The sequence below is a fragment of the Lepus europaeus genome, chromosome 23 (genome assembly GCF_033115175.1).
Source record: "Lepus europaeus isolate LE1 chromosome 23, mLepTim1.pri, whole genome shotgun sequence".
In the NCBI taxonomy this organism is placed as follows: domain Eukaryota; kingdom Metazoa; phylum Chordata; class Mammalia; order Lagomorpha; family Leporidae; genus Lepus; species Lepus europaeus.
Window position 1 is genome coordinate 14,989,357 of NC_084849.1, and position 270,938 is coordinate 15,260,294.

Below are 270,938 nucleotides of genomic sequence, written 5' to 3' on the forward strand. Positions count from 1 at the left end.
AAAAAAAAAAAAGACTTCAGATATGACGTTTTTTTTTTTTTTTTAATTTATTTATTTATTTTGACAGGCAGAGTGGATAGTGAGAGAGAGAGACAGAGAGAAAGGTCTTCCTTTTTGCCGTTGGTTCACCCTCCAATGGCCGCTGCGGCCGGCGCATCTCGCTGATCCGAAGCCAGGAGCCAGGTGCTTCTCCTGGTCTCCCATGGGGTGCAGGGCCCAAGGACTTGGGCCATCCTCCACTGCCCTCCCGGGCCACAGCAGAGAGCTGGCCTGGAAGAGGGGCAACCGGGATAGAATCCGGCGCCCCAACCGGGACTAGAACCCGGTGTGCTGGCGCCACAAGGCAGAGGATTAGCCTGTTAAGCCACGGCGCCGGCCCAGATATGACGTTTTTAATATGGGCAACGGAAACCTGCAGGAGTCCTCATATTTGCAAGCGCTTTTAGATCTTCTCATCACCCACCCCAGCTGGATGGACCCGTGTCTTCAGATTTCCATAAACCCACCTCTCTCTGTGGAAGTAAATCTATTTCTCCCTTGAATGTGGACCTCATGTGTTTTAATTGCCTGGAAAGGTGTGGAAACCACCCAGACATGGTGCTAATGGGATATGACAGAGCTCACAGCTTCCCAGGGCCTGGAAGGAAGAATGTTGACGAAGGGAGCTTAATGAGCTTCCACCCACATTTCAATTACCCTAGCAATCTGCCAAGGGAAGCCCTGTTTGCTGTGCTGCATTCTGGAAAGTTTTGACAAGCCCAGGAGGAATCTGTCCAGGATGAAGCCGAGAGTACCTAAGAAGGGAAAACAGTCTTTGTCCGGAAGGGGTTTGTAAGGATGACAGGGCCAACCTAGGCGTCAGCCTTGTCATCTGATATTCGGAAGGGCCTCCTCTCCTCAGACACCACTCCCGCGTTAGCTATCCCCATACACTGTGTCCATTGTCCAGGGCCATCTCAATGCTGCATCTCAAACAACCACAAAGCCACACTCTGGCTGACCCATTGCCTCGCAAGCCCGTAGGTCGGCTGGGCTGTGCTGATCCGTGGAGCTGGGCTTGGTGGAGCTCACACCTGCCTCTGCTCAGCTGGATGGCTTTGCTGGTCTTGGATGGGCGCCCTCACACATCGGAGACCAGCAGGCTGCTTCAGCTCGTACCCACGCTGTCCTTCATCCTAGCCCCGGGATTGTTCACAGGGCAGCAGGAGGGTTCTTAAAGAAAGACCCGAATCATGCGAGCCCTCTTGATCCCAGGCTCAGAAAAGGCACAGTGCCATTTGTAGCTTGTGCTGTCGGTCAAAGCACTCACAAGGCTAAGACTTCATTCCTTGATGGGAGGCTGCTGCTAGGCACGTGGGAAAGGGCGTGGACACAGATGCCACCGACTGGCTCTGTCCTCAAAGGATGTCTCCCACAGCAGTGTAAACAAAACAAACACACTGCGTCGGACAGGAACAGCATGCCTGTGTCATGTATGTGATGCACCTGTTGGTTTCAGCTGAGGGCTCCGGCCAAGAGTAGGAAGAGATGCTCAAATACCTGACATTGGCCTTGCAAAGGGTCTAGGTGACTTCTCACTCAGCACCAACCTCCAGGTCTACAGAAGGCTGACGCTGGACACTGGGGAGGGGAGTGTTCAGAGCGCCTAGTCCAGGCTGAAGAGAGTCTGTTCCTCGGGGGAGGAGGGAAGCAATGACTCCTGACCGCAGCCTCGCCCCGAGAGGAGCTTCAAGGAGATGCCTCTGGTTTGCTACAAAGTCCCTGCAGCCTGGGGAGCCCAGAGGTACAGGTTTGTCCAGCTGTGACCGGTGCCTCCAGACCTCGGGTAGCTGTGAAGCAGACACTATGTCCCTGGCCCAGGCGCCAAGGTTGTGTGAAGCCATCGTGAGCCAAGCAGGTGTGTAGGGGCTGGACTAGCGGCTGTCTTAAGAGCACTGCACAAAAGGAGCGAAAGGAGGCAGTGGGATCTCTCCCGACACAGAGCTGAGAAAGGGGCCTCACGGAGGGGAACTGAAGAACCCCCACCTGAATACAGTCCTCAGCTGAAGAGTCGGGGGCTGTGCAGGGGGGAAACCTGGAGAGGGCCCTCAAATAACCCACAGTGAGAGAGATCTTGCACCCTGTAGGTGGGAAAGTAAATTAGTACAACCCCTACGGAAGGCAGAACAGAGATCCTCAAAATATCAGAACTTCCATGGGATCCGCCAATCCCGCCATTGGGTATGTATATCCAAAGGGCATGCAATTAGTATGCTCATTGCATCACTGTTCACAATAGCCGAGACAGGGAATCGACCTAAACACCCATCGAGGGATGAATGGATAAAGAAAATGTAACACGGAATATTATACCTCCATAAGAAATGGCATCCCATCATTTGTGGCAACGCAGATGAACCTGTGACATGATATAAAGTGAAGTGAGCCAGTAAGAAAGACGAAATAATGAATGAAAAAATAAGTTTATTTTGGTGCAAAAAAATTTGGAATCCGTGCATATAGGTTTTCTCATAATATGCATTTTTCATACATTTTGAAGACCCCTCCCACTCATGGGGTGCCAGTCACAAGGCCCAGCCCAGAGGGAGGGGTTGGGTAGGGTGTGACTATCAGGAGATAATTAGGGCGTCCTCATGGAGGTTCCTATCCACATAACAAAACAGACTGAGTGTTCCAGCAAGACACCATGGCCGTTGGCCAAAGAACTGTTGTAATTAACACGTAGATCTACAATGTCTATATACGAGCAATGCCCACGAGTCGTACATGTTTTAAACCTGCCGATCACATCTGGATGCCAGGGGAATTAATAACATAAAGTAGTAAAGGAAGCAGGGCTCTTCTTGCTTCCTTTCTGTCCCAACTCTCTGCCTCCAAACCCACTAGTTGAGAAGTAAATCTTAGACATCACCTTATTTCATTTTCAGTAGCACAGGTGAGTCTCCGTATCACATGTGCCATCGCATAATTAATAAGTATCCCTTACTTTCATCTACCGTTCATCCAATGGTGTTCGCATTTCTCCAATTATTTCAGAAATCCCCCTCTCTCCTTCTCTTTTTGTTTTACAGTTGGTTTGCTTGAAAAAAACGTTTTAACCTTAAATGAAAACCGGAGTTTTAGTACTTAAAAGCAGGCATTTTAATTACCGAGACAGAACTACTCTGTGAGTAAGAATGACTGTAGAATGGTTAGTATCCAGGAATGACCAGTCAAGTAAGGGTGGCTGCCCAAGATTGGCCCAGGGGCGGAGAAAGCGCCAGCTCACCACAGCCTTGTCGGTGAGACGGTGGAGAAGAGACAGAGGCTGCTTTGTCGCACCTTATGGACTCCTGGTTGCTTTGGGTCAGCTGTTGTGATCCTCGTTTTTACCGATGCAGGAGAAAGAGTTCAGCTAAAGTCACACAGCTCTGTTTGAGGGAGCCGAGATTCCAACTCAGGTCTGCTGAGCCCAGGGGGCTCTGGAAGCCAGCTGCACCCTGACACTGCGATCATCGCAGTAGGTACTGGGGCTGTGTTTTCACTCAACGCCCTCTCTCTCCTCCTTGGGAAAGCCTTTTGATTTGCTACTGCCAAGAACCGAGCCATGGATGCCGTTGGCTGCTGTTTCCCAGTACTTGGTACAAAAATGGGTGCGTACCTGCCGCTTCTTCCTCAGCCTTGCGACGACCGTGGCACAGGACCTGATATGAGGAAGCCCCAGTTCTGACGGCCAAACAGCCGGTTGGAAAAGCGATGTCTCTCTACCACCCCAGCCACCATCAGCTGGATGGCAACTGTTGTCTCCTTGACGACAGTAGCAACAGTGGAGGCAGCATCCGGAGATGGGGGAGAGACAGATTCATGCAGACACTGACCCGTGAATATTCCATTTTCCTGAAAACCAGGTATGGAAAAGAGTCTGGCGGGGAGACTCCAGCAGGCTTTCTTTGGATGGGGCAGCTAAGGCCAAGCAAACGGCATTCTTCCATCCCACGAAACCTCTCAGAAGCCATTACCGCTGTCAGAAAATACCCATCCCCTTCTCTTTGCCTGACGAAGTCGTAATCCTTGAGGGCTCGGTACAAATCTCATTAGCTCGGTGAAGCCGTCTGTCTTCCCGGGTGAAGGTCCCTTCCTCTCCTAGAGACACCTATCACGTGCCCAGTCTGTCTTTCTCTTAAAACTAGACACCAGATAAGACAAAGACTGCTTCTGTCTTGAATCCAAAATATAGTAGCAGTCAATAATAGTTGCCGGCTGATTGATTCTTTAAAAAAAGAAAAAACAGAAAGCGCAATTGGAAAACTGCATTCCCTGGAGTCTCTTTGGAAATACGGAGCACAGGAGCATTCCATTCATAAAGTAGAGCAAAGCTGAAATTGGCTTCCTCTTCCCCGTTGTGTCCCGCCCAACTCATTCCAGCAGGTGCCTCGCCCCGGTTTTCCAAACTGCCTGAAATCAGCAGACCCGGCCAGGCCTCAGCTTTGTCCTCTCTCCTCTTCAGATGCAGCCCTTTCTCCTATGAATCGGCTTCACCGTTCGGTCTCCTTGGAGCACTTACCGATTCACCAGAATCTGGGCAATGAAGCCAGAGACTGCCTGAGAAGCTGGGAGAGGATCGGAAGCCCCAAAGGCACCGATTCCGGCTTGTTTTGTTCCCTGCTGCACTCTCGGTGTTTAGGGGAGTACCTCTGCCTGGCGTTGGTGCTCCATCAAGATGGATTGGTTGAATAATACATTTTCTTTTGAACGTGTCACATTTTTGTTATTCTTGTTGAGGAATAAATAACAAGAGGTATTTCAGCAGAGAAAGGAGGCCAGGGAAAGATTAACAAAAATATTTTCTCTGTTTGGAAGGCTAGGATGGGAAGTTTGCCTGCAGTACCAAGCGGCTGGACCGAGTGGAACACAGCCCCTGGTCATTCTCCAGCCAGGAGGGCCACATGCTGCTGAGTCAGCAGGAGACGGCACGGCTGGGGCAGCTCAGCAGTGTGACAGCAATTTGGCTGACAATTTCCTTCTATGTTTCAGCATAATTGAATTAGCATCCACGGAGACTGTCTCCCAGACATCAGCAAATGCGATACCGTGGCGCAGACACGACAATTCATCTGGCATTACGAGGGATTGAATTGCCATCCAATCCTGCACCTCTCCTCGTTGCTTTGTGTGTGCTCATTAGAGGAAATTAGGTGGATGTGACGGGCCTGGCAGCAATTAAAATCTTCCCACTTAGCCGGTTCCCAGCAGCGATGTCCAAGTTCTCCTGATGGGCACGCACGCACGCTTGTTCTACTAGCGCGTGTGACTTTCCAACTATGCTCTCAATGTTTGACCTATGGCTACAAACGTGCTGCACTCCCAATAAGGACATGAACTTACAGGGACAGCTAGAGTGTGGGGCCACCAGAACATCAACCCATATTGGGTAGCATCAACAGCCAGAGTCCCGGAGCTCAGTCCAAGAGGAAAGAATATTTCTCAAGGCAAGTCGAGGGTGTGGGGTCAAGGTTAAGGGCCAGGAAGACAGCAGGCGGCATTGAGTCCAAGCAGGTAATTGAGGCTAGAGCAAATGATGGCAGAATTGGGGTTGTGAACATCGAGAGAGTAGTGGATGACTCAGGTTGATGCCACGGCTGACCACTTAGAGGACTGGGTTTTACTGGCCGGAGGAAATGACCAGCAGCAGCTAGGGAGAAAACAAAGCAGATTTTTTGGAGTGATGTGGACCGAGGTTGAATCCCAGTGCTATCGTGTTGGATGGCTGAACCATGTCAGCCCTCAATTTTCTGCTTCTTCAACGTACTACCGTGCGAGACTGGGAGAAGCTGGGGCCCAGAGGGATAAGGATAACCGGACTTGGTCTTCATTTGGGCCCCAGCAGCAGGGTGCCCTGGGAGGAAGACTTGAGAGCAAGTGGCTTATTTGGGAGATGACGGAGGGGAGTGGGGGAAGTGAACAGAAGCACCGGCCCGTGAGCACTGCAGCCATCCGGCCCTTGTTCTGCTTAGATGAGACGACACGTGGACATGGCGGCCAAGAGAGGCCTACTTGTAACTTGCGAGAGTCAGCATCCCTCAGCCAAGCTGAGATCTGAAGGCAGGAGAGAGCTTTGTTCTAATTCTGATGAAGGTTTTGCTGTGTTTTGGAGCCTACAGAGTCCCAGTTCCCAAGCGCAAAGTAACTCCTGCAGAGCCACACTCACGGCACTCCCCGTGAAGGGAGGCCTCTCTCTGCCTCTTTCCTGGCCCCTCCGGGTCCTCGACAACATCGGGGGGAAGGGGCAGCCTGGTTGGGGAGGGGCTCGGGGGGCAGTATCAGCACCCACTTAGAGGAAGCTCCAGGAGCTGGTGCTGCCCACTTCCCACTGCAGCTTCTGCCTGTGGAGTCGTAGCAAATGAAGCCTAGAGGTCAGACCACCGCACAGGACTGGACATACAATCGCCCAGCTGAAGTGGTCCTGGGGGACTACAGACGGCAGCCTTTGTCACCTGTAAATAAGCAGGTGAACAACGAGGACCTGTCCAGTGTTTATCAGAGACTGTGAGGACCAGTCCTGCGATGACACAATTGGCCTCGGGTGGAGTAGGGGAGGGCGAAGGCAGCTTTATGGTCACCTCCCCCAAATCCTGCTCTTTCAATGCAACAGGCTATTTAGAGAAAGCATCCAACAGGCGTTGTATGTGGAAAGCACCAGAGAGGTAGACAATAGATGGTAACTCTTATCATGAGCTAGTTGTATAGGCAAAGGTTCCTCCAGAGTTTCAGAGCTAAACCCCAACCTATCTGTATTTGCTGATCAGTCCTGGGCTGCACAGCTCCTGGTCCAGTGGAAGGAAATGATAGCTGAGAGCAGGGTCCCACCGCCCCACCAGGAAGTTCTACATTGGCTGCATCCATGATGCCAGCTGGAAAATAATTGGAGAGAGAGAGAGAGAGAGAGAGAGAGAGAGAGAGGCTTGCTCACGTTTCTTCCTTCAGCTAGACCTCGGGGTGGGTTGGAGGGGGGCAGTGGGTGGAAATGGGACTGCTGACTGCTGGTGCAGAACGCACCAGACTGTAGAGCCAAGCTCCAGTACAGACATTGCGGGAACTCCTTTGGAGTTTAGGGAAAGTGCACCTGCAGGCTTCAGGCAGGTGCCAAGAAAAAATAAAACAGGACTAAGACCAAGGCACACGCACACACAGCCTGCACGCCGATGGCCCTCCTTCCTCGCGGCTGAGGGATGGAGACACACGGTTTTATTTATTAGGCGTGATTCATGGCTCAGCAGGGAGCGCTTTAGTGAGCCCCTTTTGTCTTCTGGAAGATGCACAGCTCCTTGAGGGCAGGGGCCGTGTCTTAACTCGCCTTTGAACTGCTGGGACCCAGCCCAGAGCCTGACATAACACAACAGAAGAGTGGGCTTTGCACACATGCAAATCTGGGTTTGAGCCTCCGCTCTGCCACGGATGAGCTGTGGGACCTCAGGCATGTTGCATGACTCCTCAGAAGCTCAGTGTCCCCATCTGAAATACGGAGATGAAGATACGAACCGCCCACCTGGGGGGAAGCAGAACCATGTCTAATGGCTGATCACAGCCACAGAACCCTGGAAACAAAGGGTAGTCGTCATTGTCATCATCGTTATCACCATCATCGTCGTTTCCCACTGGCCTCCCCTCCTGCCCTAAGCTCCGTTCAGATGGCCCTGGTTATCTTCCAGAACGCACTGCAAACGTGGCCGCATCTACTGAGAACACCTCCTCTCTGGGGCCCTAATCCTTGGCTTCGCAGTCTGTAGACGCCGGGACAGCTGGAAATACACTTTCGGTGTCGCAGGCAAAGACTTCCTTCCACAGCCTTCTCAAGGTCCAGCTCGGCCCCGGGGCCAGCCAGCGGGAAGCAAACCCAACATTTTCATCCATCCCCAAGGTACCAGAGGCTCGCCGCACCTTTTTTTTCTGGACAACTTCCTCCACGTCAGTTTGGGACTCAGCAATACACCTGTGCCTCAGATGCCCCATCCGTAAAGGTGGGGAGGGGGAGGTGTCTGCAAACTGCTCTCCTCGTCGTGTGACTGGGGAACGTGGCTTGTTCTCGCTGTCACTTCTTCTTCTTTTTTTTTTTTTTGACAGGCAGAGTTAGACAGTGAGAGAGAGAGACAGAGAGAAAGGTCTTCTTTCCGTTGGTTCACCCCCCTAATGGCTGCTAGGGCCGGCATGCTGCGCTGATCCAAAGCTAGGAGCCATGTGCTTTCTCCTGGTCTCCCATGCGGGTGCAGGGCCCAAGCTCTTGGGCCATCCTCCACTGCCTTCCTGGGCCACAGCAGAGAGCTGGCCTGGAAGAGGGGCAACCGGGACAGAATCCGGCGCCCTGACTAGGACTAGAACCCTGTGTGCTGGCGCCACAGGCGGAGGATTAGCCTAGTGAGCCGCAGCGCTGGCCATCGCTGTCACTTCTGTCAACTTCTGCTGGGCCAGTGGAGCAGCTCTGTGGCTCCAGTCTGCGGGCACTGTTTGCCAACAACGTCCTGGCTGCATTTGGGCAGACTGGCTCTCTCTTGAGCCAATCTGACCACCTGACACTTGTGGCAAATTCTGATCCAATACTCCATGCGGTGGGGCTGTGGGGTTCTGTTCCAGTTTGTTCATCTCAGGGCTCTGTAAGCTGGAGAGAGGACGGTGCCTTTGGGAGCTGGAGGCGCCTGCCGCAGGGTTTGGGGGTCGGGGCTGAGCAGGGCAGAGGTGAGTCAGGGGACGGGGAAAGTGAGAACAGGAAAAGATGTCTCTCTCCTGTCTGACTCAGCCACGTGCCTTTACACAGAAAGATGTGCGTGTGTTTGGTATCGGAAACCCCCAAAGAAAGAACAAGAGGAGGGGAGGTGGAATCAGAGCTGGGCTCCAGCTTCCCTTTGCACGCGGAGTGTTTGCAAACCGCAGAGTCACCGAGATGGCGGGTAGCGACCTCCTCTGCACATAGAGCTGCTCCTAGAAACCCAGAGCAGTGACTGCGGCAGGATGCCCCACTTCAATCTTTTCCGGCTGCCAGGTGGCTAGTGGTTCCGCCCCCTCCTCGATCTTCTGCTGGGTGGCAGGATCCTGGGCCAAGCACCAGGTGAGTGAGAATCAGGCGAGGCAAAGAGTTCCAGGGCCAAGAGGCCAGTGGAGCACAAAGAGCCCGAACCACCGACCGCCTGGAAGGTTCTGGAGTCAGGAGGGAACCCAGGCACAGCTGGAGAAAGCCGCAGGGCAGATCCTCCCATGGCCCCTCCCCACTGCCTGTCCCTTGTCACAGCACCTGGAACAGCTGTGAGATTCAGGAGCAAGCTTTGTTTTTTTTCCCAAGATGAAACAATTGTGTAGCAGCCTGGGGGCTGTGATCTAAGCCCACCAGGAAGAGTAACTCCAGGACAAGCAGTGACAGCCATCAGTAGGGCTTATTGAGCAATGTTTTCACTCGACTTCACCTGGATCCGCCCATTTTAGCCTCACCCTACAAGATAAGATAATGATCCCCATTTAACAGATGAGCTAATGGAGGCTCAGAGAGGTGCAGTCACTGTCCCCAGGATGCACAGTCCAGATATGGCAGAGCCAAGATTGGAGTCTAGATTTATTCAACGCTAAAGGCTTTGTCTAAACCACCATGCTCTACCACTCCTCCCATAGCCTGCAGCCTTGAGCTGCCCCGTGTCTCCCTGGACAAGGTGTGGCCCACTCCTAGGAGGGCTGCGGCAGCTAAGGGCTGACAGTAGGGAGAACAGCACAGGGGCCCTGCCCCTCACCAGCTGTGTGTGAGAGCTTGGGCACGTGCCTCAGTTCTCTCACCTGTCGAATGGGAACATACCATGGCGTTCTTGGGGGGACTCCACACAGGTCCTTGAACACAGGGAACGGGCACACTGGGCATGCCCCACCCTTCCCAGCAGTGTCACAGATGGGCTTCGCTGACCCAGAGGCAAAACAAAACCCACACAGGCCCAGGAATGGTGAAGGAGATGCTGCTGCCAATCACCATAAGCCTTAAAAGCATCACCTTCGGGGCCGGCACTGTGGCTCGGTAGCTTAATCCTCCGCCTGCAGTGCCGGCATCCACTATGGGCGCCGGTTCAAGTCCCAGCTGCTTCACTTCCAATCCAGCTCTCCGCTGAGGCCTGGGAGGGCAGTAGAAGATGACCCAAGTCCTTGGGCCCCTGCACCCACATGGGAGACCCAGAAGAAGCTCCTGGCTCTAGGCTTCAGATTGCCCAGCTATGGCCATTGTGGCCATTTGGGGAGTGAACCAGCGGATGGAGGATCTCTCTCTCTCTCTCTATGATTCTACCTCAAATAGATAAATAAATCTTTAACACACACACACACACACACACCCCTCAGCAAATAGTAGTGACGGATAGTGTAAAGCAGTTGTTAATAGGTTATTTGGGGGGTATTGTCTGCATAAACAGGCATCTCTCTAAGAATGATGAAAAATGAAACCTTGCCAAGTCTGTATCTTTCATGGTAAAAACGCATCTGAAAATGTAAGGCATGTTTGAAATAAAAATCTATTTATAACCTCAAATATAGAATTCACCCTTTGAATCTCTTTTTTTTCTTTGACAGGCAGAGTGGACAGTGAGAGAGAGAGAGAGACCAGAGAAAGATTTTCCTTTGCCGTTGGTTCACCCTCCAATGGCCACTGCGGCTGGCGCGCTGCGGCTGGTGCACCGCACTGATCCGAAGCCAGGAGCCATGTGCTTCTCCTGGTCTCCCAAGTGGATGCAGGGCCAAGCACTTGGGCCATCCTCCACTGCCTTCCCTGGCCACAGCAGAGAGCTGGCCTGGAAGAGGGGCAACTGGGACAGAATCCGGTGCCCCGACCGGGACTAGAACCCGGTGTGCCGGCGCCACAGGCGGAGGATTAGCCTATTGAGCCATGGCGCCGGCCTGAATCTCTTAATTTCAGCTGTTGGTAACAAGTTTCTGATTCTCTTAGAAGGTCAATGAAATATGGGCATTTCTTTATTTACTGAGAGACAGAGAGAGAGAAAAACGAGACCCAGAGAGAGACAGAGAGAGGGACAGAGAGCTCCCGCCCCAGCTCACTCCCTAAATGTGCACAGTGCCTGGGACCTGGCCTGGCTGGAGTCAGGAGCTGGGAACTTGAGCCGGATCTGCCGTGTGGGAGGCAGGAACCCAAGGACTCCAGCTGACACCACTGCCTCCCAGGGGCTGCATGAGCCGGAGGCTTGGACTGGGAGCAGGAGCAGGGACTCAGACCCAGGCGCTCCAATGTGGGACGCTGATGTCCCACTGGTGGCTTAACCAGCAACTTAGTGATTACACAAAACACCCACGTCAGAACATTTATCTTTTTATTTTTATTCATTTATTTATTTATTACACAGAGAAGGAGAGGCGGGGGGGGGGGTGGGCGGTGTCTTATATCTGCTGGTTCACTCCCCAGTTGGCTGCAATGGCTGGAGCTGTGCTGATCTGAAGCCAGGAGCCTGGAGCTTCCTCTGGGTCTCCCACACAGGTACAGGGGTCCAAGCACTTGGGCCATCTTCTACTGCTTTCCCAGGCCACAGCAGAGAGCTGGAACAGAAGTGGAGCAGCCGGGACTCAAACCAGCACCCATATGGGATGCCTGCACTGCCGGTGGTGGCTTTTACCCGCCACGCCACAACGCTGGCCCCTGGAATATTTATTTTGCACTTAACATTTATTTTCTTCTTTTTCTCTTCTGCCATAAAGCCTTCCTCACCAAGATGCCCTCCCACTCTCCAAAGGAGGGACTTGTCTCACGTGCAGCAGCGGCGCTGAGCTAATCTCTGTGTCTTGGGGAATTCGCCGGCCTGTTGACCCAGGCGCCCTACACATGCTGACAAAGCCCACCAGCCAAACTCCATTAGCCAGTTAGGCTGCAGTGGGGGCTGAGCTCAGTCGCTTCTTTTCTGGCATTAATTTGAAACATTTTCTCACCTCTGCAGGCATGCTTCCCCGCGTTAGAGGCTTAGAAAATGGATTGCAACGGATTTTGTCACAAATTGCCCAAAATCAAAATGTTTGGTTTCATTTCCTGTTTCGTTTCCACATGATTAGTAGTGGCTGCCGGTAGCACCTGCCAAGAAGGACCCAGAGACCACTTCCAGGCAAAAACAGCAGCGATCCAAAGGCACATAGCCTTTGTAAATTAATGTCTTCTGCTCCCGGACCGCTGACGCCTTCCATAGCAGGACACCCAGGGCTGTTGGCATATCTGACATCCCAACTCTAATACAGCGCTGTCCCAAGAAGCAAACTGGCAGGAACCTACTGGTGCAGTGTGGCAGTAGCAAAAGCTATGATTTATGGAGTGCAACTATGAGCTACGGGTTTTTCCGGACGTGACAGGTTTTATAGCACACCTCCCCCGCCCCCAATGATCATAACAGTTTTGGTTGCAGGTGTCAAACAGCTAAATCAGACTAGCTTAAGTAAAAAGGGAGTGTTTGGGTTCATATATCTGAGCCTGAGGTTGGAATCTTAGGAAGAGTTTCGGAAATCAGCATCCGAGGTTAGATCCGGAGATGTCCGTCTTCCCTCTCCCTCATCTCTCCTTGTCTCTAGATCGCCTGCTGATCCCATTTGCCCCTCTACAAACAGATCTGGCAGATGAAGAGGAACAGAACTGCATTTTCTCAACACATATAAAGTGCTACTCCGCCCGCCCCCCCCCCCCCCGCCACCGCCAACATATGTAAATAGCAAGACCAGGAAAGAATATGATTGGTCGGTTTGTGTCACATGCCTGTTCCTCTGCCCAGTCACTGCTTGTTGTGATGTTTTGGCCAGAACTGGCTTATACTTCCAATCTGTTGTCCGCAGGGTCTCTGTCTGCTAATAGACATGTTAAAACAATTTTAACAGGCAGATTAAAACAGAACCACCACGAACAGTTGTTCAGGTTGCACACTACACAAAGGCTCCAGTGGAAGGGCTACTAACATAAAATCCTGCTTGTGCCCTGCTCTGTAAACCATTAATCTGGCTTGCATGAACCCTCTGCTACAAAGGGAATGGCTGTTTCTAATTTACGCAAAGATGTTATATGGGGGCCAGTGCTGTGGCACAGCAGATTAAAGCCCTGGCCTGAAGCGCCGGCATTCCATATGGGCGCCGGTTCTAGTCCCGGCTGCTCCTCTTCCAATCCAGCTCTCTGCTATGGCCTGGGGAAGCAGAAGATGGCCCAAGTGCTTGGGCCCCTACACCCACATGGGAAGACCGGGAAGAAGCTCCTGGCTCCTGGCTTCCGATCAGTGCAGCTCTGGCCGTTGTGGCCATCTGGGGCGTGAACCAGCGGATGAAAGACCTCTCTCTCTGTCTCTACCTCTCTCTGTAACTCTTTTAAATAAATAAAATAAATCTTAAAAAAAAAAAGATGTTATATGGATTGGAAGGATTGTAGCAGCCTTGAGCAAAAGCGTAGGCCCATTTTCAAGAAGAGAAAATAGAGTTCCTAGAGGTAAAGCGATCTGCCCAAGGTTACACGATAGGAAGCAGTAGGGTCAGGATCTGAATCCAAAGCCCATGCGTTCATCCACCTGTGGAAGCGAGGCTCCCCTGACCCCCAAGAGCATGAAGAAGGAAGTGAAGTCCCCTGTGGGAGAGGCACCTGCTCTCCCAGGCTCCTCTGCTCACGAGAGCCGTGGCATGGAACCGACCCGAGCAAAGACAACGTGCTGTGTGGACTCAATGGAACACGACTCAGCCATGGGAAGGGTGAAATTTCGTCACTTTCAGCAACATGGATGGATCTGGAGATCACCATGTTAAGTGAAATAAGCCAGGCAAAGAAAAACAAGTGCCACACGCCCTCACTCGTGTGTGGAATCTAAAGAAGTTGATCTCACACACGTTGAGAGCAGAGCGGTGGGTACCAGGGGCAGGTGTGCACAGAGGGAGGCCTAAGGGAAGGCTGTTTAACAGGAGCACCGAGTTACAGCTGCAGAGGAGAAAGACGCCCGTTCTGAGGGTCTCCTGCATACTCGGGTGACTACTGTACAGGATAATATGTTTCGTTATTTCTCTTTGAAAAAAGCTATGTGAGGGGCCGGAGCTGTGGCGTGGAAGGTTAAGCCTCCTCCCAAGGTACCAGCATTTCATATGGGTGCCAGTGCAAGTCCCAACTGCTCTACTTCCGATCCAGCTCTCTGCTATGGCCTGGGAAAGCAGCAGAAGATGGCCCAGGTGCTTGGGTCCCTGCACCCGTGTGGAAGACCCAAAGGAAGCTCCTGGCTCCTGGCTTCAGATCAGCTCAGCTCCGGCTGTGGCGGCCATTTTGGGGGTGAACCAGTGGGTCCCTCCCTCTCTCTCTCTCTGTAACTCTGCCTCTCAAATAAATAAATAAATCTTATAAAAAGCTAAATGAAGGCCAGCGCCATGGCTTAACAGGCTAATCCTCTGCCTTGTGGCGCCGGCACACCGGGTTCTAGTCCCAGTCGGGGCGCCGGATTCTATCCCGGTTGCCCCTCTTCCAGGCCAGCTCTCTGCTGTGGCCCGGGAGTGCAGTGGAGGATGGCCCAAGTGCTTGGGCCCTGCACCTGCATGGGAGACCAGGAGAAGCACTGGCTCCTGACTTCGGATCAGCGAGATGCGCTGGCCGCAGCGGCCATTGGAGGGTGAACCAACGGCAAAAAGGAAGACCTTTCTCTCTGTCTCTCTCACTATCCACTCTGCCTGTCAAAAAAAAAAAAAAAAAGCTAAATGAAAAGACTTTGAATGTTTCACCACAAAGAAATGATGAATGTTTGAAGAGAGATCTGTTTACTCCAATATGAACATCACAAAATGTATCCATGTATCAGCATATTACATAGAACCCTATAATATGTACGATGGTTGTGTATCAGTTACAAATAAAATTCACAAGGAGTGAGAGATGTGTTCTTTGTGCTTTTTCTTTCTGAAAACCCAGGGGGATGGATAATCTACTAAAAAAAAACAATAATGAAACCAAAAAACAAACAAAAAACCAAGCCGATCCCTAAACAAGGCACTCCATAAAAACTGTGCTTGCAAACAGCTTGAAAGTCATGGTGTTTTGCTTAAAAAGGTAATTTCTTGCTTGGAACACTGAGAAATTAGACTCAATCTGGTTTGATTTCTTCCCAATTCAGGACACGCTTCACTGGCCCATCTGAGCACACGGCAGTGTCCTGCTGTCTCCAGGCCGCGCCGGCTTGGTTTATGTCTCTGTTCATCAAGGAGGCCCGACGCATCCCCCCAGCAGAGGGGCCCGGCGGAGGCACAACTGGCACAGAGCCGGGCTGAGCTGGCTCTTTCCGGATATTCTCACTGCTGAGAATCACAGTAACCCCCGCGTCCTGGGCAGTTCCTGTGGGTCAGGCCTGGGGCTACGGGCCTGCGTCAGCACGCAGCCAGCTGTTCAGCCTCAGGGTGGGGTTTGAGCAGCCTTGATGCTGGGGAGACTTCCCCTGCCCAGTGCTTGCTGGCGGGAGCTGCACCTGCTTCCTTCCACAGACGCAGAACAGGCCAGAGAGGCAGGAGCCTAACAGTGTCCTCCCTGGACATGCCGGCTCTAACAAATAGATGTGGTTCTCTTTTTTATTTGAAAATGAGAGAGAGAAAGAGAGAGAGAATCAGGGAGAGAGAGAGAGGGAGAGAGAGAATCAGAAAGAGAGAGAGAGAGAGAGGGAGAAAGAGAGTAAGAAAGAGAGAGAGAGAATCAGAGAGAGAGAGAGAGAGAGAGAAATCTCCCATCCACTGGTTCACTCCTCAAAGCCCACAACAGCTGGGGCTGGGCCAGGCGGAAGCCAGGGGCTGGCAACTCCATTTGGGTCTCCCACATGGGAAGCAGGGATCCTGGTGAAGCCAGGCCTGAAACCCAGGCCCTCAGCTACGGGATGCAGGCCTTCCAAGCAGCAACTTGACCGCTGTGCCAAATGCCCACCCCCCCACCCCCAAAATAGACAATTCTTTAGAGCAGGTTGAGGTTCACAGCCAAACTGAGTAGAAGCCACAGAGACATCATCCACTTCCCCATCTATTGGCTTTGCAAACTTTCTTTTTTTTTTTTTTAAGATTTATTTATTTATTTGAAAGTCAGAATTACACAGAGAGAGAAGGAAAGGCAGAGTGAGAGAGAGAGGTCTTCCATCTGCTGGTTCACTCCCCAGATGGCCACAACAGCCGGAGCTGCGCCAATCCAAAGCCAGGAGCAGGAGCTTCTTTCAGGTCTCCCACACGGGTGCAGGGGCCCAAGGACTTGGGCCATCTTCTACTGCTTTCCCAGGCCATAGTAGAGAGCTGGATTGGAAGTGGGGCAGCCAGGTCTTGAACCAGTGCACATACGGGATGCTGGCACTGCAGGCAGTGGCCTAGCCTGCTATGCCACAGCAATGACTCTGGCTTTGCAAACTTTATCGGCTCCCCCACCAGAGCTGTACATTTGTTACAACCGATGAGCCTATCACCCAAACTCTCTAGCCCCCACTAGCGTTCACTTTTGGCATTGCACGCTCTGTAGGAACTGATATGGAATGACACGTGTCCACCATGGAAGTGTCATACAGAGGGGGTTTACTGCCCTCAAAATCCCCCGGATGCCACCTACTCATCTCTCACTCCCCCCAAGCCCTTGGCAACCACTAAGCATTTGGCTGTCTCCGTGGTTTTGCCTCTCCCAGAATGCCACATAGAAGGAATCCTATGGTATGTAGCCTTCCCGGATTGTCCCCTCCCACCTGGTTTTATGCATTTAAAGTTTCCTCCGTGTTTTCGCATGGCTTGCTAGCTCCTTTCTGCATTCCATATTCACCAAATGATCCCTAGTCTGATTCCATCATCTACATCCAAGAGCCCAACTGCAGACATGCGTTATAGCCATTTTACAGATTAAAGAAATGAGACTCGGAGACTTGGTGAAGGGCTAACAAAGCTAGAAAGGGCAGAGCAAAGCTAATGAGAGCATGAAGAGGAGACACTGGGGTTGGGGCTGGTGCAGCTTTGTAGTCCGGTTGACTTGGAGATGGAAGCCAGCGTTGTCACTCACCCACTGAGGCCGGAGGGTGGGGAGACCTCTGGTTGATTATTCAAACTCTCCCTGGGTCTCCATTTCAAGATGCATAAAATGCAAGTAGTCGTGTCTATCATGTGGAATTCCTGGGAGCATTAAAAAAAATGACCCACACGATGCCCCCAACACGGTGGGCGTGGCACACAGAAGGCACTGAGCACACGCCCCGTAGCTATCCCATCTGTCACTGGTATGGGTGTTCATTAACTTTTTCTACTCTATCATGTTCTACGTGGGGGTTGTCTGACCGTCTAGGAGAATTCTGTTTGTCCTATTTTGTCTTTTCTCCAGCCCTCTTTCCCCAGCCGAGGGTAAGTACCAGCGTACTTCCAAAGTTTAGTAGAAGATGGAATTAAAAGACGGGTGAATGTGGCTGCCATTTCTTTAATCAAGCATAGTTTTTGCCTAACGTGCATTCCCACGACCCTTTGGAAGTCACCTCCTACACAGTGATTGCTCTGCCAGTGCGTCCCAGACTTGGGGGTGACTCTGAAACCAACCACACGTCCCCTGGGTTCTCCCCGCGTCTCTGGAGGACCCAGCACATCGCCACAGGATTCAGCCTGCGCTCACCAACCCCACTAATGACGAGGGATTTCCCCCTCTTTGCCACCTGATCACCAGCTGCCCAGGGCTTTATCCTCAGCTCCCAGGGCCCAGCAGGCCACCCCCAGCCCTGCCCAGGAGCCAGCTCGGCCTGTCTCACTAGTGTCACCCAGAACAGAGCCAATTAAATAACTCATTCGTCTCTCCACATTCCACCCCTTTAATTACAAACAGTGCAGAGCGCCGAATAACACTGAACAAAGGATAGGTTTATTTACCCTGGGATGTAAACAAGATTATCAGAAACAAGCACTGGCTCCTGGGAGAATTCTAATTTGCTGACCCCTGCCTTTCAGAAATCTTCAGTCTTTACACATAATTATAAAACCCCAAGAGTCGCGCCTGCTTGAGTTATTTGTTGGCACACATTCGCCCCCGGCCCCTCGCGCTCATTGGTCGGAATAAGCTTCTCTGCTGGGGCTTTGCTCTAAGCTTTTTGGAGACTATGCAGGAAGCCGGAAAGAAATTCTCTTTCCCTGGTGAAATTCTTTCTCCCTCGAGGCTGCTGGACCGCTGAGATCCATAACCAGGAGGGAGGAGGCGGCATAATTACACGGATTAGAACACCTCGCTACAAATCACTTAACCCCACATCGAAGTGGCATTCAGCCAAAAAGGGAATCTATTCTGAGTGAAAAGGCTACCTTTAAAGCTAACGTCAAGCGTGGCTCCAATCGCCTTCTGTGTCCCTCCTCCACTCTTCTGCCTTGGATTCTTTCTCAAGGGAAAGACGTGGCTTCTAGCACTCCCAAGTGTGCAACCCATCAGCTCAGAGACTCGAGTCTCGCTGGACTAGCTCTGATCAAGTGGCCATACTTAAACCAATCACCGTGGCTAGAGGATGAGATACTCACTGAGACTCAAGTCTCATTGGACCAGCTCTGATCATGTGCCCCTGCTTAAGCCAATCACGGTGCCCACATCCCATATTGGAGGGCCTGGTATGAGACCTGGTTACTGCCTGCTTCTGATCCAAGTTCCTGCTAAAGTGCCTGGGAGGCAACAAGTGGTAGCACAGGTCCTTGGGCCCCTGCAGTCCGTGCATGTGGGAGATCTGGAAGGAGTTCCTGGCTCCTGGCTTTGGCCTGGCCCCGCCATGGCTGTCACAGCCATCTGGGGAGTGAGCCAAAGGATGGAAAATCTCTCTCGCTCTCTCTCGCTCGCTCTCTCTCCCCCTCTGTATGGGTATGTGTGTGTACATCTCTCTCATTCTTTCTCCATCACTCTGCCTTTCAAGTAAACAAAAAATGTTTTAAAAGTAAGAAAGTGGATGCAGACTGCAAATGTGGGCGTGCTGGTTAATTTTACAAGTCAGCCCGGCTAGCCCATGGGGTACCCAGCTATGTGGCTGGACACTGTTTCTGGGTACCACTGTGACGGCATCTGATTCTGAACCGAGTCAAGCAGACCGGTCCCTGAGAATGTGCCGGATCCAATTCGTGGAAAGCTCTGAATAAAATAAAAATCTCAGTGGGGGAGAATTTTCCGTGTCTGCCTGAGCGTCTCTGAGCCGTCCCACGGGTCTTGTGCCTTCAGACTCAAGTTCAAGGCTGAATCTTATGCCGCTGACTCTCCGACCTTCTGACTCTGCTATGGTCTGCATGTTTGTCCAAAACTCACATGGAAATGTAATTGCCCTTGTAGCGGCATTAAGAGGTGTGGTCTGGGGGCCAGTGCTGTGGCGTAGTGGGCTAAGCCTCCTCCAGCGGTGCTGGCATCCCATATGGGCACTGGTTCAAGTCCCGACTGCTCCTCCTCTGATCCAGCTCTCTGCTATGGCCTGGGAAAGCAGTAGGAGATGGCCCAAGTCCTTGGGCCCCTTGCACACACGTGGGAGACTTGGAAGAAGCTCCTAGCTCCTGGTTTTGAATCGGCACAGCTCAGCCCATTGTGGCCAACTGGGGAGTGAACCAGCAGATGGAAGACCTCTCTCTCTCTCTCTCTGCTTCTCCTTCTCATGTGTAACTCTTTCAAGTAAATAAATTAATCTTTAAAAAAAAGAGAAGATGAAAAATGACATGATTCATATTTAAAAAATATGATAAGGCCATAAGGCCTCAACTCTCATGGGTGAAATTGGTGCCATAATTAAAAATAAATAAATAAATAGGTTCAGTCCCTCCTTGCTCCTCCCCCTTCTGCCATGGGATGATACGGCAAGAAGGCCCTCACCAAATGCAGGCTCCTTGATACTGAACTTGCCGACCTCCAGAACTGTGAGCGAGAAGTCTCTGTTCATTACAAATCACCCAGTGCTGGGTGTTCTCTTGTAGCAGCAGAGAACAAACTAGGACAGACTCTGCCCAGAACTTGACCATTGACTCCTGCGGGGCCGGAATTCTCGGCTCTGTGACCCTGGGAGCCAATTCCTTACAACAAATATGTATCAGCACAGGGCCTATCAGGCGAACCCCGACCAGCACACAGGGCCATGGGGCACCATGACTTCTTGGCGAGAGAAGGGGATTTTCCTTGAAGGGAGTGGAAACTCCCACTGCCGGTTGTCTGGGAATGAGGCCAGACACGAAGGAGGCAGAGGCCCACACCAGGCAGTGGTAGGCGACTGTGAATGCCGAGACTGGCAGTGCTCCCGGCCCACAGGCACCAACAGGATGGGGGCAGCTCTGGCACTCACAATTTCAAGCCAGGAGCCAAGAGCTTCTTCCACGTCTCCCACGTGGGTGCAAGGGGCCCAAGGACTTGGGCCATCTTCCACTGCTTTCCCAGGCCATAGCAGAGAGCTGGATTGGAGGAGGAGCAGCCGGGACTTGAACCAGCAGAGTGGGCTCCGCGGCTCTGAGCCATGGTCTCCAGAGCAGCTGGAAACAGCTCTTTGCCTTTGCTTCCCTTCTACCCGTCTGGAACTTCCAGTCGAGTTAGCGTAAGCATCTCCGCCTGTGGGTAGCCGCCTCCAGGGGCGAAGAGGAGAGACTGTGCTGGGCTTGAGGGGAGGCGCTCAGCACGCAGCCGCAGCCGGAGTTAGCAGGCAGGGAAGTGGAGGAGGGAGAGCGCGTGGGACACATGAGGCCGCGGTGCAGAGCCGCGCGTGCCGGGGTGACACGCCAGATGGACTTGTGCAACTCGCCGTGCTCCCAGCGAGGGACACCTGGTTCCAACAGGAAAAGAAACCGAAAAAGGGAAAGTAAAATAGGGGGAGAGAAGCTTCTAGAAATCAGTGGAAGACTTAAAAGGTAGCTCAGCACCACAGACTGGTACAATCTGGAGCCGACTGGTAGCGAAATACATAAAAGTCAAGATCTGTGCTTTGCAGCAGCACCGAGACCTATGTGGTTTTTCTTACTTTATAAATGAGCAGGGTGAGGCTCGGTTTAGATAAATGGCTCCCAGTCCCGAGGCTAGGAGTTAGTGCAGGGAGGGTTGAGCTTGGGCCCCTCTGACTCCAGATCAGCGGCTGAGGTCCTAAGGGGGCGTTTCTACAGATCAGCATGTCCCCAAATGTCTGCTGAAAATGGAGGGAGAGAGAGTTGGCTAAACTGGAACTGGACCACGGGGCATATTATCACCCTCCTGGGGCCTCACCACACAGCAGCCTCTGTAAGGGGCTGTTCCATTTATCTCCTCCTGCAGCAAGCCGGCCCGGTTACTTGGCTAGCCCATGGTACCAGATGTTTTGTCAAAGGCTAGTCTAGATGATGCTATGAAGTGGTTCTTCCCTTCTTTCTTTCTTTCTTTCTTCCTTTCTTCCTTTCTTCCTTTCTTCCTTCCTTCCTTCCTTCCTTCCTTCCTTCCTTCCTTCCTTCCTTCCTTTCTTTCTTTCTTTCTTTCTTTCTTTCTTTCTTTCTTTCTTTCTTTCTTTCTTTCTTAGATTGACACTTAATGCTATGGGTGATCCCACTGCAATAAGTTGAAGGTCTAAAGAGAAAAAAGACAGCCCTTCCTCAAAGAAGAGGAAAATCTGCCTGCAGTCTCCCTTTGAACTTGAACCACAATGTCAGCTCTTCTCTGGGTCTCTGGACCCCCGCCTGCCACCCCCCCGCCCCGGAAGAGAGTGGACTTGCCAGCCACCATAAGTGCATGAACCAGTTCCTTAAAGTCAACCTCTCTCTATATACACAGTTTCCAACTTTAACTGTCTGACGATGCTGCGGAAGCCGTAGGTAGTCCGCGGAAGCTGTGTTCGTAGGTAGTCTGCGGAAGCTGTGTTTCAGATTTTGAATTTTGATCTTTTCTTGAGCTAGAGATGTGTGCCCTGAGATGCCAGGCCATGGCAGCTGCCAGTCAGCCGGTTCCAAGTCAACCCCATGACCACGAGGGGAAGCGATCAGTGCTCCACACTGGACTGTGCTGCCAAGCTAATAGGCTCAGCAGGCCAGGCAGAATGTTACATTGTTGGTTTATGATGTTTCCAACATATGATGGGTTTGTCAGGATAGAACTTCATTGTAAGTCAAGGAGTGTGTGTGCGTGTGTGTGTGTGTGTAATGGTTCTCCGGAGAAACAGACCAATAGGAATGTGTATGTGTGCATCCTATGAAACATGCATTAACCTATGGAAATTGCACACACACACATTTCTGTGAACTTCCAAGGTAGCTTTCCTTTTGTTCTTGGCTCTTCTTAGAGCCATCTCCATGTCCCACCTGCGAGGGACTGCTCTGTACTGGAGCAGGGAAATGAGGAATTCAGCCGCTCGTGAATCTCCCCCAGGGTAATCCCTGCCGTGGGTGTGTGTGTGGATGGGCATCTCACCGTGCCCATTTATTTGTCACCCACCACTGTTTCTCTTTATGTGAACTTGGTCGCCTGGAGACTGCTCCGTCCTTGCCCATGTCAGTCCCCAGGGCAGGTGGCCATCTCCGGTTCCAGGGTGAACACCTGATCCAATCCTGGCCAATCAGAGCACTCCATTCCCCTTGGCCAAAGGCGGGCAAACAACCTTTGGCCATCAAAGGAGAGTTAGTAGTGGATCTTTTGGGGAAAAACACTATTGAGAATCAATACCTGAGAGTGAGGTCTACATAGAGAAAAGAGCTAGAAACAGACACCAAGTTTCAATGCCATTAGTCAAAGCCCACGTACACATACAAGGTGATTGGTGTATTCAATTTCACAAGCAAACAAACACCCTTAGCTTTTGTTTTCTTAATCCAATTTTAATTGTATTTCTATCACTTGCTTCTGAAAGAGATCTGACTCCCTGAAACCTTGAGCAGGTAGATGAATTTACATCACAACAATGCAAGTAACATGAATTCAATATTCTATATTCCTGCTTCTAAATGTTCTTGGCTTGTTTTGTTAATTCGGGTTCTGCCCGCCTCTCCCGCCATTTGGCCCAGCGCCCTGTATTCCTCATTGCTGTTTATTCTAAGTGTAGAGTGGTTCTGCTACTCCCCGCCCCCCACAGTAACACCCCTCAAATAAGCACTCTCAAAGGTATTTCCCTAAACAAAGAAAATGCCCTCCCCAAGCAGGATTGTGGAGCAGCTATGGAGAAAATAAAATATAACTCCTGTGCATATAAAATAAAGAGGCTGGGCAAGACCTTCCTCTATGATTCTGCACAAGTTAAAAACTCTGGTGCACAAAACATAATAAAGCCATTAAAACTGTAGCTTAGGAGACTGTTTTTCAAAATGCAAGTCACAGCCTATTAGTGGGTCATGAAACCAATTTACTGGGTCATAACCAACATTTTTACAATATGAAAGGGAATAAAACATGAAATAACAGAGTACCTCTTACATAATGGAGGTGAGTATTGGTTCAATTATAAATATATACGTACTGTATACACACTGTACTTGGTCATAGTTTAAAATGCATTTCTCACTGCGTGTCGTAGTACAAAAATTTTGAAAGCCACTGGCGTAAATCAGTACTCATTGAAAGGAAAGCTCTTGGTAAGCTAAAAAGTAATATATTTAATGCAATGCAATTTCATTTTTAAAAACAACAGAGGGGCCGGCATTGTGGCACAGTGGGCAAAGCAGCTGTTTGCAACACCAGCATCACTTATCAGAGAACAAGTTCAAGTCCTGGCTGCTCACTACACTGATCCAGCTCCTGCTAGTGCACCTGGGAAGGCAGCAAAAGATGGTGCACATGGGAGACCAGGATGGCGTTCTGGGCTCCGGGCTTTAGTCTGGCCCAGCCCCAGTTGGTGCAACCATTTGGGGAGTGAGTCAGTGGATGGGAGATTCTCTCTCCATCACTCTGTCTGTCAAATAAATAAAATAAAATTTTTTAAAGAACAAAAAAATAAGATATGGATATAGATGTAGATATAGGTAACAGATGAAGAGATATCTAAAAAACACGGAATGATATATACCAAAATGCTAAATTATTATCTTGGAGGTTAGAAGAATCATGGTGTTTTTCATTTTCAAATGTATACCATCATTTGGGGATGGCACCGTGGCGTAGCGGGTAAAGCTGCCACCTGCAGTGCCGGCATACCACACGGGTGCTGGTTTGAGTCCCGGCTGCTCCACTTCCGTTCCAGCTCTCTGCTATGGCCTGGGAAAGCAGTAGAAGATGGTTCAAGTCCTTGGGCCCCTGCACCCACATGGGAGAGCTGGAGGAAGCTCCTGGCACCTGGCTTCAGATCAACACAGCTTTGGCAATTGCAGCCATCTGGGGAGTGAACCAGCGGATGGAAGACCTCTCTCTCTCTGCCTCTCCTCTCTCTCTGTAACTCTAACTTTCAAATAAATAAATAAATGCATATTTTTAAAAATTTTTTTAAAAATAAAATGTACACCATCAGTATTATCTGTTTTTAAACATTTTACTTCTACAATCAAAAAAATTATGTTTATTCTTTATTTTGAGTGATAAATATACTTCCTAAAGGCTCCTAAGAAAAATATCTGGAAAAAATGTACCCAATATTAACAGTGCTGACGGTATTCATCTGTCTCCTGTTTCTATGTAAAGACAGAGTTTATGTAGCTTGCAGTTTTGAGGTGAAAAATCCAAACTTTGTGTTATCTGCTCTGGCAAGGGCCCCCTCGTCTGTGTCACCTCGTGGCACCTGGCATCCCAGTGGGACTCCGAGGACAAGGGAGAGACCAGGTGGTGCGACGGAACAGCAGAGTGATTCAGGATCAGACCCACTCTTGTAGAGCAACTCACCATGGAGAGAACCCGCTGGTGTCCCAAGAGACCTGCCTTGGTCTCTGAGGACAGCGCCCTAGCCATCCCACCACCTCCACCCGGCTCTCTCTTCTGGCTCCCACCTCCCCAGCAGCACGCTGGGGACCAGCCTTCCAGCATCTGGAACCCTGGGGTTTCATCAAAACCACAGCACCATTTATTGCATTTATTGACAAGGCAGGTGTTTTTGTTTGGTTGGTTGGTTGGTTTTGGTTTTTTGTTTTTTTGTTGTTGTTGTTGTTGTTTGTTTGTTTTGTATTTTCATTCTTTTCTGGTTTCTTTGTGTTTTATAAATTTCCCACATGCAAAAGCAAGAGGGAACATTTTGGGGGTTTGGCTTTGTTGTTTTGATTCTGTGGTTCTACGAGATGAGACAGAAGTTTGTAAATAAATCCTGAAAAATAAAAATTTAAAAAAAAAAAAGTCAAGGCAAAGAATGACTGGGTGGAGCCAAGTGGGGCATGGGGGGATATGCAAATGCTCTGCATTGATTTTCCACATCACTGAGCTCCTTTTGTTCTTTTAGCTTCGGTCTGATGAAGGTGTGTGTTAGAATGCACCTGTTAGATATTCCAAATGTCACATTTCTCAACATCTGTTTGAAGGAGCATGATTTATTGAGAAAGAAGTGTCAGCGAAGCTAAGAGAAAGAAAGACAGTTTCTATCCAAGTGCAAGAAGTCAGACGGCGGGGACTAGACAGGCAATGGCAGAGAGCCTCCAAGGCTGCCCTTGAAGGAGACACAGACAGTGGCAGAGGGCAGCGCCAAGGGGAAGACGACAGCGAATCTCCTCGAGGAGGACGCTGTCAGGGAGCTGAAACCTGGGCCACCCCGCCCCGTTGGTCTGCAAGAAGGCCAAGGTGGGACCCTTGCTCCCCAAGCGGCTGGTTGAATTGCGAGTTGAAATTGTAAGTTAGGGAAAGAAATCTTGGAGGGAGAGGGTCGTGGTGGGGAATGAGGGCGAGGGAAAAGAGAGGCAAAGGTAAACAGTAGCGATCAGCTAAACTCAGCTTTTCAGCAGAGCAAGGAGAAAAGTAGCTCGGGGAAGAGGTGCGCTGGGGGCAGACACACAGGAGTGTGAACGTCGCAAACCTGTCGTCCTGCTGCCCCCTCGGACCCGCTGCAGAGTCAGATCGAGGCCAGACCACTGCCGGCCTAACAACAAGGACTTAGTTGAACCACCGGTGGGCAGCCAGAAACTAGAACCCCATTTCAGCAAGCACCCTTTTTAAAAACACAATCAAAATGCATCCGTAGACATGAAAGAGGCTATGATCTTCTTCAGGGCGAAAGCAGCTTTCGAACAAAATCTGCAGCAGAGATTCTGTGTGCGAGACCTGTGTGCGAGAAACACCTGGACTTTCATTTTACGGAATCGAAAATGCAGTGGTGCCTACTATTTAATTTTAAGTAATCAACTCTGCAGAGCTCTTCCGCAGTCTTCCCCTGCTATTCCAAAACCTTCAATAAAACCCGGCCATATACGGCACTGGGACAATAGCATTGTGAAGGCAATAATAACTTGGGCTGGAAAGAAAGAGAAGCTACAGTCAAGAGGGGCGGCATATTACTTTCCTGGGACCGCTGTAACAAGCGACCACAACCGGTGTGGATCAAATGAACAGAAATGGATTACTTCAGCCCCGGGAGCTACCAGTCCAAAACCAAAGCACTTGTGGGACCAAGCTCGCTCGCTCTCTGTAAAGACTCTGGTGGTTGCTGGGCGGCCAAGGTTGGGGGGACCGGGGGAGGCTGGTGTCGGTGCTGTGGTGCAGCAGGTTAAGCCACTGTCTGCAGCACCAGCATTCCATATGGGCGCCGGTTCGAGTCCCAGATGCTCCACTTCTGATCCAGCTCCCTGCTTATGCACCTGGGAAAAACAGTGTGTGGCTCAAGTGCTTGGGCGTCTGCACCCAGGTAGGAGATCCAGAAGAAGCTTCTGGCTCCTGGCTTCAGCCTGGCCCAGCCCCAGCCATTGTAGCCATTTGGGAGTGAACCAGCAGATGACAGATCTCTCTCTCTCTCTCTCTCTCTCTCAAATAAATAAATAAAATATAAAAAAAGACTCCAGGGAAGGATGCTTTCTTGCTTCTTCCCAGCTTCTGTGGTTGGCAGGAAATCCCTGGTATTCCTTGGCGTGTAGATGCCTCATTCCAATTTCTGCTCCATCATTGCATGGTATTCTCTTGTGTGTCTCTTATCTCTGTGTATAAAGTTCCCTCTTCTACTAAGGACCCACGTGGTTGGGTTAGGGCTCACCCTAATAGAATCACATCGTAACCTGACCTCCACAAAGTCTCTGTTTCCAAATAGTGTACCATGCACAGATGCTGGAGTGAGGGCTTGGCTCTCCCGTTGTCAGGGTAACATCCTGACTGCAGGAGGAAGCAGGCTGGAGGGGATGCTGAACAGGAAACTGAGAGCTGCTTGGGAACCATGGAAAAGCTGAGAGAGAGGTGCCTTCTCTCAGGCATCAGGAATGGAGAAGCCTTACTTGGATGTTAAAATGTAGCAAGCTGGAGAAGTTAGTCTTCTGGCCAGGTGCCCTGGAAATCCCAACGATGTGTTGTCTTGGCAGAGCTAACTACTGAACTGAACCCAAAACATACACACGGGCTGTACTGAACACACACAGACACGCAGACACACACAGACACACACGCACACACACATGCACACTGAAATGAAAGAGCATTAAGACCATGGCCCAGAGTGCTACATGACATCACTGAATCAGGAATTTAAAAAACTGGAGTCTCAGACAACTGCTGCTACTAATTACTGGAGCCCAGCGCTTGCTTGCGCTTGTATCTTTGGGAAGCTGGATGAGTAAATCCACAATCCCCATCTGGCCGCCTCCTAGGGTACGGTGTTGAAAGCTCCACTCACGGAGCTAGCTTGGGCCCCGGGGCTGGACAGTGGGATGGGAGCTCAGTCAGGATGCTCCTGGGAGCCCTCCATGTCTGCTTCTAGACCTGGCGAGCCAAAGAGAGAAAGAAAGGGAAGGAGACGCAGGGCGCCATCGCACTGTCACCTCTTCATCTTCCAATTTACCTCTGCCACTTGGACCGCAGTTTCAGACTAGAGCAGGAATGGGGCGTGGGGCCAGAGATCACCCCCCTCCCAAAGGCAACGCCACCTGTCACGATCTTTCCTCAACCCAGTGAAGTGCAGGAATCACGGAGCTGCTGCAAATACGCATCAGGCAGTGGCATTTCATCCTGGAAGCCGTCATCGCCACCGTGCCAGCTACCAGGCATCCAGGGAGCCCCAGATTTTACTCTTACCATGGGCCTCCCAACTGGTAACTCCAGCACTGATGACATTTCAGGAAAGAGAAAAAAAAAATACCCAGAAGGAGTTTCCTGGGTGCTGAATGCAACACAGAAAAGAATATTAAATAGACGTGGAAAATGAAGACTTTCCCAATAGGTTTTTAATGCTAAACATATGTAATACTGCCTGAAATTCGAGTGTTTACCAGATTTTGAGATTTCACTTCAGCTACCCCAGCTGGTGCCTGCCACATTCCAAAATTTTTCTCCTACTTGATGCATCTATTTTTAATCCTTTCAGTTGCCTTTCTTTGTGGCAAATTGGAAGGAGAGCATGCCTGTCGCTTCAAGTCCTTCCGTTCCTATTTTGCACAAATCAACCAGGAATTAAGAATTCAACAATGACTTCATATCTCGGCTGTCAAATATTTCACTGCTGGGCGACGTATTCGCAGCCTCTCGGTGCTGCTGCTGGGGTGCAGCAAACACCAGGAAACTCTTTAAGGGGTGGGCGGCTGGCCTGTGGTCGAGCTGCCACGTTCCATACCAGAGTGCTGGAGTCAAGGCCAGGTTCCTGCTAATGCGCGCCCTCGGAAGCAGCAGGCGACAGCTCAAGTAGCTGGGTTCCTGCTACACACATGGGAGGCCCAGACTGAGTTCCCAGCTCCTGGTTTCCTCCCGCCCAGCCCTGGTTATTGCAGACATCTCGGGGAGCGCGCTCTCTCCCGCTTCGCAGACAAGTAAAATGTTTCCAAAGCAAAACTCTTCAATTATAGCCACGAGAGCCATGGTCAGAAGGAAATTATGAGACCGAAGTGATTCAAGAGGCTAAGAAGCCCACGTGATGGAACAAGGGCGAGAACATCCAGGGACCTTGGCCGTGAGCTCTGGCTCAGCTTTAGGGTCCGAGTTTCCAATTATGCCCCCGTCAACATCAACCTAGGTTGTGTTCCTCGGTAGGAGATCCTAGGATAAGAGTTTGGTCTACATCATTCATTTGGGAGGCCATCCAGAAAGTTTTAGAAGGGAAGTGAAGAACTGGAAAGGTAAGACAGAGGAAGGAAAGAAATGAATCTGGTCTATGTTGGCGCACAGGCAGCCACTATGGGCCCCAGAGAAGCCCACCCGCTCCAGAATGCCCTTCCCTGGGGGCAAGGAGATAGAGTATTTATGCACACGCTCCCGCCAGTCCTTACCTAAGGGCTAGTTCATCGGGGGTTCATTTCTTGTCCTTCTGCACAAAGGAGGAGCTGTGACAAAGTGGTCACAAACAATGCATCGGTGCTTCAGGGTGCTGCACCAGTCACAGAAGAGGCCCGGGATGTCTGTAGCTTTTGAGGGAAATGTTACAGTGGTCACTGCCCACTGCAGGCATGACTAGCTCCAGCAGCTCAGTGCTGGAGACGGAACTATGCGCCCCGCTCCCCTCAAACTCGAAGGTTGAATCCTAACCCTCTGCATCTCTGCACGAGGCCTGATTCGGAGACGGGGTCTGCACAGAGGTCACTAAGGTAAAGCTAGGTCGTCCGTGTGGGCCCCGATCTGGCTGAAGAAGAGGAAGTAGGTGAGAGTCCTCTGTAGATGACTACAGAGGGAAGGCGGTGTGAGAACGCGGTGAGAAGGCAGCCGTGTTGCAAGCCGAAGAGGGCGGCTGCAGAAGAAATCCGCGCCGTCCACACCTTGACCGCGGAATTCTGGTCTCCAAATTATGAGAAAATAAATTTCTGTTGTTTCCGCCACCCAGGCTGTGAGACTGTGTTAGGACGGCCTTAGCAAACCACCACGCTCAGTTCAACAGTAGACTGTGTGACCTTCCTCTCATGATGTCATATCTTTGAAAAGCTGGGTTTGGGGAAGTCACTGTGATAAAAGTGAGAAGTGTGCAGAAATCAGTGTGCTACAGAAAATGAGGCCGATGGTGCCCAATTTGATTCCAAGAGAAGTTGAGCAGTGCCCACAAGATATACCTGCTTATAAGTAAGCAAGTGTGGCTATTTAAAAATCAAATACAGGAGGCTGGCACTGTGGTGTAGTGGGTAAAACTGCTGCCTGCAGTGCCAGCATCCCATATGGGTGCCAGTTCAAGTCCCAGCTGCTCCACTTCCAATCCAGCTCTCTGATGTGGCCTGGGAAAGCAGAAGATGGCTCAAGTCCTAGGGCCCCTGCACCCATGTAGGTGACCCAGAAGAAGCTCCTGGCTCCTGGCTTTGGATTGGCACAGCTCCAGCCGTTGCAGCCAGTTGGGGAGTGAACCAGTGGGTGGAAGACTCTCTCTCTTTCTCTCTCTCTCTCTCTCTCTCTCTTTCCCTCTGTAACTCTGACATTCAAATAAGTGGGTGGAAGACTCTCTTTCTCTCTCTCTCTCTCTCTCTCTCTCTCTCTTTCCCTCTGTAACTCTGACATTCAAATAAATAAATCTTTTTTAAAAAAGAATCAAATATGGATATTATTTGGTAGGATATAAGAGGCAAGCGTTTGACACTACAGTTAAGATGCCGTTTGAGGTACTCACGTCCCAAATCAGAGTGCATGGGCTCCACTCTCGATGCAGCTCCCTGGGAGGCAGCCGTGATGATGGCTCGAGTGCTTGGGTCCCTGTCACCCATGCAGGAGACCAGCATTGAGTTCCAGGCTCCTGGCTTTGGCTGGCCCAGCCTTGGCCACTGAGGGCTCTTAGGGAGTGAACTCAAGGATGTTTCTCTTGTCTGCCTGTCTTTCTGTCTCTGTTTCTCTGGCTTTCAAATAAATTGAAAGTAAATACATAAAATTTAAAAAAATACATAGTAAATTATATGGAACTAGCTAGTTAATAAATGAAGTTATTAAGATTTTTTTTTTTTTGGCTTAGAGGTGCTATAAAAAATTACTGAGAAGCAAAGGGTGCTGTGAGCCAAGAAAGTTCGAGGACTTGTGCTGCAGTCTGAAGGGGCCTCCGTGGGCGTGTGAGTGCCGAGGAAGAAGGGCCGGACGCCAACAGCGTCAGCTGTCGCCACTGCGCCCTCTGCTCAGAGAAAGGCTAAGCTCTGGAAACCGACTTCACAGTGGCCGTGGGATCCAGCTGTATCCAGGCCACACACCCCCCAGGAATAGTTGGCTTCGTGAACTTCTGGACGCATCCAAAAGGCATGGCTGCAGCACATTGCGAGGACGGGCGCTGCCCTACTATGTGCAGTCCACGCACTGTGTCCCCAGCAATTCGGATGCTCAGATCCGGGAGACAGGACCCAGAATCAGACTCGGCTCCACGCCTCTGCTGTCCAGTGACCACAGAAGGAACGTGTCCTTCCTGCTTCTGCAGGCTGAGGGGGCTGGGGTCACAAAGCGCGTGTGCATTTGCCAGGGCACACAGCGTGGACTGTATTCATTACTAGCTACACTTGCCATGAGGATAGTTTGGACTCCTTGAACCCACTGGCCAGCAGGAGGAAGGGGGAGTGACCGTTTGGCAGGGCTAACTCTTCCTGGTCAGCAGTTACACAAGAGCAACAGGAAGGAACGCACGGAGCACCTGAGGATCCAAAAAAACTCAGGTGCCTCTGTCTTCTGTCCAGCTGTAGCCAGGAGTATGGGCAACAAACCAGTGAGGAATTGTTTTAAAGGGGGCAAGTTGTCTTTTTTTTTTTTTAAAGATTTATTTATTTAGGGGCCGGCGCTGTGGTGCAGCGGGTTAATGCCCTGGCCTGAAGCACTGGCATCCCATATGGGTGCCCGGTTCTATTACTGGTTGCTCCTCTTCCAGTCCAGCTCTCTGCTATGGCCCGGGAAGGCAGTGGAGGATGGCCCAAGTGCTTGGGCCCTGCACCCGCATGGGAGACCAGGAGGAAGCGCCTGGCTCCTGGCTTTGGATCGTCGCAGCACCGGCCGTGGTGGCCATTTGGGGGGTGAACCAACGGAGGGAAGACCTTTCTTTCTGTCTCTCTCTCTCTCTCACTGTCTGTAATTCTTCCTGTAAAATAAATAAATAAAATCTTTAAAAAAAAGAAAAAAGAATAGTAGATTCTAGAAAACATGCTGATTGATAGTATCATAAAATAAAAATAGCAATCACTTATCAAGCGCTTATTATGTGCAGGTATTGTGCTAAATGCTTTATGTACCTTATGTTATTTTCTTATAGGTACTGTGATCCCCATTCTATAATCAGAAAGCTAAAGCTTTGTTTTGGTCGTCACACAGCTGGGAGTCGGCCGGTAGGGATTTAAACACTGGCTTAACCAATATGCCGCACTGACTTCCAAGTTCTGCTTGGAAAGAACCTTAAATGTCATCTAACACCCTCGAGAGATCACCCAGGAAGAGGCCGCGTAGCCTTGGGTTGAACGCCTCTTGTGCCGGGGAGCGCCCCCCCTCCTGATGGAGACAGAGAAGGGAAGCAGCGCGCAGCGCATCCTCCCTGGGCTCTCTTCATTTTGCTCAGCCCTCCCAGGAACAGGCTTCACCCGTCACACCGAGTGACGGGTACCACCACCACAGTATAGGCATGTTGAAATGGGGGCTTGGAGGAGCCAGTGACAGGGCCTAGGTCTTATCCTCAGTGAACGGCACAGCCAAGATTCGGATGCCGGTCTTTTCCACTGCAGAACCCTTTCTACTGCTCACGTGGCTCTGGGAGACGAGTACCAACAACAAAGTGTTAAGAGCCGGCATTCATTGAGCACTCCCTTTGCAACAGGCTCCGAGCTTTGCCTGGATGACCCCACTTGCTTTTCACTATAGTCTTAAAAGAATTTTTATCATTGAGTTTACTCCACTCCCTGGCTCACTCCCCAAATGGCTGCAAAAGCTAGGGCTGAGCCAAGCCAAAGCCAGGAGTCTAGAACTCCATCTGGGTCTCCCATGATGGTGGCAGGGGTCCAAGCACTTGGCCATCTTCTGCCGTCTTCCCAAGTGCATTAGCAGGGAGCCGGATTGGAAGTGGAGCCGCCGGGACTCGAACCAGCACCCACATGGGAAGACGATGCTGTAAGCGGCATCTTAACCTGCCGTGCCACGATGCTGGCCCCAGCTCATACCTTTTAGGACAATGCTCTGCTGTGTATGTGTTCCCTTGTATTGAGCCTGAACCCTCAGTCCTTTCTTTGGGCTCAAACAGAACTCCTGAAGCCCCCATTTCCCAAGTCATAGAACTGGGATGAGGATCACCTCTGTCTTTTGTCACCCCGGTTGTCTCCAGCCCCATCCTCGGAAGGAGATTCCATGTATCTGCCCCCTCCCTCTGAGAGCTGCCGACTGCCCGGTGCTGCCTGCCAGGGAGGAGGAGGACCATACATTCCGGTGAAAAGGAAAGTAGGATCGGCTCTTCAAATAACAGCGAGAAAGCAGCGACTGCCAGGCACCCGCACCGCGAGACGCATGGCAAGGCATTGTGCATTCTGGGGAGTGTCCTCCTGCAGGGCTGCCTTCCGGGGAGACGGCGAGGCAAGGATGAGAGCGTGATCCCCTGCAGCTCAAGGGTTAGGGATGATATATGGATCTGATCGATCCGGTGTGAAATAATGCCAAGAATAAGGATGCAAATCAAAACCCGGGCAATAAATCTGCTGGGAGCTGAGCACTTATCTCACAGGGTTATTGGAAAGATTAAATGAATTAATGTATATAAAGTGCTTAGAACCGTACCTGGCACAGAGCAAGCGATCAATAAATATTAGTTAGTATTAATATCGGCTTTGAAATAAACCCAGCACGGTGAGAATGTCTCGTTCTTCCCAGGGAAGGGCTGTCAGGAAATAATAATAGTACCACTTAACCCAAACTGCCCGTGAGCTCAGCCTCATACAAGGACGCATCACCTACTTCAATCCCAACAACCTGTGTGTGGTAAGGCTCTCATCCTCACTTTAAAGATATGGAAGTCAAAGTTCCCCAAAGCTAGGCATCTCATCCCCGGCCGGGCAGCAAAGTGGTTAGGAGCTGCGGCTTCAGAATCAAGCAGTTCAAACTTTGAGTCCTCGCTTGGGCATTGGCTGTGTGACCTTAGGCACGTGAGGGAACGTCTCTGTACCTCGAGTGCCTGGTCTGTAAAGTAAGCTGATGAAACATCTTCTTGAAAGGGTGCTGTGGGCCCAGCATCGTGGCGCAGCAAGTTAAGGCGCCACTGGGAACGCCGTCTTCCCTTATTGGAGCACCAGTTCAAGTCCCAGCTGCTCCGCTTCCAATCCAGTTCCCTGCTAATGCGCCTGGGCAGGCAGTGGGAGATCGCCCAAGTGCTTGGGCCCCTGCCATCCACGTGGGAGACCCAGATGGAGTCCTTGGCTCTTGGATTCCACCTGGCCCAGAACTCCTGGCTGTTGCAGCCCTTTGGAGAGTGAACCAGTGAATGGAAGATCTGTGTCTCTCTGCCTTTTAAATTAAAAAAACAAAAACAAAAACTTTTAAAATTAAATGAAGGGTGCTGTGAGGATGGAGTTACTAATGCATTGTAAAATACTTAGAACACACTCTAAGCATCCCATAAATGTCACACACACACACTTACACACACACTAGGGCACTTGAAAATGTTCATGGAAAATGGAATAAAAATTAAATTTCGTTTGATGCAAAACATTTTGAAACCCATGCACGGATTTTTCATAATACACACTTTGCATCAGTTTTCTGATGACCCCGGATGTGTGAATCTCAGTTCAATTTGGATTTGAATCCAAATAAACTTTGACTCCCATGCTCCAAGAGCCTTTTGCGGTACCCTGGTAAGTGCATATGCGTTTTCACATGTGCCTACGTATGCCTGCATGTATGTGCATCTGTACGTGGGCTCACGCATATTTACATATGTGTACGCATGTGCGTGCGTGTCTCTACGTGGGCTTTGAGGGCTGCACAGGAGTTTGCCAGGTGGAGAAGGGGAGACACAGGTGAAGAGTGACGGGGCTGAACGCACACACGGAGCCTCCCACCCACAGCACCGTGGACTAGCTGAGCCCTAATCAAGGGGCAGATCGCCCTTAGCTGGAGGAAACGGGGCGGGGCTCCCGGGGAAGAGCTTGGCGAACTCGGTCTCCCAGCCCGCCTCTGCGCACGGCCCGCAGCCCAGCGACCCCGCCCCCAACAATCCCAGCCAATGAGGGCGCCCACGTGGCGTCCCGTTGCCAGGCAACCGAGCGGGCGGGCCTTAGGGTCAGCGCCGTTCGCGCTGGTCACCGAGGGCAGGAAGCCCCGCGCTGGGCCTCCGCAGTCCCGGGGGCCGTGAGAGCGTGGGGATTTTGCCAGCCGAGTTATATTTTTATAGTTGAGATTTTATTTTCATTATTGGGAGAGGGAAGCGCCCCCTGGCGAAGGGGAGTGTAACTTTCTAAGAAGTTCCTGGTCCTGGGCCCTGCGGAGGCTGTGTAGCTGGGACTTGGCGACCTGGAGAGACTGCTGGGCCGCCTCTCGACGTGGAAGGTTCTGGAAAAACTCCTCCCTTGGCGCAGGCTAGAGCCTGAAGGATTCCCAAGATGACCAAGGTTTCGGCCGCTAAGAAGACGCAGGCTTCCCCCCACGTGGGCGCCGCGTGGCCCCTCTGCGCCTCCGAACACCTGATGCAGGTAAGTCCCCCCTCTCTGTCCAGAGGGGCCCGGGGGCGTCAAGTTGGCCAGACACGTCCCTGCTGCTCTCAGGGGGAAATGAACATGAACGGAGGGTTTGTCGCCGGCGCACTTGTTTCCAGAGCTGGGCGGGGCCGGGCTGGGGGCGGGCAGGCAGGGTGGGGGTCGTGCACATGCCCGCCTCCCCCCCCCCCACCTCCGTCAGGCTTTTGGGGCTGACGGCTGGGTTGCTCCTCCCTTCGCGTCGCCGAACCTTTTGTTTCTCGCGTCTGGGAAATGGGAACAGGTCCGTGCGCCGGGCCGGAGCCCCCGTATCGTGATGCCGACGCTCGATAGCGCGTGTTCGTGTTCGGGCCGTGAAGTCGTGTTGGTTTGAAAGACGGGGGAGCGTGGGCTGGTGCTGAACGAGTCCGGTCCAGGGTCTCTGTCTGTAACCCGCAGACAGACTGCGCTGTTGGTACCCTCAAACCGCCGCGTCCCCACGGCTTAGCCACGGAGGTGAGCGGTGGGAGCTCCACCCACACCTTGTGGCTCACGGCAGAGCCCCAGGTGGCCTTGGGGAGGGGGGTGGGGATCAGTTGGCCAAGAAGAGCCTGAGGCGCAGGTGCACTTTGTACAGGGTCCGGAATAGTCTCGGCTGCTGTCTAAGGATTCGCACATTTTAAATCACCCCTCGATGCTGCACCTTCCTAACGCGGTCGTCTTGCAAGATGCGGCTTTCACGCCCCTGAAAATGCCACACCCAAGCGTGTTCAGTGTTCAGTCCGAGCAGCGCCCTCTGGGGCCGAGCCCCCCAGCAGACCGGAGGGGGCAGAGAGAATGTGAGCCTATGGGCAGCAGGTGCAGCCGGCCTGGGCTTGGGCCCTGGGTCTGGCCCTCTGCAGCCCCAGGCCATGGTCAGGTGGTGGAACTTCCCTGCCCCTGGGCTGGAAAGGGGGCCATCCTAGGACCTGCTCCTGGTGTCACTAGACTCCTCCTGGCGGGCCGAGCTCCTCGGACCCTTCCTGACACGCCGTGAGCGCTCTCCAGATTCCAGCGGTAAGGTTGTTTTGTGCATTTAGCAGAGTTATTGAACTCCTGGTCTGGGCTAAAATACTTGGCTTTTGTTAGACGAGACACGTCATTAAGACTCTCAGTCTAGAGTGTGTGTGTGTGTGTGTGATGGGGAATGAGAGATAAGACACAGCTGCTTCTGATGCAGGGCAATTAATGTGAGCTGGGCAAGGATCCCAGGGTGCTGTGGGGGCGCAGAGACAGGAGCAGCTACTTCAGGCTGTGCGGGCGCCCGCGCTTGTGTGCTGGCTTTGCAGGGGAAGCTGTCAGGACCCCAGGTCCCTGCAGTAGAGCTGTGCACCGCAGAGTGGAGGTGCGAGGAGAGTGGCGGAAGATCAGAGAGGGGGAGGGGGAACTTCAAGGAACAGGGAGGAGGCTTCCAGGGAGCTGGCAGGGAAACGAAGACCCCAGACCCAAGAGCCTCTGCAGAGACCTGCTGCCTTGGCCCCAGGTCCTAGGACGTGAGGAAGACTCAGGGTGTCCTGGCTCAAAGGTGAGTGTCTGTGGACTTTTAGGTTTTTTAAAGATTTATTTTTATTTATTTGAAAGGCAGAGTGACAGAGAAAGGGAGAAAGAGAGAGAGATCGATCTTCCATGCATTGGTTCACTCCCTAAATGGCTGCAACATCGGGGCTGGGCCAGTCCAACGCTGGGAGCCAGGAGCTCCATCCGGGTCTCCCACGTGGGTGGCAGGGGGCTAAGTACTTGGGCCATTCTCTGCTGCTTTCCCAGATGCCTTAGCAGGGAGCTGGATTGCAAGCAGAGCAGCTGGGACTTGAAATGGCCCTCTGCTGTGGGACGCTGGCATCGCAGGTGGCAGCTTAACCCGCTGTACACAGCACAGGGCCCACGGCATTCACACTGCTGACCCTCATCCAGGCTGCCCGGAGAGTAACACGCAGAGACCGCCTGGTGAGGTGAATAGCACCAGCAGTGATGCAGTCTTGCCGACGCTGATGGATGGCAGCTGGTGTGGATTTGCTGTGTGGCCACATTCAGAGCGGAAGGCTCCACCCAGAAGCAAAGTTTCAGAGCCTCCCACAGTGCTTCGAGGTGTGGCCAAGGCTCAGAGAGCAGAAGTCCCCTCCCCGCGGGCACGCAGCCGGCGAGGGGCAGAGCAGGGACTCGAACTCGGCTCTTTCTTGCTCCAGCATTCCAGCCGTCTGCACCTCTCCATGCTAACCAAGCGGTGCTGAATGGCCAGCATCATAGGGGACTTAGAAAAAAGGTGCAAGGCACAGGCAAAGGGCTTCGGGGTTGGTTTGGGGGCGGCGGGGGGAATGACACCCAGAAAGAGAGCGGCGGAGTTCCAGGCAGCCAGGTAGCGGTCCAGCTGAGAGTGACGCAGCGCCATGCTGTGCCGGGGGAGCATGCTTGGCCCCACGGGGCTGCGTGGTCGCCCTGGGCCCACCGTGGGCTGGCGTGGTTCTTGGTCAAACCCCTAAAGGCCGTTGGGACGAACTGTTTCCCCTGTGCACGAGGAGGGAGGTTGCCATCTCACGGCCCCTGTGGTGCGGGTGTCTATCCGGCGGAAGGAGGGTGAACAAGAGGCCAGGTCCTCTGCGTGGAGGTCGTCTGGAGGGAACCTTTCAGTTTGCCCCGGCTCAGGCTCCCTGGGACCCGGCTCGGGCTGCCTTTTTCCTGTCGTTTTCCAGGGAAGCGGGAGAGAAGTCTAACAGGATGAGCTCTGCAGGGAGGGAGGAGCAGGCTGGTCCTGTGCCTCGTGTGCGGATTGTTGTGCGCGCCCCCTCGTGTGCGGGATCACCGTGCGCATCCTGTCTGGGAAAGGCTGAGAGAGGGGGTGTTAGAACGCCCTCCGCCGCAGGCTGGGCTGGAAATGCAGAAACAGCACTGGCGGAAGCCCAAAAGCTACCCAACCCTTTAGCCCAGCGGTGTCACCGGCGGCCCAGGGCGGAGGGCACAGGTGCTGATGGGAACACAGCCAGACCTGAGGGTTTTGCCCAGATCCTCGCTCAGAGACCGCAGACTCGCAGGCCCCAGCTCTGCCGCCTCCTAGGCTGTCAGGCGAGTGCCTCTCTGTGCCTCAGTCTCCCCCTCTGTGAAATGGGGGCACTGTACTTTCTCCACTCCAAGGCACGTCATCAGTTTCTGGGTGCCATTAGGAAAGAAAGCTACCAGGTCAGCAAGGACAACCCAGCCCGCCTGCGGTCGTGTGTCCCAGTGTCAGAGATGTGAGAACACGGAAACAAAGTGTCCATCTTGGAGCTGACAGTGGCGCCCCCTCCCGAGCCTGCTCTTGGGGGGCAGCGCAGACACCAAGTTGGCCAGGGCGCTGGCAGGCTCAGATGGAGCCTCGGTGCTCAGGGCTGGGCTGTCCAGGACCAGGAGGGAAGAATGGACACCTTCGGGAAGGATTTGCCCCCTGCCCCCTGACCGACTCCCAGCACAAGGCACAGAGCCGCGCTCCTGCGTGGGCGTGGGCGCTCAGTGGAGGGCACCAGGCTGTGTCACATCACCAGCTGAGGTGGGAAGAACGAGGGGCGCGCCCTGTGTGTGGGACGTGAGAGGCCACTCCCCGTGGGGAGGGGACAGGGGGCAAAGTCTCGATGTGGGGGGGCTCTGCCTTTGGAGGCAGCCTGGGGAGAACTCTGTGCCCCTCATGGTTGCTGTGCGGTGTGAGCGCCCAGGCGGCGGGTCAGACAGCCCCGAGGTCTCCAGGCTCCGACGCAGAGATGTTGGGAAGGGGAGACGAGAGGGGGCCTGTGCCTGGGGGAGCTCGGCACCCACGGTTCATGCCCCGCAGGGGGAGGTCCTGGTTCCTGGTTCCGTCTGTCACTGGCGCGCCCCTCTGCACACTGGCTGGAGGTGCGGTCAGCCCAGGTGTGAGGTCCAGAGGAGGCTGAGCACAGACGGGAGCGGCCCAGAGCAGGGCCCATGGCCAGCGGCGCCCGTTCCCTAAGGGCGGAAGGTGAGGAGCAGCTCTGGTCTCAACTCTAGGACTGGGGCAAGAGCGTGTTGGCAGGGCGCTGGGGTGCACTCCAGGAGAGCTTGCACCTCAGTGGCAGAACCGCTTGACCCGGCCAAGAGCTGAGCTGTGGGGAAGGGGGTGAGCAAGGTTTGAGTCCCATTCTTTGTGTTGGATGCCCGTGGAGAACCCGAAATCAGTGACCAAACAAAAATCAAATCCCAAAACCATTTATGGCTGCAAATAGAGTGAAAACTAGAAAGCAGTAACATAAACAACTATGAACTTAATTTTCTCATGTGAGAAGTCTGGAGGTAGATGAGAGCTGGTATCAGTTCAAGAGTTCACTCATGTCAGGGCCGGTAGAACCTCTTCCTTCGCAGTTACAAAACAGCTGCCCCAGCTCCGGGCATTACATCCTTATTCCAGCAGAAACAGGAAATAGTAGAGAGTTAAGAGCTGTGTGTAAAGCAGGCAAAGGTTTTCCAGGGACCTTCCCAGTGGATCTCCTCTTGTGTCCGATTGTCCAGGAAGAGTAGAGTCCTCCAGTGGGAACATTCATTCATGCAATTAGAGTGAGCTCCAAGTATGCGCCAGGCATGGTTCTAGGTGCTAAGCTCCAAGTATGTGCTAAGCATGGAGATTCAGAAATGATAAAAAATAAAAACAGGACCAACAGGCAGAGGGGCCCGGCCCAGGGCAGCCTGTGCCTTCTGCTGCCCTGGCCGCGGCCTTGTGTCCCCTGCGTGTGGGAATCCTGGCTGGACAAAGCTTTGCACAGAGGCGGCAGAGCCCTGCTGGCGACCCCCTTTCAGCGTCCCCACAGCTCCTGCACCCCCAGCCGTCAGCTGTTAAAGGCAAAGGCTGCAAGAAGCCAGAGGGGTTCAGGGCAAGCAGCCCTCACACAGAATCTGGCAGAAGACAAATAGACCTTTCCCGGACCGAGCAAACCAATGTGTATTTCTCGGCGATCTTTCCAACAGCTAAATTCAAAATCCTCACGGCCGGTAATGGGACGCCTTCTATCACCAGGCGGTGGCATTTTCCCTTCCAAATTCCCGTTTCCAGACTTCGCTGAGAACATTTCTTGCCTGGGCTCAATTTTTGAGCTGATGCGTTTCTGCCTACATTGGAATTGGTGCAATCAGTAGTTTTATTTAATAACTTGAAAATTAGCCACGGCTGGCGATCTGGTGGCGAGCCTGGACGTGCCTCCGGGGGCCCTGGGTGTCGCGGAGTGGGGAGATCATTCAACCGGGAGGGTTTCTGGGGTGGGCGTGGCGTTGGGAGGGGCCTCCGTGCCAGAAAGCACCAAGGTCAAGCCCGGCTCCGTCGTCTGCGGAGGCCTGCGCTGAGCACCCGCTCCCTGTCCGGTGCTGGGAGACGCTACAGTGAATCAGATGTGGAGTCTTCTCTCCAGGAGCCCACAGTTCCATGAGAAGAAAAAAAATCCATAGGAGCTGCCTGGCGCTGGCCTAGAGCAGGTCCGAAGAAGGGCAGGACCGAGGTGTGCCGTGGGCAGACGCCGCCGGGCCGCCCAATCCATACATTGTTGGCTGGGTGTAGACAGGTGGGACAGGAAACGGAGCCCACGCCGGAGCGTGCTTTCTAGTGTGTGAGCATGGAGGGGCCGAGTGTGCGGCCGTTCTCTCCCCAGGAGCAGGCTCTGTCCTGGTCCCCATCTGACAGAGGTCCCGGGCCAGCCCTCTCCCGGCTTCCCATGCCCTGCACAACCCGGAGGCTGTCGGGAATTCCCACTGAAGCTTTGCGTCGCCGGCGAGGCTGCCTCTCCCCAGGTTCTGCGCTTCAGCAGAGCCGAGTCTCCCGCCTGGCTCCAGGACCTGGCAGGATGTGGAGCCGCATCCCTGGCTCCTGTCCGTTCCGTGTCGGGAGCGGGTCCCCGTTGCCAGGACCAGAAACACCTCTGTGTTGCCAGAGGGCCACGGGGAGGGGACATCGCCGCCGACGGAGATCCACGAGCAGAAAGCTGCTGAAGACCTGAATGCTCCTGTCCGCCGGGCGCTCAGCCGACGGTGACACCTTCCCTGTGCAAACAAGGGACGTCGTCGGGGCCCTGGCTGTTCTGGCGGAAAGCAGAGCTCTCCCTCACCTCCGTCAGCTGCTGTGGGCAGAGGTTGTATGAACCAGCCTGCTTCCCGGGGTCAGGGTCATGGCCTCCTCCCCAGGGTCACGGCCTCCTCCCCCAGGGCAGCACCGCCGTCTCTCGCCTGGACTGTGCCGTCATCCACCTCGCTGCCCTCCTTACCTTCAGTCTGACCTCCTTCCGCTCCTCCGTCCTCCCCGGGGCTGAAACAATGCGGTGGGCGCCCGCTGCCCTCACAGTGAAGATGGCCGTCTTTATGAGGTCAGGGGGGCTCCTCGGATCCGGGCCTTGCCCGCATCTCCAGCCGCAACCTCTCACCACTCAGGAACCAAACTAGGTGTTTTGTAGCATGCTGTGCCCTTCATCTTCCTCCTCCTAGTTCTCTCTCCCTCTGTCTCCCTCCCTTACCCCCACCTCTCTCTCACACATACACACAGGTCACACCTCCTCCTTTCAGTGCCAGCCTAGATGTCCTGTATCCTGAGAAGCCACCTTGACCACCCCCTCCCAACCCAGGCCACGTACTTCCTGTGCAGCCTGAGATCCCCTTCATCACGTCACCCCCCCCTTCATCGCGTCACCCCCCCTTCATCGCGTCACCCCCCTTCATCACGTCACCCCCCCTTCATCGCGTCACCCCCCCTTCATTGCATCACCCACCCCGCCCCGAAGACGCTGGGCTCCCTACAGGCAGCACGTGTGTCCCTCCTTGGTCATGGCTACGGTAATGCTCCAGCCCAACCTCCCACCCAGTAGCCGTGCAGCTGAGACTGGGTGGGTAGGTCAAGCTCCCCAAGGCGCGCTCGTCTCTCAGGCAGCCATGATTTGGCACTAAAGCTTGGGACCGAAAGAGGAGCCCAAAGTGCAGACAGGCTGGGAGGGGACTGACCCCCGAGACCTCCCCTGAAACAGCCAAACCCTGGCTGCTTTTAAATAGTGAGATGTTTCCGGAGCTCTCAGTAGCGGCGGAGCAGGTGTAGCCATCACCCAGAGCCGGGAGGTTCCCAGCCCTCCCACTGCCTGGCTGGACAGCGCTGGACAGCACTGGACAAGTCACTTAACCTCTCTGATTTCCTCATCTTCATCTGCAGAAGCAGAGAGTCTAACCTGAAACTTTCCAGACTGCCTCATGGCCATGGCACTCCAGGAGGAAAATAATGGCCCCCACAGTACATCTGTTACGTACTGTGCACGTTATTCAGGGAACCCCTCCATCCTTTGGAGCTGACATAACCCGTGTTTGTAGAGACAAAGAAGCCGAGGCATGGAGAGGCCTTCTGACCTTCCTTCCCAGAGACAGCAGATAAGCAGGTGGTGGAGTCAGGATTCGAACCCAGGGCCAGGTAGCTAGAGAGAGCCTGCTCTCCTGGTGAGCCCAGCGGGAGGGGCAGTAGACAAGTATTCGCTCAAAGGGGGCATCGTAGGAGCAGTTTGTAAAGAGGGTATTAAAAATGTCTCTGGCAGAAGGAGGAAAGTGCCAGTTTTAGCTGCAGGCAATGCAAACAAGGATTCAACTGTGCCGGTGACCACAGACAAGGACATTTGCATTTTCCCCCGAGCTTTTGCTAAAACATGCTAGCGAGTGTCAGGCAGAGAAACACAGCTAAGAATGGAGAAAAGAAAAAAAAATTTTTAAAAAGATGTTTGTGGCTTAGCCTCATCGCTTTCTAAACAATGCTCATTTCAGTGATGATGTACCAGCCATTTCTAATTAGAGTCACCTTTCTAAGAAAGGCGTATTTCGATTCGGGGTCAACACAGCGCCGAGCTGGCGCTAGATGAAGGTGGGGAGGAAGATGGCCCCAGCCAGCGAGGGATGCGGTTCTGGGGTGTGTGTGTACAGTCCTCAGCAGCTTAATTGGGTTAAATAATTCAGGTAAATATCGAGCTAGGGGACTCGCCGCAAAGCCAATCCCTGACATGCTGAATTTTTTTTTTTTTATTTTCTACAACAACAACAAAAAGCCCCCGACATCAGAATTGCCTGTTTGTCTGTCTGATCTCACCCCTGGACGAGGAGCCCCTAGGGAAAGGTGACCACGACCCGGGGGGCTCTGCCTCACAGCCTAAGGCTGGGAAGAGGCCCGAGTCTTCCGGTCTCTGGTTTCAGGACCAAGGATAGCTCCCTACACGGAGGCAGGCGGCACCACCGTGGATTCCAAGTAGACAGGGGCTGCGTGCTCGCCCACGAGCAGCCATCGCGATGCATGCTCTCTGACCCTGTGCCTCAGTTTCCCTTTCTTTCATGGGGAAGCAGTAGCAGCTCCCACCTCCTGGGGCCGTTGGGAGAAACAGCGACATCATCTTAGGAAAAGCCCGCCACACACAGCAAGTGCTCATCGGATGCCTCTTAGGAATCAAAGCCCTTGGCCCCCAAAATATTAAGAATCAAAACATTTAAATACTGACATTTCCAGAGACGATGACTCTCTTGCTGATCTTTTTTTTTTTATATATATATAATGCATTCAGGAAAAGGCAGCCCAAAGGATGACGGGACCAAAATGTTTCATTTCCAAGAGCCCTCAAAGAAAACGCCCAGAAGGCAATTAGCTGTCGCTTATGTCGCTATTACTTATTAGCTGATGCCAACCCCTGCTAATCAGACTGCTGCTTTGATATTTTTAGACCTTTTAAGAGAGGCGTCTCAGAACTCAGGGAGCCATGCTTGTTGGCAAGCACCCGGGAATTGGAGCGCACAGGAATCTGGCGTCCCTGTAGGACACAGGGAGAAGGCGGCAGTGCAGGAGCGTGCCCGGGATGGGCAGGAGCTGGAGCAGGCGGCTGGACACCTGCCTGGCCTCAGGGGCCTCCTCGCCTTTTGTTTCTCTGCCCCAAACCAGTAAAGAACCGTCTCCCCCCCCCCCCCCCCGCCCTCCACCGCCGCCGCCGCCCTGCGGCTTGGAGTGGAAGTTGTCTCAGTGAAAAAGCTTCCTCCGCTGACCACAGAGGCTCGCCAGGGCTCAGGGACGTGGCACCTGGCCCGGATGCTGGCTGTAGGTGCCACGTCTGGATTCCAATGCCACTTGCCTGCTCCCTGGCCTTGGGCCATCAGTCCTGCCTGTCTTGTGCTGAGTTTTCTCACCTGCCACCGAGTCTGGTGAAGAGTCAAGAAGATGCCCATGGAGACCAGGTCTTGGATAACTAGGACTGATTCATAGCTGAAATTCCACCTCATTGGTGCCTCACATCCATCCTGGCCACTCCCGTGTTCTGTTGTGTGCAATGCGGACTCTCTCTCTCTCTCTCTTTTTTTTTTTTTTTTTTTTTGGTCCACAAAAGATGGTATAATGTTAAGGAAAAAAAAATCTTAATTCCTAATGAATCATCATTCTTTCATGGCTGTCCTGGGTATAGCGAAATAAATGGTACTTTCTGCCCTCCATGAGATTAAAAATAGTAGAACTCTTTATTTAAAGTTTAAATAAAGTTTACTCTTTATTTAAAAATAAATAGTAAATTCTACAGCCATAATGGTAATAGGGGTAATTGAGGTAATTGGTTGAACACTCATTATGTGCTGTGTGCATGCCCACCACTTACGGGAGTGATGCTGTCCCATGCCTGCTGCAAGGTAGCAAGGTAGCCGCAGGGTAGGCACTCCTGACCCATTGTGCGGGAGCAGAATCCCAGGTTCAAAGACTTGATCAGCTCCGTTTTCAGCCTCTCACTGTTCCCTCTGCGTATTTTCAGTGGAGGAAACCCGGCATCCCCTGCCTTTTCCCCTTGACTTGGTGGTAGGCGGTGTCGTCATCTCTCTAAGCCATGGAACAGAGTATCAGAATCTGAAAGAACCAAGGAATCTTAGGCAACATCCGACCCTCCCCCAACAAAGAAGAGAGTTCTCTCTCTGCCACGTCCAGGGGGGTGTAGGTCACGCCCCTTCTTCTACCCACGAAGATGCCCCCATCCCCTTCGCCTTCTCACTGCCTGGGCTGGAAAGGAAGCTCTTCTAGGTTCTGTTGTCGATAGCGCCACCCTCCCTGGGCCCAAAGGGGCCTGAAGCTGGCGCACTGCCCCCTAAGCTCGGAGAGGCTCTCTCCTGCAGCCCTCCCTCTCCAGCCCGTCTGCACACTGCCTCCCAGCTGCACCCGCAGGCCACTCCACCCAGACTCACGGCGTGGGGGTCGCCTGTGCCTGTGGAGGCAGCCGTCACAGGCAGGGCCCCAGGCAGATGCTCCTGCCCCAGCGTCACACGCCAGTGACATGGCGACGATGACAAGCCCCACTCCCCGACACAGCAGCTGCTGCTCTCCGTCTCCACGCCCTGCCCCAGAGGACCCCCTCACCGGCTCCGTTCTCTGGATTTCCCGGGAGGCTGCAGAGACCAGCCCACCCGCCTCCCAGCTGCAGGGGGCAAAGGACAACACATCCTCTTTCCTCAAAGCATCCCTGAAGTGGAAGAAATCACAAGTCCCGCCCTCCTGCCCTCGCTCTTTCTGCCTGTTCTTATATTCTCAAAGGGGCAAGAGTGGAGGGACCCATGCTTCTGTGTCCACCTCGAAAATCCCTTGAAGTTGGCCCCCTCACCTCCCTTTGGAGGCCGATGCCCATGGTATCTTAACCCTCCGTCTGCCTCAGCCCCCCATCCGTCTGTCCTGCTGCCCTGCGAGCTGGTTTACAGATGTTGTCTCGAGGCCCCATGACAAACCTTACAGGAACGCGTCGCTTCCGTTTTACAGGGAAGGCAGCCGAGGCTCAGAGTGAAAGTGTGGCTTGTGCGAAGTGGCACCGCTAGTGGATGGAGGGGCCAACGCTCAAAACCGGGCCCGGGTGCTCCCCTCTGTGGGATGCCCAGAGCTGCAAGGACGAGCTGGGGTGGAGACTTGGCTTCACTCTCTGCCCTCTCCAAAAAGTCCATTTCTGGCCCACACTCGCGGAGCCCGTGGTCTCCCCCTTCCCAGTCTGTCCGTCCGGAGCTCACCAGAAACCATGGGAGCTTGGGGGAGTGGGAGGTCAGGCAGACATCTCTTGGTGACTCACGAAGCTGTGTCCCCTTTTCTTCTTTTGTTGATCTTCGTGGTCCTCCTGTGAACTGGCCTGCAGGGAGGCCTGACCCCATGGAGGAGGGACCTTACTTTGATCTACGGTAGGGGCCTTAATGAGAGCCTGGGGGGACGTGGGTCAGAGGTCAAGTGCTCCCTGAGCAGCCAGCCCTGACTCAGGGAACTCAAAGACGGGTACTCCTAGAAAGCAGTTCTACTTCTCCAAGGACTTGGAAGCCGTGCATTAAATCTCTCCCTCCCTGTCCCCACCCCCCCATCGTGACACCTGGTAACATCGATAGTCATTTCTATTTCCTCTGAGCTTCTTTAAGGATTACAACGGGCTGGCGCCCTGGCTCACTTGACTAATCCTCCACCTGTGGCACCAGCATCCTGGGTTCTAGTCCCGGTTGGGGCACTGGTTCTGTCCCAGTTGCTCCTCTTCCAGTCCAGGTCTCTGCTGTGGCCCAGGAGGGCAATGGAAGATGGCCCAAGTGCTTGGGCCCTACACCCATGGGAGACCAGAAGGAAGCACCTGGCTCCTGCCTTCATATCAGATTGGCGCAGTGCACTGGCCGTGACAACCATTTGGGGGGTGAACCAACGGAAGGAAGACCTTTCCGTCTCTCTCTCTCTCACTGTCTAACTCTGCTTGTCAAAAGAAAAAAAAAAAAAGAATTACAATGATCTCTCATGTTTAAAAGGGAGAGAGAAGGGCCGTGGCTGTCCCTTGGACCAGTCACTATGCAGTACAGCCCCGCCGACGCCCAGGTTCCTTCCCATTCTTCGTCTGCCCTGCCTTGTAACGGGAGTGTGTGTGTGACCGTGTGCTTTAGGTAACTAGCCCGTCAGATGAGATGGAGAGCAGGGTGGTCCAGACAGTGTTTTAAACCCAAAGCGAAAGATGGTGACGGGGTCTCCAGCTGTCCGGGGCAGGACAGTCCCTGAGGTTTCGGCGGCGAGTCGGCCAGGGTTTTCAGCATGAATCACTGTTTTCTGAGGGGTTGCCTTTCTACTGTAACAAAGAAAAGGCAGCTTCTCTTTGCAGCCACGACACAGGCACGGGGCTTCAGGCAAGTGGACGGAGGCTTGTTTTGATAGAGAATTTGATACCGAGTTACAACTCGTTAATGTAGACCAGGCAGTGTTCTTGCAGATAATTTCTTCATTTTACAAAGCCTGCTTCTCAACAAAGCATATTATTGTCTCCAAAGGAAAAAAATAAAAAAGAGAGTTGATAGCACGAAGGCCTAGCAGGCTCAAGACGGGGAAGGCACAGCTGGGTGGAACGCACAGACTCGCCAGGGTGCCCTTGTCGCTGGCTGTGTCAAGATCCCCAGGCAGTCAGACCCTGTCTTCGTGTTCCCGTGGAGGACGAATTCAGCCCAGCAGAGACCATGCCAGAGAATTCCTCTCTCAAGGAGGCAGCAAAATCCAAGTCAACACGTTTCCCAGTTCTGAGAAACCCTGACAATGCAAACCTACCTGAGAACTGCAGAGTCCCAGGGAAGCGTGGGAGGGAATCTAACCAGCTTCCTCCCCAAAGCGGGGAGAAGGCCGCCGCGTCTTTGTGGGCCCCGGGGTCTGTCTGGCATAGTGCACGCCCTGGCTCTGCCATCTCCCTGCTCTCTGATCACAAGCAAATCATTGCTCACCCTAAGCCTTGGTTTCCTTACCTGAGAACTGGGGATGAAGATAGTCCCCGCTTTTAGGAGCCTTACGACGTTGGGTTTATAGGGTACCCAGTCTGTGTGAGAGAGGGCTGGCGAGAGCAGACACAGGACGTGGGTGGATCTGATGCTCTTTGTTTTCTTCCTGTGTGCTGCTAAGAATACTGACTTGGGTCCAGGCATATAGTTGGGGCTGATTAAAACAAGATGGAGGGGCCGGCACCGCGGCTCACTAGGCTAATCCTCCGCCTGCAGCGCCGACACCCCGGGTTCTAGTCCCGGTTGGGGCACCGGTTCTGTCCCAGTTGCTCCTCTTCCAGTCCAGCTCTCTGCTGTGGCCCGGGAAGGCAGTGGAAGATGGCCCAAGTGCTTGGACCCCTGCACCTGCATGGGAGACCAGGAGAAGCACCTGGCTCCTGGCTTCGGATTGGCGCAGCGTGCTGGCCATGGTGGCCATTTGGGGGGTGAACCAACGGAAGGAAAACCTTTCTCTCTGTCTCTCTCTCTCTCTCACTAACTCTGCCTGTCAAAAATAAAATAAAATGTATTTCTCATGGTATTTTTTGGAAACTTCCACTTCTTATCCTTAGGTTTTCTGGATTATTCCAGAATATGTGTTTCTGGTACATGCCCGCCCATCCACGTTGGGTGGAAGTTCCTTGAACATCTGAGCTCACCAGCGTTCACTGGAAGTCAGGCTATCCGTAGATGCCGTGCCCTTCCCCTGTGATCAGACCTGCGCATTGCTATCCACTTCATTCCGTACACAGTCGTTCATTCATATTCTTTTCATTCAAAGTTTCATTATCTAGAGGACTTCGCCCATCTGCTGCCATATCCCCAGAGACTTTGACCACGAGCCCATGTCAATCTCTTAACCAGTTCTTAGACTACTTCCCTCTAAAGACTGGTGCACAATGTGATCATAATTCTCTTCCTAAAACAACACTAATCCCATATGCAGGTCCTGTGGTCAGCCTTCCCCAAAGTTCCCATCAAGTTTGCCTACTTTTTTGCTCCCTGGTCCATTTTTCACTTTATTCCTATGTCTTCTCAAAGACTACGTTCCTGCCAGTGCAAATGAGCAAGATCCCAGATGCTTCACTTGGAATTTACAAGAAGGGCCTGAAGAATCGGCCTCTCATCAAGGCAGTGTCTCACATCAGGACCAATGCTTGCAGTTTCTTGCGTTTGCCTGTGTGTTCTGAAGTCTTTTTCCACTGGTACATTTTCCCCAAATCATTTTATTCTCACCCAAAGGCTTTCTTTCAAAAAAAAAAAAAAAGAACAATTTTATTGAAGTATAACACAGAGAAAAGTATCCAAATATAAGTGTGCAGTTTTATGAATTTTTGCAGTGAGAAGATCCTCAAAACCTCTTCATCAGAACCAAGATACAGAGCACTACCAGCTTTATGGTCTGAATGTCTGCTCCCGCCAGTACACACATTGAAATTTAATTGGCACTGTAACAGGATGAAGACATTGGATCTTTTTTTTTTTTTTTTTTTTTTAAAAAAAAAGGTGTTTTTTATTCGAAAAGCAGAGTGATTGGAGGGGTGGGGGCGGAGATCGACCGTCCGTGTCTGCTGGTTCACTCCCTAAGTGCCTGCAACAGCGGCGGCTGGGCCAGGCCTTGGCTGAGACAGGAGCTCCATCCGGCTCTCCCACATAGGGGTCAGGAATCGAAGCAGTTGGACCATCCTCTGCTGCCTTCCGGGGTGCATTAGCAGGGAGCTGGGTTGGAAGTGGAGCAGCTGGCATTGGAGCTGGCACTCCATTATTGGATGTAGGTATCCCAAGCAGTGGTTTACCCTGATACATCACAGTGCCTACCCCTGGATCTTTATTATTATTTTTTTTTTATTTGAAAAACACAGAGACAAAAACTGAGACACACAAACAGATCTCTCATCTGCTGTTTCACTCCCCCCAAATGCCTGTAATAGCCAGGCCAAAGTCAGGAGCCTGGAACTCCGTCTGGGTCTCCCATATGAATGGCAGGGACCTGAGTACTTGAGTCGTCGGCTGCCTCCCAGGGCGCACGTTAGCCGGAAGCTGCGTTCAGAGGTGGAGCTGAAGACTCCAGCCCAGTCATTCTGACGTGGGATGGGGGCATCCCAAGTGCAGCCCTCACTGCTACTCCAAACGCCAGCCTTGAAAGCTTGGATCTTTGAGAAGTCAGGAGGCCACGAGGGCTCCTTCCTCATGGGTGGGATCGGTAGCCTTGTAAAAGGGCAAGTTGGTGGACTGGGGTGATGCAGCGGTGTAAGCCACCGTTTGCAATGCCAGCATACCATATCACAGTGCCAGTTCAGGTCTATGATCCGAGTCCCATATGCCCTGCTTCTGAGCCAGCTCCTTGCTAAGCAGTGGGGAATGTCCTAAGAGCTTAGGCCCCTGCCACCCAGAGGGAGATGGAGATGCAGTTCCAAGCTCCTGACTTCAGCCTGGCCCTAGCCTCAGGCATTGCAGCCATTTAGGGAGTGAACCAATAGATGAAAAAAATCAATCTCTCTGTCTTGTCTCGCTCTGTCACTCTGCCTTTCAAATAAATCTTTATCAAAATGGGGGCCACATTTGGACCCTCTCATCCTCTCTCGTGTGGTGATGCAGCAGGTAGGCCCTCACCAGACACTAGCATCTTGATGATGGACTACCCATCTGTAGCGCTCTGAGTTGCCCGGTCTCCCCTGTTCTGTTACAGCAGCACGGAGCAGACTAAGACAGCCAGAACCCTAGGAACCCCTCCAAACTCCCTGCCAGCCATGACCCCCAGCCAGGACTCCCCAGTCGTAACCACCGTCAATCAGCCTTTCCTGTCTTCTGAACCTTGTACACATGAACCATGTAGGATACATACTCTCAGACCTGGATTCACCTGCACAACATCCTGTCTATGAGAATCAATCATGTTATCCTGTGTACTTTTCATTTGCTTGCTTGCATTGCTATATGGCGAATGTACCACAATTCACTTATCCATTTAATTCTTGAAGGACTGTGGGGCTGTGGGGGTGGGGGAGACTCAAGAGGGAGAGCTGTGAGTGCTTTTTGTACATGCTTGCTGGTGAGTGGATGCAGGTTTCCTCCTGGGTGGAATCGCCGGCGTAGGCTGTGCACATGTTCTGTTCAGTAGATGCTGCCAGCCGGTGACCACGACCTCTCACCACCGGAGCAGGAGAGTCCTAGCCGCCCCGCATCCTCCACAGCCCTGGCGTCTCCAGTCTCAGTTTTCGCTGCTGCGGTCCGTGCTTAGTGGCACCGTATCATGCTTTAATACGCATTTCCCTGACGGCCAGTGAGACTGAGTGTGTTTTCCTTGGTGTATTGACCAGTTGGGTACACACTTCTGTGCAGTGCCAGTTTGTAGGCTTACTGGCCAGTTGCATATACACGTTTGTGCAATGCCAGCTAAAGTCCTTTGCTCAGTTTGTTCATTGTCATGTCTGAGGTCCACCTCCAAGCATGGGGAAGTGGGTACTTCCAGACAACATAGATGGGAGAGAAAATCTGTACCTCTTTAGAGCATGGTTTTAAATACATAAAGATACTTAATTAGTAATCCTACTGTTAGGTGTTGGTTCCACAAAAATATTGCTGTAAATACTGCCCTCGGGAATAAATAATTTTTATATATATATATATATATGGTATGTTCTTGAGTACATATATTCTTGAATATATATGCATATGTTTCTTAATATAAGTTGATCTTATCACAGCTGTATTTTGTCAAAACTCTGAGTTGCGGGTAACAGAAAATTCCCTCAAACTTGCACAAGCAAAACTGGAAAGAAATCAGAGGTTCACAGTGCAGAAGACTCTAGGGGGTGTGGTTTCAGGCATGGCTGGATCCAGGCACTTAGATAAAATCATCGCGAGTCTGCCTATCTATGTTCATTGTCTCTATTTCCATCTGTGATGGCTTCAGTCTCAGATACGAGCTCTCCACTGAGTGTCAGAACAGTCACCAGCAGCTCCCAGCTTAAATTCTTACTAAGGAATATCAGGAGAAAAAAAATAGTATTCTCTTTCTCGAAAGAATCCCTCCTAAACCGCTCACTCGGATAACAGCCCAGCGACCAGCATCACTCACATCCGAACCCCACACAGCAGGGAAGGAGAAAGGGCAGCTCCTACAGGGAAAAGGCAGGTGCTTTGATCACAAACGGGCCGCTCGAGCGTCGACAGGGCAGAGCCAGCCTGCGCCCGGGCCCGTCAGCGTCGGTCGCATTGTCAAAAACCTGGTGGAAACCTCAGGTCTCTGTCACAGGAGTAGTCTCTGAGCTTACTCCTTCTGCCCGTGGACGGACGTTGGAGTTGGTTCCAGTTCTCCTTCCTGTAGGGAAACCGTAGCACCTGTGTCTTAGCCCTGATGCCCACCCTGGCGAGCAGAGCACAGTCCTGGCCCTTGCGTCAGCTGCAGCGGGAAACCCACGTTGCGTGAGTCACCTCAAGCATGGTGAGCAGTGCAGGATGGCAAGCCAGCCCGGGTTGTCACGGGCGCGGGCGGCAGGAAGACCTAGTGTGGTCCAGGACTGCGGGGAAGGCTCTCTGCAGAGGCTTCCGGGTGAGCGGCCAGGGCGGCTGGGAGTGAACAGGGGAGACTGAAGCAGGCTGTGGAGGTGCACGGAAAACTCCGCGGACAGGGAAGACGCAAGCAACCAGCACGTCGGCAGGCAGCGCCACAGGGAGACGGGTGTTCAGGATGGACGTTTCTTACAACTAGCATTTCACGTAATCCCCAGAACAGTGAGGAACACGCTCAGCTGCATGGTGCAGAGGAGAGGTTGTAGATTCAGGGACGTGAGATGACGCGTCCTAGGCAACACTGTTCGTGGGAGTTGTGGGATTTGAACCCAGCTCTGTCTGGCTGCAGAGCTCACACCTCCTCCCCAACCTGAGCCAACCCTGCCTAGTCTGATTGCAGGGGCGATGGAAAGAACGGGTCAGATAAAGAGCAGCAGGCCCCTGGCATGGAATAGACGCCAAAGAGAGTTATGCAGGTGCATTGTGTGCATACGTGTCCAGAAAAAGGAAGCTTAAAAAAAAAAAAAGGTTTATTTTATTTATTTGAAAGGCAGAGTTACATAAAGAGAGGGAGAGACAGAGCAAGAGAGAGCGCTTCCATCTGCTGGTTCATTCCCCAAATGACTGCAGCTGGGCCAGGCTGAAGCCAGGAGCCAGGAGCTGCTTCCACGTCTCCCATGTGAGTGGCAGGGACCCAAGCACTTGGGCCTTCCTCCATTGCCTTTCCCAGGTGCATTAGCAGGGAGCTGGATCAGAAGTGGAGCAGCCCAGACTCGAACTGGTTCCCATTTGGGATGCCCGGGTCACTGCAGGGGGTGGCTTTACTCACTATGCCACAACGCTGGCCCTGAAAAGGAACATTTTCCCTGTTATCTCTGTTTCCTCATTTATATTTATTTCATTGTTTGAAAATAAAAAAAGATTTATTTCTGCCAAATGTATCAAATGCTGTCCATCCTGCCCTCACAACATCGCATTACACAGACGGAGAGCTTGATATTGTGGGCGTGCCCGCACGTTTTTCTGTTTGTGTGGTCAGAGGTGAGAGCTAAAAGAAAGTGGGGGCCGGGCCATGGTTCACTAGGCTAATCCTCTGCCTGCAGTGCCGGCACCCCGGGTTCTAGTCCCGGTCGGGGCGCTGGATCCTGTCTCAGTTGCTCCTCTTCCAGGCCAGCTCTCTGCTGTGGCCCGGGAGTGCAGTGGAGGATGGCCCAAGTGCTTGGGCCCTGCACCCACATGGGAGACCAGGAGAAGCACCTGGCTCCTGGCTTCAGATCAGTGCAGCACGCCGGCTGTAGCAGCCACTTGGGGGGTGAACCAACGGAAAAGGAAGACCTTTCTCTCTCTCTCTCTAACTCTGCCTGTCAAAAAAAAAAAAAAAAAAAAACAAACCTAAAAGAAAGTGGGATCAGAAAACTACCAAGGGGTGTTTACAAAGCAAAGGACAGAGGGGCTGGTGCTGTGGCACAGTAGGTTAATCCTCCGCCTGTGGCACCAGCAACCCATATGGGCACCAGTTCTAATCCCGGCTGCTCCACTTCTGATCCAGCTCTCTGCTATGGCCTGGGAAAATAGTAGAAGATGGCCCAAGCGCTTGGGCCCCTGCACCCACATGGGAGACCCAGAAGAAACTCCTGGCTTCAGATTGGCCCAGCTCCAGCTGTTGTAGCCATCTGGGGAGTGAACCAGCGGTTGGGAAACCTCTCTCTCTCTCTCTATCTCTCTCTCTCTATGCCTCTTTGTAACTCTGCCTTTCTAATAAATAAGTAAACCTTAAAAAGAAAAGCAAATCTTTGCTCTTCACACTCCATATCTAAAAAAAAAAAAAAAAAGCAAAGGACAGAGTGATCTCTCCGTTCACCAAAGCGAGATAAAGTGCACCGCCAGTTAAGTTCATGTTCAGAAGCAGTGAGCAGAAAACGCTGCCCAAACGGTGAAGAGTTGCCCTGAGCCTTGGGTGTTGTCTGCACGTGATCTGTGCCCTTCTCCGTTGAGATGTGCGACGTAGAATCCTGGCGGCAGCCGGCTGTGTTGGGAGACACACAGGCGCCCGACAGGACGGAGACCAGAAGTGGCCTCTCCCCGGTGAGCTCACAGACAGCAGGGAGCATCATCTGCCTAATAAGCCAAGGGCTCTGGGGCCACGAGGACGGCGTCTGAAGGCGCAGGCCTGCCGCCTGGGGTCCCGGCCCCGTGCCAGTGCTAACAGCAGTGGTGCACGGAGAGCCTAGGTGTGTGCAAGCTGCACTAATGCTTTTCACGAACACATTCACCTCCTCCTCAGCCCTCCAACGGGAAGAGACCACTCTATGCCCATCGGAGAGTCTAGGAGACTAAGGATGAAGGCTCAGCGGCTGGGCCGCGGACGGGAGACCAGGAGCCCCTTCTGTCTTCCGTGGATTTTAACCTTGACTCCTCGCTGCACCCACACGGCCCAGGGGAAATGAGCAAGGGGGTGATGGGGCAAGGCACAGGACGACCGACTCCCTGCCTGGCGGTTCTGAGACACCCATTCCCACAAACACAGAGAAAGCTGTGCCATGGAGGTGGGGGGGGGGGGGGGGCTCCACTCAACTCGCCACCTTATTCCTAATGCTCCCCTCCCCCACTCCAGTGAATGGTTTCTGTTTCTCCTCTTCTGCTGCTATTAACCTGGTCCATTTCCAATTCATCTCCTTCCTTTTCTTCCCCTCCTCCTTGCTTTTCCAAATTAATATTGCAAAAGGAGAAAGAAGTAAGAAGGGGTTGGGGTAGGGGAAACCACCTGTTCCCTTGGGTGACCCGGGAGGAACCGCGGAAGAACCGTGGGAGGTGGAGCAGCATCCAGCCACACAGTGTGGTCTCGGCTGATGGGATTCCAGGCCCGAGATACAAACCAGGCGGGCAGGTTTATGCAGGAGGATGAGGCTCTCACAAGCGTGACCTTATATGGGGCCTCTCTCTCCTCTGCCGGAGGAATGAACACCGTAGCCAGGCCCGAGAAGTCACCGTATTTGGGGAGAAAGACGCTCTCTGCAGAGGTTTTAAAAAAGATTTACAAGGCACAAAGCACCAAGCCTCATCTCCACACCAGTCTCCCCTTTGGCTCAGAGAGAGGCAAAAATGGCAAAGGAAGGGTCCACAAACAGCATTCCTGGGGTGGGGAGAGAAGCAGCCCCGGTTTTACTGGGTTGAAAAAAAAATAAAAAGCCACTGGCGTCGCACTGCATTTAATTCAGCAGAGCGAGAGAGATTCGGAGGATGGCGGGAGCTGAAGGCCAGATGAATCCCTGAAGGCGGATGTAAGCTCCGGGGATGCATGCAGCTTAGGAGCATGGGGTTGCTCACTAGCTGGGCAGCCACAGGCCGGGCACCTCGCCTCTCTGGGCCTCAGCATCCCCTCCCACAAGCCGGGCACCCCCATAGCACTGAGCTCACGGGGGTGCTGTCAGCATTAGGAGCATGTTGTCAGCTTAGGAACATGGGGTTGCTCACTAGCTGGGCAGCCACAGGCCAGGCACCTCGCCTCTCTGGGCCTCAGCATCCCCTCCCACAAGCCGGGCACCCCCATAGCACTGAGCTCACGGTGGTGCTGTCAGCGTGAGCGGGAGAGCAAGTAGCAGCAGCGTCTAGCCTGTCCCTTGCCGATGTCTGCTGGGCCCAGCCCCCAGCCCAGGGCCTGGCGGAGAGCAGGTGCCAGGAAGTGGTTGTCAGATGCATGAAAGTGATGCTGTGGGGATGAAGAGCCCCATCCAGGGCAGCCGTAAACGCCTCCGTTCCTCAGATGTGCGTCTCTTCACCAGCCTTGAGAGCAGGGATTTCAAATGTACATGAGTTCAAAGCCCAGGTAGGGTGAATGGGCGAAGGCAGCCTGGGAACTGAGACACGGTCCCTCCCTATCAAACACGGCCCCGAGCACCTGTCAGAGACGGCGGTCACTCAGCCTCTTGCAGCCTGCCTGACATTGATGCCATCCTGCACCCCGCCCCCATGCTCAGATCATTGCACAACAACACAATCCATCTCTAAAGTTCAACCTCTCCCCAGCCCTCAGAATCCATAATGAGCTCAGGAGAGCATATCAGATGGAATCACGCAGGGTTGTTAAATTCTCAGCCAAGTTGCCACGTGTCAGGCTGCCGGCGCGCCCTCGGTGCATTCCGGCGTCTGGGACCATGGCTTAAGTTGTCATGATAATGAATGGCTCTGCTCACTTAGGCTTGGGAATGGGTCCAGAATATTAGGCCGAAAAAAAGAAGCACCTTGCGAAGGTGACACTTGTAGCTCCTTCACAAGGCAACGGGTCCCAAGCGCATGTGACATGAGTTACATGAGTGGGGGCGGGGGGAAGGTTCTCTGAGGGTCTGCAAGCTGTCTGAAAGGGTCACAGGGGTGGAGCAGTCCACTGTCCCCCGTCCATCTCAGGAACATGTCTGCCACCTCCCCGCCAGCCAGGGGCAGCAACTTAAGCCAGCAAGAGGCGGGGACCCTTGTCAGAAAACACCTGCTGTGTTCCCCAGCAGTTCTGTCCGAATGACCTTGGGCCTGGGCCCCACACACATGCCTCTGCTGTCAGGCATCTGGGTTACATTTCTTAAGATGTCTTTGTGTTTCCACATCCTCCCTGGGAAGTTTGGGCCCTGCTGTAGAACAAGATCGTGTGGTTGTGTGTCCATCAGCAAGATGGATACTGGAGATAATTAGCAATGCGCAGAACCCCTGCACCCCAAATGACTGCTACATCTGAGGGGCAGGAGGTAGAGGGGAGCAAGGGCTTAAGCCTAGAAAGTTCTAAGGATTTGTTGTCCACAGCACCCAAATCTCGAACATAGTTCCTGGCCTATTCCCAAGACCTGGGCAGAGCAGTGACTTGATACGTGGTTGTGGAGTGAATGATTGACCTTTCCCTGTGTGTCAGGATGTAAGCTTTTGCAGTCAGAGCTGGGATAGACTCTCTCTCTTTCTCTCTCCTTCCCTCCCTCCCTCTCCCCCTTTCAAATAAGTCAAATCAACTAAATAACACTTGAAGAAAAGAATTCCAGGTCTGCCACCTTACCGGCTGTGACATCGTAGACAAGAGTTTACTTTCCTAAGCCCAGGTTTTGCCTCTGTCGGGCCCTTGGAGGCCTCCTAAGCTGCTGTTCAGATTTCCCACCACAGACCCAAGCCTCCACCCAGCTCTCTAGGCAGCTGTGCCTTCTGACCCCAAGACTGCACTTTTCTCTAGGAGAGGCTGCTTTCCAGACCTCCACAAAGACTGTCTGGCAGCTCTGCCAAGAGTTGGATCACTGGAAATGGACCTGCCCTGGAGTCGAAGGATGCCCAGGTCAGAGCCACAGATCTTATTGGCTCTAAGCTGAAAAGTCCTTCACTCAGCCCAACTTCCAAAGTGACCACTGCAGCTGAGGGGACGGCCAAGCAGGGTCAGCAACATTGCAGGCAGAACTGTAAATTTCTTGTTAGAGAAGCCCCCTGCCTTTACCTGGCCAGCTCTCCTCCCAGCCCAGCCAAGTAATGAAAGTCAACAGAGTGCCTTCCCCTAGGAGCTTCACACCTCCCTTAGGATATGCCCCATGTGAAGAGATAGATAGGCCTGGGCCTCTTAACTTACAAGGCCTAAAGCCCAACAGATTATTATCAAGCCCCTTCTGTCAGGTTCTATTTGCCTCTCAATCAGAAAACTTAACTGTAGCTTAGACAGCACCTTCCTTAGCGCCTCTAATAACGACTCTGTCCTTTGTTCTAGACCCTATCTAGCGCACTTGGGCCTCATTCCTTTGTAATCATAATCTCTACTCTACCACCAATGGCTCTACTCCCAACCTGTGTGTACTGATGGTCCTCTTCCCCACTTAATGCTGTATAATTGTTCAAACCTGGTAAATGCCACTCTTAGGATCATTGGTTACTATCCTCACTCTGTCTTTTATGACCTTGTCTAAATATGATCAGAGTCGGCAAACTTGGAAGGCTTCCATAGCCTTGGCAACTCATGACAACAGCCTAGGGTGGTTACTGGCACCATAAACTAGAGTGTCAATTTGTTGGGTCAACAACAGGAGTCACTGTGCACTTGCTCCTCATGTGGGATCTCTGTCCTTAATGTGCTGTACATTTTGATTTAATGCTATAACTAGTACTCAAACAGTATGTTTCACTTTGTGTTTCTATGTGGGTGCAAACTGTTGAAATCTTTATACTAAATTGATGTTCTGTATATAAAGAGAATTGAAAATGAATCTTGATGTGAATGGAAGAGGAGAGAGAGCGGGAGAGGGGAAGGTTGCGGGTGGGAGGGAAGTTATGGGAGGGGGAAGCCATTGTAATCCATAAGCTGTACACTGGAAATTTATATTCATTAAATAAAAGTTAAAAAAAAAAAAAAGACTGTCTGCTTCCCACAGAGCCCGGCCAGGGGTCTCCACCCCAGTCTCTGGGCAGACCGTGGCCAGGGGTCTCTGCCCCAGTCTCTGGGCAGACCCCAGCAGCTACAGCCTACATCCATTACTGAAAGGGACTTCTGCTGAGCTCCTGTGATGATCCCGCCCAGGGACCCCCCACCCCACCCTGATTGGCAGCCCCAGGTGGGAAGGTAGCGGGGGGAGAAGATCAAGACAGCAGCAGAGCAGCGCCTTGAAGACGTCTTTGAAGTCAGACTCACCTGGGCTGGCGCCTGGGCTCCTCACTTGACACCGATGCACAGGACCGAGGTGACCCTCGGTCATCGCCTCCCATCGCCAGGGCATCAAGGGTCCCAGGTGGAGACCAGCATCAGGCAAAGCCTTAGAGATCTGGTAACACGAGGAGACTGCCCTACGCCATGGAAATCAGGCAGTGCCTTGGTCCAAACCTTAAAAGCACCTCAGTCTCCAGTATCCACCAAAGTAGCCCCACTTGGAGGGAGAGTCTGGTGGTTGGGTCCCTTGTCCACCTGTCAGCACCTGGCCTCAGACACTGCTACACAGGCCGCTGATGAGAGAATGACTTCAAGTGGTCGGCCACTTGTTCACCATCTGTTCGTTTCCAGGATACATCCAGGGAACTCTACCAAGCCCATCCAAAGGCATGGTGTCGTGCACACCACCACTTGGGAAGGATTTCTGTTGCTAAGAACACAGGACCACAGGCCGGGTAAGACACCAAGAAAACCGCTTTATTTTGGCTCAAGGTGGAGGGAACAGGGAGCCCACGTCCTTCCCCGCCCTCAAGGGCTCCTTGCACCTGACAGAAGCCTTGAGCAGAATGGACAGAGAGCAGGGGAGCGCAGTGACTCTGAGTCATTAACATTTCCTGTACTTCTGTGCACATCGGATGCAGTCTGGGGGCTCTCTCCAGAAGACCCCCAGGGCCAGTTTGCAGAACGAATCGAATCCACTGCGCCTGCCTCCAACAGCCTCCCGCTCTCTCGGAGTTCCTCGTAGGAAGTCTGACGAACGTAGAGGCACCTAATTAACTCGCCTATTCTCTCTTGGAAATATCTCCTCTCCTGGCTTACCTCGGAGAAAAGAGCAGGCAGTAATCAGACGCAAAGGTCACAGTATGCCAAGAAATGCGACTGTTGGCAGGAGGCCCACATCCCCAGCATCCCCGGCCAGACTCCTGTGTTGGACACATTTTCTCTCCATGTTTCGTTACTAACAAAGAAAATGCGGCCACCTTCCGGGAAGCCCAGCAAACCTTAGCTGGCCTCACTGGAGCGGCAGAGACACCGCGTGTCTCCACACTGAAATCTGGATTTGCCAACCTGCCTTACGCCGCAAGGGCTCTTCCTTGACCACCTCTGTGCTTCCGGTCCTTTGTTCCAGAAACCCCTGTGGGCATCCACTTAACCGGAGGGAAGAAACTGGGCTCACTGTGGCCAGGAGCGCATGGGTGCTTGCAACAGGTCCGGTTCCTTTGGGAAGCAGATGTCAGGACAGAAGGGCAGGCGGTTTTGGGAGTAATGTTTGTGAAAACTGAAGAGGGAATGAGGAGGACTGGATAGGTGGTGCCTTCAGACTGCCATGCAGGTCTGAGAAAGAAAAAAAAAAAAAGGGAAGACAAGGGATTGGGTAGGAGGAACCTCGGATTCCAGCCCAGTCAACACTCCCTGTACAGCTCCAAAGCAAAGTGCCCATTTGAGGAGACCCAGGCTGGGCAGCCACGGGCAGGTGTACTGCACTCCCAGTGCGTAGTCTTTGGCTAGAGCTGTCCAGGGACAGTGGGCCCTCCGCCCTCGTGCTGCAGTGGGTTGACATCTGAGCGCACACCTTACAGAAGGGGAGCAACTCACCTCCGCACCTGCCTGTGTTCAGGGTCTGTGCTCTCATGTGACACTGGGAGGGCAGAACAGGTTCCATTTGCCTTCCGGTAACTCAGGAGATGGACCTAAGTGTGCAGAAGTGACTCCAGGCTGCTCCATTCTTTTTTTTTTAAAGATTTATTTATTTATTTGAGAGTCAGAGTTACACACAGAGAGAAGGAGAGGTAGAGAGGGAGAGAGAAAGATCTTCCATCCGTTGGTTCTCTCCCCAAGTGGCCGCAATGGCCAGAAATACACTGATCCAAAGCCAGGAGCCAGGAGCTTCTTCCAGGTCTCCCACATGAGTGCAGGAGCCCAAGGATTTGGACCATCTTTTACTGCTTTCCCAGGCCACAGCAGAGAGCTGGATTGGAAGTGGAGCAGCCGGGACTTGAACCAGCACCCATATGGGATGCCAGCACTGCAGGCAGCAGTTTAACCCACAACACTACAGTGCCGGCCCCTGCTCCATTCTTCATTTGGTTCCCATCCTTAAGCAGATGGCCATGAGTATTTCCAACAGTGGGGCCATCTTATAGGAATGGGTGGTGTCCGTAGTAGGAAGTGCAGTCACTTTCCCATTTCAGAATCTTGGGGCTGTTCTGTAACTGCAAAGACTTGGTGCTAGAGAAAGGCTTTGGTCTGGAGAATACTTGGAGGGCCCCACCAGACCATGTGGATGGAGACTGTTGTACCTTCAGCATTCCAGCCTGAGCCTCAAGAGATGGAGAGCAAGAAGAACTTCTCCATTGTCATAAAGCCTCATCTTTATGGGTCGCAGAAATCTGGAAAACTCAAATCACCCTTTGCAGTGATTTGCATGCACAGATAATAGTGTAAGTGCATCAACTTTATAAACAGAGTAATTATAATATCAAGAATTAGAGGGGAAAAAACACCCAGAACTGGGTGACATTAGCCAGTTAATGTGACTTCTTCCCTATCCCCACTTGTATGTACAACTAATAAGTGGGAAACTTGGACTCCAACCCAGGGCAGCTTGGTCCCCAAATCTTGCCGTCTTTTCTCTACATATTTTCTCCCACATTAAATGTAACTACCCTATGAGAACACAGGCTCTTAAACGCTTGGCCATAAAGAAATGCTTGATGGATGTCAACACTGCAGAGAACCCCAATTAAGTTTACAACAATAAGGCGGAGTGTTACTGGTCCCATTTTAGAGACATACAAACTGAGGTTCAGGAAGATTAAACAGCTGTCATAGAATTAATAGGCATGGCCAGTGCTGTGGCACAGAGAGTTAACGCCCTGGCCTGAAGCACCGGTATCCCATATGGGCACCAGTTCGAGACCCGGCTGTTCCACTTCCAATCCAGCTCTCTGCTATGGCCTGGGAAAACAGTAGAAGATGGCCCAAGTCCTTGGGCTCCTACACCCATGTGGGAGACCTGGAAGAAACTTCTGGCTCCAGATTGGCACAGCTCTGGTCATCGCGGCCAATTGGGGAATGAACCAACAGGTGGAAGACCTCTTCTCTCTCTCTCTGCTGCTCCTCTCTCTGTGTAACTCTGACTTTCAAACAAATAAATCTTTTTAAAAAAGAGTTAATAGAAATCTGGCTTGTGGTTGGAACCCGGATCTGTCCATGATTTTAACAAACATGAGAAGACTTCAAAACATTTCATGGTGGAACCAGTGCTGTGGCACAACTCCAAGTCCTTGGGCTCCTGAACCCATGTGGGAGACCTGGAAGAAGGCCTGGGCTCCTGGCTTTGGCCTGGCCCAGCCCCAAGTTATGTGGCCATCTAGGAAGTAAACCAGCAAATGGAAGGTCTCTCTCTATTTCTCTCCCCGTTATTCTGACTTTCAAATAAATAAATCTTAAAAAAAAAAAAAACTGTTCGTGGAAATGGAATTAAAAGATGTTTATTTTTGGTGCAAAAATTTAATGAAATCCTTGCACAGTTTTTTCATAATACACATTTTCCACGAACTTTTTAAAGACCTCCATTATGGCACCTGCCTCTGTGGACACAGGGAGACCTTTGCTGTCTCTTCAACAAGTGGCAGGTTCATTGCCAAAACTGGTTTCTTTTGCCAAATCCGCAGGCACAAGCCTAGATAATATCCCAGGCAAAACCCTATGCAGCAGCCAAGTTTGACACAGGCTTGTCAAGACAATGGGCAGTGGGCCTGCTGGACGTTAACAGAGAGCCAGACCCAGGGCTGGAATGCTCCCTCTGTACTTGCTGTGTAAGCCACTAATCTAATAGATCGGTTACAACCAATGCTGCCCAGAGCCAGCACAGTCTGGTGGGTCTGGAACCAGGGAGCAAGGTCATTAGATGATTGGCTCTATCCAGGAGTTCTCCACTCATTCTGGAAACCTCCAGCTCAACCTGGCTTGGTCGGACCAGACAGAGGCCGGTTCCAGCATTGACGGAAGAAAGAAAAGAAAAAAAGACACAGCAGGTGCTCATGCCAAACCTCTCTAGCAATTTAAAAATAGCTGTTGCTGCCGATGGCCACAGATCATGGAACACACATGCTGGCAGAGTAGCCCTGTGTAAAATCACCCCGTGAGGGGTGTCCTCCAAGCCACTCATAATGAGGCTTAAGTGCTCATATGGAAAACATCATTTTTCCGGGTGGCTGACAGTCCAATGCTTGGAGGCCTGGGCACCCAAGAGATCTTGGGGGTTGGGGGTAGAGGAGAAAGAGGCTGGGTTGGACTGAAGAACAGCCAGGCTTGTACCTGGAGCCACTGGCAGCCTCACTGTCATCACCGGGGGTTGTGGAGCCCATAGCACTGCTCTTAGCTTTGTTGTGTTCCATGAGCAGAGAGAAAACATGGCACAGCATGGCGGAGGTGGGTCAGCTTCTTAGTTAATGCCCGCCCCAAGTCTTTAAGATAAACACCGCAATCGTCATGTAATGCCTGGCACACAGTGGACCTCGACGAAGCATTATCTAGACACTGTGCTTCCTCGAATATATGTATAGCGGAATGTGCAGACAGTTAGATGAGGACTTGATGGCCAGGGTGTGCACAGAAATCCACCTGCCTAGAGATGGAGGTGGTGAGGGATGTGTGGGAGATGCTACATCTTGAAGGAGGAAAGGAGTGTGACCAGTAAAGCTCTCCTTGAGAATATGCAAGTGAAATGCACCCGTGAATTAAATAGGCACAAAGTGGTGGTATAGTAAAATAAATAGCTAGGGTGTTCCCCAAAGGCTCGTGTAGTAAAGGCTTAATCCCCCAATGTTTTATGTTAACGGTTAGTGGGCTAAGGTTAGAGGTCAGTGGAGTGCGGGTGGAGATGAGATACAATTATGGTGTCTAGGAGGTGGGCCCGTGGGAGGTCTCTAGGTCGCTGGGGCTATGCCCTCAGGAGGTAGTTGTTGAGAGAAGGTTGGTTATATGCAAGCTGAGTTGAGCCTCCTCGTCACTGTTCTGGGCTCACCGTGTCATCTTCCTTCTGCGTGCAATGGTGCCTTCTACTATCCATCCCTCTCATCAGCCAACAGGCTAATCGAACTGTTCAGTCTTTGTGAACCTCCAAAACTGTAATCCAAGATAAACTTCCTTCTTTTTAAGGAATTGGCAAACACTACAAATCAGAGTGGTTTTATCCCATAGAGAGTAGACTGTTAGAATTTGCTGCACTTACTGCCTGAAAGATTCAAATCAAGAAAGTAGAATAAGAGTGTGAGGTCATCAGATCACAGGGCTGGAAGGAATTCTAGGCCTTTTCTAGGTGCTCTCAGATTTGGTGCTAGAATTCTTCTCCCAGGGAGGGGGGCCTGGTACCATCAGGCAGGAGGTGGGATGCTATTTTTCAGTGTTACACAAAATAACTTGAAATTCCGTAGTGGAAAATGTATTTGGTAGTTGTTTTTAAGTCCTCTTCTGTCCTTTTTTTTTAAAAAAATATTTTATTTATTTTTATTTGAGAGGTAGAGTTACAGACAGAGAGAGGGAGAGACAGGGAGAAAGGTCTTCCATCCGCTGGTTCACTCCCCAAATGGCCAGAGGTGGGACAATCTGAAGCCAGGAGCTTCCTCCAGGTCTTCCACACGGTTGCACTTGTGCCAGCCTCCGTTGCTTCCCCAGGCCATAAGCAGAGAGCTGGATGAGAAGAGGAGCAGCCGGGACATGAACCTGTGCCCACATGGAACACCTGCAGGTGTTGTAACAACACCACAGTGCCGGCCCCTTTCACAAAAGACAACGTCTCTGCTGAGTGCCAGTTCGGTCTTTAACACTTCTCTAGCACTTGCTTTCTTCCCTTTTAACAAAGAGAGGGCAAGACCTTAGGCTCAGAGTCCTGTGTAGGCAATACTGTCTTGCTATAATTGAGTAGCATTGCTTTGTTTTTATTGTGCTTCAAAAAGCTCACGGAAAGTGGAATTAAAAGATAACTTTACTTTGTTGCCAAAAAAGGAATCCACGCATGGTGTTTTCCATAGTACACATTTACCATGAGCTTCCTGAAGCCCATGCATCTTGGCTTTTGTAGTCACCCTGTGTTAAATTCAGCGATGACTTTTCTTCCTGCAGTGGTATGAGATCCAGTTTCCTTTGGCCAAGTCTTTCAAATAATTACATTCAAAGGCACAAACACCCAGACATTACTAATACAAGTGGTACAGAGAAATGGCACATAGGAAGGGGGTGTGTGAGTGATCAAAATGTACCCCAGTTGCTGGATTACATCCAGTGACAGGAGAGAGGTCACCACTTTGCAAGCTGTCTCTTCTGTTACTGTAAGTGAAATGTCTCATTCAAGAAAAAGCCCTGTGTTCCCCTCCCACCCACACCCACTGCCACCATCGTCTTAAAATTAAGTAGATTTTCTATGATAATCCTCCAAACGGGCCCAAACCACTCAGTCCTCAGGACTTCCAGTTTCTGCGCAACCAGAATGGAACTGAGAGCTTCCCATGCATCCTCACTCACAGCTCACAGCAGCCCTGGAAGGCACCTGTTATTACTGCCTCGTTCTGGACAGGATGAACCTGGAGCTCAGTCGAGGCCACTCAGCCCGTCAGCAACAGAGACGGGATTCTCGGATCCATGAGTTGTGACTTGTGAGCCAATGACAGGGGTTTGTGGTCTCCAACCCCCAGACCTACAATGAAACATTGACCCCAGCAACAAGGGGCATGCCCACACTATACCAGAGAGGCTTAGAGAAAAGACGTTATTTTCTAAAAAGTCAGAAGAATGAGCAAGGAAGTGAACAAAAAGCAGATTGGCTCTTGACAGACGCCTGCCACCTGCTCGTAATCGTCCCATCCTTTATCTGCGGTAGAAAGAGTACGGGATCAAAACATCAGAGACAGGGGTAGGCTGTACGCACCCTCATCCAGACAAATCCATACTCGCCTCACCATGATTTTTTGGGTGCTTTTTCTCTTGTGGGCAATCTGTGAATGAGCTTGATAGGCGTCTGTAGTGTTTCACCCTGGGGCAGAGGATCTGTCTTCCAGCCCTTTTGACAACATCCACCCACTCAGCAGACATGACCTGGTACCACACTGTGTGCGAGTACAGGGGAGGCAAGTGGGCATCGTTTCTGCCCTCCGCATCTGTCCCGCTACGTCCTTGCCAGTGACAAGGAGAAGCCTAGGCTACAGAATGCTACGGGAGCACTGAGCCGGTGGAGAGGCAGAGGGGCGAGTGTTCCCCACAGGTGCACCAGCCCTGAGATACGAGGAGGAGGAGTGTGAGGAGGTACAGCGTGACCCATGTATGGTAGGCATTCAGTGAAGTCAGAGTGACGCAATGAATCGGCAGAGAGCGTGATTGGGAGCAGTGAGTGAGGGTGGAGATGCTCCCTTAGCCTGAGGCCTGGAGCTTCTGAAGTCCGACTGCAAGGGGAGGCCAGGAGGCAGTTAACTAACAGTGGCATGATCATATGTATGCCTCTCTAGAAAGATAAGGCCCCTGAGCAGTGACTCTCTCATCACCCACCCATCCTAACACCCTCAGCGAAGCTTTAATTCTCCCTCTACTCCCAGAGAGGTGAGGTCGCTAAAAATGCAGCAACTCCTGCGAGTCGTCTCCCCTCCATCCGCCTTTCCTCCCACAGTCGGTTTTGCACGTGGGAGAACTACACGGCCTGTCTGCTAGCCATCTTCTTGAAGCTTGGCTCGTAGGTGTGACTCTGGGTGGTGGCCACACCAGATTATTTTCCTCTGTCAATGTTGGTGTCTGCAAAAGCAGAGAAAAGGAACTCGGGAGTCCATTTGGGAAGTGATCCTGGGCTGCAGCAATGAGAGGATGAGACAGAGAAAGAGGAGAAACCAATAAAGAGCACATCATGGAACCCATCACCATTGTGGGCAAAGCAGGGTGTGAGCAAACCCCAGAGTGGGACGCTGGAGTAATTATCCACTGACATCCATCCTGCATTGACTGGAGTTGTTTCCAGGTGTTAGTTCTTCCCAAAACTTGTGAGCTGCATCTACACGGAGACCCAAAGGGTTCCCAAGACTCCTGGAGGAAGACCTAAAGCATAAAGGAGCCATGCAGGTGTTCAAGGTGGGACTGTCCCACCACAGCAGCTGACAGTGGAGTCACGCAGGTGTTCACGGTGGGACTGTCCCACCGTAGCAGCTGACAGTGGAGTCACGCAGGTGTTCAAGGTGGGACTGTCCCACCACAGCAGCTGACAGTGGAGTCACGCAGGTGTTCACGGTGGGACTGTCCCACCACAGCAGCTGACAGTGGAGTCACGCAGGTGTTCAAGGTGGGACTGTCCCACCACAGCAGCTGACAGTGGAGTCACGCAGGTGTTCAAGGTGGGACTGTCCCACCACAGCAGCTGACAGTGGAGTCACGCAGGTGTTCACGGTGGGACTGTCCCACCACAGCAGCTGACAGTGGAGTCACGCAGGTGTTCAAGGTGGGACTGTCCCACCACAGCAGCTGACAGTGGAGTCACGCAGGTGTTCAAGGTGGGACTGTGCCCACCATAGCAGCTGACAGTGGAGTCACGCAGGTGTTCACGGTGGGACTGTGCCACCATAGCAGCTGTCAGTGGAGTCACGCAGGTGTTCAAGGTGGGACTGTCCCACCATAGCAGCTGACAGTGGAGTCACGCAGGTGTTCAAGGTGGGAGTGTCCCAACATAGCAGCTGACAGTGGAGTCACGCAGGTGTTCAAGGTGGGACTGTGCACACCACAGCAGCTGACAGTGGAGTCACACAGGTGTTCAAGGTGGGACTGTCCCACCACAGCAGCTGACAGTGGAGTCACGCAGGTGTTCAAGGTGGGACTGTGCCCACCATAGCATCTGACAGTGGAGTCACGCAGGTGTTCAAGGTGGGACTGTGCCCACCATAGCAGCTGACAGTGGAGTCATGCGGGTGTTCAAGGTGGGACTGTCCCACCACAGCAGCTGACAGTGAAGTCACGCAGGTGTTCACAGTGGGACTATCCCACCGTAGAAGCTGACAGTGGAGTCACGCAGGTGCTCAAGGTGGGACTGTCCCACCATAGCAGCTGACAGTGGAGTCACGCAGGTGTTCAAGGTGGGACTGTCCCACCACAGCAGCTGACAGTGGAGTCACGCAGGTGTTCAAGGTGGGACTGTGCTCACCATAGCAGCTGACAGTGGAGTCACGCAGGTGTTCACGGTGGGACTGTGCCACCATAGCAGCTGACAGTGGAGTCACGCAGGTGTTCACGGTGGGACTGTCCCACCACAGCAGCTGACAAGGAGTCATGCAAGTGTTCACGGTGGGACTGTCCCACCATAGCAGCTGACAGTGGAGTCACACAGGTGTTCAAGGTGGGACTGTGCCACCGTAGCAGCTGACAGTGGAGTCACGCAGGTGTTCACGGTGGGACTGTCCCACCACAGCAGCTGACAGTGGAGTCACGCAGGTGTTCAAGGTGGGACTGTCCCACCACAGCAGCTGACAGTGGAGTCACACAGGTGTTCAAGGTGGGACTGTGCCACCATAGCAGCTGACAGTGGAGTCACGCAGGTGTTCAAGGTGGGACTGTGCCACCATAGCAATTGACAGTGGAGTCACACAGGTGTTCAAGGTGGGACTGTCCAACCACAGCAGCTGACAGTGGAGTCACGCAGGTGTTCAAGGTGGGACTGTCCCACCATAGCAGCTGACAAGGAGTCATGCAAGTGTTCAAGGTCGGACTGTGCCACCATAGCAGCTGACAGTGGAGTCACGCAGGTGTTCACGGTGGTACTGTGCCCACCACAGCAGCTGACAGTGGAGTCACGCAGGTGTTCAAGGTGGGACTATCCCACCATAGCAGCTGACAGTGGAGTCACGCAGGTGTCAAGGTGGGAATGTCCCACCACAGCAGCTGACAGTGGAGTCACGCAGGTGTTCAAGGTGGGACTGTGACATCATAGCAGCTGACAGTGCAGTCACGCAGGTGTTCAAGGTGGGACTGTGCCCACCATAGCAGCTGACAGTGGAGTCACGCAGGTGTTCAAGGTGGGACTGTCCCACCACAGCAGCTGACAGTGGAGTCACGCAGGTGTTCAAGGTGGGACTATCCCACCGTAGCAGCTGACAGTGGAGTCACGCAGGTGTTCAAGGTGGGACTGTCCCACCACAGCAGCTGACAGTGGAGTCACGCAGGTGTTCAAGGTGGGACTGTGCTCACCATAGCAGCTGACAGTGGAGTCACGCAGGTGTTCACGGTGGGACTGTGCCACCATAGCAGCTGACAGTGGAGTCACGCAGGTGTTCAAGGTGGGACTGTCCCACCATAGCAGCTGACAGTGGAGTCACGCAGGTGTTCAAGGTGGGACTGTCCCACCATAGCAGCTGACAGTGGAGTCACGCAGGTGTTCAAGGTGGGACTGTCCCACCACAGCAGCTGACAGTGGAGTCACGCAGGTGTTCACGGTGGGACTGTCCCACCATTGCAGCTGACAGTGGAGTCACACAGGTGTTCAAGGTGGGACTGTGCCACCGTAGCAGCTGACAGTGGAGTCACGCAGGTGTTCACGGTGGGACTGTCCCACCACAGCAGCTGACAGTGGAGTCACGCAGGTGTTCAAGGTGGGACTGTGCCACCATAGCAATTGACAGTGGAGTCACGCAGGTGTTCAAGGTGGGACTGTGCCACCATAGCAGCTGACAGTGGAGTCACGCAGGTGTTCAAGGTGGGACTGTGCCACCATAGCAATTGACAGTGGAGTCACACAGGTGTTCAAGGTGGGACTGTCCAACCACAGCAGCTGACAGTGGAGTCACGCAGGTGTTCAAGGTGGGACTGTCCTACCATAGCAGCTGACAAGGAGTCATGCAAGTGTTCAAGGTCGGACTGTGCCACCATAGCAGCTGACAGTGGAGTCACGCAGGTGTTCACGGTGGTACTGTGCCCACCACAGCAGCTGACAGTGGAGTCACGCAGGTGTTCAAGGTGGGACTGTCCCACCACAGCAGCTGACAGTGGAGTCACGCAGATGTTCATGGTGGGACCATCCCACCATAGCAGCTGACAGTGGAGTCACGCAGGTGTCAAGGTGGGACTGTGCCACCATAGCAGCTGACAGTGGAGTCACGCAGGTGTTCAAGTTGGGACTGTCCCACCACAGCAGCTGACAGTGGAGTCACGCAGGTGTTCAAGGTGGGACTGTGCCACCACAGCATCTGACAGTGGAGTCACGCAGGTGTTCAAGGTGGGACTGTGCCACTATAGCAGCTGTCAGTGGAGTCACGCAGGTGTTCAAGGTGGGACTGTCCCACCACAGCAGCTGACAGTGGAGTCACGCAGGTGTTCAAGGTGGGACTGTGCCCACCATAGCAGCTGACAGTGGAGTCACGCAGGTGTTCAAGGTGGGACTGTGCCCACCATAGCAGCTGACAGTGGAGTCACGCAGGTGTTCAAGGTGGGACTGTGCCCACCACAGCAGCTGACAGTGGAGTCACACAGGTGTTCACGGTGGGACTGTGCCCACCACAGCAGCTTACAGTGGAGTCACGCAGGTGTTCAAGTTGGGACTGTGCCACCACAGCAGCTGACAGTGGAGTCATGCGGGTGTTCAAGGTGGGACTGTGCCACCACAGCAGCTGACAGTGGAGTCACGCAGGTGTTCAAGGTGGGACTGTCCCACCACAGCAGCTTACAGTGGAGTCACGCAGGTGTTCAAGTTGGGACTGTGCCACCACAGCAGCTGACAGTGGAGTCATGCGGGTGTTCAAGGTGGGACTGTGCCACCACAGCATCTGACAGTGGAGTCACGCAGGTGTTCAAGGTGGGACTGTGCCACTATAGCAGCTGTCAGTGGAGTCACGCAGGTGTTCAAGGTGGGACTGTCCCACCACAGCAGCTGACAGTGGAGTCACGCAGGTGTTCAAGGTGGGACTGTGCCCACCATAGCAGCTGACAGTGGAGTCACGCAGGTGTTCAAGGTGGGACTGTGCCCACCATAGCAGCTGACAGTGGAGTCACGCAGGTGTTCAAGGTGGGACTGTGCCCACCACAGCAGCTGACAGTGGAGTCACACAGGTGTTCACGGTGGGACTGTGCCCACCACAGCAGCTTACAGTGGAGTCACGCAGGTGTTCAAGTTGGGACTGTGCCACCACAGCAGCTGACAGTGGAGTCATGCGGGTGTTCAAGGTGGGACTGTGCCACCACAGCAGCTGACAGTGGAGTCACGCAGGTGTTCAAGGTGGGACTGTCCCACCACAGCAGCTGACAGTGGAGTCACGCAGGTGTTCAAGGTGGGACTGTCCCACCATAGCAGCTGACAGTGGAGTCACGCAGGTGTTCAAGGTGGGACTGTGCCCACCATAGCAGCTGACAGTGGAGTCACGCAGGTGTTCACGGTGGTACTGTGCCCACCACAGCAGCTGACAGTGGAGTCACGCAGGTGTTCAAGGTGGGACTATCCCACCATAGCAGCTGACAGTGGAGTCACGCAGATGTTTATGGTGGGACCATCCCACCATAGCAGCTGACAGTGGAGTCACGCAGGTGTCAAGGTGGGACTGTGCCACCATAGCAGCTGACAGTGGAGTCACGCAGGTGTTCACGGTGGGACTGTCCCACCACAGCAGCTGACAGTGGAGTCACGCAGGTGTTCAAGGTGGGACTGTGCCACCACAGCATCTGACAGTGGAGTCACGCAGGTGTTCAAGGTGGGACTGTGCCACTATAGCAGCTGACAGTGGAGTCACGCAGGTGTTCAAGGTGGGACTGTCCCACCACAGCAGCTGACAGTGGAGTCACGCAGGTGTTCAAGGTGGGACTGTGCCACCATAGCAGCTGACAGTGTAGTCACGCAGGTGTTCAAGGTGGGACTGTCCCACCACAGCAGCTGACAATGGAGTCACGCAGGTGTTCAAGGTGGGACTGTGCTCACCATAGCAGCTGACAGTGGAGTCACGCAGGTGTTCACGGTGGGACTGTGCCACCATAGCAGCTGACAGTGGAGTCACGCAGGTGTTCACGGTGGGACTGTCCCACCACAGCAGCTGACAGTGGAGTCACGCAGGTGTTCACGGTGGGACTGTGCCACCATAGCAGCTGACAGTGGAGTCACACAGGTGTTCAAGGTGGGACTGTGCCACCGTAGCAGCTGACAGTGGAGTCACGCAGGTGTTCACGGTGGGACTGTCCCACCACAGCAGCTGACAGTGGAGTCACGCAGGTGTTCAAGGTGGGACTGTGCCACCACAGCAGCTGACAGTGGAGTCACACAGGTGTTCAAGGTGGGACTGTGCCACCATAGCAGCTGACAGTGGAGTCACGCAGGTGTTCAAGGTGGGACTGTGCCACCATAGCAATTGACAGTGGAGTCACACAGGTGTTCAAGGTGGGACTGTCCAACCACAGCAGCTGACAGTGGAGTCACGCAGGTGTTCAAGGTGGGACTGTCCCACCATAGCAGCTGACAAGGAGTCATGCAAGTGTTCAAGGTCGGACTGTGCCACCATAGCAGCTGACAGTGGAGTCACGCAGGTGTTCACGGTGGTACTGTGCCCACCACAGCAGCTGACAGTGGAGTCACACAGGTGTTCAAGGTGGGACTATCCCACCATAGCAGCTGACAGTGGAGTCACGCAGGTGTCAAGGTGGGACTGTCCCACCACAGCAGCTGACAGTGGAGTCACGCAGGTGTTCAAGGTGGGACTGTCCCACCATAGCAGCTGACAAGGAGTCATGCAAGTGTTCAAGGTCGGACTGTGCCACCATAGCAGCTGACAGTGGAGTCACGCAGGTGTTCACGGTGGTACTGTGCCCACCACAGCAGCTGACAGTGGAGTCACGCAGGTGTTCAAGGTGGGACTATCCCACCATAGCAGCTGACAGTGGAGTCACGCAGGTGTCAAGGTGGGACTGTCCCACCACAGCAGCTGACAGTGGAGTCACGCAGGTGTTCAAGGTGGGACTGTGCCACCATAGCAGCTGACAGTGCAGTCACGCAGGTGTTCAAGGTGGGACTGTGCCCACCATAGCAGCTGACAGTGGAGTCACGCAGGTGTTCAAGGTGGGACTGTCCCACCACAGCAGCTGACAGTGGAGTCACGCAGGTGTTCAAGGTGGGACTATCCCACCGTAGCAGCTGACAGTGGAGTCACGCAGGTGTTCAAGGTGGGACTGTCCCACCACAGCAGCTGACAGTGGAGTCACGCAGGTGTTCAAGGTGGGACTGTGCTCACCATAGCAGCTGACAGTGGAGTCACGCAGGTGTTCACGGTGGGACTGTGCCACCATAGCAGCTGACAGTGGAGTCACGCAGGTGTTCAAGGTGGGACTGTCCCACCATAGCAGCTGACAGTGGAGTCACGCAGGTGTTCAAGGTGGGACTGTCCCACCATAGCAGCTGACAGTGGAGTCACACAGGTGTTCAAGGTGGGACTGTCCCACCACAGCAGCTGACAGTGGAGTCACGCAGGTGTTCACGGTGGGACTGTCCCACCATTGCAGCTGACAGTGGAGTCACACAGGTGTTCAAGGTGGGACTGTGCCACCGTAGCAGCTGACAGTGGAGTCACGCAGGTGTTCACGGTGGGACTGTCCCACCACAGCAGCTGACAGTGGAGTCACGCAGGTGTTCAAGGTGGGACTGTCCCACCACAGCAGCTGACAGTGGAGTCACGCAGGTGTTCAAGGTGGGACTGTCCCACCATAGCAGCTGACAGTGGAGTCACACATGTGTTCAAGGTGGGACTGTGCCACCATAGCAGCTGACAGTGGAGTCACGCAGGTGTTCAAGGTGGGACTGTGCCACCATAGCAATTGACAGTGGAGTCACACAGGTGTTCAAGGTGGGACTGTGCCACCACAGCAGCTGACAGTGGAGTCACGCAGGTGTTCAAGGTGGGACTGTCCTACCATAGCAGCTGACAAGGAGTCATGCAAGTGTTCAAGGTCGGACTGTGCCACCATAGCAGCTGACAGTGGAGTCACGCAGGTGTTCACGGTGGTACTGTGCCCACCACAGCAGCTGACAGTGGAGTCACGCAGGTGTTCAAGGTGGGACTGTCCCACCACAGCAGCTGACAGTGGAGTCACGCAGATGTTCATGGTGGGACCATCCCACCATAGCAGCTGACAGTGGAGTCACGCAGGTGTCAAGGTGGGACTGTGCCACCATAGCAGCTGACAGTGGAGTCACGCAGGTGTTCAAGGTGGGACTGTCCCACCACAGCAGCTGACAGTGGAGTCACGCAGGTGTTCAAGGTGGGACTGTGCCACCACAGCATCTGACAGTGGAGTCACGCAGGTGTTCAAGGTGGGACTGTGCCACTATAGCAGCTGTCAGTGGAGTCACGCAGGTGTTCAAGGTGGGACTGTCCCACCACAGCAGCTGACAGTGGAGTCACGCAGGTGTTCACGGTGGGACTGTCCCACCGTAGCAGCTGACAGTGGAGTCACGCAGGTGTTCAAGGTGGGACTGTGCCACCACAGCAGCTGACAGTGGAGTCACGCAGGTGTTCAAGGTGGGACTGTGCCCACCATAGCAGCTGACAGTGGAGTCACGCAGGTGTTCAAGGTGGGACTGTGCCCACCATAGCAGCTGACAGTGGAGTCACGCAGGTGTTCAAGGTGGGGTGTCCCACCATACAGCTGACAGTGGAGTCACACAGGTGTTCAAAGTGGGACTGTCCCACCATAGCAACTGACAGTGGAGTCACGCAGGTGTTCAAGGTGGGACTGTGCCCACCACAGCAGCTGACAGTGGAGTCACGCAGGTGTTCAAGGTGGGACTGTCCCACCATAGCAGCTGACAGTGGAGTCACACATGTGTTCAAGGTGGGACTGTGCCACCATAGCAGCTGACAGTGGAGTCACGCAGGTGTTCAAGGTGGGACTGTGCCACCATAGCAATTGACAGTGGAGTCACACAGGTGTTCAAGGTGGGACTGTGCCACCACAGCAGCTGACAGTGGAGTCACGCAGGTGTTCAAGGTGGGACTGTCCTACCATAGCAGCTGACAAGGAGTCATGCAAGTGTTCAAGGTCGGACTGTGCCACCATAGCAGCTGACAGTGGAGTCACGCAGGTGTTCACGGTGGTACTGTGCCCACCACAGCAGCTGACAGTGGAGTCACGCAGGTGTTCAAGGTGGGACTGTCCCACCACAGCAGCTGACAGTGGAGTCACGCAGATGTTCATGGTGGGACCATCCCACCATAGCAGCTGACAGTGGAGTCACGCAGATGTCAAGGTGGGACTGTGCCACCATAGCAGCTGACAGTGGAGTCACGCAGGTGTTCAAGGTGGGACTGTCCCACCACAGCAGCTGACAGTGGAGTCACGCAGGTGTTCAAGGTGGGACTGTGCCACCACAGCATCTGACAGTGGAGTCACGCAGGTGTTCAAGGTGGGACTGTGCCACTATAGCAGCTGTCAGTGGAGTCACGCAGGTGTTCAAGGTGGGACTGTCCCACCACAGCAGCTGACAGTGGAGTCACGCAGGTGTTCACGGTGGGACTGTCCCACCGTAGCAGCTGACAGTGGAGTCACGCAGGTGTTCAAGGTGGGACTGTGCCACCACAGCAGCTGACAGTGGAGTCACGCAGGTGTTCAAGGTGGGACTGTGCCCACCATAGCAGCTGACAGTGGAGTCACGCAGGTGTTCATTGTGGGACTGTGCCCACCATAGCAGCTGACAGTGGAGTCACGCAGGTGTTCAAGGTGGGGTGTCCCACCATACAGCTGACAGTGGAGTCACACAGGTGTTCAAAGTGGGACTGTCCCACCATAGCAACTGACAGTGGAGTCACGCAGGTGTTCAAGGTGGGACTGTGCCCACCACAGCAGCTGACAGTGGAGTCACGCAGGTGTTCAAGGTGGGACTGTGCCAGCATAGCAGCTGACAGTGGAGTCACGCAGGTGTTCAAGGTGGGACTGTCCCACCACAGCAGCTGACAGTGGAGTCACGCAGGTGTTCAAGGTGGGACTGTGCCCACCATAGCAGCTGACAGTGGAGTCACGCAGGTGTTCAAGGTGGGACTGTGCCCACCACAGCAGCTGACAGTGGAGTCACGCAGGTGTTCAAGGTGGGACTGTGCCCACCACAGCAGCTGACAGTGGAGTCACACAGGTGTTCACGGTGGGACTGTGCCCACCACAGCAGCTTACAGTGGAGTCACGCAGGTGTTCAAGTTGGGACTGTGCCACCACAGCAGCTGACAGTGGAGTCATGCGGGTGTTCAAGGTGGGACTGTGCCACCACAGCAGCTGACAGTGGAGTCACGCAGGTGTTCAAGGTGGGACTGTCCCACCACAGCAGCTGACAGTGGAGTCACGCAGGTGTTCAAGGTGGGACTGTCCCACCATAGCAGCTGACAGTGGAGTCACGCAGGTGTTCAAGGTGGGACTGTGCCCACCATAGCAGCTGACAGTGGAGTCACGCAGGTGTTCAAGGTGGGACTGTGCCAGCATAGCAGCTGACAGTGGAGTCACGCAGGTGTTCAAGGTGGGACTGTCCCACCACAGCAGCTGACAGTGGAGTCACGCAGGTGTTCAAGGTGGGACTGTGCCCACCATAGCAGCTGACAGTGGAGTCACGCAGGTGTTCAAGGTGGGACTGTGCCCACCACAGCAGCTGACAGTGGAGTCACGCAGGTGTTCAAGGTGGGACTGTGCCACCACAGCAGCTGACAGTGGAGTCACGCAGGTGTTCAAGGTGGGACTGTCCCACCATAGCAGCTGACAGTGGAGTCACGCAGGTGTTCAAGGTGGGACTGTGCCCACCATAGCAGCTGACAGTGGAGTCACGCAGGTGTTCAAGGTGGGACTGTGCCACCATAGCAGCTGACAGTGGAGTCACGCAGGTGTTCATGGTGGGACTGTGCCCACCATAGCAGCTGACAGTGGAGTCACGCAGGTGTTCAAGGTGGGACTGTGCCCACCATAGCAGCTGACAGTGGAGTCACGCAGGTGTTCAAGGTGGGACTGTGCCACCACAGCAGCTGACAGTGGAGTCACGCAGGTGTTCAAGGTGGGACTATCCCACCACAGCAGCTGACAGTGGAGTCACGCAGGTGTTCAAGGTGGGACTGTGCCCACCTCAGCAGCTGACAGTGGAGTCACGCAGGTGTTCAAGGTTGGACTGTGCCACCACAGCAGCTGACAGTGGAGTCACGCAGGTGTTCAAGGTGGGACTGTGCCACCACAGCAGCTGACAGTGGAGTCACACAGGTGTTCACGGTGGGACTGTGCCCACCACAGCAGCTTACAGTGGAGTCACGCAGGTGTTCAAGTTGGGACTGTGCCACCACAGCAGCTGACAGTGGAGTCATGCGGGTGTTCAAGGTGGGACTGTGCCACCACAGCAGCTGACAATGGAGTCACGCATGTGTTCAAGGTGGGACTGTCCCACCACAGCAGCTGACAGTGGAGTCACGCAGGTGTTCAAGGTGGGACTGTCCCACCATAGCAGCTGACAGTGGAGTCACGCAGGTGTTCAAGGTGGGACTGTGCCACCACAGCAGCTGACAGTGGAGTCACGCAGGTGTTCACGGTGGGACTGTGCCACCATAGCAGCTGACAGTGGAGTCACGCAGGTGTTCAAGTTGGGACTGTCCCACCATAGCAGCTGACAGTGGAGTCACGCAGGTGTTCACGGTGGGACTGTGCCCACCGTAGCAGCTGACAGTGGAGTCACGCAGGTGTTCACGGTGGGACTGTGCCCACCACAGCAGCTGACAGTGGAGTCACGCAGGTGTTCAAGCTGGGACTGTGCCCATCGTAGCAGCTGACAGTGGAGTCACGCAGGTGTTCACGGTGGGACTGTGCCCACCGTAGCAGCTGACAGTGGAGTCACGCAGGTGTTCACGGTGGGACTGTGCCCACCGTAGCAGCTGACAGTGGAGTCACGCAGGTGTTCAAGGTGGGACTGTGCCCACCGTAGCAGCTGACAGTGGAGTCACGCAGGTGTCAAGGTGGGACTGTGCCCACCATAGCAGCTGACAGTGGAGTCACGCAGGTGTTCACGGTGGGACTGTGCCCACCATAGCAGCTGACAGTGGAGTCACGCAGGTGTTCAAGGTGGGACTGTGCCACCACAGCAGCTGACAGTGGAGTCACGCAGGTGTTCAAGGTGGGACTATCCCACCGTAGCAGCTGACAGTGGAGTCACGCAGGTGTTCAAGGTGGGACTGTCCCACCATAGCAGCTGACAGTGGAGTCACGCAGGTGTTCAAGGTGGGACTGTGCCCACCACAGCAGCTGACAGTGGAGTCACGCAGGTGTTCAAGGTGGGACTGTCCCACCATAGCAGCTGACAGTGGAGTCACGCAGATGTTCACGGTGGGACTGTCCCACCACAGCAGCTGACAGTGGAGTCACGCAGGTGTTCAAGGTGGGACTGTGCCCACCACAGCAGCTGACAGTGGAGTCACGCAGGTGTTCAAGGTGGGACTGTCCCACCACAGCAGCTGACAGTGGAGTCACGCAGGTGTTCAAGGTGGGACTGTGCCCACCACAGCAGCTGACAGTGGAGTCACGCAGGTGTTCAAGGTGGGACTGTCCCACCATAGCAGCTGACAGTGGAGTCACGCAGGTGTTCACGGTGGGACTGTCCCACCATAGCAGCTGACAGTGGAGTCATGCAGGTGTTTTAGGTGGGACTGTGCCCACCACAGCAGCTGACAGTGGAGTCACGCAGGTGTTCAAGGTGGGACTGTCCCACCATAGCAGCTGACAGTGGAGTCACGCAGGTGTTCAAGGTGGGACTGTCCCACCATAGCAGCTGACAGTGGAGCCATGCAGGTGTTCAAGGTGGGACTGTGCCCACCATAGCAGCTGACAGTGGAGTCACGCAGGTGTTCAAGGTGGGACTATCCCACCACAGCAGCTGACACTGAACATGGGCTGAAAGGGTGCAGGTGCTCTGAACTGCGTTTACTGGACACTTACTATACATCATACTCATTATATCACATTTTCCATACTCTGACTCACTGAGCACAACCAAAACACCATGAGGAATCTGTTACCACCCAACCCCACCTCGCGTGCAGGATAAAGACACTGAGGCTTACAGAAATTAACTATTTTATTTGGAAGTGGTTGGATGAGCTGGGACTTAAATCAGGTCTCATTTTGGCATGTCTTTCTGGAAGTTCTGGAGAAGCCATCCTGGCTCCATCCACATTCCAGTTCAGGGACCGGAAGCTGTGCATAGCCCCGCCCCCCAGCCACAGATGATCGGACCAGGGGAAGTCACCCTATACAAGCCGCACCAATCAGGTTTCCTCTTCTTGGAATTTAGATTCTGGATGCTGGGGAAGTGGTGCAGATGGCTATAGAGTGTGGAGATCAAAGTCCAAGAAGCTCCAGGACTGGGAGTGCTGTTTTAGCACAGCTGTGGTGGGTTCTTTAGTGGAGCAGAAGGGGCCATGACACCTAGAAGAAGAAGAAAGAATAAGATTGCAGACAATGAGAGTTCTGGGTCTCCACAGCATCCTGAGAGCCCAGGAGACAGAGCACGTAGCCGAGCTTCCCGACCTTGGAGTCCATGAGATTTCCCACATCTCTAAATACGCAAGTTGGATGAGTGTGTTTCTGTTTCTGCCAACCACAGATCCTTGCATAAAACCCAGTCTAAAAAAAAATACAAGAGACATTCGCGAGGGCATGTTCATGAGATGCATGAGAGTTTTACAGACAGATGAAAAGATGGGGTGGGTGTCCATGGTTGTCTCTATGGCATCTCTGCCTAGCGGCTTTAGAGAGAGGAGCAAAGATAGCACGCGGACAAGAGAGAGTGACGGGAGAAAGGTGTCAAGCGCGGGTCTACAAAATGAAAGATGCTTCATTAGGGGTTCAGCATCTGCTTCTTAAAAAGAGACGAGGAGCACAGCTCAGGCCTCCGCTCTCCCGGCAGCTTTCCCACTAATAAAAGCAGCTGGGTGATGGGTTTCTGGATCCAGCGAATCTACTTTATTTTTCTGTCCCTCTGTCGACTACAATGTAAGATAGCTGGAGGAGAAATTAATACTCAGAGTCAGTGTCAGCCCTGCTGACAGGCAGATCAAGGCTGAAAGACAAATTGCTCATTACAGTTCAGGGAGCTGGAGTCGGGAGAAGACAGCCATGCGCGCTCCGGGCAGCTCCCACCAGGGACTAACTTTGCACGGGACCCGCTCTGGCTCCTACTTGCCTGCAAGGCTTGTGGGTGGTTGCAGGGGGCTGGTTCGGGGGGAGCAGTTCGGGTGTTACCCTCAGGAATCTAAGTGAGCTGTTTCCGTGCATCGCCTGTCACCTGCCCAGCCTGGATCACCCTGCTGACCCCGGTAGCAGCAGGACAGGACTTGCCAGGAAGGCAGAGGAGCCTGGAACAAGAAGAAACCAAACACGGACAGGATTCCCGCCTTCTCCTCTCGCACTGCGCGCTCAGTCGCTCTGCTCCAGTTTTGTGTTTGCTTTAAAACATCTTGGTCATTTGACAGGGACATCGAGCCCTGCACAAGCTCCTGACCCAAATGTTTCAGAGCTCTTGGCTTAGGTGCTCATTGTCTGTCTCCCCCACACAGAATGTGAGCTCCATGAGAACAGAGAATGTGTTGGAAACATTTTATCTGGCTCTCCAGGACCACTTTTCACCCTCCTCTTCCCTGCTCTATATCTCAGGGGGATGACAACTTTTTCAAACTATTCATTTAACTTATTTTAAAGGGAGAGAGAGAGAGAGAGAGAGAGAGAGCGAGCGAGCTCCCATCTGCTGATTCATGCCCCAATACCCTCAACAACCAGGGCTGAGCCAGACTGAAGCCAGGAATTTAATTTGGGTCTCCCATGTGGATATCAGGGACACAAGCACTTGAGCCATCACCTACTGCCGCCCAAGGTGTGCATTAGAAGGAAGCTGAATCAGAGGCAGAGCTGGGATTTGAACCCAGGGACTCCAAGATGGGCATCCTAAGCGGTGTGCCAGATGCCCACAGGGGGATGACACATCAATGATGCCCCTTGTTCTCCAGCTGCTCCTTGGACTCATCCACTAGAAGTTCCCTCCATAGGGCTAAAATGGGAGGGGAGCTAGAGAGGAGATCCGAGTGTTTATTTCCCAGGTCCCCTTGCTGCTGCACTGACTTGGTTGTTTGCCACTCTGCAGAGAGCAGCTGTTCCATGCTGGCTTCTGCTCTCTGCTCCCTGGCTTTGCCTCCCCAGGCCTAAGCGGGGATGATGGGTGACGGCTCCTCGCTGTTGCTGCCAGCCCCCAGGTACACAGGACCCCTTGTAGGTCTCCCTATACCCTGCCCCTGCCTTTGTGAATAGTCCCTTTGTTCAGCTCACATCAGACTCCCCAAGTGATGTGCTTGGTTCATTGCAATCTCCCCCACACCCAGAAGGGTGCCCAGCGCAGAGCGACTACCAGGATTTGTTGAATGAATGAATGCTGATACCCAAAAGGAAGGGACTTATTTGCCCGGTGTTTTGTCAGAAAGACTCACCAGCCCGACAGCTTGGAAATTGGTCACAAGGGCTGCTCATCCCATCTCATCTTTCCTGTGTTCAACAGACCTCAAATCTCTGTGTTTTCAACCATTTATTTCATATGACGATTAGACCTTGTCTGAGAAGTTTTGCATCTGTGTTTTGCCAGAAGGGGAAAAAAACAAAAAAAGAGGAGTATCCTTTCTGGATTTCGGGGGTGGAGGTGTGTGTTTGTGTTGGGTGAATATTTTCCCTGCTGTTCTTTTCTTTACTTCCATTCGTCAGACCCGGTCTCCTAAATTAGTGCTAGTGGGTGCTCGCCGGCCAGGATAATTCCACTCTGAAAAAGCAGGGAGCCATCACAGGCACGCCAGAGCTGTTTCGTCTCGGGAGGCATTGTGCAGTGGCAACAAAGGCGCGTCTCCGGGGGCAGCGGCTCCAGAGCTGTTGGGCATAATGACCAGGCAGCAGCATTCCAGTCCCTGGGACCGACACGGTGTTTCCCCCTCGGGCTCCTGCAGAAATGAAGAAATGACACTGTCAGGGAAAACAATGATTTAATGGCCACACGACAGGAGCCTGGAGACTAATGGTACCCAACTCAGAGAAACGCAGGCGACGACTGGAAGGCAATTACGACACAGTCCGTGCCTGCGCCTCTGTCATTCCTGGCCGAGCATCGCGAGGCAGCTTCTCTCCTGCGGAAGGTCAGCTTCATGTGGTGTCGGAGCAGAGCTGGTTCTGCAAGACTCGGGGTGGGTGCCTCCATGGAGAATTCTCCAGAACCGTGGACGGAGCCTCCCCATCCGTGCCCCCTCCCAGTCCCCTATCTTCCTCCCCCTACCTCTTCTCTCCCTCTCCCTCTCCTCCACCCCCAAATCCCACAAATGAGGCAGCTCTTCCATTTTCCAAACCCAGTTCCCACAAAGCTTTGTTTACTCAAGCTAGGAAATGTGACACTGCCTACTTGACAAGTAGCTTTTGATTAAAAACACTGAACTCTGCCCAAGTAATTGTGCTGCACACAAGGAAAACCTCTGAGGGCCTGGAGGGGAGCTCTTCTTTGTGCCCAAGAAATCTGAAATGCTGATTTAAAAAGAAAGGAAAAAGAACACTGTCTTGCATGGGGTGAACAAAACTTATATTGATGCATACTGGTATTTGCCAGATTTTTCTTTAATGAGCATGTGGAATATTTTCTGAACACATTTCTTTTGGGGAAAAGTCAGAAATGCACCCATTTGTGTTTCCAAAAGGACAAGTGCTATATGTGATAAAGTGGAAGTCTTTCTTAGTGATCACTGCCGCCCATCTCCCATCTCCAGATACATTTGGTGTGGCTCCTCCCGCCCCCTTTACTGTAGCTTTGGAGGTATGTATGTGAGTCTTGATATGTTTTGAGGATTATTTTAGTTTTCATAAACAAGTTATACCACATGCATTTATTTCACAATGTTTTAAAACTTAAGAATGCGCCTCATATATCTTTCCATGTTGGAATTGATACAAAGAAAATGACCTTAGTGGTTTTTTTTTTTTAAGATTTTATTTATTTATTTGAGAGATAGAGTCACAGACAGTGAGAGGGAGAAGCAGAGAAAAAGGTCTGCCTTCCATTGGTTCACTCCCCAATTGGCCGCACGGCTGGAGCTGCACCGATCCGAAGCCAGGAGCCAGGTACTTCTTCCCAGTCTCCCATGCAGCTGCAGGGGCCCAAGCACTTGGGCCATCCTCCACTGCTTTCCCAGGTCACAGCAGAGAGCTGGATTGGAAGAGGAGCAGCCGGGACTAGAACTGGTGCCCATATGGGGTGCCAGCATGGCAGGCAGAGGATTAACCTACTGCGCCATGGCGCCAGCCCCAGACCTTAGTGTTTTTTATGCCAGGAGAATTCGGTAGTGTTACTGAACATTGCTGTATTTCAAGGGGTCTGCACTGATATACATTCGTGCTACTCCTATGTTCAATTTTAGTTGTAATACTAAAATACTTGTGCATTCCCTGTTTGGACACGTGAGCCCCTACTTCTGTATGGGAGAGATAATCATATCAGTTAAGGTACTTTGAGCTGCCAACGAAGGAACACCCCAGTGGCTAAACAATACCAGCTTTATTTTCTCATGTTCACAAGAAGTCTAAAGGTAGAGCAGTTGCACAACAGTGAATTCAGTGGCTCAGGGCCGTTGGCATCTTTCCGTCTTTCTGGTCTACCATTCTCAGCGAGCTGGACACGCATCCCCAGTGGTTATGTGTTGGGGGAGGTGTTTAAGGTGATGAGGGCAGTCACAGCTCCTCAGCATCCATCAGGTGCCACTGGCCAGGACTGCACTTGCCATCAGGACGGGGAGTGGGAAGATGGCACGGACAGCTCATGGCTCTGCTCACAGGTCTTGGTAGAAGAGGTGGATTTATTCCTCAAGATGCCTTCTGGAAAATCTCAACGATTCACAGCCCACAGATGACAGTACCTGAATACCGCTTACTTCTCCTCCTCCTGCACTGAGTGTTTAAGTTTTGCTGGAGTGACAGGCATCTCACTGTTGTCTTATTGCACCAACCTGGTTATTAGTGAGATTGAAAATCATCTTTCTATTATATTGTCCATTTGTATTTTTCTCTTCTAAGAACTGCCCGTTTCTGTCATTTGCTTTGTTTTCCGTTGGATGGTTTGCTATGCTTTTATTGATTTGTAATTGTTCTCTGGCTAGTTCTATATAATCAAGGCATTTTAAAAGATTCTTAAGACTAAAGAACGCTCAGGGGCCGGTGCTGTTGCGCAGTGGGTTAATCCTCTGCCTGCAGCACCAGAATCCCATATGGACGCCGGTTCTAGTCCCAGCTGCTCCTCTTCCAATCTGGCTCTCTGCTATGACCTGGGAAAGCAGTAGAAGATGGCCCAAGTCCTTGGGCCCCTACACCCACGTGGGAGACCAGGTAGAAGCATCTGGCTCCTGGCTTCAGGAACCTTCCTGGCTGCTGCTTCTGTAGCAGCGGCCATGTGGCCATTTGGGGAGTGAACCAACAGAAGGAAGACCTTTCTCTCTGTCTCTCCCTCTCACTGTCCATAACTCTACCTGTCAAATAAACAAATAAAATCTTTAAATAAAAAAAAGAACACTTCAGTTATCCGTATTTGTGGTTTTGTTTTTTTGTTTGTTTGTTTTTTGACAGGCAGAGTTAGACAGTGAGAGAGAGAGACAGACAAAGGTCTTCTTTCCATTGGTTCACCCCCCAAATGGCCGCTATGGCCAGCGCTGCACTGATCCGAAGCCAGGAGCCAGGTGCTTCCTCCTGGTCTCCCATGCGGGTGCAGGGCCCAAGAACCTGGGCCATCCTCCACTGCACTCCCGGGCCACAGCAGAGAGCTAGACTGGAAGAGGAGCAACCAGGACAGAACCAGCACCCCAACCAGGACTAGAACCCCGGGGTGCCGGCACTGCAGGCAGAGGATTAGCCTAGTGAGCCGCAGTGCCGGCCCGTATTTGTTTTTACATAGAGCCTCCAAGGGCTTCAATGAAAAATCCGGGAGCAGAAGAGCATCCACTCAGGAGAAGGCCGTGGTGGCACGCTCTCCAGACTGTGCGCCTCAGGACACACGTCCCGTGACAGATGTTGACAGGCAGGTGGGAAACACCACACAACCTTCTCGTCACTCAGAGCTTCACCGTGCGCAGAGAGATAGAGGCCAGCTCTGCTTTGGTCAGGACCACGCACCAGCTCAGGACCTCAGGCCCTCGTTCCACCTCTCTGAGCCGTGTGTCTTCCTGCCAGCCGTGTTACTCTCAGAGTTGTCCGGAGGTAGCAGGTGGCAGAGGCGTCATGGCTCCGCCCCTGTCCTGTGGGGCTGTTTCCACGCCACTGTGCGTCCAGCCCTTTCTAAGCTTTGTGGCTCCCCACCTCCCCTCTGGTGGTCTGAGGCAGTCCAGAGTGGCAAGAGGGTAATAGCTTTGAGGAGCAGCTCTCACCAATGTCAGACAGGTGTTGGTGGACGGACACCCAGCTGGCCTTTACCTTCCGTTGTGGCAACTCTGAGACATATTCTATACCAGGGGTTGATGAGTTACAGCCTGCCAGCCAACTGGCCCACAACTTGATTTTGTAATAAAGTTTTTTTGAGACGCAACCATACTCACAGGGCAGCTTAGTGGGATGGAGACCATACTGCACAATGGCTGAAATACTTATGGAGGGGGCTCTTTCTAGGCAAGTTTGCTGTCTCTCTACTCCACGGTCCCCCCGCCCCCAGTGGCCCCAGCAAGGTGGGACCAAAGTTGCTCAGTGGAAACCTGCTTACTCGTACCTTGCACTCCATCTCACCCCTCTCCCCGTGCTCCGTGAGGTCTCCTGATTACACTACTTTTGCTCCTAAGGCTGTAATGCCCTAGGTGTTCTTGGAAAAAGGAGTAGACAGAGAGACAAAGCAAGGCATGGCAGATCATGGCGGGTCTGAGGACCAGGGCCAAGGCATCTCCAGGGTTAGCCTCTGCCTCAGCTCACATCACATTCACAGATCACCACCAACTCGTTCTCTCTCTCTTTGTCTCTCTGCCTCTCTCTCTCTCTCTCTCTCTCTCTCTCTCTCTCTCTCTCTCTCTCACACACACACACACACACACACACACACAGCTTACCATTCATTTGGTTGGAGATTTGCAAGGTGAGTGGAAGACAAAAATGCCTTTCTCCTCTGCACAAAGGACAACACCCTAACTCCTGTCTGTGTGAAGATGTGTAAGAGGTTGACTTTCCCCATAGAGAAACATACCTATTTGGTCTGTAATTGTGCGTATTTCCATATGTAAAGTAAATGGGTGAGGGTGGGCATTGACATTGTAGTTAAGTCACCACTTGGGACCCGACATCCCACATCACCTGGCTCCTTCACTTCTGATCCAGCTGCCTGGGGGGCATTGAGTAATGTCTCAGGGCTTCAGGTCCCTGCCACCCATTTGGCAGTTGTGGACTGACTTCTGGGCTCCTGGATCTGGCTCTTGCTGGTCTTGGTATAGTGAATACACAGATGGAAGATTTCTCTCCTCTCTTTCTCTCTCTCTCTCTCTCTCTCTCTCTCTCTCTCTCTCTCTCTCTCTCTCTCTCTGTGTGTGTGTGTGTGTGTGTGTTTCTACCTTTCAAATACAGGAAAATACATAAATAGATCATCATCATCTCTCTTAACACCTCACTGCTCTGTCCAATGCTACGATAGTACCACTTTCAAAATTCAGAGAACAAGGTTATAATGTCTTAAATGCACATTGCATCTTCCCACCTTTGGACATTTGTACAAGCTGCCACTGCTGCCTAGAACACTATGTTCATGCACGTACTTTTGTCGTGATTTTGGGTCTCCGTTTGGTGATCCTTTCAGCAAAGAAGCGTTCCTTCCTCCGTCCTCTGAGCATTCTCAGTCACACCAAGCAGTTAAGGTCCTTAAATAACTGTGTTTGCAGTACTTAGTAAATGTATCCATTGATCCATAGTACTGAATTGGTATCTTCCTCTCCCACCAGACAATAAGCTTCTTGAGGTCAGGAATCACATATCCCTGGTTTATAGCCAGAGCATCAGTGCCTGGCACTCCGTGGATACTCAGTGTGTGCTGAAATGGATAAATGGATGGATGGATGGATGGAAGGAAGGAAGGAAGGAAGGAAGGAAGGAAGGAGGGAGGGAGGGAAGGAGGGAAGGATGGGTTGGTGGATGGATGGATGGATGGATGGATGGATGGGTAGATGGGTAGATTAATGGAACCCTTAGAGAATTCAATGGACATTCTTCCAGTCTAGGAATTCCAAGACAAATCAGTTAGTGACCTTAGGGAGCTCTCTGCTCAGATTCTAAGGTGCACACCAGTCACCTTTCACCTGGACATCTTGTTAAAATGCAGATTCTGACCCAGTAGCTCCAGGGTGGGGTCAGGACTCTCCATTTCTAGCAGGTGCCCAGGTGGTACAGATACTTCTGGTTCTTGAAACGTACTTTGAGTAGCAATGTCATAGATTATCTTAACCAAGAAGAGTGGCAGGTGAATTTATTGTTAAGATGCTCCTTCTTTTTGCCTTCCTTGATATTTATTTCTATATAAATCCTAAAAGCAGCAGTACTTCCGGGCGAGGCAGCCTGCCATGTGGCTTAACATCCTGGTGGTGAACCTTAGGTCGGCTGCTCAGACCTCAGTGCACGAGGCCGGCTACTCAGACCTTGATTCTGCACGAGGCCATCCCTCAGTTGGTAGCAGGTTGTAACCATTTGCCTCTCAGAAGCATCCACTTCCTTATGATGACACTGTGCAGAAGGAATGTGAGAGGAGGGTGTGGGGTGCTGAGCTTAATCAGATTCAGAAAGCTGGCCTCCATTGTCCTTGCACCTCTTCCCATCTCCTCTGGGCCACAGAGGGACCAGTAGCCTTGTTGTCATTGTTTATGCCAGTTGTGGCTACTTTTCCCAAGTATGTACGTGTGTGTGTGTCTTTGTGTATGCTACACACACATAAATGTGTATACCTGTATTCTCATATATGCATATACATATACTTGTGTATATATATATGTATATATGTTTGTGTCTTCTCTTTTTAAAAAAGATTTATTTATTTGAAAGGCAGAATTACAGGAAGAGAAAGAGAGAGAAAAAAGATCTGCTATCCACTAGTTTGCTCCCAAAATGGCCACAACAGCCCAGGGCTGGGCCAGGCCAAAGCCGGGAGCCTAGAGCTCCATCTGTGTCTCCCATGTGGGTGGAAGGGGCTCCCAAGCACTGGGCCATCTTTGGCTTCCCTCCCAGGTGCCTTAGCAGGGAGCTGGGTCAAAAGTGAAACAGCCGTGACTGAAACCAGTGCTCTTATAGGATGATGACGTTAGAAGCAGCGGCTGAACCCACTGTGCCAATGCTGGCCCCTTGAAATGCCATCTACACGTATACATGTATGCACTTTCCGGATTTACACACAATATTCTCAAGCCATAGAGCCTAAGGAATTTGGCACTAACTGTAAACCCTAATACCAGGTTGGGCACGGATGTAATGTTCAAGCTTAGACTTCTGTCTAAGATTGATTCGAATGGGAATACTTCATAGCTGTGTGACTTTAGGCAAGTTGCTTAAGCATCCTGGGCCTCATGTCCTGCCCCTGTACAATGCCAGCAGTAATAACCTTGACCTGAAAGGGCTGCCGGGAAGGTCAAGCAGAACAGTGCATGCAAAGTGTAGGCTGCAGGGCCAGGCACACGGCGAGTGTCGTCGGCACACGAGAACTGTCGCTGCTGCTGTTGGCTGTTGGCGTCGTTGTTGATAGCCCTGGAGAGAGCTGACGGAATTTGATGTGTGCATTGAAAGGGCTGTTCAGTGTAAGTGAAGGCCTGGCATCTCGCTCTTCCTTCCGGGCTCCGGGGAAAAGCTCAGCCTGGGGTTGCCACCTTTCGGACCCTTCCACAAGGTGGGTCCTGCAGCATGGTAGTGGGCTGCTTGGCGTGACTGAGTGCTGAAGACCCCGTGCATCTGTCTCCACTCCACTGTGCAGTTCTGGACAGAGCACTACAGAGGACAGAGGCCCAAACTCAGAGCTCCATAAACACTCAGGAGATCTCTGACTGCCTGGCCAGCTGGCGCAGGATCTCAGGGTCATAACACAAACCCCTTTAGGGACCAAAAGATGGCATGTATCCTGGGGCTAAGAGGTGTCCTGTGGAGTTCAATGGTAGGAAACACAGTGGGACCTCCTACAGGAGTAGTCGCAGGACCAGGGATGTCATTGGTCCATCCCTTCACCTGGCCCCATAACCATCCTCTGCAGACCAGCAGGAATGGAAGCAGGTGGCTGTTCAGAGAACCCTGCCTCTCTGAGAACTGCCTCTCACTGGATCATAGCCAGCTTTTAAAAAAAAAAAGATTTGTTCATTTTTTGAAAGAGTTACATAGAGAGAGATCTTCCATCTGATGGTTTAATTCCCAAATGACCACAACAGCTCGGGCTGGGCCAGGCTGAAGCCAGGAACCTAAAACTCCATCTGGGCCTTCCATGTGGGTGTAGGGGCCAAAGCACTTGGGCCATTCTCCCTGCTTTCGCAGGTGCACTAGCAGGGAGCTGGATGAGAAGCAGAGCAGCCAGGACTCAAACCAGTGCCCATATGGGATGCTGGCACTGCAAATGGAGGCTTAACCCACCATGCCAATATGCCAGCCCCTCATATCGTGACACAGCTCTGCTCTCTTAATCTTGGTTGTGAGCAGAGAGGGACACTTGACCCAAGCTGGGACAGTCTTATTCTTCTCGGAGAATTTGGAATTGAATCTGATGAACTGGTTTTAGATGATTCTCCCCTCTGTAAGCTGGTGATAACTGTCATAGTAACATTGCCTTGTAGGGCTGTGGTGGGGATGGAATGCGAGGTTCTGGCCCACACAGGGTCCATCAAAGCACTTAGGGAGATCCACGTGTTGACCTCATTGTCCTCCCTGACACCAAGAGCCCTAGCAAGCCGCTGAGCACTCCATGATGCTCAGTGAATATTTATGCAATGGATGATTTTAAACAATCCACCGGGCAATTGGGGAGTGTCCTAGGCCTGCCCAGTGATGCCCAGTGTTAACAACTCACGGAACACGTGTTTGTGCAAAATTTCCCCCCGGAGAACACGGCCTTCACCCCAAGTTGAACATCCCCACCCTGGATCTTGGGCTCTTGAGATACAGGTGTTGTGTAAGAAGCCTGGAGGATGCCAGGTGCTCATGATACATTTTACAGGTCATTAAATCTCCAGCGAGGCAAACTCAATCATGTGCGTTCATTGAAATGAGATTTGGGCCATTTCATAGATTAGGCTTATAGTGCAGGAAATATGGTTGAAGTTTTCCTTTGAAAAAGAAGGGGGGGGGATGCACCTTACAGCAGCATCTAAGAGTTCTGCGGTGTGTTTCTCACTTGGCACCTTCCTGCAGTCATTCTCTGTCTTCTAAGTGATTCCTTGCTCTGTTTTCACTACTCATGAATTGTATTTATTTTGTCTGCCTCTCTACCTACAGCACAGGCCCAAAAAAAAAAAAAAGTGCATCCTGGAGATTTGTACCTGCATTAAACAGGGAACGTGTTTATATTTCTAAAATGTAGCTGCCATAAACGACTTTTGAAATGTACACCGAGTAAACACAGACAAACGCGATTCATCAGCTTGCCCTAGGAGAGCAAGTCACGGGAAGTCGTGCAAATGGAATTTTCTCCCCCGTGTGTGGTTCAGAAAAGAGCCTTCGAAGAGGCACCCTCTTCCCACACCTGGACAGATTTCAAAAGGAGAGAAATAGCAGTCAGCAGCTTCCTGCTTTTGAGTGACATTTTCTGCAAAGGGCTACGGCAGGGAAACACAGGTTCACGTAGGGGGACTCGCCTCCCTGTGGACAGGATGACAGCAGGTCACATGGCCTTTGCTTGCCCAGCAGGGCTGCACGGAAGCCATCGGACACTAAGGAGCACCTTCAGGAAGCAAGCATGCCACGCTCCTTCTTAAGCCTTGTCAGATAGTCGAGCAGCCCTAAGCACCTTGAGCATCCCTGAGTTCCCAGATCCTGGAACAATGACAGACCCTTACCAGACCCCCAGAAAACATGTGCTGAACACACAGTGTTTCTTCTCCTCCATCAGAACTGGACCGGCAGGTGCCACTTACCAAGCGCTTGCTCTGTGTTGGGGATTCCATGTACACCAAGTCTAATTTTCCCAAGTGCACTTTAGGGCAGGTATTATAAGAGCATCTTTGTCATTTTAGAACTGAGGATACTGGGCCGGCACCATGGCTTAACAGGCTAATCCTCCGCCTTGCGGCGCTGGCACACCGGGTTCTAGTCCCGGTTGGGGCACCGGATTCTGTCCCGGTTGCCCCTCTTCCAGGCCAGCTCTCTGCTATGGCCCGGGAGTGCAGTGGAGGATGGCCCAAGTGCTTGGGCCCTGCACCCGCATGGGAGACCAGGAGAAGCACCAGGCTCCTGGCTTTGGATCAGTGCAGTGCGCTGGCCGCAGCGGCCATTGGAGGGTGAACCAAGGCAAAGGAAGACCTTTCTCTCTGTCTCTCTCTCTCTCTCACTATCCACTCTGCCTGTCAAAAAAAAAAAAAAAAAAAAAAAGAACTGAGGATACTGAGACTCAGAGAGGATAGAGGGCTCCCTCCACCAAGAAGAAGGTGGAGGATTTTAAGTCTCTAACATGAAAATCCAGATTGTTGGGAGTGGGTGTTAAGCCTTGCAGTTACGATGTCCACCTCCTGTATCCGAGTTCCTGGATTCAAGTCCTGCCTCTAACTTCTTCCTCCAGCTTCTTTTTTTTAAAGATTTATTTGTTTATTTAAAAGTCAGACTTACACAGAGAGAGAAGGAGAGGCAGAGAGAGAGAGAGAGAGAGAGAGGTCTTCCATCCGCTGGTTCACTCCCAAGTGGGCCACAACTGCTGGAGCTGCACCGATCCAAAGCCAGGAGCCAGGAGCTTCTTCCCAGTCTCCCACACGGGTGCAGGGGCCCAACGACTCGGGCCATCCTCCACTGCTTTCCCAGACCATAGCAGAGAGCTGGATCGGAAGTGGAGCAGCCGGGTCTCAAACTGGTATCCATATGGGATGCAACTTTACCCACTATGCCTCAGTGCCGGCCCCTCCAGCTTCTTTCCAACACATACACTGGGAGGCAGCAAGTCATGGCCAAAGTGCTTGGGTCCCTGCTACCCACATAGGAGACCTGGATGGAGTTCCCAGCTCTTAGTTTTGGCCTGGCCCAGCCTTGGCCATGGCAGGCATTCAGGGAGATGGGAGTTTGTTTCTTTCTCTCTCTCTTCTCTCTCCCTCTCTTTTTCCCTCTCCCTCTCAAATAACTAATTTTGAAATTCGGAAACCTGTATATTTACCTTCATTTCCTCCAGCCTTCCCCTTCAGCTTCTTAAGAGCCCATCCCTGGTTCGTTCTGCCAGTCAAGAAGGAAGGAAGCAGGTCATTCCCTGGTGGGAGAGATCATAGCCACCGTGTGCCAGTCCACGTAGCAGCCATATTCCACGGACCCTGTGAAGCCTGAAGAGGCCTCTGACTGCCCCCAGGCACTCCCTGACAGCACAGCTGTGCTTCCTAATTGTCCCAGAATGAGCAGGCTTCCGGGTGCATAGAAAACACTGATTCTCATGGGTGGCCACGGCGTGGCACACGCAACCAGATGGGTCACGGGTCTCCCTAGAACAGGCTGGGCATCCTGAGTGTCTTCCTCTTCCTCGTCCCTGTCTTCCTTGCATTGAGTCTGCCACCTCCCAGCTGCTGCAGCTCCTATTAAAAATATCACTTCCCTCCGTCTTTCATTGTACGGTCACTGAGTCAGTGAGTCCTTTGCAAAGACAGGACCAGCCCTGATCTGGGAGCTTACACTCGAATGAAAGCAGATGCTAACGAGTTTCACTGGCGCATGAGCTGGGGGCTTGGCCGATACAGGAACACAGAGAGGCACGGCGGAGGGAGAACCGAAGGAAGCGATGCTTGGGAAGGACTCGTCGTGGTTTTGATGTTTGAAGTGGGTTTTGAAGGATGAGCAGGAGTTTGAGAAGCGGGAGAGGAAAAGAGCAGGAGACACACCGTGTGCCCAGGAGCTCAGTGTGTTTCAGACGTAGTCAGGATGCCTGTAGGAGGCGGGTAGAGGCCAGGTCAGCGAGAGGCCGGGACTCCCTGAAGAACTGAGGCTTTGCTTTGAGGTCCGAGGGGAGCCGTGGGAGGGGATTGAGCGAGAGCGCGGCAACGGGCTTCTTCACGGAAAGATGCTGTATTCATCTTCTTGGGCCGCCAGAACAAATTATGGGCGATTTCAAACCTCAGCGGCTTATACTCACACAGTTCGGGAGGTCCGAAGCTCAGAACCAAGGGGTTAGCAGGGTGGTTCCTCTGGAGGCCATAGGATGCCGTCTGTTCCCTGTCTCTACCCCAGCTCCTGCCGGCTGCAGCAGTGCTTGGTGCTCCTGGTGTCCAGCTGCATCAGCCAGTCTCCGCCTCCGTCCTCTCACGGCCTCCTCTTCCTAGTGTCCTCTGCTCTTCCCGCAAGGACACCAGTGACGAGATTTAGGGCCCACCCTAACCCGCCACGACTCTGTCTTAGCTGAGTACGTCTACAAAGACCCTGTTTTCAAGTAAAATCCCATTCTGAGATTCCAGTGGATTTGGGGGGACACTGTTGAACTCACCAGAGTTTACCAAGAGGCCAGAGTGTCCGTCAAGACCTAGGAGGCCGCGCGGGAAGCCAGCCCTACAGAGGGGGAAGGGCTTGTGGATGCCGCGAGGGGAAGAGGAACTGGACCACACTGGGCACTTCCAGGTGGGCCTTTGCCCAAGAAGCTGGGGGTGATGACACCACGAGCCCCCTTAGAGGGCACCTTAGAGACCGAAGTGCTCACTCCTCCCGTGTGTACTGACAGACGTGAAGGGGGCACTTTGGAGTGGTGGAACCAGGACTTTATAACCAGGTGCTCTGCCTTACAGACCCCTATAGAGCCCTTGAGGTTGTTTTAATTGAATTGGCTCTTTCTAGTAAGGTCTAGTTTATGCAGGGCCTTCGAGAATTGAAGAGCTTATGATTGGCAGGGTTCATGATCATCTGGGTAGCCAGCTTTTATCAAGCACATACTAGATGCCGGATGCCATGTGAGGAGCCTTTAATTCATTAACTCCAGAAAGAAAGGCAGTGCTAGAGTGCGTCCTGTATACAGATGAGGGCACTCATGGACAGTGAGGCTGTATCTCACCCAGGATCACACAGTGGGGATGCTGGACTGCACTCCCGGGGCCAGGTGACACCCAGGGAGGATTCTCAAATAAGCAAAAAGTCCATTAGCAAAACAAATGTGGCGTGAATATTGGATCAATTTACAAGGCCCCAGTTTATGTTGCTTCCAAAGAAGGAGTTCCTTTGTCTCTAACATGGGACAAAGGACCGGTTCTGGAAGGCTGGGTGACAGACCGGAGTCCCTGCCCTGGTCCACAGGGTAAACAGAGGGCAGGCACTCAGGACCCAGGCAGGCGCCATCTTGTCAAACAAGGGACCCAAGATCCAACTTAATTAAGTCCCCTCTCCCCGCCAACGATTCCCTCACTTTCCATCTGTTCAGATGAAGCCTCTCTGTCTCCAGGGACCAAGGGACCTTTTCAGTCTCAGCTCATTCAGGATGAAGCTCCTTCGAACGACTCGGCTTATATCCTCTGAGCCTGACACACAGAGCTCAGCTGTAGAGTCAGGAGACTCTGCCAGCAGAGCCTGTCCTACCCAGACCTCATCTGGTGTATGCTTGGGATTTTTTTTTTTTTTTAAGGGCTTGTAGGGTTTACTTGCCTTTTAATTATAATTACACTTCAGAGGGAATCTGGAACTTGCAGAGCCGAAGATCAAAGCCTCGGATGGGAACATGTGCTCACTAATAGCCCCCAAGAGGACCCCGAAGACACGGGGGAAACGGCAGTGAAGGGGGTGCCAGGCCCAGCCTCATCACCATCAGTCGTCCCGCTCGGCCTGTCACCGAGAGACTATGCATCCCACCCACCCAACCCTTGGTCTGTCCACCCATCCTCCCATCCACTTGTCCGTCCACCCATCCATCCCTCCACCAAGCATTTACCCAGTGCTGGCTGCTGCCTATCAACCTGTGCTCAATGTTGGGAATCCACTTGAAAACAAGATGAGGTCCTAGCCCTGAAGGAGCTCAGATGGACAGGAGAGAGCAGCATCTCTTCCCCACATTCCCCAGACTTGGGCAGTGAGATCAGTCCCCCGACGCCCCGATGTCCAGTGCAGGTTGCTTCTTTCTTATGGCTCAGGTGGAGTGACGCTCCTTTGGAAGGCTGAATTTTTTTATTTATTTATTTATCTTTAGCATCAGTAAAGCAATTCCAGATCCTCAGTAATGAGCATTGAACAAATATTCAGTCACCACATTTCTGTGTTTATAGAATATCAAAGTGCACAGCACATTATAAAACTTGTAATTAATTCTCATAACGCTCTGGTGTCATGAGCAAAGGGCATATCATAACCCTGGTTCACGTACGGGAACAAAGACCACTATGATTCAGCAAGTAGCCTCTGGCCACCTGCATGTCACACCTTCATTAGCAGGACAGCTTATTAATTAGGACAGTTACATTAACAACTAGCGTTTGTTGAGCCCTCCCCCCCCCACCCCGTAACCCCAGCTCTGTCCTGAGAGCTTTACTCTCTCTCTCTCTCTCTGACTCTCCTGCTCTCTCTGTAATAACCCTACCTTTGAAACAAAAATAAATCTTAAAAACAAATCTTTGCAATTCCCACCAAAAGCTTAAGCTCCTGGAAACAGAGACTGCCACCCACCCATCTTTCTGGCACGTGGTTCATGTCCCTCTGATTGCCAAGGTGAACCTGCTTCTGCTCCCTGATCAGCCCCAGCCAGGCAGGAACATGGGGATGCGGCGGCACAAGGGCATCCGGCTTCCCCCTCTGCATAGGAGGGCTCTCCTCTTCCCTGCAGGCTGCCACAGTGCCTTTTTTTTTTTTTTTTTTTTTTTGACAGGCAGAGTGGACAGTGAGAGAGAGAGAGAGGAAAGTCTTCCTTTGCCGTTGGTTCACCCTCCAATGGCCGCTGAGGCCGGTGCACTGTGCCGATCTGAAGCCAGGAGCCAGGTGCTTCTCCTGGTCTCCCATGCGGGTGCAGGGCCCAAGCACTTGGGCCATCCTCCACTGCCTTCCAGGGCCACAGCAGAGAGCTGGCCTGGAAGAGGGGCAACCGGGACAGAATCCGGCACCCCAACCGGGACTAGAACCTGGTGTGCCGGTGCCGCAAGGCGGAGGATTAGCCAATTGAGCCGCGGCGCTGGCCCTTTAATTAATTTTAAAAGCAGAAAGAGACAGAACATTCCATGCACTGGTTCACTCTGCAAAAGTCTGTGGGAGCTGGGGCTGGGCTGGGCTGAAGCTGTGAGCTGGGACCGCATCCAGGCCTCCCACGTGGGTGGCAGGGACGCAAGCACTGAGCTGTCACCTGCTGCCTCCCACAGTGCACGTTCACAAGAAGCTGGAACAGGGAGCGGAGCTGGGACTCGAACCCAGGTCCTCCAACAGGGCATCCCAAGCAACAACTACTGCACCCACCACCTGCCCCTCATCGACTCGGGGTCATTGTCCATCTCTGTGGAGTGCAGGCTTTCTCGTTCGGAAAGAAGAAACAGGTTCAGCCCCCGTCTCTACCCCAGACCGCGGGCGGCAGCCTTGCCCTGCCTCCACCCATGCCCCCCAAAGAACCGTGTTTGCTAAGGAGGAGAAGGAGGGCGTTTTGCTTTTCAAACAGGGCTGAACCCCAATTAGTTAACCCACGCTTGGCACTCGGTGACGGCGACTGTGCTTTCTCATCCTGCGTTGTTATTGATTTGGTCAGAAGTAATTAAGGAGATAATTCTTACTCAATTACATGTCCCTGAATTTCCCGAGGTTGCTAACTCTGCTCCCGGCTGTATTTTCTTTTCCAAATTAATTTTGTCTTGACTCTGAAATGAGGATGGATATGACGGGGCCTGTTGTGCTTGTTGATTTTCCCGGGAACAAAGCAGGACTCTGTATTTTAATTCCGAGTAGGGCTCCCAAACTCGTTTAATTTTTAGAAAATTAATTGAAAACTTACACCGGTTAAAAATAGCTCCGATATCAAGGAGCGTCGTCTTCTGAAGAGAGGGGCCCTCTCCCTGCCGCCTTCTCCGCTCGCTGGTGAGGCCAGCCCCCAGGGCAGCTGTGGCCAACACCTTCTGTGGTTTCTCCCACCGTCCGTGTCGCTGGTGACTGGTTTTACCTGTACTTCTCAGGGCATGCGCTTCAGACTGGAGAGAGACTTGTGCTATGAGAGAGGAGGCCGCCGCTCCCTTGAGTCTCTGTATGACTTCTCACTCCCAACGCCCGTACCCCTCAAAGCCAGCGTTTCCTTTCTGCTCAATTCTCCAACTCTATTTTTTTAGAAGATTTATTTTATTTATTTGAAAGACAGAGTTACAGAGAGAGGTAGAGACAGAGAGAGAGGTCTTTCATCCGCTGGTTCACTCCCTGGATGGCCGCAACAGCCAGAGCTGTGCCGATCTGAAGCCAGGAGCCAGAAGCCAGGAGCTTCTTCTGGGTCTCCCGTGCGGGTGCAGGGGCCCACAGACTTGGGCTGTCCTCTACTGCTTTCCCAGGCCATTGCAGAGAGCTGGATTGGAAGAGGAGCAGCCAGGACTAGAACCAGTGCCCATATGGGGTGCCGGCACTTCAGGCCAGGGCGTTAACCTGCGGAGCCACAGTGCCAGCCCCTTTCCAACTCTAAAACATGTCACAGGTGCGTTTCTTTTTTAAAAAAAATTTTAAGAGTTTTTTATTTATTTGAAAGAGTTACAAAGAGAGAGGAGAGGCAGAAAGGTGGGGGTCTTCTATCTGCTGGTTCACTCCCCAGTTGGATGCAATGGCCAGAGCTGTGCTGATCCGAAGTCAGGAACCAGGAGCTTCTTCTAGGTCTCCCCACAGGTGCACGGGCCCAAGGACTTGGGGCCATCTTGTACTGCATTCCCAGGCCACAGCAGAGAGCTAGATAGGAAGTGGAGCAGCTGGGACTAGAACTGGCGCCCATATGGGATGCTGGTGCTTCAGGCCAAGGTGTTAACCTGCTGCGCCACAGTGCCGGCCCCAAAGGTGCGTTTCTTGCCTCGTTCTCCCTAGAGTAGCTCTGGCTCCTGACTTTGCCCAGGAAGAGTGAGCTCTTGGTAACCCTCTTGCCGCCTTTTACCACCGTCCTCAAGGTTGGAAACGTTCACATCCCATTCTGTACCCCAAAGTCGGTTTTCCCAGCTTTGTCTCTGAGTTGAGTCTAAAAGTTGAAAACCAGGGAACGTCCCCGTCGTGTTTTCCCGCACTCATCCACTCACTCGACTAAGCACCTGCCAGGAAAGCACTGTCTGGCATTGTGCCCAGAGACGCAGCGTGACCAGGTCGTGCGCCCCACGCACACGGCCAGGCTGGAATCCAGGGGACGAGAGGAGGAAGAGAACTCGCGCCACGGACAACGGGAGAAGACTAAGTGTTCCGAAAGTTACGTTTAAATACAAATACATGCAGCGCTGTTTACAGCAGCCACACTGTGGACACGACCCACGCGTCCACTGCCTGGTGCGTGGGTAAAGAAAACACAGAACCTACACCCGTACGCAAGGAAGCACTGGGCGGCCTCTTACAAAAGAAGGGGGAAATCTCATCTCTGCAGCAGCAAATGGATGGGGCCAGGGGCCGTCCTGTTAAGGGAAAGGAGCCAAGCGCAGGAAGACAGATCCCACGTGCGCTCGTGAGCTCGTGACCTCCAAAAGGCCGACCTCACAGCGGCTAAGCTTAGGCTGTGGTAGGGTGGGCGTTCGGCACAGCAGTTAGCACGCTGCTTATGGTGTCCGTATTGGAGTGTGTGGGTTTGGGTCCCAGCTCCACCCCTGGTTCCGTCTTCCCGTTGATGCACACCCTGAGAGTAGCAGAAGGTGGCTCAAGGCCCTGCCACCCACACGTGAGACCCAGGTTGAGTTCCTGGCTTTGGCCTGGCCCAGCCCCAGCTGCTATGGGCATTGTGGGAAGTGAACTAGCGAATGGGCGATAGCTTCCCCCACCTCTTCTCTCTCTCTCTCGCTCTCTCTCTCTCACTTTCCCCCTCCCTCACTCCATCTCTCTGCCTTTCAAATAAATAAATATTTTTTAATCTGTGAAATGGGGGGTGGTGGTGGTGGGTGTTGGATATAGCAGCTGAGACGCTGTTTGGAATGCCTGCCTCTCCTATTGGAGAATCTGGTTCAAATCATGGCTCCATTCTCAACCCCAGATTCCTGTTGATGCGCACCTTGGGAGGCTGCAGGTGATGTCCCAAGTCCTTGGGCTCCTGCCACCCACATGGGAGAGCTGGATTGAGTTCCTGGCTCCTGATCCAGTCCCAGCTGTTGTGGGCACTGGGTGGGGGGGTGGCGAGGGGAAAGATATCAGCATATAGTAAATCTCTTCTCTCTCTCTCTCGATACATGAAAAATAGAAAAAATATTTTCTACATGTAAAATGGGCATTGAAAAGTATGTGTCCCTTATACTCTTGCCCAGAGTAACAGCAAATGGCAGAGCCAGGATTTGAACCCATGTCTGTCTGATTCCAAAGTCTGACCTCTTCAGCACCACCATCCATTGTGTCCTGTGGTAGCTCGGCTGTGGAATGATCTTATTTGCAACCAAGTCATCCCCTGGACCAAGTCCACCCCGAAACGGAGCAACGCGTTTCCCTCAGTGGTTGAGACTGATGTGGTCAAAGCGGCTCCTTTAATCCTGGGAGATTCTGCGACCCCCAATCACTAACTGTTCCCCGTGGAGACTTTATTCCTCTGTGGCTGTACTCGACTCACGTGTTTATGTGCAACACATTATCCCAAAACGTAGCAGCTGAGGAAGAGGAACACCATCTCTGCATTTCTGTGGGTCAGAAAGCCAGGTGTGGGTTAGCTGGGGCCCACTGGCGCACAGTGTCTCCCAAGGCCACGGTCAAGGTGGCCGCTGGGGCTGCAGTCATCCACAGGGGAGGGTTCACTTCCAAGCTCACTCACTGGCCGTCGGCAGGTGGCAGGTGCACACTCCCTGCCCGTGGTCTGAAGATGTCAGGCTCCTTGCTGTCCAGGCCTCTCTCGGGGGGAGGCTCACGGTCTGGAAGCTGCATTTCCCCAGAGCCAGAGAGGATGCCCAAGGCAGAAGCCCAGAAGCCGTGTTCCTCCTGTAACCCGATCTCAGAAGTGGCCTGGTACTGCTTTTGTCATGCTCCACTCGGGAGAAGCGGGAGGTGGAGGTCTCTGAGGACCATCCTAGGGGCCGCCCCCGACAGACGAGTAGGGGGGAAGCCAACCGCAGACCCTGGATCATCAGCGAGCAAGGTGCAGGATGCCCTCCCGTCTCCGGGGGAGCTGGAACACGGCACTCACCGTCAGCAGCGGCAGCCATGTCAGCTCTGGGCAGTCAGGAGCGGATACAGGAGGACTGCGCTGTCCATCACCGGATGTGCAGCAGCACCGCCGGTATCTACCCGCGTTGTGACAGCCGGAACGAGCATCAGACACCTCGGGAAGCAGCCTGGGTGTCTACCTAAGACTCAGCGGCCATGTGGAAGAGGGGGCATTGCCCCAGCCAGTCTGCAGAAACCCCTGAATGAATGGCACCACTGTGATCCCCCCAGAGCCCTCCAGTCCTCACCCCAGCAAGTAATTCGGACCTGAAAGGGTGGGCGTTTGGCATGATGGTCAAGGTGTGGTGTGGACACGCATTCCACATAGTCCCGGCTCCACTCCCAACCCCAGCTTCCTGTTACTGCCAGCAGGTGATGGCTCTAATGTTTGGGTCCCTGCCACCCTACGTGGGAGACCCAGAATGAGTGCCCAGCTCCTGGCTTTGGCCTGGCCCAGTCCTGGCCATTGAAGACATTTGGGGAGTATGAACCAGCTGATAGGAAAATTCTGTCTGTCTGTCTATCTTTCAAACAAAAACTTTTTTAAAGGAAATATACGTGATTTTGGAAATTTTTTTATAAGCATAGAAGGCTAAAACATCACCGAGTGTCTATTTTCTTTAAATAAAACACAGAGTAAGCGCTTCTCCGTGTCTCGGTTTGCGTGCACACACAAGCCAGGTAATGGGCTGCAATTCCGCCGTCCTAACTTCTGTGATTCTCAGCTGTCGAATCTTCTCAAACACGACGAGGAGATAATGGCGAGAATTACAGAGAAGATCCCGGCCCCGCGGCGCCACTGGCGCACTGATGGGACGAGGCCTGGAAATTCGCCCTTGTTTACTTGGGGGTGGTATTTGTGCGTGTCCTTGACAATAATCTCCGGCTGAAAGCTCAGGCAGGAGGAGGCTGCTCCGTTCTCCTGCACCAGGGCTCGGCAAACCTCTGCACGTGTGTCCAGGACACGCAGTCTCGGTCCAGTGGCCTCCGAGATCGATTGATTATGCAGAGGGGAAGCAGGCACAAGCAGAACAGCCCAATGGGTACTTGCTGTTGGTAAGGGAAATTGCATGTGCACACGTGTGTGTGTGTGTGTGTGTTTGCTTCTATAAGGTCTCCCCGGAAGGATACACATGAACTTGGCAACATGTGTCATCCCCATGGAGGAAGTGAACAGTTTGAGGACGGGAGAAGTAAGGCTTTTTTGCTAATACACCCTTTGGCATGCTTACTTTTTTATGTAAATTTGTTAAAAAAAAAAAAAAACAGAGCTTGATGCTTGCCTTCAGTCCCCGGCTGGGGCCCTCGGCCCTGGGCTGATCTTGTTGAAGTGACTCCTCGTGGATTCTCAGTTTGAGGAATGTCTTCTCCAGCTTGGATCCTTGGGGGACCTTCCCTAAGCTGCTCCATGCCATCACACTCCACCTTTCAGCCGTTCCAAGCTCCTCGTGGGTCTGTTTGTCTGAAACACCTGCTGAGGAAGAGGAAAACCCACACCCCACTCCCTAACCACCCCCCACCTCCAGGCACTATGACAAGGGTCTAGCTGACACCCTCGGACCAGCTGACAGACCAACAAGAGAGGGGCGTGGCAGCTTTCTCCAACCAGTGCGTTTGGGACATGGGAGCCTGCAGAAACCCAGCCCCGAGCCCCAGGGAAATGAAAGAAGTGGATGCTTGTGGAGAAACACTGCTGCTGATTGGACAAAGAGGGGCCGACCCAGTGCACATTGGCTCAGGGTGGGGGGAACCTCGGTGGAGCCTGTTGGGATTCTCGTCCTGTGTCTCGGTGAGACATTCCTACCCCAGGGATGGGCCAGGGCACCTGTCACCTGCGGAGCTGCAGGGGGCAGGGAGTGACCCTGGGGCAGGGGCATTCTTCTTGCTATGATCTGCCTGGGGGAGAGAAGTCCCAGGTTCTAGAGCCTCCCTGGAGGCAGGGAAGGAGGGAAGAGGAGAAGTGAGAGTGGAAGAACTTCAGGGACAGCTGGTTTCTGCTTCAGGTCAAAGCGCTCACCAGGAAGAGGGGGCATGGCCAGGAACATCACGTCCTGGGAGGCCCCCACACCCTTCCCCCAACTCCGTGTGTTCAGCTCAGTCAGAACCCCAGCCAGCCACCCTTCCAGGCTGTATACGCCGCGTTGGCCGTTAGGGTTGGTTGATTTGCCTGCTCAAAGCTTGTCTGCCTCCTTCCTGGGGAAAAAGAAGGCGCCTTGTCCAGAGTCACAGCCCCAACCTTAGGAAACCTCGGGACAGCTCTTGCTCCCCAGAGGCCACTGGCTTTGAAGGGCACCCTGGGGGCAGCCCCACACCCTAGCACCACCCCCCCACCGTGGGTAGCCCACGAGGGCCCTTCCTAAGCCCCAAGCCCCAGCCCACCCCAGCCAGCTCCCCTACACCTTGATGCTTTTCTCTTTCGCTAGCGGCTGAAGCTTGGCTCTGCTTCTGCTCCTCCTGGGGAAAGATGGGTGCAAAAGCCGCTGACCAAATGGGAACTCTTTGGAGCTTCAGGGAGTTCACCTGATTGTTGCAGGGTGGAGGCCGCGTGGGGACTTAAGCCCCCAACACACCACTCTTCTTAAAAAGTTTCAGACCTCTAGGAATTGCTACATAATTGGCCTAATTTCCAAGAAGGGCAGCAGTAAGCAGCAGCAGAGGAGATCCCGCAGGCGGGGAAACGTCTGACTCTGCCCCTCGCTACCTAGGTGACTCGCGCACGTTATCCGATGCCTCAGGTCTCCCGCTCCTAAAATAGGGGAGATGATGTTTAACAGGACAGCAGCCTTTGGAATGGTCAGGGGGAGTCAGTGTGGCAATGCAGAGGAATGTGCGTGCACAAGAGTGACACTTGTGTATCCTTGATGCTTCTGCTCTCCCTCCTGGGTCCGTAGCAGACATCACTAATCAATCACAGATTATCTCTTCTGATAAGATTGGACTGTGGGGGCTCCAGGCAGCCCTGGGTACTCATGGGTAGAATGAAGCTGGCACTCAGATTGAGCCTACTTGCCATCAGTAGCCACATTTCCCCAGACATGGGAGATGCTGAGTTCGTAGGCACAACACGAGTACCATTGGCAGGGTGCACAGAACAGAGCAGAGCGGTGGTCCCACCCTAGGGTCCATTTGCTGAAGCTCCTCCCAGCCCATCACACAGATTCCTGTTGGCTGCTGATACCTGACAGTTGGACTGCTGGCCCTTCACGTCCCATCTTTCAAAAGAGCTTATGAGATTAATGTATTTTATTAATTTTTTAACGGGGTGGATAGCACATTGGCTGCAGGCACGCCGGCCAGTCCCAGGGCTGATAGGGGCTCATTGATGCTGGCAGCCAATTTCCATTTCAATCAAGCGAGAGAGGAGGGTGGCAGAAGCCAGAGATGGGAGAGAAACCAGGACTCAAAGCTATGGCATCTAGTGCCACCTACTGTTCTGTTGTGCTCCAATCATTGAGGACAAGATTATTCACTGCCCTTGAAGGGTTTATTTGGGGACATTTTCATAATCTCACTCAAGTTCTACTTTTCATGTGTAGTTTATGACTATGGTGTAGTGACAGGGACAGTTATACTTCCTTGGCAGGTCTAGACCACACGTCTCCCTGGAGTTTTCCTCCCAGCTCTTGGAGGAAGACCCGGCAGGTGCCAGGTGGGAGCTCTAACGTATAGAGGGAATGACTCTGCTGGGGTCACACATGCAGCCGGGGGTGGAGCCGGGGCCCTCTGCCCCTTGCCTCTGTCATTCGCCCACCTCTGCTCCTCCTGGCCCGCCGTAGGGCTTGCCTTGCATTTCATCAGGCCCCTCCGAGCTCGGTAGCACTGCAGCAGTGTCAGTGGGTGATATGGCTGCACCGGAGGGTTGACAGGAGAGGCGGAGAAGTCGTGTGCACCACTCCCTGTGCGGGGAATATCAGCGGAGCGGCTCTTGCAAAGCTTGTGGGTTTTGTCATAGATTTCAGTTCCCCGCCTTCGCCCAGGCCCCCAACCCCGCTCCCGAGCCCCCATCATATATCCCTGGAGCAGTTCTCTCTCCCTGCGTGCGCTTCTCCGAAGTGCTTCCTCGCGTCATCTCTCTGCTCAGTAAACCAACTGCCCTCCTGAGAACACAGGGGGATTTAACCAGCAAATGACAGAATCACATTCCCCTCCCTTGGAAGACTGCGTTTTCAGGAAGCCTTAATGGCCAAGGACTCGAATTGTAAAGACAGGGGCTCCAGGGTTCTCGCCTCGGCCCTGACAGCTGACCGGCTCTGTGACCGTGAGCAGCTTCCCCCACGTCCCCATCTCCCCTCCTGCAAGAGGCCATGGCTAATCGCCGGTCTCGTGGGGCCGTTGGAAGGAATAAATGAAGTGGACGGTGTCAGACAGCACAGTGGCCAAGCTTCAGCAAGTCGCCAACTTCAGTGACTTAAGACCCCTCGAGACGGACTCCATTCACATACGCGGAAGTGTGAGTAGGGTGTCTCTCCGGAGTTGTGCAGTGCCCAACCTGTGCATCCAAGTGTGACAGCCTGAAAGGCTTAGAGAGATCGAGGAATGTATCCCAGCAAACAATTACAGGGTCTGTCAGAGGGACAAGGAAGAGATAGCCGCAGGTGCCAAGGCCCCAAGGTCAGAGGAGTGTGGCGCATCCAAAACCCATTACAGGGACCGCTGTGGCTGAACCACCAAGATGGCGCACAGGGGCAGTGTGAGATGGAACAGAGCAGGGTGGTCTAGGCAAGGGAGACCTGGGGCTGGGTGCCCGTTTTGGAGGGGTCGCTGGCGGGAGGCTGGTGGCAGCTGTGTCTGCTGCCCAGGTGAGGGTCAGCGGGGGCGTCCGGCAGCCTGGAGGTGACACTGGCTGGGAGGGAAGAGAGATTTGCCAGCTCCTCAGGAAGCAAAGGCAACAGCGCTGGAAGAATTAGCCCGGGGCTCAGCCAGCCTTTTTCTTTCTTCACATTTTATTTTATTTTGATTGACTCTGGTCAGCCAGCTTTTTCCATAAAAGCCCAGATGGTAAACACTTGTAGTCACGGTGGGCCACGTGGTGTCTGGGCCACTGCTCACCCCTGCTGCTCTGTCAGGAAGTAGGTGGGCGTGACTGTGTTCCAATAAAACCTTAATTGACAGGGGTTGATGTTGTGGCATAGGGGTTAAGCCGCCGCCTGGGATGCCAGCATCCCATGTGGATGTCAGCTCAAGTCCTGGCTGCTCCACTTTGGATCCAGCTCCCTACTAATTTTTTTTTAATTTATTTATTTGGGGGTCTGCACCGTGGCACAGTAGATTAATCCTCTGCCTGCAGTGCTGGCATCCCATTGGGGTGCTGGTCCTAGTCCCGGCTGCTCCTCTTCCAATCCAGCTCTCTGCTATGGCCTGGGAAAGCAGTGGAGGATGGCCCAAGTGCTTGGGCCCCTGCACCCACAGGGGAGACCCTGAAGAGGCTCCTGGCTCCTGGCTTCAGATCAGCGCAGCTCCAGCCATTGCAGCCATTTGGGGAGTGAACCAATGGAAGGAAGACCTTTCTCTCTGTCTCTTCCTTTCACTGTCTGTAACTCTACCTCTCAAATAAATAAATAAAATCCTTTAAAAATAGTTATTTGTTTGAAAGGCAGAGTTACAAAGAGAGAGAGAAAGAGAGAGAAAGTGATCCTTCATCCACTGGTTCACTACCTAAGTGGCCGCAACAACTGGGTCTGGTCCAGGCCAGAGCCAGGGGCTTCCTGCAGGTCTCCCACCTGGGTGCAGGGATCCAAGCACTTGGCCCATCCTCTGCTGCTTTCCCAGCCACATTAGCAGGGAGCTGGATCAGAAGTGGAACAGCTGGGACTTGAAAAGGCGCCCATGTGAGATGCTGGCACTGCAGGTGGAGGCTTAACCCGCCGCACCACAGCCCTCTTAATGCATCTGGGAAGGCAGCAGAGGATGGCCCAACTGCTTGGGCTCCTTCCACCTACGTGGGAGACCAAGATGGAGCTCCTGGCTCCTGGCTTCAGCCTGGCCCTGCCCTGGTCATCGAGGCTCTTTGAGAGGTGCACTGTGGGTGAAAGATTGATCTCTTTCTCTCTCTCTCTCTCTCTCTCTCTCTCTCTCTCTGTGTGTGTGTGTGTGTGTGTGTGTCTGTAACTCTGCCTTTCAGATAAAAATAAACAAATCTTAAAGCCTTTAATTTACAAAAGCCAGCAGCAGGCCACGCATCAAGAATTGGGAGGGCCTGAGCCCACCATGTCACCTTGAGGGCGTGGCTTACCTTCTCCAGCCCTAGGCTTCCTTTTAGTCAACGTCAGAGCCAGCATACCTTGTAGGATTGGCGTGAGGGTGAAATACGGCACTGAGAACAACCACCTGCCTTGGGAGCAGCTGGGAAGGCTCGTGCACAGACACACACCCATGAGAAGGAGCGCCACGCGCCTGCTTATCCAGCTACACACAGGGCAGCCTCGGAGGAAAGGAATGGGGCTTTGTTACAGATGCCCCCAAACAGGGAGCACACGAAACTTATGCAGGAAACTGAATCTGCAGGGTTGGGGGATGGGGCTGCGTTAGGGGGCAGGGGGGATGGGCAGATCAACTGCATGTCACTAATGTCACAAAATAGAGGCCTGAGGTCCTCGTGGAAAGTAGAGTGAGCCAGGCACAGAAAGACAGAGCCTGCGTGTTCTCACCCATCTACAGCCGCCAAGAAGCTCGATCTACAGAGGTAGAGAGTGGGGCAGGTGTCGTGGTGCAGCTGGACAGGCCACCACCTAGGATGCCTGGTTCAAGTCCCAGCTCCTCTTTCCAAACCAGCTTCCTGCTCGCGTACAACCTGGGAGGCAGCAGTTGATGGTTTGAGTGCTCAGGCCCCTGCCACCCATGTGGGTGACCGGATGCAGTTCCTGGCTCCTGGCTCCTGGCTCCTGGCTCCTGGCTTTGGCCCGGCCTGGCACTGGCTGTTGCAAGCATTTGGGGAGTGAACTAGTAAATGGAAGATCTGTGTGTGTGTATGTGTGTGTGTGTGTCACACTGTCAAATACATGAAAATGAATAAATAAGCATTTTTAAAAGTAGAGAGCAGAGTGGTGGCTACCGGGCTGGGAAGGGTGGAGGGGAGTGGGGAGAGGCCTGGCGGAGGGACCAGTGTCAGCAGTCACTCGCCGTGTGCCTCAGGGATCTGGGGTGTTCTCATCACAAGGAAATGTTGGCTGTCGGAGGTGACAGGCGAATTACACTGATTTGATGATTACCTGTGTATCAAACATCCCATGCTTCCCCATAAATATAAGTATTTATATGTCAATTAAAACTAAGATCTGATAAAGAAAAAAAACGCTTCCCCCAATCCAGGGTTGGGCCGGGACTTAAACTGTAGTGCTTTCGAAGAGATGGCCCCCATCCGAGTTTCCTCTGTGGGTCCCAGGCCCCCGGCGTGACCTTGCTCCCCACAGGGCATCGGAGGTTGTCTGGGGACCCTGTGCTTCTGGGGGTGCCAGGGAGGGGAGCTGCTGTCCAGTAAACAGTCAGTGCTGAGCAAAGACAAGAGAGCCCTCCTACAACACGCAGAGACACGGCCCCTAGGGTCAGTGGTCAGACCAGCCTCGTCTGTTAGCCGAAGCAGGAGCTGAATCATCTGGGCTCCTCGGACTGCATCCGCAAGGTTCCTCTTCCTCCTCCTCTTTCTCCTCCATCATCCTCTCCTTCCTCCTCCTCCTCCATTGTTGGCTCCGGGCTGCCAGGCTTTCAACCCCTCTTCCTCAAGGCCTCGCATTCCTGCTAGGGCGTCCATCGCTGCTTCCTAATGGGATACAACCAGGGCCTGCCCCCAGTTGTCCACCAATGCCCAGCCCTGGGGTGATTAGAGCAGGTGCTTAGTGGCCCCCCTACCCCACCCAATAATGGGAATGGCTGGGGTGTGGACTTAATCGGATCCTCAAGAAGAGGAAGGAACTCATCTAGCCAGGGCTCAACACTGAGTCAAGACAGCACTTCAAACACAGGAGGGGGGGCGTTCGGCACAGCAGTTAGAGACGCTGGTTAGGACCCCTGCATCCAGTGTGCAGTGCACGGGTTCAGTACCCAGCTCTGACTCCTGACTACAGCTTTTTTTTTTTTTTTTACCCTTTTTGTTACTATAAGGTGAACAGGTTTCATGTATTTCACATACGTAGGTTTAAGAGCATAGTGATACTTCCCCCCCACCCTCCCTCACACCCCCGTCCCACCCTCCTCTTCCTTCCTTCTTATTTTTTCTTTTAATTCTCACATGACATACTTTCAGTTTATTTTTTTTTAAGATTTATTTATTTATTTGAAAGTCAGAGTTTCACAGAGAGAGAAGGAGAGGCAGAGAGAGAGAGAGAGAGGTCTTCCATCCACTGGTTTACTCCCCAATTGGCTGCAATGGCTATAGCTGTGCTGTTCCAAAGCCAGGAGCCAGGAGCTTCTTCCGGGTCTCCCATGCAGGTGCAGGAGCCCTAGCACATGGGCCTGGATTGGAAGTGGAACAGCCGGGACACGAGCCAGCGCCCATATGGGATGCTAGCCGGCTCCTCAGTTTATTTGATAACCACAAGCTTTACCCTTCATCAAATAAAGAATTCAAGAAGTAGTAAGTAGAAGAACCACAGTTCCTGAAGAGCATAGACAAAGGTTATAAACAATGAACTCTCAGGATGTCAATTTCCCCCATATACAGTGCATGTTTTCGTGCTCTGTATAATCATAATTACCACAAATCAGGGAAAACTTATGCTATCTGTCTTTTGAGGACTGGCTTCTTTTGCTAAGTATAATGGTTTCCAGTTGCATTCATTCTGTTGTACAAGACAGGATTTCATTCTTTTTCATGGATGAGTAGTATTCCGTAGTGTATATGCCACAGTCCCTTTATCCACAGTCTGCAGTGGATGGACACCTAGGTTGATTCTATATCTTAGCTATTGTGACTCCAGCTTTATGCTAATGCAAACCCTGGGAGGCAGCAGGTGATGGCTCCTGGCATCACTTGGGAGACCTGGATTAATTCCCACCTCCGGCCTTTGGCCTGGCCCAGTCCTCCTAGCTGTTGCAGGCTTGGAAGTAAACCAGAAGATAGGGCATATTCATTCTTCCTCTTTCATTCTCCCTCTCTCATTCTCTCCCTCTCCCTCTCCCTCCCTCCTTCCCTCTCCCCCCTCTCTCCCTCTCCTCCCCTCCCTCCTCTCTTCCTCTCTCCCTCTCTCCCCCCTCTCTCCCTCTCTCCCCCCTCTTTCCCTCTCTCCCCCATCCCTCCCTCTCCCTTCCTGTCTTCCTCTCAAATCAATAAAAACAGGTAAGTTTAAAAAAAAAAAAAAACCTACAGGACAGGTGGTGACTTGTGTGCTCTGACGGGCCCCCATTTCTCCAGCTTCAGAGACTTGAGCCCAGCACCCACCTCCATCCAGGCGCCCACCCTCCCTCACGTGGAGCACCTCTTCCGTGAGACCCTCCTGCTCTACTGACACGTGACCCAAGAGAATTAATTACAGCAAAGCAAAACTTGAAACTAGGCTGTCATTTCATCTCTTCCCCCCTCAGCATTTCATTGTAAAACATTCCCAACCTCCAGAAAGATTGTAAGAATGGCAATGGGAAATCCTACGCCCTTAACCTAAATTTACTCTGTTATCTTTTGGCCATGTTTAGCTTTAACATTTTGCCTGGATATTTTACATGAGGGGCTTTCAAAGCTTCCTGCAAATATGGAATTTTATTTTAAGAACTGAGCTTTTTTTTAAAAAAAAAATTCACTTGTTTATTTGAGATGTAGAGTTACAGAGAGAGGGAAAGACAGAAAAACAGGTCCTCCATTCACTGGTTCACTCCCCAAATGGCCACAAAGGCTGGAGCTAGGCAAATCCAAAGCCAGGAGCCAGGAGCTTCTTCTGGGTCTCCCATGCGAGTGCAGGGGCCCAAGCACATGGGCCATCTTCTGCTCTCCCAGGCCATTAGCAGAGAGCTGGATCAGAAGCGGAGCAACTGGGACTCGAACCAGCGCCCATATGGCAGAGGCTTAACCTACTATGCCACAGCACTGGCCCCATAAATATAGAATTAAAAGGAGGGTCTATTTTGGCTTAAAAAGAATTTGGGGGACTGGCATTGTGGTGTAGCAGATAAAGCTGCTGCCTCCTGTAATGCCAGCTTCCCCTATGGTCACCGGTTCAAGTCTCAGCTGCTCTACTTCTGATCCAGCTCCCTGCTAATGGGCTGGAAAAACAGTGGAAGATGGCCCAAGTTCTTGGACCCTTGCACCCACGTGGGAGACCCAGATGAAGTTCTTGGCTCCCAGCTTCAGCTTGGCTCAGCTCTGGTTGTTGCAGCCATTTTAAAAGTGAACCAGCAGATGGAAGATCTCTCTTTCTCCATCTTTCTCTCTCTCGCTGTTAACTTTTTCAAATAAATAAATATTTTAAAATTTTTTGAAGTCCACACATAGTTTTTTTTTATATATTGATAAGCATTTTCTACATATTATAAAACAAATTGTGCCAAAAAATCTTTTTTATACCAGAATAAACTCGAGTTTTGAGTTCCGTTTTCCAGACTTTTTGACACGCCTGTCGCGTGTGCGCATGTGTGACGCACACGGGCGTGCGCAGGCTTATTTGTGATATTGTTCAGCCGAGGCCTTTGGCCATCAGTTGCAGGCACCTCACATCTAAGCACTTCAGGGTACGACCTAATAGTGTGCTCCTTGATAGCACAACACAGCTAATGCAGAAACTCCGCGGCCATCCAACACCGCTATCCAATAACACACTAATTTCCCCACTTGTTCCAGCAATGCCCTCTATAGCTCTTTCCAAAGCACAGGATCACTCCCGGCATTTGGTTGTCAGGTCCCCTCGGTTTCTTAAAGAAACAGGCCCTCTGTCTTCTTCCTCCTTTGTGACACTTTGGAAGCCAAAGAGCTGCCGCCCTTGGTTCTCCCTCCAGAAGGGATCTTACTGTTGAGCCACAAGGAGTGCAGGCAGCCGGGAGCCTCCCCGATCCACAGTGGCGTTCATGCCAAGGCCAGGGTCTTCCCTGGCAGTCCCCAGCCCGCCAGCATGGCTGTTTCCACCCACACTCGCAGTCCTGCACCGGACAGTCTTTTCTCCAGAGCTCGCTCTTGCCCTGGCTGGACATCGGCAGTGCACAGCCCAGGCAGCAAGGATGGAAACATGCAGGTCAAGATCCCCAGGACGGCTTCTATGCAACCAGGCAGGAAGGCGTCCTGGGCGAGGAAACCAAGGACGTGCACCTTGGAGCCAGGGTTAAACCTGGCTTTCCTTTTCTCCTGATGCTCTTAGCCATTGTTTTTTTTTTTTAAGATTTACTTATTATTTGAAAGGCAGAGTTACAGAGAGAGAGAGAGAGAGAGAGAGAGAGAGAGAGGTCTTCCATCCACTGGTTCACTCCCCAAATGGCCACAACGGCCGGAGCTGCGCCAATCTGGAGCCAGGAGCCAGGAGCAAGGAGCCTCTTCCAGGTCTCCCATGCTGCTGCAGGGGCCCAAGGACTTGGACCATCTTCTACTACTTTCCCAGGCCATGGCAGAGAGCTGGATTGGAAGTGGAACAGCCGGGACTCGAAGTGGCGCCCATATGGGATGCGGGCACCTCAGGTGGAGGCTTAACCTACTACTGGCGCCGAAAAACGTGTTTTAAATAATGATTTAGAGAGAGAGAGAACGATTGATCTCAGTTCTGTATATGCATGTGAGCCAGGGAAGACTCAGGGAGTCTCCTGCTTAGAATCCAGATAGAAATAAGAAATACCCATCCAAAGTCACCACCTGGGAGGGTTCCCGGCGAATTTAAGGTGAGAATCAGGTTTACAGTTCAAACGCAAAAGAATTTGCATAGGCTGCAGCCATGACCCTTTGTGCTTTGACCTCATTTCCATTTCCTGCTCCCAACAGGGGGGCTGATCCTTACAAACTACATTTCCCAGGAGCCTTTGCCAGCTGCCTACAGAGCAGGTCCCACCCATGGGAGGCACTGGGAGGCAACTTCCTCCTTTATCCGGCTTCTGAGTAGGGGGTACCTCCAGCTCAAGCTGTCTCCTCCAGGAGTCCAGGCCACGCTAGGTAGACCCAGAGGAAGCTCCCGGCTCTGGATTGGCCCCTCTGTGGCCATGGCAGCCATTCAGGAAGTGAATCAGCAGATGGAAGACCTATCTCTGTGTCTCTGCCTCTCTCCGTCTTTAACTCAGCCTCTCAAATAAATAAATCTTAAAAAAAGGGGGGGTGGCGCCATGGCTCACTTGATTAATCCTCCGCCTGCAGCACTAGCATCCCATATGGGCGTCAGTTCTAGTCCCAGTTGCTCCTCTTCCAGTCCAGCTCTCTGCTGTGGCCTGGGAGGGCAGTGGAGGATGGCCCAAGTGCTTGGGCCCTGCACCCACATGGGAGACCAGGAGGAAGCACCTGGCTTCTGGCTTCAGATCGGTGCAGCACTGGCCGTAGTGGCCATTTGGGGAGTGAGCTGATGGAAGGAAGACCTTTCTCTCTGTCTCTCACTGTCTATAACTCTACCTGTCAAATAAATTTTTAAAAAAGAAAAGAGAGGCAGATACAGAGAGCTCTCATCCTCTGTTTCATTCCCCAAATGATTGCAATGGCTGGAGCTGGGCAGATCCAAAGCCAGGAGCCAGGAGCTTCTTCCGGGTTTCCCACATGGATGAAGGGGCACAAGGACTTGGGCCATCTTCTAATGCTTTCCCAGGCCATAGCAGAGAGCTGGATTGAAAGTGGAGCAGCCAGGACTTGAACCAGCGCCCATATGGGATGCTGGCACCACAGACAGTGGTTTTTACCTGCTGTACCACAGTGCTGGCCCCCACATACATATTTTGAAAGCTTGTCAAAACTATGGCTAAGTTGCCCATAGAAGGTTATAGAGAGTGATTTTTGGATGCATCGTAAACATTTAATTCTGATAACATCAACAGAAGTTTCTAAATATCCTGACACCAGAACTCTCCCACCCAATGCTGGTTATTAATGCTCGCTCCTTAGGATTGTAATTAAACAATGGTCACAACAAAAGTGGTTTCCTGGGGGCCGCTGAGAGGCCGGCCTGGCTGTGGGGCTTGTGGGCTACGTCGTGTCCTGCGGAAGTCTTGAGTCAGGTTGAGAACACAGCTTGGCGTGGGTGCTGCACGGTGTTCGGCTCGAACCCAGTGGGCACCACCTCATTCTTAGGCAGAATGTGAACCTCTGGTGCTCAGACAGCTGTCCTTAGGTGACACTAGAAAAACAGTGCTTCGAAGCTGGACATTGTCATACTTATCTCCTGAGAAAGGTGAACCTTAAGGTGGTTAAGAGGGTGGGTGGATACCACCGCTGTCAAATCCAGAGAGATTGCAGTTATGTGTTTTCAAATTAGCCCAGTGGGGAAATGTGAGTGTGCTTATTTTTCCTTTGTTCATAAATACACCTAGTTCACAATATTGTCCAAGAAAGTTACTTTGATCTTGCAAGAGAGGTATGGAAGGAACTCAAAAAAGAGGGCTTAGAAAAAGAGACGTGGGGAGGGCGTTTGGCTCAGCAGTTAACACAGCTGTAGTCCATATGGGAGGGCCTGGGTTCGAGTCCCAGCTTCACTTCTGATCCAGCTTCCTGCTCATGCACGCCCCGAGAGGCAGCAAGGAAATGACTCAAGGACCCGGGTCCCTGTCGCCCATGTGGGAAACCTACATGCAGTTCCAAGCTCCTGGCTTCAGTCTTGCCCAGCCCTGGCCACTTTGGGCATTTGGGGAATGAACCCATAGATGGACAATCTCTTTCTGTCTATTTGTATGTGTGTGTGTGACCTTTTAAATAAATTAAAAAATAAAGAAATAAAAACTATAGAGAAAAGGAGAGACACCCAGTCTTAATTTCCAGTATTTGGTCAATCTCATTGTTTCCACTGCAAAATGCACCAGGATGGAGGTCCTCTGGTCTTGACCTCTCGAGAGATGTGGAGGGAGGGAGAGAGGAACTAGCTAAAGTAATTCCTGATCTTGTGTTTGCCTGGATGCTCCCGAAGGAGGAACACGTTTCAGACAGAAGTCTTGCGCTTCCAGGTAACAGGAAATCCAATTCAAGGTGGTTTAAGTAATAAAGGAAATGTTCACGAAAATGCCAAGTTCCAGCGAGGCTCGATTAGGTACATAAGGTGCCATGGGGCTAATTCCTCCTCTCTTCCTTCCCCACACATCTTTGTACCGCAAGGCCAGCTCCCCTTGTGGGCACACAATGATTGCCTACAACTCCCAAGGGATGCCTGCTTCCTGTTCACAGTCAGTGGCAAAAGAAAGGACCCCTGCCTGTGCTTCCCCGGAGCCCCCTAGAACTCACCTGCAGGCTTCTCTTTGGCCCACACTGGGTCACACGACCACCCCTAAACCCGGCACTGTGGTGGGGGATGGGCGACTTTCTTTGGCGTCAGTCATTCAGGATCACCCAGTGCTGCTGGCACCACGAGCCCCTCCCCCAGGTGTGAGGGCTGACTAAGGGACAGACACAGAGCCTAACCAGGGAGCTGGTGTCAGGAGAGCGAGAGGGTAGGGCTGCTGGCTGTGTAAGAGACGAGACTGTCCACGACTCCTGAAGCCTGGACACGCCCCCTGAGAGGTCAGTCCCTCCAGCGGCCCCACCTGTGCCTCAGATGAAGCCCGAGGACTTTGCCATCAGCCCTCAGCACCCTGATACACTGAGATGAGCAAGAAACAGGACCTGGCACTCGTCACCAGGAACAGCTGGACAGCAAGTCGATGGGTCGTTCCATTGCTTCGCATCACGTTGGGCTTCTTCACGGCCACCCCACACTCTTCTTTGTGTCCCACAACCTGGCTTGAGTGAGCAGAGAAGCAGTGATACATCCTCTGGGGACTTGCCAGGGGCTCTTCCCTCTTATTCTGAGCTTCCCTGCAAGGGAGCACACACGGGGTGACCCAGGACGACGATGGTGGACAGGCAGGCAGGCCAGGTCCTTCCTTCCCCTGCACTTCCTCCTGCACTCCCCACCTCCAGCCATACCTCCCACCCACCCTTCCCATCCATACCGCCTGTCCACACCTCTAGCCACACCTCCCATCCACACTTCCCACCCACACCTCCCATCCACACCTCCAGCCACACCTCCTGTCCACACCTCCCATCCACACCACTCTCCCCCTGCCTCGGCAAAGCTCTCCCAGAACTGTCTACCAGTCAGCCTTTGGCAAATATCACTTGACCATTTATTTTCTAGTCTTTTCTCTGTTTATTGTGCAACTATGATTTGTTGCAAAGTCATCAGAAGCACACCTCCACTAAGAAAAGGAAAGGAAACCTTAGGGGTGGGCATTTGGCACAGCAGTTAACACGCCACGAGGGATGCCCACAACTCACATCAGGGTGCCTGGGTTCAAGTCCATTCCACTGCCAATTCCAGCTTCCTACTAACGCATGCCCAAGCACTTGGGGTCCTGACATCTGGGTGGGAAAGCCAAATGGAGTTGCTGGCTCCTGGCTTCAGCCTGCTCCAGTCCTGGCTGCTGCAGGCATGTGGGAAGTGAATCAGCACATGGGAGAGCTGTCAGTCTCTGTCGCTACATCTCAAAGAAAATTTAATTAAAAAGTAAGTAAATAGGTAAATAAAACCTGCCACAATCCCATTGCTTGAAAGAATCACTGCATTTGGGAGCCATGTTCTTCCTTATCTCTGATATGTGTACATCCACAAAGATCGTTTTCCTTTTTTCTTTTTTAAACATTTATTTATTTATTTGAAAGGCAGAGTTACGGAGAGGCAGAGAGAGAGAGAGAGAGGCCACAATGACTGGAGCTGAGCTGATCCGAAGCCAGGAGCCAGGAGATTCTTCTAGGTCTCCCACTTGGGTGCAGGGACCCAAGGACTTGGGCCATCTTCTGCTGCTTTTCCAGGCCATAGCAGGGAGCTGGATCAGAAGTGGAGCAGCCGGGACTCGATCTGATGTCCACATGGGATGTCGGCACTGCAGGCGGCGGCTTTACCCCCTATGCCACAGCGCAGGCCCCAGATCATTTTTCAAGAAATGAAAATAGTCATGCTAGAAATATGACTTTGTTGCATGTCTCCTCACTGCAATTTCTTTGCCTGTCAATAAATACAAGTATATCAGGATGTTGCTGTTACACTTAAATGCTACACAGTATCCTGTGGCTGAGGCGCACCACGGTTGTTTACTGGGAGATGGATAGGTGCTTCCCAAGAGCGTGTACCACAAGCAGAATTTCGGTGACCAGTTCTGTGGATGAGTCTCAGTGCCCACTCAGGGACATCTCCTGAGGATGCGTGGAGCACATGTTAATGAACTTGACCGCTTTTAAATCACTTGGTAGGCTGTGATGGACGGCTCTTCCACAAAGCCAGCACGGTGCATTCTTCCTCCGGCGTTACCTGACAGTGACGATTTCCCTGTAATTTCTTAGTATTTCTTTTTATTAAAAAAAAAAAAAAAAACAACTCAGTAATGTGCAGCAGTTAATTTCAAGACAGGATAATTCAATAAATATTCTGGTTGTTGTGTCTACAAAATGGGGTCTGAGAAAAGTGGCTTTTTATATTAAAACATGACTTATTTATTTAGCTATCTTTTTAAATATTTGTTTATTTACTTGAAAGAGTTACACAGAGAGAGAAGGAGAGGCAGAGAGAAAGGAGAGAGAGAGGTCTTCCATCCGCTGGCTCACTCCCCAATGGGCTGCAATGGCCAGAGCTGCGCCGATCCAAATCCAGGAGCCAGGAGCTTCTTCTGGGTCTCCCACTCAGGTGCAGGGGCCCAAGGACTTGGGCCATCCTCTACTGCTTTCCCAGGCCACAGCAGAGAGCTGGATCGGAAGTGGAACAGCCGGGACTTGAACTGGCGCGCATATGGGATGCCGACACTGCAGACGGTGGCTTTTCCCGCTATGCCACAGCGCCGGCCCCTTTAGCTATCTTTTTTATGTTGACCTGGTATCAACCTCTGAGTAATGAAGTTAAGTATCACGTGGTTCCTCTCTGTCCAGGCAGGGCAGATAAATAGAGGAAAAGGAACGAAAAACCCTTGAACAATTACATGAATAACTCACTCATAAAAATCGACGTGGGCAGAGGAAAACACAGAAAGTACACTTGCATCTTGATTCAGCTCTTCAAGTGCCAAGGCCACCACCACCAATAATTATTTTTAATGTTTAATTCTTTGCTTTCCTTTGAGTGTAACGCTAATAATAGTCCCTTCCATTCATTATCAAATACTCGCTTGTGAGTCAGGAGTTCAGCAATTAACTTAATCCTCCAGGCAGGATAGGAATTGTCCTCCCCCCACTCTACTAAAGCCACCCAGGTTGTGGGAGTGGTCCACAGTCAACACCAGTGGTCACTGCAGAACCAGGACAGGGGCACCTCTTTCCAGAGCCCTCGCTGTGTCTGCTGTGCCCCACAGGGCCCCTCCTGGGGCAGAGGTGGACTCTAAGCCTCCCAGGATCCCTCACGTGCACTCAGGGTGTGACCTGCTGTGGGCTGGCTCTGTTGGGACAGTTGTGTGATCGTCCCTTTTCCTCTCACTCTCTTCTGCCCTCCAGGTCCCAGACAAGCCCATGAGGAGCATCAGGTACATAGACAAGGAAATAAAGAACCTCAAGAAAGACCTCATGCGAAGCCGGTGAGTGAGCCCGTCGGGGAGTGGCCCACAGACCCCAGGACAGGGGCGAGCGGGATGCGGGATGGTGACAGCAAGTCCTCACCAAGGCCTGCTGCTCCCCCACCCTGCACTTTAAGCTGGAGTCCGTGGGAGGGCAGCCCCCTGAGGAGCAGAGGCCAGGACCGCTTTGTAGGCTGAGGCTTCAGGCGTCCTTGGGCCGTCCCCCACATCCTTGCTGCTCCGCCCTGTCTCCTGCCCTGGAATTCCCGCTGCTCTCCTGCCTGGACCTGAATTCCAACTCAAGAACATTCCAGACTGCTCTGGAAAATCTTCTCTTTTCACCTCTGGCCCACAGTGGCGATGGCAGAGAGACAGACTCACTGTGAAATACTTGACACAGCCACCTGCCAACTGGTGACACTGGAAGGGTCATTCATCCCCCCCGGGCATCTGTGTCCCCATCTGAAAATGAGAATAACCCTCTGCTGCCTGCAGAGTGCCCTGCACTTGACCCTGAACGCAGGACCCATCTCACTCCCCGTCCCCCAGCTCCCTACATGACTTGAGCCAGCTCAGGTCCAGGTCACATTTGATTTGTCTCTGGACGGTGGGATGGGCTTAGCTTCCCTCATCCCCTTTGCTCCTTTCTGGGACCTGGCGTAGTCCAAGGTGGGATCATAAAAGGGGGAGGGGGAGAGAGAGAAAACTAAAGATGCTTTTAGCACAAAACACTCGAGAGGCACGCTGAGAGTGTGATGTCGGCAGCGGGTGGGAGGGGACTTGTGTGTCTCTTAGATATCTCCTGCTCTGAGCCAGACCACAGCAAGATCCTCTGTCCCCTCGCCTGCATCATCTCCCCTCCCCCAGGGCCCCCAGCCTGCCCACCCCACCCAGCCTCAGTGGCACAATTTGACAGAACCGAATGGGGGTGTGAAGCCCAGGAGCACCCAAAGAAGCAGGGGCAGGGGAGGGGAGCAGGAACACACTTAAGGGACTCAGGGAATGGTTACGAGAGGGTCCCAGAGGGGTGACCGTGCCAGCTCTCAGAGGCCCTGTGCAGTGGAAAGCCCATGTGAGCCATGGATACAGTTTTAAGTTTGTGCATAGCCACACTAGAAAGAGTGAAAAGAAAGGGGAATAATACTGGTGAGAGAATTCCTTTAATCCACTATATCCAACATGTCACCATTCAACCTATCCATTAGTCAATTAAAAAAAAAAAAGTAGTAATGAGATGTTTTGCATTGTTTGTCATGTGTGATGAAACGTGATGTGACAGGATCAGAAGTCCAGAGTGTGTTTCATACTTGGATCACAGATCCACTTGGACCACCCACCTCCCAGGTGTCACGTAGTTGTGAGGCACAGAAGGAGCAGACACATACATTCCTGTGTTGAAGCCCTGGCACCCAGTGTGGGTCTGTTTGGACATGGGACCATTGAAGACATAAATAAGGTTAGGTGAGACAATAGGATGGGGCCCTAATGATATCCTTATAAAAACTGATATCCTTATAAAAAGAGGCAGAGACGCTAGGGGTGTGTGGTTAAGGACAGCAAGAAGGCAGCTGCCTGCAAGTCAGGACAAGTGGCCTTGGGAGAAACCCAACCCTGCCGGCACCTTGGTCTTGGACTTTGCAGTCTCCAGAGCAGTGAGAAAATACTTATCTGTTATTTAAGCTGTCCAGTCCATGTTCATCTCTATCAGCCCCACTAACTAGCAGCCATCAGTGTTGGGCTCATCCCACAGTCACTGCTCAAGGGTCTCAGAGTCTCACAAAGCCAAGTTCAAGAATGGCCTTTGAACTTGGGTCTCCAGGTCTAGGGCTGGGGTCCATAAGGCCCCTCTGCTGGTTGTAGACGTGTTGTTGGCCTCTACCCTGTTTGGACCCAAGCGTGAAGGGCTCTCTGAAGCTGACGCCTTGAGAACCAGGCTGCCCCGGGGAGTTGTCTGAGCAGGGGCAGCATTCACCGCAGGGAGCAGAGAAAAGAAGTTCTCACGGCTGAAGAGGAGCCTCCCATCAGGGATCCACACTCCATTGCACCGCGTGCCTGGAGAATGCCCCGTGCTTCACCAGGAGTGGTACATCAGGGGAGCTGGGCCAGCAGTGTCCATCCGGGGCACCAATCGGCCCAGCGCAGGATGATGCCAACGCAGAGCTCCAGCTGCTGTGACACCCAGGGACCTCTAGAGCCTGAGGAATAAGGGTTACATTATAACCCATGTCCTGCGGACCGGTCTGTATAAATCCCAGATGGCGGCCAGCCTGTACCCAGAGCCCATCACTAAATCTTCACGAAGTTCTCAAACCAACGGTTAAACACAGCCATTGTTAAAAACTCAATTACAGTGATAAACTTACAATTAAATGAACACATAAGTGTCAAATACTTGAAACGCAGCCCTTCCCAATTCTCTCTAAACCTAAATGACAAGCACAGGAAGTTCCAGAGATGATCGCTCAGGCAGAGACGGGGTGGTGGAGCACAATGCCCATGTTCAAGGACATCGAGGCAGTCGTAACCTTGTCTCCTTTTTAAAATATTTTTATTCTCTTGTTTGTTCATTATGATTTTAGTTTTTAAGAGATACAATGTGCTTTGTAGAACATAATGATACTCCCTTCCTCCCTGCCCCTCTCTCATCCCCACCTTCCTTCATCATTCCTTCTTTTTCCTTTTTGTTTCTGAAATAACATATTTTAAATTTGCACTATAGCAAGCAGAACTTTTTAAAGGCAACATGAGGGGGATTACGTAAGTTATTTTGCAACAATAGTCTTCGGCTGCAAGGGTCAATAGCGAAGTGGCACCAGTCCAGCAGTTGCTGGGCAGGCATCTTTTTTTTAAAAAAAAATTTATTTATTTTATTTGAAAGGCAGAGTTACAGAGAAAAAGAGAGAGGGAGAGAGGTCTTCCATCTGCTGGTTCACTCCCCAAATGGCCGCAATGGCCAGAGCTGGATTGATCCAAAGCCAGGAGCTTCTTCCGGGTCTTCCACGTGGGTGCAGGGGCCCATGGACTTGGGCCATCTTCCACTGCTTTCCCAGGCCATAGTAGAGAGCTGGATGGGAAGTGGAGCAGCTCCAACCAGCCCATGTGGGATAGCGGCCCTGCAGGCTGCGGCTTTATGCGCTACAACACAGTGTGGACAGGCATCTTTTTAGAAGTATTTTTGAATGAGGGTGTGGAGCCTTTGTGCAAGGTTGTGCTTCCGGCTGAGTCCTTGTGATCATTCTTGTGGTCAGGCACATGTGCCTCCGGCTTTATGTATGTATTATTTATTTATTTATTTATTTATTTTGGTTACTGTTAGAGTTTGGCAAAAGTGACTCTTGGACTCCGACAGCTTCCCCGTCGTCTCACGCGTTTGCTGTTCTCTGTGCTCTCAAGGTGTTGCTGGTCACGGTTACAGCATGGTGGGAATCCGGTATCAAGAGAGCTACAGGCGATCTCTTTCCAGCTCTGGGATCCCTGGTAGCTCAGAAACCCAACCCCAGGGGGAACGCCTGCTTCCTGGGAACCAGTGAGCACTGCAGAGCATGGCTCCCTCCCACCCGGAGCTGGTTTAGCCATCTACCTGCACGCCACTACTGCCCCAGGCATGACGAGGGCTGCACCTCCCCCAACCCAGCGGAACAGGCGTTAAAAGCAAGACCATGGCTCTTGTGCCACCCTTCGGTTGGCAGATGGAGTCTCTCCCTCCTGCCAGACACGTTTGTCACAACTCCAAACAAGCTGAAATGTCACATCCTCATCACACAGACATCACAGGTCCAGCAGCTCGGCTTGAAGGAGATCGTGGGAAAGGCCAGACAGGAAGACTGGCACCTGCCACGAGACCTTCCATCTGGACATGGCCTGTCCCCCACCCTGCCCCGGGCCCCAGGGACATTTAAGGAATCAGCAGTTCCCCTTCAAAAGGAGATGTCCCACCTTTGGGGGGGGCGGGGCGGGGGGGCAGCTGCCTCTCCAGGAGGAGCAAACCCCACCCCCACGCCCATAGCCCCTTCTCCCAGTATTAAATGGGGCAAATTCTTAGCAAAAGAAAATGCTGTCTTTTCCATTGTTTCTCAGATCCATTTCACCACCACCACCACCACCCCCGCCCCATTAGAATCTCCCCCACGTTGAGCCAAACCCCTTGGCTGTCTCTGGATTTTTATTTAATACTTCAGCCGTCTTATAATTCAATTGCACCATCCCTGGTTTCATGGCCGATTGAACATGATGCTAAAGAGAATAAAACTCTAACTGCTTCCCTCCCCGCCTGTCCCACCAGATGTTCTGTGACACTAGGCAGTGCGCGGCGTGCTCAGCTGCTGAACTTTCTGGGAGAAGTTAACCATTGGGTCCTCTGCATGTGTCCAGTTCTTGGTTAACTCTTTAAGATTTATTAATTTATTTATTTTTTATTTTTTATTTTTGACAGGCAGAGTGGACAGTGGGAGAGAGACAGAGAGAAAGGTCTTCCTTTTGCGGTTGGTTCACCCTCCAATGGCTGCTGCGGTAGGCGCGCTGCAGCCAGCGCACTGCGCTGATCTGATGGCAGGAGCCAGGTGCTTATCCTGGTCTCCCATGGGGTGCAGGGCCCAAGGACTTGGGCCATCCTCCACCGCACTCCCGGGCCACAGCAGAGAGCTGGCCTAGAAGAGGGGCAACTTGGACAGGATCGGTGCCCCGACCGGGACTAGAACCCGGTGTGCCGGCGCCGCAAGGCGGAGGATTAGCCTAGTGAGCCGCGGCGCCGGCCCAAGATTTATTAATTTATTTAAAAGGCAGAGAGACAGAGAGGGAGAGACAGAGATGGGGTGGAGGGAGGAGGAAGAGGAGGAGAGATTTTCAGTCTGTTGGCTGCAATAGCCAGGGCTGGGCCAGGCTGAAGCCACAGCCTGGAACTCTATCCAGGTCTCCCACATGGGTAGCAGGGTCCCAAGCACTTGGGCCATCTTCCATGGTTTCAAAGGTGTGTTAGCAGGGAGCTGGATCAGAAGCAAAGCAACCAGGACTCAAACCAGTGCTCATGTGGGATGCCTGCCAGCGTCACAGGGGGTAGCTTGACCTGCCGTGCCACAATGCCAGCCCCTCTGGGAGCCAATGACTATTTTTCTTCCAAAACTGCCAGCATTTTTTTTATTACAAATGTTCTAAGAAAAATAATTCTCTCTGAAACTAAAGCAACCAAAATGCTGAACCTAGAGCTGTGATTTACCTGTGGCAAAGTATAGGTGGGTTCAGGCAGCTTACAAATAAATGGTGACAACTTATTCCACCCGCCCCCACCTCCCCCAGCCAAGGTTCTCGGGAGCAGGCATGTAGCTGTCAAGGTGCCCCCGTCACCCATGGGAGGGCCTGGGTTCCACTGCAGCTCTGGCTCCTGATGGAGCAGACCCTGGGAGGCAGCAGTGATGGTTCAAGTAAGGGCTTCCCGCCGCCCACGTGGGAGACCTGGATTGAGTCCCTGGCTTCAGTGAACCAATGATAGGAAGCTTTCTTGTGCAGTTGCTCGCTCTCGCTCTCTCTCTCTCTCTCTCTCTTTCTCTCTCTCTCTCTCTCTCTCTCTCTCTCTCTGCCAAATAAGTAAATAAACCATTGACACAAAGATGTAGAAGAGGAGAGAGATGGAGGATTTCAGAGAAATGACAATGGCTTGGATCAGGAAAATAGCAGTGAATTGAGAGAAGTGGATGGATTCAGGGTCGCTCTGGAGGCAAAGCCGCAGGACCAGATAACGGATTAGATGTGGGAGCCGAGGGGGAAGCAGCATCCGTGTGCTCCAGTGACCTGTTTCCAACTCTGCCCCCCTTACCAGGGTGTCAGAGCCCTCACAGCGTGGACTGTGCCATGTCCACTACCATGGGACTGGACAGGTGCTTGTTTGTGGGATGAGTGAATTCTCTTGTCGTTTCTAGAACTTACAAGGTAAAAACAAGAGGAGGTCTCAGCAGGAGAAGCCAGAGAGACGTTGCATCTGTAAATCCATGGGATAAATCGGAAGATGGGAAAATTGGCCCATTGCTTGGGGACTTCGGGAATGCCTGCTGACCTTTCTCCTCCCACTGTCACTCATGCAGGAGTGCCCGCCCCAGCTTGCTGTTGGGGACTGGCCTGGAGCTGGGAGGAGGAGCTATGAATGCCACCCTGCAGCCAAGCCAACTTGTCCTGTGAGTCCCCAGGGTCTAGCTCACTACCTGTCATGGAGTGGATATGCAATAAATATTTGCTGAAATTTTTATTTGCATAACATTTTAAAATCTTCCCCGAGGCAGGCAGAAAAGGTCCTATTGATTTATCTCTCCAATGAGACAAGAGACTCAGAGAAGTTAAGAGATTCACTTAAAGTCATTATATCAAACAGATAATGCTTCCTGACAACCACCCCGAAAACTCGGTGACTGCAAATAACAAGCACTTGGAAAAAATGTATTTGAGAGACAGAGCAACAGAGAGAGAGGGAGAGACAGAGAAAGTGAAATCTTCCATCTGCTGCCTCACTTTCTAAATGGTTACAACTACCAGGGCTGGGTAAGGCCAAAGCCAGGATCCTGGAATCCCATCCCGGTCTCCCACATGGGTAGCAGGGACCCAGGCACTTGGGCCATCATCTGCTGCCTCCCTGGGTACCGTAGCAGGGAGCTGGATCAGACACAGGGCAGACAGACGCTCTGATACGGGATGCTGGCTTTGCAAGCAGCAGCTTCACCTGCTGGGCCACAACTCTGACCCCAAAACAGTAAGTTTTATTCGTGGTCACAAACAACCATGGATTCTCTGCTCTCAGCTGGCTTCGCCTGTGCATCTGTAATGACTGGGGGTTGGGTTGGTGGTTTTTTCTGATCTTGGTTGGGGCTGTCTCATATATTTGGAGGTCCTGCTAACTCTAAGCAGCTCTTGGATGGCCTTCAGCAGAACCCCGTGGTCTCTCATTCTCCCGCAGGTTAGCTAGGATATGTTTCCACTGTGGCAGGGTCCTGAGAAAGAATGGGAGGACGCAAAATCCCTGGAGCTCTAAGCCAGGAACTGGCCAGAACATCACTGCTGCCATAGTCGTGTGGCCAAAGCAAATCACAAATCCAGCCCAGATGAAAGATGGGGAAACAGATTCCACTTGTTGATGGGGAGAAGAGACAGTGCAATGGGTTAAGCCACCACCTGCAACGCCGGCATCTCACGTGAGCACCTGTTCAAGACATGGCTGCTGGACTTCTAACGCAGCTCCTGCGTCCAGTAAAAGAGCAGAAGATGGCCCAAGTGTGTGGGTTCCGCCTCCCATGTGGGAGATCGTGATGGAGTTTCAGGACCTTGGGTTTGAAGCCTGGATCAGCCCTGGCCATTGCAGCCATTTGGGGAGTAAATCAGCAGATAGAAAGAAGTTTCTCTCTCTCTCTCTCTCTCTCTCTCTCTCTCTCTCTCTCTCTCTCTTTCTGTAACTCTGCCTTTCAAATAAATAAAAAAAATCTTTAAAAAAAAAAAAAGCTTCAGTTACATCACAAAAGTGGAGATTTGGGGAAAAAAAAGAGCTTCAGTTACATCACAAAAGTAGAGATTTGGGGCCATTAGTCATTGCCAGTTCTGAGCTGGCCTTTGAGACCTGCATGCATGTCGACAGGCATCTGCGTAAATCAGGTCTCACTCTTAGCGGGTAGCAGTGACAGTGGAAGTTCCAAGGCCCTGAGAAATGAAGGCCAGCGGGGGCCATGGTGAGCTGGGTGGGAGGCAAAGGGATAAGGGAATGATGACAGGGGGTGAGCAGATGTCAAAACTGAGTAAGGGTAGAGGAGACGCCAGTTAGGAGGGAAAAAAAGAACAAAGCCACAGAGAAGGAGGTCCCTGGGTGGGCCGGTGCCACGGCTCACTAGGCTAATCCTCCACCTGCGGCGCTAGCACCCCAGGTTCTTGTCCCGGTTGGGGTGCTGGATTCTGTCCCAGTTGCTCCTCTTCCAGTCCAGCTCTCTGCTGTGGCCCGGGAAGGCAGTGGAGGATGGCCCAAGTGCTTGGGTGCCTGCACCCACATGGGAGACCAAGAGAAAGCACCTGGCTGCTGGCTTCGGATCAGCACAGTGCGCCAGCCATAGCAGCCATTTTGGGGGTGAACCAGCGGAAGGAAGACCTTTCTCTCTGTCTCTCTCTCTCACTGTCTAACACTGCCTGTCAAAAAGAAAAAAAGGGCTGGCGCTGCAGCACACTAGGCTAATCCTCCGCCTGTGGCGCCAGCACACCGGGTTCTAGTCCCAGTCAGGGCGCCGGATTCTGTCTCGGTCACTCTTCTTCCTGTCCAGCTCTCTGCTGTGGCCCGGGAGTGCAGTGGAGAATGGCCCAAGTCCTTGGGCCCTGCACCCGCATGGGAGACCAGGAGAAGCACCTGGCTCCTGGCTTCGGATCAGCACAGTGCGCCAGCCGTAGTGGCCATTTGGGGGGGTGAACCAGCGGAAGGAAGACCTTTCTCTCTGTCTCTCTCACTAACTCTGCCTGTCAAAAAAAAAAAAGGAGGTCCCTGGGTAACACCCACATACACCCTACACTCTGAACTCCACGCCTGCTGAGGGCCCCGAGGCTGTCTTCTGCGGTCACCAGTCCCTCTCTCTGTGATGTTTCCGATCTTGGATTCCCAAGAGCTCTTTCACATCCTGGAGCGATGGCTCCCACACGTACTTCTCCAACGAGCGCTGCTCCTGCTTGCCACCCTAGGAGCCAGACTAAGTGAAGTCCCAGTTCATAAAGTGCAGAGAAAACACGGTGCTTTTAGCACCCTGCCCGAGCTCTTGATCTGAATCAATGGCATTTAATAGTGGTAATGGTGTGCATTTTGAGTCATGAGTTGTGTACACAGTGGTATGTAGACTAAGCTTCTCCCAACTTTCTTTCTTTTTTTTTTTTTTTTGGAAGCAAAAAAGGGGTGAAACTAATAACTGAGTTGAAACAATTAGATTGAAGATGGTACCCACAGAAGACATCACTAAGGGATCCCACCACCCTTTCCATTCGAGCCCAGAGTTGGTCTCCAGGACCTTCTCAGCCCAGAACTCCAGGAGACTACCAGCATGGGTTAGAACTGCTACAGAGGATTTCATTGATTTGTTGTCTGGAAATTAGAAAACTCAAAAGGGAACTTTACTATCGTATTAACTCAAAGGGAGGGCTGGCGATCAGCAGAGGGAACATACCCTCCCCGGTCCCTTTGTGACTGAAGCTGAATCTTAACCTGTGAACTTGAGCAGATGGAGAAATCGTTGTTGGCCTCGGATACTTCCTGACTGCTCTCGGGAGCCCTTTCTGCGTCTCATGACTCATGGCCCAGGATCCCCGCACCCATAGCCTGCAGCCCAGAACCTCATTTAGAAGTTCAGCCCTGATTCTTCCATTGCTCCCCACCGCTTCAGGCTCGAGACCTACCCCCAAAGCCCTAGACTTGTTTAGCATCACAGATTCATACACTGGTCCCTAACGTGCATGCAGGCATAGCTAGGGCTTCCAGACTGTACCTTGTGAATCATTCAGAGAAAACGCAAGTCTTCCCCTCCCCGCCACACACATGTAACAGCTTCCCTACACCCTGCAGCCAGTGAGCAGCCGTTAATGAGAGTCCCTGGTTTGCTCCCTCAGGACAAACATCTGGCCCCGTGTCCTTAACCCAGAACCAATAAACACAGCTACATCCCTGGAGCACGGGTCAGCGCTACGAGCTGAAGGGTGCTGGTTCAAGTTCATTGCGTTTTATCCTCTTGGATGCGAGCTGGAGGCTCGGCCCGTCTCTGTTTCTGGTCTCTCTGTGTGCCTTAGACACCTCTAGTTAGCGGTGATTCTAGGGCAGGTTTTCTTCTCTGCTTTCTTGCACGGCTCCCGACTGACGGTAAAGATCTTTTCTCTTCCTTTCCTTGTGGCAAAGGCTGCCTCTGGGAGTCCCACATGGAAAAAAGGAAAAAAAAAGGAACTGAATCAGAGGACCAGAGGACCACGTTTTCACATTTAAGCAACAGAATATTACGAATCCTGACCTTGTATGCCACGAGGGCTTGCATAGAACTGTGCTTTCCAGAATGTTTTCCCAGGTGACAAACGCTGTGCTCAGTTTTATGGCCAGGCCAGGAGGGCAACATAGAGTAGCTGAAAGTCCGCTGGCTTAGGGAAGTCGGCTGTGGGTTCAAATCCCAGCTCTGCCAGGGATTGGCCACGGGGCATGAACCAGTTAGTGCGCTCTCCAGATCTTAGTCTTGCCTTCTGTGGCATGGGACCTAAAGATCACCAGATCCGTTTTGCACCGTTGTTGGGATCTGTGGGGACAGACACACATGAGGAATGTAGGAGTGCACCAAGAAAAGATAACGAATGTTGTTTGATGCTGGTTGTTGTGAGAGAGAGCCCCTTGAAAATCCCCAGGGGTGGCAACCACGACCCTGAGCTTTGTTTTTTTTGTTGTTGTTTTTTTTTTTTTTTTTTTACAGGCAGTTAGAGAGCAAAAAAGGTTTTCCTTTTCCATTGGTTCACCCCCCAAATGGCTACTATGGCCAAAGCCAGGAGCCAGGTGCTTCCTGTGGGTGCAGGGCCCAAGGACCTGGGCCATCCTCCACTGCCTTCCCGGGCCACAGCAGAGAGCTGGACTGGAAGAGGAGCAACCGGGACTAGAACCCGGCGCCCAACCAAGTGAGCCACGGCGCCAGCCCCAACCATTATTGTTTGATGCTGGTTGTTGTGAGAGCACCTGAAACAGAGACCCAGGCCTGTCTCTCATCCGCTGAGTGACCTTGGCCTGGTCATTTCACCTCTCTCAACCTCAGTTCCTCCTCTTGAGATGGGACCGATGCCTTCTTTCTGGGATTTCTGTGTTATGTGCGAGGACAAAATGTATAAAATCCAGTGCTGTGCCTCAGTTCCCTCCCTTAGCTCCTGTAATGTCCTGAGAACAGAGGCAAGGCCAGAGACTCCGAATCCCAAGAGTCCCACCCATCTCGGATGAGTTGGAGGTCCCTCTGCCCGGCCTCTTGCACCCCGCAGTGCTCCTGGACTTGGGCCAACACGTGCTCCCCAGCCTTGAAGGTGGAGGGTGGGTCCTCACTCCAGAGCCTACAGACCACACAGCCTTGTCTGCTGGGCAAAAACCGAGTTAATGTCGTTCCTGAACTGCCTGCAAAACGTTTAGGTAAATAGGTCCTAAGGTGAATTGATCCTGTTGATTAAACGTGTGTGTGTGTGTGTGTGTGTGTGTGTGTGAGAGAGAGAGAGAGAGAGAGAGAGAGAGAGAGAGGAGAGAGAGAGAAAGAGAGAACAAAAACGACCCCTCCCCACACACACTGGATTAGATAAGTATGTAACTTTCCCAGAGCTGGGAGGAAAAAGATACCCAGATCAGAGTCTGCTCCCTTCATGTCCCTCTGTCACCAATGGGAGAGCCCAGGTCAGCTACAGTCAGAAAAGAAGTACTGGGAGATAAAACCCTGCCCCTGCCCCTGCCCCTGCCCCAGTCCCCGCCAAGGAGCCAGATGTTCCACCACTGGCCTCGCCTCTACTGCCAGGAGCAGTATTGGGAAAGTTCATGGAAAATTCATTTTATGAAAAACCTATATATGGATTTCAAAACATTTCTACACCAAAATAAGCTTTTCTTTAAATTTCATTTGTCCATGAACTTGTTGAAGTCTGTTCACCGAGTCATTACTCCTCCAGCGTTTCGGTACCGTTGCGATAACACTGACCTCTGCTCCTCTGAATCATGAACAGAGGGAGCTAATGGATCCAGTGAATCTTGGCCCTAAAGGAAAACAGGTCATCGGGGCTGGCGCTGTGGCGCAGCTGGTTAACACCCTGGCCTGAAGCGCTGGCATCCCATATGGGCACCGGTTCTAGTCCCAGCTGCTCCTCTTCCGATCCAGCTTTCTGCTATGGCCTGGGAAAGCAGTAGAAGATGGCCCAAGTCCTTGGGCCCCTATACCCACATGGGAGACCCAGAAGAAGCTCCTGGCTCCTGGCTTTGGATCGACGCAGCTCCAGCCGTTATGGCCAACTGGGGAGTGAACCAACAGATGGAATACCTCCCTCTCTCTCTGCCTCTCTTCTGTGAAACTCTGACTTTCAAATAAATCTTTAAAAAAGAAAGAAAACAGGTCATCGTGCCCCGAGTTTCTCAGTGTTTGTTAAGCCAGGTACCCATGCTACAAACTATATGGTGAGAAAAATGTTCTGTAGTCATGTACGCTTGGGAAGTGCTGTGAACTGCCTGTCTCAGAGATTCCCGGCACGGTAGTATTTTACTCTTTTAAAAATCTTTATTTGGAAGGCAGAAATAGAGGAAGAGAGAGACAGGGACACAGATCCCCCACACACTAGTTAATTTGCCAGATGCATGCAATAGCCAGGGCTGGGCCAGGCCAAAGCCAGGAGCCAGGAACCCAATCTGGTTCTCCCATGTGAGTGACAGGAACCCAGGTACTTGCGCCATCACTGCTGCCTCTCGGAGTTGACGTTAGCAGGAAGTTAGAATCAGGAATTGAGCCGCACTTTAAAGAAGTTGATGTGTAGTGTATGCTGCTAATTTCTGTGATATAAATACCCTCCACCATAGCCACGTCCAAGCTAACAACATGATAGCCCTGGGCGTGGAGTTGGGGAGAAATTTGCACAGTTGGCTCAGCATCCTACTGAATCCACTCCTCACTGCCAGCTGGACGGTGACGAATCCAGCTCCAAAAGCCGCTCGCTCCTGCACCAGCTGTTGCAGGAATCACAGAGATGGAGACGGGCGTGCTCACTGGGAAGGGCGGCACCTGTGAGTAGGGGAGGTGAGACTGGGCAGAGGAGGAGTTAAATTTGAGAGGCAATCCGAATCCCGCAGCGGGCTCCCGATCTGGCTGGTCCTGCAGAGAGATCCTGATTTGAGGCAAGAGGACGAGAGCCTGGTGCCGGCGCAGCAACCAGGCCTGGGATGCAGGCGCCCCCCCAGGGAGAAGCCTCCCCTTTATTGGGGGAGCTCCCTGTGGGGGGGGGGCACCTGCAGAAGAGCTCAGCCATGAGCCCTCCTCTGTTAGCAGCCGCTGGGGAAATTGAAGGCTTCCCCCCGGAAGGGAGAGTCAGGATGGCACAGTCCAGGATCCACTGGAACGTGGGTCCGGGACCGCACGCGTGGGGAGAAGGAGCCGAGGGATCCTGATAAACTAACTATGTTATTCGACAATTTTTTCCCTCGCGCACAGCAGTGACGTGGTAGCCAGTGGAAGTCACCTTGGGAATTGATGACCTCACTGAGGACCTTCAGGGCCCAGGTGAGGAGGCCAAGATGAGAGAGAGAGAGAGAGAGAGAAGCTGCCTTGCCTGAGATCACACAGCCGCTGGTAGCAAAGCTGGGATTGGTGAGCTCCCCCAGGCCTGTGGTCCACATTCCACTCCTTCCTTCGTGGGTTTAGTGTTTGGAAAGGCGTCAGTCTCCTACATTGGACTGAAGGTTCCGTAAGAACAGGGGCCATGTCTGTTTTTGGTGGCTCATGTTATGCCAGCCTAGCGCAGTGCCTGGGAGGTACTCAGTACATAACAAGTACTTGTTGAATGAATGAATGAATGAATGTATGAATGAAAGCTTCAGAATTCCTTTCAACTCTTTTAGAAATCAGGATGAGAGAGAGGAGGGACAGAGTGATAGATGCATCGCTTTAAAGACCAGGTGTCCAGACTAAGTCACAAGGGAAGATGGCTCAGTACAACGCACACAGACCGGGCTTCTGCCATCCTGAGTTCCCTGCAGGCTTGGAACCAGACTGCAAGAGTTCAAACCCAAGGGACACCACTTACTGATTACACTGTGCCCAATTTCTGTGATCCTCCAAGCGGGGATTGCAAAAATGCCTTCTGCCTCTCCCAGGGCTGTCGTGAGGATCAAATGAATTAATACAAACAAAGCACTTGGAACAGCGCCTGACACGTGTTAAGTCCTCGGTAAATGGCAGTCGTATGTTTTACCTCATCCATGTTCCCCGAGTGACTGTAACTGTTTTACAGTATGATTGGGACTGCCTGACTCTCTCCCTGTGTCCAGCACAGGGCCACAGGCCGGGCTCAGCGTCATATCCAGCCTGTTGTACCAGGTTTTGACAACAGCTGGGGCAAATATGATATGGGAGGGAAAAAAAGTCAGGCCATTCCTCCCTAAGGGAGCTGGGCAGGTGTAGCTATTAGACTGGGATTTCCATAGTAATGTTCAATCTCTTCCTACTGTGATTGTTGAACGAGCCACTGCTCTAACAAATGTAACCAACAGGCTGCACCGTTAGGCACTGGTCCACCACCCAGAGTGGACCCTGCACACATAAGCCCCGTAGTTCTTCAACTTTGTGTTGCGTTGTAATGTACATAGGAAAGCGCACAAATCACTAAACGTACAGCTCCATACACTTGCGTTGAACAAGCATATCTACGCAAGGAGAACATCACCAAAGCCTTCCAGAAAACGTCCTCATGTCCCCTTCTCACCACTGACACCCCAAAGGAACCACCTGCCTGGCTTCTGACACTTAGACGCGCTTCTCTTGTTTTGAATTTCCCATAAACAGAGTCGTGCGGTTGGCCCTCTTATTGGGCCTGATTTCTTGCACGCCCTAGCATGTCTCCAAGACTTACCCTTACCGCCTCTCATACACAGAGCTGGAGTCCCTCGCAGTTCCTGCGTAGTTGTCATTGTGTGAAGGCAGCATGACTTCTGCATGCCGGCACCGATGGACACTTGATTGTCTCCACTTCAAAGCTGCTAAGAATGGGGCTGCTAGGCAGGTGTTGTGATGTAGCAGGTGAAGCCACCACCTGCGACATTGGCATCCCATGTGGGTTCCAGTTTCAAGTCCCAGCTGCTCCACTTCTGACCCAGCGCCCTGCTAATGCACCTGGGAAGGCAGCTGAAGATGGTCCAAGTACTTGGGCCCCTGCCACCCACATGGGAGACCTGGATGGAGTTCCCGGCTCCTGGCTTCAGCCTGGCCCCAGGCCAGAGTGATGTGGCCATTTGGGGATGACATCAGCAGAGAGAACAGCATTCTCTCCTTCTACTTTCTGTGTGTGCGTGTGTGTGTATAACTCTGCCCTTCAAATATACAAAATAAATCTTAAAAAAGCAGGGCTGCTATGAACATTCCTGTACACCTTCTTTGTGCTCAGCATAGCTGTGTGTTCCTACCGGGAATGGACCTGGAGATGGAACTCTTGTCTTCGAATTTGCATGTGCTTAGCCTCAGTACAGATTTCCAGTCTCCCAAGCCCCAAGTTTAAAAACTTTTGAACATACACAAGCGATGCAACTCAGGAAAACCAGAAAATCTAGGTAAGAAGTAAGCAATAAAACCAGCCACAAGCACCTACCCAGGAATCACTCATATTTTGGTGTTTCAACTTTCAGTAATTTTCTAGGCAAATCTATATATGTGTATGGTTTTTTTTTTTTTTTTACAAAGAATGATTCTGCATGTACTACTTCTTTATTTAACAAAAGATCGTGAACATCTTCCCCAAAATCAGTAAAGGTACATCCACTCACAACTTCTTTTTTTTTAACCTTTCATTTGGAAAATGTTCAACTATGAGTGGAGGCAGACGGAACAACAAAATGAACTCCTACGTGCCAGATACTCAGATCAGGGATGGTCAACTCGCGGCCGGTCTCGTTTCATTTTCACATCACCCTCTGCCCCGTTATTTCGAAACATTCCATCATTTTACATGTAAATGTTTCCACAGCTGTTAACCACCGGGGCCAGCACTTGGGCACAGTGGGTTAAGCCGCTGCCTGTGATGCCAGCATCCTATATCATAGCACGCGTTTGAGTCCTGGTTGCTCTGATTCCAGCCCAGCTCCCAATAACGCACCTGCTTTTCCAAGGTGCATTTCCAACGCTAGCACCGAAAGTAGCATAATTTATGGAACCAATCTCTCCTCCTTGGAGTTCTTGTTTATTTCCACTTTGCTCTCCTTTTATGCTTAGATGGACACCATCAGGGTCATAGCATTATGTACTAAAGGATAAATGCCTTAGGATAAATTCCCAAGATGCACAGCGTTGTTCTGCCCCCTCAGCAGACTTTGTCTAGGTCACAGCCCATTTCAGCTCTAAGACAACACTCACCACCCATAACCGCTTGCAACAAAAGGAACTTCACTCACAAGAAACCATAGGCAGCAAGACACAGCGTGCACAGAGGTCGAACGTGCTTCCGACCTGGCTTGTGGCCCGTTTGGCTGTAGCATGTGCAGTCCATGGAGCGTTACGTGGAAAACAGGACATTTCCGGCCAGTGTCCGGTGGAGCCAGAGGCAGGGCCAGCCCGGACCAGGGATCCCACTTCCCAGCCCCGGGTTTCTGCCCAGGAGCACCCTGGGCCTGCACCTCCCTGATGGTTGCCTTGATGGCTTTCACCCTGGTGAGCCCGGCGTGCGGGTCTAGAACCCAGGAACCCTGCTCCACACGGTGGGGCTTGGACCCCTGCCCCATCTGGACTTTCTCTGTGTGAACTGGTGTTCTGCAGGCAGGATTTCTCCTCAGACAAAATGAAATCAGTTTAAAAAGCCAGGGAGGGCCAGCGCCGTGGCTTAACAGGCTAATCCTCCGCCTTGTGGCGCCGGCACACCGGGTTCTAGTCCCGGTTGGGGCGCCGGATTCTATGCTGGTTGCCCCTCTTCCAGGCCAGCTCTCTGCTGTGGCCCGGGAGGGCAGTGGAGGATGGCCCAAGTGCTTGAGCCCTGCACCTGCATGGGAGACCAGGAGAAGCACCTGGCTCCTGGCTTCGGATCAGCGAGATGTGCCGGCTGCAGCGGCCATTGGAGGGTGAACCAACGGCAAAGGAAGAACTTTCTGTCTCTCTCTCTCACTATCTACTCTGCCTGTCAAAAAAAAGAAAAAAGAAAAGAAAAACCCAGGGAGCCCACAGATCCGCCTGTGCTGTGCTGAGGGGCCACACGCGGGATGCCCCACTGGCAGGAGGGGACACCCCTGTCGTTCATCCAACCCAGACCCGCCTGGATGCAAAGTAACCATCATAACAGGATCGCGGGCAGTTCAAACCCTGTTATTCCAAAATTAAGGCTTAGTAAATAACATTTCAACAGGCATTAATTTCCTCGCAGTCTGCTCCAAAAGTGCAGGTGAACAAGAATCATCTTTAAAACCAGCCTCCCCGCACCTCCCCGCACCTGAGCTAACGTGCTGACAGGCAGAATCACACCAGGAGCCCTCAGGAAGTTCACAGAAGATGCATATGATTAAAAGAAAATACTATGCACAGATTTCCAAAAAAAATTTTTGCATCAAAACAGAATTGTTTTAATTCCATTTTCTATGAACTTTTTGAAATACCCTCATGGATCCTGGCTTTTGGAGCTGGCCTGAACCTCGACTCCACCGTCTACTAGCTGCTTGAGTATGAGCAAGTTACCTAAGCTCTCAGTGTTCTCACCTGTAAGATGGGGATAATAATAAACCTACTTCATAGGGTTATGGTGAGTTGAGTGAATTTAGCTGTGTACGCCAGGCACACAAACGATACGCACACACATCCAGAGCCTGTAGCTCTGACGACTGCTGTATACACCTCACCCCAGCTGCTTGGCCACACCACAGGAATTCTGTCCATTCTGGAGGTGAGATTTTCTTATCATGTATGCAGGGACTCAGAGCTGTCTCACTTCCTGGAATCAACAGGAAGAGAAAAGGCTGGGCCGGTGCCGTGACTCACTTGGTTAATCCTCCACCTGTGGCACCGGCATCCCATGTGGGCGCCGGGTTCTAGTCCTGGTTGCTCCTCTTCCAGTCCAGCTCTCTGCTGTGGCCTGGGAGTGCAGTAGAGGATGGCCCAAGTGCTTGGGCCCTGCACCCGCATGGGAGACCAGGAAGAGGCACCTGGCTCCTGGCTTCAGATCAGCGCAGTGCGCCAGCTGTAGCGGCCATTTAGGGGGTGAACCAACGGAAGGAAGACCTTTCTCTCTGTCTCTCTCTCGCTGTCTAATTCTGCCTGTCTAATGGGAAAAAAAAAAAAAAAAGGCTGAACAAGAAGCAGGCCTACGTGGGGTGGGCGTTTAGCGCCGCGGTTAAGACACTGTGTCCCACTGCAGAGCGCAGTGCCTGAGTTCAGTTCCCGGCTCCAGCCACCCCCTCCCCCCAATGCAGACATGAGAGGCAGCAGTGGCAGCCCCAGTGACCCTGCCCTGCCCCCCACCTAGGAGACCTGGATGGAGTTCCCAGCCCCAGGCTTGGGCTGTTGCAGGATTTGGGGGCTGAAGCAGAGACAGAGGTTCGCTCTCTCGCTCTCTCCCCTTCGCAAAGAAATGAAGAAACCTTGTTAAAAAGAGATCCATCCAGACCTCCTTCCTCCACACCCACGACCCCATCATACAAACCCGGATCACGAGGACCATTCCTTTGGGCTACAATTTTATGTCTCCTCTTGTCTTTTTTCACTTAGCCCCATGTGCCGGCGCTCGAGTTTGTCCCTGGGAGCCTGGTGTGCCCCTGAAGGAGCTTCCCCCCCACCCCCCGAATGTCCGGTTAACTGCAGGTTTCCCAGGTGGGAGGAGGAGGTCCACGCTTGCTGAGTGCCTCCCTGCCATTCTTCTCACAACCACAAGGTGTCTCCATAGAGGTCGGGGCTCCCAGGGTCTCCCAGGCCATGCAGGCCATGGGCTGAGCCACAGCATCCCAGCTATCAAAACCCATGGTGATGGGGTGCCCTACTTCCCCTCTCAGTCTGAGAGCAGCTGCCTTGCCGTCTAACCAGAGAGGTTTTCTGGTCCTTTTCTTGCTGACACCCTTGCGGGAAGAGCACAGTCTCTATTTCTGCTTTTCCTAATGAGATGCCCAGCTAGTTCCATAAGGCACTTCAGTCAGTGTGCGACGAGGTGAACAGAAAGGACTCCCCGAAGTCAGACGACCCCCGTCCTCCCCACGGCGCCGTCCACCCCACCCCAGGTTTAGGAGGATGCCTCAGCAGCTTGCCTGAACTTGATCTCCCCCAGATTCCCCATGAAAACAAGAACAAAGCCGGCAAGAACGCCCAAAGGGGCACTTTCCTGCCCTGAGCCACAAAATACAGGACAGGCAAAACAAGCAGCCCGAGGAACGCCGGGAGTGATGATGCTCCAGCGGCCCCCGTAGGCTGCGGCTGCCACAGACGGTTTCGGGGGTCGGGCAATTCTGTCCTCCCGTCTTCTCTGCAGGTCCAGGGGTCCTGTTGGAAGAGGCAGCACGGCCCAGCCTTTCGGCACGTCTGAGTGTGTGCTTAGCGTCAGGACCCGTTCAGGGTCAGCCTAGCTCCAAACGAACAGGTGCTTCTCAGCAGAATGGGAGTGCAAAGTTGAGAAACCGATTAGAACCGTGTTCCACAAGACGGCCTTTGAGTCAGAGAAGCTTACGCAGGCTTTCACTAGATAAAGGCAGACCCACGCGGTGAGTTAGCACGGAAACCTGTCTTCATCCCTGCCCGAGACAGCTTCCAATGCACATTCACCAAAAAGCAACCCCCAGATGCTGGGGACTTGGAATAAGGGTCCACTGTTAGCCCAGCCCAGGGGTGGACGGGGGCAGGGGTCGTGGGAGGAGGCAGGTGTACCAAGGCAGAGGCCCCCTGCGTGGTTCTGGGGCCGTCGCTCACAGTGTAGGCTTGAGGGTGAATGAGGCCACCCAGTGCAGAGCGTGGCGTCCGTGGCAGCCCGGGGTTGTATACCGAGCACCCTCTATGGCTCTGAGCCCAAGGGGCCGTCCTTTCTGGCCACAGCACGTCCACCTGCCTCTGGGGGATCCTCTTCCCCCAGTTCCATGCTTCGGGTTTGAATGGGACTGACCAAGAGGCAGGACGGAGCCTGTGACCCAAGGCAACCCCAGGGGACAGCACATCCCCTGTGCGATGGGCACGTGAGCCCAGGCTGACCCCCGAGAGCCTGGGGGCCGAAGTAAGGGTGCGTGTGGAAACTGGGGGAGAAGCTGAGGGCAGGAGCAAATGATGAACCGAAGTCCGTGCCCCTAACGAGTGACCGTGAATTTCAGGAGATAAAAACAGGAGCTTCAAGAGACGAGCCTGGGGCGTAGGGGCCGGGGGAGGCGAACCCCACGAGGTTCTGAGTGACAGTGTCTGTGTGCCGGTTCCCCGGACACAGCTTCCAGAGGGGCCTGCGTGCCCGTGTGTTGGGGCTCACTGACTGTGAGCCTTTTTCGAGTTTCTTTTTCCCTTTGGAAGCGTTTGGTCTAGAAAAGGCGCTAGGAGATGACCTGGCGCAAGGCTGCTGAGAGGGGCAGGTGTCTGGTGCGGTGGGTAAGATGCCAGCGGGGACGCCTGCCTCCCGTACGGGAGTTCCTGTCCCGAGGCCCCACTCCACTTCGGACCGCAGCTTCCTGCTGATGCATAGACACCGGGAGGCAGCAGGTGTGGCTCAGAGCACCCCCAGTCCCTGCTGTGCCAATGGGGGTCCCACATTGACTTCCCCGTTCCTGGCATTTGCATGGCCCAGCCCTGGCTGTTGTAGGCATTTGGAGAGTGAACAAGCAGATGGAATGTCTCTCTCTCCCTCCTCTCTCTCTCTCTCTCACCACCCCAGGCGATCTTGTGCCTTATCCCGCCATCTGCTGTCTGTGCAGAAATCGTAAGGCAGGACTGCTCTGGAACCTGCCCATGTGCACTGAAGGAAGTGTCCCCGGCACGCAGCCCCACGGGGAGTGCTCCTTCCCATGCAGTCCTGAACCACGCCTGGTCATAGTGGGCGCTCCAGGATGGGCCCACCTCGCAACCGCAGGCTGGCTGCCGACAGCCTGCCCTCATACTGAGCCTCTGTCTCCCTACACGGACAGGCAGGAGGGCGCCGTGGAGAAGCAGGTGCCTCCAGAGTCTTCCGTAGTCAGACTCAGAGAGGCAGAACAGGAGCGTGGTTGCCGGGAGATGGATTTGCAGGTAGCCCCGGCAGAGCAGGAGCTGCATTTGTCCAGAGGTACAAAGGCTCCGTCACACGAGATGAATTATGTTCTGTGGATCTAACATACAGCGTGGTGACCACGGGCAGCCACGCTGTCACGTATACTGGGATCCTTAGCGAGTAGATGCTAAAAAAAAAAAAAAAAAGTGTGTAAGGTGATAGGTATGTTCAATATCTTGATTGTGGTGATCACCGCACAACGTATATACACATATCAAATCATCCGGGCCAGCACCGCGGCTCACTAGGCTAATCCTCCGCCTGCGGCGCCGGCACACCGGGTTCTAGTCCCGGTTGGGGTGCTGGATTCTGTCCCGGTTGCTCCTCTTCCAGTCCAGCTCTCTGCTGTGGCCCAGGAAGGCAGTGGAGGATGGCCCAGGTCCTTGGGCCCTGCACCCACATGGGAGACCAGGAGGAAGCACCTGGCTCCTGGCTTTGGATCGTGCCAGCTGTAGTGGCCATTTGGGGGGTGAACCAACAGAAGGAAGACCTTTCTCTCTGTCTCTCTCTCTCTCTCTCACTGTCTAACTCTGCCTGTCAAAAAAAAAATCATCTAGTTGTACACCTTACACATCTACAATTAAAAAAAAAAGACTGTGGTTCCAGGATTCGGACAGACCCGAGCCCTCTTCCCGTTGTGTGATTTGAGGCAAGTGGCTTCATGGCTGTGAGCCTGGTCCTCCCCACATCGTTGAAGCAAGAGCAGCTCCTGCCATGTCAGGCTGAGGTAGGGATTCAGCAAGACAGCACGAGTGAGGCGCAGGGCCCTGCGGGACCCTCCGAACAAGCTCTCCACAGCCTGTCGTCGCGATGATTTTCCAAGCCCGAGCCCTCTGTCCTCAAGGACACTTGGCTTCTGCAAGGCCCCTCACAAGCCGTAACGTGCTGCTGATATGATGGGATAAAGAGACAGGCTCAGGATGGGGAGGGACGGGGAGGGGAGCGGGAACAGGCGCATTAGGCTCCTTAACAAGGCAGCCTTGGCCCTACTCCCTCTCCAGCAAGGTTCGGAATCACGGTTGCCTAGAAACCAGAGCCGTGGCGGTCTGCGGATGCCTTCCGGAACTCACCCTAATTGGGATGCATATAGAAGAGTTTGTTGACACTTGGCAGGGTTTTTATTTCTTCCTCCAGAAGAGATGCAGCACTCTTAAACATGTACAGATGCTGACTCACAGGAATGAAAGAGGAGCCCTGGACCAGGGCACCTGTTAACCCTATAGAAGCTGGGGGCCGGGGAGGGCACAGGCAGCCTTGGTCAGGTTCCTCCAACAAAATGACCATTTTAAATCGCAGCCGCTACGCTTGCAGTTCAGGACATTGCTGGGGTCCAGGGCTGACTCCAGGGCAGGATGCTGTGTGTGTGAGGGTGTGTGCGCGCAGCGTGCATGAGAACAGGGAAGTCACAAAAGCTTACAAAGCCCATGAGATTCCGCCATCAATCAAAGCCTTACACGCGCGTGCTGTGTAACCTGATTTGCAGAGCTGGATCCGGGCTCCCTTTGGGGGTGTAAACACCACCGGGAGTTGTGTGGCCCAAGGTAGGTCAGAGACCGCATGCAAGCTGGAGAAATAACGTTCCTGAGAGGCACAGTGGCAGCCTGTTTGATTTGCTCACCTCCTCCGGAACATGGCTACCCTCGGGTTCCCCAGTGGAAAAGGCACCTGTTTCAAAGGTATCCATTTAGCTCTACAGTGTTTGGGTCATCCAGTTTCTTCAAACACGCTGTTGTCGCCTGACCCGTCCAAAGAGAATACAGCTGCACCATGGTGGTGGAAGGTGGTGTCCCTCTTGCAGAGAGAGAGAGAGAGAGAGAGGGATCTGCGTTCAGTTAGGATTTTTAAATCCAAGAATTGCAAACAGTTTGATTATTCATGCAATAACATTTTAGGGGTCCTCCCTTTGTGCCAGTCACGATGCCAGGTTCTAAACACACAGAGAAGATTCAGAGATGGTCCTCAACCCCTCCGACAAGGAGCTGAGGCCAGTCATGGGGGTGGGAGGGAGGGCTCAGCCAGACACGTCAATCAGCAGTTCCTGGGAGCACTGATCAGGGGTGCCCAGCCCCGACGGGACACGCAGAGCTACCTTCCTGCAGAGGTAAGGGGCTGAGGCTCCTCTCTGAGGAAGTTTTGGAGGATGAGAGAAGTTAGCCAGGCGAAGGGGCGCATCCTAGGCAGCGCGTGAGCTGAGGAAGTGCGCAGTTGCGAAGCAGAATCTTTGGCATTGCTGGAGCACCAAGCGGCGTGGAAAGGTCTAAGGAGGCAGGGCACGCCCACTCTCGCAGAGCCCTGTTGGCTGCGCTGCGGGGTCTGGAGGTGCCCTAAGGTATAGGAGAGGGCCAGAGCGGGGACAGAGGTCTGAGGCAGGTTGGCGAGTTACGAGAGAGTGGCAGGTGTCCAGGGGAGAGGTGACAGCTTGATGTCAGCGCCTGGATGGGGACCAGCAGGTAGAGCCCCGAGAGAGAGCAAGGCCAGGCCGCACGGAGGGAGAGGAGTCACTGAAGGACTTCAAAGAGCTAAGTGACGCATTGGTCACCGGAGGCACCTCTTCTGGTTCAGGAAGAGACCTCGGGTGCAAGGTGGGAGACCGGAGGATCACGGGAGCACAAGCATGTTGGTCATTGCACTGCCAAGATTTTGGAACTCTGCCCCTGCAGCTAAACATGTCTGCTCTTCAGTTCCTTGGATGGCACCTAGCACCCTAGTACCTAGTACCTAGTACCTGAGAGAGCGACACTGGGCTGGGCATCCTGAGCCCCGCCCCCACCATCACTGCCCTGGCTCTGCCTCTGGCTTGCCCTGTGAACCCCTCTCCTCTCTCAGCCTCAGCTCCCCCTGCAAAACAAGGGCTCGGGGCGTTCACCTCCAGAAGGCGCAGTCTGGCTTCCGATTGACGTCACAGCAGTGGTTCCCAAGGGCAAGTCACGCCCGTCCCGGTGGAGGGCTTCGGCTCCCAGGTGCCAGTGAAAGCGCAGAGACTTTGAAGGCCGGGGCCAACATTTGTGCCTCCTTTGTCAGCCTTGCACAGGGCCTCGTGCACTGTCGGTACCCAGTAGACACATCAGGAAGGTAGGCACTAAACAAATTACCTTGGAAAATCAGGCGGCATACATGGAAATAGGATTGGCAAGGAGCAAAGGGATTTAGATTAGATACTGACAGTAAACGCGTGACTCATGAGACGCAGCGGTCTCTAATTGTCGAGATGGATAAGAAGAGAATCGACCTCCAATAGGTCAAATAATCAGCCTAATCCTTATCCACGAAATCAGCTAGCCGCTTTCTAAGTTGGTGATCAAAAATAATATTAAGTCCCCAATTATGTGCCAGAGGAAGGGGGAGAAAGGGTGGAAGTAATGAGAACAATATGGTGTCTGCCTCCAGGGAACTTAATTTCTACAGATTCGTTTAGCCAAAACTCTGAGGCTGCTTTGCATAGAGATACAGCCTGTTTTGCATCTTAATTTCACTCGTCAGCGTACGTACTCATTTCATCTATGTATGTATCCTCTTCTACCCATGGCCTCGGTAATTAGCAATAATATGATTCAGTGGCAAGGACCAATCCTTCCTCTTTACAAAGCCGTTTTGACATCCAGTTTAGAATTGTACTTTGTGTTTGCATGACAGATTTAACATCTTGCGGCCGGCACCGCGGCTCAATAGGCTAATCCTCCACCTGCAGTGCCGGCACTCAGGGTTCTAGTCCCGGTCGGGGCGCCAGATTCTGTCCTGGGTACCCCTCTTCCTGTCCAGCTCTCTGCTGTGGCCCGGGAAGGCAGTGGAGGATGGCCCAAGTGCTTGGGCCCTTCACCCACATGGGAGACCAGAAGCACCTGGCTCCTGGCTTAAGATCAGCGTGGTGTGCTGGCCACAGCACGCTGGCCACAGCGGCCATTGAAGGGTGAACCAATGGCAAAGGAAGACCTTTCTCTCTGTCTCTCTCTCTCACTGTCCACTCTGCCTGTCAAAAATAAAATAAAATAAAATAAAATCTTGCAAACTGCTTTCACATCTGTTTCCTCGTCCACGTCGATCACAGCCAATCAGGTCAGAGGAGAAGCTTCCCGAAGCACAGCTGAGACAGGTCTGGGCTCGAGCCCCTGTCCAGGGGGAGGTGGGGGCAGGGAGGGGGAGGCAGTGATCCTGGTGGCGGCAGAGGTACTGGGGTAATGGTCATTCACTCCTACTTGATGGAACAGAGTGGCTAAGTATTCTGCCCGTATCACACAGAAAATCGCCTGTAGACTTGGAATCAGAACCTGGCTTTCTAACAGACGTCGGTGCCCACGCCGCCTGCAGGCTGCAGGTTCGCCTGTCACCCAGCGATCCCACGGGTGTCTCCCACGGGTGGGCGCCCCTCAGCCTCTCCCTCCCGCCTTCCCCTGTTCCTTTTCTCCACTCTCCCTTCCTCTCCCCCTTCATTTTCGTTAGTGAAGATCTGAGAGACAGACTCAATTCTTAACCATCCAGAGAAGAAAACCACTTAACATAATTAGGAGGTTTTTGCATACAACTTCTTATTCAGGAGAGCAGAGGTTAATTCCCTGGCCCTTTAGCTTAATACGTCTCATTGCTTACATGATAGCCGAGCGTTTATCCTGCTACCACTATGCACAGTGCATCCCCAGACCTTTGTGAATTACTTCATAATGCAATTTACTAAATCCCAAAATAATCGCCGTCTAATTAGATGCCTCTTGCCATCACCCACAGAGGAGCAAACCTCCCAGGCTTGCCACTCGAACCGTGTGCCACTTGCCAGGCGACCACAGGGCTCACAGCCAAACCACCATCCCAGCTGTGCACCAAGCAAGGAAGCTGTTTGTGCTAGCTGTCGTTCATGGTGATGGTGATGATGGTGATGAGGAAGAGGAAGAAAACATCGAAGATGGACACGGTTTAACCTCCGTGTTCTAGGCCCTGTGCTAAGTGCCTCTCACATACGGGTTTCAACAGCATCATTAGGCTAGGTGTCCATTTATACAGATTCTACAATAAGGAAAGTGCATCTCCAGGAAGTCAGACACTCCAGGCCACTCACTCGCTGAGCGACAAGGAACTGATGGCCGGTTAAAACCAGAACAGACCATTGCCAAAACCATGCATTGCCCTTAGGCAGCGCTTTGGGATCCGGCTGCCCAGGCTTTAACGCCAGCCCAGGTTCCTGACCCTATAGTCAAAGCTTTGAGCCTTAGTTCCTTCGCTGGCAGATGGGATATGGTGGGGGTCCAGTGAGATCACGCACATGAAGTGCTGAGCTCAACCGTGGCTCTGCACCTCCCATCACGTCCTCCGACAGTGCCCATTTCCCGCCCACTGTGCCCCCTCCCCGGCCTGCCCAGCCCTCATTCCTCACCGGCTCACTCCTCCTGCCACCCAGTCGCCAGCTGTCTGTCCCAGTCACCCCCACTGGGGACCCCTCCACTGCTAATGCTCATGGAAGACTTTCCTGCTTCTCCATTCCGGGTTCTGTTCCCACGCACCTCTCCAGGCATCTTTTCCTAATCCATGTGTAGAGCCAGCTTCTCGCTACCCTGCCTAAAACCCTGAGAGGAGCTGACTGCTAAAGGCAAAGGTTGATTTTCACCCACGGTTTTATAGGCTCACAGTCCAAGATTGGACAGCCCCATTTGGCCTGGCCTCTGATGAGGGTGCCGGATGGTGGATCATGTGCATGGCAAGGGGGGGGTGGGTGGGTATCGCCTGGTGATTTTAAGATGTGGGGGGAGGGGGGAAGGGGGAGAGAGAGAGAGAGAGAGAGAGAAGCTGAGCCGAACTCAGCTTATGTACGCAATCCTCTTGCAAGAACTACCTCCCAAGGGCATGCCCAAATGACCTAAGAACCCTAGACTCACTGCCCAGACGTCGTAACTGTTTCAAGCCTCCAACCTTATCCCATCAACCATTAATGTTAATCTACTGACTGTTAATAAGAGACTTTGAGGCTCAAACATCTGTGTGAGTTAGGGGGCCAAGTCACATTCAAGCTATAGCACCACGGCCCATGATTCAGCCAAGGATGATGGCGTTTTAAATGTGTGAATCCTGACAGCTTGGGCAAGGGGGCGGGGAGGCCGATTGAGGATTGTCACTTGGAACTGTGTTCTGCTACACAGTGACAGAGCCCTGGAGTCACCACGGCTTAAACGAGATAAAGAGTCGCCTCCCTCAAATAAAGATTCGCCTCCTGAAGGGAGGTGGCCAGTACTGCTACAATAGTTCCATGGTCACCCAGCACCCAGAGTCCTTCCACGTTTTAATCCACAACCCTTAGTACTTTTTTTTCCATCCATAAGAACTCCTCATGATCATAAAAAAGGCTGCTGGATGGGCAATCCCGTAGGCAATCAGCACAGGGTTCAGGAAACAAAGAAGGAAGAGGGGGAACAGGTGCTAAAGGGCCTACACCACCCAGTTTTGTCAACTTCATTCAAAGACTTTTGCTAGAAACTTCTCTCAACCACTTCCACTCGGCCCTCATCAGCCCTCTAACCTACCTTCAGGGGCACCTGCCAGGGGTGGGGGGAGTATATATTTTGTTGTTATTTTGTTGAGTTTTTCATGTAGGCATATTGATACCCAAGATAATGTGGCCTGTTACAGAGAAAGCAAAAGAAATGGATCTTTGTTGCGACCTGGAAATTTCTTCTACTGGGCAAGAAGGGGAGAGGAAGGAAAAGAAACCCAATGCGTGCCAGCTGCCTGATCTTGGCCAGGCTTTGTCTTCAAGGAGCTGACAGTCTAGCAGGAATGGCAGGCAGGCAGACAGGCAGCAGCCAGAATGTGATGAGGGTGATAGTGGGGAGTACGCGGGCAGGCACGGGGAGCTGTGGGTGCATTTAGTTTAACCCAGAGCTGGGGGGATGGGAGGAGGGAGGAGTACAGACAGTTGACAGTGGGCAGCTTTTCTAACCCTTGAAGGAGGACTAGAAGTCAGCAGAGAGGCGATGGTGCTGCAGGGACAGAGCAAGGCACCTGCGACTTCCCAAGGTAGAGGAACAGAGCTCTGGCTGGGCTAGTGGTTCGAGGCCGAGCCCAGATCCTAGAGATCTGCTGCTCTGAGGAGGAGGAGTCTGGACTTCCTCCCGGGAACACTGGGAAGCAGGTGGAGGACTGGGGCGTGAGGAGCAGAGTGATGAGGTTTGCGTTTCAGAAAGAGCCTGGTGGAAGGAGAAAGACCAAGAGTAAAGGAAATAACAAGCGATGGTTCAGGCTAGGGAAGAAGGTGGGGTGACATTTACCAAGTAGAATCGACATCGTTTCATGATCCCTCAGTTTGGAAATGAAGGAGAGTAAGCAAACCGCAAGTAATATCTCCATTTCACAGCGGAAGCAAATTGGTTTATGCGTGATCTCTGAATTTCATGCCTTGGTCAAAGAAACATTCTACATCGTGGTTTTGTTCCAGCTCAAACAGTGGTCGGCAGACAGTGGGCGCCACTTGCCCACAGGCACCTCGCTAGGAAATGCTATGCAGGAGAAGCAGCCAAAGCACCCTCCTCTCCATTCAGAGTCAAGTTTCATCTTGGGACCAACAGGAGCCCTTCAAAGAGTTCTTCCCTTTGGGCTGAGTCATCCAGACACCTGACTGGGCAAATTCCCCCACGGTTGGGCATCACGACTAGCAACCGCTGGGCTGTGATTCAGTAAGAACGAGGTTGCAGGAAGCACTTAGAATATGTTTGCAATCAATTTGCTGTATACACAATATGCTACCCGCGCAATCTTTCGTGTATGTAGTTGACCTTTATCTCTGGCAATCTTGTCCTATAAAGAAGAGTGAAATCCTCCATTGCAAATCATTAGCGCTCAGGAAATGGCTTTAATTTGCATGCTGACAGAGATATTAACTCGGGGGATGGGGGTGGGTGGGAAATAATACAACACGTCCTTTTGTCTGAGAGGCAGTTCAGAAATCTGTGTTGTGACTACTGTTGACTGAAGTTCAATTACTGTAATAAATGTATTCCAAATTTCATCTCAATTGCATTTGCATTTTAATGAATGATTCTCACCTTCTTGTCAGTTTGGCAGCCAGGCTAGATTTATTAAGTTATTGTATAAACAGGGCATTCTAATGCAGGAATTTAAATGCAAAATATTTGCTCGGGCGCGTTTGAACTGGGGCTGCGAGTTATTAATTTGCCCACCCCGGAGGATCTGTGGATGACGACTCAGTTCCCTCCATCCCATCGTGCTCAGTTCTCTCTCTCTCTCTCTCCGCCTCTGGAATCCCTACGTCTGGGTGGGCTGACACAGCACGGTGCAAGGCAGCCGGGCTGAAGCGGGCTGGCCAAGGCGCCAGCCTTCCGCACGCTGGGGATTAGCCGGTTTATTTTGCTATTATTGGAAGACAGTAAAATTTGTTAAGTGGAAATTTCCCTTGTAAGCAATTCCCTTCTGCGAACGAGCAGGACATCTCCGAAATGGGCTCGCCAGGAGTGTTTGTTTGTCTTCATGTCATTCTGCCTTCCCAGTCCAAGCACATTCAGCTTTTATAGTCCCATATTTCTTGTAAGCAGAGACCAAAAAAAAGTGAAAGCCAGCTGGATGGAGAGCCATAACACCACTACAAGTTCTGAGGGTTTTTTTTTTTCCCCAAAGTACATCTGGGCTGTTGGTTTTTAACAAAGTTTTTTGGGGTGCTTTGCTGTAGTTCATCCCATGTGCCCCACACCCCATAATAGAAAGGTTGACCTTGAGTTCCTCTCCACACCTAGCGGGCTGCTTGCAAGGCCCCCGAGCACAGGGCTGGGACTGTCTGTCTCCAGTGAGCTTCAGCCCTGGGTGGGACCCCTGGGACGGAGTCTGGATGGGAGACTTGTTGCAAGCCCGGCGCCCTCCTGCCATACAGATCCGCCTAACGAGCTTCTCGGAGTCACTGATTGCTAGCAGGTGTCGTAATTTTGATCTCAAACTTGCAGCCAGGGGACTAGGCTTCTAAATAAAGCCAGTTGGAAGATTTCTGCTTGGGTTTTTTGTTTTTGTTTTTGTTTTTTTTCAAGGTGGGGAAAGCTGGCTAGCCCAGTGCGCATCAATCCGTATGTGATTCACCTGAGGATCCTGTTAAAACATGCAGGTTCAGCTTTAAGGAGTCTGGGGTAGGGCCCAAGATTCCGGGATTCTAACAAGCTCCCGGGTGCTCTGATGCAGCTGGGCCATGCCGGAGTAGCAGGAAGCTAGATGACGCCTGTTAAGGAGGAGATGCAAAGCTAGTGGAAGGCTGATACGTATGGTTGTCAGAAGTCTGGGAGGCCAGCTGTGTGGATAAAACTAATCCCCCAGAAAGGCCTCGAGCTCCCCGAGCCTATCAGGAAGTTGCTCAGAGGCTTATTCGGATCCACTAGCTACTTCTCAGGAGGAGCTATTAATTACATCACACTCCAGACTGTACCTCGATTTCTCAGTACTGTATGCTATCATGGCTGAGCTCCGACCGCCAACCTGTTCACGTCTCTGGGCTTGGAATGCAGTGTTCGCCCTTAATTCCATTGGCGTCCCTTTTGCTTCTCCATGGATGACGTATTCGTCACCGAGACGCGTCGTAACAAGCTGCCCTCCACCCCGACTCAATGGTTTGCTGTCTATAGTTCTTTCGTGTTCACGTGCGCGTAGGCTGCCTTAGCGGTTGGCTGCTCAGGGCATGGGTTGTTCGGTGCAGAAAGATCGGTTCTGTGCCTCTGTCACCCTCCAGGGTCCTGTGAGTTTTGATGAGCGTGGTTCTTCTCGCGGATCCAACCGGGAAGGCTCAGCTCACGCATGCGTTAACATCCCCTCAACCAAAGAAATCTCCTGGTCAAGTTCAAAGTCAGGGGCACTGGGTGATGGCGCCCATGCCTGAATGTGGGGGATGGGGAAGGGAGGGCGTCCTCGCACAGGAACCACCTAATGATGTCCTGGACTGTGTACCGCAAAGTCTGGTGGGGGAAAGTGAGCCCCCTCATTCTGTCTGTGGGCCAGAGAGGGACTCTGCACACCAGCCAGCCCTGAGGCTCAGGAACCCGAAGCGGTAAAGATTCCTATTGGGTGTACTTATGCTCGGAGCAGGCAGGTGTGGAAAGAGAGAGAGAGAGAGAGATGCTGGAATCGTCCCTGCTTTGCCGCTTCCCAGCTGTTATGACCTTCCGCACTGACTTAACCCTTTCCCCCTGTTTGCTCATTCCAGAGCTGACAGTCCCAACAGCAGCTCCCTGTGACTGAGGCCTGTGCACTGGGCACTCTACTAAGCTCTTGGTACCCGCCATCCCAGGGAGTCCTCCCAACAGCGCTTTGAGGCAGGGACTAACTTTTCCCCTATGTGAAAATGAAGACGCTGTGGGTCAGAGCGGATCACAGTCTGTCTGATGGCGCAAAGGAGCCTAGAGCGGGGCCGAGAGCTACGTCAGGCACCGGAAGTCCATTTCTGCGTGTTCTCACTTCTCCCTGGAAGCAGATAAGTCTGTCCCACAGAGGTTGATGGTAGAACCAAGCTCAGCAGAGGCCGGCGAGAGTAGGGCTGGAGAGACCATGGGTGCCTAACAGGGAGGAGGAATAACTCCTAAGGTGCTTGTGGGGTGACTTCAGTTGGCCACAGCTAACTGCCCACTACAGAGCAGCTGATAGAGGATTCTGAATGTTCCCAGCACAAAGAGATGAGGAGCAACTGCGGCAGCGGAGGTGGCCATCGCCCTAATGGACTCCCAGTACCGCACATGCATGCAGAGAGACGTCACACTGTACCCCATGGCTGTGTGCGCTTGTTCCGCATCAATTCAAATGAAAAATGGGGAAAGGTCTGTACACCTGTCCCAGAGCCTAACAAAGACCACTGCACACGTGCCCCTCGGGTCCCAAGGCACCTGGACTTCCGGCCCCACAGAGCCCTGCATCTCCCAATGCCCTCGACTTTGAACTTGACCAGGTAATCGTCGGGCGGCACTGAGCCCCCGTCACTCATGGGCACGCACACGGACTCCTGTACAGAGAACACAGGTCCCCTTAAAAAGAAACTCACACCCCCTCCCGTGCCTCTGCTGAGAGGGAGTTGTACTGGGTGGAGGAAGCCTCCCAGTTTGTGATCTGCCCCTCCCCGCCACCAGCCTGCACAGTAATTATCTCACTTCCCATCGTTCCCCAAGATGTTAGCCCAGGGAGTTCCTCAACGGGCAAAGCAGTAAGCAGGAGGCCCCGGGTGAGTGGATTTAAAGGCAAAAACTGCTCTTCCTTGCAAAACAGCTCCCTTCGCACAAATAGGCTGGTAATCAGCAATAATGATGAAGACGACGTAGGGAACATACAGGGCATTACGTGGGAATTTGCTAAAATATCAAGCATCCGTCAGTGGGCCTGTGTGGTACCGGGGGAGAGTTCCAGACTCGCTGGGTGAACAGCCCAGGGACCCGAGTTCCCGGAATAGACCCACGTGTCTGACCCGGAGACCCAGATCCTCCCCAGCCCCGTGCACCCGGCAGGCAGATCTAGCGACCGGAGGTCTCGGCTGAAGAGAGGCTGAAATTCCACTGTAAAGCCAGCTTGCCAGCTTCCCCAGACGGCCCAGCGTCAACTCCCCCGCGCCCTGTCTGCGGAATTCATCGGTAAGACAGGCAGGCAACCAGCACTCCGTCTGCATCGGGGCGCCTTGCAGACGGGGCTCTGCACGGCCAACTCCCTGTACAGATCTCTAAGAGAACAATGTGCTCCCTAATCTCAGCACCCGGGATAGCTCGGCAGCTCCAGAACAGCTTTTTAAAACATCCTGTGGCCATTGGGAATCACCTGAGGGTCGGATTGCCTTCTTTGCTTTGGCCACCAGTGATGCTCTGGGCCAAATTTGTGTGCTAGCTCAGGTAACACAGATTTTGATACTTGTCTTATCTTATTTTGTTTTCTTGTTTTTCCTGTCTCCCACCTCTCTCTCTCTCTCTCTCTCTCTCTCCCTCTCCCCCTCCCTCCCTTTTCCGCTAATCTTTTTTTTGGAATAAGGTCATCAGTAAGCCAAAAACAAGCAAACAAATTCTTATCAATGTTTTACTACAAAAATAACCAAAAGGGAGGACTAAGACTCCATTGAGGATGTGTTTGCCTGTTTGACCCCAGTGTCTCACACAGGACTTGACACAGAACGCGTGCCCAACACAGAACTCGCAAGCAGTGGTCTGATCCTGTGTGGTGTGCCCATTGACTCTCAGGGTGCTGGCAGGCAGCGCGTGCCCCTCAGTATTTGCCGACGATAGGATGATGGGGTGATGATGGCACAGAGGGGCCGAGTGACTCTTCCAGGGTCTCCGTTAAAGGAAGTGGATCCAGAACTTAAGCAAAGTCCATCTGACTTTGGGAAAGGTTCCCGCCCCGCAGAGGCGGCACGTCCCAAGACTCACCTTTGTTAGCTGCTTTTAAACGCCCCGCCTCCCTCTCTCTCCCCACCCGCCTCCAGTTTCCTGATCCAGGCCGTGAAGATAGGCCGTGGGTATTTTACCATCCTGAGGGAGGAGACGGCCATGAAGAAGAGGCAGCAGCAGCTTCAGAGACTGCAGGAGGAAGAAAGAAACAAGTTCCAGCCCGCCAAAAAGGTCTCAGAAATCCTCTACGGGGACTCCCTGCTGGTGTAAGTGCGTGGGGCGGCTGTGGCGCCAAGCACCCTGGGAAGGACCCTGGGCAAAGAGCCCTGCCCGGCCGGGTGGGGGCGGCAGCCGCTCTCCTGGGGCAGGGGCCCTTTCTCAGCCTCCACGCCTTCCTCACCAACCTCACCTCTGATAGTTGGCAGAAAATCTCCTGGAAATGTCTGTCCTCCTCCCCGCGCTCGGGGCTGGTCCCCACATGTACTTCTGACTTGCACCTTCCTAGACTTCTCCCGTGCTGTTCCTTGGGCTATGAAGTGCCCTTCCCTACATTCTCTCTTTCTCTTCCAACTAAAGTTCTTTTTTTTTTTTTTAATTGAAAGAGTTACAGAGAGAGAGAGAGAGAGATCTTCCAACCGCTGGTTTACTCCCCAGCTGGCTGCAACAGCTAGCCCTGGGCTAAGCGGAAGCCAGGAGCTTCATCCAAGTCTCCCATGTGGGTGCAGAGGTTCAGGGACTTGGGCCATCTTCCACTGCTTCCCTAGGTACATTAGCAGGGAGCTGGATCTGAAGTGGAGCAGCCTGGACTTGAACCGATGCCCATATGAGATGCAGGCAGCAGCTTTACCTGCCACGCCACAGCGCTGCCCATTTCCCCCGCCCCCACTAAAGTTCTCATCGTTAAACACCCAGCTTGGATGCTGCCCTTGGCAGACACTTCCCGGGTTTCACCCCAACTGTCTCCTGGACACATTTGTACCCTAGGTTCCCATGACGTCTGTTGGTAGTCGAGTTTGCCCGATCACACGTCAACACCTCTGTTCTAAGCCCAGGCCAGCGTCTGCACAAAGCAAGTGCACCTACAGCGTGTGTCGGCCTCTTTTGGCAAAGGAACTGTGATTGGGGAACTCCATCAACAGACTTCCGCTGTGAAATGTTCTCGGCAAATAATCGTAATCATAATCTTAACCGTAATCCAGATTGAGCATCTCCAGTCCACAGATCCCAAAAACTCCCAAATCTGAAACTTTGCGAGTGCTCACGTGACATCACAAGTGGGAAATTGCACACCTGACCTCAGTACAATAGGCTGGGACACAATAAAAATAATTAGAGAATTACCTCCAGATGATGTTATAGAGTAGCTATGAACCCCAAGTGAATTTTGTGCTTAGATTTAAGTCTCATCCCTAAGATATATCATTATGTATAAGCACATATTTCAAAGCCCCCCAAAATCCCAAATCTGAAACACTCTGGTCCCCAGCGCTTCCAATGAACGATATCTGACCTGTAATGAGAACACCCAGGGCTGGCCTTTGGTACAGCGAGTTAAGCCCCCACTGGAACTCCTGTGTCCCACACTGGAGCAGCAGTTCAGGCCCCAGCTGCTCCACTTCCCACCCAGCTTCCTGCGAATGCGCCTGGGAGAGAAGCAGATGATGGCCCAAGTCCTTGGGCCCCTGCCACCCATGGGGGAGACCCAGATGGAGTTCCAGGTTCTTGTCTTTGGCCTGGCCCAGCCACAGACATTGCAGCCGTTTGGGGAGTGAACCAGCAGGTGGAAGATCCTTCTCCCTCTGTCTCTCCCTCTAATTCCACCTTTCAAATAAACAAGATAAATTTCTTTAAAGGTAGATAGCAACCATAACAATCAAAGTAGTGCTGATAATGAGAGTTTGCTGAGTGCTTTACGCACATTTGCTCATCTAAACTCCCAATCATTGCTGTGAGAGAGGAGCTTGTTAGCGCTATTTGAAGGATTTAGGAATGAGACTTAGAGATGTTCTCTCGTTTCTCCCAGAGTTGTTCATTACAAAGCACCCCTGAGTGTGAAACTCGGGGGTGCCAGAACTCCATGGACTGTGCCGTGTGGCGTGACCCAAATCCGGGGACACTTGGCTTGTGCAGACTGAGTCACGCACACCCCCAGATGCACGGGAGGTGCTGCAGGAGGCAGGGAACGGCAGAAGTGGCTGCCTCGTCGCCATGACGGTGATGGAGCAGCCGCCCCGAGCCCAGCTGCCCGCTAGAATCACCCAGAGAGTTTTGTTAGAACAGCGATGGCCAGGCCACGTCCCCGGCCAGGTACTCCATGCTCTGAGCGGCGTCGCGTGTCCGTGGTATTTCCTGAAGTTCGCCAAGGCAGTCCCAATGTGAAGTGTGTTTGAGTGCCGGTGTGTGGGACGGCCATGGCCGAGTTGCCTGTGCAAGTGGACCTGGAAGCCACGGGAGAGACCCCCTCTTCTCTCTCCTATCCCCCAAGTTCTGTAGGCGAAGACAAAACCTGGAAAGAATCTCCCGAGTTGTGACTTCTTTTTGTTATTATTTCCTGTTTATTTGAGAGAGAGAGAGAGAGAGATCTCCCGTCTGCTGGTTCAGTGCCCAAATGCCCACAAAAGCCCAGACTATGCAGGGGCCAAAGCCAGGAGCCAGAGACACGATGCAGGTGTGGCACAGTGACGGGCAGGAGCCCAAGTGCTTGAGCCATCATCTGCTGCCCCCCAGGGCCCACGCTGGCAGGAAGCTGGAGTTGGGAGCCAGGAATCAAATCCAGGCGCTCCGCTCTGGAACACAGGTGTCCTAATTGCTAGGCTCCTCAGTTGTGACTTCTGAGCAGGATCAGTAACTCCAAGTGGGAGCTGATTGGCTTTAAAAAAGCAGGTGTGGTTAGAAGGCTTTATAAGGCTGAGCAGGACTGCGTGCACCTGTGGTCCCGGCTGCTCGGGAGGCAGAGGGCGATGGCTCACCCTCAGAGGCGGCCCAGGTTGTAACACACCAAGCCGCTCAGCCGTGCACACCAAGACTCCTGGGAGCTGGGACCACCCTGTGCACCAGGCCCAGGGAGGAGGGAGCCAGCCCAGGTCGGGAACAGGCAGGTCAAGCTCCCACGCTCACCAGAAGACCCACACCTCTCAGCCCAGCCGGCACGTTTGGTTTGGAAGACCAAAGTGGGAAAAATCGCAAGGTGAGTGCGACTGTGTTGTCTTATGCCACATAAAGTCAAGAGCTTTATTTTCAGAGTCTGAACCAGTGAAATGTCCCCATCAGAGCTGGAAGGGGTGTGTGTGATACAGAGAAGGCCACCCAGCGAGCCAGGAGACCCCTACTCCTCCCACGCGGGGCCGAGAGCTCAGGGCAAGGGGCACCTTCCGGCCTGACCCTAACAGCGCTCGGCGCATCTCCCACTCCTAGGGGTGCCGTCACACGGGCAGCCTTCCCCCGGAACAAAGCAAAGAAGCAGATTTACATGGCTCCCACTTTGCAGGAGCTGTGCTCAGGTGAACGGGCTGGACCAACACGCGCCGAGGCAGGGGGGCCTCCGTGAAAAGCTCTCGTGCCTTTTAAGTGGTTCAGGTGTAAGGAATGTTCCCTCTCGCCTGAGTGCAGCTTCTAATCCATGGTCCTAGAATCCAGCTCTCCCCGAGCCGAGCTGAGTTCCCGCGTGCGAGACGTTTATTCAAAGCTTAGTATGTTTAAATCTGCCTGAGATCGTCTCTCTGGTAGACGGGTCTGGTGCTCTCCTTGGGTAGGTTCTACGAGTTGTACAACACTGGTCATTAAGATAAAACCAGAGGCCATCCCTGCAACGTAGCCATCAGAGGCCGGGATGGACACTGGCAGAGAGCAGGAGATGGTCGAGGCCAAGCCCCATGGCTGGTCAAGACTTGGATTCGAGTCCTGACATCCCTGTGTAGCTCTGGACAAGTCCCCGTGCATCTAGTTGAACAGCACCAAACTCCCAGGTGCGTGACTGCGGATTAAATGAAGCGATGCTGAGCCCGGATCCCAGGCTGTAAGTCAGGCTCCACGGCTGTTCGCTCTCACCATGCAGTAAACGAAGTTTGATCTCTCGGAGCCTCGATTAGCTAAAAGCCTTCATTTTAAGGCTAAAAACATTCATGTCCATGAAGGCCAGCAAGCGTCCCCCACCCGAGGGCTGTGCCTCTACAGATCTCATTCTAATCGCGAAAGTATCAAAGCTACAAGTGTTCATTTATAAATATCTTTTTTTTTTTTAAGTAAAAACAGAGTATTTGATCTTCTGCGTTATAAGAGCAAAAGAGATTTTTTTTTTTCTCCTTTGGATCTGAGACCAAGGAGTAAGTCCTTTCAGACAAAAGTCTGACAAACTGTACAGAGAAAAAAGAGCCGGGCGTGTCCCCAGAGGTTCCTGCCTGCAAGCCGTCTCTCCCCCTGGGCTCCGTGACCTCATTTCTCAGCTGCAGATTCAGCTGAAAAGGTGAAAAAAGGAAGCCACGGGTAGAATTTGTTTTATTATTGTGGCTGAGAGAAGACATAAAACCCGAGATTAAGGAGTGTAAAAGCTGGGTTAACTCTTGCATATTCTAAACCGCTGGGAGAGAAGGTTGAGCCAGCAAGATAAGGCACTGGGATGTATTTATTTGCTTCTGGTTTTTGTTTTTTTTTTTTTGGGGGGGGGGGTGGGGGGCAGTGGGTTTGAATAGAGTCAGTAAAAAATGGAAATTGGCCCCTGGATTCTGACCCCAGCTTTGTGTTAAGTCTGTGACCCCAGGGTTGTCCTTAAATTCCAAGAGGAAGGAAAATTCTTGTGTCCCAGCATCACTCCTGTGGCTGGCCGCCCCCACACCACGCCAGAGTGATCTCTGCAAACCAGAACGTGCTCCCAGCTGTACACCCTTAATGGCATCCCATTCCTCACCAGAGTAAAGCAGAACCTGAGCAGGGCTTACAAGGCCCTGGTGGACTGAGCCCTTGGCTTGCCCAGCCCCCGACCCCAGTCACACTCCCTTAGCACAGTGGAGCTTGGCTCCCTCCCCCTGAGGGCCCCCTCCAAGGATGCTGCCAGCTTCCTCACAGCATGGAGTCCCTGACAGTCCCTGGAGCCCAGGCCACTTCTAGAACATCCCACCACATCAGCCAGTCACAGAGCCAAGATCCTAGGGGAAATGGATGTAGACCAAACTCCCTGTTAGAGGTTGTGTGTGCACCATGTGCTCTCCCGCTGAGCACCTACCCCTCCCCACCCCACCCCCAGGTCCTGTGTTTGAGCTGGCCGTCTCCCCAACTACCGACAGTGGAGGGGCAGGTGCAGCCCGGTCATTGCCACTTCTGCAGCCCCCAGGAGAAGGAGATGTTCAGTCACTATGGGTGGGGAGGAGTGAACCAGGGAAGCCGTCAGTGATTCCACCCACGAAAGTGCTTAGGCTGGGACTCGGGGGCTATAGGGACCAGTAAACAGGCAGGGAGCGGGGGTTGGTCACGGAGGAGGGGAGTGAGGATCCAGGCACACGTGGACCCGGAGCAGCCCGTGGAAGTCGAGCCTTGTGCCAAGCTGGCGAGTGAGCGCCAGTCCTCAGCTCTGGCCGACCGCCACCGGTGGGAACGCAGGGCCCAGGGTGGCCAGAGCCTTGAAGCTTTTCTAGCTCTATGTGGAATCTCTCAACTCAAACATGTAAGGAGCTGGAGCCATGGCAGGTAGAGCGGCCACCTGTGACGCTGGCAGCACATATGGGCGCCAGCTCATGTCCCGGCTGCTCCACTTCCTATTCAACTCCCTGCTGATAGCCTGGGAGAGCAGTGGAAGATGGCCCAGGTGCTTGGGTCCTGGCCACCCGCATGGGAGATCCAGATGAAGCTCCTAGCTTGAACTTGAGTGTTGCAGCCACTTGGGGAGTAAACCTGCAGATGGAAGATCTCACTTTCTTTCTCTAACTCTTTCAAATAAATAAATCTTTACATACACACACATATATATATAATCAGTTGATCCAATTGTAGGCACACACAGTAGGCTAATTAAAACATGGCTGAATTGGGCCTTGGATAATATATATAATATATATATATATAATATGTATATAATTATATTATCCATACACACATACACCCTATGATCCAGGCATGCAAAAACCAAAAAAAGAAACCATTTTGTATAACTGAAATGACTTGGTTCATGCTGGTCATGAAAAACCACTTAAATGTGGTACTCAGTTGCTATCTCTATTACACAGGCGAGAAGAACTCTCGTCTGGCTCTTTAAGAAAGCATGCCTAACCCCTGGGGTGCTGTGCTGGTGCCCCCCATGATCCACCTGCTGATCTTTGATCTTGTCTACTCCCTTCACCCCTCCCGCAGAACACACGCTACAGGGTTTTTCCTACACTGTCTTCACCAACTGCACAGAGAACCCTCCTCGCTCAGCTGGGCACGTTGCCTGGCAGGTGTTCGTAGGATCCACCAAATAAGCTGTGGCCAGAAAAGAATGTATTGGCAGCGGCCACGGTCGTTCACCCTGGGTCTGTGTTTCTGCTTTGCCTTCAGCACCCACGAAGAGAAGTTTAAGAAACTGGGGACCAGAGCTATACTTCGCCCGTTCACCCCCGTCCACAGCTGTATCCTCTCCTCCTGGCTGCCGGAGGCTCACATGTGAGTAGTCTTCCCCGCCCGTCCGTTTGCCTGGCTGGCTCGGGACTGCAGCCAAGCTGGAAAGACTATAAGCCAACATGGCGGGAGCCACCGAGCTCCTCCATCCTTTCAAAAGCGGACATGAAGCCTGGGGCCAGCAAAGCTATTCAGCCACTGGACACAGTGGCTCAGAGCTAAGTGGCAAATCAGCTGGAATTGAGTTGTTCCATCTTCTACCAAGCCAGACGCTCTAATGTCAGATAGTTTGCAGAGCCTGGGAAGATCCGTCTGCAGCCCTCGCTGAGTGTGTTCGAGAACATCTCGGCTACAGCTCTGGGGGCGGGACTTCCTCCCCCGGCTCAAGGAGCCGTTCCCCAGTGAGGTCCCTGGAGTCTCCAGCCCACAGTGTGAGCTCACCGACGCGTGGTCTCACACCATCACCACTCACTTGTCTTCTCACCACTTGGCATCCTGCTCCCCTTGTATCTATCCCAAAGAATGCCAAGCCCCACGTTGCATTAGCGCTTTGCAACTAACAGATTTCAGGCACAGAGATACAGGCTTTAGGCTCTAGGGCAGAGTTGATCAAGCTCAGGATCAACAGTTCTTTCCCACGGAGGGCTGCCCTGTGTATTGTGGATGTTTAGCAACACCCATGGCCTCTACCGTCCCATGCCACCAGCCCAGCTGCCTGGACCCAGCTGTGTTAGCTGTGGACAGGGCCATAGATGCCCTGGGAGCAGAAGTACACACTCCAATATGGAGCGCCCACGTTGCTCGCACTGCTTTAAGGCAATGCATTCTTTTGAGAATAATTCCCAGTGCAGTGCCTGTGTTCAGCACCCAGCTCCGGCTCCCAGGTCCCCTGTCCTGCTAAGGCAGACTCCAGGAGTGTGAGTGGTGATGGCTCAAGTAGTTGGGTTCCTGCCACACTCTTGGGAGACCCGGATGGAGTTCCTGGCTTCTGGCTTTGGCCCCACTGACTGTCACAGGCATCTGAGGAGTGAACCAGCGGGTAGTTTCTGTATGTCCGTTTGTCTCCTCTCTCTCCATCTCAAATGATTTGTTTAAAAAAATAGGCTTTGTGGCCGGCGCCGCGGCTCACTAGGCTAATCCTCCACCTGCGGCACCGGCACCCCGGGTTCTAGTCCCGGTTGGGGTGCCGAGTAGTAGTCCTGGTTGCTCCTCTTCCAGTCCAGCTCTCTGCTGTGGCCCAGGGAAGGTAGTGGAGGATGGCCCAAGTGCTTGGGCCCTGCACCCGCATAGGAGACCAGGAGAAAGCACCTGGCTCCTGGCTTCAGATTGGTGTAGCACACCAGCCATAGCGGCCATTTGGGGGGTGAACCAATGGAAGGAAGACCTTTCTCTCTGTCTCTCTCACTGTCTAACTCTGCCTGTCAAAAAAAAAAAAAATAGGCTTTGCAATTTCTTATAACGTCCCCTGGAAGCACACAGTGCTGCCCAGCCCCGTCGTGGACACGCCCTCGGAAACCAGGGCGCACTCGCTGGCGTTCAGATCGTCTGGGGTGGGAGGAGCAGACACCTGGGGAAGTGCACACTCCTGAGCCTCCCCTGTTCACCTGGCTGAGCACACGGAGGCCTGGGTCAGCTCTGCAGTGAGCACAGACAGCTTCTTGTCTGTCTCCCCTCACTGCCCTGGGAGGAGGCGGAAGTCCTGACCTTCTGACTGCTCTATCAGGCTTGTTGGAGGGGTCGTCGCCATGGTATTGTTTGTCATGCCCTAGACCCAGGCTTAGCAAACGTTGCCTTCAAGGGCCATGCAGGAAGTCCTCTAAGCTTTGCAGACCAGTTGTACTCCCTTTGCGTCTACTTAAGTTTGCCATTATAGCCTGGGCTCTACCGTGAGGGATTGTATGCCCTGTGTTCCAATAAAGGGTTATTTACAAAGACCCAGGCTGTTGGAAAGCTCGGGTTGCATTGGATGGCTGGTCAGGAGCCTATGGCTGTGTCACAGGTCCCCTCAGCCTGGGGCGGTGCAGGATAGCCACACAGCATGATCTGCTAATCTACAGGTTGGCTGGTTGGGCCAGCTCCATGACCCTGAATGGGTTTGTTAGGTGTGGGCACCAGCTGATGGCTGTGCTGCAGGTTGGCTGTCCCAGGATGGTCTCGCCCACGAGTGAGTGGTTGCTCGTTCGGTTGGCTGAGTGACCGGTGGTGACTAGGATAACAGGGCTGGCTCTGGCATTGAGCAGGCCAGCCCAGGCCTGTTCCCATGGCAGTGAGTGACCACTGCAAGAACAGGCGCCTCCCAGAGCTTGAGCTAGGAAGGACGCGGTGGCCCTTCCCGCACACTCTGTTGGCTCAGCAAGCCCCGGGCCAGGGATGGAGAAAGGGCTTCCCCTCCTGCAGGGGAAAAGGGGCAAAGTCACAATGAAAAGTGTGCACAGCAGGTGGCCCCGGGGAACAGGTGCTGTCTCATTGGTCTCCTGCTGGGGCAGCTCTCGGGGTCCGTGGTCACCACCAGCCACCCATGTGGCTCAGAGCCCACTCGGCCTCCTTCAGCCCCGGTGGCTCAGGTCCCACGCTGGCTGAGAGTTCTGGTGTTGGCACCAGTCCATCCAGGGGGAGACCCCACGTTGAGCTGTTCACCGTCGTCCCCCAACACACACACAGCCTTTTGTGAGTGTGGACAAAAGCAGTGTCTGCAACCCCACCCCCACCCTCACCCCATCCAGAGTTGCCCTTGGCCAGCAGCTTGGGGGGCTGGAAACAACCTTGCAAATGTTCTCTGACTTCCCTTAGCAAAAGGAGGAGTGCTGTCTCCTTCCAGGAACGCCTCTGCCCACTGCCCCTCTGGTGGGCGCAGCAGGCAGGCATGTCCACAGAGCGGGCTGTGCAGCTGCGTGACCGCAGGTGTCCACCCAGACTCCCGAGTTCAGGGCTTTCAGGAGCAGGCGCTGTGCCTCCCTGTCCTGTTTTTCTGCCTGCTACTCCCGGCCTCTAAGAAAGGAAACGCTTTCTTTGTAACTTGGTAAAAGGCCTGACACGGGCTCCTCGTGAGAAAGAGCCGATTCCCATCGAAGCACGCTTCTGGGGACGGTTTCCTCTTTGGCCTGTTTCCCCATGGGTTAGATCACCGAGTCTGAGGCCAAGAAAGAGGTCCAGGCCCTCAGGACGAAGCCCCATCCTGCCGAAGCGGGAGGCCTCCACCGCACAGCCAGAGACAGCACCATGGTCGAGAGCACAGATTCTGGGCTCGGATCCCAGCCTGGCCGTCTGCCAACTTGCGCGGCCCTGGACGGGTTACCTGGCCTCTCTGCCTCTGGTTCCTCACCTGCAGAACCTCCTCCCGGGGTTTGATGAGGATGGAAGTAGGTCACAGATGTTAAGCACTCATGGCGGTTTCCGGCCCTGTGCTGGCCTGTTTTCCATGGCTATTACAAAACACATGGCGTGCGTGCGTGCGTGCATGTGTGTGGGAGGGGGTGTCATGAAGAAGAGAGCTTTGTCTGGCCCAGGCTCGCTCTTCCTGTGGGAGCTAATCTACTCCCAGAAATGAGCTTTCCTCAATTCCAAGAACGGAGCCCCCGTGACTGCACCACCTTCCGCTAGGCCCCGCCTCTTAAAGACCCACCACTTCTCAATGCTGTCGCCCCTGGGACAAAGCTTCCAGCACAGGAACCTTTGGGAACACAGTTGGACCACATCCAAGTCCTAGCAGGTGCACAGTAAGCACTCCTCGAGAAGAATTTGCTACTATTGCTATTATGTTGTTGTTGTTGTTGTTGTTACTACCCTTCACACCCCGGTGGCTCAGGGAAATGTCAGATCCAAACTCCTGCATTCCCGTTGTCTTACACATCTTCCATCTGTTAACCAGAGACGTGTTGGGTCCTGCAGTGTGTCCCACAGTGAACAACATGCTGTAGCTTGCAGCCTCACAGAATGGAGAGACGAGCAAACAGGTAGTTCTTACAGAACAGGGACCCAAGGTGAGGGGACACATTGTAAGGATGCTTTAGAACCCCCATGAAGGGAGCCTAGCCTAGACTTAGGGCAATCATACAGGGCTTCCTGCACGGAAGTTCGATCGCTGAGAGGCACGGGGTTGAGGGATGTGCATCAGGATCAGAGAGCGATGCTAAGCTTTAAACCTCACTCCAAGCCTGTGAGGGAGATGCTTCCATTGCTGCCATTTTACAGATGAGAAAACTGAGGCCTGGGGAAGGGAAGTGGCTTGGCCAAGGCCACACGGCCAGGAAATGGCAGAGCTGGGGTTTGAAGGCAGATGTGCAAAAGATGGAGGCAATGAGCTGGAGTAACTGAGAGGCATCTTTCCGAACTACAGGTGGGAGTATGAGCAACAAGTGGGAAGACTGTGGACTGGAGAGGTGGACGGGGGACCCATGTGTGTCGGTGTGCATGTGTGTGAGTTTGTGATTGTGTGTGTGATGGTATGTGTGACTGTGAGTTTGTGTATGTTACACTGTTAGGTCATGGTGTGTGAGCGAGTGACATGTATGTGAGTCATGGTGTGTGCACATGTGACAATGTGAGTGATAGTGGGTGTGCATGTGACTGAGACATGAGTGTGAGTCATAGTGTATGCACACATGACAATGTGTGTGTGATGGTGTGTGAGCGTGTGGCATGTGTGTGAATCATGTATGAGTATGTGAGTCACAGTATATGCATATGTGACCATGTGTGATGGTGTGTGAGCGTGTGGCATGTGTGTCTGTCATGAGTGAGTCACAGTGTATACATACATGACAATGTGTGTGATGGTGTGATGGTGTGTGAGTGTGTGGCATGTGTGTGTCATGAGTATGTGAGTCATAGTGTATGCATACATGACAATGTGTGTGATGGTGTGTGAGCATGTGGCATGTATGTGTGTGAGTCATATGAGTATGTGAGTCACAGTATATGCATATGTGACCATGTGTGATGGTGTGTGAGCGTGTGGCATGTGTGTCTGTCATGAGTATGTGAGTCACAGTGTATGCATACATGACAATGTGTGTGTGATGGTGTGTGAGTGTGTGGCATGTGTGAGTCATGTATGAGTATGTGAGTCACAGTGTATGCATACATGACAATGTGTGTGATGGTGTGTGAGCATAACTGAGATATGAGTGAGTGTGTATGAGTCACAGTGTATGCGTGCGTGACAATGTGTGTGTGAGAAGGTGGCAGTATGTTACTAGCAGTGTGTGTGGGGGGGGGGGCTGTACTTACCATCACAAACACCAGAAGGCTTAGGTACAGAAGTTTGTGTGTCACGTTTGGGATTCAGGCAGTCCGAGGTCAGGGCAGGCCCTTCGTGTGGCCTCCCCAATACCCTCCAGGCTTCAGACAACCAGCTGGCCCCTGGGTCCCCATGTGGCCTCTCTGTGTGGGCAGCCCTGGCATCTCTTCCCGTGGCCATGTCTCATCAGGACGCTGGAGGATTGGATTAGGGCTCTGTCAAGGCTTTGCCTTAACCGAAGGCCCAGACTCTGTCCCCACACAGCCACAGACCAGGGGACTGGGGTCAGTGAGGAAGCCCATGGTTTCAGGAACTTGAGGAACTTTTTTTAATATGTTCAATTGACTTTATACACATATGTTTAACCCTGTTAAGAGTTCAACAAATAGTATGGAAAAAAACTGTACCTCAACAGTCAAGAGAAGGGCTGTTCAAGTCGTTGCTTCTCAGAGTGTCAATTTCACTTCTACAGATTGCCGTTTAGGTCCTCTATTAGTTATCACAGGTCAGGGAGAACATATGGTATTTGTCCCCTTGAGACTGGCTTATTTCACTAAGTATGATGTTTTCCAGATTCAGCCATTTTGTTGCAAATGACCAGATTTCAGTTTTGTTTTTACCACTGTGTAGTATTCCGTGGTCTACATATCCCATATTCAGTCTTCAGATGATAGGCATCTGGGTTGATTCCATGTCTTAGCTAATGTGAATTGAGCTGCAATAAACATGGCAGTACAGATAACTCTTTCATATGCTGATTTCATTTCCCTTAGGTAAATTCCCAGGAGTGGATGGCTGGGTTCTATGGTAGGTCTATATTCAGATTTCTGAGGTATCTCCATGCTATCTTCCACAGTGGCCATACCAGTGTACATTCCCACCAACAGTGGATTAGGGTACCATTTTCCCACATCCTCACCAGCATTTGTTGTTGATTTCTGTCTGAAACCTCATTGTGGTTTTGATTTGCATTTCCCTGATGGCTAGTGATCCTGAGCATTTTTTTCATGTATCTGTTGGCCATTTGGATTTCCTCTTTTGAAAAATGCATATTTAAGTCCTTTGCTCATTTCTTAACTTGGTTAGTTTGTTTTATTTGTTTTTTTTGATCTCTTTATATGTTCTGGTTATCCTTTATCTGCTACATTGTTTGCAAATAATCCCTCCCATTCTGTCAGTTGCGTTTTCACTTTCCTGAGTGTTTCTTTTGCAGTACAGAAGCTTCTCAATTTGATGCTATCTCATTTGTTGATTTTGGCTTTGATTGCCTGTGCCTCTGGGGGCTTTTCCAAGAACTCTTTGCCTGTGCCAATGTCTTGCAAGGTCTCCCCAATGTCTTCTAATAATTTGATGGTATTGGGTCATAGATTTAGGTCTTTAATCCATTTTGAGTGGATTATTGTGTAAGGTGCAAGATAGAGGGGTCTTGCTTCATACTTCTGCATGTGAAAATTGAATTTTCTCAGCACCATTTGTTGAAGAGCTCTCCTTACTCCTGGGATTGGTTATAGCTTCTTTGTCAAATATAAGTTGGTGGTAGATGCTTAGGTTGATTTCTGGTGGGTTTTTTTTAGATTTATTTATTTATTTGAAAGAGTTACATAGAGAAGGATAGGCAGAAAGAGAGAGAGGTCTTCCATCCTCTGGTTCACTCCCCAAATGGCTGCAATGGCCGGAGGTACGCGGAACTGAAGTCAATAGACAGGAGCTTCTTCTGGGTCTCCCACACAGGTGCAGGGGCCCAAGCAACTGGGCCATCTTCTACTGCTTTCAAAGGCCATGGCAGAGAGCTGGATTGGAAATGGAGCCACCAGGGCTTGAACTGGCACCCATATGGGATGCCGGCACAGCAGGCAATGGCTCTACCCGCTATGCCACAGTGCCAGCCCCTTCTATTTCTATTCTGTTCCATTGGTCTATTCAGCTGTTTTTGTACCAGTATCATACTGTATGGATTATAACTGCCCTGTAGTATGTCTTAAAATCTGGTATTGTGATGCCTCCAGCTTTGTTTTTGTTGTGTAACATTGCTTTAGCTATTCGAGGTCTCTTGTGTTTCCATATGAATTTCTGCATCATTTTTTCTATATCTCAGAAGAATGTCCTTGGTATTTTGATTGGTATTATGTTTAATCTGTAAAATGCTTTCAGAAATATGGGCATTTTGATGTTCTTCCAGTCCATGAACATGGAAGATTTTTTTCTTTTTTCTTTTTTCTTTTCTTTCTTTAATGTTTTGTAATTGTCATCATAGAGATCTTTGATACCCTTGGTTAAATTTATTCCAAAGTATTTTATTATTTTGGTAGCTAATATGAGTAGACTTGATCTTAGGAGTCCTTTCTCAGCTGTGGCATTTTATTTGTATACAAAGGCTGTTAATTTTTTTGTGTTGATTTTATAACCTGCTACTTTATCAAACTCTTCTATGAGTTCCAAAAGTCTTTTGGATCCCCTATATATATAGAATCATGTCATGTTCAAATAGGAATAGTTTGACTTCCTCTTTCCCAATTTGAATCCCTTTGATTTCTTTTTCTTGTCTAATGGTTCTGGCTAAAACTTCCAGGACTATACTGAATAGCATTGGTGAGACTGAGCATCCCTGTCTGGTACTGGCTCTCAGTGGGAATGCTTCCAACTTTTCCCCATTTGATAGGATTCTGGCCTTGGGTTTCTCATAGATTACCTGGATTGTATTGAGGAATGTTCCTTCTATACCCAGTCTGCTTAGAGTTTTCATCAAGAAAGGGGGTTGTATTTTATCAAATGCTTTCATGCATCTATTGAGACAATCATATGATTTTTGTTCTTTAGTTTATTAATGTGATGTGTCACATTGATTGGTGAATGTTGAACCATCCCTGCATACTAGGATGGCTACACCTGCTGTTTTTTGGTTTCTGTTAGTATAGAGTATCTTTTTCCATCCTTTCACTTTCAGTCTGCATGCATCTTTGTTGGTGAGATGTGTTTCTTGTAGGCAGCAAACAGATGGGTTTTGTTTTTTAATCCATTCAGCCAGTCTGTGTCTTTTAACTGGAGAGCTGAGGCCATTTACATTCAAAATGACTATTGATAAGTAACGACTTGGCCCTGCCATTTTTCAATAAATACTCCTATTTTTACTTTAGATTTCCTTTGTACTTTTACTGAGAGATTTTTCTGCCTTTGCTTTCTTTCGTAGTGATGACTATGTTTCTGTGTGCAGCACATCCTTAAGGATTTTTTGCAAGGTTGGATGGGAAGTGACAAATTCTTTCAATTTCTGTTTGTTATGGAAGGTCTTTATTTCACTTTCATTCGTAATTGAGAGCTTTGCAGGGTACAGTATTCTGAGTTGATAGATTTTTTTTTTCTCTTAAGACTTGGAATGTGCCTGGCCATTCCCTTCTAGCCTGTAGGGTTTCTGATGAGAAGTCTGCTATGAGTCTAACTGGAGATTTTCTAAAAGTCATCTGACATTTCTCCAGTGCTCATTTTAGAATCTTTTCTTTATGTTTGATTGTGGAGAGTTTGACTACAATGTGTCAGATGAAGATCTTTTCTGGTCCTGTCTATTAGGAGTTCTGTGTGTTTCCTGTACTTGGGTGCCCCTTTCTTTCTCCAAGTTAGGGAAATTTTCTGTTGTTATTTCACTATAAAGGCCTTCTAACCCTTTCTCTCTTTCCACGCCTTCAGGAAATTCTAGAACCCGTATGTTGGGTCATTTGATAGTATCCTGGAGATTCCCAGCAGTGTCTAATTTCTTCTTGCTTTTGGTCTGACCTTGTAGTTTCCTGCAATTTGTCTTCTCATTTGGATATTTTTTCTTCTGCTTTACCAGTTCTGTTCTTAAGGCTTTCCACTGCATTTTTTATTTGTTTGATTGAATTATTCATTTCTAAGATTTCATTTTAACTTCTCTTTATGATCTTAATTTTGTGGGAGAAATTTTCTTTCATGTACGGATTTCATTAGTTTGCGCATTTGCTTCTGATTACTTCTAAGTAACCCTATGATCATCTTTTTGAATTCCATTGCTGGCATTTGTTCAATCTCTTCATCGTCACAGTCTAATACTGAAGTGTTGTATTCTTTTAGGGATGTCATGTTGTGTTCCTTACTCCTGTTTCTTGAATTGGTACATTTATCATTTGGCATTTGTGGAAATATTCATTGGTTTCTTTGTTTTTTTCACTGTGGCTGTTTTTGTCTTTGGACTATACCTCCAAAGATTTTTAAGATTTTATTTATTTATTTGAAAGGCAGAGTTACAGAGAAAAACGTCTTCCATTAGGTGGTTCACTCCCCAGATGGCCAGAGCTAAGCTGATCCAAAGCCAGGAGCCAGGACCTTCTTTCGGATCTCCCATGCAGGTGCAGGGGCCCATGGACTTGGGCCATCTTCTACTGCCTTCCCAGGCCATAGCAGAGAGCTGGATAGGAAGTGGAGCAACTGGGACTCAAACAAGCACCCATATGGGAAACCAGGCACTGCCGGCGGCAACTTTACCTGCTACACCACACAGTGCCGCTGTTACCCACCCCTCCTCCTGGATCACAGTTATACGGGAAGCATCTCACATCTTGTCCGTTACAGTGTTACAAGGAGGGTGACAAGCAGTGTTACAAGGAGGGTGACAGGCCAGGACCCCACCTTGCTTCCAGGTAGCTGGTTAACCCTCTCCTGACCACTGCGTTGGTCACACACATCCTTGCTGTGTAACCTCAGGTAACTCACTTCCCCTCTCCCAGCCTCAGGCGTCTGCTCTGTTAGAAGAGGTGGGAACAGGACCCCCTCCCACGGTCATTGTGACTGCTCCGTGGGGTACTCAGACCCCATCCTGGACCCCTGAGCTGCGTAACCTCGAGTAAAGCCACCATGCTTCTCTGAGCCTCAGCTTCCCTGTCTTTAAAATGAGGATTCGTACCCCTGGGGGTTGCTGGGAGAATTAAGTCATGAGTAGAGACTGCCCTAGCCAGCACCTGGCTTCTTGCACACAGCTAATGCAAGGTGCCTGCAAAGTCAGAAAATGTCAGCTAGACATATTTTTTTTTGAGAGAGTGAGTTTTAAAGATTTATTATTTACTTACTTGAAAAGCAGAGTTATATATAGAGAGGTCTTCCAATTGCTGGTTCACTCCCCAAATGGCCACAACGACTGAGGCTGAACCAGGCCAGAGCCAGGAGCCAGGAGCTTCTTCCGTGTCTCCCTTGCGGGTACAGGGGCCTAAGGACTTGGGCCATCTTCCACTGCCTTCCCAGGCCATAGCAGAGAGCTGCATTGGAAGTGGAGCAGCCGGGGCTTTAATCCGCCATGCCACAACGCTGGCCCCTCTCTGTTTTTTTCAATATCCAGCTGCCTTTTCAAGCAGAAGACTCACGGATTTAATGCACAGCCCAGTCGCTGACCTGCTTTTTAAAAGGATGCGATTACTACCTTCAGTTCCCTGTGTTCTGGACTTTTTGCACACTCAGTCTTATTAGAGTAACACCTATAGGATACTAATTTCTTCCACTCTTCTCATTTGTTTGAGTAAAGACCCCACATTGTTCCTGTCCACCCTATTCCCCGTAACTGGCTCAGGATTGAATCCCAGTCCTGCTACCTGCTGGCCCACAGACCTGGCATGGCTTCCTTAACTCCTCTGAGCCTCAGAGTACCCACCTGTAGAATGGGTCTGATGAACATCTCAGAGTCCATTGCAAAGGTCTAATGGGATGATCTGTGTAAAATCTGTTCACGTGCCTGGGGCGTGGTGCCGCTCTCTGACCAGGAGCCAATGCAGCGACCACCTCCATGGCATTCCCGTGAAGAATGCAGTTCTAACCGGATGCTACTGGGCTCCCTCCTCTATCCTTGCAGTGAGCCCCTCTTCCGCCAGCTCTGTGCCCTGCACTGGCTACTGGAGGCCCTGACCATCGACCACACCCACCACACCATGAAGCCGCTGATCACCTGCTGGAACCCAAAGTAAGTTGCACCCTAAGCCAGCAGCAGCCTGGCAGTGGGGGTGGGGCTCCTATAAGGGCTTTTCCTCCTTGTGCTGTTTTTGATGGGTGGGAAGCCGCTGGAGTCCTTCCGTGTGCTCAGTGGGATCCGAACCGGGTGAGCTGGAGGCAGCACATCCACACGTGACTGCCATTCGTGTGTGTCTCATGAGCAGGAGTCAGGGCATCCACGCGTGGCTGCCAATCACGTGTGTCTCCTGAGCTGGAGGCGGTGCACCCACACGTGACAGCCAGTCGTGTGTCTCATTCCCCTGGCTCTCATCAGCTCCACATTCAGGGGCTCCCTGATAGTAGCCCGAAGTGGATTGGAGGCGGGGAGAGTGCTCATGCCACGGGCACCAGCCAGCTGTGGCGTGCTGGACCCCCAGCCACACATCTCTCTGGCTCTCGTCTTCCCCAAGACCGCTCCTTGTTCTTCTTCATTTCCTCTTCCTCTCTCTCCCTTTTATTCTTCCCTTCCTCTTGGCACTGTTTTTCTCCTTCCTCTCAAGTTGTTTGGGGGTATTTTTGGGTCTGTTTGGGGTTTTAATACAAGAGGATATTAAAAAAAAAAAAAAGCCATGGAGGGAAGGGGAAGAGAGGAGGTTGGCTAACAGGTGCCCAAGCACAGTGGGGCAAATGTCAAGGTTCTGTGGTTCACTGGGGGTGACTATGGCTCATGGCGATGTAGAATGTTCTGGATGAGAATAGGAGCAGGGGAGCTGGTAGGCTCCCAGCACAAAGCACAGATAAGGCGATGCAGAGGCCTGGCATGGGTGCTTGAGGCTGTATATGTGTGTTGAAAAGCTGCTTTCTACCCCTTAAGAATGTGCAAGTCTTAAACGGCCATTCAGAATCTAAACATAGGGCGTTGTGGTGCAGAGAGTTAAGCCACCACTTGAGAAGTCTGCATCCCACATCGGAGTGCCAGTTGGAGTCCCAGTGCCTCCACTTGCAATCCAGCTGCTTGCTAATGCCCTCTGGGAAGCAGGCAGTGGTGCGTGGTTCAGGTGCTTGGGCCCCTATGACCCCTGTGGGAGACCCAGATGGTATTCTGCCCTCTTGGCTTCAGCCTGGCTGACTTACTTGTTAGCAGCTGAAGCTCTCTCTCCCCCACCTCCTTCTCCCTCTCTCCCTCTCCCTTCCTCTCCCTCTCCTGCTCTGCCTTTGAAGTAGATTAAATAAAACATCTTATTTAAAAAAACACAAAATTTTAAGATAATTTTTTAAAAGTTCATGGAAAATGCAATTAAAAGATAACCTTTATTTTGGTATCCCAAAAAAAATCCTGAAATCCATGCCTATGAGAGGTCTTTAAAAGATTCATGAAAAATGTGTATTATGAAAATGCAGTGCATAGGTCTCAAAAAATTTTACACCAAAGCAAGTTTATTTTCAGTTCCATTTCCCCACAAGCTTTCTGAAGTCCCCTCATATTTGGGTAACTATTTCTCCCCTTGGACCCAAAGGAGGACTTGGTATTCAAGTCCCTGGAGCAGCTGGGTCCAGCACGCATTGTCTGGGACCCAAAAAAGTGTGAGAGGAGCGACTGCGCCAGAAGGCACGGCTCACAGGAAAGCTTTGAGGCCATGGTTACAAACCCCAACAGGAAAGGACATGCAATGACATTGGTTCTTTTTTATTTTTTATTTTTTATTTTTTTTTTGACAGGCAGAGTTAGACAGTGAGAGAGAGAATGGTCACTATGACTGGCGCTGCACCAATCCAAAGCCAGGAGCCATGTGCTTTCTCCTGGTCTCCCATGCGGGTGCAGGGCCCAAGCACTTGGGCCATCCTCCACTGCACTCCCGGGCCACAGCAGAGAGCTGGCCTGGAAGAGGAGCAACCGGGACAGAATCCGGTGCCCTGACCGGGACTAGAACCCGGGGTGCCGGTGCCTCAGGCGGAAGATTAGCCAAGTGAGCTGCAACACCGGCCAACACTGGTTCTTTAAGCAGTCAGTTTGTCTATATGAAGGGGACCACAGCAAAACCAGGGAACATCTCTGCCTTGAGGAACCTGCGCTGGGACATCAAGGCTGAGTTAAAGGTGTGAGCTGCCCGTCCACAGTGCTGACACTGTGACATGGGCCCCAGCCTCCGCTCACAGCCCCACCCCCCAGGGCAAAGCTCTCTTCTTCACCTTCCAAAATCCTAAGCCTTAAGCAGCCCCTTCCTCCTGGAGACCTCTGCCACCCATCCCCCAGCGTCCCCCACATGCATCTCCTCTCAGCGGGGCCCAGGTACTCCACCCCCGAATACGGCCCAGCACATAAATCCTGCATCTGTCGACATGTCCACAACTCCCATTGATTCAGTGTTGTAGATTGGAATGAATTTAAAACTGTAGTTTCCTTTGAAAGAGTGGCTTACAAAATTTATATCTTTAAGCAACAGAAATCTATTATTTTTAATGGAAACTCCAGCAATGTATGAGGTTTTGGGAGTCCCTCCCATTGGATCCCATCCCCGCCACAGCACCCCAGTCAACTCTAAAATATCTTTGTAACTCCCAGGATTTGTTTGAAAACCATAGGCTTAACACATGTCGCATGAATTATTTATCTTTCTTTAAAACAGAGCTGCTCAAGTCCTAAGTGAAGACAATGCATTCTTAGGGAGATTTTTTTTTTTTTTTTTTTTTTTTGACAGGCAGAGTTGATAGTGAGAGAGAGAGAGAGAGAAAGGTCTTCCTTTTGCCGTTGGTTCACCCTCCAATGGCCGCTGCGGCCGGCTCTTCGTGCTGATCCAAAGCCAGGAGCCAGGTGCTTCTCCTGGTCTCCTATGTGGGTGCAGGGCCCAAGCACTTGGGCCATCCTCCACTGCACTCCCGGGCCATAGCAGAGAGCTGGCCTGGAAGAGGGGCAACCGGGATAGAATCCGGCGCCCCAACCGGGACTAGAACCCGGTGTGCCGGCACCGCAAGGCGGAGGATTAGCCTGTTAAGCCACGGCGCCGGCCCGGGAGATATTTTTTTCTAAAAATTCACCATGTAGAAAAGCCTTTTCTCAACCACCCCAAAATTTCTAAGAGAAAACTCCTTGTCAGGCCTATGGGGTGTCTTCCCAAATCTTTCTAGCATGTTTCTTTTATACAGATAGACTTTTTTTTATTTATTTATAAATTTGAAAGGTGGCATGACATGATGGAGAAAGAGCTTCTGTGCCCCGGTTTACTTCCCAAGTGTCCCCAACAGCTGGGGCTGGGCCAGGCCAAAGCCAGGACCCAGGCCCTCCATCCAGGTCTCCCACATGGCTGGCAGGGGTCCAAGTACTTGGGCCATCTTCTCTTGATTTCGCAGGTGCGTTAGGGAGCTGGACTGGAAGTAGAGCAACCAGGATTCAAACCAGCACTCACGTGGGATGCCACCAGAGTTGCAGGCAGTGGCACCACAGCCCCAGCCAAAAGATGGGGTTTTTTGTTCATTTGTTTTTAGCAGAAACGGAATCTGCAGCCTGCTCTTCACTCAGCTTTCCCAGTGATCTGTGGCCGTGAGGGTTCACGCAGATCTTGCACACTCCTTAACCAGGAGCAGCGGGCTCTGTTCTGTGAAGGAGGTGCAACTTAAATCCCGCTGTGTCTACTGACAGACACGGATGTCATTCCCCAGGCTTTGACTTCCCAAGCAGGACTGCACGGAACAGCCAAATACATGCCTTTTCTGCCCAGTTGCAAATGTTTCTGTCATTGTCAAGACTCTGAGAAATGGGAATTGCTAGGTCAAAACAACATCGATTTTTCTTTGCAGTTAATTGCTTAGATTCTAACAAACAGCTCCCTAGCCAGTAGGCTTATTTTATTTATTTTTTTTTGTAGTGGTATGTTAAGATGTACTTATTTTGAAAGGCAAAGTTTACACAGAAAGAGAGAGATCTTCTATCCTCTGGTTCACTCTCCAAGTAGCCACGATGGCCGGATCTGTGCCCATCCAAAGCCAGGAGCCAAAAGCTTCTTCTGGATGTCCCATGTGGATGCAGGAGCCCAAGCACTTGGGATGTCTTCCACTGGTTTCCCAGAGCTGGCTGGGAAGTGGAGCAGCTGGGACTTGAACCGGTGCCCATACGGGGTACCAGTGTCACAGACAGCAACTTAACTTCTAAGAGCATTGGTCCATCTGCTCTGAGCAAGCCACCTGCAGCAATGTTCTGCATCTGACACGTGGAATCCGTTCTCCCATGCTTGGGGGGGGGGGGGGACATCACGTAGATTTGGGTTGAAGAGAGAAAATGGGCCATCTTTATTTCCTCAGGCTGATGTTAGAAATGTCTTTAGGATGTGGCCCAAAATGATTAATTGCCATCTAAAGACATACTAGAGGCCTTCAGAAGAGTTCGTGGAGCATGGAATAAGACAGGTTTAGGGCAAGTGGTAGCACCACAGGTTGAGCCACCACTTGGGACATCTGCATCCCATATCAAGTCCCATCCACTTCGCTTCTGATCCAGCTTCCAGCTCATGCATCCTGGGAGGTAGCAAATGATGGCTCAAGTGCTTAGGCCCCAGCCACCCATGTGGGAGACCCAGATGGAGTTCTGGCTTCCTGGTTTTGGCCTGGCCCAACTCTGGCTTTTGCAGGCATTTAGGGAGTAAACCAGCAGACAGAAGCCATTGCTCCCCCTACCTCAGCTCTGCCTTTCAAATATATGGAAAAATAAATATTTTTAAGGATTTATTTATTTATTTGAAAGAGTTAGAGACAGAGAGAGAGGTAAAGAGAGAGGTCTTCCATCGTTGGTTCACTCCCCAGATGGCCTCAATGGCTAGAGCTGGGCCATTCTGAAGCCAGGAGCCAAGAGCTTCTTCTGGGCCTCCCACATGGGTGCAGGAGCCCAAGGGACTTGGGCCATCTTCTACTGCTATCCCAGGCCATAGCAGAGAGCTGGATCGGAAATGGAGCAGCCAGAACTCGAACCAGCACCCATATGGGATGCCGACACTGAAGGCAGCAGCTTAACCCACTACGCTACAGCATCGGCCTCCAAAATCAATATTTTAAAATGTTTATTTTGGTACAGAAACATTTTGAAATCAACGCATAGTGTCTTCGTGATGTGCATTTTCCACACACTTTTTGAAGGCCCCTCCTATCAGTCATCCAGAGAGTCCCATGAGTCCCACCAGGACATGCAAAGGCAGAATCTATCAGGCACCTGGGGCTGACCCCAGCCCTGCAAGCGCAGGACCTGAACTGAACAAATTCTCTGATCCCCACGGGACTCTTTCCTGGGCTATGTTTTTCCCTCAGCTGCAATATGGGATGTGGGTGTCACAAGTGACAGCTTAACCCGTGGCATGGTAATGCCAGCCCCCTCTTTTTAAAAGGAAATACCGTATAGAAATACATACCATAGAACACAGAGCACAGACAACCAGGGGGCCCTGGTCCCTACCCTGCCATCAAGCAAACATCTCAGCAGAGAAGTGACCTGTGTGTGACCCAGGTCAGCAGAGGCCACCAGCAGCCTGCCACAGGCTTATTTCATGTTTTGTGGCAAAATCAGTTATTATGAAAATTTTGTTTTGTTTTGTTTTGTTTGCAAGACCTTTTGGATGTTGGAATTGAGTAAGGTCTGTGAACCTGAATTGACATTATTCTTCTTAGAGACTGACTTTCCAGAGGTCAACCAGAAGAACTAACTAGAAATGAGTGGACCTTTACAGAGAGGCAGAAGGCACAAGTTTTTTTCTTCTTCTTTTTTTTTTTTTTTTTATGTGAAAAGCAGAGACTGATAGAGCAACCTCTCACCCACTGGTTCACTCCCACAATATCCGGGACTGGGTGATGCTAAAGCCGGGAACCAGGAACTCAATCTGGGTCTCCTACACAGGCGGCAGGGACCCAGGTACCTGAGCCATCACCTATCACTCCCAGGGTGTACATTAGCAGGAAGATGGAATTGGAAGTTGAGCTGGGATTTGAACCCAGGCCCTCTGGTATGGAATGCAGGCTTCCAAAGGGTTGTCTTAATCCCTGCACCAAATGCCCACAACTGCATGTTTCTTACTTATTTGTGGAAGCCAGAAAGTTGATCTCATAGACCCACAGAGCAGAATAGTGGTCCCTAGAGTCTGGAAGGGTGTGGGGGAGGGGGCTGGAGAGAGGATGGCAGTTAATACAAGTGGAGACAAGGAATAACTCCTAATTTACAATAGTGTAGTAGGGAAACTGTGCTTGACAACAAGTGATTAAATATATCAAAATGGCTAAGACAGAGGATTTGAGTGTTCCCAGTACAAGGAAACGATAACTATCCGAGGTTGTAGATACATGTCAATTCCATGGATCAGCTCATCACACGTTGTATACATGGGTTGTAATGTCACACTGCATCCTGGAAATGTACATAATCACTGTGTGTCAATTAAAAAAAATTTTTTTTTTTGACAGGCAGAATGGACAGTGAGAGAGAGAGACAGAGAGAAAGGTCTTCCTTTTTGCCGTTGGTTCACCCTCCAATGGCCGCTGCGGCCGGCGCATCTCGCTGATCCGAAGCCAGGAGCCAGGTGCTTCTCCTGGTCTCCCATGCAGGTGCAGGGCTCAAGCACTTGGGCCATCCTCCACTGCCTTCCCGGGCCACAGCAGAGAGCTGGCCTGGAAGAGGGACAACCGGGATAGAATCCGGCGCCCCAACCGGGACTAGAACCTGGGGTGCCGGCACAGCAAGGCGGAGGATTAGCCTGTTAAGCCACGGCGCCGGCCTAAAAATTTTTTTTAAAAATGTGTTATTTTTAAATTGTGAGTAAAGAGCTGCCGGTGTGTCCCCAGGCAGGGTCCAGCGCCCACAGGCCTCCGGGGCCACAGAAGTCACAAGTGTTCTAAGTCTTGCTGCCTCAGGATATCCTAGAAAGGTGCCAGTGGTCCAGCCCCTCCAAACCACCCCCCCCCTTTTAAATTTTATTCATTTATTTCCCTGCCAATGCAGACCTGGAAGGCAACAGTGGTGGCTTAAGTAGTTGGGTCCCTGCCACCCACATGGGAGACCTGGAGGAAGCTCCTGGCTTCAGCCCCAGCCAAGCCTGTGTTGTTGTAGGCATCTAGGGAATGAACCAGCAAATGGGCTCTCTCCCTCTCCCTCAACTAAATGAATGATTATTTTTAAAGATTTATTTATTTATTTGAAAGGCGGAGTTAGAAAGAGAGGGAGGGAGGGTGGGAAGGGAGGGAGGTCTTCCATCCATCCGATGGTTCACTCCCCAATTGGCTGCAACAGCCGGAGCTGCACCGATCTGAAGACAGGAGCCAGGAGTTTCCTTCAGGTCTCCCATGTGGGTGCAGGGTCCTAAGCCCTTGGGCCATCTTCTACTGTTTTCCCAGGCCATAGCAGAGAGCTGGATCAGAAGAGGAGCAGCTGGGACTCAAACCAGCACCCATATTTTGGATGATGGCACTGCAGGCAGTGGCTTTACCTGCCATACCACAATGCCGGCCCCCAAAATAAATATTTTAAAATGTTTATTTTGGTGCAGAAACATTTGGAAATTATTTCTAAAAGACCTGGGGTGGGGGCCGGCACTGGGGCTTAGCGGGTTAACACCCTGGCCTGAAACGCCGGCATCCCATATAGGTGCCAGTTCTAGTCCCGGCTGCTCCTCTTCCCATCCAGCTCTCTGCTATGGCCTGGGAAAGCAGTGGAACATGGCCCAAGTCCTTGGGCCCCTACACCCGCATGGGAGACCTGAAAGAAGCTTCTGGCTCCTGACTTCAGATCAGCGCAGTTCTAACCATTGCGGCCAATTGGGGAGAGACCCATCAGATGGAAGACCTCTCTCTCTCTGCCTCTCTTCTCTCTGTGTAACTCTGACTTTCAAATAAATAAATAAATCTTTTTTAAAAAAAGACCTGGGGTGGGCATTTAATGCAACAGGTAAGACAAGACACCTACCTCCCATGTTAGAGTGATTGGGTTCAAGTCCTGCTCTGCTTCTGAGTCCAGCTTCAAGCTAATACAGACACCAGGAGGCAGCAGGGATGGCTCAAATACATGGGCTCCTGAAATCCATGTAGGAGACCCAGAGTGAATGTCTAGATCCTGGTTTCAGCCTGGCTCAGCCCTACCTAGCCATTGCAGGCAATTCGGAAGAGAACCAATGACAGAAAACCTCTCTCTCTCTCTCTCTCTCTCTCTCTCTCCCTCTCTCCCTCTCTCCCTCTCTCCCTCTCTCCCTCTCTCCCTCTCTCCCTCTCTCCCTCTCTCCCTCTCCCTCCCCCTCCCCCTCTCCCCTTTTCAAATAAATAATTTTTAAAGCATCTTGTAAAAGAGATTTTGCGATATCAACAAGAAGAAAGGGCTGGATGATGTGATCACAATGGGGTGGGGGAGTTGTCCAAGAAAACTTGAGCAGGTGCCACTCAGTGGAACCTCTGATTGGCCTTGCTCTCCTCTCTGCAATGAATTAATTGCATCACTGCTCCCCTCGGCCACAGAGGGGCAGTACCTGGCAGGATGATGAGGTCAGCTGTCAGGCAGGAAGCAGGATGGAGCCGCCTGGCTCTTTCGGGAGCTCTTGAAAGCTGTGACCTGTGCAAAACCAGCCGTTCTTCTCCTCAGCCATGGATGTGTGGACATACCCTAAACCGGCCGGCCAACTTCCCACCCTGACAAACAAATGTTGTACCCCCCAAATGCAAGTTCCAAAAGAGTGCAGCACTTGAGAAAATTGCTCCAATTGTCACTGTGGATAGGCATCTTCAAGTGACCGCCAGGAACAAGATGTGCTTGGTGGATACGATGAAAAGGAAAGCGACGGTGCTCAATACCTCTTCCCTTGATTTCTGGCAAATAAGAGCCCTGAGACAGCTTCAGCGGGGAGAAATTAGGGCCTGAAAATTATAGCTGCTTCTCCTCCCATGGCTCTGCCTGAAGCCTCATTCCCCACCCTTAGCTCCTCCTCGAAGCTGCATCTGTGTTGAAAAAAGCCGGTCATTGTTAACAGCTGGACTGTGTTCAGTTCTCTGTCCAAGGTACCCAGTAAGCCCTTACAAGCCTCATTTCTCTATATCCTGAACGCAGTCCTGTGCGACAGCCAATGTCATTCCCCCATTTAATAGATGAGGATGTAGAGGTCGCAGGAAAGCTAATAAATACCAGGTCATACATAGGAAGCAGCTGGACAGGCACAGGACTTTACCAGCTGCTCCTCCTGATGTCGAAATACACCCTCAACTGCCAACGTGACGTTTCCTGGTTCTGATGCTCAGAGAGACTTGCACAAGTTCATATACAGACCGTAAGTCAAGGGCATAAGGAGATGAGCTAGCCTAAGCTGACATCCCAGACAACCCTCATCTCAGCAGCTGAACCCAAGAGCAGCTCCGTTCTTGCCCAGCCTCTGTGTCTGCTGGGGAGCTCCTTACAGGTGCACAGGGAGAGAGATCATAGACGTGCAGCTCCCACCATGCCCCAGGCAGGAAGAGAAATCTGACGACTTGAGGACTGGTTCTGAGAGCATCTGCCCAGACTGCCACATGTCACTTTGGCTCCTGTGTCTTTGAACAAAGCAAATCACAAGGCTATACCTGACCACAGGGAGCAGGGAAGGACTGGGCTTCTGGCAAGATGGCACTAATGATTCCTCCTCCAGACCTAGGGCAGGAGCACGACCTCGATTCTAGCCTTTTCCACACGGTGTGCAGTGACTGAAAAAGCGCTGGTGTGTTTTCTTTCCTGCTTCCTCCTCCTATTGATCTTGCCTGTTGGTTTATTTGCCACTGAAAATGAAACATCAAGAGAGACCGACGCTGTCTAACCAGGCCTTTTTCTTTATCAACGGCTTCTCCCGAGCAAGGGCTCGGGGCTCTTTAAGGTCTGTGGGAATCTTGCTGCATTTTTAGCTCATTTAGCTGCTGCTTGAAGTCGCAATAGATTTCAGGTCGTCTTGGAAGTCGGCATTAGCGCAAAACTTCCATCTTCCTCGATTGGGCCTGAATATTTAAGATTTTTCAAAGCTCGGCTGGGACCAGATTTAATTCTGAAAGGAAGGGGAGAGATGCTTTTGAACTCCAGGAAGAAAGCTGGGGGCTCAGCAGGGGCTGCCTTTGCAAAGGAAAAAGCGAAAAAGACCCTGTGGTCTTGAAAGAAGCGCTCCAGAGAGGAAACGCTAAAGCTCCCAGCCAGCGAGCCTTAAATCAGACTTCAAAAGTACCACCGTTGGTTTAAATATTGTTTATAGGACTGAAGCCTTGCTCCGTCTTCCTCCGGCTGGATTTTAAATATTCCCTAATTTGATTACTCAGGGGAAAGGCATGCAGAACCAGCTCAAATGAGCTTCACTGTTAATTATTCAGAGGGCTTTTTATTGTGTAATCAGACATAAAGTCTTACAAAAAGCTCCGAGGCACATTCTCACCCCGCCCCTCCCAGCCCAGCCTCCACCCTGAGGTCTTCTGGCAAGTGGTGCTGGTGAGGGGCAGAGACCCCCTTCCCCACGTGAGCTGGCGGAAGTCTTTGATTCTGCTGCCTACGCACCCGCCCCGCCCCCCATGCCATGACAAGCCAGCCTTAAGTTGGGTTTACCTTGATCCCCTTTGGCCTAATGTATCTGAGCACATCCCATCCCACCAGCCCCTGGCAGCGGATGACAAGCCTCGCATCCATGCTGGTCCATCTTCTCATTTCCTCAAGTCCCCGATCTGTGCTGGTGAGAGCCTGCCAAATGATTAAAGGGATTCCAGCCAACTCAAACACGTTCTGCAGAGAAAAAGAGGACAAAGAGATGGGTGCATGGACAGCTAGATGGACAGGTAGAGGGACAGGTGGCTGGAACAATGGACAGGTGGAAGGATAGTTGGGTGGATAGACAGATGGACAGATGGGTGGATAGATGGACAGGTAGATAGATGGATGGACAGGTGGATAGATGGATGGGTGGATGAATGGACAGGTGGCTAGCTGGATTGACAGATAGATGGACAGATAGATGGATAGATGGATAGGTGGCTAGAACAATGGACAGGTGGAAGAGTAGTCGGATGGATAGACAGATGGACAGATGGGTGGATAGATGGACAGGTAGATGGATGAATGGACAGGTGGCTGGATGGATAGAGGATGGATGGATAGGTGGGTGAATGGACAGGTGGCTAGCTGGATGGACAGATGGATAGATGGACAGATAGATGGATAAGTGGCTGGAAAGATGGACAGATGGATGGATAGACAGGTAGACGGATGGACAGATGGATAGATGGGCAGGTGGATGGATAGGTGGCTGGAAAGATGGACAGATGGATGGATAGCAAGGTGGATGGGTGGATGGACAGGTGGGATGGATAGATGTACAGGCAGCTGGCTGGGTGGACAGAAGATGATTGGACAGATGGTTGAATAGACAGGTGGCTGAGTAGATGAACAGTTAGATGCATAGATGGACAAGTGGATACGTGGATAGATGGACAAGTGGGTGTATAGATGGACAGGAGGATGGATGGATGGATAGGTGGATGAATGGATGGATAGCTGGCAGGTGGATGGATAGAAGGACTGATGAACGAATCAATCTGTGTGTAAAGGTAGTTGAGAGATCACACCTCGAGATGCCCTACTTGCTTGTCAGTAGGGATGCTCACCTCTACAACCACAAGTCCAAAATCGAAAAGGCTCTGAAAACTCAGTTTTTCCTAATTCATTCTGCAGCAAAATCTGACAGATCCCAGTGGATTTGGTTGCAATACTTGGCTTTAAGCTATGCGTTGACTTTTTCCCGCCTAATGTAAAGACTTCATATTCAGGAATTTCACTGCACAAATATTAACCTGTTTGGTTACAGGAGGCCTCCACAGGCCCCACTGGAGAGATTATGTTAACATGTAGTATGCGCCATCAGTTTGCTTTCCAAATAGCGAAGTTGTGAATTTGGCAGCATGCAAGGGTACTTTTAATGTTTGTGGAAAAATGGAATTAAAATGTAAGTTTAGTTTGGTGCAAGAAAGTTTTGAAATCCATGTATGGTTGTTTCATAATATGCATTTTCCATGAACTGCCTGGGACCCCCTTGGGCTTCAGATAAGGAGCTGTAGGCCTGTCACCCATGTAGCCTGCTGTGTGCCACCCAGAAGGTGCCCAGCCCACGAGGGGAGGATCCAGGTTTTGTGGGGCCTGAGCTTGTTCAACTGGGGGAGTGATGGGTGCTTTAAGAAAAGGCACACAGAACTATAACACCAAACTAGACACGAGGCCCTGGAGGAGGAACCTATGTGGATGCGAGGAGGTAACAGTTTAGCTTCCTTAGTTCCATTGTAAGTCTGCATCTGAGTGAGTGCCTGTGGCCTCCCTGAGTTTGTTTCCACCTCTGTGAAACGGGATGACAGTGACCTTGTCACAAGCAGCGATCTTCATTGTGCTGTCCCCAACCCCACCCAGGAACGCCCCCTCTGTGTTCCCCTGGGAGCCTTAGGTACCAGGATACACAGAGGTTCCGGAGTGAGCTGGCTTCTCCATCTACTCCCAGGAGTAACCACACAGCTGCCATGCAGCCCCTCAGAGGACCTGCACCCAAAATGCAACTAGACGCGGAATGCACGCACCAGCCTCCCCCCGGCCCTGTGCCCCCCGAGCAGCCCTCCCTCCCTCACCCTCACTCCAGAGACCCAGCTGTGGCAATGGGGAGCGCCGTCCCTCCCTTGTCCCCATGAGGGGAGGGAAGAGGAGGGGCAGCTTCCAGCCACTTAGCGCTCTGGCTAAAAGAACGTGTACTACACCGAGGCTCTGGAAATGGAGAGCTCATGAAGCTGTTTCTCACTCAGGGACCCGGGTGGAAGCAAGAGCACCGTAAAAAAAATCAATAAGGACAAGTCCATGGGACAGAGGTGGGATCACTTCATCACGGCTCCGAAGGTAACCATGCGCCCGCGATGCCCCCAGCGCGCTTCCGGCCCCCAGCTCCTTGTGCAAGGGGGGAGGGGGCTGCTTTGGCCAGTCTGCCCTCCAAGGAGAAAAATCTGGTTTTTCTAGTTGATGCTTGGAGTAAAGGCAATGTCAGGCCACATGTTGCTGGATGGCTTTTGTAAATTTTAATGAAAATGGTTATCTGAAGCTTAGAGGGCAAGTGACATTTGGCTAGACACTGCTTGATGGCGAAGGGAGGGAGGGCTGAGCAGCTGCTTAATAAGATGTCACCAGGGCTGGCGCTGCAGCTCAATAGGCTAATCCTCCGCCTTGCGGCGCCAGCACACCGGGTTCTAGTCCCAGTCAGGGCACCAGATTCTGTCCCGGTTGCCCCTCTTCCAGTCCAGCTCTCTGCTGTGGCCCGGGAGTGCAGTGGAGGATGGCCCAAGTCCTTGGGCCTTGCACCCGCATAGGAGACCAGGAGAAGCACCTGGCTCCTGGCTTTGAATCAGCGCGGTGCGCCGGCCATAGTGGCCATTGGAGGGTGAACCAACAGTAAAGGAAGACCTTTCTCTCTGTCTCTCTCTTTCTCTCACTGTCCACTCTGCCAAAAAATTAAAAATAAATAAATAAGATGTCACCAGGAGGAGATGGACTCGCCTTGCCCAGCCTTAGATCAATAACGTCCACTCCTCCCTCCCTCTCTGAAAATAGCGAGTGAGTGATCCAGCAGACAGGACCGCTCCGCTGGCACGTGGCTCACTATTAAGGGGACCTCAGGGGCCCAGTCTCCTCACCCCAGACTCACTCCTGTCCCCAGACCTCCCAGTTCTTCCACACAACAGGCAAGCCCCATAGTAAGAAGGAGGGAGGTGATAACAGGTGGCACTGAGGGACGGGACGGTGGCTGAGCCCCGCCCCCAACCTCCCGGCTGCAGCACTTGCTGTGGGTTTAATGCTGCACCCTAGGACACCAGGGAAGACCCCACCCTGCAGACCCACTCGGAAAGCGGGCAGGTGCTGGAGCCGCGTCATTTCTGGAGGGCGCTTTTCCACGGCGCGGCAGCCGACCTGGTGCTGTGAAACACAAGCTCTTGGGTGCTCCGGAAAGTTCATGGAAAAGCAGAAATAAGTATTTGGGCACCAAAAAATGTTTGAGAGCCCTCCGTAGTTTTTTCATAATATGTGTTCTCCGCGGACTTTTTGAGATACCACCCTGGTGTTGTCCAGCTCTGCCCTCCTAGGAATACAAGGCAGGGGCCCAGCTGCCTCGGAACCGCGCCCCCCCCCCCCCAGCCGGACTGCTGTGGCAGGAGGTTGCCACCTTAAATGAATCTTGCTTTGCTCAAAGAGGAGGAGGAGAAGGAGGAAGGAGGAAGAACAATGCCGCAGGGCCCTATTCTTAACCTCTGATGGGAGAGGATGAAGTTGGAGCTCAGAGAGGTTGAGTGACACCCATGAGGTCACACAGCAGGGTAGTAGCAGTCAGGAGTCAATCTCGGGTCTGCTGTGTGAAACACCAGGCTCTTCAAATGCACCTTCTCCCTGCTGTGGTTCTACCCGCCCTCGTGAAGACTTGGACGATTTCTTCGCTCTTTCGCCAGGTTACTGGGAAGTAAGAGGCTTTGTTTTCAACCAGAGAGAGTTGCTATGGAGATAACCTGTGCATCTGTTTCCAGAAGTGCACAGAAAACGCAGTGGGAGCCACAGACCTTTCAAAAAAAAAAAAAAAAAAGTCCTGGATCCTTCAGAGCCGGCGTGGGAGGAAGGGAGCGTGAATGGCTGGACAGGAATTCCTCCCAAAACTGAGTTCTCCAGCCATGGTGTGGGTCCCACAGGAGGCTGCGGCTCGGCCCTCTCTGGGGCGGGAGAGCTCTAAGTTGGGGCGCGGGAGCCCCGGTTGGGCCCCTGTGACTCAGTTCTCTGTGAGCCCTCGGACAAATCCTTTCCCCTTTAGGACCCCAGTTTCTCCACCTGTATAGGGAAGATGCTGAAAGACTCCAGCCAACTCCCACAGCCCTGATTGGCTTTCGTAGGGCTGGCGCTCCTCCGTCCCTGACAGGGCAGCGTTCCTAGGACCGAGAAATCCGGGCGGAGTGGGGCACAGCAGGGCGCGGCGAGGCCTGGGGCAGACCACACCACCTCTGCACAGCTGAAGGGAGACCCTCTGCAGAGTCCCAGCTCATGTCGCCGTGTGACAGTGGGAGCCCAGGGCTTGTCATCGTCTAAAGAAACCAAACACTTGGGCTTTTCTGTTTAGGAAGAAATCTCCCCATTGGTCAGTTCCTGAGTAGCTGGACACGTCTGCCCCGCGGGCCAGCAGTTTGCAACACTTGCTTCTTAGCATAAGGAGCCATTCGGGGACATCTTCCCCTCGGTCCCTGCTGAGGGTGGAGCGCAGCCACCGGTGACCGCTGCTCCTGAGCAAGATGTGAGAAACAGAGAAGCGAGTGGGGATTTCAGTCCCCTCCCAGCAAGCCAGTTCAGCGCTGGGACTGCCTGTCACAACCCCCGCCCCCCCCCCCCCCATTTCATTTTTCTGCCACTCTCAATCAATCAGAAGTGTCAGCCCTTCTCTTTGGATTTCCTGATTGGAGCGATTAATTGAATTTTAATGAATGGGAACCTGAAGAGCGCAAGAGGAAACCCTAGCCCTAGGAAGGCGGGCACAGAACCCTGGATGTGGGAGGCTCTTCTGAGCAGTTGCGATGTCAGGACAAAGCAAGGCTGGCACGAAACTCCTCATTCAGCAAAAGAGAAAACGTGCCAGCCTTTGGCTTTTGCTTTTTCTTTGTCGTAGTCGCTTTGCAATGCACATGCCTCCTGGTAGATCTGACTCAACCCACTTCAAACTCCAACTCCCCAGTCTGTCTCGTGCTGAAAAATTCCCACCACTTGTGCAGAATCTCACTGCAGACTGGGGAGAGAGGAGGGGCGGCCACAGGGAGAAACCCCATCTGCACCCCACCCCCTGCTTTCTGTCTTCCCAAACCTCCTCCTTCCTCTGTGCAACCAAGAAATCCCTCCCCTCTCCTAGTGCAGGGGAGTTCCACCCGTATTCAGGGCCCCAGGAGGCAGCCAATGGCAGTGTTACTTGTGATCACGTACAGCAGAGCCCTGGAATGAGTCCTGCCACCCTGTTCTCTATGGATTCAGTCCGTGTGGCCTCCAGTGCCATCTCTCCTCCCTCTCTTCTTTCCTCGGGCGTCAAACACTGAGTTTGATGTGAAGAGGGCATTAGCCCGCCCCCTCTCCCTCTCCCTCTGCCCCTTTTTATGGAGACCTGGCTCTTCATCTAGAGCCGCCAAGGGCCTACCCTCCCCCGACTATAAACCCGGCATCTTAAGCGCCAGGTTCACCAGCCACCAAGAAAGGCATTTACAGGATTTGTAAGCAAGGTTTAGAAATCAGCTTTGGTGTTAAATTATGGTGTTGGGCAAGTTAGGAAGCCCCTCTGAAATTTGGGTCAGGGGTTAGGTGAGGACGTGACCAGACTGTACATTCCGGTATTTGTCACACAGCAAGCTGTACACACACACACACACACACATGTCTATAACCAGTTCCATCTGACCGCTCCCCACCGCGCTCTTCTCTAATGCCCCTTAAACCCTTCTGGGACTGGTCACCCAGTCCTCCCCACCCACCCAAACTGTGGCTTCTCCACGCCCCTCCCCCTCAAGAATGTCGGCACCATCGAACACATCTGCTTCCTGCTTCTTCCTCTAAAAGGTCAGGCCTGGAATCTTCTCCATCTTGTGATCTTTAGAAAACCCCCAGTGAACGCAAATCTCCCCTCATGGAGGCCCAGGCATCAGGTTGCTGTGCAAGAAGTTGATCTTTGCCATCTGGGGGGGCGGGGGTCAACACCAAGATGGAGACAAGTTTAGACCCATCCTCTTCTGCAGCTTGAACACCAGTTCCACTTCTCTTCCTCGGTGCTACCTATGGAGGTGGCTGCCTTCTACTGGGCGTCATGGCCACCCTCAGACACCTGGTAAAGCCCAAGATCGTCAAAAAGAGGACCAAGAAGTTCATCCAGCACCAGTCCGACCGAAATGTCCAGATAACTGGCAGACACCCAGAGGTGATGACAACGGGGTGCGGAGAAGATCCAAGGGCCAGATCCCGATGTCCAACATTGGTTACAGCAACAGGAAACCCAAGCACATGCTGCCCAGCAGCTTCCGAAAGTTCCCAGTCCACAACGTCAAGGAGCTGCAGGTGCCGCTGGTGTGCAGCAGATCTTCCTGTGCCGAGATTGCTCCCGCCTCCTCCACGACCCGCAAAGCCATCGTGGAAGGAGCAGCCCAGCTGCCCGCCAGAGTCGCCAACCCCAAGGCCAGGCTGCGCAGTGAATAGACAGCTCGGGTGCTGTTTAAATAAAACCCTGAACACCGAAGAAAACTCCAATCTCCAATTGTTAATGAAGAAGTAGAGTCCAGAACCCGTCTGGGCTTGGGCAGCCTCGTTGCTTCCTGGGGTGCCCCCTGGGGTGATCATGCACTCGCTGTGTACAATCAGCTCCATCACACATTGTCATCATCTTGCTTTGTGCCCAGAGGGCTTTGCAGAATCAGGGTGTGTCTCATGGGCATGCAGAAGGAACCAGAAGGAATTGGCTGTCAAAGCTGGCTTTTTGCTTTTTCCTCCCCTCCCTGCCCCTCCCGTCTTTCCATCCCCCTCACCTCTTTCTCCTCTCTCCCCTTCAGACGAAGAAATTCAAAATCCCTTCCACGCGCACCACCAACCGCAAGCCGAGTCGGCGGGGCTCCATGGTCAGTCTGTCCAGGATCAGCGGAGGGTCCTCCCCGCAGAGCAGCATGGTCTCCATTAACCCCAGCTCTGATGAGCCCCAGAGCATGGTCACCCAGGTGGCCAGCAGCAAGGACATCGAGGACAATGAGTCGTCTTCAACCAAGCTGGATGAGGAAGCTCTTCACATCAGTAAGTCCCTGCTGAGGTCTGATCCCTTCCACCGTGGGGCCTTGGCAACCCCGCTCACTCCGCCTCCATCCCCACTCAGCTACAGCACCTAGAGGGTAAACAGTGACTTTTGGTAAATGTGTACACACCCCACAATCTAATTCCGCCACGCTTCCATCCACCCCAAAAAAATTCTGTGCCCGTTAGCAGCCCCTCTCCCTTCCCAGCTAGAACCCCCAGGCAGCCCCAAAGCTACTGTCTGTCTCCATACATTCGGCTTTTCCAAACACTTTATATGTGAGAGCTGGATCCCTCTACGTTCCTCGCCATGGAATGAGCCTTCCCATGGTTCAGAGTCTCAGGGACACAGACCCTTTGGAAGATGTGATGACAGACAGGGGCCCTCACTCAAGAAAAGTATCAACACACACGCGCGCGCGCACACACACACACATAGCTACCACTCTGTACTATGTGGAGGTGCAGAGGCTGCAGGCCTCAACCAGAAAGAATCCATATAAAAAAGTCATTTTCAGAACTTTCCACTTGAGCTTGTGCAGTAAAAGGAGTTAAGAACAAGATTCAGCAGAAAGATGGAGAAGGCACAAGTTGGAGAGAGAGGTAGGTGCGTCAAGTAGGACCGGCCCACTGGAAAACCTTCAACCAGGTGCAGGGGTCACCCTCCTACTAGGGCCCCTCCGTGGCGGCCAGGGTGAAGCCTGCCAGGCCCCTGCCCCACGGTGTTCTCGGACGTTGTCTAGAATGTCTGTGATAGCTGAGGAAGGGCTGGGCTGGGCTAGGCTGACAAGTGTTGGCTGTGGAGCTCGAGGTAGACCAGGAGTCTGTGCAGGGCCCTGCTGGACGACGTCAGAGGTGGACAAAGATGCCAAGGCCCAGTAGGTGGTCGGGACTCGGAGTATGAACTGCCAACTGGAAAACAAACCCCATGGCCTCACCTCGCTGGCAGGGACTGAGAAAGAAAAAGCAGTTTTCTGAACAAAGACGTTCTCCGAGACACGGAGGAAGTAAGACAGGTGGTCAGCAGATGTGGGATTCTTCCAGATTTCATTTTTTTAAAAAAATTTAGCTTCTATATTTTCATTTTATTTGAAAGGCAACAAGACACAGAGATCTCCCATCCGCTGACTGGCTGCCCAGACGCCACCAACAGCTGGGGCTGGGCCAGGCTGGAGCCCAGAGCCCTGGACTCTGCTGACAGAGACCCGAGTGCTTGAGCCCTCACCTGCTGCCCCCAAGGTGCTGGATCAGAAGCAGAGGAGCCGGGACTCGATCCCAGGCACTCTGATGCCGGGTGCTGGTATCCCAAGTGGTGACTCAGCCACTGCATCAGACGCCCACCTGGCGTCTGGATTTCTTAAACCTTACTTCATTCAACACGTACTTACCGAGTATCTACTGTGTGCCTGGAACTGAGTTTAAAATCTGCCCCCACCCCGCCATGCTTATATTTTAGAAGGAAGAGGCAGACAATAAACAGGAAAGCCACAAATAGGCAACCGCAGACAACGTGCTCAGAAGAGTACACACCTGGAAGTCAGGCTAGACAGAAGATACAAGATACTTTCAAAAGTGTCTGGGAAATGGAGTTAAAAGTTTAGTGCAAACGAATTTAGAAATCCATGAATAGTGGCCGGCGCCACAGCTCAATAGGCTAATCCTCCACTTGCGGCACCGGCACACCGGGTTCTAGTCCCGGTTGGGGCGCCAGATTCTATCCCGGTTGCCCCTCTTCCAGGCCAGCTCTCTGCTGTGGCCCAGGAAGGCAGTGGAGGATGGCCCAGGTGCTTGGGCCCTGCACCCACATGGGAGACCAGGAGAAGCACCTGGCTCCTGGCTTCGGATCAGCACAATGCGGGTGAACCAATGAAAGGGAGGACCTTTCTCTCTCTCTCTCACTGTCCACTCTGCCTGTCAAAAAAAAAAAAAAGAAAAGAAAAGAAAGAAATCCATGAATAGCTTTTGCACAGTACTTGTTTCCATGAACTTTTTTTATTCTTCTCTATTTTTTCATGTCAATGTAATATTCATACAGAGAGAACAGATACAGTGTGGTTCACAGCTAGAATCCTAAGAATATAATATTTCCTTTCTCTCTCCTTCCCCTCTTTCCTCCCTCTCTCTTTCTCCCCTTCCTTCCTCCTTTGCTTCCTTAGTTGTTTGGTTTTTTTTGTTTTGTGTGTTTTTTTTTTTTTTTTGTCAGGTAGAGTTACAGACAGTGAGAGGGAGAAACAGAGAGAGAAAGGTCTTCCCTCCATTGGTTCACCCCCGAAATGGCCGCTACGGCTGGCATTGCACCTATCTGAAGCCAGGTGCTTCTTCCTGGTCTCCCATGTGGGTGCAGGGACCCAAGCACTTGGGCCATCCTCCACTGCCCTCCTGGGCCACAGCAGAAAGCTGGCCTGGAAGAAGAGCAACTGGGACTAGAACCCGCTGCCCATATGGGATGCCGGCACCGCAGGTAGAGGATCAATGAAGTGAGCCACGGCGCCGGGCTCCCCTCCTTAGTTTTTGAGATAACATACTTTTTTTTTTTTTATTAAACTTTTATTTAATGAATATAAATTTCCAAAGTATAGCTTGTGGGTTACAATGGCTTCCCCCCTCCCATAACTTCCCTCCCGCCTGCAACCCTCCCCCCTCCCGCTCCCTTTCCCCTTCCATTCATGTAAAGATTCATTTTCAATTCTCTTTGTATACAGAAGATCAATTTAGTATATATTAGGTAAAGGTTTCAACATTTTGCCCATATAGCAACATCGAGTGAAAAAACTACCATTGGATTACTAATTATAGCATTAAATAGCAATGTACAGCACATTAAAGACAGAGATCCTACATAATTTTTTTTTTCAAAATAATTAATTTTCTATGCCATTTCCATTTTAACACCAGGTTGTTTTTTTTTTTTTCATTTCCAATTCTCTTTATATACAGAAGATCACTCAAAAAGGGAGAGAAAGATCCAACATGGGAAGTGGGATACACAGCAGACTCATAGGATGGCAGATGTCCTAAACAACACTCCGGCCTCAGAATCAGCCCTCAAGGCATTCAGATCTGGCTGAAGAGCCCATGAGAGTATAGCAGGCATGGAAAGCCAAGATATCATGGGAAAAAAAAAAAAAAAGACCTAAATGAATGATCTCTGTGAGTGAGATCCCAGTGGAAAGAACGGGGCCATCAAAGAAGGAGATACCCTTCTCCGAAGGGAGGAGAGAACCTCCACTTTGACTATGACCCTATCGGAATAAGACCAAAGTCAGCGAACTCTAAAGGCTTCCATAGCCCTGGCAACTCATGACTAGAGCCTAGGGAGATTACTGACGCCATGAACAGGAGTGTCAAATTGTTAAGTCAGCAACAGGAGTCACTGTGTACTTACACCCCATGCGGGATCTGTCCCTAATGTGTCGTCTAAAGCCAAGTGATGCTATGACTGGTACTGAAACAGTATTTTTATACTTTGCGTTTCTGTGTGGGCGCAGACTGAAGAGGTCTTTGCTAATTATATACTGAAGAGATAACATACTTTTAATTAACATTCCACTCATTGGCTTAATGATCCACTAAATAAAGAAATCAACAAGAAAAATGACCCAAGTTCACTGGCAATGCAGGCCAGGGCTATAAACAATAATCAAATGAATATTTGATGAACATTTCACCCATATGCAGTAACTTAAAATAATCCCAGATCCTTAAAACTATAGTAGTTTTATAACATTGTTGACCATTGGTTTGACAGATATAAAACAAAGTTTGACAAAGATGTATTTTCAGCAATACTGACACATGCAGGCATTGCTTTCTCTTTCGATATTTGTCCTTTGATTGTTTTTTAATAGTTCACACATAGAAGGTAGAATGTACAGTATTTGTCTTTCTGTGCCCGGCATATTTCACTCAACATGATGCCCCCCCAGTCGCATGCATTTTGATGTAAATGGTAGAATTTCATTTTTTTATATCTGAATAATATACCATTGTGTGTATATAGAAAGTTTTCCTTATCCACTCATCTGATGACAGATACCTTGATTGAGTCCATATCTTGGCTATTGTGAACAATGCTATTGTACACATGGTGGTGCAGGTATCTCTGATATATATCCAGTATTGGGATTGCCAGATCACATGGCAAGTCTATTTCTAGTTTTGAAGAAATCCCTACACTGCTTCCCTTGGTGGCTGCACTAATTTGCATTCCCACCAACAGTGTAAGTCAATGTTCCCCTTGTCTGCATCTTCACCAGCATTTGTTACTCTCTGTGTTTTGGATTTTAACCATTCTGATGGGGGAGAGGTTGTATTTCTTTGTGGCTTTGATTTGCACTTCCCTGATGGCTAGTGATGTTGAGCATTTTTTCATATATTTGTTGGCCATTTGTATTTCTTCTTTTGAGAACTGTCTGCTGAGGTCCTATGCCTATTTCTTAAGTGGATGGATTCCCCGGTTTTTTTTTTTAATTGCTGATACATTCTGTATATGAATCCTTTGTCCATATGTAGTTTGCAGATATTTTTTCCATTGTGCTGGACGTCACTTCTCTGTACTGATTTTTCCCTTGTTGTGCAGAAGCATCTTAGTTTGCTAAGTCCTATTTGTTTACTTTGGCTTTTGTTGACTGTGTTTTTGGGGTCTTATCCAAGATATTGTCACCTACAATGTCTGAGAGTGTTTCCCCTACATGTAGAGACATTTAGAGACATTTCTTCCAGCAACATCATAGTCTCAGGTCTTAAACTTAGGTGTTTGGTCCATCTTGAGTTGATTTTTGTATAGGTAAGAGGTATGGATCTAAGTTCATTCTTCTCCATATATACATTCAGTTTTGCCAGCACTATTTATTGAAGAGATTGTCCTTACTCCAGGGTATAGTCTAGGCGGTTTTGTCAAAAATCAGTTGGCTGTATGTTTATGGATTAATTTCTGGGCTCTCTACTCTGTTCCACTGATCTGTGTGTCAGTTTTATGCCAGTACATGCTGTTTTAATTACTATAGCTTTGTAGTATGCTTTGAAGTCAGGTACTGGGATGCCTCCAGCTTACTTATTTTTATTTACTTACTTTCTGCTCAGGTTCGCTTTGGCAATTCTGGGTCTTTTCTGATTCCATATGAATTCTTTGATTGTTTTCCAATGCTGTAAACAATGTCATTGGTATTGTGTTGGGATTGCTTTGACTCTGTAGATTGCTTTAGGAAGTACATTTTAATTTGTCATTTAGAGACATTTAGAGACATGAGTCTTCCAATCGATGAGCGAGGAATTTTTTTCCATATTTCTGTGTGTCCTGCTGATTTCTTTTATCAATGTTTTTATGATTTTCATTGTAGAGATCTTCCACTTTGGTTAATTTATTCCTAAATATTTGGTTATTTTTGTGGCTATTGGGATAGGGATTTCTTAATCTCTCTTTCAGTGAGTTCATCATTAGCATATAAAAAGCTGCTGGGTTTTGTATGTTTATTTTGTAACCTGAAACTTTACTGAATTGGTTTAGGAGTCCTAACGGCTTTTTGGTGGAATGTTGAAGTTGTTCCAAGTACAACATCGTGTCCTCTGCAAACATGGATATTTTGACTTCCTTTTTTCTAACTTTGAAGCCTTTTATTTCTTTCTCTTCCCTAAGTGTTCTTGCTGATACTTCCGGTAACATCCTGAATGAGCTGTGACAGCAGACATTCTTCATCTTGGTCCAGATCTTAGGGGAAACGTTTTCAGCTCCTCCCCATTCAGTAGGACATTGGCTGTTGGTTCGTCATAAATAGTACTTACTATTTCATGAAGTTTCTGAAGATCCTTTGCATGCCTGGGTTTCAGACCTTTTTTTGCACCAAAATAAACTTATCTTTTAATTCCATTTGCCATGAACTTATTGTAGTACCCTCGTGTTGGTTGACCCGGGGCTAATTTAGCCAGGGAAGTCAAGCAAAGCTGCTCTCAGCTCTGAGGTTGGAGCTGAGGCCTGAAGAACTGAAGCCAGGGAGGGCGACAGGGCCAGAGCACACAGGGCCTTCAAGGGCAGTTAAGACTGCAGAGTGATCCCAAGTGCAGCAGGAAATCTCTGGATGATTCTAGGTTCAGACGGAACAAGACCTGGTCTACTTTTCCACGGAGCTTGGATGGTTATCAATGTTATACCCATGCCTTTGTGTTTTCCACCTCTAAAAACCTTGCTCTTGAGTGAGGAGGGCACGGAAGCACCCCAGCTTCAAGATGCTGTGTCAGTTCCAGAGTTTGCCTGTCCCGGCGGCAGCCAGAGCATCAGAGCCACCAGGGAGCAGCGGCCGGGGAGGGGGCAGCGCGTGGAGGGCTTCTTCGCAGACACCTCCTGTGGCCCCCTGCCTCCCACGTCTCCAATCCGTGCCATCCCCTGAACTCCCTCAAGCCTTGCCCTCTTCATGTTGCTTTTGTCTTCATTTAGAGACAGAAAGCTGGAGGTACAGCAGATCTTGCCATTTAATTTTTTTTTTTAAAAAAAAAAGGTTTTACTTACTTATCTGAAAGGTAGAGTTACAGACAGAGAGGGAGAGACAGAAAGGTCTTCCATCTGCTGGTTCACTCCCCAAATGGCTGCAGCAGTCGGATCTAGGCTAATCCAAAGCCAAGAGCCAGAAGCTTCTTCCAGGTTTCCCACGAGGATGCAGGGGCCCAAGCACTTGGGCCATCTTCCACTGCTTTCTCAGAGAGCTGGATCAGAAGTGGAGCAGCCAGGACTCGAACCAGCACCCATATGGGATGCCAGTGATGCAGGCGGAGGCTTAGCGTACTATACTAGAGTGCTGGCCCCCTGCCTCTTAATTTTGTTTGGCATTCACAGGCTTTGTTTTAAGAACAAAAGAACAGGGGCAGGCATGGTGGCTCACTTGGTTAATCCTCTGCCTGCGGTATCCCATATGGGCGCCGGGTTCCAGTCCCGGTTGCACCTCTTCCACTCCAGCTTTCTGCTGTGGCCTGGGAAGGCAGTGGAGGATGGCCTGAGTGCTTGGGCCCTGCACCCGCATGGGAGACCAGGAGGAAGCACCTGGCTCCTGGCTTTGGATGGGCGCAATGCCGGCCGTGGCAGCCATTTGGAGAGTGAAACCTCTCACTGTCTATAACTCTACCTGTCAAATAAAAAAAAAAAAAAAAAAAAAAAAAAGAATAGGGATGACTTTAAAGGCGTAACAGATTCTACATGAAAATCTGATTTTAAGAACTCACCCTTTGTAGTAACAAGCGACCCGCAACCCTCCATGACAACTTGGGTTTCTCTGTGTGGGGCTTGTTGTCTACAGCTTTCCACAGCTCACAGCACTCCCTGTTACCCCCAAATAGTGCTCCCAAGTGACTGAGTATGCAACCATTTACCATTGCATTGTCCCTATTGTGTCCTTTAAGATGATGATGATGGTGGTGGTGGTGGTAGTGGTGGTGATACTGAAACAATAGCCAGGCATTCAGCCTGGTGATGAAAACACCATTAGGATGCCCATATGCCATATTGGAATGCCTGGGTTTGATTGCCCTTTCCAGTTCCTGACTCCAGCTTCCTGCCAATGCAGATTTGTGAGTCAGTGGTCATGGCTCGAGTGGTTAGTTTCCTGCCACACACAAAGGAGACCTGGATTGTGATTCTGGCTGCTGGCTTCAGTCCCCCAGCCATTGTGGGTTTGAGTCCATTTGAGAATAGACTAGAGAATGGGAGTGTCTGTCTGTCTGTCTGTCTCTCTCTCTCTCTCTCTTCCCCCCATTCCCTCTCCCTCTCCCTCTCTCTCCCTCCTCCTTCATTGCCTCCACCACTAATATCTTTATGTGTCAGCTCCTTTATATAGATACTAATTCATTTATTGCTTACAACAGTTTTCTCCCCCAAAGAAAACATTTAATAAGTGCAAATTTAATAAGTACAACTTTAGGAATATAGTGATTCTTTCCATCATACCTGCCTTCCCATCCCCACTCCCACCCCACCTCCTCCTCTCTCTCCCATTCCCAGTCACGTTCTCCATTAAGAAAAAAAAAAAAAAAACTGTTCCTTGATAGTCAGGACAAGGGCTGTTCATTGCTTTTCAAAGTATCAATATCACTCTACAGATTTCCTTCTAGGTCCTCTATTAGCTATCACAGATCAGGAAAAACTGAGACTGGCTTATTTCACTAAGTATGATGTTTTCGAGATTCATCCATTTTGTTCCAAATGACCAGATTTCATTTTTTAACTGCTGTTTAGTATTCCATAGAGTATATATCCCATAATTTATCCAGTCTTCAGTTGATGGGCATTTAGGTTGATTCCATGTCTTAGCTGTTGTAAATTGAGCTACAATAAAAACGGGGGTGCAGATAACTCATTTATTTGCTGATTTCATTTCCCTTGGGTAAATTCCCAGGAGTGGGATGGCTGAGTCGTATAGTAGGACTATATTCAGATTTCTGAGGTATCTCTATACTGTCTTCATAGCGGTTTTACCAGTTTACATTTCCACCAACAGTGGATTAGGGTACCTTTTCCCCCACATCCTCGCCAGCATTTGTTGTTTGTTGATTTCTATATGAAAGCCAATCTAACTGGGGTGAGGTGAAACCTCATTTTGGTTTTGATTTGCAGTTCCCTGACAGCTAGTGATCTTGGGCATTTTTTTCATGTGTCTGTTGGCCATTTGGATTTCCTCTTTTGAAAAATGTCTGTTTAAGTCATTGGTCCATTTCTTAGCTGGGTTGTTTTGAATTACTTGATCTCTTTATATATTCTGGTTATTGATCCTTTTATCAGTTGCATTGCTTGCAAATTTCTCCCATTCTGTCAGTTGCCTCATCACATTCCTAAGTTTTTTTCTTTTGCAGTACAGAAGCTTCTCAATTTGATGCAATCCCATCTGTTGATTTTGGCTTTGATTCCCTGTGCCTCTGAGGTCTTTTCTAAGAATTCTTTGCCTGTGCCAATGTCTTGTAGGGTTTCCCCAATGTTCTCTGGTAATTTGATGGTATCTGGTCATAAATTTAGGTCGTTAATCCATTTTGAATGGGTTTTCATGTGAGGTGTAAGGTATGGGTCCTGCTTCATCCTCCTGCATGTGGAAATCCAGTTTTTCCAGCACCATTTGTTGAAGAGACTGTCCTTTCTCCAGGGATTGGTTTTAGCTCCTTGGTCGAATATAAATTGGTTGTAGATGCATTTCTATTCTGTTCCATTGGTCTATCCATCTGTTTTTGTACCAGTACCAGGCTGTTTTGATTATAGCTGCCCTGTAGTATGTCTTGAAACCTGGCATTGTGATGCTCCTGGCTTTGTTTTTGTTGTATAACATTGTTCAGCTATTCCAGATCTCCTGTGCCTCCATATGAATTTCAGCATCATTTTTTCTAGATCTGAGAAGAATGTCTTTGGTATTTTGATTGGTTGTGCATTGAATCTGTAGATTGCTTTGGGAAGAATGGACATTTTGATATTGATTCTTGCAATCCATGAACATGGAAAAATTTTCCAACTTTTTTGTATCTTCTATTTCTTTAATGTTTTGTAATTCTCATCATAGAGATCTTTGACATCTTTGGTTAAATTTATTCCAATGTATTTGATTTTTTTGTAGCTATTATGAGTAGACTTGATCTTAGGAGTCCTTTCTCAGCTGTGGTATTGTCTGTGTTTTCAAAGGTGTTAATATTTGTGTATTGATTTTATAACCTACTTCACCACTCTTCTATGAGTTCCAATAGTCTTTTTTTTTTTTTTTTTTGGACAGGCAGAGTGGACAGTGAGAGAGAGAGAGAGAAAGGTCTTCCTTTTCCGTTGGTTCACCCTCCAATGGCTGCTGCGGGCAGCGCGCTGCTGCCGGCGCACCGCGCTGATCCAAAGCCAGGAGCCAGGTGCTTCTCCTGGTCTCCCATGCAGGTGTAGGGCCCAAGGACTTGGGCCATCCTCCTCTGCACTCCTGGGCCACAGCAGAGAGCTGGACAGAAAGAGGAGTGACCAGGACAGAATCCAGCGCCCCGACCGGAACTAGAATCTGGTGTGCTGGCGCCACAGGCGGAGGATTAGCCTAGTGAGCCGCAGTGCCAGCCTCTTTGCACTTTTTTAAACTATCTTCTAGACTGGACCAACAAGCTCCCTCCCGACTCCACCATCTTCTACAACAATGTTTTGTGCCCATTTTGGAGATGAGAACATCAGGGCATGGAGAGGTGAAATTGCTTACCAGAAATCACACTTAAAGCTAGTAAGCAATGGAGTCCAAATATGAACCCCAGACATTTGGCCCTCAAGTCAGACTTAATCCCTTTGTTTTACCCAAGTCTCTAGAGAAAGTAAGAAATAAAAGACACACCAGAGAACAGCTTGACTGTTCTAGCATCAGCCTGTCACTCATTTTTGGCCCCTACCCCTGCAGCCACCTGAAGCTTGGACTCCTGGTCCACACTCATAGCTTCTCACCCGGGAGACAGCAGCAGCCTCATCACTAATATTCCTGCTTCTTAGCCTGCCCTCACTCACAGATTTCTCTCTATGTTGAACCAGAAGGGATTTTTTAAAAAAACTTTTATTTAGTAAATATAAATTTCCAAAGTACAGCTTATGGATTACAATGGTTTTTCCCCCCCATAACTTCCCTCCCACCCGCACCCTTCCCATCTCCTGCTCCCTCTCCCATTCCATTCACATCAAGATTCATTTTCAATTATCTTTATATACAGAAGATTGATTTAGTATATATTAAGTAAAGATTTCCTCAGTTTGCACCCACACAGAACATAAAGTGTAAAATACTGTTTGAGTACTAGTTATAGCATTAATTCACATTGGGCAACACATTAAGGACAGAGATCCCACATGTACACAGAGTAAGTACACAGTGACTCCTGTTGTTGACTTAACAATTTGACACTCTTGTTTATGGCGTCAGAAATCTCCCTAGGCTCTAGTCATGAGTTTCCAAGGCTATGGAAGCCTTTTGAGTTCACTGACTTCAATCTTATTTAGACAAGGTCATAGTCAAAATGGAAGTTCTCTCCTCCCTTCAGAGAAAGGTACCTCCTTCTTTGATGGCCTGTTCTTTCTACTGGGATCTCACTTGCAGAGATCTTTCATTTAGGGTTTGTGTTTTTGTTTGTTTGTTTCTTTGTTTTGCCAGAGTATCTTGGCTTTCCATGCCTAAAATACTCTCATGGGCTCTTCAGCCATATCCAAATGCCTTAAGGGCTGATTCTGAGGCCAGAGTGCTGTTTAGGACATGTGCCATCCTATGAGTCTGCTGTGTATCCCACTTCCCATGTTGGATCATTCTCTCCCTTTTTTTATTCTATCAGTTAGTATTAGCAGACACTAGTCTTGTTTGTGTGATCCCTTTGACTCTTAGACCTATCAGTGTGATCAATTGTGAACTGAAATTGATCACTTGGACTAGTGAGATGGCATTGGAACATGCAATCTTGATGGGGTTGTATTGGAATCCCCTGGCACATTTCTAATTCCACCATTTGGGGCAAGTCTGATTGAGCATGTTCCAAATTGAACATCTCCTCCCTCTCTTATTCCCACTCTTATATTTAACAGGTATCACTTTTCAGTTAAATTTAAACACCTAAGAATAATTGTGTGTTAATTACAGAGTTCAATCAATAGTATTAACTAGAACAAAAGAAATACTAAAAGGGATAAAGTATTAAATTGTACATCAACAGTCAGGACAAGGGCTGATCAAGTCACTGTTTCAGAAGGGATTTTGTAAATTGAAAATCTGACATAGTGCTGCCCAGCTTAGTAGGTTTCAGTGATTCCCCTCGCCTCTTTTTAAAAAAAAATATTTATTTATTTATTTGAAAGTCAGAGTTACACAGAGAGAAGGAGAGGCAGAGAGGGAGAGAGAGTGAGGTCTTCCATCTGCTGGTTCACTCCCCAAATGGCCGCAACAGCTGGAGCTGCGCTGATCCGAAGCCAGGAGCTTCTTCCGGGTCTCCCACATGGGTTGCAGGGGCCCAGGAATTTGGGCCATCATCCTCTGCTTTCCCAGGCCACAGCAGAGAGCTGGATAGGAAGTGGAACAGCTAGGACTGGAACCTGCAACTGTATGGAATGCTGGCATTGCAGGCGGTAGCTTTACCCACTATGGCATAGCACCAGCCCCTCTCCTTGCGTCTTAATCACTGCATCTGATCTTGTCCCAAGCTGCTACAATAGGCCCACATATGGCTTCTTCACACTGCAGGGTTGTTTTGTTTTGTTTTGTTTATTTGAGAAGCAGACAGAATCAGGGGCAGCGAGAGTTCCTTTCTGCTGGCTCACTCCCCAAATGCCCAAAGCAGCCAGGACTGGGCCAGGCTGAAGACAAGAGCCAGGGATTCAGTCCAGGTCTGCCCTGTGAGTGGCAGGAAGTAATTCCTTGGGTTGTCACTGCTGTCGTCCAGGGTCTGCATGAACAAGGAGCTGGACTCAGGAGGCAGAGCCAGGTACAGAACTCAGGCCCTCCCCTTATGGGACACAGGTGTCATCTGGACGGCCAGGCCCAGTGCCCACTGCTCCACTTCGCACTTCAGACAAAGCCCTTCAACCCCACCAAAATACTTTCCTCTTCTCAAGCAGTACAAACCCTTGCTTGAATTCCTCTACTTCAAATGCCCTTTCCAAATCAAATGTTCTCTCATGTGTGAAGCCTTCTCTGATTTCACCAGGTCCTCTTTTTTCAAGTCCCTTAGTACTCTAATTTGCTTATACTGACTACCTAATTTTTTAAAAAATATTTAATTTATTTGAAAGGCAGAGTTAGAGAGGGGCAGAGGCAGAGGCAGAGAGAAACATGGCTACATGACTGGAGCTGGGCCAATCCGGAGCCAGGAGCTTCTTCTGGGTCTTCCACACAGTTGCAGGGGCCCAAGGACTTGGGCCATCTTCTACTGCTTTCCCAGGCCACAGCAAAGAGCTGGATCAGAAGTGGAGCAGCCAGGTCTTCAACTGGCACCCATATGGGATGCTGGCACTGCACGCAGCAGCTTTACCCACTATTCCACAGCACTGGCCCCTAATCTTTTTTTTTTTTTCAGAGATTCCTTTATTTATTTGAAAGGCACAACTAGAGGGAAAGGCAGAGAGAGAGAGAGAGATTGATTGATTGATCGATCTCCATCTGCTAGTTCACTCCCCTAATGGGTGCAATGGCCAGAGCTGGGTTGATCTGAAGCCAGGAGCTTCTTCTGGGTCTCCCACATCGGTGCAGGGACCCAAGTACTTGAGCCATCTCTTGCTGCTTTCCCACGCACATTAGCAGGGAACTGATCTTAAGTGGAGCACCCAAGGCTTAAATGGTGCCCATGTGGCATGCCAGCTCTGCAGGCAGAGGCTTTACCCACTATGCCACAGCACCATCCCTGACTACTCAATTTTAGTTGGAACTGCATCTCACTGTATCAGGTAGGAATGACACAGAGACCTGAAAACTATAAGAATGTTTGTTCTTACAGATTAAAAATCATCCCAAGGCTGGCAAGGTAGCTCCAAAATACCACCAGGGACCCTTCTTCCTTCTGTCTGTCTTCTCTGTCATACTCAGCATCAATCCACCCTCCAACATGGTTGCTGGGACTCCAGCCATCACACTCACATGCTAGGCTAGAAGTAGGTGAAGTACAAAAATGCCCACTCCCAGCTGAGTTTGAGCAGCCTTCTCAGAGACTCCATCCATATTACGCCACAATCTTACTGTCCAGAACTTCGTCACAGTTGCGAAAGAACTGGCCACAGGAAACTGAGCCAGTGAGCGTCTCCTCTCACATGCACAGGAAGAATCCTGGTTCTGTCACCGAGGAAGAACGGGTGAAGAATGGGAGCTTCCTGCAGGCGTGGGTGGGAGGCCCGGAAGGGCTCACCTTCAGCTTGGCACATAAGCATATGCACAGCCAGAGCTGAGAAACGCCTTTATCCACGTGCACCCTGGAAGGGAACGTCCCACTCCAGCCCCCCCGCTGTCTTCCTCCATTTATACCTTCACCTCCGTCCCGCTTGTCACAGCCTTGACAAAAGCAGGTTCATTTCCCAGCCTCTCAGTGCCTCCTAAGACCTCGTCCAATTGATTCTGAATCCGCGAGTCCTATTCCGAGAGACGCCCCATTTGACCAAGGCTCATTTTCAGGGCTGGCTGCATAAGGGAGTCCTTGTGGCTGCACGTGACATCGCCGGAGACAGCAGGTCATAGCCCCTCCGTGGGCTGGTCCCCGCCCCACCTCACGGCAAGGGTATCCCTTCCATCAGTCTTGAAGCTCAGAGTCTTGAAACTATGACAAGACAAAGTTGTTTGGATAGCAACTCAAATGACAGGTCCTTGGCCACCTCATGTTCCTTCTCAAACCACCCCCGTATAACAAAAAGATCTTATTTTTCCCCAGAAAGAAATGGGTTTAGTCACTCAAGGGTGAGATTCTTGACAGGCTGGGGATGGAAGATGCAGTAAGGGAGTCGGATATTTTTCTCTGTGGCTGTGATTGACATTTAAGAACACAGCATGCCGCTGCCTCTGGGCGTGGTTAACAGCGTCCCCGCAGCCCTGGGAGCAGGGAAATGAGCAGTTTCCCAAGGGTGCAGACATCTGTCAGAGGACCTGTCTTCCTCAGGGGAACCCCATTTTGTAGCAAATAAGTCCTTTCTCCCAGGAAACCTTGAGGGGTCCCAAGGCTTTGTCCTTTTTCACACATATCCAACCTCAGCCACGTGATGAATGGGGCTCCACGTATCAGTGGGCACCAGTCCTGCCCAGAGGCACTTGGCAGGCAAAGGGAAAAAGTCTGTGGTGCATTGAGTGTGAGGCTTTCTCTGTGACTCTTCAGGAGGGCTCCCCGATGTGCAGACCACTGGGGTCATTTGCTGGTACACACCCCACCCGCTGGGGGCTGATTTGTTTATGGGTAAGAGGCAGAGGTGGGGCGGCAGTCACGTGTTAGCTGCTTTGGTCCCAGCAGAAGGGAAGAAAGTGGAGAAACCAGACACAGGCTCCCATACCAACAGACTTCTAGACACACACACACCGCCCCCAAGGATTCGGGGATGTGTTGCAGGAGGGCAGGTGGATATGAAGATCAGAACCAGGTCAAGGGTATCCATGCCCACAGATTACTTTGAAAATAAGGAGGTGGAGTAGAAAATAGCTACATGTTAGCATCACATCCTAGATGACTTCAAAGTTGCTAAAGAAAGATACTCTGTCCCCTGAGCACAGAGATGGCGTTGATTAGACAGGACTGCACACAATTGGTTTGGCAAGGTCTGGGCTTCGGGACTCCCTTTCAGAAGTGGATTTTCTTTTTTTTTTTTTATAAAGGAGATTGCTTGATCTGCTTTTTTTTTTAAAGATTTTTATTTATTTGAGAGGTAGAGTTACAGAGAGAGGGAGACAGAGAGAAAGGTCTTCCATGTGCTGGTTCACTCCCCAAATAGCTGCAATGGCTGGAGCTGAGCCGATCCTAAGCCAGGAGCTTCTTCCGGGTCTCGCATGTGGTTGCAGGGGACCAGGCACCTGGGCCATCTTCCACTGCTTTCCCAGGCCACAAGCTGAGCAGCTTCAGCTGACTGTAGGCACCTGCTATGAAGCTCAAAGTGTTTGCGTGCCATTATCATCCATCACTGTTACCCAAGTCTCGCTTACCAGTCTCCCAAATCCCTCCTTTCTCTCCTTGGTTGTTCATTTATTCAGCAACTATTGGCTGAGATACCATGTGCTGAGCACAGCATCAGGTACCACCGACAGAAAGACAAATAACAGGCTGACGCCACGGCTCACTTGGCTAATCCTCCGCATGCAGCACTGGCACCCTGGGTTCTAGTCCCAGTCGGGGTGCCGGATTCTGTCCTGGTTGCTCCTCTTCTAGTCCTGGGGCCCTGCACCTGCACCTGCATGGGAGACCAAGAGGAAGCTCCAGGCTCCTGGCTTTGGATCAGCACATCGCGCCAGCCATTTGGAGGGTGAACCAACAGAAAAGGAAGACCTTTCTCTCTTTCTCTCTCTCCTTCTCTCTGTCTCTCTCACTGTCTAACTCTGCCTGTCAAAAAGAAAAAAAAAAGACAAATAACAGTGGTTTCTGCTCTCAGGGAACTCGATAGCATGGGGGGGTGACCTGCAAGTGAACAAGAAATTACTATCCTGTGATATCAGTGGAGTGATGGAGCTCAGGAGGAGAGTGTGCTCTGGGAGTCCACAGGGAGCAGCAGGTGTAGTGGATGCAGAAGCAAGAAAGACAACGTTCTTCCAGACTCACAGAGGAAGGAGGGAAATGTCACAGACCCATCAAAAGTGCATGAGGGGCCAGGAAAGCCACCGCCTGCAGTGCTGGCATCCCATATGGGTGCCAGTTCAAGTCCTGGCTGCCCCACTTCTGATCCAGTTCTCTGCTGTGGCCTGGGAAAGCAGTGGAAGATGGCCCAAGTCCTTGGGCCCCTGCACCTGCGTGGGAGACCAGGAAGAAGCACCTGACTCTTGGCTTTAGATTGGCACAGCTCCAACCATTGCTGCCAACTGGGGAGTGAATGAACCAGCAGATGGAAGACCCCTCTCCCTCTCCCTCTCCCTCTCCCTCTCCCTCTCCCTCTAAAAAACAAAAAGGGCATGAAACCAGCACGAGCCACTGTACCATCTGTTCTGAGACAGTGAAAAACCACCAGTATTTTTCATCAAGGAAAAAAATAACCAAGCATTATTTTTTTTCTAAATAGAGCAGGGTATATAGCATGTTTGTTCATGTGGGGATGCAAACAGGTTGCACTGCTAATGCAAGTTTTTTTAAAAAAATATGTCTGATTATGTCTTTTGTTCCCAAAGAAACCTTTTATTTAAGGAATATAAACTTCATGCATTTCATAAATACAACTTTAGGAACATAGTGATTCTTCCCACTGTACCGGCCCTCCCACCGACACTCCCCTCATCTTTCTCCTCCTTCTCTTATCCCCACTCTTACTTTTTACTAAGATCTATTTTCAGTTAGCTTTAGAGACATATGATTAACTCAGTGTTAAGTAAAGAGTTCAACAAATAGTATGGAAAAATAACAGTTCCTCAACAGTCAAGAGAAGGGATGTTCAAAGTCGTTGCTTCTCAAAGTGTCAATTTCACTTCTACAGATTGCCATTTAGGTCCTCTATTAGTTATTACAGGTCAGGGAGAACATATGGTATTGTCCCCTGGCTTATTTCACTAAGTATGATGTTTTCCAGATTCACCCATTTTGTTGCAAATGACCAGATTTCGGGTTTTTTAACTGCTGTGTAGTATTCCATGGTGTACATATCCCATAATTTCTTTATCTAGTCTTCAGTTGGCGGGCATTTTGGTTGATTCCATGTCTTAGCTAGTGTGAATTGAGCTGCAATAAACATGGGGGTGCAGATAACTTTTTTACTTACTGATTTCATTTCCCTTGGGTAAATTCCCAGAAGTGGGATGGCTGGGTCACTTGGTAGGTCTATATTCAGATTTTTGAGGTATCTCCATACTGTCTTCCATAGTGGTTTTACCAGTTTACATTCTTCACAATAGTGGGTTAGGTTACCTTTTCTCCCACATCCTCTCCAGCATTTGTTGTTTGTTGATTTCTGTGTGAAAGCCAATCTAACTGGGGTGAGGTGAAACCTCGTTTTGGTTTTGATTTGCAGTTCCCTGACAGCTAGTGATCTTGGGCATTTTTTCATGTGTCTGTTGGCCATTTGGATTTCCTCTTTTGAAAAATGTTTAAGCCCTTTGCGCATTTCTTAGCTGGGTTGTTTGTTTTATTGTTGAGTTTTTGATCTCTTTATATATCCTGGTTATTGTTCCTTTATCAGTTGTATAGTTTACAGATAATTTCTCCCATTCTGTCAGTTGCCTCTTCATTTTCCTGAGTGTTTCCTTTGTGGTGCAGAGGCTTCTCATTTTGATGTAATCCCATCTGTTGATTTCGGCTTTGATTGCCTGTGGCTCTAGGGTCTTTGCCAAGAATTCTTTGCATGTGCTAATGTCTTGCAGGGTTTCCCTGATGTTCTCTAATGATTTGATGATATTTGGTCATAGATTTAGGCATTTAATCCATTTTGAGTGGGTTTTTGTGTACAGTGTAAGGCAGGGGTCTTGCTTCATATTTCTGCATGTGACAATGCATTTTCCCAGCACCATTTGTTGAAGAGACTGTCCTTACTCCAGGGATTGATTTTAGCTCCTTTGCCAAAGGTAAGTTGGATGTAGATGCTTGGATTGATTTCTGGCGTTTCTATTCTGTTACATTGCTCTAACCACCTGTTTTTGTAGCTGTACTAGGCTTCTTTTATTATAACTGCCCTGTAGTATGTTTTGAAATCTGGTATTGTGATGCCCTGGATTTGTTTTTGTTGTATAACATTGCTTTAGCTATTTGAAGTCTCCTGTGTTTCCATATGAATTTCAGCATTTCTTCTGTATCTGAGAAGAATGTCTTTGGTATTTTGATTGATATCACATTGAATCTGTAAACTGCTTTCACAAGTATAGACATTTTGATGATATTGATTCTTCCAATACATGAACATGGAAGATTTTCCATTTTTTGCATCTTCTTCTATTTCTTTCTTTAATGTTTTATAATTCTCATTGTAGAGATCTTTGACATCCTTGGTTACATTTATTCCAAGGTATTTCATTTTTTTGGTAGCAATTGTGAGTGAGATTGATCTTAGAAGTTCATTCTCAGCTGTGGCATTGTATGCATATACAAAGGCTGTTGGTTTTTTTGTGTTAATTTTATTTCCTGCTACTTTACCAAACTCTTCTATGAGTTGCAATAATCTTTTGGTGGAGTCTTTTGGATCCCCTATATATAGAATCATGTCATCTGCAAATAGGGGTAGTTTGACTTCTTCCTTCCCAATTTGAATCCCTTTGATTTCTTTTTCTTGTCTAATGGCTCTGGCTAAAACTTCTGGGGCTATATTGACTAGCGATGGTGAGAGTGGACATCCCTGTCTGGTTCCAGATCTTAGTGGGACTGCTTCCAACTTTTCCCCCATTCAACAAGATGCTGGTCATGAGTTTGTCATAAATTGCCTTGATTGTGTTGAGGAATGGTTCTTTTATACGCAGTTTGCTTAGAGTTTTCATCATGAAAGGGTATTTTATCAAATGCTTAATCTACATCTATTGACATAATCATATGGTTTTTGTTCTTCAATTTGTTAATGTGATCTATCACATTGATTGACTTGGAAATGTTGAACCATCACTGCATACCAGGGATAAATCCCACCTGGTCTGGGTGAATGATCTTTCTGATGTGTTGTTGGATTCAATGGGCTAGTATTTTGTTGAGGATTTTTGTGTCTATGTTCATCAGAAAAATTAGTCTGTAGTTATTTCTCCATTGTATATTTTTCAGGCTTAGGAATTAAGGTGATGCTGGCTTCATGAGAATTTGGGAGGATTCCCTCCCTTTCAACTTTGAAATACTGAATATTCAATTTGAATAACTTGAGAAGAATTGGAGTTAGTTCTTCTTTAAGAAGAACTGGTAGAATTCAGCAGTGAAGCCATCTGATCCTGGGGTTTTCTTTGCTTGGGAAGTCTTATTACTGATCAGTCTGTCTTGGTTATGGTTATGTTTAGGTTTTCTTTTGTTTTAAATGATTTATTTATTTATTTGAAAGTCAGAGTTACACAGAGAGAGGAGAGGCAGAGAGAGAAAGAGAGGGAGAGGGGGAGAGAGAGAGAGTCTTCCATCCAATGGTTCACTCCCCAATTGGGCGCAACAGCCGGAGCTGCAGCAATCCAAAACCAGGAGCCAGGAGCTTCCTCTGGGCCTCCCATGTAGGTGCAAGGGCCCAGAGATTTGGACCATCTTCTACTGCTTTCACAGGCCATAGCAGAGAGCTGGATTGAAAATGGAGCAACCAGGTCTCTAACTGGCACCCATATGGGATGCCAGCGCTTCAGGCTAGAGCATTAACCTGCTGCACCACAGTGCTGGCCCTGGTATTTTTAGGTTTTCTATGTCTTCATGGCTCAATACAGGTAGGTTGTATGTGCCCAGGAATCTATCCATTTCTTCTAGTTTTCCCCAGTTTGTTGGCATACAGCTCTTGGTAGTAATTTCTGATTATTCTGTTTATTTCTGTGGTGTCATTTCATTTCCTTTTTCATCTGATTTTACCAACTTGGGTCTTCTCTCTCCTTTTTTTGGTTGGCTGGGCCAATAGTGTGTCCATTTGGTTGATTTTTTAAAAAACCTAGCTCTTCATTGTAGTGATCTCATGTATTTTTTTATTCAATTTTGTTGATTTCTTCTCTAATTACTTCTTTTCTCCTACTAGTTTTGGGTTTGCTTTGTTGTTGTTTTTCTAGATCCTTAAGATGCTTTGATAGCTCATTTATTTGGTGCCTTTCCAATTTCTTGATGTAGGCACCAATTGCCATAAACTTTCCTCTTAACACTGCTTTCACTGTATCCCACAAGTTTTGACATGTTGTATTGTCATCTTCACTTTCTCTTTTGATTTCTTCAGTGACTCACTGTTCATTCAGTAACATGTTTTTCAGTCTCCATGTGTTTGCATATGTTCTAGAGATTCCTGAGTTACTGATTTCCAGCTTCATTGCATTGTCTCAGAAGGTGCATGGTATGATTTTGATGTTTTTGAATTTGCTCAGACTCGCTTTGTGGTCTAGCATGTGGTCAGTCCTAGAGAAGGTTCCATGCACAGATGAGAAGAATGTGTATTCTGTGGCTGTGGGGTGGAAAGTTCTGTAAATATCTGTTAGGTCCATTTGATGTATAGTCTAGATTAACTCTGCTGTTTCCTTGCTGATTTTCTGTCTGGTTGATCTGTCCATTGCTGAAAGTGGGGTATTGAAGTCTTCCATTACTATTGTATTAGAGTCTGTGTCTCCTTTTAGATCCCTTAACATTTCTTTTAAATATCCAGGTGCCCTGTAATTAGGTGCATTTATGTTTCTAATAGTTACCTCTTCCTGTTGAATTGATCCCTTAATCATTATATAGTGCCCCTCTTTGTATCTTTTAATAGTTTTTGTGTTAAAGTGTATTTTTTTTCTGATATTAGGATGGCTACACCAGCTTTTTCAGTTTCTATTAGCATGAAGTATCTTTTTCCATCCTTTCACTTTCAGTCTGTGGGGTATCTTTGTTGGTGAGATGTGTTTCTTGTAGGCAGCAAACAGATGGATTTTGTTTTTGAATCCATTCAGCTGGCTTGTGTCTTTTAACTGGAGTGTTGAGGCCATTTGCCTTCAAGGTGACTATTGATAAGTAACCACTTGGTCCTGCCATTTTTCCATAAATATTTCTATTGTTTAGTTTGGATTTTCTTTGTACTTTTACTAGGAGATTTTCTGGCTTCACCTTGTTTTGTAGTCATGATCATGTTTCTGTGTTTCTTTGTGTAGCACATCCTTAAGCATGTTTTATAAGGCTGGACAGATGATGACAAATTCCTTCAATTTATGATTGTTATGGAAGGTCTTTATTTCACCTTCATTCATAAATGAGAGCTTTGCAGGGTACAGTATTCTGGGTTGACAGGTTTTTCTCAAGACTTGGAATATATCTCACCATTCTCTCCTAGCCTGTAGGGTTTCTGAAGAAAAGTCCACTGTGAGTCTAATTGGAGATCCTCTTGCATTTCTCTCATGCACATTTTAGAGTCTTTTCTTTGTGTTTGACTACAATGGCTCATGGTGAAGATCTTTTTCTGGTCATGTCTTTTAGGAGTTCTGTGTTTTTCCTGTACTTGGATGTCCCTTTCTTTCTCCAAATTAGGGAAGTTTTCTGTTATTATTTCACTAAAATGCCTTCTAATCCTTTCTCTCTTTTCATGCCTTCAGGTATTTGTAGAACTTGTATGTTAGGGAGTTTGATAGTATCCTGTACATTCACAGCAGTGCTCTTTGGTTTTCTAATTTCTTATTTTTCGTCTGACTGTATAATTTCCTGTGATTTGTCTTCTAAGTCGGATACTCTTTCTTCTGCTTCGCCAATTCTATTAAGACTTTGCACTGCATCTTTTCTGGTCTATTGAATTCTTCATTTCCAAGATTTCATTTTGATTTCTCTTTAAGATCTCAATTTTGTGGCAGAATTTTTCTTTCATGTTATGTATGGATTTCATTAGTTCGGCGATTTGCTTTTGATTACTTCTAAGTAATCTTACAATCAATTTTTTCAACTCCATTTCTGGCATTTCTTCAATCTCTTCATCTTCACATTCTAGTATTGAAGTATTGTTTTGGTGATGTCATGTTGTTTTACTTATTCTTGTTTCTTGAATTGCTGCATTTATTATTCAACATTTGTGGTGATATTGGTTTTTTGTTTTTGTTTTTTTTCTATGATGGCTCTAGTCTTTGGACTATGCCTCTATGTCTTAGTGGAGTGTTTGCTTTTTCAGTGAATACCTAGAGGCATGTGGTGGGAGTCACCAGGGAGCTCTGTTCAGTGCTCCGGAGTGAAGGGAGTGTCCAAGGTGACACCCAAGTTGGGCGTGGTAAATCTCTCTTGTTTTTTGCTCTTATCAGAGGGGGGAGGTTTGTTCAGCTCTGTTGGTATAGTCTCAGCTCATCTCCTCTCAAAGGAGACCAGAGTCTGGGCACTAGTCCCAGTGGGTATAATATTTGTCTGCACTGCCACAAGAAGCATACAAAGATCTGTGTAGTCTTCAGTGTAAGCACATATGATCATGTCCAGCTTTTTTAAAAGATTTTATTTATTTATTTGAGATCCAGGCAGAGAGAGGGAGAGACACAGAGAGAGAGGTCTTCCATCCCCTGGTTCATTCCCTGGATGGCTGCAATGGCCAGAGCTGGGCCAATCTGAGGCCAGGAGCTTCTTCCAGGTTTCCCACATGAGTACAGGGGCCCAAGGACTTGGTCCATCTTCCACTGCTTTCCCAGGCACATTATCAGGGAGCTGAATCAGAAGTGGAGCAGCTGAGACTCAAACCATACCCATATGGGATGCCTGCACCACAGGCAGAGATTTAAACTACTGTAATTGTGGGTTGTATTCTCTTCTTGGTTCCTAGAATTATTTGAAAACCATCTCAAAAGTTATCCCCTTTTTATTTCTTGAGACATTTCTGATCCTCCAGTGGCTCTCTACTGGTGTTTTTCCTCCACTCCTCATTCCGTATGCATTCTTCTCTCTCCTTGATCATAAATCAGGAGAAATTCTGGAGGAGCCATAGTCATCAAATCATCACACTGTGGTGTTTCAGCACCATGGACAGCTACAACTCAAAGCAAAGGATGGCCCAAAGCCCATGGTTTTGCAGCAGAAGATTCCACACAAGGGAGTAGAAGTGAGTCAAGGGGACTGGAATTTGTAATTCAGCATCTATATAAGACAGGATCATTCACTCCCACTCTCCCAGTGTTCTTGGAGTACACAGCTTACTTCATCTTCATTTCACTTTCCAACTTTTGTGAGTGTCCCGTGTGTTAGTTTCTCAGGGCTGCATAACCAAGTTGTCACAGACCACGTGGCTTAAAACAACAGAAGGCTACTGGTCTCACAGTTCTGGATGCCAGACATCCAGAATCCATGTGTCTGCAGGGCCTCACTTCCTCTGATGTCTCTGGAGAGGCTCTCTCCTTGCCTCTTCTAGCTCCTGCTGGTTATTGGTAATCAGTGGCATTTCTTGAATTCTGGATGCATCATTGCAGTCTGCCTCTATCATCACCCAGTCATTTTCTCCGTGTGTGTGTTTCTCTACTCTTACTATAAGGACACAAGTCATACTGATTAAATACTCCCCTACTCTAGTACAACATTGCCTTAACCAATTTTATCTGCAGCAACTCTGTTTCCAAATAAGGTTGCATTCAGAAGTACTGGATTGGGGCTGGCACCATGGCTCACTTGGTTAATCCTCCACCTGCGGCTCTGGCATCCCATATGGGCACCGGGTTCTAGTCCTGGTTGCTCCTCTTCCAGTCCAGCTCTTTACTGTGGCCCGGGAAGGCAATGGAGGATGGCCCAAGTGCTTGGGCCCTGCACCCTCATGGGAGACCAGCAGAAAGCACATGGCTCCTGGCTTTGGATCAGTGTAGCTCTGGCCATGGCAGCCATTTGGGGAGTGAACCAATGGAAGGAAGACCTTTCTATCTCTTTAACTCTGTCAAATAAATATAAGAAATACTGGATTTCAACCTATTTTTTTTGAAGGGGACACAAATTCAACCCCTAACATTCAGGCTAAAGAAGTATTTCTACACTGTTTTAAAAAATCAATAATATCAAGTCTAAAAATAAAAGTCACCTAATGAAGTGAGGAGTAGTGGAAGCCAGGGGGAGCTGGAGAGTCCCTGCCCAGCAAAAGACCATGGCCAGCCTGCAGCAGGAACGAGGGCCAGTTGCCCCACCCCAGATTCTGTTCAAGGGGAGAGGGGAGGAGAGAGAGCAGATCCCAGAGGCCTCACCAGCCATGCAGAGGAATCTAGACATTGCTGAAAGAGAATGGAAGAGTCGTGGTGGACGCTGGGTAGAGGCATGGCATGGTCAGATACACAACCCGCTGACCACCACAAGCTGCTCCCACTGAACCCCTGTCAGACCCCTCTCCCTAGAGAGGCAGAGGTGATCCCAGTCTAGGCTCTGGCACTGCCTGGCACAGGTCTTTGTCCAGGGTACCCTGCACTCAAGAATGGCCTCTTATGTTCCCATCAGATCTGCAGAAGCTCCTGGAGATAGTTCGGGAGCATGCCCGGCGGACAATCATGATGGAATACGGGCTGCAGAAGAAAGCACCCAGGTATGTTCTCCTGCCTCCTTGGGGCGAGTGAAGAACGTTGGCCGTGCAGTGATAACGTTCACTGTCACAGTTACCCATGACCAAGTATTTCCTCCATGACAAGCATGGAGCTAGGTAGTCTCTGGCAGGTATCACCTCCCGAATTCTCACCACAGCCCTCCGAGCTGGGCACTGTTATCCTTACTCCACAAATCAGGGAATGAGGCTAAGTGACTTGTCCAAGGTGTCTCAGCGAGTGAATGATGAGACCATGACTCCAATCCAGATCTAATTCCAGAAACCTTTCTCTTCACCCTGCTACACTGCCTCCCAGGATGCAGTACTTGCTCATTGTTTTTTGTTTTTTTTGTTGTTGTTGTTGTTGTTTTTTGACAGGTAGAGTGGACAGTGAGAGAGAGACAGAGATAAAGGTCTTCCTTTTGCCATTGGTTCACCCTCCAATGGCCGCCACGGTAGTGCGCTGCGGCCAGCGCACTGCACTGACCCGATGGCAGGAGCCAGGTGCTTATCCTGGTCTCCCATGGGATGCAGGACCCAAGCACTTGGGCCATCCTCCACTGCACTCCCTGGCCACAGCAGAGAGCTGGCCTGGAAGAGGGGCAACCGGGACAGGATCGGTGCCCCGACCGGGACTAGAACCCGGTGTGCCGGTGCCGCAAGGCGGAGGATTAGCCTAGTGAGATGTGGCACTGGCCGCTTATTGGTTCTTTGAACACAGATGACAGTGTGCAGGCCGGGTACTGATTGTTGCTGAGGTGTTGGGAAAGGAAGGCTCAGAGCTGTGAGGACAAGCAGGCTGTTGGATGTAGCCTGCGATGGGGTGGGGAGCAGAGAAGTTGCCTTTGAGACAGAAACTTGAAGTTGCAGTCTTGGATGAAGCATGAAAAAGAGCCGGTCGGCCAAGGCCAGGGTAGGGATTGCAGGCAGAGACATGGAGGTGGAAGAGACTGTTACAGGGAGCAGATGTGCCAATGTGGTCAAAAGGGACCACGGTACCTTCGAGAAACTGAAATGCAGCCTACATGGGACGTAGGGAAATGTAACTTGGGCTGGAGACATTGGAAGCAACCTCAAGGATTCTGGTTTTTATCCCACGTGGGACAGGAATTCTCTGATGTGTCAGTGACCGGAGGGATGGAGGGACTCCCAAGGAGGTGGTGTCAGACTTGAACCCGTTCCTCCTGCTGGGAAGCCTCAGAGAACACAGGCTGGAGCTGGCGCTCCCTGCCCAAGTGTAGATTCCTCCGAGTAAGCAAATTACTTCCTGAGAATAAATGAGGCACCAGAAGAGGTTCATCATCGTGCTTCCAGCCTACGGGGATGCCGGCTCTGACTTATTGGTTATTGTTATTACCGTAATTACCGTTCAGCAAGCATTGCTCTCACTGGTGATGAATTTGCTGCCACCTCGGCTCACACTGGGGCTCTGGGAGGTGACACTGGGGGTGCCCAGAGACAGCATTGGCCCCAAAGCCCCCACTGCTCAGCCCGACTGTCAGCATGAGCGACAGGGAACAGTGAGGGGCGCAGCTTCAGCTCAGATCATGAGCCTTGGCCTGGGGGTCAGACGGACATGCATCCAAATCCTAGCACCCTCGGACAAGCCACTCAGCCTCTCTCTAAAGCTCTGTTTTCTCAGCCGTAGAGTGAGATGGCGTCAGCTTTGGAGCCACAGAGCCCAGGGTCAACCTACATCCCCATACATAACCGTCAGGTGGCGCTGAGCCAGCCGCTGCTTCTCTGTGTCTGATTCCAGTTCTTCAAAGTGAGGCTGATCAGTAACCCATCCCGCAGGGCTGTGGCGAGCTCTCCACCACCAGGGACATCACCCCTGCAAGGCAGTATTCGTGTTCTAGAACCAACGTCTGCGTCCGTGAGTCACTTTAAATGCACAGTGAGAGGCTGCGTTTATGTAGCGTCTTAGCACAGGCTGGCCTACAGGAAGTGCTCCAGCGCTGGCAGCGGTGGGCGTGGCCACTGCTTACATTCCCGACACAGCCCCTTGGTGGAGTCAGGCACCTCCACCACCACCCCAAAATGTAGCCTACATCTCAGACACAGAGAAGAATGAGGCTCCCCTGGGTCTTCAACAACAGGTGCACACGCACGATCCAACACGTGGTCTCCGCACTTGATTTTTTAATGATCAGTAACCATGGTGGCCGGCGCCGTGGCTCAACAGGCTAATCCTCCGCCTAGCAGCGCCGGCACCCCAGGTTCTAGTCCCGGTCGGGGCGCCAGGTCTGTCCCGGTCACTCTTCTTCCAGGCCAGCTCTCTGCTGTGGCCAGGGAGTGCAGTGGAGGATGGCCCAAGTGCTTGGGTCCTGCACCCCATGGGAGACCAGGAGAAGCACCTGGCTCCTGCCCTCAGATCAGCGCGGTGCGCCAGCCGCGGCGGCCATTGGAGGGTGAACCAACGGCAAAGGAAGACCTTTCTCTCTGTCTCTCACTGTCCACTCTGCCTGTCAAAAAAAAAAAAAAAAAAACAACCATGGTGACCGAGCAGGAGTCCATTGAAATTTCCCTTGATCCCTCCTTCCCCCTGGAGAAGCAGCTCCCTCCTCTCCCACTCAGGCAGCAGACACAGGGGCCACACGGTAGAGCGGAGGGGCCCTCAGGCAAAGCTGCACCTTCCCTTTTGCCCCCTCCCATCAAAATCCAGGTTCCTTTGTCACTGTAGGCACCGAAGCTGCACCCACCACGGTGGACACGGAATCCTAGGGTTTCTGAAACCCCTGTAAAGCCAGCTGGTCTGGCCTCCAGGCCAGACAGCTCCTTCCTCCTCTAAGGCAATGCCCTTCCTTAAAACACCCTTTCCCAACCGTCCCTGAGGGACCAGACCTGGCTTGGGCTACTTGTGAAAAATACCAGACCCCAGACCCACTCAATGTCCAGAGGCAGACAGCCAGAGTTTTTTGAATTTGTTTGTTTGAAAGGCGGGGAGGAGAGAGAGGGGAGAGCTCTCCCACGTGCTGGTTCACTCCCGGAAGGCCCACAACAGCCAGGGCTCAGCCAGGCCTAAGCCACAAGCCCAGAACTCGGGCCTGGTCTCCCGCATGAGTGGCAGGGACCCGACTACGTAAGCCATCTCTGCTGCCTCCCAGGGGCTGCATCAGCAGGACGCTGGGATCCGCAGCAGAGCCAGGACCTGCACTCAGGCCCTGTGGTAGAATGCGGGGATCCCCAGCAGCAACTTTGCCACTGCACCCCATGTCCCGCCCCCCATGGCAGCCACATTTCTTAACCAGCACTTCTCGTAGATGTGATTTCACAGTATGCTCGGAATTCTAGGGGTAGATGGGTCTGTAGATGGGTCTGTGCCTATGTACACCTGTTGGTGTGTGTATGTGTCTGTGTATCAAAGATTTATTTGAAAGGCAGAGTTACAGAGAGAGAGATTGATCTCCCATTCACTGGTTCACTCCCCAAATGGTCACAAGGGCCCAGACTGGGCCAAGCAGGAGCCAGGAGCTTCTTCCAGGTCTCCCCCATGGGTGCAGGGGGCCAGCACTTGCACTGCTCTCTACTGCTTTCCCAGGCACATCAGCAGGGAGCTGGACCAGAAGTGGAGCAGCTGGGACTGGAACTGGTGCCCATCTGGGATGCTGGCTTAACCTACTATACCACAGTGCCAGCCCCATGTGCAGTTCTAAATGCAGCTTTCTGGAGCCCACTTCAGGTCCAGTGAACCCAACCCTCTAAAACACGGCAGGAATCCATATTCTGAACCTGTCCTCCAGACCACGGCCACAGCACCCGAAGATCCCTGTTCCGGCAGGAGCATGTCCTGCCCTCCCCCGTGTTTGCCGTCCCAGGGGCACCATGCGTTCAGAGCCTGGCTAAACAGACTCCTCCTGCTTTGCAGCATCCTGTCAGTGTTAAAACCAAACAAGAGCGATTCTGCCCTCAAGGATGGACAGACCACCCACAAGTCAAGGTAGGGAGAACTGTAACCTGAACAGGAGGCAGAGCAGGAATGCCCCTCCCCAGACTGTGGGAGGTGGAGATGGGGCAAGGGGCTTCCTTCTTGGGCCCTCACTGGAAACGGCCCCTTCACTCCCAGGCTGCGGCTGGGCACCCAGGGGCTTCTCCCTGGCATAAAGTGAGCCGGTAGTGGCGCGGTGGGAGGGGGTGGTGCTTTGTGTGTAGTTGAGGTATGGAGCCAGGAGGACCTGACACTGGGTCAAACAGCCCTGCCCTCTTTGGCGATTTTTCATGATGGAGGTGGAGGCGTCCCCTCCAATTCATTTAAAGAATAGTCTTAGCTCCCCACTGTGAGCAAACCCCCTCATCCCTCGGGGATCTCACTGGGCTGATGTCATAACATCTGGGGCATCTGTGGTCCTTGGGGAGCCTGAGAAAGCCCACCCAGCTGTGTTTAAATGTGTACTGTAATTGCAAATGATTACTCCAAAATCTATAGCAATATAGCTTCTATACTGCAACCATATTTGGGATAGAGCAGCCTGTGAGCTTACGTTACAGTGAATTATCTAACAAGACTTAACAGCAGGTCTAATAACTGCTATAATTTTGGATTAGTGGTGAGGGTAATGATTTTTCAAAATATCTCCTGCAGTTGTAGTATAATATGCAAATGCCCATGACTTCCACTTTAGCAAAGTCTAGCTAGAATAAAGGTGTAGCATTTCTCCCATCTGCAGTCACGGGTCCCTCGAAGCCTGCCCACATGTAAGCAGCACTGGTTGAACGGAGTGGGGAGGGGGTCCCAGCAGCCCTCAAATAGCCCCACCCTTAGCCAGGAGATCATGCCTGGGAAGAGTGCTCTGAAGGAAACGGATGCCAGCACCAGGGTCCTAACCCACGCTGGCCTTGACGCTTAAGCCGAGACCTAAAGAACAGGCTGGGCTCGGAGGAAGGAAAGGTGGGAGCAGGGTTCCACAGAGGTAGCACACGAAAAGGGCCTGAGGCAGGAGGAGACTTCAAGGCACTGGGCAAACACCAGTGTGGATGAAACACCAGGAGGACCGAGGGCAGGAGAGAGAGGGGCAGCATTTGTTTACCTGGTTTCCTCCATCTCGCATCTGCTCTCCGAGCCACTTACAGGAGGAAGGTCAGGGCCAACACAGGCCCTCAAGGGATTCATGTGCAGGGGTGGGGGCAGCCAACCGGAGCCCAAAGATAAGGCCAGCCTCTGGGCTGCTACTCCTGGGGCCTGCATGCCTGCCCAGTGGGACGAGGGTTTGCCAATTGCCAACTAAGCCTAAGACTTCTGGATCCAGTGCCATGAGCTTCTGCAAAAAGCAATAAAAAGGTCAGGACCTTTCACACCAAGAGGGGTCTGGGACGTATCCAGGCCCACTTACTGCAAGAAGCATCCAGTGTCATAGCACTGGACCTGATGGGCCAGCCCCACCTCACACGGACAGCCAAGCCGCTGCGGCCCGGGAATCACACAGGTAACGTGGCAGTTCCATTGCCTGAACATCTGGAAGGAGAGAAAGTGCTGGACGATGGCACTTCAGGCCCTGCTCTAAAGGGAGACTGGGGGGAGGGACAAGCCTGAGAGGGGCCCCTCCCTCTGTTCTGTGAACTCTGCAGCAGTCCCAGGAGGGAGCAGGCACTCAGCCAGGGTCACAGAAGGAGACTGACCATCCTTAAGGGGAATTGACTGCTCACAGACTGGAGAGCAGGGGCCGCTAGGTTAGGCTCTGGAACTATCTGTGTCTCTCCCTAAGGCAGCGTCCAACTCAGTCCTTGCATGGAGAGAGAATCTGGGGGCAGTGACACCCTGGGAGGACACTCGGCCATCCTGTCTCCAAACATGCACTTGGCCCTGGGTCAGGTGCTAGGTATGGTGAGGAAGGTGGAGGAATCCCAGAAAGAACCCACCCTCCAGTGGGAGAGAACAAGGTTATGCAAATGAGCCGGGGACCCAGCTAAGATGCAGAGCCAGAGGGCCAGTGGGACTGCAGTGTGCAAATGTCAATCATTAGCTGGGGACCACGAGACACCGGGAGAGAAACGACGAGGAGCCTCCAGGAAGGCAAAGAGGCAAAGAAAAAGCCACAGAGTTCCATGACAGGTGCCCCGATTGGAGGCACCCACCTCACCTGGAGTCCGGAGGCTCGCAGGTGCACTGGGGGCCTGAGGTCACCTGTGCGTGAGAGGCAGACACAGGGTAACCTGAAACCACCCCACTTTTGTGTTTCAGTGAACGGTCTGGCAGCACAAGTGCAGAGAGCCACACACCGCTAGTCCAGAAGAAGTCCAAGAGGTAAGGCCGGTGGGCTGGGGAAACACAGGCACCGTGACCACCCCCTCCGGCCTCCCAGAGGTGTGGAAGTGACCCTATGCAGACCAGACTTGCGGAAGTCACAGACAGTGCTGAGGGACAAGGGGCCATGGCCACGATGCTGGGTGGCAAAGCAGGCAACGGCACTCCATCCCTGTGTGGTGCCAGGCACCAGGGGGAGCCTTCTGCACCTGCTGTCTTGCTCTACCTTGCTTAGTCCTCAAAACTGACGGAGGAGTGGGCAGGAACATGGCCACATCGGGGGTGAGGCCACCCAGCTGAGGAGTGTGGACCTGGAACCCAGATCTCCCCACTCCAAATGCCCTCGCACTGTCCATGACCTTTGCCGGGCTCGAGTGGGCCAGTGCATCACCGTAGGCTCATTTAGCAAGGCCTGAAGATCTGGCCTCCCCACCCCCACGGAGAGGCTGAGGGAGGCTCTGGGGGAAGGCAAATGGCCCAGGTGGTTCAGGAAATCCCATGATAGGGCATCTAGGCCCAGCAAGGTCAGAGCAGGCCCCACAAGGCCAAGGGGTGGTGTCCACTGAACCCTTCTCCTCTGTCTGCAGCCGGGCCACCCATGACCTCATCCACTGCAAGATGGGGGTGTGTAGCAGCATGAGGGCCAAGTTTTACAGCGTGGCCCAGGAGGCCGGCTTCTGCCTTCAGGACAAGATGGAGATCTTCTTAAAGTAAGGGCGCACACATACCCCTTCCCACGAGAGACATTCACCCGGGCCCTACCTGTGCTCCCTCAGCACGAGCTGCTGGGGCTGCAACAGGGCAAGAGGCACTTACAGTCTCCTGCAAATAGGGGCAGAAGCAAAATACCAGCACCTACAACCACGTGGGCACCAGTTAGAATTGCCATGCCGGGGGGAGGGGGCCATAAACCTGGTTGAGGTGGGAGGATCTCTGAGGAGGGGACCTCTGGAGGAGCTGGTACCGTGATGGGCAGGCTGAACGTTGTTCCAAGCAGAAGGGAAGTGCATCCGAAGCCCTATGGTGGAAAAGGAACCCGGGGCACTTCAAGACGAACGAGTGGTGCCAGTGAAGGCTGCCTCACACATGGTCACAAATGCAGGCTCCAGGGCTCAGACCGTGGTTTTCAAAGCTTCAGCAGACCCCTGGAAGCTTTTCCCTTCTACCCTGACAGCCCAATAGCCATTCACCGTCCTAGCCCACGTCCTGACTACAGCGTCCACCTCCCCCCCTGACCTCACCCCCCCCATGACCTCACCTCCCCCCCATGACCTCACCTCCCCGGAGGTGGGAGCATCACCATCCCCATTTAACAGGTGGGAAACGTGTGTGAACACGGTCAGAAGCAGGGGGAGAAGAGAGGGAGGAAGACAGAGAGGTTCAATTTAGCAAGAACAGTGTTTCAGGACCCTGGAGAGCTATACAGTGGATTTTGAAATCCACACTTTCCGTAGCATGCAGTTTCCATACACGTTGAAGACTCCTCCAATGCATGGATTTGAAATCTTTGCACCAAAATAAACTTACCTTTTAATTCCTTCTCCCTAAACTTGTCAAATTCCCCTCTGTCATCTTGGTGCAAAGGCCAGACGGTGAAGAGCAGCTGAGAGGTCGACAAGGACCTCTTGAGGCTGAGGGGGGTGTTTAGGTGAGAGATCTCTGGGGGCAGCTGGGATGGCCAAAGGAGGGGGACCCGACTCCTCCTCTTACAACCTCGTAGGCGCCAAGAGGAGAGAGGTCTCCAGAAGTTCGATTCTTTTGTGCTCGTCTCAAACTTTCAAAAGGATCTGGCGAAAATGAGACATCAAGTAACGGTCATAAAGGGGGACGCGGAAGAAATCGCAGACCACTGGTAAGGGTCCCGAGAACCAGGCGAGATGATCCCCAAAAGGGGCAGGGGGTTGCAGTGGATGCTGTAGACAGCATCACCCAAAAACCACCATTGGCCACCAGCAGGCCCCCCTAACCAGGCCAAATCCAGAGCAGTCGGGCAGGAACAGGGGCATTGCTAAACTGTGGATAGCCCTGCCCACAGTGTTCTCCATACTCGCTTTCTGTTCAATTCAGATCCACAGCTGAGGACCAACCTGCCCACCCGCTGGGTGAGGCTCACCAACATGAAGTTCCCCAAGGATTTTTAGGTCTGTGAGGTGATCCGCTCATTTACTCTCAGGTTTAATTCCTAAAGGATGCCTGGGCACGTATATCCTAGGGCCACTGTGCCTCATCCCAAGGATGGTAACAAAGTAACAACACAATGCAGCCCTAATTGAGTGACTGGTGGATGGCAGGTGCTACCTAAGCAACTTCCATTAATTATCTGTTTCATCCCATACCAGAAGAAATCCTCAGGGCATACAAAGTAACCCCTATTTCACAAACAGGAAAACAGGTAACTCTTGTCCAAGATCACTTCCATAGCAAATGGTGAATTTAGGATGTAAACCCCCACCTGACCCCAGTCTGCATGCTCACTTGCAAGAATATAGCATTGAAGTCCCATGAGCTGTGCTGTCCCCATCCTAACAGCGGAAGATGACAAAGCCCAAAAGGTGTGTCCAGAATCCCTTCCGTGACTATAGTACCATGGGACGGGAGCTGAAGCCAGTGCCTGGGGTCCTGGCATGGGGAAGGTCCCACCACCCCTGCCTCGCCCTCAGAGCATCCTCCCAACACCCACCCTGAGGCTCTCAAGAGGGGAAAGGGGTCTTCTGTGAACCCTCTCCCCTCCTTGGGAGAGAAGTAGATGTCGGGGAGGGAGAGAAAAGTCATAAACTAACCACATAGGAGTATCACAGTGGGAAATGAACACTGGCCCTCCATGGTGGGCTTCAACCTGTCCTCTAGGAGTTGAATTCCGGCATCTTCCTGGGGGGAGCAATTGTCCTCTGACCCATGTCTCAAGTGACATGAAAACCTAGGCAGATACACCCAGCCTAATGAGAACACCCAGTCCTAGTTCTTCATCCACCCAGTTACTCAGTCTTTCAAGTAGTAACTGTTGTGCACCTGCTATGAGTCAGCAGATTTCTCATACTATGGATACTCAGTAATTCAGACAAGGTCCTGATCCTCCTGGGATTTCATCCTAAACAAGGAGATATAAATACGTAAATACCTACCATGAAAGTTAAGCAATAGGAGTAGCCAGAGATGGATGATAAAAGATCAGTATCTTCAAGATTTTCCCCGCAATGGGCACAGATGCAAGGGTACTTCCAAAAGTTCATGGAAAATAGAATATGTTTAAATCCATGCATGGTTTTTTCATAATACACATTTTCCACGGAATTTTTGAATATCCCTTGGGGTTGAGTGGACACTTTTTCTAACAAAGTTATGTTTCATTTATTTATCTGAAAGGCAGAAACAGAAGCAGGCATCCCATCTGCGGGCTTACTCCCCTTTCCCCAGTGTTCACAATGGCATTTGGGAGCCAGAATGTCAACCAGGCTCCCCTGCGAGTGGGTGGGACACTTATTCGAGCCATCACGGCTGCCTCCCAGGGTGAGCACGAGCAGGAAGCTGAAGGGCAGAGCCAGAACTCACACCCAGGTACTCCGACATGGGGTACAAGCATCCCAGTTGCATCTTGGCCACTATGCGAAATACTGGTCACTTTTCTTTAAGGAAATGTCATTCCCTGCTTAAAGCCTTGACCACGTCTGAACCATCCACGGAGGCAGGTTAGAACCTGCCTGTTCCCACCTTCTCCAGGATGGGGTCCTGTCACAATGCCGGAACACACTTAGCTGTCAGGGACATGGAAAACACGCACCCACGTCCTGTTCCACGGGCCAGCCTCCTGCATCCCCTGCATGTGTCCACAAGCAGCCCAGCCTGGTTAACTCTGGGAAGGGAAGCTACAATCCCAACATCCCTTCCTTGCTTCTAGCTTTTCCCACTCCCTGCATGAAATAAAGCCAAGCGCATCCCTTGAAAGCACACCCTCAACACCGAATGGACACAAGTCACACTCCAGCGTTTCCTAACCCCCACAAAGACCTGCCCCTCCCTGTGCCCTCATGAGCTCGAGCAGGGGGAAAGCTCCCAGGGAGAGATGCACGCTGTCCTTGCAGACACAGAACACAAAGGTGGAGGGCGCAGGCAGCCCAGACCCATCTCCCATAGCTCCCTAACTGGCTCCCCCCTCCTCTTCGGGATCGAAGGTACTTTGACCTCATGTCCAAGCTCCCCGAGGACCTGAAGAACTTCCTCCCCGCCAAGAAGGTCCTGCTGAAACTGCAGAAGTTTGGGGAGAACTTGGACCTGAGGATTCGGCCCCACATCCTCCTGAAGGTGCTGCAGGAGCTGAGGGTCTGGGAGCTGTGCTCCCCCGACATTGCTGTGGCCATCGAGGTAAGCCCCGTGTCCCTTCCCCCACCCAATGCCCACATCCGGTCACCCCTCAGCACCCAGGCACTGGTCAAGTGACCTTGGCCATGGGCCTCCACGTCTCAGAGATGTTCTATTCTATGCAAATAGCACCCACTGGAAACCCAGAGGCTTTGGACAATCATAGGAAGGTGCTCCCTGCACCTTGCTATCAGAATGTGGTCCAAGGGCCAACAACATGAACCTGGCTCCCTGGGGAACTTGTAAGAAAGGCAGAAGCCCTGGCTTCAAGCCCTATCTTCCCAGCGCAGAACTTGCAGGGCGATAGGGTCACAGGCGTTCTGTCCACATGATACAGTTTGAGGTGCTCCGGTTTAACGTAAGCTCACCTCCTCGGACTGGGGCGAACTGGAGAACGTGGCTTTGAAGTTGAGGCCTGAGCAACGTGAAGACAGCACTAAGAAGATAAAGGGTCAAAAACAGGGCACGTGTCGAGGCCGTAGGGCAGGACCCAACCAGGTGAGATAAACACAGTGGCCGGCAGTAGGTGTGGAAGAAGTGAGCAGGGAGGTGCGTGGGTCCCCGCAGGCGGGAGAGACCAGTGTGCACAGACCCTGGTAGAGCAGGGCCAAGAGTTAGGTCTTCATCTCCGAGTGGTTCACCCTCACCAGGGGAGGTCCCAAGGCTCTGTGCCCTCCGGCCGTGCAGCAAAGACTCTTGGCTGTAAGATGTTAGCTGATACTGATGAAGTCACTTCCTTAATTCTATCAGATGACATCTGTGCATCCTAGTAGAGCTTTCAGTGCCTCTGGCTAAAGGGACCCCTGGAGTTCCCAGCCCGGGACAGGCCACAGGGCTGTCGGCACGGGTAGATTTCCAAACAATCTGGCACTGAACTAAGCTTACCTTTCAACTCCATTTTCCGTAAACTTTTTGAACACCCTGTGTTTGCTCCAGTTTGTCCGGGAACACATCATCCATATGCCTCAAGAGGATTACGTCAGCTGGCTCCAGAGCCGGCTCAACACACCCATCAGGCCCCACAGCACCCTGACATAGCTGAGCCTGGGTCGACCAGCTGTCCCCGAGGGGAGAGGGCCAACTGACACCATGTCCCTGCCTCCACCTGCCCCCACAACGTGTCCATCACGATGCAGGAGGAGCACCTGGAAGTTGGATCCTGCCTTGCCTCCCCCACCATGCCCCCTGTTCTTCGTGGGCCAGGCCTGACGCCAAACTCCCTCTCAGGATCCCTCCACCCTGGTCCTCCCTCTCAGATTCTGAATAAAGTCGAGCCGAGTTTGATATCATCCCAGAGTTTGGGTGCAGTATTCAGATCCTATCAATAGGGACAGTCCCCACCCATCGAGCTTCTGCTACGCAGCCAGACTCCTCCCGTGGAAGATCACCTAAGTCTCCATCGCACTTTGTTAAGCAGCTACTGCTGTCATCCCCATCTCTCACCACTGAAACTGCAATGTTGTTCTTCAACATTGTATGTACTTGCTGGCTGGCTGGCTGGCTGGCTGGCTGGCTGGGTAGGTGGAGGGATGGGTGGAGGGGTCATTACCCATCTAGGCAACAAGGTACAAGATGTACAAGAAAATCCCAACCGTGGAAGTGTTCAGATTTTCTGGTGGTCTTAGTTACACAGGGAAGCTTACCTCCCTGTCATCCCCAAACACGTGAGTGTTCTTTGCCTTTGAACCCCTCACTTCCTCTTGGTCTTAAGCACACCTAGCTTTCATATTTGCGGAGCTGCCGTCATTTCAACTCTCTAGCGATTGCTGAGCTGAATAAACCATTGAGCAACTGGTCTTAATTTGCCGTTATGCCCAGATTATCATGGTATTCATGTAGGGGGCTTCCATATCTCTCCATAATTCCAAAGTGGTGAGGAGAATTGAATAGAAATACTATTCGGTCTAAGCAGCAGCTCCTCCATTTACCTATTCTGTCACTCACTCATCCAGCGCACATCGAGAGCCCAGGATACATCAGCCAAGTCCTGGGTGCTGAGAATGGAGCCATGAACGAGGCAGGAAAGGTCTCTGCTCTCGTGGCGTTCATGTGGAGGTTGGCCAGCCAACGAGATGGGATAGGGAACCCAGGGACTACACGGCAGACGCGTCTCTCCCTCCCAGGTACCCTGTGGCTAACAAGATGCTTTGCCGAGCTATTCCAGGCATTAAGGTGCGATGCCATCTATGCAGAGACTGAAGGAGACCCTACACAGCTCCGTATTAAATGGAAATTTGAGTGAAGGGCAGCAGAGAAGCAGCAGAGCCGATTTAAGAAAAGAGAATGAAGAAGGAAATGCGAAGGAGGGAGAGCAGGAGCCGCCCGAGAGTGAGTAGAGACCTTGGGGGAGAGGTTTCTGCTGAAAGGCTGGCCGAACGACCTCTAAGAAACACAATGCCAACACCCACATCCCTCCATCACCTTGAACTTCAGCGATTCCTGCCACGCCCAAGTGTCCTCCGTGAGCAGCATTTTAAAGAAATAAGGAAGAGGCACTGTGTTTTCCCTCTGGGTTGCTTGGGGGGCAAGTAGAGGGCTTCGAGGGACGCAGGACCCCAACACACTGCTGAGCTCCAAGAGCACAGGAGGCCAAGCTAGAGAGACCATGATCACGTGAGCTCTCCAGAATGCAGACCTGGGACGGACACCTGGCTTCCCACCAGACGTGGGATGGGGACTCTGCCAGGGTGACCCATGTCTCAAGTGACAGGCAACCATCAAAGCTGACATCTCACGACACTGGCCAATCAGTGCAGTGGTGCCCAATTAAAGCAGACACAGGTAGATTGCAGGGGCCTGGGGGAGGGGGCACTGACGCATACTTGAGATGTGGGGAGGCTTTCGAGGGGAGGCAATGAAACTAAGGCAAGCAGGAGCTTACCAAGAAAGGGCAGCCAGGTGAGGAACAAGGGGAGAATTTCCAGGTAGAATAGCTTGTAGCTTGTGCAAAGGCCCAGGGGCAAAGAGAAACCGATTTATCATTTAAACATGAGCCCAGCTGGACTTTAGTTCAGATTGGAAGGATAAAGAGGGCAGGGTGGGGCTGCTGCCTACAGTGCCAGCATCCCTTATGGGCACCGGTTCAAGTCCCGGCTCCTCCTTTTCCGATCCAGCTCTCTGCTATGGCCTGGGAAAGCAGAAGACAGCCCAAGTCTTTGGGCCCCTGCACCCATGCGGGAGCCCCAGAAGAAGTTCCTGGCTTTGGATCAGCTCAGCTCAGGCCATTGTGGCCACCTGGGAAGTGAACCAGCAGATGAAAGACCTCTCTAACTCTGCCTTTCAATGAATAAGTCTTTTCAAAAATTTTTTTTAAAAAGAGGGCAGGTTAAGGAGGGAGGCAGAAGTCAGGTTTTCAGATAACCTAGAAGGAGGCCATGTTATGAAACTTGAACTTTATCTTGCTGGCAGTAAGGAGCCACAGGAGGATTTTGAGCTGGGGAGTAATCATATTTGCCTTCAAGAAAATAAATGAGGGTCAGCACTGTGGCGTAGCAGGTAAAGCCACTGCCTGTAGTGCCAGCATCCCAAATGGGCACCGGTTCAAGTCCTGGCTGCTCCACTTCCAATTCAGCTCTCTGCTGTGGCCTAGGAAGGCAGTAGAAGATGGCCCAAGTGCTTGGGTCCCTGCACCTGCATAGGAAACCCAGAAGAAGCTCCTGGCTCCAGATCAGCTCAGCTCTGGCCATTTCAGCCATCTGGGGAGTGAACCAGCAGATGGAAGCTCTCTCTCTGCCTCTCTAACTCTGCCTTTCAAATAAATCTTTCATAAAAAATGGCTACTATGTGGGGTGCAAGGCAGAGATTAGGGAGCTTGGGAGGCTGTGGCAGTGACTGTGGGGAGAGCAAGGTGGAGCAGCAGGGACAGGACACACAACAGATGTAAAACTCAGCAGCCTTGGCCACGCTGGAGGTAGAAACGCGACGTCCCCCTCCCATGGGTCAGGATGGCCAAAGAAGAGGCAGGAAGAGGAGAGGTGAGAGGGGGCTCCGAGGGCAGAATCACAAATCATCAAGCAGCCGCTGACATTTCCAGACCCTGTGTAAAATGCTTGACACATAGCATCTCCTGTCCCCTTAACCCAGCAAGGCAGGAACTCTGAAGAGAGCATTGCCTTCACGTCCGGCCGACGACACGGTCCCCTCTGCACACCACTGCCCCCCGACCCCAGGTGGTCACCCAAGCTGTCATGCTTTTTGGAGCTGCGCCACGGCGAGGAGGCTGGGTTTCAAACTCACATCTGCAGCTACATGCATGGTTTCCTTCTCCAGTCGGTCTCTTGACACAGCATCCAAGGTGGGCAAGATTCTAAGTTGCCTTTTGCATATAAGGCTATTGAAGCTAAAGGTCGTTTGCTGACAGTCACACGATAGGTGAGTGACAAGGCCAAGTCTAGAACAAGATCGGTCTATCCAGGGCAAGACCCTGAAATCCGGGGACTTACCCCTGCCTGGCGCCAGGCACTTTCTGAGCCCGTTTCTAAGAGGTATACCGCCATCAAGTGGTCCCTATTAGTATTACCTCCCCACCATGCCCTCCAACAAAACGCAACCCACCTGCTGCAAAGAAGGTAAGCAGTAGCCACAGTAACAAAACAAGAAGTATTTACTCAATTAAGGGAACACCTTTTAGTACTAAAATAGCTTTGAGATCAGGGGGAGGCAACACATCACCTCTGAGCTCCCAGTCTCAAAGACAGAGGGAGGAACCTCTTTGCTGTGAACCCCTTCATCAGAATCCTGACTGAGCACCTACTATGTGCCAAGCCTGCTCCAGGTCCCCAGGAGTCACTGTCCTATGCCCCTGACCAGACCATATGAGTGGCTACCATGAGCGTTTTAAAAACCACACGTGGGGACCAGCACTGTGGCACAGTGGTTTAAGCTGCAGCCTGGGATGCCAGCATCCCACTTCGTAGCACTGGTTCATGTCCCGGCTGCTCCACTTCCAATCTGGCTCCCTGCTAATGTGCCTGGAAAGTAGCAGAAGATGGCCGAAGTGCTTGGGCCCCCGATAGTCACATGGGACCCAGATGGAGTTCCAGGGTCCTGGCTTCAATCTGGCCCAGTTCTGGCTATTGTGGCCATTTGGGGAGTGAACCACCAGCTGAAGATCCCTCTTTCTCAGCCTTTCAAATAAAAATAAATCTTAAAAAAGGGGCCGGTGCCATGGTGCACTTGGTTAATCCTCCGCCTGTGGCGCTGCCATCCCATATGGGCAGCGGGTTCTAGTCCCGATTGCTCCTCTTCCAGTCCAGCTCTCTGCTGTGGCCCAGGAGGGCAGTGGAGGATGGCCCGAGTGCTTGGGCCCCTGCACTCGCATGGGAGACGAGGAAGAAGCACCTGGCTTTGGATTGGTACAGTCAGATTTGAGGAGTGAACCAATGGAAGGAAGACTTTGTCTCTGTCTCTCTGTCTATAACTCTACCTGTCAAATAAATTTTAAAAATCTTAAAAAAGAGAAAACACTAGGGGCCAGCACTGTGATATAGTGGGTAAAGCCGCCACCTGCATCCCATATGGACACCTGTTCAAGTCCCACCTGTTCCACTTCCCATCCAGCTTTCTACTAATGTGCCTGGGAAAGCAGTGGAAAATGGCCTGACTGCCTGGGCCCCTGCACCCATGTGGGAGACCCAGATGAAGCTCCTGGCTCCTGGCTTCAGTCTGGCCCAGCCCTGACCATTGTGGCCATTTGGAGAGTGAACCCATGCATAGAAGATCTCGCCCTCTCTGCCTCTGCTTCTCTAAGTCTTTCAAATAAAGTAAAAAATGTTTAAAACAAAACCACTATTTTTGCTCTAGAGAAACCTTTTCAGTAAACAGCCAGATAGTAAATATCTTGAATTTTTTATATGCAGTATTTTAAAGTATTTTTTAAAAGAGCATGGGGTGGGGAGAGAGAAGAGAATGCACTTTTAAAAGATTTATTCACAGAAAGAGGAGAGGCAGAGAGAGAGAGAGAGAGGTCTTCCATCCAATGGTTCGTTCCCCCACTGGCCGAAATGGCCAGAACTGCACCGATCTGAAGCCAGGAGCTTCCTCCTGGTCTCCCACATGGGTACAGGGGCCCAAGGACTTGGGCCATCTTCTACTGCTTTCCCAGGCCACAGCAGAGAGCTGGATTGGAAGTGGAGCAGCCGAGTCTTGAACCAGCACCCATATGGGATGCCGGCGCTTCAGGCCAGGGCATTAACCCACTATGCCACAGTGCTGCCCCTGGAACACACTTTCATTTGCTGACTCAATCCCCCAAATGGCCACAACAGCCAGGTATGAGCCAGGCTGAAGCCAGGAGACTGGAACTCTGTCTGGGTCTCCCATGTGGGTAGCAGGGGCCCAAGCACCTGGACATCTTCCTTTGCCTTGCAGGTGCATTAGCAGGGAGCTGGATCAGAAGCAGAGCAGCCAGGACTTGAACGGGTGCCCTAGTATGGGATGCTGGTATCACAAGCTGCAGTTTAGCCCGTTGTGCCGCACACAGGCCCCATGGAATCCCTGAAGGTCAAGGCCATCTTAGAAGTGGCACAAAGACAGATCCCAGGTCTGATTTGGGGGACATGTCATGGTTTGTTGGTCCCTGCTAGAGGTGAAAATAGTACAGCGAGTATGTAGACCAAGGGGTGTTCTGCTCTCTTCCTAAAAGTTCTTGTCTGTTTTTGTGAAAAAGAACGGCTGCAAGGGGCAATCTTCTAGCAATGCAGAAAGATCTAAGTTAAACATCAAGTATCCCGCCCACTTCCAGACCACACGCCAGTGAGATGCACCTGGGAGCTTGTGTCTTTCCAAAGCTATTCTTTGCCAGTTCAAGCAAAAAAAAAGTTAATTAAAAGGAAGCACTGAGTGCTTACTGCATTGTTCTAAGTGCACACTGATCTTAATTTATTCTCACGTTTCTATGAGGTAGGTATCCCTGTGATCCCCACTTTGTAGGGGAAAGCTGGGTGCAGATAAGTTGAGAAGCCTGCCCAAGGATTCCCAGCTTGGAGTGGGACATAATGAGCTCCGTGTACAAACTTGCGCATGAATTTGTTATGTTGGTGGTAATTTCCCATCCCAGTTCCCTATTTTAAGGAAAAGGGAAAGTGGCTCAAGTTTCCCACCTGCACCTTGACACCAGCAACCAGATTGTCATCACTCTGTCCCGACATCACTTTTCATAGCTCTCAGCTCGGGCAAGACCCAAATCAACAGCTACCACCAACAGTCAACAATGAAAGTCTAGGACCAGGCATTTGTCCTAGCACTGAAGAAACCAGTTAAGGGGCCAGCACTGTGGCATAGTGGGTAAAGCTGCCACCTGCAAAGCCAGCTTCCCATATGGGCACCGATTCAAGTCCCAGCTCCACGTCCAGTCAAGCTCCCTGCTAATGTGCCTGGGAAAGCAGGGGTAGATGGCCTGAGGCCTTAGGCCCTTGCACCCATGATGGAGACCCAGAGGAAGCTCCTGGCTTTGGACCAGCCCAGCTCTGGCCATTGAGGCCATCTGTCTCTCCCCCTCAAGCCCTCTGTAACTCTGACATTCAAATAAGTAAATCCTTAAAAAACAGCAGCAGCCAGTTAAGACGTCTGTGTTCCACATCAGAGTCTGGGTTCAATTCCTGGCTCTGGCTCCTGACACCAACTCAAGTAGACCCTGGGAGGCAGCAGTGACGGCTGAAGTTATTGGGATCCTGACACCCACGAGGGAGACCTGGATTGTATTCCCAGCTCCCAGCTCCAGCCCCAGCCCCAGCCATTGCAAGCATCTGGGGAATGAACCAGCAGGTGGGAGTGCTCTCTCCTTCTCTATCTCAATCTTAATCTTTGTTTCTCTGCCTGTCAAATGAACAACTTTTTTTTCCTATTAAGTGTGTGAAAAAAAAATGGAATTCAAAGATAAGCTTTTTTAAAACTAGAATTAAAGCAGAATAAATGTCCAAGCTAATGCTAAGTCAACTCCTGTTTATCACCATCCTCTTCCATAAAACCACATATTTAAGTCCCTGAGCCTCACCTGCATGGCCAAGGTGAGATGTCCTTTCCTGTTCTGGGGTTCAGAGAGTGCCAAAGGATGCCCCATGTGGCTAAGTTAGAGAAAGAATTTAACAGACATTTTCCAGGTGAGGCCTTCTACCACCCTGGCAGTCTGGGATTATTGCTCTTGGTCCTACCACGGATGGCAAACATGGAAGCTAACCCAGGCCGCATGGCTTGCCCAAGTCATATACCTTCAAGCAATGAATCCAGCATCCAAATCATCATCTTGAGATTTTGCAGTATTTTTAAAACTACATTTCACTGCCTAGTTCTTGGGTTTTTGGCTAGAGGTTCCAGCTGGTCTTCTTTGGGCAGGAGTCAGAACCAGAGCTTTAGTAATAGCAAATTTTAAAAACCATTCACACACTTCAAAGGATGTTCCTGTCCATTTGTACCCACGATCTCCAAAGCAACCCCCAAGGTTTGCAAAGCAGAGCTCAGCACATGTGCAGACATGACACACTTGGGACATGGGTGTGGCTCTCCAACGCTCAAGCTTTCTCAGCCACACCCAGCGTGGGGACTGAACACAGAAGGTATAGGGAGCAACCTGGAGAGGTCCTGAGCTCTCGTCTCAGAGTGGCTCCCCCAACTGAGACTCCACAAGGGCAAGCATGCACCTGCTCTCTGTCGAGGTATTTTCGACACTTACCCTAGGGCTCCTGGAGTCACCTGAACGGATGGGTGGTTGTGTAGCTATATAGATGGCTAGACGGACTATTGTGAGTTAACCAAGAGGAGCCATCAGTGGTCTCCAGATCCCCACTACTTTCCTGGAAAGAGATTCAGGAGGCTTGCACATACGTGAAACTTCCATCCTAGTGGTATAGAGAATAAGCTTACAGTTGAGAGCGTTCCAGAGCAAAGCCAGCAGAGACAGTTCCGCAATGGCCTGCCAGGTTGGCAAGAATAAAGCTGAGATGTTCCTTTTACCTTAGATGTACAAGTGTGAAAAATCTGCTTTCAGAATTCGGGGGAAGTTTACCATTAAACATCACAGAATTGGGCTCCCTTGGTACTTGCCTTAAAGCCAACAAATGCGCCCCATCCTTGTCCTAACTCACTCGCCACGTTCTAACAGGAAGTCACTTGCCCTTTGAGACCATATCCAGTCCTGTGGCCAACTCCGAACCCCCTTCCCCCATTCTTCCTTGGCTAGGAGTTCTGGTTTTGTTCCAGTGTCTTCCCTCCCCATATGTAAATCCTGATTGGTCTAAATCCACGTTAACTCCACTCCTGATGCCCAGATTGGTTTATAAGTGACCACGTGATCCAGATTTGCCAATAAGATGCAAGAAGCGGCTCCTGACAAAGCCTGCTTTCTTCTTAGAGAAATAGAAATCATCCTCCTCCTGGAGGTTGTCACATCTGCCCCGATTACTGAGTTTTTTCATGCGAGAATCAAGCCTCATTGTCCAAGGCAATCGAGTCTGGGTTTTCTGCCTCTTGATCCTGAAAGCACTCGATTACAGAAATACGGAATGACAGCATTCTCCCTTCTTCCTTAACCACCATCCCCTCTTTCAGCAGCCCTTTGACTGACAACCCCCTCGTCATCAATCTCAGAAAAAGCCTTTGATTCTTCAAGCAAGATGTCATCATGCCGAAGGGAATCCAAGTCTGTTATGTCCAGGGCTGCACAAGGAGGCAGCCGTGAGCATTGAAAACGGCACAGTCAGCTCTGCCAAAGCCCTTCCCAAGATGTGAACCCTGGGGATCACCAAGGACTTGGGAAGTAGGGACAAGGACCTGACCTTCACGGAGCAGAGAATCTCCATCGTCACTGTCCCAAGGACCTAGGATCAGAGATAAGCAAGGAACACTGGTGGTAAGAGATTTGCCACATTGATTTCGAGAGTGTTCAGGGTTACAGGTGTGGGAAGGCAGTGACAAATAGTTCATGTTGATTGGACAGCAAATCCTGGGGGCAGCAAGTGGGAGAGAGGTGTGCAATTGGTGGGTAGGAGGCAGGCAGCCCACGGATGTTCAGAGTGCTTGAACCAAGTGAAACCTTGTCCTGTGGCAGAGTTTGAGTCTCCACTGAGTGCCAGCCATGAGCCAGGACATGTGAGAGAAGTCAGGGGTGTAAATACAGCCCAGGCCCCCAGGGGTCTGCAGACAGGCTAAGAGAGCAGGATCTCGAGTCAGATCCTCACATGCCCACACGAGCAGTGGGACTCCGAGAGGTATCCTCACTTCTGGGTAACTCATCTGTGAAATGGGGGCACCATCACACAGTGCACGAGATGGCCCGGGTAACGCACCCAGTCCACAGTGAGAACTCAACGCTGCATTGGCTACCAACAGGACGGCAGCTGCACCAGAGAAAGTGACACAGATGGAGCGCACGGAAAGCCACCTCCCCAGTCTGGCAAACCGAGGAAGGTGCGCCACGCCAACCTGCAGCAGACACAGGCAACACTTTTTGACAGGCAGAGTTAGACAGTGAGAGAGACAGAGAGAAAGGTCTTCCTTTACCATTGTTTCACCCTCCAACAGCCGATGCACTGCGGCTGGCACACGGTGCTGATCCGAAGCCAGGAGCCAGGTGCTTCTCCTGGTCTCCCATGGGGTGCAGGGCCCAAGCACTTGGGCCATCCTCCACTGCACTCCCGGGCCATAGCAGAGAGCTGGACTGGAAGAGGAGCAACCAGGACAGAATCCGGTGCCCCAACCGGGACTAGAACCCGGGGTACCGGTGCTGCAGGCGGAGGATTAGCCTAGTGAGCTGCGATGCCGGCCAAGACACAGGCAACACCCTTGCCATTACCGCCTTCGAGAACAGAAAGAGCCAATTGCAAGGGCAGGCCTTTGGCCTAGTGGTTAAGCCACTGGCTTTCCACATCTTAATGCCTAGGTTCAAAACCCGGCTCTAGCACCCGATCCCAGCTTCCTGCTAGTGCACACCTTGGCAGGCAGTGGTAAAGGCCCAAGTGACTGGGTTCCTGCCACCCTCCTAGGAATTCCACCCTCCCGATCCCCAACTCCTAGCTCCAGCCTGGCTCAGCCTCCGTGGTTATAGGTTGTTGAGAAGTGACCAGAGGACAGAAGTCCGCCCCCACACTTTCTGTGTATGTGTGTGCGCATGTGTCCATCTCTCAAATTTAAAAAGTTTTTGAGGGACCAGTGCTATGGCACAGCAGGTTAAAGCCCCAGCCTGCAGCACTGGCATCACATATAGGGGTGCTGGTTCAAGTCCCAGCTGCTCCACTGCTGATCCAGTTGCCTGCTAATGTGCCCTGGGAAAGCAGTGGAGGATGGCCCATGTGCTTGGGCCCCTGCACCTTCATGGGAGACCCCAAGGAAGCACCTGGTTTTAGATCAGCTGAGCTCCAGCCATTGTCACCATTTGGGGAGTGAACCCTTTGTCTCTACCTTTAACTCCTTCTTTCAAATGAATTAAAAAAAAAAAAAAAGGCTTTTGAAGATTTGCTTGCAAAGCCTAGGTCACATGATCACATGCTGGCTGCAAAATAAAAGCTGAGAAAGCAAATAGCAGACTTTTTCAATGTTTATGCAGGAGGAATATTAATCTCATAGCCAAAGATTTCCAAGGAAAGGAGTTGTCGAATGTTACACACACACACACACACACGTCCTCATGAGGGATTGCAAGGTACAACCAAGTGGGATCTTTAGCAGTCAATTTGGAAATGAAGGTTCCACCCTCATGAACAAATTTACCTATTCACAATCAACGGGTTGATGGATTAAAGGGTTATCTCAGGAAAGGGTCTGCTACAAAGGCAGGCTGGCTCTGTCTCTTGGATGCACCCCTCTTGCTGGGGGCTGCCCTGGGCAGCCTTGGAACTCTATCGAGTCACCATCAGCCAAAAGACCCTCACCTGATGCAGCTCCTAAACCTTGGATCTCCAGAACCGTGAGCTGGATAAGCCTCTGTTCCCTAAACACCTCCCGGTCACTCACAGCAACAGATACATCTTAATAAAAAGCTGCAATCCTAAGTCACACGCTCGCCCGAGTTCCACGAGTGGTCCCCCGGGGAATTACCGGCTAGTGGGAATCCCCGAAATGAGGCCAGTCAGTGGGAAATGCCGTTGGCCTGGGGTCTCCCGCGCGTGTGACAAGCAGGCCCTCAACCTCAACCTGTGAAATGCAGCCGAACTCTGGATCCTCAGCCTCCAAGTTGCACTGCAAGGACAAAGACGATGCCTGCACTTGAGCCCCTGTCGAGAAAGTCTTCACGCAAAGGAAGAAGCCGGGTTGTCGGCGCCTGCCCACTCCCTCTTCCTGTAGCAACCCCTTCCCCACCTGCCATTCACCGTGGGTCCAGCAGTGCCTCAACCCTCACGCTAGGTGTGCTCCTGTGACCAAGCCCTGGCCAATCCAAGTATTGTACATCCCAGATCATAGCACAGGGTTCACGGAGGGCACCCAACCCCTGAACTTCCTCAGGAGCTGGAATCCAGTACAAGGAACTCTTTCCTCTGCAATTACTGACAGTGAGCACGAAACAGTCGTGGGGCCTCTAGAAGCCGCCCGCAGGGAGAGGAGACCAACAAAGAGGACAACAAATCTGGGAGAAGATCACAACTTGGTGACATCTTTGAGCCACTGGATCAAGCCCGATTTAGCACTGTTCAGTGATGGAAGCGAATGAAATCTCTTTTTCTGCCTACGTCTGAATCAATTTGATTTCTTCACTTGCAACAGAACAATTCCTAATTAATGCAGCAGAGAGAACGGGGTCCCATGCACGCACAGCTAAGATCTAGACACTCGTGAGGACAGCCCCATCCTCTCTCAATGGAGCTGGTGAGGCAATGAAGGAAGACACATCCGATACACCATGCAGGTAAAGCAGAGAGAAAATCCCGAGTTAAACCCACAGCATCCGTCAAGAGCCAAGGCGAAGACTACAAACACAGATGCGTCATCACTCGGCTTTGCGGCAGGTGTGAAAGTGCCAATTTGGACTTAAAAGAGCTTGAAACAAATGCAAGGTGGGGATTGCTATGGAAGTCAACCCCCAGGTATCAGCCACTGTGTGAGGAGGGGCTGAGGAAGTTTCCATGGGGGGTGCGGGGGGGCTGGGGTGCAGGATGACCCACTGGGGACAGAAGAAAACATCAGAACTTACAGCTCTAAGGGAAAAGTGTGTTTCAAGCTTTTCTAGTCATGTAGATGTGGATCGGCCCGGGTTCCTTCACCCAGTCTACACTGAAACAGCACCAGTCAAGGCAAGAAACCCCAGAGAAGATAAGGGGTACCCGGTAAGGGACGACGTGGCTCTCTTGTCTTCTCAGCCTCACTTCCATAAACTACGAAGCCTGTCCTTTGACTCTCGCTCTAGACCAACACCGTAGCATCGAGTGTGCCCATGAGAGAGCATCGCTCCTGCTGTCTCCAGGGGTGCCCCGGATACCCGAGGATGCTCCAGGCACTCCTGACAAACGCTCACCTGGTTACCTCTTCCTCGGGTGTCCAGCCGCCCTCCCAGCAAAAACCGAGGCCTCTGGGAGGAAACCTGCCAAGCTCTGGCAAAGCGAAAGCTTATAAATACTCAACGCCTCGTTCAACGCGCATGTCTGCAGCAGCTGAGACCGCCGGGTGGTCAGACGGCCAGGTGCCTTGAATTCATGAGCATAAACAGCACTCTGCAATGTTCTTTAGTTCCACCTGCAAACGGGCTCTTCTGAGTACATTCTAATTCTCTCCCTGCTCCACCCCCCACCCCCGCCCCACGTGATGACAAAGACGGTTGAGGCCTCAGGATATGAGAAAAACAGGTTATTCACCCCAAGCCGTATTGACTTGGAGTGACACAGAACCCAGCCAGCCTGTTGGCTTGCATTTATAAACAGTCCCAACTGGGAAAGGGGAAGATGAAAAGGTACAAAATCAGGAGATGTGATGTTTTGGTTTTTTTGCCAGGCAGAGTTAGACAGTGAGAGAGAGGGAGACAGAGAGAAAGGTCTTCCTTTTTCCGTTGGTTCACCGCCCAAATGGTTGCTACGGCCAGCGCGCTGCACCAATCCGAAGCCAGGAGCCAGGTGCTTCTCCTGGTCTCCCATGCGGGTGCAGGGCCCAAGCACTTGGGCCATCTTCCACTGCCTTCCCAGGCCACAGCAGAGAGCTGGACTGGAAGAGGAGCAACCGGGACTAGAACCCAGGGTGCCGGCACCGCAGGTGGAGGATTAGCCTAGTGAGCCACACAAGGATTTCAATACACATCCAGCCACCTGGGTACACAGGACATGTGGCTTGCATTTGCAGACATTTTATTTACACTTTCTTATCTCATGAGCCACTGACTGCTACAAGCCTCCACTTTCCTCCTCATCTCTTGTTCAAGTTCGTGTTCTCTGTTTCCGGAGAACTCGGCGATGAAGACTGGCAGGAGAGCCGAGACTGGCTAGGCAGGGCGTGGGCCAGGTGGCAACAGTGGGCGTCACAGCCCGCTTCTGTGTGACAGGTGTTGCCCCAGCCTTGGCTCTGGTGAAGCCAACAGATACGATAGAAACTGTGTTCCGAGTCTTGTATGAACCCTAGAAGGGTTGAGTTGAGCCCCTCCTAGATGGATCCTGGAAGTTATTAAAAGGAGGGGCCGGCACCACGGCTCACTAGGCTAATCCTCCGCCTGCAGCGCCGCCATCCCATATGGGCACCAGGTTCTAGTCCCGGTTGCTCCTCTTCAGTCCAGCTCTCTGCTGTGGCCCGGGAAGGCAGTGGAGGATGGCCCAAGTGCCTGGGCCCCTGCACCTGCATGGGAGACCAGGAGAAGCACCTGGCTCCTGGCTTCGGATCAACGTAGCGCCAGCCATAGCGGCCATTTAGGGAGTGAACCAACAGAAGGAAGACCTTTCTCTCTGTCTCTGTCTCTCACTGTCTATAACTCTACCTGTCAAATAAAAATTTTAAAAAAGGAGGAGGCACGCAAGTTGGGGCTCAGAAAAGGAATTTTCTAGGTGGAGGAAGAGGAGAGCGGGACTGGCATTCCAAGCAGAGAAGGCCATCTGAGCAAAGCAGAGAGGCCGGGGCAGGGAGGAGACAACAAGGGCATTAGGACTGCAGGGCTTACTGGAAGGTCGTCTGGAAGGGTGACTTGGAACCACATCAAGAAGAACCTTACGGACTTTATCTTAGGAATAATGGAGAAGCCAGGACGCTTCTTAAAACATCAAAAGGCCTGGTGATATTTGCATTTCGGGAAGTCCATTTGCCTGTAGGGTACAGAAAGGGGTAGAGCTGAATCATCCAGCGTGGTAGCCATTAGCCACGTGTGGGACTGAGCACTTGGACCAGGGCCAGTTCAACCTGAGATATGCTGCAAGTGTAAAACACATGTGGGGCTTTGTAGCCTGAGTACGAAAAAAATAGCATCTCCCTCTAATATTGTTTCCTATGGATTATATTCCAAAAGGATAATACTTACGACAGATTGGGTTAAATAAAACATTGACTTCAAATTTCTCCTACTGTTTTTACTTTTTTTTAATATTTATATACTTGAAAGGGAGAGTTACAGAAAGGCAGAGAGACAGAGAGAAAGGTCTTCCATCGGCTGGTCCACTCCCCAGATGGCTGCAATGGCTGGAGCTGCACTGATCCAATGCCAGGAGCTTCTTCCAGGTCTCCCACATGGATGCAGGGGCCCAAGGACGTGGGCCATCTTCTACTGCTTTCCCAGGCCATAGCAGAGAGCTGGATCAGAAGTGGAGCAGCCGAGACTAGAACCGGCACCCATATGGGATGCCGGCACTGCAGACAGTGGCTTTATCTACTATGCCACAGCCCCCAACCCCTGCTTTTTACTTTTTTAATGTTACCAGAAGATTTAAATGCCATTTTGGGTCACATTATAATTCCACTGGACAGAACTGAGTTCCAAGAGCTGACGCTGCAGGCAGAAGGCCAATGAGGAGAGTTTGAGGAGAGCTCATGAGAGGATGGGGTCTGAATTGGGCAGGGAGGAAAGACAGAGGGTCATAGGGAAAGATCGGCAGCCTTTTGTCCTTGGGTGTAGAGGCTGAGACCACGGCTCTGGGATCGCACGGCCCACTTCAGGACATAGCTCTGGCATTGCCCTGCTGGGCGGTGTTGGGCAAGTCCCCTAATCTGTCACTCGCGTCTGAGCTTCCTCACCTGCACCATGTGGGTAGTCACAGCACCTGCTTCTAGACTCGGCCTGAGGATTGAATGCATTCTCACTGATTTTCATGCCTGACTGCGCATTTGGATCACCTGGGGAGTCTTCCACCCGCCCCCATGCCGATAGATTCTGATTTCATTGGTACAAGGTGTGGCCCGAGCATCGAGGCGCCTTTAAATCACCCAGGTGTTTCTAATGTGTGGAAGTTTGGGAACCATTGAGCCAGCGTCCACTCAGTGCTCAGAGAAGTATCCAGTAGTGCTTGCCAATGTATCTAAAATGCACCATTAAGAGCCTACTATGTGCCAGTAAATGCCACAGCAGAGACAGAATATCTTGCAAACTAATTCACAGAGCTCCCAGAGGCAATTAAGCCTTGGAGCTGTGCACTGAGAGTCTGCAGTTGGAGCCAAACGGGAACGTAGAGAGGTGAGGCTCCACTTGGAGTCAGGAACACGCCTGTCTGTGTCTCAGGTCCCACGCTGGAGACGTGTCCTTGAGAACCGGGTAAACATGATGAGGGGGCTCCGAAACTCAGCTTGTCACCAGGAGGGCGGCATGTCTGAGCTTCATATGACGTTAAGCAAAAAAGTGCAAAGGTCAATGACAAAATCAAAGCTGCGTCCTTTCTCACTTGGGAGATTTGCATCCTTGTTCACCTGTCTGCAGATGCCATGGATCCTGATTCAGACAGTAGTCACTGCTAGCATCTACTGGGCACTTACTATGTGCAAGCATTTTACATGTAATTTGAATATTCATACAAACTCTATGAGAAAGGGGTCTTTATCAGCGTTTCATGATTTAAAAAAAAAAAAAACTGAAGCTTAGGGAGGTGCAGCAGTTTGGTTGCAAGTAACAAAATTCCAGCTCAAGTTAACATACTCTACAGGGGAATTCATTGACACAAGCAATAGAATGAAGACTTGAAACTTCAAGCTATGGGATGGACAAAGTCGCATGTGGCTCTTTGTTGCAACTGGTACCAGGGGCTCTGTTTTTTCCCTTTGCCCCCTCCTCGCTCTCTGCTTCAGTCCCACCCTATCCAGCTTCTTACACGGCTGGAAACATGCCTTTGGGACTCCCAGGCTCTCATCCTCTTTCCTGGTTTCAAAAATCCCAAGGGAAAATTCTGATCGTCCCAGCTTGTGTCGGACAGCTGCCTTGGACCACAAAAAAAGTAACCAAAGAGAAAGATCATGGAAGAACAGGGAGGCTCACTCAGATCACGTGGCTTGGAGCTGGGAAGGAAAAAGTATGTGATTTCCAGAACTGAAGAATGACCCACACTGCCAGAAGGAAGGAAAAGCAACTCTCGCAGCCCACTACCTCCAAGAATGGGGGCTAAGGAGACTACCAAATGCAGAGGAAAGTCACTCTGCCTTGAAGTTGCGCCCCTCTGAAATTCTCAGAGCCTTTGAAGTTGAGATCACTCAGATGGATCAATCCAGTCTAGCATTAATTGAATTTTTATGGTGTGCTGGCATTGTGTCCCAGGCTGACACACAGCATGGGCTCGCTAAATATTTGCTGAATGAACTCTGCAAAGGTGAATAAGGCAGAGTCTCCCTGCCCAAAGAATGTACGTCCTAGTTGGTGACGAAGGCAAGGAATCCTCCCCAAAGGAACAGACAACATGCTATGAAATCTAAGTCAAAGATCACATCGGCCTGAGGATACAGAGGGGACAAAAATCAGGGAAGGGACCGAGGAACGCAGTAGCATGTGAGATCGGCCCTGGAGGTGAGATGAGGTCACAGCAGGTAGAGAGGGAAGACAAGTGTGCCCCAGGCAGAGCTAAGTCATGGACACAGGCATGGGCTTTTTCTCATCATAGTAAAATACATATAACATCCAATCCATGCATTAATTACACACAATCCGAGGCCATTCGTTACATACACATTGTTGGACAATCACCACTATCTGTTTTCAGAACTCTCCCATCACCCGCAAAGAGAAAATATGTCCTCATTAAGCAATACCTCCCCATTCCCAGGAACACCGGAAACGCTAATCTACAGGCTCTCCACTAATTTTCCTAATCTGTGTATTTCACAGAAGTGGAATTATACAACAGTGATTAACATTTTATTGAATCGCAGTATACACACCAAGAAACACAGCAGTGTAAATGAGTTCTTGGTCCTCTGAGCACACTCAAGACCAACACCCACATTAAGAACAAAACGTTACTAGTACCCCCTGCAGTCCTCGCCGTTCTCCACTTCTTTTTTATTTTTGTAACACGGGAAAGAAGAGTATATTGTCATTTACACAGTATGATTCAGTGAAGCGATATTAATAACTAAATACTAAGTGATAAGACATCCACACAATTTTGATACTCTCTCTACATATATTACCTTCCACATGTGATATTTGTTTTTCTGGGGCTGGCTTATTTCACTTAGCATAAAGATTTCTAATTGCATCCATTTTGTTGCAGATATCAGAATTTGATTCTTTTTATGGCTAAGATGTAAGTTCTTTATGTCCAGCTTCTATAATTTGGCATAATGCTTTCAAGGATCGTCCATGTTGTAGCACATGCCTGAATTTCATTCCTATGTGTGTGTCTAGCCCATTGTGTGTCTAGGCCACATTTTGTTTAGCCATTCATCTCTGAACAGACACTCGGGCTGTTTCTGCCTTTTGACTTGTGTGGATGACGCTGCAAAGAATCCCTGGTGAACAAGTACCTGCTCCAGTCCCTGTTGTTAATTCTTGTAGGTGTGGATCCAGGAGTGGACCCACTGATCATACAGCCATTCTGTGTTTAGCCTTTTGCAGAACCATCCTGTTTTCCATAGCAGCTGCACCGTTTTACATGTCCACCAGCCATGTACAAGGGTTCCAATTTCTCTACATCCTCACCAACACTCATCAAGTTCCATTTTTGTTTGTTGTTTTCAACAGTCACCCTACTAGGTGTGGAATGGGATCTTATCATGATTTTCACTTGCGTTTCCCGAATGACTAAGGAGGTTGAGAATCTTTCCAGGTGCTTCGTCAAGCCATCCAACTTTACTGGGTGCACACCCCCATAGTGATACGCCAAGGCGTTTGGGCTTGATGGCGCTGCAGTGGCAATCCAATGACAGTTTGGAAGCCGAAGAACGACGTGATGGAAACATATCACACTAATCTGAGATGTTAATGATGAGGAAGCCGAGTGTGGTTTATTACTTGTGAGAGATTTACTAATATAAGATGTTAATAATAGAGGAAGGGGGTGTGGGGTGTATAGGAATCCTGTATGACTTCACAATGTTTGCTTTGTAAATTTAAAACTATCCTGAAAAGAGCTTACTTTTTAGGGGCTGGCAGTGTGACTTAGTAGGCTAAGCCTCTGCCTGTGGCCCCAGCATCCCATATGGTGCTGATTCCAGCCCCCACTACATCTCTTCTGCTCCAGCTCTCTGCTATGGCCTGGGAAAGCAGTAGAAGAGGACCCAAGTGCTTGGGCCCCTGCACCTACGTGGGAGACCTGGAAGAAGCTCCTGACTCTTGGCTTCAGATCAACCCAGGTCCAGCCATTGTGACCATTTAGGGAGTGAACCAGTGGGTGGAAGACCATTCTCTCCCCCACGCCCACATAACTCTGCCTCTCAAATAAATAAATAAATAATTTTATTTTAAACATTTACTTTAAAAAAAATTGATGGAACCAGAGAACTAGTTAAGAGGCTATGTTTAAAAGAAACTAATTGTCTTTTATTAAAAAAAATTTATTTTTAGGTATTTCAAAGACAGAGTGACAGAAGGACATAGAGGGAGAGACAGAGAGAGATCTTCCATCTACTGGCTCACTCCTGGCTGACCACAACAGCCAGGCCTGGGCTAGGTCAAAGCCAGGAACGTAGAACTCCATCTTTGTCCCCCATGTAGGTGGCAGGGGACCAAGCACTCGGGCTATCTTCCACTGCCTTCCCAGGTGCATTAACAGGAAGCTGGATTGGAAGCAGAGCAGCTGGGACTCAAACCAGCTGGTGTTTCGAGTAGTAGCTCAAACTGCTGAGCCACCTTGCCAGCCCAAGGAGGCTACCTCAGTGGTCCAGGTGAGGGACAGTGCAAACTTGAGCCATGAAGGTGACAGTGACAAGCGGCATGGTCCTGTCCATACACAAGAAGCGATCTACAGTACAATCACGGGGGCTGGTTACATCAGCCTGGTGCAGCCTATGTGATGCATCGCTCTGTGTCGATAAAAATAATGATGCGGTTGAATAAATAATGAGGCAGAGAGATGCTCACAATATATTAAGTGGGGAAAAAAAATAAGGTTGCAACACAGAACATACATCATGATCTCAGTCGTAGACAGATGATACATAATTGGGTCAGAATGGAAAGAGAAAAAAAGACCTTGAAAAGCACACACACAGATTTGTGAATAATGATCATCGCTTGCCAAACCAACCTCCCACCAAGTCACTCCTAGGCTGTATTCTATCCTTTTCACTGCCCTTATCCCTCTTGAAAATATCTTCCTCTGGGGCCGGCACTGTGGCTCACTTGGTTAATCCTCCGCCTGCGGCACCAGCATCCCATATGGGCGCCGGGTTCTAGTCCTGGTTGCTCCTCTTCCAGTCCAGCTCTCTGCTGTGACCTGGGAGTGCAGTGGAGGATGGCCCAAGTGCTTGGGGCCTGCACCCAGCATGGGAGACCAGGAGAAGCACCTGGCTCCTGGCTTCGGATCAGCGCAGAGCGCCAGCCATAGCGGCTATTTTGGGGGTGAACCAACGGAAGGAAGACCTTTCTCTCTTTCTCTCACTGTGTATAACTCTGTCAAATAAAAGAATGAATGAATAAATAAATAAGAAAGAAAAAAGAAAATATCTTCCTCATTTGCCCACCAGTTCCAGGAGGGAGGGACTCTTTCTGTCTTGTTCTCCGTCTGCTGCCAGGACACACACAGCCCCTAGCCCCAGGAGGAGCTCGAGTCTCCCAGTGGTATACAAGGTACACAAGGAACCCACAACATGTGGAATAAGGCAGAACCAGCAAAGGAGAGAAATGTGGACAGGCATCGCTCTCACCACCTCCATCCCCAATGCCATGGTCCTTCGATGGAGGCTGTTGGCCCCAAGAAGGACTTAAGGTGAGAGGCTGCCACAGACACCACAAGCATCCGAGTGCTTTCCTCAGCCCGCGAAGCCACCCAGTGCTTCCTGGGGATGCGCAGCCTCCGTGGGCACCCGCTCTGCACGGGTGTGGCTGTCAACTCCATGCCCACACGCACGGGCTTGGGATCCCATATCAAGCTGCCACCCGCAGGACATGCCCTTGGAAGACGGAGAGAGGAAGTCACAAGCCATGCCCAGGCCTGTCTTGGCCTCACGCCTTACTTCCCTTTCCCCTAGTCCTTGGGACTGCAGAAGTCATTTTTAAACGCCAGGGCCGCTCACCGTGGGAGCCAGAACCAGGCTGTAGGTCAGATGTCCGTGCAGGGACCCATCGCCAGACAGTTTGAGCATTAGCACCTGGCCCGTGGGTGCAGCATCTCTAAACCAGAGACCCTGTGTCTGAATCCCCGTGAGTAAGTCACAGTCATGGCCCACCGACAATAAAGTGTCATGGACAAGTGGTCTCATATTTGCAGTGACTGGGGCCGGCGCCGTGGCATAGTGGGTAAAGCTGCCGCCTTCAGTGTCTGCATCCCATATAGACGCCAGTTCAAGTCCAGCTGCTCCTCTTCTGATCCAGCTCTTTGCTATGGACTGGGAAGGCAGTGGGAGACCCAGAAGCAGCTCCTGGCTCCTGGCTCCTGGCTCCTGGCTCCTGGCTTCTGGCTCCTGGCTCCTGGCTTCAGATCAACCCAGCTCCAGCCGTTGGGGTCACTTGAGGAGTGAACCAGCAGAATGGAAGACCTCTCTCTCTCTCTCTGCCTCTGCCTCTCTATAACTGTGCCTTTCAAACAAATAAATAAATAAATCTTTTTAAAAATAGAAAAAAAATACAGTACTTTAGTAGATAATTTATATATAGCAAATATATTTTGTTGTATGACATGCCTTATGGATGAAAGTATATTTACACATAACATGCAATTGTATATACAAATCATACAGGTTATTAGGTTTTGTTTTGGTTTTTTTTTTTTTTTTTTTTTTTTTTTTTTGACAGGCAAGTGGACAGTGGGAGAGAGAGAGACAGAGAGAAAGGTCTTCCTTTTTGCCGTTGGTTCACCCTCCAATGGCCGCTGCAGCCGGCGCATCTCGCTGATCCGAAGCCAGGAGCCAGGTGCTCCTCCTGGTCTCCCATGCGGGTGCAGGGCACAAGGACTTGGGCCATCCTCCACTGCCTTCCCGGGCCACAGCAGAGAGCTGGCCTGGAAGAGGGGCAACCGGGATAGAATCCGGCGCCCCAACTGGGACTAGAACCCGGTGTGCCGGCGCCGCAAGGTGGAGGATTAGCCTGTTAAGCCATGGCGCCGGCCTATTAGGCTTTACCATATACATCCATGTATGCATTTTCAGAGTATGTTCAATTATTCATTCACTAATTTGTGCTGTGAAACTGGACGCTGATATTTTCTACCACCTTGTAGACTCACAGGAGGGGCAGACACCTATTTTAAAGTTCCCCACGGTTTCTCCGCAGTTCCCCACAGAGATTCAGTTCATCATAAGGGCTTTGAGAGGAAGAGAAGGAAAGACTTGCATTTGGTTTGGGGAGAAATTGTTATTGCTTTCTTTGTCACTCAGATCTTCATTTGTGGTTACTGAAAACATAATTTCTACAGTTTTCACATGCCAAAGAATATTATTCTTTTGTCAACCCCTTCAACATGCAAAAACCATTCTTAGTACACAGGTCATGTGCGAATAGGTGGCAGGATGGATTGGGACCGGGGTGTAGTTTGCCTACCCATAGTTGAAGATGAAGCCTAGGATATAAATGATAATAATTTAAATAGCCTATGGTTTGGAGCACTTGCTAAGTGGCAGGTGCTATGCCAGGTATGTTTTGCTGTAATAATAGTAGAATTTGGGCTTTCCAGTGGAATTTCTTGAATGGGAAGGGAGGAAGAGGCATTGCCACCAATTTCCCAAGAACTGAGGGTAACTATGATCACCCTTGCGAACATCCCCCATTCTATCTAATTTCAAAGACAGCGTGGAAATGGCTGCCCTCACCACCTCCTCTCAAACTCACACAATGCCAAGCAAAACAGTGTCATGGGATCCCACCTCACCCCTCAATAGAAGAAAAGCTTTCTTGGAGGCAGTGACAGAAAAAGCACCCACACATAGCAACGATCCGGCCGCCCCTTCTGGTCCCTGTCACCGCCACTCGCCCCCACCCCCAGTGAGCAGCCGACTTCTGATCCCGAACTTGGCAGAGAAATCACAGCCAGCCAGGGGGTCTTGGATGGGAAGAGCATCCTGCCCAACAAGGCGGCTTTTGGCTGAGAGCAACTCGGGGTTGGGACGGAGGCAAGTTTAACAGGCATCTGGGCAGGAAACACCACCCCGTGTATTGATGGGAGGTTGTTTGCCACAGAAGAGCTCTTTGGGGACCTCTGAAGATTTTGGCAAGCCCCAGTGTCGAAGGCTGTGTGCTAAGAAAAGCCCCGTGGGTCTCTGAAAACTGGGCGGCCAAAGGTTACCTCCTCAGAAGCCCTTAAAGGAGGCAGCACGAAGAGTTCTCCATCCAAGGAGGTGGCAGGGGTGGGCCAGGGGCTAGCACGGCTTTGTCTTGAGAGATGTCTGCAGTAGGCCAAGTCCTCCACCTGAGACTTTTTCTTTGGAGCAATTTGCATAACTAACTCCTGACTGTATGTACTTTATACCCACAAGGCACCATGCTCTGTGTGTCTGTTGGCCGTGCTGTGGTAGCACCGTGCCAGGTGCATGATTTAAAACTTGTTGACTGGGCCGGCGCCGCGGCTCACTAGGCTAATCCTCCACCTGTGGTGCCGGCACCCCGGGTTCTAGTCCCGGTTAGGGCGCCGGTTCTGTCCTGGTTGTTCCTCTTCCAGTCCAGCTCTCTGCTGTGGCCTGGGAGGGCAGTGGAGGATGGCCCAAGTGCTTGGGCCCCTGCACCTGCATGGGAGACCAGGAGGAAGCACCTGGCTCCTGGCTTTGGATTGGCACAGCACCGGCTGTAGCAGCCATTTGGGGGGTGAACCAACATTAGGAAGAGCTTTCTCTCTCTCTCTCACTGACTAACTCTGCCTGTAAAAAAAAAAAAAAAAAAAAACTTATTGACCACAACATCATCAAGACAGCAGGTATTGCAAATAAAGGGAAGTAAGAATCGATCGTATCTGAAAGTGTAACAGTTATGATTTTCCAAAATTGATTTTAAAATGGAACTGTAGGTTAAGACATTTAACAAATCCCAGCCAGAATAAATAAAAACCTTACTATGCATATCATAGAAATTTTAGAAAGAACGAAAACAGAGATCTGACAGGCAGCCAGAGAGACCAGAGAGTCGTTTTACAAAAGAAATGACCAATAAACAGGACATATCTTACCAGCAGCCTTGAAAGCTAGCCGTCAGTGAAACAGTACTTTAAAAATACAACGCGAAAATAACTCCCTGACTAGAATCATTGCACTCAGAAAAACCATCTTTCAGGAATGTGGGCTACATAAAGATGTTTTCAAAAAAGCAAAACTAGAAAAATGTATTTCCAGCAGACCACTTTCATAGAACTTCTAAAAGCTCTTTCAAAAAGATGGAAAATGATCCCATAAAGAAAATCTGAAATATGAAAACAATATCAAAGACATTGCTGAACAAACATAAGCAAATGTTATCCACAAAAAAAAAACCACAATACTTTATTTGTGAGGTGTAAAACTAGGCTTAAAATATTATGAAGCAAAAGAGATATACTCAAGATCTCCATCCTACAACATGGTGACTATAATCAGTAATGCTGTATTATATTCGTGAAAAATGCTGAGAGTAGTTTTTTTTTTTGTTTTTTGTTTTTTTTTTTTGTTTGTTTGTTTTTTTACAGGCAGAGTGGATAGTGAGAGAGAGAGACAGAGAGAAAGGTCTTCCTTTTTGCCGTTGGTTCACCCTCCAATGGCCGCTGCGGCCGGCTCATTGCGCTGATCCAAAGCCAGGAGCCAGGTGCTTCTCCTGGTCTCCCATGGGGTGCAGGGCCCAAGCACTTGGGCCATCCTCCACTGCCTTCCCGGGCCATAGCAGAGAGCTGGCCTGGAAGAGGAGCAACCAGGATAGAATCCGGCGCCCCGACCGGGACTAGAACCCGGTGTGCCGGGCGCCGCAAGGCGGAGGATTAGCCTGTTAAGCCACGGCGCCGGCCAAAAGAGAGTAGATTTTAACTGTTCTCATCAAAAAAAAAATTATGAGAATGCCTACGTTAGTTAGCTGAATTCAGCCATTCCACAACACATGCATATTTCAAGACAATATGTTGTAAATGACAACATGGACAATTTTTATTTTTCAATTAAAATAATGTTTAAAACTTACACATAGGCAGGAGGGGAGAGATCAAAGTTAAGTGTTTCGGACCAGTGAAGTGGTGTGGTGGGCTAAGCCTCTGCCTGCAGCGCCGGCATCCCATGGTGCTCTGGTTCCTGTCCCAGCTGCTCCACTTCTGATCCAGCTCTCTGCTATGGCCAGGGAGAGCAGTGGAGGATGGCCCAAGTGCTTGGGCCCCTGGACTCGTGTGAGAGACCCGGAGGAATCTCCTGGCTCCTGGCTTCAGATCAGCCCAGCTCCAGCCATTGCAGCCATTTGGGGAGTGAACCAACAGAAAGAAGACCTTTCTCTCTGCCTCTCCCTCTCTCTATCAGTAACTCTACCTCTCAAATAAATAAATCTTTAAAAAAATAGTCAAGTTCTCCTGATAGTCTGACCTTGTCCGTTAACTGACTTTCAATCTGATAGACTTAGCTGTGAACTATGAAATTGCCAGGGTGCAGGCAGGCGTTGGGCCTGTTAACCTGCAGTGAGAGCACGTGCGTCCCATATTGGAGTGGCAAGTGTTCAAGTCCCAACCCCAGCATGTGGGACACCCATGTGGGAGACCTGCATTGAGTTCCTGGCTCATTCTGGGTCCTGCCCAGTTCCGATTAGCGCAGGCATTTGGAGAATGAACCAGCAGATGTGTGTTCTCTCTGTCTGGATGTCTTTTAAAAAAAATTTTTTTTATTTGTTCATTTGAAAGGCAAAGGCAGAGAGAGAGAAGTCTTCTATCCACTGGTTCACTCCCCATATGGCCACAACAGCTAGAGCTGTGCCGATCCAAAGCCAGGAGCCAGGTCTCCCAGGTGGGTGCAGGGGCCCAAGGACTTAGGCCATCCTCTAGTGCTTTCCCAGGCCACAGCAGAGAGCTGGATCGAAGTGGAGCAGCCAGGACTTGAACTGGCACCCATATAGGCTGCTGGCACTGCAGGCAGTGGCTTTACCCTCTACGCCACAGCGCCAGCCCCTGGATGTCTTCTCTCTCTCCCTTTCTCTTTCCATTCCTTCTTCCCTCCCTCCCTGCTTCTCTCCCTCTCTCCCTTTGCCCTTCAAAAAATATTGTAAGGGTATTATAATAAAAAAAAAATACATGTAACTTCCAAATTCTAAAGGGAAAAAAATATACAACAAAAAATAACCTAAAAGAAGGCCAAAAGAGTATTGAGGGAAAAGAAGCATAGAAACATGAAACAGAGTAAAGCAAGAAATCAGAAATTAGGCCGGTGCTGCGGCTCACTAGGCTAATCCTCCACCTGCAGCGCCGGCACCCCGGGGTTCTAGTCCCAGTTGGGGCGCCAGATTCTTTCCCAGTTGCTCCTCTTTTAGTCTAGCTCTCTGCTGTGGCCCCGGGAAGGCAATGGAGGATGGCCCAAGTGCTTGGGCCCTGCACCCGCATGGGAGACCAGGAGGAAGCACCTGGCTCCTGGCTTCGGATCAGCACAGCTCTAGCTGTTGTGGAGTGAACCAGTGAATGGAAGATCTCTCTCTCTCTCTCTCTCTCTCTCTCTCTCTCTCTCTATCTCCCTCTGCCTCTCTATAGCTCTGCCTTTCAATTAAATAAATATTTTTTAAAAAGAAAAGATTTCTAAATGAGATACTAAAGGAAAGCTGAGTCCTACGTTCAGATGTGTTTGACAATTCTAAAACTTTTCAGGTACCATAAAGAGGGCACTTTACTTCCGGCTCCAGTGGACTACTCCATAATCAGAATAACTTAGAAAAGATTAATAAAATATCCATCCCCCAAACAAAAATTTTTAAAAAACTATGTCAAGGCATTGCAAAGATTCCCAGGCAGCCAGCACTTTAGCCGTTGTATTCTTTGAAGAAGGGAGACCTGCGGAGGGTAGTCCTACATTCTATGCTGCCTTTTGGCCAATTTTTTTTTAATTTTTTTTTTTATTATTATTATTTTTTGACAGGCAGAGTGGACAGTGAGAGAGAGAGAGACAGAGAGAAAGGTCTTCCTTGGCCGTTGGTTCACCCTCCAATGGCCACCGCGGTAGGCGCGCTGCGGCCGGCGCACCGCGCTGTTCCGATGGCAGGAGCCAGGTGCTTCTCCTGGTCTCCCATGGGGTGCAGGGCCCAAGCACTTGAGCCATCCTCCACTGCACTCCCTGGCCACAGCAGAGAGCTGATTTATCCACAGCACCGAGCCAAGAAGCTGAGAAACAGAGAAGAATGTGGAGCAAGGGGTTGAGAGATGAGGAAATCCTTCAACAGTCTCCACAGGACCGGACAGGCGAAAATAAGAGCCCAGGTTCTGCCACCGAGAGGGGACAGTGGGGAAACACACCCAGACTGTCACTTGAATTCCCAAAAGGATTACGCTCCAAGAGTAAGGGCAAACCAGAAATAAAGCGACTCTCACGGGGGCTACACCCGGCGGTGTGCTGGAGCTGCCTTACACCGGCTGTGAGCCACTGTTCAGTCGCGCCACCATTTAAAACAAATTATAGGAACTTATCATTAAATACATTAGCTTTAAAACCAAGGTCGTATGTCCCCAATGCTTTATGATAGCTCCTCATTTGTGCTCTTGGATGAGTTTCTTTTATCCCCTCTGTACGGCAGGAACATTACCGGGGGTGCATTACAACACAGCTCTTTCGTCGCACTTACATCGGGTTAGCCAGAGTATCTACAGCACAGCACAGAGCCTGGCAACCCTACAACCGAGAGCCTGGTGGGCAGCGTTGATGCTCGTCCACACCAAGGGCCGGCCAGCGCTCTCTGGAGAGGGCTAGCTAACAATCACTTTCAGCCTCGTGAGCCGCACAGCCCCTGCGACAACCACACAGCTCTGCGACACCGAAGCATCAGACACAACATGTGAACGAGCGGGTGTGAGTGTGTTTGGCCCAAGACCGCAATTTCTCAGTCCCGATCTAGACTTTTGAAAGTAAAACAGAGGGCCGGCGCCGTGGCTTAACAGGCTAATCCTCCGCCTTGCGGCGCCGGCACACCAGGTTCTAGTCCCGGTTGGGGCGCCGGATTCTGTCCTGGTTGCCCCTCTTCCAGGCCAGCTCTCTGCTGTGGCCCGGGAAGGCAGTGGAGGATGGCCCAAGTGCTTGGGCCCTGCACCCGCGTGGGAGACCAGGAGAAGCACCTGGCTCCTGGCTTCGGATCAGCGCGATGCGCTGGACGCAGCGGCCATTGGAGGGTGAACCAACGGCAAAAAGGAAGACCTTTCTCTCTGTCTCTCCTCTCTCTCTCACTATCCACTCTGCCTGTCAAAAAAATTTTAAAAAAATTAAAAAAAAAAAGAAAGTAAAACAGAGGATATTCACAGAGCAAAGTAAACTTAAAAGTAATCAACACATTATGAATTTAAAAAGAGGGAATATTCTCCTAGGATTTGAAATTATTATTCAATTTAGCAACATTTTGTTTATGCCATTGACATGTGAAATTTCCACATGTCTCCCTTTTATCATTTTTTCCTTTCTTAATAATCTAACAAAAATGTCAATTAACATTCATGTAAATGCTACACTCAATCATCAGTGTAACCAGAAGTTGATTAATAATATAAGAGTTCAGCAAAAACCAGTAAGAGAATTCTGTGAGAATTAGATTTTTGGAGTCTACATAGGGAATGTTGTATTTGTAAACAGAATGTTATAAACCTATGTCTCAGAAAATGTATAATAAATGTCTATGTAACTTATAATATGTTATAGACAATGAATAAGATGCATTGAAAAACACTAGAAATAAGTCAATATGGAATCTAAAAGTATTCAAGTAACCCACAGGAAGGCAAGAAAAGAGAAACAGAAGAAACAATCAGAAAGCAAATAATAAAATGGCGGGCGTACGCTCTGTCAAAGCATTAATTGCCCTAAGTGTAAATGTCTAAATGCATTCATTAAAAGGTGGAAATTGACATACTGGCAAAACGGGCACCAACACAAGATGCAACCACTGGCCGTTAAAAAAGAAACTCCTTCAAACTCAATGGCATAGGTAGGTTACAGGGGTTTTTAAGAAAGCAGAAGTGGCTACATTAATATCAGAATTCAGAGCAAAGATAATTTCTAGAGATACTGTATAATGAAAAAAAGATCAATTCAACAGGAATATATAACAAAATACATGAGGGCAGAATTTCAAAATCACAAGTATAGTTGCATTTCAACATGGCTCTCCCTAGTAGTACTACTAGGAAGAAAATCAGGGATTTAGAAGATCTGAACACAATCAACCAACAGGATTTAACTGACACACATAGAGCACTCCACCCTGAAGCAGTAAATACACTTTTTAAAAAAAGGTTTATTTCTTTATTTGAAAGTCAGAGTGACACAGAGAGAGAAGGAGAGGCATAGAAAGAGAAAGAGAGAGAGAGAGAGAGAGGTGTCTTCCATCTGCTGGTTCACTCCCCAATTGGCCGCAATGGCCAGAGCTGTGCCAATCTGAAGCCAGGAGCCAGGAGCTTCTGCCCTGTCTCCCATGCAGGTGTAGGGGCCCAAGGACTTGGGCCATCTTCTACTGCTTTCCCAGGCCATAGCAGAGAGCTGGATCAGGAGAGGAGCAGCAGCCGGGACTCAAACCATCGCCCATATGGGATGCGGGCACTGCAGGCGGTGGCTATACCCGCTATGCCACATTGCCATCCCCAGTAAATACACTTTTTTTTCCTGAGTGCCCTTGGGATATCTACTAAGATAGGTATCATTTTGAACCATAAAACAAACATCAAGAAAATTATAAAATTAAAATGGTTAAAAAAAAAAAAAAGAACAGGAAAGAGGGACAAACTGAGGACGTATTCTAGACTGAAGGAGACGAAAGAGGCAAGTGTGCAACTCAGTCACAGATCACTCGTGGGGACAGGTGGCAAAATTTGAGCAGAGTCTGTAGATCAGACGGAAATGTTGACCAAGATTGATTTCTTTACTTGAAGGATTATGTGATGGTGATGTGGGAGAGTGTTCTTAATGTAGGGGAGATGCTTCCTGGAGAATTTGAGGTGTCAAAGCAACATTTGTAGCTTTTGGTCAAACAATTCAGAAAAGCTAATGATAAGGGGCTTACACACACATATACAGAGAAAGAAAAACACGTGGAGGAGTTAGTGCAGACAAATGTTAGAATTGGGGAATCTGAGTGAGAGAGATAGGGGTATTGTTTTCACTTCCCTTCCAACTTCCCTGTGAGTTTGAAATCATTCCAAAATAGTTTATTTTAAAATAATGATGGTGAAATATACACATATTCAGACAAGCAAAAGCTGAGAGAATCCAATTCAGGAAATCCACATAAACGAAACACAACGCAGTATCCTTAGGCAGAAGACTGTTGTGAAGTTCTGGAAACTAAGGCATGCAGAAGGCCTGCAAGGAGCGACTAACAGACCAACACATGGAGTAGGCGCGCTTGATGAAATACCAGTAATGTAGCTGGATTCATTAGATTTCCACGTGGAAATTAATGGATGGAATCTACAATAAAAGTTATCGTATACATTTAATTGTTTGTAAACTGAATGTTATACAACATATACATCAGAAAATCTACTATAAGTGTGTATACAAATTACAATCTACAGTGTGGCTAGGTGGATGGATGGATGGATGGATGGATGGTTGGACTGAGAGATACCCACCCTGATGCCCCCCTCAAAAAGATTCACTGAAAGACACTAGCAATGCATCAGGACAGAATCATCGGAAGTATTCAGCGGGCACTGAAGGGTCGCAAGGACTGAGCAGAGGGTACCGCTGTAGCACCCCCTGTTTGCAGGCGTCAGTGTGCAGTGTGTAAAATGGGATTTCCTAGGGAAGAGAGGAGCGGCATTGGTTTGCCAGAGCTGCCGTCACAGAGGACAGAACGAGTGGCTGAGGCAGCAGGCATGTGTTTCCTGCAGGCATCCAGGCGTCTGCAGGGCCGGCTTCTCCAGAGGCCTCCTGCTCGGACGGCAGATGGCTGTCGTCCGCCTGTGGCATCCATGTGTCTGTGTCCTAAGCTCTTCCCACGAGGACGTCGGCCGTGCTGGGCCACAGTCCACTCCGCTGACCCCACTTTGACTTAATCTCGCTCCTTAGCGGTCCTCCCAGTGCAGTCACAGTCCAGGTCCTGGGATGGGAGACACACTGACCCCATAGCAGAAAGCATTTGGTAGCAACTAAGTAGATTAGGGATGAGCGAGTGAACAGGGGAAGCCCGGCTCTGCCTGTCTTTGTGGAGATGAGTCCGGCCCCAGGCGCCCCAGCTGAGGCTCTGTGGGTGTTAATCACTGTTCTAAGCCCCTTCCCTGCGCTTTCAACCAAGGAAAGGAAGTGCAGGTGCAGCTGGCCCCAGTGGGCGCCCGGGGAGCCGAGCTCAGCGCTCCACAGTGCAGCGCTCTGACAGCTTCAGGTTTCCAGCGCGGAACACTGAGGACAGTTCTTCAAACGCCACGCAGGCTCCCCAAGTCCACTGCAGCCACCTTTTGGAATTAACCCTCACTGATGCCCCAGCGCTAAGGAAGCATCGAAGGGCACACGACCACCACATGCAGAAGCGCTTTCATTGTCGACTGCGCGGTAGGAGGTGGGTCTGCCTGGTCCAAGATCAGCATCCATTTATCGTCAGCTTTCCAGGCCACTACATCACGGGGTCCTCTATGGAGCTCCCTTGTGTCCCTAGGTGTCCCTGCCCAGCTGTTGGCAACTGTGGGAATGGTGATGAAAAGCCTGGATGCCACAATGCTACCCTTAGCCCCCATCTCTAAACATATCATCGCGTGGAGAAACAACTAATGTGAAGTTTCCCATCTCAGTGGTCCTGCAAATTCCGACACTGCTCGTCTTTGGACACCTTGGCTTCTTAATTTTAAAAATTACAACTTTGCCATCCACATGTCCCTTGACCCATTCATGTCCTCGACATCTACATTTACTACACGGCAGGTGCTGTTCTAGGACCTGGGATACAACAGGAAATATTAGTGACAGAGTGCTAAGTAGATAGGAGTGGTGGTGGCAATGGTGATAGTGGTGGTGGTGGTAGTGATTGAAAAAAATTATTTCAAACAGTTTGAAGAACACAGGAGGGGGAGGGAAAGATGGTGCGATGGCAATTTAGCGGCTACTCAGGCACAGCACGTGTAAAGAATCTTACTTGAGGAAGCAACATGTGAAGATCAGAGACAGTATTCCAGGTGGCAGAAACAGCATGTGCAAATGTCCTGAGGTGGGAACAATAGTACTTAGAGGACCAGAAAGGAGAGCCAGTGTGGCTGTGGCTATCGAACGATCAGAATATTCGTGGTGGAAGCTGACTTTCCCCCGTGTTTGGGGATTGGGAAAGGACATCCATTCTTCTAAATAAACGTCTTCTCCATTTTCCCTTTGATGAGTTTAGATTTTGATCACACCCTCCCTCGAGCTTCTACCTTGGTAGAAGCCAATGGTTTTAGCTTCTGTCACGCCACCTCAAGTCCTCTTGAGAAAAATAACTTTGTCCTTTCCGCGTCCCTAGTACTCAGCACTCAGCACTTATGTGCCCGGCACCCTGCTAAGCACTTCCCACGCACTCGCCTGCCATGCTCACAGCAACCTCGTTAGGGCTGATGGCTATTATTCCCATCTCACAGGCAGGAAGACCGAGGCTGTCACACACTGAGTGCCTCACGCAAAGTCCCCCCATCAAGAAGCCGGGGAAACAGGGATTTGTCATCTTCAGCTGGGTGTCTTGAGCACCATTATCCCCCACGTGATACAATCCCTGGCCTCCATCAGTCCCTCAAGTCGTGGAGGATGTCGGGAACGTCTGAGTTCCTCCTAAGGTGCCTTTAGGTCTACTCATTACTGTCCCCCCCAAAACCATGTGATCCCGGATCCAGGCTGGCTCCATCTGAGTCACACAGGAGGAGGGTAAGACAGAGAGATGCCAGGATTTGAACCCAGGGCTAAAAATACATCTGCCTCTTTTGGAAAGCTCCCCCCCACCCCCGGCCACCCCCGGTGGTTGTGGTGAGCAGCCAGGAAGAGGCCTGGCTCCTGCAGCCCCGGTTTCCTAACATACACACCCTACGCAGGGAGATGCCGAGACCAGGAGGACACCACAGGCCAAGTCTCGTCCCGATGGCCCCGCAAGCCTCCTTCTCTCCTGCCTGAACTGAACTCCGCTTCTCCCCAGCTCTGCCTGCCTGGAGAAACCGAAGTCAGCCAGTGCCATATGTCTGAGGATTCTTCTAGCTGATGAACAATTTCACACCCCGTCTCCCGGAACCGTGCTGCCTTATTCGGGGTTTTGTAAAGTGAATGAGAAAGACAAGCAAAACACCCCAGAGTGCAAATCGTAAAACAGAAGAAACACGTGTGTTGTTCCGCATTATATCCAGTTTGCCTACAGATCAAAGGCAGAAAGAAGCGAGGGTGTGGAAGGGGGGATGCAGAGGGAGGCAGCTGGTGGGGATAGAAGGAGAAAGAAGAAAGAGAAAGGGGTCACAGGCTGTGCTCGCTGCCGCTCTGCCTTGGAAAAACCTACTTTCAAATGTACTCCAGTGTGTCAGGATGGCCGAGCGGTCTAAGGCGCCAGACTCAAATGTACTCCAAAGAACAACAGAGAGATTTTTTTTTCCCTTAGTGAGAGCACAGTGTACCTTCATTGGCTAAAAAAGATCCAGACTAGTGTTCATCCTTACAGCAAACAGAAATTCCCCAGGAGCCCGCGAGCTTTCCTGCCGGATCAGGATGGGAAGCCCACGCCGTGGGTAATTGAAGACATTAGGACGGCATTACCATCCTTCCTGCTTGCACACGGAATGGCCCCAAACCCTTAGTGATGTGCCGCGCTCCCAGGAAGCCCTCTTAAGCAATTAAAAACGGCGAATTCTCAGCCAAGCAGAGGCTGAGCTCACCCCAGCCTCAACAACACACTCAGGCGTCGTTCAAGAGTGCTCCTTCCACAAACTTCTCTCACCCTGCACTTGCTAGACGTGTAGGTGAGGCTCTTTTGTTTGTTTGTTTTTGCAAAATAATACAAATAATGAAATGAGTGTTTTTGGATAAGTACTTCCTTTTGATTTATCCTGTTGTTCTCTAATGCTCCGAGTGTTTGGGAGTAAAACTGCGGTGTGGGTAGTCTCTACCCTTCAGGAACAATTTGCTTCTGAAGGTTTAAGGCCAGAATCCCCTCCCCCTCACAGGGGCTCATGCAATTCATTGCAAACATTGCACTGGAGCATTGTTTGGCCTTACGGCTGGCTGTGTTAGAGCGGTGTTATTCACATGAGCCATAGCTCGGCGGCAGCCGGGAGCCCGTGGAAATGCAAAGCAACGTTTGAGAACAGTGGTACCCGACGGGGCCTTGGCACAGCAGCAGGTATGGGGCAGTGTGTGCAGACAGCCTCCATTGCCACAGCTGGAGGCCAGAATCTGCGGGCACCTGGTGGGTGGAGCTAGTGGTGCTTCTATGTGTCCTCCAGTGCACAGCCCCCACAACGCAGAATTCTCCTGCCTATACGGATGTTAGCGGTGCCAGGGCTGAGAAACACCGAGTTAGAAGACAGTGAGTCCTGAGAGGAACCAGGTAAGATCAAGAACAAGGAGAGTGAAACACTGTTTCAACCTGGTGAGTAACAGAGGCCCAAGCAAGAGAAGAGAAACACCAAGAAAACATGAGCATAGGCCGGCGCCGTGGCTCAACAGGCTAATCCTCCGCCTTGCGGCGCCGGCACACCGGGTTCTAGTCCCGGTCGGGGCGCTGGATTCTATCCCGGTTGCCCCTCTTCCAGGCCAGCTCTCTGCTATGGCCCGGGAGTGCAGTGGAGGATGGCCCAAGTGCTTGGGCCCTGCACCCCATGGGAGACCAGGAGAAGCGCCTGGCTCCTGCCAACGGATCAGCGCGGTACGCCAGATGCAGCGCGCCAGCCACGGTGGCCATTGGAGGGTGAACCAACGGCAAAAGGAAGACCTTTCTCTCTGTCTCTCTCTCACTGTCCACTCTGCCTGTCAAAAATAAATAAATAAATAAATAAATAAAAGAAAACATGAGCATTGCATTCCCAGTCTTGGACTCTATCATGGGGCCGTGCACCCTTGGGAAGTTACTTCGTCTGTCTTGGCTGTATTTTACGTGGCCATAACACAAAGGGGAAACAAAGGTAGAACTATATCTGTAAGGTTGTGTTCAGCACAGACGTATCACAGTTTAGGCAACAGTTCCCCAATTCGAGAAATCCACAGGTCACCTTCCATACATTTGCCATCTCTGACGCCATCTTTGCTACTTAATTTTTTTTTTTTTACAGTCAGAGTGGACAGTGAGAGAGAGAAACAAAGAGAAAGGTCTTCCTTTGCCATTGGTTCACCTCCAATGGCCGCCACGGACGGCGCACTGCGGCCCGCGCACTGCGCTGATCTGAAGGCAGGAGCCAGGTGCTTATCCTGGTCTCGCATGGGGTGCAGGGCCCAAGCACTTGGGCCATCCTCCACTGCACTCCCTGGCCACAGCAGAGAGCTGGCCTGGAAGAGGGGCAACCGGGACAGAATCCGGCGCCCCGACCGGGACTAGAACCTGGTGTGCCAGCGCCGCAAGGCGGAGGATTAGCCTGTTGAGCCATGGCGCCGGCCTGCTACTTAATTTTTTATTATACTGTATTTTATATCTTAAAGTATTTTAAAGAAAATTTTTATGTGACTACCACCACCTGAAAGCCACTTTATGTGCCAAAACTGGAGGCATACACAATTAGAAGAAAACAATGTTATCACATTCTGCCAGATACCATTGTCTTCCCAAGATTCTGAGCCTGAGGCCAATCCTCCCAGGCTAAATGAGAGATGAATGAAGAATAGAGGGATAAAAGCACATTAGAACCACTGGGAGAGTCCTGTCACCATGAATGCTCTGGGGTTTGGCCAGTGGGAAGTGGATAACAGTGTAGACACCCAATGAGCAAGCTTTAGACCCCAGACTCAGTTCTACCATTCATTGGTCATGGGATGCTGGCCGAGTGACTTAGCTCCAGTACCTCACAGGGAGATGGCAACAGAATGGAACAGGGTGTTGTGGCAGGTGCTCCCCACCTTCATCCACGCCCTCGTGGGATCCCCTCCCCCTGAGTGTTGCCGGACCCAGTGACACGTTCAGAACCAACACCACACAGTGATAGTGATGGAACGTCCCTTCTGAGATGAGTTTGCAAAATCACCCCCCACCCCCACTCTGTCTCTGTCTCTGTCTCTCTCCTCCCTCCCTCTCAGCTCTTGTCCTGGGCAAGCAAACCTCCATGACCCCACAATAAGAAGCTAATGTCTCCCATCCCCAACCAGCAAGAACCCAAGCACAAAACCCTCCGGAAAGGATGAGGGAGCACACTCTGTACTATGGTTACGGGTGACAGCGATCCCGTGCTTCTGCGCTTTTGCTCTGAGATAGTTCAGAAGCTACAAGAAGGGGTGTGGGAAGGGAAACAACTTTTATCTTCTTCAGCTCCGAAGCACTACAATCAGTCACGGATGCCCGCTGCGAGGGTTATGGCAATTTGGTCACTCACCAGGCAACACGGTCACTTTACAGTTGGTGCACCTGCCACAGCCCCTCCCCGAGATGCTCCTTGAATTACACCCCTGTGGAGAGGCCATTCTAGTGCCCATCCACCCCTCTGTCTCCAAGGCCTACGTGTGCGTCCCGTGCATCACAAGTACTGTCTGATTTCACCCTAGTCCTCCTGCCCACTCGGCTACGTCCTCGCTCTCCACGGGGCTTCTCTCACATCCCACTGAGGCCTTCCCACATCATCCTGCCCAAGTCCCCCATCACAGGGATCTTTCCCAGGCTTTCAGATCACTAGTCCTGTCCAAACACCCACTGGGTATTAAGCTTGGTCCAATCTTTGGACGTACGACCGTGGCCACCTCAAATCCCTTCCCTTAAGGAGAATTTTAAAATCATTTGTGCATTTTTAAGGAACTTGAAATATTTTGCTTGCATTTCCTTTTTATTTGAAGGACGGGCCACTCCACAAACACAAGCTCCTTGAGAGCGTGGACAGGGTTACTATTTTAACTCAGCACTGTTTGCACTGCTAGCGCCCGGGACAGTACAAGGCATGCATTTGCACAGGATGTGTGAGCAAATGAAGGACCAGATAATGCCTTCACGTCACCATGCTGGCCACCAACTGACTGGAACCCACAGCTCTGAGTTAGGCTGGACTCTCTCCCAACAGCTTAGAATTTGGTTCCTATGCCCGGCGCCGTGGCTCAACAGGCTAATCCTCTGCCTTGCGGCGCCAGCACACTGGGTTCTAGTCCCGGTTGGGGCACCGGATTCTGTCCCGGTTGCCCCTCTTCCAGGCCAGCTCTCTGCTGTGGTCCAGGAGTGCAGTGGAGGATGGCCCAAGTGCTTGGGCCCTGCACCCCGTGGGAGACCAGGAGAAGCATCTGGCTCCTGCCTTCGGATCAGCGCAGTGCACCAGCTGCAGCGCGCCGGCCGCAGCGGCCATTGGAGGGTGAACCAACGGAAAAAGGAAGACCTTTCTCTCTGTCTCCCTCTCACTGTCCACTCTGCCTGTCAAAAAAAAAAAAAAAAGAATTTGGTTCCTAGACACAGGCTAGGATGAGAAGCTGGGAGCTGGGATGAGAAGACCCTATTTCCTTTTTTTTTTTTTTTAAGATTTATTTTATTTATTTGAAAGACAGAATTACAGAGAGAGGTAGAGGCAGAGAGAGAGGTCTTTCATCCACTGGTTCACTCCCCAGATGGCTGCAATGGCCAGAGCCGCGCCGATTTGAAACCAGGAGCCAGGAGCTTCTTCTGGGTCTCCCACGGAGGTGCAGGGGTCCAAGGACTTGGGCCATCTTCTACTGCTTTCCCAGGCTATAGCAGAGAGCTGGATGGGAAGTGGAGCAGCTGAGACTAGAACTGGCACCCATATGGGATGCCAGCATTGCAGACCAGGGCATTAACCCACTGTGCCACAGCACCAGCCCCAAGAAGATCTTATTTCCTATGGAAAGGTCCTCACACCTGCCCTGGTTTCCACCTGTCCTGGGCCTTAAGTTTCTAAATCTTCCTGGATTTCATGAACTAAATCATCCTTCTAATGAACTCTCCCTAGTTTCAATCATTCTCTGTATCTGACAACTGATTAATCCATACGACTGATTAGCACAAAAGAACACTAAATGGGTCACACCCACATATTCAACAGGATGCTGCGATGCCATCCTACTTTTCTAAGAATCAATCCCAGACCCGTTACTGGAAGGGCCGTATGTGTGACAGTTGTTCTCACCTCCTCTATCTAATCTCCAGCCCTTGCTGGCCTTACTCTGTCTCTGGGCCTTTGCACATGCTGCACCCTTTGCCAGCCATGCTCTTTCCTTAGCTCTTCAAATACCCGGATTCCTTAGGCGTCAGGTAGCCCCTCAGATGCCACATCTCCATTCTAAAGCAGTCACGGGGCCAGGCGGCCCCAGCTGGCACATTGGGAACATTAGAGGAAAGGTTAGCTGGAAGGGACAGTGCAGTACCCCAGGAGCAACAGAGGGGCTGTGGTCCCTCTTCAACCCAAGGGGGAAGGGCAGGGCACTGTGGAATTCAGAAGGAGGGTTCCATGCAGAGAGCTGCCCTTAGAGCATTGGTGGCCTCCAACCCAGTGATTCACACAGCTCCAGGCCACTGAGCAAGAAGGCGGCCAGGGAGCAAAAACCCTGACCCTCGCCCTCCTCCCTCCCTCCCTCCCTCCCTTCCTCCCTTCTCCTGCCAAGACTCTCTGCTGGCCAAATCCATCTGAAACCGGATGTCAAGGAGGCCTATTGATGCTTAAGTAGAGTTGCAAACTTTCCCTAGTAAGAATTTCCCAGTTTTTGAGTCACACGGTCTTTGTCACAGCTACTCAGCTCTGGCAGTTTAGTGCGGGCAAAGCCACAGACAACACCCACGGGGATGAGTGTGGCTCTGTGCCATGGAAACTTTATTGCCAGAACCAGCCAGCAGGCCATGGTTGGCTGGCCCCTCATCTAGAACAGTCACGCCAGGCTGCCGGGGGCACAGGACAGGGGCCAGCAAGATGCAAAGTGGCATCAGGGACAAACAAAATCTACTGAGCATCCTTTCACTTCCTCGAAAGTACTCCACTGGGGCTGGCGCCGTGGCCTGGTGGGTTAAGCCATCACCTGCCACACAGGGAAGGCTGGTTCGAGTCCCAGCAGCTCCAATTCTGATCCAGCTCCCTGCTACTGCGCCTGGGAAAACAGTGGAAGATGGGCCCCTGCCACCCACGTGGGAGACCCAGATGGAGTTGCAGGTTCCTGGCTTCTCCCTTGTCCAGCCCCAGCCATGGTAGGCATCTGGGGAGTGAACCAGCAGATGGAAGGCCTCTCACTCTCTCATCTCTCCCTCTTTCTCAGTAACTCTACTTTTCAACTAAATAAGATAAATGTTTAAAAAAAAAAAAAGTATTCCACTCCTCTAGGTCACTCTCACATCCTTCTATTTCCTTTATCAGGAATTATAAAAATCCTACTTTTTTAATCCATAAGAATAGGAATCGTGGCTATCTTACTTACCATTACTACACCAGACCAAAAATAGTGCCTGATATGTAGTAGCCAAAGAAATGTTTTTCAACAAATAAAAAGACTGAACTAATAGAGTATGATACCGGTTGAGAGAAGTCCAGAATATCTGGGCTTAACAGGTGCACCAAACACAGATATTCAACTCTCCCTGTCCAGGCCACACTTCAGTGCAATTCTTTTTTTTTTAATATTTATTTTATTTATTTGAAAGTCAGAGTTACACAGAGAGAGGAGAGGGAGAGAGAGAGAGAGAGAGAGAGAGAGAGAGAGAGATCTTCCATCTGCTGGTTCACTCCCCAGATGGCCCCAAAGGCCAGAACTGTGCCCATCTGAAGCCAGGAGCCAGGAGCTTCTTCCTGGTCTCCCATGCAGGTGCAGGGGCCCAAGGACTTGAGCCATCCTCTACTGCTTTCCCAGGCCATAGCAGGGAGCTGGACTGGAAGTGAAGCAGCCAAGTCTCAAACCGGCACCCTTATGGGATGCCAGTGCTTCAGGCCAGGGTTTTAACCCACTGCGCCATAGCGCCAGCCCCTTCAGTGCAATTCTTATCTATTCTATTTCACTCTTGCTAACACCCTCTGCAGACCAAGCCCACTCATCCATCACCCCCAGTGTGCCCACCGCCCATCACTCCAGGGTGCAGGCCCCTGCATCAGCTCTCAGCCTTTCAGGCCCTAAGGGGTTTGGAGTTCAGATTCTTCCAAATAAATCAGTTTCAGGAGACCTCCCCTGCCCCCTGCCCCCTGCCCCCTGCCCTGCCCCCAGCACAGACAGCTGTGAATGTCTCCAGCTCATCTGATGAAGCCAAGCTGCTCCTCTGGGCAGGGTGGAGAGGAAAGGTAGACAGAATTCTCTGCCTCCTCATTTTTAACACAAAAATGCCCCCAGATCCCAAACATAATCCAACAAGGGGAAAGCAGTTAAATTATCATAAAATTATTAAAGTCATCAAAAATGACTAAGCAGAGAATCACAGTGCAGGAAGGGTTTAATGTAGAGCCTTAAGTTGTTTTAAAAAATCAAGATACAAAATTGTTTGTGCATTTTCATTACAAGTGTGTGCAAATTGAGCCTGGATACAAGAACTAGAAGGAGTGTGGAAAATGTCAATGGCTCCTATATTGAGGTATGGGTGGTTTCTTTCTTTTTAAAAATTTTTATTTTTGGGGCCAGCACTGTGGTATAGTGGGTTAACGCCCTGGCCTGAAGCATCGGCATCCCATATGGGCGCCAGTTCAACACCCGGCTGCTCCACTTCCTGTCCAGCTCTCTGCTGTGGCCTGGGAAACCAGTAGAAGATGACCCAAGTCCTTGGGCCCCTGCACCCACATGGGAGACCAGGAATAAGCTCCTGACTCCTGGCTTTGGATCGGTGCAGCTCTGGCAGTTGCGGCCAATTGGGGAGTGAACCAGCGGATGGAAGACCTCTCTCTCCTCTCTCTCTCTCTCTCTCTCTCTCCCTCCCTCCCTCTCCTTTCAAAGAAATAAATAAATCTTTTTTTAAAAAAGTAAATAAATAAAAATTTTTATTTTCATCTTACTTGAATGAGGGAGTGAGAGAAAGAGAGAACAAGCGAGCTCTTTCGTTGACTGGCTCACTTCCACAAATGCCTGCAACAGACTGGGCTGGGTCGGACAGAAGCCGAGAATCCAGAACTCCATCTGAGTCTCCCAAGTGGGTGGCAGGGGTCTAAATACTTGAGCCATGACCTGGTGCCGCCCAGGGCGTGCATCCACAGAAAGCTAAAATTGGAAGTGGAGCCAAGACTAGAATCTAGGCCCTCAGATATGGGATTTGGGCATCCCAAGCAATGTCTTAACCCTTATCCCAAATGCCCATCCCTGGGTGATTTCTTTCTAATCAAATATCGCGGGTGTGCATCTAACTCTCTTAGAACCCAGTTCAGATCCTGACACCTCCTCTTAGCTATAACACCTTGCACAGGTCCCTCTGCCTGTATGATTGTAGTGTTCCTCTTTTGTAAAGACACATCGTGAAAGTTGATGTGGGAATCAAATGAGATGATGATTATAGGAAGTGAGTGCACACAGTAGGCACCTATTAGATGTGTGGTGATTCTGGAGGGTTGGGCTGTGTTGAGCAGTTGAAAAGTTCTTTACCTCTGTGAGGGTGAGAGAGAGGGAGAGAGGGAGAGGGGGAGAGGGGGAGTGGGGGAGAGGGGGAGGGGGAAAAGGGGAGAGGGGAGGGAGAGGGTCTTCCATCTGCTGATTCACCCCCCAAATGCTCACAACAGCCATTTCTGGGCCAGACTGAAGCCAGGAGCCAGGAACTCCACCCAGGTCTCCCACATGGGTAACGGGGGCCCAGGCACCTTGGCAGGAAGCTGGATCAGAAGTAGAACTTGTGTTTTGTGCTCCTCTGTCTTGAAGTGGTCATGATCTGAGAAATTAACAGTACAGAACCTCTCCCCTCATATTCCCTTTCTCTTAGTTTTCCCTTTTTTCCCCCCCTGAAGAGGACTAAAGTTGCTGGAAACTGGAAAGGTAAATGGTTTTCTAATAATATTAGCCAGAAAGACACTGTTCTTTTGCAGCAAACCCCTGAGACCACAGCAGTCGCTTTATGACTGCCAAAGGCTGGTACTTGACACTAATGCAAAATTTGGCAACAAATCCTTCGCCCTCTTACCATTTCCTAAAGATCGGGACTCTTTCTCTTGCATTTCATAGATGAGCAGAAAATCAATCTCTCTCCCCGCCCCCCTTCTTTTAGTTTGCAATCCTAGACACAGCTAAGATCAAAGACACAGATTTTCAGCACACACTCCTAGATCGCCCCATGAATAGTCTACATTTAGGGGTCCATCTGACATTGGGAAGTCACTCTTTGAATCCATCTCATTTCAAGCTACTCATTTATGTAGCCCATTGAACTTGTGATGGTTTCCTTGGCTTAAACTTTAACTGTGGGAGCCAGTATTGTGGCACAGCAGGTTAAGCCACTATTTGCAAGGCTAACAACCCATATTGGGGTACAGGCTGAAGTCCTGTCTACTCTGCTTCTGATCCAGCTTCCTGCTAATGTGCCAGGGCTCCCCCGCAATCCACGTGGGAGACCAGAATGGAGTTCCTGGCTGTTGGCTTCAGCCTGGCCCACACCTGGTTGTTGTGAGCAGTTGGGGAGTGAACCAGTGGGCAGAAGCACTGTGAGTGTGTGTGTGTATGTGTGTGTGTTGCTCTTTGTCACATCAACTTTCAAATGAAAAAATATTTTAATGCTGTTAATGTGGCCCAAGTCTTCTAATACAACTTTCCAACTCTGCTCCTTCAGAGGCTGCCGCCTACCCGACAAGATCATGAGTCACAAAGAAGTCAGCACAATGAATTCATGGTTACAAACGATGTTCCTACAGTGTGTTTCATCATCACCACAAAAAACACGATCAGTAACCTAAGACCCCAGTGATCAGGGCAAGGTGACATAAATAACGATGCAACCAATCTTTTTTTTTTTTTTTAATTTTTTGACAGGCAGAGTGGATAGTGAGAGAGAGAGAGACAGAGAGAAAGGTCTTCCTTTGCCGTTGGTTCACCCTCCAATGGCCACCGTGGCTGGCGCGCTGCATCCGGCGCACCGCGCTGATCCCAAGCCAGGAGCCAGGTGCTTCTCCTGGTCTCCCACGGGGTGCAGGGCCCAAGCACTTGGGCCATCCTCCACTGCACTCCCGGGCCACAGCAGAGAGCTGGCCTGGAAGAGGGGCAACCGGGACAGAATCCGGCACCCCGACTGGGACTAGAACCCGGTGTGCCAGCGCCGCAAGGCGGAGGATTAGCCTAGTGAGCCGTGGCGCCAGCTTGCAACCAATCTTAATGAGAAATTATGCAGACTATAAACATAGCTGCAAAGATTGGTCAACGGATAACATCGAGTGAGAAAAATAGGAAACAAAACTGCATTTATTGAAGAAAGATATTCACATGTAGAAAGGTGGTTGGAAGGAAACAGCTGCTTGTGGTTAAGGTAGTATCACTGGGTGATGCCTCTGCTCGTGTATGCCTTTCTTCATTTTCTCGCCTTTCTAGAACTTTCTAGAACGGACATATATGGCTTTTACACTTGGAAGTAAAAGTTCTTATCAAAGATCAAGACAGAAAGTCGTTACATTGGGATCCAGAAAACTTCAATAAGCCTTTCCCCTTGTTAGACTTCTATTAGGAAGATGCCTCTTCCTCTGTCTCATATTAAAGGGAGAAGGTATTGCCACATTATTAAGCAATCAGCCAGTAGGGTTCATCCAAGAGCAATAAACTGACCTCTCAAGAGAAAATTAGTGGAGCTTAGGAAATTAGAGCTGGAAACTCCAACTGAGTGATCTCACACATCCCTGAAGAATCAGCGCCATATACATTACACTTTCTGGTGTGGGCACTTTCTTTTCAATTTAATTTTAAATGTTTCAAGTGATCGCAATTTCACTGCTACATTTTAGAGCAGTCAACAAGCTATTAATCCATCTTCCCTGAGATACCGAGAGTTTGATAACTCCAGCAAACTTCAGAAATGTCCATCTGACTCTGCCTGGACCTGCCGGCTGATCAGCTGTCAGGTCTAATTCAGATCCTGGCACCCCTGCTTAGCTGCAGGACCTTATACAAGACCCTCAATCGACATCATCTTAAGAGTCCTCATTTGTAAAACAGAAACCTCACCACCCATCTCACAAAAGTTGCTATAGGTGTTAAATGAGGTGATGCATCTAGAGTGCATTGCATGCACACAGTGGGTACTCATTAAGTGTTTGCTGATTCTGGAGTATTGCATGGGTTTTCAACAGTTGTTTTCCTGGCAGAAGAACAGTCTATCCTAAGTCAACAACTCCACCTTTTGCATTTCCCTTGACCACACTAGAAGGTAAGAGCAGATGGTACAGTGTTTGACTTTGCAAAAGCAACATTCTATTTGGTACTCAGACCTTGGGCTTAGTCATGCCAATGGAATTAACAAGCCTCAATCACAAAAATGGTTCGGAGTCCTCACTGGGCATTTTCACTGTAGACAAGAAGTGGAATTGGAACATAGGCCATGGGGATGGGGAAAGACAACGGAGTGAAGAGTCCCATTTGAGATGGACCCATCGGGTCAGATGAAGGAGAGAGAACAACACCCCAACATGCATGACCACATGCACAGAGTATTCATTCAATGAACTATCTACGAGCACCTGCTGACACCTGCTGAGAGCCAGGTACTGTTCTGGGTGCAAGGACATCACAGAGAAAGCCTTCTCTGCCCTGGTAGAGCTTCCTTACTGGTGGGGAAGAGAGTCAACAAATGAAGAAGCAAAGTAATTTTTGCTTGTGGTAACTGTGACGTCATAAACAGGTACTGGGATGGAGAACAGGTGGATGGGGTCTACTTCAGATACAAGGACCAGAGAAGGCCTCTCTGCAGAGGTCTGTGGGGTGGGTGAGTGTGGAGAGATGAGAAGGAGCCCACAGTGGGAGAGAAGAGGGGAATTTCAGGAGGACGGAGCAGCAGGTTCAGAGACCCTAGTGTAGGAAAGGCTATGGTGTTTGAGAAAGGAAAAGGAGGAAGATGATTGGAAGATGAGGCCATTGGAAAAAGGGAAAGAGCTCACTGGCCAAGGACAGAGCCTTGAGAAGCAAATTCTTGGGGAAAACAGGAGTCTACCTGGCCAGGTTGAGTTTGAGACACCTGTAGGGGTCTCCAAACGCAATATCCAGCACTACTTCCTGAGAACCAGACAAAGTATTTGGGATTTGAGGAATCGTCTGCTTATCTCAGAATCACAACAGAGGGGCCAGCGCTGTGGCCTAGTGGGTAAAGCCAGCCTACAGTGCCTGCTACCATATGGATGCCAGTTCGAGTCCCAGCTGCTCCTCTTCCAATCCAGCTCTCTGCTATGGCCTGGGAAAGCAGTAAAAGATGGCCCATGTCCTTGGGCCCCAGCACCCACATGGGAGACCCAGAAGCAGCACCTAGCTTTGGATCAGTGCAGCTCCAGCCATTGCAGCCATCTGGGGAGTAAACCAGCAGATGGAAGACCTCTCTCTGCCCCTGCCTCTGCCTCTCCGGAACTATGTCTTTCAGATAAATAAATCAATCTTAAAAAAATAAAGGAATCACAACAGAGTGTTCTGGAAATACAGATTTCTTAAGCATCAAAAATACAGATTTCTGGAGTGCCAGGACATTCTAACTCAAGCAGGTCTTAGCCAAGACCTGGAAATCATTCTTCTCAATACTCCCAGGTAATTGTGAGACATTCATTCAAGAAATATTTCTTGCATTCCTCTTATGTTTCAGGATATTTATTTTTTAAGAATTATTTTATTCATTTATTTATTTGAATGGCAGAGTGACCAAGAGAAGAAGAGAGACAGACAGAAAGAGAGAGATAATCCAAGCACTGGTTCACTCCCTAAATGTTCACAACAGCCAGAGCCGGGCTGGTCTGAAGCCAGGAGCCAGGAACTCTGTCTGGGTCTCCCACAAGGGTGGCAGGAAACCAAGCACTTGCCTCCCAGGCCCATTAGCCGGAAGCTGGACAAAAAACAAAAGGAGCCAGGACCCAAACTAGCACTCCAATAGCGCGTGCAGGCGACCGATGTAATGGCTTAACCTGCTGCACCATCACGTCCACCCCCAGAACACTTCTAAGTGTTGAAAATACAGCTCTGAACAGGCTTGAGAGCTTACAGCCCAGAGAAAGAACACATAGTGAATAAATACATCACATTGTGGAGTATGCTGTACACACACATGCACACACACACAAAGCTGACAAACTATAGAATTGTGGGAAACTAGGCTGGATCATTTCAAAGAGAATTTCTCTCTGAGGAAGTGATTTTTTAAAAGACTTTATTTATTTGAAAGTCAGACTTACACAGAGAGAGAAGGAGAGGCAGAGAGAGAGAGAGAGAGAGAGAGAGAGGTCTTCCATCCACTGGTTCACTCCCCAATTGGCCACAATGGCCAGAGCTACACCAATCCAAAGCCAGGAGCCAGGAGTTTCTTCCAGGTCTCCCACATGGGTTCAGGGGCACAAGGACTTGGGCCGTCTTCAACTGCTTTCCCAGGCCATAGCAGAGAGCTGGATTGGAAGTGGGGCAGCCAGGATTTGAAGTGGCACCCATATGGGATGGCGGCACTGCAGGTGGCAGCTTTACCTGCTACGCCACAGCGCCAGTCCCAAGGAAGTGATTTTTGAGCTAACAGACTGAGGAGTGATAAGGAGAGGCCATGTGACAGTCTGCGGGGAGCAGTGTTCCAGGAAGAGGGAATAGCCAATGGGAAGACTTCACCGAGACCTGGGCAGATGAACGTTATCTTTCAGTTATTCCCACTGGATGAATCAGTGTGGGACACAGCCTGGTGGGAAGCTATGATTTCATCCTTGTGTGTTCAGCCAACAAGTTACACTAAGCTTATACCTTGTGTGCCAGGCACTGTGCCAGGTGCTGACACAAAGATGAGTAAGACAGTCCCCTCTCTCCAGGGGTTTGCAGTCCAGAGAGGAAGGCAGCAAACCAAATCAGCATGGCCCCGTGAGAAAAGTGACAACATCCCAATTGGTGCAGGTGCCAAGAATGCCAAGCTTTTGACTAATATGTTCAAGTATAACGATGTAAGCAGTCGTCTTTATACAAGATAACGTTATTTTCATTTCTCTGTGGTCCCGCCAGCTCAGAATAGCTGGGTGCTGGGTGGAATACTTGCAACAGTGGATATCAGATTTGAAACACCGTGTCATTGACTACATTAACGTTCACTGAGTGCCCAGATTTGCCTGCCTTAACGTGTCATCACAGAGTCCTCACAACATCCCCACGAAGCAGGGACCAAGTTGTTTTTCTTTTTTTTCCAGATCCAGAAAAAAGGGGCTTTTCTTAGGTCACCCAACTTGGCAATATCCTAGCTCTGTTCAGGTTCAGAGCCTCGGTTCCGGTCCACACAGCTGCTCAGGAATGGCTTAGCTACTGATACCATTTGCTATCCTTACCCCAGTTTGCTCTCCCCAGCCCAGCTACCCCTTCCCCAGGGCTGCCTACACCGGCCAGATCTGCCTGCATTTCTCTCCAGGGTCCTCCAGGTAGAACAGTAAAAAAAAAAAAAAAAAAAAAAGAGGAAAGAGTTTGTGGCTCCCACATTGGGAAAATGGGGAGG

The 270,938-nt window shown here is 51.1% G+C and overlaps 1 protein-coding gene across 1 annotated transcript; it reads left to right on the plus strand.

Moving 5' to 3' along the window:
- The first annotated feature begins 35,472 nt into the window (after window positions 1–35,472).
- On the plus strand, window positions 35,473–223,714 carry CCDC60 (coiled-coil domain containing 60). Its single transcript, XM_062182846.1, has 15 exons — window positions 35,473–35,562; window positions 36,004–36,060; window positions 118,485–118,564; window positions 151,884–152,054; window positions 158,314–158,418; window positions 169,461–169,568; window positions 182,327–182,417; window positions 187,121–187,355; window positions 211,998–212,082; window positions 215,948–216,019; window positions 218,258–218,320; window positions 218,908–219,030; window positions 220,041–220,172; window positions 222,490–222,679; window positions 223,613–223,714. The coding sequence occupies exons 1-15, from the start codon at window positions 35,473–35,475 to the stop codon at window positions 223,712–223,714; spliced, it is 1,704 nt and encodes a 567-aa protein (XP_062038830.1).
- The last annotated feature ends 47,224 nt before the right edge of the window (window positions 223,715–270,938 follow it).

Excerpts from the sequence above, each read along its gene's own strand:
- CCDC60 (XM_062182846.1), top strand. The coding sequence starts at position 35,473 with ATGACCAAGGTTTCGGCCGCTAAGAAGACGCAGGCTTCCCCCCACGTG. Across the intron at positions 35,563-36,003 it reads CCTCCGAACACCTGATGCAG|ACAGACTGCGCTGTTGGTAC; the intron begins GTAAGTCCCCCC and ends TGTAACCCGCAG. Across the intron at positions 212,083-215,947 it reads CTGCAGAAGAAAGCACCCAG|CATCCTGTCAGTGTTAAAAC; the intron begins GTATGTTCTCCT and ends CCTGCTTTGCAG.